Raw genomic sequence first — 228478 nt, forward strand, 5'->3', positions numbered from 1 at the left:
TATTCACCACCCTATTTAACCTGTCTGTCTTAACCTGCCAGAGCCAGTTTGTTTGTTGTGTTACCTGCAGAATCCATTGTATCATGTTTTGCCAGCTTGTGCCTTGACCCTGTTGTTGTCTTTAGACCATTTGATTCAGTCTGACTCTCGAATCTTAAAGTTTTGGCAGCGCTTTCTAGGATCAGACCACTGATGGGTTGTAGTCCTCTTATGAGACTTGTTGTTGTTGAAACAAAAATATAGTGAATGGCTATTAGTAGGCAGCCTCTTCCCTTGACTTGAAAAATGATCAATGATCATTTCAGCATTTCTGAAGGATAGCTACAGCTGCAGTACAACTAGCCTATACTCACACGACATTTTAAGTAAATTAACTTGCAAATAATCCAAATACATCGTATACTAACGTAGGATTGGCCTGAGGTGGTGCTTGCCTTAGCCATATTACTACACTAGACAGCTAACACTGCTGGCCTTGTGTTATTTTGCTGGCCTTGTGTTATTTTGCTGGCCTTGGCTATTTCGTACGTGCGGTTTCTTGTTGTCTATCTGTTCATTCTTGCTTTTATTTTTCTGCCACACTTTTTGAAGTATTTTCATTTGCAATCTATTTATTTTGGTCATTAATTTGATTCATGGTGGTGAATATTAATATTGTTTTTTTTGTTGTGTGTTTTGTGGTTTAAAGTGATTTAGCTGAACATTTTCCTCTTGGTTATGAGGCTCTTGGCTCATTTGTGTGAACGTTTTCTATTGGCTTGTTGTGGTAGAAGATAACATTGTGTAATTGTTCTAGGTATGTAAAAATTAATGAGAACTTACACTCCATCTCATGCCCTTTAACACAAAGGCTATTTGACATGACGATGATGATAAACTGAATTGAAATAGTCATTCACAGACTTTCTGGAAGCATTTCAGATGTTTTTATTTTAGTATTTCTCAGTATGTCTTCAATGTGATCTGATCTTCATCTAAGTCGAGAATATTATATTCTGGTGTTTTGGATCATTGTCCTGTAGCATTACCCAACTTCTACAGAGTTTCAGCTGTCTCACATTATCCTGAAGAGTTTTTGATACACTTGGGAATTCATCTTCACCCCTATCTCTACAAGTTGGCCAGGCCCTGATGCATCAAAGCAGGCCCAAATCATGATGTTTCCTCCACCATAATTTATAATTGGGATGATGTTTTCATGATGCATATGCAGTTTTGCTATTTTACGCCAAACTTAGTGCTGTGGGTTCTTCGTAATTGTTCAATATAGTCCACAAAACATTTTGCCAATACTGCTGTGGAGTGTCAATGTGCTCTTTGGCAAACTTGTGTGTGCAGCAATGTTCTTTTTAGTAGAAGCAGCTTTCTTCTTGGTGTTTTGCCATAGACTCCCTGCTTGTTCAATGTTTTACGTACTATGGACTCATGAACACAGATGTTAACCAGCTCCAATTGTGACTTAAAATTTTTGGATGTCTCCCTTCACTTAAATGAAGATCAGATTACATTTTATGACAAATTAACGCAGAAAAATCCAAGGTTCACATACTTTTTCTTGCCACTGTATGCTCCTGTGCTGCTCTTCAGGGATTTTTCCATTTCATAAGCTCCACCTCCACGCCAACCACCACCTGCAGGCTCTGAGTCTAAGTGAAGTGTATTATCATATAACTCCCAGGACTGCTGTGCTGAATTATGTTTATCCTTGTGGGAAGTGATTAGGTCAGAGACTAGATGCCAAAACTCAACTCTATACTACCATTATAAACCTGTTCCACATGAGCTGGTTATTCTTCTGTCCAACAGACATCTAAAAACACAGCCAGCCTGTCTTTTCCCATGACAACAAACTGAATTTTATGCATGCCAACACCAAATTGAGCAGAGGCAATGCAAGAGAAAAGTAAAACTGTGGGATCTTAAGGTATATGTGTGTCTCAGAAAGTCTCTACAGTTCTGTCAGAGGCAGTGTTTGTCCTTCCTGTCAGTCACTGTATTCTGATATAGCACAGACTAGGATGAAAGAAACCTTGATAATATTTGTGAATTCCAAGGAAATTGAAATTGGTTGGAGGCTCATACTGAAGTGGAGCCCCATCAGTCGGCCAGATGGACTGTGTGGCTCCAAACAAAATATCCTCTTGATTTCAGTGAGGACAATGTAAAAGCTGCTGACATTTTGAGCTTGCACACTGAGAGAGCTGACTGACCCTTTTGAAAAGAGAAACAAAAGCATGTGGTATATCTTCTATTAACTGAAAAAATGGGTTTCCTGTGGTGTTTAGATCAGTTTGTCTTGATGTGTAGGTTGGGTGGAAGTCATAGAGGTCACAAATCCTTTTTCCTGTACAAATGGAGGCAACTATATTTGTTTCTGAAAGCAAACCAAATTATCTGGATGCTGTTGAGACTACACAAATTGTCTCATGCTGTTCTAAGTACATGAAGTCCAGTTTATAGCTGTACATTCTTAAGTTGTGTCTGCCCTCTTGTGTAGAGAACTGGTATCTTCCAACATCAGCACATACTGTGCTAATTCAAGCTGTACATTAGTGGTTGCTTTATATCTGTTCTTTTATTATTAGCTGTATGCCTTTGCCAGATTAAATAGCCCTTAGTGCCAATCACAAACAATCTAATTGGGCATGTTACTAATCGGTAATTGTTTGGTGTTTGTGACAAACTTTCAACAGAGGGAGGAAGGAGAGGAAATCATTATGAAGGCGTGATTAACATAATTACATGGCTGCCTTTCAGCAAACGGACTCATTCAGCTTCAGTCCAAAATAATTTTATAAATAATTTAAACCTTTTAATCTCTTTTAAACTCTTTTAATGTCTTAATACAGAACATCCCTGAATACATACAGTTGCAGTCTATATTTTCAACATTATTTAGCCTTTGGTGTGTCATTATTCAAAAAGGTGAATGATTGCAACAACATGTATTTCCCAGTAGGGGGTGCTGTTACTTCACTAACCCCCACTATAACACTGTAACACTATTGGCAAGAGGTGCAGTGCAAAACATTTTGATCTCCTTGGATATATTTCAGCTGTGTTGGAGGGAAAAATAACATTAGGCATCATCTTTGAATTAATCAAACCAAACTCCAACAGATAGCACAGGATTTTTTTAATAGTTGTGAAATCACTATTTAGTTTTGTACATCTGGTCACAAAAAAACAGTCGAGACCTGGTCACATTTCTTCACTCACTGTCTCTCTCTCTCTCACACACTCTCACACACACACACACACACGCTTGTGCTGTTTTCTATCTTTGATTCATATCTGCTTTTATAACTTAAAAAATAATTTAAATAAAAAAAGCATTGATCTTCATGGGCACTTGAGAGAGATGAAACTCAAACAAAGGGGCTGGCTGTCATTTTTGTCAGTTTTTTTTTTCTTTAACTAGATGAACTGTCAGAGTTTAGAGTCGTTCTCCCAGAGGAAAGAGTCGTTCCGCAGCACTTTGGCCAGTTTCTCATTAAACGGAGTGTAGAAATCTCGCAGGATCTCTTTAGTGATGGGCAGCATGGGTCCTAAGTTTTTGTCAGCTGGCCTCCTGGTGTTTGACGCGGGGCTTCTTGTGATGTCTGACTCTCTCTCTTTTGTCAGCGGCCCTGTAACACCCAGAAAATACAGTAAAGGAACTTGAAATGTCACTGTGTATCAGCAGTACTCGGAGCAGAAGACTTAACACTGTAGGAGGTAATCACACTTTGGCAGGTGTTGGCAGCTCTTTGTGGCAATTAGACTATTGGGTGAAGTGAGTGAGGCCTAAATAAGAGGTGCTCCAGACTACAGAGCCAAACTTTACAGTATGAACTGTATACCAGGGCAGTAATTGAATACATATGCCAAGGAAAAGTTGTTCCTTTTCATAATGCCAGTGGAAAAAGTACTAAAGTTTAAAACTGTTGCTTATTTTTTAAATGAGTGGGATGTCTCTGACATGCATTTATTAACACACACGACTGTCTATCTGTATTTTATTAAGAGAATTCATATGCACGTATGTGTTGCGGACGTACCCAGGTTAAGGAAGTCAAAAACTTTGTGCATTGTATATTTCCTATTAGATGCGTGGTCTTCCAACCTCAGGACCAGAATCTGTTCTCTGCTGAAGATGGTCAGCCAGTCCAGTAAGTACACAATGTACAGACCAACTTGCAATCTGACCTGAGGGCACAAAACAAAATAATCAATGTGAGAAAACAGAGCCCTATCCAAGAAACCTCCTCCTCAGCTGAGGGACACTGGGGTTTAACTACTTTCAGGAGATGAACAGGGGGAGGGAGGAAATTCCACCACCTCTGCTATGCATTGAGCTAGGTAAAGCTTGGTACCGTGTGGGCATTTGAATATGTGCTGGTATCATATGGTGTTAAAACCTGCATCGCTACCTGTCAGTGGACCAGATGCTCACTTTATTTCTTTATGTTTTCATCCATTATTGTGATGTATTAATTGTAGGTTTGGACTGTATATCTTATTTTGATTGTTTACACGATCTAGCTTTAGTTACAGTGCAGCTCAAATAAATTGCTCACTGATCTTCTATGAGATTTCATATCTGCATGTAGTCTTATTGTGGTTTAAATTATTCTACAATGTTCAGAGTAGGTGTAAACAAAATACCTTGTTCCTGAGAAAGGAATTAGTGTATGTAATTTTACTTCTTTAGCAAAGCTGAAAGCCCATTCATAATTAATGCACACCAGCCAGGCTGGCGACTTCCTTTGTTAAATCGATTTCGTAGAACAATGAAGGTCAGTCATGTTCCCACACTGGTGTTTGTCTTTTTTTCCCCATTCTCTCTCTCATCTGAGCTCTAAAACTTCTATCAAGGAGACACAGGAATGAGAGACCACTGTAAGGCCCGCTGTAATGCTTTGCACATGGTCTAATAAGTCTGAGGAGATGTTAGTGGATGGACGACTCTGCCAGTGGCAGAGAGTGAGCATGCTCTCAGGGGGCCACTAAGCTTGTCAGTAGCGGAGCAGGACCTCTGAATACAAGTCAGCCTGTAGGGGGAGGCAAAAGAAGACGGGCTACTTCCCCCCCTTTCCCTTTCAGCTAGTCTGCCTCCAGCCATTGTGATAAAAGCTGGCCAGGGGCCGCACTCTGGGGCCCTTCACTCGCTAGCACTGAGGTTTAGACTGTTTTGTGAGAAAGAATGGGGTTCACGCCACTGGTAAACTAAGTCTTGTGGTACAAAGAAAAGCTCTAGATGCTGCACTGCTCTGTGGTTTAACAGTGTTGCCAAGCCTTTTCATAAAGCAGGCCTGCAAGCTTTAGCATGTGCTAATGAAGTGGGGATTTCACTCCATCTGTCTTTTTCACCCCTTTTCTATTTCTTTCTTCCCACCAGCTAATACGCCGGTCATTAAATGCTTGGTTTCTGCAGGGCTGTGCCACAGAAGCCGGAAGGGAGGGTCTACTCACTGGCATGGCATTGTTGACAGTAGTGTTGTACACACAGGAGCGCATTGTGTACTCTGTAAGGCACCCCTCGAATAACTGCAGCGACTCTGACACCTTCTCATGGAAGTCCTCTGCAGATTTATTGGCAATACCAAAGTAAAGATAGTCAGAGTAGAGCCTGCAAGACAACAAAGAGGAAATGTCTCAATGTTTTTAATGTGTTTTTATCTATTTCTAACTTTTTAAACTTTTATCCTATCAGCATTATGCTGATCATGCACTAGTGATTCTAGTGACAAAACTGCTAGTGCCAGGATTTAGTCAATGTAAACACTTCATTACGATTCAGTCTGAGGTGTTAGACGGTGTCTGTATCGTGGAGATGTCTACATTGTAAACAAGTCTCACCTAATAAAAACGGCACCGTTAATCTAATTGAGCATACGATTCATTTCCACTAGAATTGCTTTTGGGAAAGGTTGCACAGGCTGTGATTTGACAGAGGCAATTACAGGGAGCATGTTCGGCAAACATTAATAGCATAAAGTGATCCCTGTTTCAACAGAATGCCTCATAGACATTTAACAGCGAGCTCTCCAAGCGTCTGATAAAGCCGTCATAGCAATATCTGTGTAATGTTAGATAGATCTGGGTAAAAACTAGATCTTCTGTGACAACATGTCTTGTTTTTTTATAAACAGGGTAAAGACATGTCTGTATCTGCAGGGTAAAATGTCCTGATGTACAAAGGAGGCAGCATGTGTGTCAGAACTCTCTGTTGTTGTTCATATTCACCTGGTCTGAATATAGAATAGGAGAAAGTGAAACAGCCCACCTTTCCACTGGATCCCTGAGCATGACTATGAAGCGGGCGTCAGGCTGCAGGGCATGGATGAAGTCCTGGATGAGGAAGGGTGGCTCTTCCTCTGTGTTGTTGTCATAGAAATACACCCAGGCGTTGTTATCCCACATGGTGGATGCACTGGCTTCTCCTGCACAACACACCCACAGTGGTTTAAATAAAAACACAGACGCAGACCACCATGCTTGTGCAACTTTACAGTCGTGCAGAGACAAACCAAAACAAACATATACAGACACAATGTTTTTTGTTGTGCTTTGTTTTTACAGGATTTTGCTTAGCATGCAATGTGGTTAGATGTAGGTTGGACATTGTTTCCCATTTTGTATTTTGATATCAGATTATTGTTGTTTTTGAGCAAACACACCACATTTTTCATGTTCCCAGCTTGTTAAGGCATTTAGCCTTTATTCTGTTCAATGAAATTGTGATGGACTAATTTTTACAGTGTTTTGATCAATTCATTAACGGTTAAATCAAAAAAAAAAAAATCAGATTTCAATACTGAAGAGAACTCAATTTCTTTGTCCTTCTTTAGAAATAGATTTGCATTTTAGTTCACAGTAAAGAGACACATTGACAGTACAGATAATTTAAATTGGAAAGAAAACACAACACTGATCCCTCCGTGCATGTAAGAAAACAGTAAATCATTTGCTCAGTTTTCACTTTGCAGAGGTCATTTTTTAAAATCCAATATTCCCCTGGAGTTTTCTACTATTCTGTATCTGCACAGATTATGAAAAATAATACAGATAGATAAAATTTTAAAATTGGCAAAAAATGAACTGTAATCGCCTCTAAATCAAGACTGAACCCATCCAACATGCACAGCATGTTCCCAACACACATGCAACAAGTCAATAAAGAGAGAAATTCTAATTCTAGTGCACAAACTAAAAAAAAAAAAAAAGCATAATTACATCTCCAGCTGTTAGCGTAATTGTGGAACGACTTCGATCCACACAGTGACAGCTCTGGTGCTCATAAAGAGTCTCAAACAATGTGTGCAGAAACTTTATCAGGCAGTGCTAAGACATGATATTCAGGATTCATTAGGCTGTCTGTGCCTTCATTATGCTCTTATCTGTGAAGTGAAGCTGTGATGTATTTGGAGGGAACACAACAAGGGCCTTATCTGCCTTCCTTCCTCTGAAAAATGGATGATAGGACCTATTTTGTGTAACAACGGTGAGAGTGGAACAGGTTCGCTGCTAATGCTGTTATCACTGCAATGATATACACTGTGATCATGCATATTTCAAGGTCTTCATGTTCATTAAGAAGGGTCTATTTAGGACAAATGGAAGGGCAAGACTGGCGTGACTCTGTTGTTTCACAGTGGCTTGGTCTTGGCTGGCAGTTGAAGGCAGTCAGAAGCCCAAGATCCTGGCCATGGGCCTGTCCCTTGCTGGACTCTCCCAGGACATAGTGTGAATACTGAGTAGGACTTTGGCACGCTCCCTCCTTACGAGGATTATTTACTCAAAGAGTGAAACAAAACAGGGCGGCATGCTAAGCTGCGCTCAATGCACCAACTCATTCCGGTGTGAAAAGGCTATTGTTAAAAAACCTAAATCAGTTATTCTTCGCAGCTGAGCAGTTCTTTCAGATCGTGTTTGGGTGACGGGAAAAGACCGAGACAGATGGAAGCAGAGGGGCTGGAAGCAGGATGTGCAGATACAGAAGGAGGTTTGTAAGACTTCTCCACCCCGCTGTGGATATTATTGCTGCCCTGACACAAAAAAAACAATTATTCCTTTCTACAGCACTTCAGTGAAGTGGCTAAATGAAGCAGAAGGAAGTCCAGTATTATTAAGCTGTTACAGCCTCTCTTTAGGGCTGATTCACTGGCTCTCTTAAAAATCACCATCCTTCTCCGGAGTGAGAGTGACTGCTGCAGAGCGTGGCCCATGCCTCAGCCTCGCTACCTGCTGCTGTAATAGCAGCTTTGTAATATTGGATGCAAGATTAAAAGTGAAGTTCCAGGCAAGTGTCTGCTCACCCCGAGCCAAATGCTGTTGACTGCAGCCCGGCGAGGGCGCGTAGTACTGTCAGTCCACGTTGCACACACAGGTCACAGTGCTGATGCATGATCTGAGTAACTAATATGATTCAGCAAAGGGAGGGGAGCTAAACCTGTTCTCTGACATCATGTGACACTGTGACAAAACAGGAAGGCTGAACACTGGAAAGGAAATGTCTGTGCTGATTACACTATAGTAGTCAGTGTTTGACGCATCATTTCGGTTTATCCTTTGGCTTCCCACTAACATGTAATTCTTAGATAATCATTCTGTCACGGGCCAGTGGTTTTTCAGTATAATAGACAGATGCTTTAAAAGCAGCTTCATGTCGTAGGGGTTTAACTGCTGCTTTGCTTTCTTCGTGTCAGAAGCTGTGATTGAGATTTACTGTCTTGGTTACAGGCACGTAAGAGTAGAGTTAGCGTGAAATCACGTTTAAAAAGCGCTCTCTGGGTCTGATTGGTCTTGAACAGTTGGACGAAAATATGCCTGGATTATGTTCAGACATCAGTACCACTTAATTTTTACAGATCCTGTATTTACTGGATAACTTTAAGGAAAGGCGTACACAATTAATAAAGTATGTGGAGAAGGTGTCCTGTTGTTATCATTACATTTTGTACATGCACCGTTTTACCTATGATGATGTCAGGGTGGCTGGGGCTCCCACTTGCATTTGCTGTGAGGTTTCCCTGGATTTGGTAAGCAGCCTGATCAAATAAGTCCAAGTAGTCTTCGATTGGGTATCGATCATGGAAGCCCTCGCTGAGACGAATGATACCTGGTGGAGGAGGAAGACAGGCTTAGAATTAGGCATACTAACATGTTTTTCTATCAGCTCAAGATAGATGTGGATTGATCAGCTATGTTTTTATTCCTGCCTGGCCTCTTCGGCTTAGATAAGGATGTCATTAGGATTTCTATCTTGTCCTGACTGCAGATTGGATTGCTATGATAAACTTCAAATTCGGATCCAATTCAAGTCCAGCAGAGAATACTGTCCATAGTTTTCTGTGTTTCCAATTACTGGCCAATGACAAGCTTGTGCTTTAAATGCAAGACGGGCAAATGTGTTTTCCATCTGAGCTGCTGTGGTGTGCAATGTAATTACAATTTACTAGGCAATTGCGGAGATTCATTGTAGGACTTAGAAGTATCCATGCACTATAAGGATAATGAGGTGATTCAAGCATCTGCTACATTTAGTGATGCTTTGGTGGAGTCGTGGTAAAACACCTTCCTCTAGTTAGCAGGAAAACATGATTAGAAAAATCGAGTAAACCCTCTGAAGCATGCAGCCTGCATCATTATTCATGCGATGGAGCTGGTTTGTTTCATTCCAGGAGTTTCTTTTTTCCATCCCATTACTTTTTGATACGAATTAACGTCCTAAAACTTTCAAATAGCCTTTGTTTCTTGATTGTACCGCATATGACGGACACATCTGCTTAACATTCAAACCGCTCTTCTAAGAAAGCGATCTGGCTGAGGTGGCATCCAATCACCTTTTCACTGCAGCGACGGAGTGGAGCCTCCGGAGAAATAAAAAAATAACGAAAAAGGAAACAAGACTGTTTGAATTGAGGGTGTTTTTCAAAGGACATTATAAGAGAAAAGTGCTGATTAGCAGCACGTAGCACTGAGCACTAGAAGGGATGGAGAGTAGAAAAACACAGGGAACATATGTCCTTGGGATACAACTGTATTTGCTGCTATGCAACATCACAAGGCTGCAGAAAACACAGGCATGACACAGACAAATTAACAACTCCTCCACATCCAGCAGCTTTATGAGGTTCAAATAATTACTGTATCAACTCAGAGAATTTCACGCAGACTGATCAATTCACCAATTAGGTTTTGTGGGTCTCAGAGGGATTAGGGGCATAGTCAACAACTGGATAAACTTCAAAAGGATCCCTTTGGCTGAGATAGACAAGCCTCCTTTGATATTTGCGGTGAGAATTTGGATGGATTTTTCAAAAAATGTGGCCAATACTGTTTGTAGCAGCCTCAACAAGTAGTCTGCCAAAAGCCCTGGTGAAATTATTAAAATCATTTAGGAATTTTAGACAGGCAGCTTCAAGCAAAACAAAATGTATGTATCAGTCATTTCTGAGAAGAAGAATGGCGCTCATCCTCATCCGCGGTGAGAATTCACCATGAAAACTGAGCCCTCGTGCACCGACGTGATAGTGTTTTTAAAGGAGAATTATAACATTATCTGTATGTACGCGTCTTTCAACTCAGTTTAAAGTCATTATCTAATTTGCTTTTGATTTTGTAATCAGAGTTGACTTTGAACAGGGACATCAGTCAAGAGGCAGATCAGTGCCCTACAGTTTATCTGCTGCTCTTCACTTTTCTTTTTTTATTCCAGTATTTCACAAATGCACACACACTCATTAGTGACACACATCCACTGACTCACTCCTGGTGCCTTCCGTTTGAGCTGCTGTAGCGTCTCCATTATTCATGAGCCTTAATGGCTGTCTCAGTTATAAAGGAAAACAAAAAAAAGTGTGTAGGTACTGGGGATGATGTTTCATTTTATTAGAGAGCGAAAGCAAGACGAAATTAGAGTCGTAGCCTCCAGAAGTTCGAACTATTACTGCTTCTCTGGACACTAATTATCAGTTAGGTTTCAATTTGGAGAAAACAGATCTTTCTGAATCTGTAAAACGAAGCTGAACTAGAAGCTGGAGGAAGGAAACGTTTGCACTGGGGAGATGTGTTGCAAGGAATGAGAGCAACGTGAACATTTGCAAAATATACAGGAAACAGTGCGCCCACATATGTGGGTTCTAAGTGAACGAAGAAGCCATGTTTCTCAAGTGGTTTGAAAAAGGGACAAATCTAGTACAGTTTAGTATAGATGCTTCTGCATATAGTCCTGGTTGAGCTGTTCATGAGCATCTATACATCAAGATAGAAAAGGTGGCACGAAGCTATAGTGGTATAAACAGGCACAGAATGGGGAACAAAAGATGATTAGGATTCAAAATGTTGAATGGAGGAGTAATAAAGGCTGTAAATGCACTATTAGAGCTGTAAATTTGGAGCTAACAACTCTCAGGTATGAAATACACCTGAGTTTTCGGTCTATACTCACGCACATCACACGATGGGAATTAGTTTCTGTGTTAATTGCACTGGGAAAGTGAGCTGACACATTTTACCCACGTCACTTTCAGGACTCACATCCAGCTAGGTGCTGCATTTAAAAAAAAAAAAAACTATTGTGGTTACAGTTTTTGGTTTATTTGATGTAGAGAAATCTCAGCTTATCAGTGAGAAAGTTTCAGTCAATAACCTAGAGACTTCTCCAATTAACTGTAGAAATGAAACACTTTAAGGTCTTTACTACACTTTACCACGATCTACAACATGTTAACAAAGTTATAATGGGGAGAATACAGGAGATAAATTTAATTATTGTTATGAAACAGACACGTCTGCCTTTGAGGATAAGATTCCTTCAAGCTCCCAGGAGTGTGGCTTTGTCAAAATGATATAATGCAGAGTCACATTTCAAACTTATTTTACAAAATTTCTCATGTCAAATCATATTTTTTTTATACTCACCAAACCTCTTACGGGTCCACCAGTGTGGCTCTTTGAACGTGGTGAACTTCACGTCCGGGTGCAGCCTCAGTCGATCATACAGATCCGTCGTGCCACACTTTGGTTGCCCAATGATGTAGAAATAAGGAAGGCACCGCATACGATAGAGTTTCCCATCACGGTGAAACAAGTGTTCTTGAAAAGTATTCCTCAAGTGCTGAAACACAGTCCGGAATCGCCTCGAATAGCGCGCGTACAAGTTTGTCCTGTATGGGTCCAAAGTGATATTCCCAGTGTATTCCTCGTACCAGCAGGGGTTCTTCACACCCGGCAGAAATTTGTGAGGGGTAACAGAAAACATCTGTAAAGGAAAAGACATCAGACTGTGTCAAGTGGCTGTGTCACTGAAGCTGTGGATGTTGAACTGATGGTATAAGTATAAACATATTTGCAACTTGTCATTTGTGTTATTTGTGTTTAACAGGAAATGTAATCGAGTTGCAATTAAGTTCCTCACAACAACATATTTGTTATTGCAGTTTAGTTGTGTAGAACATCATTAATTAGGAGACTGGGTTGCAGGATGGAAGATCAATATGTTTATTTCATAGATACATTAAAGGAAGAGGTTTTGTTGAAACAATTTCAAAGCAGCCTTCATGTAGACACAACATCTAAGTGGAATCTGCACAAGATCACAAGACGTTTGCATTTTCTGGTGATCAAATGCAACAAGGGCCTGTGTTACTGTGATTCACTCAGGGAACGTGAGAAACAGCTACTTTAAGGACAATTAATGCCAGATCCATCCACAGTGGTATTGATTGTCCTACAGCCGCACTCTCCCTTTCATTAGCATGTTCAATAAGAAATTAGTTACGTTGCAAATAACCCTGGCGCGAGCCATTATCATTAGGATTAACAATTAATTGAACCAATCTTTGAGGTGAGAAAGCCATGGGGCCAGAGTGTTTGAAGACTGTGGGGATGACTTTGAGCTTTAAATCCCTCCTGAAAAAAAAAAAAGGTGGGGACATATGCAATTATCTGGTGCGACATGAAGAATTATACAAGGTTTTCAGAACAGTTTTATCTTTTAATAAATGAAATTAGAAGCTGCAGCCAGTGGGGAATTGAACCAGCATAGATGTTCTGAACCCTGTGTAGACAGCATGGAGGCATGAATACTGATTTGAATAACGTTTTCACTTAGCATTTAATTACACTTCAAGACACATCTGAGATTGTCAATTAAAAGCAAGATCAATATCAATCTGGCCCGTGTTTGTATTATGATTAAATTAGAGCGATAATATTTACACAGTCAAACACTGATGGATTCATTGAGGCAAACGGTCTGATAATAAATCTAATTTTGATTTTGCATCTTCTGGATCTTTGTAATGATAAATAAGACAGATATACAGCAACTTTTGACTCACATGTGGCTCACTGTTCATCAGCGCCTTAAGCTCTGGAACCTGCCGGCGGCTTCGAAACTCCACCTTGGATGTGATTGACTTGACCACCAGCTTGATATGTGCATAGTCCTTGACGGAGGAGAGGTTAAAGGCAAAAGGTCCTGGGCTGACCAGGCTGCTAACATGGTAGGGAGATGGGGTGAGGAGAAGGCCTTTCTTGTCTCCTGTCAGAATGTATGAAGCCATGATGAGGAACATGACGGCCAACCCAAAGAGGAAACTGTAGAGACGGATCTTACGGAAGCAGCCCAGCGTGCTCCAGCGCCTTGGTATTTCCCGTTTCACCTCCAAGACCGCGAAGTGGTTCATGGGCGTGTCATCCACCTGAAGGAGCAACGGCCTCTTGTGGTAGTCGTCCATTGCCGTGCCCAGCAGGCTGTATTTGTAGTCCATCTGTGTCATGGTGTCAACAGCCTGCGAATCCCAGGTGTGACAGCTCAGACACAGGAAGGCGTTAGGAAGCAGGGGCCAGGCAGACAGGAGGTTTTAGAATGACATGCGATTGCCATGATGGGTTGCTGAGAACAGCCCACTTCATCCGCTGACGCCTTTCTAGGAACAGAAAAAGAAAATGACATAAAGAGAGCTGTCAATATTGACTCACTGTGCACATGTGGGCTGATGCAGTAACATCCCAAATCTTAAGAAATATTTGAAGAAACTCCTTACTACCTACGTTTGTCTGTGTTGCCGAGCCTCCCACATTAAAATGACCCATGAGAGATGTAAGATTTCAAGTATGAGCTGGATTCAGAGTCGTGGCTGACCAGTGTGGAGCTGAAGGAACCTGTGTGTTTCTGCAGTTGTAGCAACACAACCTCAGACTGTGATGAGCAGGAATGAATTCACAGCAGAGAGAAAACTGAAAGAATCTGTTTTGTTGTTTTGATTTGTTTTTTTTTTTTCTTAATGTCATTTTAATCATGACTAATATGACAATTTTCAGCTCTAAGCTACTTTCACTTCCACTTTGTTTTTTTATAACTTCCTTCTACACTTCCTGTATAAATCAGACAGCACAGCAGCACCCTTTACACCCTCCATTATCTACGTGCATCAGAATCACAATGTGGAGTGAGAGATAAGGGCGAGAGATGCACACAGCCTAGAAACTGTGATGCTGCATGTCAGACTCTCCTGGGGAGAGGCACAAATATTACAGATACTCGGTTTGGACCAGAGAATGTATTATATTATCAGAAAATGGCATTTCTCACTATGAATTCACAGGGATCAACAGTCGCCTGCAGATAAAAAGAGGGCCAGTGTCTAAGGGGTGAAAGAATTGGGGATCTTTAATGATAATGTTCCTGCAGCTGCACCGTTTAGTTTTATCCTTGAGGCTTTCTTTGTGACTGGAGCTGAGCCAACACGATGAATACAATCCAGCATAATGATGACAAAAATTCAACAGACTGAGGGTCGAGGACATGTTTCAAAGGTAGAGTGGGGTGTCTGTGAGTGTGGTTTAGATGTTCACAGTTAAAACTGTATAGATGCAGCCACAAGATTGGCATAGTATACCTGCAACCTGTCCCTGCCTGCACACAATGTACTGTAAGGTAAAGGTGCTATGGAAATAAACCATCGCTCCAGCTCACGGCTGCTGATATTGTCTTTCCCCATCCCCGCTGCCCTTCGCCCACACCCTTCACACAATTGTAAATTTGTGGTGCTTGTGGAAGAGCTGAAAACAGGATGACTGGAGAGCTCCTACCTCCCTGCTCGAGCAATGTCATTTACCCCCAGCTGTGCTCTCACCGCCACCCCACAGCAGCAGTCTCTCCGGGAGACAGGTGGAGAAATAACAAGCCCTGCTCTGGAAAGACAGATTTTCCAGCCCTCAAGAAGTTCGTCTGACGGCGACTTCAGTGAAAAGGCAGGCTTTAAAGAAAACTGGACTCGCTCCAAAAAGCTCAAACCACAGTGAGATTTTAATGTTGTCACTTTTAGCCAAAAAATCCAACCTATCCTTAGAAGCAGGATTATTTTTATCACTTGCCAAATAAAAAAATAAATGATGATGGCTGCTTCAATTAAAGTTTGCCCACACGTTGCAGATGGTGCTTCTCTTGCATTAAAAGTTTTTTAGAACAAGCTCACGTACAATAGTCTGTAATGATGTTTTTTTTTTTAATGTTCTCAAACTTTTCAAAGTGATGAAAGTCAAAAACACTAAGAGCTTTGCTTTTAACAGAAATGCAATTACTGCAGGTCAAATGTTATGTTCCACCACAGCTATGAATTGTACACTGTGTAATCAAAGCCCTAGAAGAATGAAATTGTCAGGGTGCTGCTCTGGTAACAAGCTCTCTTTTTGCTGTTGTTAAAGTTTGTATGCTGATCTTCAGTCATCATGCCATTAGCCCAGGCATTGACCGGCATTGACTAGACAAAAGGAAGAGGAGGGCGTGAGGGTTAGAGATGAGGGCCGAGAAGTAAAAAGAGAGTGGAGAGATGGATAGGAACAGGGGAGGAAAAAAGACGTCATTAACGAGAGAATGACACTCTCAAAGGGACTCGCATCTAAATCAATCAATCATCTTCAGTAACTGTAGCAGTGGGTGACTGGCAGCTTGACAGATCTGCTATATTCATAAAGCAAATACATTGCTCCTGTCCATCAAACATGATGAAATGGCTTAACTAGAACACAAATACGTCTGCAGAACAGTGGACAAATATGGCACACGATCGCACTATCTACTGTAACAACTTCTAAATCTGTTATAGTAAAAAGCAGAAGACAACAAGACGTGTTTCTGTGCCTCTGATCACTATAGAAACAAATGTCTGTAGCTGGGATTTATTCCAAGTATGATGGGTAATACATATTTAATCAATTATATGTGTAAGCAGATAAATATTTGGGTTGCTATGAGCTAAAAACTGCTCCTACAAACGGAAATACTCCTCACTTAAAGAGTCTTCAAGTCCAAAAGGATAAGTTTCCTCTCAGTGGGAAAAGATCACACACGAACCACACAGATAACTCAAATTCATAATGATTGTAATTAACTTCAAAGACACTGGCATCAGTGGTAATGGCCTGCATGCTGTGCTGATGGGTACCTCCCCTGTGTGGCGCAAATGGAATTGCCACAGCCTTAATAACTCATCAGTGAGACCTCTTCATACTGCCTACCCTGTCATTCAGAGAGCGATCAGTAAAATAGGCAATCAGACAGATTTGTTTAAAGTGTGCTTTCCACTCTGCTCCTGCCTGTCCATCTCCACTCCGGATAAAAAAAAACGAACCAGTCTCTCGGAGCAGCCGTTAATTGCTGTTCTCTTCTGTACTTTTTCTCGTCTGCTTAAGAAATCTTTTCTTTGTGTTTATCATCATCGATACCGGATGATTATTTGTGTTACGAGCCACGGTGAGGGGCGGACACATTATCAACAGTTGAATCTATTATTGTAAACCGCTATTATGCTTTTTGGTGAAGCAAATCAAATTTCAAAATTGTGATATTCCAGCTTTTCTCATGCTGTGAAAATTCCTTTGCTTTGGCATTGATTGTGAGATAAGAATGGTTGAGTGGTGCCATAAAAAAGGTTGAGGAATTGCTATTCTGGGCATTTCTTTAGTTTAATTGTTATATTAAAATGTCCTAATCCCTCTTTATTGTCTCTTATTTGTTGTGTGTATTAGTTGGAATGTATTTTCACCATTACTTTCACTGTTTAAACTTTGAATTGCATTAAGTTGCAGGAATGTTGCAATATAAATCAGGTTTATTGATTGATTTGAGCAGCGAGAATCTTGTTCTGCTTTTTTCCAATCCTATCCATGATCTGTGGTTGTAAAATATATTATTTATACTAATAAATGCTCCCAAACAACAAAAATGACAAAAACACTTTAATCATTCATTTCTTTAAATCACGGTGGAGAGCGATGATCGCACCTGGCTGCAGAAGGAGTGTGTGCAGTGGAGAACACGCTGTCCTACTTCCTCGGCTCTGTGGTATTTCAAATAGAGGAAATTAATTGCATGGCCTGCTGATGGGCCTCAGAAAAAAAAGGTCTTTTTTGTTTTGATTCAAAGCAAAGCACCAGCTCTCTCTTTCTCTTGCTACAGAGAACTCAATGCTCCACATCACAGAAAATTGTTGAAATATCTTAGTCAGCCTCACAGATCTCCGTGCGTTGACGTCTTCTTCTTCACTGCCTAAACAGATTAAAGTTGTTGTTTTTTTCACTGTGATAACATTAAACCATTTACATTGGGAAGTCTGCAGAATCCTCTAAAAAAACACTCCATAAGACAAGTCTGTCCTCAGAGAACCAGAGTAAGGAGATCTATCTAAATGTCAGAGCATCTTTTATTATTCAGCGCTGTTTACATTGCATGGCAGCTTAAAGTTATCAGCAGGAGCGAAAGGCAGATGAGTGGTTACGTTGGAGAATGGGATGCAGTGGGATGACCTGATCTCAATTACTGTACCACAAAGACTAGATGAAAAATTGATAAAAGACAAATTAGTCACTGGATATTTAATTCATAATCATGAGTTGAATCAAAGATGGATAGAGGAAGAAATCAAATTTTCATAAGGCAAACAGAGGAAACCTGTTCATACTTGCTTGATGCACAGTTTGCATTACAAACAGTACAGACAGTATGATGTTTAGAGTAGGTTATGTAATACTGAGTGATAAACAAGTGATTATCCCTGATTCATTGTGCAGGTGTGTAAAGTAATACAGCACTGTTGCCTCCCCACGCAGATGGAAAACTAGAATTTGACTCTGATATCCGTGACAGAAGTGAAAACTAATGAACACAAGCAGAGGATGTACAGCATGAACAACAATCTGCAGGTCGTTTGGCTTCACAAACACAATGCCGGAAAAAAAAGCTCCATAATTTGCCTCTGTTTAAGTTGAGATGGAATATAAAACATGGTCACAAAATGAAAGAATGAACTAAAACCCTGTGATGAAGAGACTTGGGAGACCTTGAGAATAGAAAAGCACATTTTGTCCACAAAGTCCTTGTGCTGTGTGCAGCTGCCCGGGAGTACCCTCGACCTACTCTCACAGACTGATTTCAAGCATCCGCTGTCGTACTAAACAGTTTATCATACAAGTAGAAGCCCATCCATCAAGCATTCAAGCATTTTTAGGACCACGTAGAGATTCTCCAAAACAAATGAGCTGCAAAATAAGGGAATAAACTACTTATGTTTCTGTTCAGATAGGAGGAATGTCAGTGCTGCAGTTCTCCTTTACGTCTTTTTCTACACGTGACTGATGAGCTGAATGTAAAAGCCAACCGAAGGGCTGCAAACAACACATTTAGTGTATGCTAATTTCTGAGAAACCATCTGGACGACCTTACAACAGTGACCTCTTGATATTTCCAAGATACGGGAAGTGAGTTTTGGTGGAAGTCCACTAAAAACACAGGAAGCACTGCTGAGGTCAAGATGATAGAATCAGTCAGAAGGGAGAACAAAGCGTGGTGTCAATGCTGTGTCAGCTTGAAAAAAATATTTTTCCACAAGGCCACTCAACATAATTAAAGTTCAGCATGAGGCCACTGCAAGAGTGGCACATTTGTGAGCCTCAGCCTGACATGTGACACTGCCACAACGTCATGATTGGTTAAAAAGGGTTGGTGAAAAATAGCTGCAGCTGACACCGACATCGCCTCCTCAAGTATCGAGGGTAGTTTAACTTGCCATGGAGATCTCTACAAACTGTGGATAAGTCCATCTAGTCCTAATATGCCGTCTGTGTGTTGTTTGTCAATGCCTGGGGTTGCCTTGGTAACCACATGTCTGGTCTGTTACTACAGCAAACAGTTAATCAGCAGCTGCTTTGGCAGAAATGCTTCAGACGAGCAGCATGTGTTTAGGTTTTAGAGTGCAGCCAAACAAATAAGTCATTCACACTGTTTCAGTAAATGCATCAGTGAATGAAGTGCAGCGGTGCAGCAGGGCACATTGAAAGGTGTAATGTCACCTGCAACTCTTCACGAAGCAGCTCGCTGTTGCTGTGCTCCCTCCAGAAAATGAAAATTGCTGAAAATTATTTTGAGGATGCTGTGACGAATAATTGTCTGTGCAAACCAGTTTTCACCTAGATACTTGTATTATTATTTTCCACATTGAAGAAGGGCTAGCTGAAACTGTCTACTCTCTACAACCCCACCCCCACCCTCCCGTGATCATTCTCAATAAATAGAAGGAGGCATCTCATTGATTTGACCTTCTTTCTTATTGATTTTTTCAAATCCCATTTTAACCATCAAAATAAGTGCATGAAAAAAAAAAAAAAAAAACAGGAGAATCGTGAACCTCAACTGTGGAGTATGTATTTAAATAAAGAAGAAATCAATTGGAAAAAACATCACTGGTGGGAGTAAATGAAGCGAGAACCAAAGCAAGCTACTGAAGTGTGAAATTAATCCATAGGCTTATAGTACACGGGAAACATCTGGAAATTAGATTGCACCGGTCTGCATCTCTATATTGTAACACAAAGCCTACTAATAAAAGTGCAAGCATGAGCCGTCTGACCTGTCAGATATGTCGCTTCCTCCTCTAATGCCCCCAAGGACTGCAGCACAATCCAATCACGTAAATGACACCATGAAACACAAGCAAGAAAGAGAAGATCAGTATTCATGTGTGAGTCAGAGTGGATTCAGTGGTCAAGTTATCCAGGGAGTGAAGTCATCCATCACATTCCCCCAGATCACGCACACTGCTGACCAAAAGATCAGGATCTAATCTCCAGGAAGTGAAGCAGCAGGCACCTCAGGAGACCAGAGAACCTGGCCGTGACCCGGCTGAGGAGGCACCTGGTTAATTATCAACGCAACCCTTAGACACACTCGCTGCAGATCAGGGAGGTGAGGAACATGGCCTCTGCCCTGGATTCACAACTGCTGCTCAGCTGGGAGCTGGTGCACGTGAGTCCCAGTTCAGCACTTAGTTCCGTCTTATCTTTTATTCATCATTTTTAATTTCACCGACAGCCTCACACAGCTAGGACTCCTTCTGAGGTGGATAAGTGCTTATGATGGTGTCATTAAAAGCTGCAGAAAAACAATTGCTGTTTAAAAAAGAAAAGCTCTGCAGCAGTACAATGAAGCTAAATTGGCTCTGACGACGATCATTTAGGAGATAAGAGGAAATGTGAAGGTTCACGTGTCTTTTCTTGCATGGCAGCCTACTTTACATAAAATTATAAAAATAAAGCAATGGTAATTTTATTTGAAGAGCTGCATCTCAAACACAATAAACAATCAAGAAATTCTTGTGCGAATGAAAGTGAGCTTCACATTTGAGGAGCATATGCAAAACAGTGCTGCTCGCTCAGGAGCTTCCAATGAATAATTTATCAGGATGAACTTAGATGTGATGCATCTGTAACTTATTATCTAACTTTAGAAAATTTATACCCCATTGAATTCAAATAATTCTGGAGACATCCTTTCGTGTATTTCCATATTTTCTCTGCTGCTTCTTTTATTTTTTTGTGGAACAGTGAGCAGTGATCTTTCAGTCGCTTTAATTCAGCTCCTTCGTTTTATCCTGCGTCGAGCACTTTGTGGCAGCGGTCAGACGTTGTTGTCTTTTGATGTTGGTTCACTGTCACATCTTTATGCGTCACGCTGACAGACGTTGGGATGTAGGTTGAAATAAAAAGACGCAGCAGAGTTTCAGAATGCTGACTGACAGAGGAAAGTTATTGTAAAGATCTTGTGTGTGTTTGAGGGTGGGGGGGGGAGCAAAGTGACCGAGAAGTCGTGAAATATCACTTTGATTCATGGTTGCTGGGTGCTGTGTAGGCGGCTGTTTTTGGGATTTGTCAAAGATGTGCCAATTGGTTTCTCATCCCCTTGAGGTCCATCTCTCACGCTTTAATTCGCCAATAATGTGGGTGGCAACTGCAGCCTGTTACTTAATATCACGCACCAACAGCAACTCAGCAACGTATCTGTTTTCCAAGAAGGTGGAGAGAAAATTAGGTTTCCCACAGACAGTGCAACTCCAAAGAGAAAGTGTCTACAGATCAGTACTTATAAGAATAAGAGAGACACTCAAAACAATACTTAAAGTTGTCCCATTACCCAACCTTTACATCTTTGAATTTGTTCAACACTCCGACGCCGACACCTGTTCCTGATCGACTCCTCACTCTCTTTATGAGACCTGACAGGCAGCCTCCCTACATGTGGACCAAAGTTCAATATGCTGTTAATCTTCCTTTTTGACAAGAAGCAGACAGACTTAGGGGAAAAGCAGTTGGTAATTAATCCAATGGGAATGTTTACGGTTTTCAGTGAAATGCCTCTGAACCCACAGAGCAGCATTAATGGCTCAGATTCAAATTAGCTTGCAGAAAATGGACGAGAAAACTGTAACACTCGTATGACTGTAACACTTTGAAGACTGTATTTACGCCTTAAACAATGCTGCATGTTGTTGCTCTTTGACGTTTTTAGGACACATCTGTAAACACTGTTATGTGCTCGGCACTTCAAGTTGGTAAACCGCTAGAAAAATGTGACTTTATGGCACATCTGTGTAACATATAAATACAGTATGTATTTTGGTAAACGCTCTCGGGGACTATCACGAGAGCCTGTAAAGTCGTGAAATTTGTTCCATAGATCAAAGTGCTCGGGATATGTGTTGCCTACAGGAAGACGTAGAGGTTTTAGTGGCCATAAATGGGCAGTAAACATGAACAGCTGATGCTGGGAAAAACAAAACCGTAAATGTTTTTTTGGCACTGTTTGGTTGATAATTCTTGCATCTGTCAAATGTCAATTATGCATTTTTAGCCATGTTAGCAGCTTGTAGCACGTTTTCACCTGACAGTAGTAAAATTATACTTAGTAGTGATATTCATCGGCTGCAGGCTTTAACAAATCAGTTCAATCATAACTGTTTTGAAATGAATGACACTTAAACCTACTTAGCACACACTTTACAGCTTATGATTATAGATCTTCTGCATTACATATCACTTCTAATGCTTGAAGTTAACACAATAGTTGTAATGTATGAGGGTGTGACTAGGCTTTAGTTGTGTTAGATACAATTGGGATGTGTTTTTTTGTAATTCATCGTTCTCAGTAGACACATGACGAAGACAGATGATGATAATGATACCCCGTACTCACCGTACACTCTTATATAATAAGCTGAGATCACTGAAGACGAGACAGCCAAATAAAGACACTTACTGTAAGAGGAGCTTGTTCGTTAAATCAAATGAGTCGTGAGAAAAACTTTCTTTTTCTGTATCTCTCGTTTCTCAACCATCATCAAATTAGCACGTTTACTTATCGGGCTGTGGCTAAAGCAGAAGGAAAACTTGAGTATCTGCCCAAAAACAAACTACAGTCTTTCTCAAATCCCGCAATTGTGAGGAATCCAGGTGCAGTTCACAGAAATTCAGCTTTTCTCTTCTCATACAACATGGATGCTTTGAATGCCCTGTAAAGAACCAGCTCCAGCTCAGCCAACTGAAAAAAAAAAGTTATTAAAGACTGCACTTTTCCACCTGTGACTTCTGTATATGTGACGATGAGAAGAAGCCCCGCCGGCTATGTTGTTTTCAGAGCAGCTGGCCTTCTTGACGTTCTCCAGGAGACGTATAGTAATCCTTGTGCAGTCACCTTTCACACCTAGTTAACAGTCAGAGCTTCGTTTCTAACTGTGCTGAGCCTCCTGCTAGATAAGGATATGTGCACGGATAGAGTCCTACGACTGCCAAGAAAACGTGTGAAATAACAAAATGTAGGCTATTACCAAGTCGGCTGGCTTATTGCTCCGCCGCTGTGGAGTGGGCCTGATGCAAAAAGTTTTAGTGAGGCTACTCGAGGGCGTCCCAGCGGATCCATAATATTAACTTGGCCTGTGGATTTTTAACTTATAAGATGCTGTGCTTTATCTTTTCCCTGCTACATTATACATGTGACTTCGCAGTAATGAAGGCTTGGACAAATTCTCTAGGCTCCTCTAGACAGGCAGGCAGGTTAATTCTTCATATTAAGGGTCATCATAAAAATGTCTTATTTTAATATGGAGTAATCCTCCATATTGCATGGTATGTTCATTTTTAAGGTTGCCAGTATACTTCACCTCTCACAGTGTAATGTGAGTGTGAAGTTGAGCACAATTCACGATGCATGTCCTTTTCAATATGTTTTGTAAGTACAGAAAAAAAAAGAGTGTAATCATACCTCTACCCGTTTGGCCACGTTGTGACAAATGAAGGGAGGGGTAGAGGTGTTCGCATTACAGCAATACATCCATCTTGCAAAGTGTAAAAGGTTCATATGGGCAGCAGCTGCCTGCACAGATATAAAACTCTCAAATTAACTTGGCAAGGATAATCCCACAGAACGATAGCTGCAGCGATCAAACAACATTTGCACAAATTCTTTGAGATCCAGGCCAGGTTGGAGCAAGTATTCTTACTGCCAAAAATATAAACAGCCCTGCATATACATCTCCCATTTATGCTGGACATTTCAAGGCTGTCTGGTAAACAGAACTCTATGTTGACCTTTGAACTCAAACAGGCACACAGCTAGGTGGCAAGTGCATGCTAGGTTTCTTCTGTTTACCAGTCTGAGCTCCTGTAAAGTTTAAATGAACCCAGGGACCACGGCTGCTCACTGACGCTTAACCATATTCTCAGTTACATTATATTAAATGTAGTAAGCAGAAATGATATGCGTTGGTGGCTCGGTGATGAGGCAGGAAAGTGGTCTGTGTGAAATTATCATAAACAATCTCAGTGGTTTGAAGGTCATTCAAAAAACACACGGTGTGCAGTAAAGACAAATGGCCGTGGTATTGAAAGGCTTCACGGTTGCTCATTTAAAAGGAGTAACCAGAGGTTATGGGAAAATGAACACATCTCTCCTGCAGAACATTGCTGAGGTCCCCAAAGGTCTGTGTTGAGGCCCATTAGAGTGACATCTGGAAGACAGATACTGGAGACACACACACACACACACACACACACACACGCAACCACTAATAATGGGTCTTTCTGCTAACCTAAGGGATTCCATGGCAACACATGACAGCATCCATAATTCGAGGTGCGTTAAATATAGATTTTAAAAGTCATGTGCATAAACAGTACAATGAATATATTTCAAAGAACACAGAAATGATTGTTAGAAAAGCAATATGACCTTCCAACAACTAAATAGGAGGCAACACCCATCCCATCTATCCCAGCCTCCTCCCTGACTGCGACTCTTTCTGCAGCAACATGCTTAGGGAATGTCAGGTATCAGGTTGAGGTGAAAATCAATTTAAAGCAGGGGATGTGAATGTCCCACACAATTTGTGGCAAATAGACAGGGTGCTGAATAAGCTATCAGCAGCTCTCTCTAGCGATGGGCACATGGAAAAACAATTACTGCATTACTTTGATATGTAAGCAAACTGACAAGGATGACTGAGAATGGTCAGTCACATTCTGGAGTTATGTTGCATATCGTGTGTGTGTGTGTGTGTGTGTGTGTGTGTCAGAGAAGAGGTTTGAAGTTTGACACAAATTGCAGCAATTGGCCACTAAGGGATTATTCTAAGTATATTAATTGGCTTTCAACTCATGCAGCATCTCCTTGCATCATGTTTAGCACTAATAATGCAGCAAGATCAGTGGTGTATTTAGTAAATGGGGTATTTACATAATTGTAAACACATAATTTTCTCTGCATGAGTAATATGATCATCGCACCAAACAGCCCCATCAATTAAACTACTAGCTGCAAAAGAAGGCTCTTCTCATTCACCAAACTCTGTCTATATGCCACAACTGGGTACAGATGGTGAGGGGAATAAAAGCCATTTTAGTTTCCCAAGCATCATTAATATCAGCAATGACCCCCATCTTGGCAGCAATGCACAGCAACTCTGGGGTACGAGATTCACCTTCCCAATCAGCACCGCGAAGTCCCAGCTTGTTTTCCAGTTCACACACAGTCTTATTAGACAAGAGTCCTGCATATATGTAACTATGAAAGTGTTTCATTTGTGTTTTCCACTTTCATATTGCTTATAGCAGCCTTTGAACGACTTTTTCAAACCACAGAAAAAGGTTCACAAGCCCCAGCACTGAATGAAATGTTGGGCCTTATAGACTATAACCAGTCTCTCACAAGTGAAAGACAATACAGTATGTTAGATAGTGCCTTGCTTCCACTTGTTTACTAGAGCCAATAACACTGAAGAATGCAGGTCAATCACCAGATAAAGTAGATTAATGCCTATCAGTATGTTAGCTTAATCACTGGGCGCTCATCAGTCAGAATGACAAATAGCCTTGGAGCGCTGCATAACAGAAGCAGCATCTTCAACAGTGGTTGCTCCCCCAGAGCCACACAAATCCTGTCTAGTGATCCACTACTCTCATCACGAATACATAACAGAACTTTATTAGAGGATCAATCCATCACTGGGTCCCTGCATGAACCATTATTTTCAAAGTCCAACTCCTACACATTCAGCACAGCTGGATCCCGTCTCCTGTACGGATCATTCAGTCTAAAACTGGAGCTCGCTGTCATTTAGATGTGAGCTTACAAAAACAGCAGTCGGTCCGTGAAACATTTCCCAACAAAAGGTTACTGGTGACATTTGTAAAGCTAAAGATGGAAACTTTAAAAGGTAACATGGGCTTTGATAGGCTGCTGGATAGCCTAAGAGAGCAAAACAGCATCTGATGGCTGTAAAAAACTCTATCTGCTTACTGATGAGGTGGAGATATGTATCCACTGCAGTTGATTTGAAATGAGCAGTCTTCATTTTAATTTCCATCCATCCATTATCTTAACCTCTTTTGCTGTTAAGGGTTGCGGGGGAGCGCTGGAGATAATCCCAGCTGTCATTGGCAAGAGGCTTGGTGCTCCCTGGACAGGTCAGCAGTCAGCAGGGCTGACACAGAGAGACAGACAAAAATGAACACTCCCATTTACACCTACAGTCAAGCTACAGTCACTCTCAGCCCACGGTGACATTGTCAGATTGATATTTTTTTTCCATTTTAACAGTCTCAACCTAAATATTTACAATAACACAACGGTAGGACAAATGAGAGGATTCATAAATAAGTTAAAATGACAATTTGTAAAGCAGCAATGTTCAGGTAACTTTCCAAAATCTGTCCAAATGCTGGCAGAAAGGCTGCAGAACGCCACCAGGTACAATTTATAAATAATAAACGAATAATAAATCACATGACTTAGAAGAAAATGTTGGTAAAAGAAAAGTGTAGGAGAGGTTGATTTTAAAATCTTGAGAGAAACGGAGCAGTTAGCTAACCCTGTTTGTATTAATGTTGCCTGCATCTATGTGGGTTGATGGTGGGGGTCGATGGTCTATATGGACCCCATAGGAGCCCTGTGGAGCCGCACACATTGGCCCCTAATGCGCACGCTTGACACTGAGTTTCCTGCAGCAGTGACTGAAATAAAATACCCTGAAAAGAGAGGTCAAATGGTTTCGTATGAGGAACACAGTGTGCGGCTTCAGGCGCTCAGGCCGAAAAAGAGCAGCATCCCAGAGAAGGGGAAAAAAGGTGTCAGAGTTATCAGAGCAGGGCCAAAATGTGTGAGTCACTGGGAAAACGAAAGGGCACAGGGTATGGGACAGGAATGGACAAAGGTTTTGGGGAATGAGATACCAAGGCAGTGCAGCAGCCTGCGCACAATGTCTCAAACAAACCTGTGTTCTCGCAAAAGACAAATGAAGAAAATGTGGAACAAGGAGGTTTGCAGCAAACCAGGCCATGCAGTGCAGCTTTTATTATTGCTTCTGTTTGCTAGTTAATTGTGATGAATTATAATACAGCCAAAGCCTTGACACAATATAAATCTAGTTCCAAATCTACATTTTTTTCTGAGATTTATGGGTGGCAACTAAGAAGCATTCTCCTTTTGGAAATGAAAACTGTGTGAATAAACATTAGCACCAGTGTGTTAAATCTTTGTGACATTAAATGCAGGATGGCAGAAGAGTTCACAGGAAAGTCTTCATCTGGACCACAATTGTCTCCACTAATAAAAGCTGCTCCACTGCACAACATGCACTGTGTCTGCTTTGCAAATTACACAGATAATCCAGTTACAACACAGGAACAAGACAGTGAAATAAGACCTGCTGATTCACTGAAGCCTCCTCCAGAAAATGGGGAAATAAAAGCCTCTGAACTTCACCTTTCGAACTTGTCTTAATCGAGTCTGAGTTTCTGGATTTGTCAAAACATGAACTCATGTTTTATCGCTGTCAATGTGTAATGACTCTAAAAGGTCAATAGTTCTGTGCAGGTTTGTTGTCATATTTTCCCCAGTTTTCACAAAGTGACCCCAGAAAGGTAATTTAAACTGAATTCAGTCAGATTCTGATCGCCTTCCTTTGAGAACTGTTCAAAGATTTCAAGACATCCCCTCTTTGTCTGGGTTGCATTAATTAAGAACATCTAATGAAAAGCAGTAATGGAAAATGTATCCTACAAGCTGCACTTCCTGCTGTGATCATATTTGCATGTAATCAAAGTCGGGTTCAACTTTAACATCTTTTTTTGTAACTGATGAAGGAGTTGTGTTAAAACTATTATTATATATTTGTGCCTCTATTTGCATGCTGTTTTTTTAACGTTACACAAAGACCTGCTTCACATGCATATTTGATGTGATTCATTGTTTATGTACTTCTTTTAAATGCATACTTCATCAGCTCAACACAAAGCCACAAGTTAAAGCTGCATCTAAATCAAGAATGACCAGCCAGAAATATTGTAGCTTAACTTATCTCGGACAGAGCAATTCATCAAAGTGCTTCGATAGCTCCACAGAAATCTGCGGTGGGAGAGATGAAATGAGCCCAAACACAACAGAGCGATTGCGAGAGGCCATGCGCGCTACACCCAGTCATGGCATTTAAATCATTCTAATCATCCATCCCACTCACTGTATAATAATATATTGCAGTGAGAAAAAAGAATCCCCACCACATTTACAACGCCCACGCCTCAGCTTCCTACACAGACTCTGTGTCAACTTGCAAGCAAGGAGCTACGCACCTCGGCACATACATGCATCATTACAAAATATGAGCTTTAAGCAGTCTGTCATTTTCATTATCAGTTCTTTTTGAATGGTTATTTTACTTTATGTGACGTAATAAAGGTGAAAATTCCCCATCTCTTCGACTAAGCTCACTTCCTGTTAGAAACTCTAATGGTTTAATGTGCTGGCAAACACCATGTGCTTAATTAAAAGCTCAAGAACAGTAATTAAAAACCCTTATGTTGCTTTGCACATTAACTTGTTCTGCTTGAAAGTAAAGAGAGGGCGAAGGGGGAGGTTAAAGTGATGTGATGCACCCTGAGGGCATGTCTCAACCATTAACCAAAAGTTAGAAGCCCTCCCATGAATCCATATCTGTGTGATAGCAGAGTGCAGATGTGTCTTGAGATGCATTTACATGCAGCTCAGCCTGGCGGGGAAGCTCTGATCTGCAAACTGTTATAAGTTTAGGAGTCAGTTAAGGATGCTGTGGTGTGAGCTGTGGGGAGTTTAATTAGCAGGTCCTTTGATGGCTCCTCAGACCCTGAGCTCTGTAGACCTCCTAACATCTAATGGTCTGAATAGAAACTAAGGTGTGCAACCAAACGGAATTTATGAATAGTTAAAGAAAGAAAAGCAAAAGTAAAGAAGACAATGTCTCTTTGTGTGTCGTATTTGCCTCGCAGCGGTCACTGGTCTATTTTGGTGTCTCAGGTAGGACAAAGGGAAGAGAGGACCGCTCCATCCCACCCGAGGCTTCCCCTGCGCTCATTGGTCAGCAGGGAATCCTTTTGTTTTGGCTCTCACGGTTGAAGAGCCTTGCAACGCATCTCATGAATGGAAGCCAGATATTCCCGCACAGCCACAAAGAAAATGAGGCAAAAATCCCAAATGGAATAAAAAAAATAAAAAAAATCAATGCTTTGCAGAGCTGGTGGCGACACGGGTTGATTTCCCCGGTATTGATTGATAACAACCGCCCCCGTTATTCATGCACGGGATGCAAGTGCATGTGCAGCTCACTTTGCAAACAGCAGCTCTTTCTCCCACTTTTACCGTAGAAAACTGAGTCAACTCTTGACTGGGGATTAGACTTCATAGTGACCCATTCATTCTCTACGGTTAGCGGGCGCCGCTCCGCTGAAAGGAGCCCGTTATGTTGGCGACGTCTCCGGTTTTATACAGGGCACACACACACACACACACACACACACACACACAGTCAGATCACCCCAAACTTTTCCATTTCTGCCCCGACTCGCACCAGAGACACAGTCATGCAGCCTCCAAACCGAGGTCATGAACTCCAAGGACAGGAAGCGGACGGAGACACTAACAGCAGCTGTTTTTGCGACGCACAGCACCTCAGTCAATCACAGCCTACAGGGTGAAATAAACACCTACCATGAGTTCTGTTTTTCTCACACGACCTCCCGGATCGAACTACTTCTCGTTGCCGGCTCGTACATTTCCATTTCGGACACAGCTCACGCACTGAGAGGCGTTTGTAAGTCCGCGTAATTATGAATCCGTCTGCGCTCCGCTGACGGCTCCATATGAACAAGTTGTTGTGGACTCAGTGCGCTGTCACAGCCTCTCTCCGTCCCTCTTTCTCTTCTGCTTCTCTCTCAGCTTGAGAGAGAAGGTGAACAGTGGGAGTCAGCCTCTCTCTCTCTCTGTCTCTCTCTCTGTCTCTCTCTCTCTCTCTGCGTCTCGCTGTCTGTCTCTCCACTGCTGGGGTGGAAAGGGTGAGGGGTGAAATGTGGCGAGAGGGGGGAGAAATTTACTAAGAACCACGAGCCTATAATCTCCATGCAATCAGGAGAACTACACAACCTCTACTGAAATTACATTGGAACAAATGTTTAAACTCTATTTAAAGGATCAGTTCACATCCAGTGATGCTCGCACTGCACACTTCTCTTATTAACCAAGCTTTTTTTACTTTCATGTTTCTCCAACTATGTTCAAAGGAGATCCATGGAATCTGATCACAGTAAAATTATTCAGTGGTCATCCTGTTAGACTCATGGGTGTCCTGCATGTCATACAGTCTTACTTACAACAACAGAAAACCTCTACCTTTGTGGAAAGTATTATTTGTTTTGCACTATTCATTTGCTGTTGAAGAAAATATTTATCTTTTTTGTTTGGTTGATATGGAGCTATATGTTAGGAACCAATTGAAAGTTTAAAGTTACTTTCTCATTAGAAACCATTGGACTGAGTTTTGATTATTAAGTATTAACCGAGTCATTTACACATTAATAGGTGTTTTTTGTTGGGAGATTTATCCAGAGGATCCAGACTGGAAAAGTCAGAACTTATTGAGAAACTAACTTGTTGCCAGTAAAAAAAAAAAAACGTCTTTTCATTATCATTTTTCAATGGTGTCAGGACCACAAAGGCTCCATTCAAATTGTGCTTCAGTAAAGATTGAAATAGCAGTGACGGAAACCATGGGGAAATAAGATAAAGGGATCTCCATGGCTGGATAACACTAGGTGTGGGAAATGAAATACACCTTTTCTTATTTGGGTATACAAGATTACCCTTTACTGATTTCAACTGCAGGCTCCTGCACTGCAATCTAAGGACTGCACAGATGTGGGTACTTTAAGTTGTAGCTCTGCAGGAACTAAATAAAGTCAAAAACACAATAAATGTTGGACCATCATCGGATTATTGTGATGTTCTTTTCCCAGACAGTGTGTAGAGGAGGGTTAAAGGGCGTGACAGTGATGGAGCAGACACAGGTCACAAAGGGAGCTAGACAGCAGCTGCTCTCTGCTCAGACCGCAAAGGCAAAGAGTTCGTAGGAGGTCACTGCTTGCCTGTTTCTTTAGTGTTTTTATTGGTTCTTTTAAGTCTGACTCAACCTGTCGCGAGTTAGTGTCTACAATACACAGCATACAGCAAAACTGTTCTAGTCCCATTGATTTAATCTGATAATAATCAAGAAGCAGCAGTTAGAGGTTTCATTCCCATGTGTTTGATTGAAGTTGAACTTTGGGCCCTGTCTTATAATCTTGCATATAACCCAGTGTGTGTGAATGTGTGTTTATCTGCTGGTTCTTCAGCACCAGACAGACATTATCCCTAACTCCTGCATGGTGAAGGCCACTGGGAATCGGCTTGTGGGATATGATTCATCAACCAGCCACGTCCGGACGACTCAGCAATCACACCAATCAAATGTTGACCACGGTGTAGCAGCATGTCGACCACAGGGCTCTGTAAGAAGTGGTTTCACTAACAGCATGATCAGCAAGGAAATATGCTGTTTCATCTCATGTTTCACTGATGCAGCCACATGTTTTAGAGTCGATCATCATCATCATCATTGTTGTTGTTGTCATCATTTCGACCAATACGTTTCAGTTGCTGTTTTCCACATGCTAGTTTCAGCAGCCTCCAACATCCAGTACTGCAAGTATGTGCCCTTTTATTTATTGCAATAAACCACTAGCCCATGGGGGAATTTCATCTTCTCCCAAATATGAATGTGTGTGCTGTGTGTGACTGCTGTATCTCACTCGTGCAACAGCTCAGCCAACTATTAAGCCTCACTGAGTCTCTATCCTGAAAAACACTGATGATGGTGATGAAAACGATGATCGTGATGGTGCTGAAGTGATTGTGTAATGACCAGTTGTCTCTTCAGCAAGTCATCCAGAGCATATGAGTCATCCTGCCTGCACAGTGCCACACGTTCAGAGGCAGACGTGCCTCTCAGTAGCAGCCTCTGTCTCTATTAAATCCTGGTTGAAATTAGTGAAAAGGACGCAGAAGTCTTTTTATATCGCTTGAATCTTTCTGCATCTTTTTAGCTTTCAACGCACGCGATAGGAAGAAGATTGAAGCAAATTATATGAGATCATGTGTGGGTCTCTGGGCCTTTTTTTTTTTTTTTCATCTTCAAATCAGCTCCAGTAAAATAAGTGAGCACACATTTGGACCTCAGGTGATTCCATTCAGCTGTGACATTCAACTGCTTCCACACACATCTGCATCTGAGTATCGCTGTGCTCCAAAGATCAGAGATCAAAGTGCTAGTATTTAGCAGCATTGCTTGAAATGATTATGTCCCTTATATCAGTGTCATTACTGCACAGAATTGGTGAGCAGTAAATCATATTCATACTATTCCAAATTTGCACTGCACTAATAGAAGAACTGCAAAGTCTTGTCTAATCTTGTCTCAGATTTAAATAAAAAGACATCAACCTTTATTCAGTAGTGTCCAGTTGTGTCCCCTTTAATACACATGTCTATGAAGACAACATTCATCCTATGATTTGTGTTGCACCTGTATAGGAGGTGACTATCAATCCTGATTTAAATCGTGACAAATACATTCAAGGAAGTGTTTGAACAGAGCAAGAGCCCCCACAGTTCCTTGTTTGAAGTGTATGTTTCAACAGCACATATAATGGGAAGAGCTTTTACACGTGCCTGTTAGTGAGAGACGATGTCAAAGATAAAATCATGTGGGGATTTCCAACGCTGACCACATGCTTAAACAATTCAGTTTCTATTGAAATGGTGTGTTGTTCTTCATCATGAAAGAGGAATGAAGCGTCTTTATTTTGTCATTTGTGAAACTGTGTTTGTTGCTAAGTCTGGTTTTAAGTCACTGCCATGTGGTTCTTTCCAGTCTGGGCATTACTCATCTCTTTCTCTAATTTTATATTGTGTGTGTGTGTGTGTGTGTGTGTGTGTGTGTGTGTGTGTGTGTGTGTGTGTGTGTGTGTGTGTGTGTCGAGGTGGAACGGAGGCTTCAGGCTGACTGCAGTGATATTTGTACGTTATTCAGCACCAATATCTGGGAAGAACAAATATCATGGAAAGCAATTTCACAGATAATAATAGCTGTATTCATATTGATAACATTTTAAAATACAGCTGAAAATTCTTCAAGGTCGATACTAACAAGATTTGCCAGCTATAAAAGGTCCATTACTATAATAATGCTGTATATGGCTTCTATTAGTTTTAAATTTAGACCATTTATATTATCAAACTTAAAAATATATTGGTTCAAAGTACTGAATTGGTTTTCTCTACAGTAAGTGTAGAAGTTGAGTTAGTTGAGGGCATACACACCTGTTCCAAGGAGCTTGCTGAAGACTATACAGTTAGGTCCAGAAGTATTTGGACAATTGACAAGTGGACAATGCCTTTATATAGCAAGCTCCCAGGAACAGGTGTGCATGCTCTCAAGCAACTTTCAGTGTCTCTGAGTTCCTACATTTTCTCAAACCTAAAAGAGTTAACATGAAACTCCCTAAAGCCGGAGTGTGGAAGTTTTCATCTGTCAAGAACTAAATTCTCAGATCTGATGATGGAGAGCTTAAATAAACTCATCATTTTTCCAAGTAGTTTGACAAGGACTAAGATTGTGTGAATAAATAATTCAAACTCCCCCTACAGCTCGAAACAAGTATCAGTTAATGTTTCTCTTACACAGAGGTTCCTCTAAGTTCAGATGAGTAAAGCTAATGTGTATCCATCGCCCATATCAGGAGGGAAACACATTTATTTTTATCTGTTAATCTGTTGAAATCTCTCTTATGATTTTCAACTCAACAATCAGACGGAGACATCAGTACACGGCTCCACAGAGAACATTGCTGCCTCAGCACTTCAACAACCAGGAACTTTCGACAGAAGCTGCCGCACTTCATCATTTCCGTCATACCTCTCTGTGCTTTTGGAGGCTGCTCTATTCACATCAGTGGATTAAATGGATGATTGAATATTTCTGTTGCAATGCTCAATGGAATCAATAAAATGTGTTGCGTGTTTAGTAAGCTGAGCTCAAAGAGTCATAGAAGGGGAAACAGAGGAAGGTTTCCCTTTAAATTCATGTTTGATTTATGGGGGTCTGTTTGTCCTTGTAGCTGCTCCCTGTTGTTTTTTTTTTTAACTTCTTGAGGAGGTCCTGTCTCTGGAGAGAGCAAACAGAGCCAAATCGTGCAGTGCTGGACAGGATGCCATATATCAGTTGATGAGAGGCAGGATCAAGACTCAGTTTCCCACAATATGGACATAGATTCCAGAAATACACACATACGCACACTCCCTGAGGGTGTACAGCACAATTTAATGTAACACAGCATGAGTTGACAGCAGTTAGACGTAATGCATGCACGCAACGTGAAAGAAAATTAAAAAACACAGGAAGGACAAGAAAAACGATATGTAAGACAGATTTGAAAAGATTTGCTCCTTTTCTTTGATGGAAATTAAATATTTTTTTACATTTTGTTCTACAACTCAATAAGAACAATCACAAAAGAAAGCCATCATATGCAGTGACAGACCTTACATAGCATCCTTTATTTCAGCGTCTCATCCCCACACACATGCACCATAAGCTTCACAAACTTCATAAAGAGTGAAGTGAAGAAAAGTCTTTTCATATAAATGGCTTTTATGTGTCCATGTATACGCTGATGCATTTAAGAAGCAAAAAGAAAATAGCTGGCATCATAACCTTAAACCTATTCGTGATCATAATGGTGCGTTTTTGCTTTGAAAGCACCCTGGCTGTTTTGTTGGTTGTAAATCCATTTATTATCTGCACACATTGCAGCTACATATACAGTATTTACGTAGGTTACTGCCATATCTTGCGCTGTAATAATTGGTAACGGGGCTCTCAAGGTTAATAGAATGATAATGTTATTGGCAATATCAGTTCTGCAGTTCATTGCTGGGATCGTGAAACATCTATTGTAGAAGTTTTTCCCCACAAATATGTACATTTCCATGCACGCAATTGTAAACAAATGCTATTTTAGCACCTACAATCCTGTTTCTTCCTGAGGAAACATGCCGGATGCCAGGAAACAAATCTCACTGGTTTGGGACTGCAGATTTTAATGAGCCGACAAAGGAATTCTTAATGGCAACTGAGACAGAAACATAAATTGAAAGATGGCTGGATGTATATAGTTGGCTCACATTAGCATTTTGTGGGAATTTAATTAGTTTTTTTTTTTTTTGTGTGGCAATGTTGTGTAAATAAACGGTATACCCTAAGAGAATTACGATGAAGTAATTATTATGCAGTAATGAAAACCTGTCAGTTAAAGCTTTATTATCGTCAGATTCTGGTTCAGCATATTTCTCCACTTGTTTGACAGGCACCAGCAACCCTGTGCTGTTGGTTCCAGCACCACAGCTGCAGCTTGAGGAGTGTATTTTTGTGATGTTTACGTTTGAAGTGACGGAGACCACATAGATGCTTTTGAAGTGATACAGAGTTGTGGATTCTGCACTACGCTGCTGTGTGCCAGAGCGTGGATGCACATGTTATTTTTCATTCAGCTCACTTCAGATCTTGTGCTCACTGTTTCAGGGTCTGCACCACAGGGGAACACATTTCCTCTGCTTCATATAAAACAGTTTGATAGCGCATCCGCTTTTGATATCCTCACCTTTGTATACCCTTATCCAGCTGGTGCAATTCATCCTTGGAGAACCTGTAGCCTTTGTTGTACATTTTAGCAAAATTACCTTTGCATCTTGCAATAGTTGTTTTTCCATGAGAGAACAAAATGAAGACTGGATGAGACACCAGTACAGCAGTGGCATAGCTGTGTGGCTATTTCTGCCAGTCAATATCCATTTCCATGCAAATAAGTGTGATTAAAGCTGATTTCACAGGCACAAGACCTCTTCACTGTTCCAGTCACAGATCAAAACTAGACAATTAGGTTAACACAAACTAGCAGCATGATGACAGCTCACCTCCACATTTAACCACGGGGAAATTCACATGATTTTAATGGGCTAACAAAGTCATGCAGAGATGCCCCAGCAGCAATCGTTCCTTTAAACCTCTCGGTCCGTGTGAGGAACCTCAATTTGGGATTTTTAACTCTGTGATCACAAGAGATATCCACAGAGCATAAGGTCACAAAGCACGAATTTCTGAAGAAGAAATGTATTATGCAGATTGACCATGAAGATAACTTCCATTACAGAGGACTGTGTGTAGTTATGAGGCACAGCGAGCTGTTATGACTCTAAATGACAAGTAAAGTGAGAGCAGGTGCTCAGTGGTATGTGCACAGGAGTGCATAAAATTGGACTTGACTTAGATTTGGCTTACAGTGTTCATAAAGGGACACGAGTGCTTAAGTACATAACTTTACTTCTTGTCTTTAACAACTTTATCACAACAGGCAGGTATAGTACAGCAAGTGCTGAGTAGGAATCTGTGCTACCAACAGTATAAATGTAAAATATATTAAGCTTACTATAATATAAAACAACAGGAAGCAGCTAATCCACACATTAAATAAGGTCAAACAAACATTTGTCATTTTCAATTGACAAATATTTAAATAATACATTTCAAAAAGTGTTTTTTTCTAGTTCTTATCTTACTAATCAACTAATCATTTTGTGTTTTAAATCAAACATTGCAAGAGAAGTGAAAGGACACATGGCTCAGTGGGTTGACAGACACTAATGCATTCATGGAGCAATGTTCGGTGCTGTAACTTTAGATTATGAACAGACTGAAAGACAGACAGAGTCCTGAGGATTCCAGAAAAACAGAACTCGTACTGACAAAAGAGCCAAGATCAACTTGTGTGCAACAGATTAGTTGATCAAATTACAGCAGAAATATGTCCTGCAGGACCAGTTTTAAGCCCTGTCAAAAGAATCTATTAAATTAAAGAGACGTGCAGCTCTGTGCATAATTCAGCATTCCATCTGAATCTTGATGCCTTTTGTATGCTTCTCCTTGGTTGCAGAAATGGAAAGGATGATATTTTCTACAGCAACTGGGTTCATTTCTCCTGGTAAAGAGCAGAAACACAGGTGAATAAATCTGGGCCGGAGCAACAGCTGAATCAAAACAGTTGTGAGGCTGGTGGTTGGTGGAGATGAATTCAGTGGCGTGTATCCAGGGTGTTGTCTGTCCGAGTTCCCAAGCTGCATCTGTCAGTCACTGGCAGCGAGACAGCAGCTCCGTCCAGGTGCCAGCCTGTGTTTCTGAGTCAAGGGGGTGACTTCAGATTCTCCGTTAGCACGGAGCCCTATTCATTCACAACTGGAACAGTATATCACGCAAGACGGATGGCAGGATCATGCAAGAGTTTTTTTAAACAAAAAGGAAGAAATTGGAAAGTGGACACAGAGTAGTCATCATGAAGAAATTGGCAAAAACACCTTGAGCTACTTGAAGTAAAATGGAAAATCCTGGTCAGGCAGGATCAAACTGCTCAGTTAAAGCGGTCGGTTGATTATTTTCATCAATGATTTGTCTGTTGACAATTTTGTCTTTAATTTGTCATAAGTTCACAGAAACGTAAAATTGGAAAGGAGACAGGTGAACATCTGTTGTTTTTCCTTTTTATACTTTAATAGTTTACAGATTATGTTTTATTCACTTGATTGATTTATAAATTAGCCCACTTATCATTTCAGCACTGAAGACAATGCAAACCCAAAACGCTAAAAACGAACAAATAGAGTGTAAGAAACTTACCCTTCAGACAGATGTTACTCCCCTGGGGATGATAATTAAAATCAGCTCCAATTAGAAACTGCCACTGGGGGTTACTTGGGTTTCTTATCAGTGTAAATGTCTTATTCTGGCACGTGTCTTACTTCAAGTGAGAGGGAGCAATGCAAAGAGACGAGTCGCGAAATGAAGGCAGTCTTCGAAGCAGTTTGCAGATGCTTTACCTACGGTATACCCATTATACCCATTACAGTATGTGCACACACACACGCCGCGTCTCTCTAGAGCATTACAGTGACAGCGTGTTTCGCACTGATTCAGGTGTTGTAGCAAAACTGTTCACAGCAGCTGCACACAGTCTGCCAACTGAAACAGACATCGGCACCTGTCCAAGGTCATTATTCTCCTTCAAGCTGCTGTTTCCAAAACAACCAGGTTTTTCCACACAGAGTGTTTTTTGCCATCACCTTCCTATCTTCTTCAAAACAGTTCATGGTTTGTTCCTATCATTATATTTGTGTAACAATATATTTTTTTCTCATTACTTGGAAATGGTGTAAAACATTTTTAGGTTTGGCTGATTTCTTTTTAAGTAGTTATCTCAGCATGTCTTACATTTTAAAATAAGTCCTAATGTAAATGCAGCCAATATTCAACTTGATTCTCCTCAATTAAACTGTTTCAGCTAAAGCATGTCACCATTTTCAAGCAGCACTTGAAATGGTTTGAATTTGTTTTGATTAAACATATACTGTATTTTTACTTTGCGCAATTTATTAACTGATCAAATGTATTATTCTCTATTCTCTATATTTTTGTTGCTTCACCTGCAAGAAAGAAAACGGTTAACACATAACTAAGCAGACAGACTGCGACACTGGGATTTAATATGTATTGTTTCACATCCTTACAAATGTATGATTTCACAGATTTTATGTTCTTATCATCATTTCTTTATAAGGTCGGGATGTTTTTTTTTTCAAAGGACACTCAGTACTAGGCTAGGTTAATTGCCTGTACTGGTTCTAGCTTCATGTTTTGCATACAGATATCTACTATAACTCCCTCATTTGACATTTCCCATATTGTCAGACCATTTCTGGTAAAATATCTATTTCCCTGCTGCACAAATCATATCGACAGATATTTTTTTCCAGCCTCATGATGATGACATCGTTTTAATGTCTTAGCCCTTGTTTCACCTCTTTGTCATTTTCCGGACCCCTGTAAGTTCAGGGAAAGCCAATTGGATTCTGTCGCTCATTTTCTTTTCATAGCTTTGAGCTGAGAGAGTTCTTTTAACCAATTAGTTCGGATGGCTACCGTCTCTAACATAAGCTGGGAGGAGGGCATGCATGTAAAAAAAAAAGATTTACAGCTTTGAGAGTCAAATCCACCCTCGTGTCTTATCTCATCCCCCAGGGTTTTGGCTACCATTCAGTGTGGCCAAAAGCTTTATTGGTGGATAATGGTCAGTCCGAGCTGCTTTCAAGTGGGAACAGTCGGATAATTCTTGCTGTGTCCCAGTGTGAGAAACTGGGGCATAAAGTTCATAGTGGGCTCAGCTCTGTGTCCCATAACACAGGCAAAAACTCCTGCCTTACATTTTCTATGCAAGAGTGACTCAGTTTGCACATACATGCACGTTAAAGCTGATTGTCAGCTCTTCAGTGGTTGAAAATGGTGTCATTGCTCTAGTAACTAACTGTAAAATCTGTGTTATTCTCTGAACTGAAACCACATCTCGTACTCACCCTCCTATCTGTGCTGTTACCGTCTTTGTTTTCTGCTGTTTATCACCAAGTGTTGGTTCAGGTTTCATTTCCGCTCTATGCTAAGTTGAGTCGTCTGAGATTCATATCTTGACGCATGTAGCTACGACTGGGAAAGGATAAATTTTTGTTTACAAGTAGACGGCATAAATTAACCTGTTTCAAAAGATAAGCAGAGACAGTCTGGCTTTTCAGAGTACATGAGTTATATCCCAACATTTCATACATTTTATAGAAGAAGGGTTGTTGTAACAACGCAATACAGACAAATCTTTTTTCATTCTCTACATGGGGGGAGGAAGCCAGAGCACCCAGATAAATATATGTATGTCAAAAACTGGAACATTGCCATTATAGCCTTGACTATAATACCCTCTATTTCATCCATGATGAAAACATAAATGAGATAATGTATTAATCATAGTTCTAATCATAAGACAGCATGATGGAGCTCCCCCTGTGCTTGTCTCTTTAATGTGGAAAGTACAAAGGCCAAGTTCCACTGGAAACAACTTTCTGGACGGCACTGATGCCCTCTAACATTGCCAAGCTTTTGAGCATTTGGTACAAACTCTGAATGTCTACTCAGTTTCTTGCTCATTCATCCAAGAAAAGGTCACTGGTGTGTTTTGCAGCTGTAGGACCAACCGTGTGCTTCTGTGCTTCTAACAACCAAGAGTGGTTGAATGTGACAAAAGAAGACTTTTGAGGAGAACATTTGCAGGAATGATGGACTTGTAGAGGGGCTGAGATGTGGACACATTTAGCTTCTGATCATATTCTGAGGAAAACTCTAAAAAAGGCCACATGCTCGATTAAAACTGTCACATATAAGCACAGGATGTTATATCAAGATTAGATGGAGGCAAATATTGTTCACTCCCTGCCAACATTAGCAGTTTCTCACATGTACATGCTGTAAAACAAATGGGTCTGTTGAGGATTGTTCATATGTTACCGTAGGCTGACAAGCACTTAAAGTGGGTTCAGCTTTGTTTACTGTGCAGGAGTGAACCCATTATTTTCTGACAATAATCTGCCAAAACTCTTTCTATCAAAGTAAATGTTTGAGGACAGATAAATTGACTACGACGTAGCATCAAAAGAGGCTTCTGAAGTTCCTAAAAAGCCCCAGGTAGGTATCTGCATAGAGCTGATAAAGAGCCATATTCTTTTACACATGCAACATGAATATTGATGAGTACACACCCTAATTGGAGGTAATCCCTTGTGCTTGTATATTCCATTTATAGCTAAATATCCCACATGATCTCTGACCCTTAAATATCATCTTTGAGCCTCACACTCCTAAACTGAAGTCTCTGATCAAACGTTTGAGTAACGATGCAGCCAAAATGAACCTATAGCTTTGTTTACAGCAGCATAGAGACTCAATCCCCTATTTCACATTCTTCAGGTTTTCCTGTTCACCTCTAATGATCACTAGAAGATGTTTCTCCAGTAGGAAGACGCCCAGTTTTGCTTTTGAGTGCTTTCAGCATTGAATGTCAAAAAGTACCTGGCGAGAAATGTTGTATTGCATTCTTACTGCATCCATGCCCGAATCATGCTAAAAGAATTTGAATTTCTATTCAGCGGGTAAACAGTATATATTTTCCTAAAAGGACCGATGCAAAAGCCTGTAGCTGTATTTTCCATGCACCTGTTTTAATATACATTTTTAACTTGTGCATAAAAAGACTTGACTGAGGTGGAAAATAAAAGAAAGAAAATTCTATAAAGTCTCATGGAAACATTTTCAAATAATCCTTGACACCATGGTACCTGTTTCTACTTCATCTGCCGTAGAGAAAACATTCATTTCACGCTGCCATTCACTGCTACAGGCCTCCACTTCAATACAAAGTTAAAAAACAAGTGAATAAAGAGATCAGAAGTGTCAAGGCCATACACTGCCATCACCATCAGCCTTGCTGTATCACATCAGCTGATTTGAAAAAAAAAAGAATCAGCAAATAAAAGTGTAGTGTGTAGGACTTAGACAATATTATTTGCTATCTTACATTGAACCTATTGCCTATAGTCAAACCTAAACAGGTTAACTAAATCCAGTTTTAAATATATAGCAGGGCAACCTCATCACTTTACAAACTATTACTATTTTGTGCATTCGAGGAAGCCGACCTCAGAGACACTATAGGCTCTGTTACAGATGGAAATCGGGGTGACGGATGTAAAGGGTTGAATTCTGCAAACTCACCAGTAGATGTTGCTGAGTCATTCACATTTTACTCATTATATTTTTATAAACTCACTCAAAACTCACTCTCCTTTTAGCTTTGTTTTGGTCTCCACCAACTCCTGAGGAAAATATCTGGATCTTTATATGACCAGCTCTAATTAGTAGAGTGGTGCTAACAGCAACTAAAATAATCTGTAAAGAAGCCAAGTGATCATTATTAATATAAAAAAGAAACATCTTTTTTAATTGCTGCATGTACGGCTGGATGCAGATTTACATTTAAATTTTAGTTTTCTCCACGTATGACTGTGGCTTTGCTCCAGCATTTCAGGTTTTTCTGAGCTGAGACTGGTGATGATATAGTGTTCTCCTGTAAGCTCTTCAACATTGCTGCCGCTGTGCTTCGAGCAGACAGGGGCAGGTGTTATTATTGGAGGCAGATGCTCGGAGAGTCCTCTACCTCACAAATGATTGTTTTTCAGCCCAGGAGGTTAGATAGACGCATTATGGGCTGGATCCCCGTGGGAAGCACCACACAGCTTTACAGTTGCTACCTCCAACAATAACCTCCAAAATTAAATTGATATTTTTTCAAACAACCTGTGGCTTTATAACTCTGAGTAAAACTGACACTGTGGACCTGCTTTGCTTACTGAGGAGGACAACACTGATTTTGACCTTTTTTTTTATCTATATTACAGTATGTTTGGAGTGTGTGTTGATTCTACCAAATGGGGCTTCAAAAGCTTCATACGTTTATTGTAATTTATTATTTGTAATGTATGTATGCTATAAAGCATTACTGTTGTTTTTCCTGAAATTAATATTAAATGTTTTCATGAAAAATTGACTTCAGTCGCCCTGCAGCTTTGCATTTACCAATTCGGAATTTAAATAGTGCAATATATTTTTGATGCATATTTCCTCTTATTTTTCCTTTGGAGTTGTAATAAATAAAAGAAGCTGCATCAGTTCAATCCCAATGAGGCTATTAGCAGCACTTATGATCTCAAAGGTCAAGGCAGAGTTGACATCAGGTCATCTATTTATTGCAGCTATTCACATCAAACTGCCAGCACAGTGAGAATGCTGAGTTGGAATATGTTAAGTGGGGTCAATGAAAAGTTATGAAGATGAAATTTGCCATTTAGGCCAGATTCACACACACACACACACACACACACACACACACACACACACATACAGTGGTGGGGAGATGTAAATTAATATGGTGGCAAAAAATATTACCAACAGAAAATGAATTGAGCATTTTCATAATAAATTTAAAGAGACACTAATTTTACCCATGAAGTTCTCTTTACTCGTCATGGGTACTACAACTACTATAACTTTGTTTTAGTAGTTTGTTGAGTAGTATTTGTTGTGTTATGTTTGGAAGAACACTAAAGAACATTTAATTTAATTTAATGATTTCCAGCTTATGATCTATCTTTTTATTATCATCACAAATTAAGTTTTCTAGTTTCAAACACTGAACAATCAAAAGATTTATCAGTGTGAAAAGTAAGAAAATAGCAGCTTTCAAATGTTCCATAGATTAGGGAACAATTGCATAAATTACAGGGGTTTTTTTTATATATAACATGAAGGGTTAGCTATCAGTGAATTTATCTAAAATATATTTCACTGGCTTATTCTTAACATATATTCATATATATTTTCACATTCATATTGTTTGCTGTGACGGTCATGCTTGTGTCCTCCATCTTTCCTCGTCATCCTTCACAGAAAGTCACCTCTGCTGTCGCAGACGTGTGCTGATGTGTACACCTGGGACTCCAGCCGATGTGCTGCTCAACAATGTGCAAACATGAAAAGGCACATCAGGGTAATTGGTGCTCTCCCAGTACGCATTGCTCAGCATAATGAGTCTCGGTGCTTTACGGGAGCAGCTATTCAGCTCCGGAGAGGTATGAGGAGGGAGGGAGGCGATCAGGGCGATGGCTTCACTGTCAACAGAGCAGTGAACAAGCCAAAAATGCTCTGGGAACTTGTTCCAGCTGGCTAGATATGGGGCGCTGTCTGAAGCGTCCACACACACCATCACACACAAGGGTCATGGAGCTTGGACCACCATGCCACTCTGAACCCACTGAGCTCCCAAAAAGCCATTCCACCTCTTTACTCCCAGTGTCTGTGCTTGCCTGGATTTCTACCTCCTTACAATTACTGCAGAGAGAAAAACAATTTTCAGGCTGAATTTCAGTGTTTACTACTTGTGAATTCTGCAGCTGGTTAAAGGTTATTGCTGAGGGTATGAAGCAGGTGTTTTGCAGCCGTGGGTCTCCTCTGCGGTTGTGGATATTATGCTACGACTTGGAAAGGCTTTATGTTTAAGTGTGGATCAGTCATCCGGACTGTCAAGAAAATTGGCAGCACATAGAAATGTTGATTACATTTGTTTCCACTAGTTAAAAATGTGACAGTTAAATTTATCCATAATATCAACAAAGAAGTGGAATAATCCAAATAAGCTCTATGGAATTCTGACTAAATATAGAGTAGGTATGCTCCGATGTTTACAGTAAGGGGAATTTCTCTTACTGGCTTGTACTAGTTTATTGGATCCACTGATCCCATATCATTAGCCTCCAACTATCTTCTCATTGCTTCCACTCAAACGTCAGTCGACTAGGTTTTAGTTAGTTTATTTTTTTATTTTAGTTTTTTATACTTCCAAATTCTACTTTTGCACTTGTATTTTCTTTGCACAATGGTGCAGATAAAGCTTCATTAGATGGATTACTTTACATCACAACACTCCAAAAAACTAGAATTTCAACAGGAACATATAGTGTTAAAAGTGCAAACCATGTGTCTCTGAGGATTTTTATAATTCATTTTGAGCCTTTGATTAAGCTGTTCAAAGTTTCATCTAAAGTATGGCTGTGTCTAGACCTGTGTCTCTGAACCTCTTGCATCAAGCTGCCTATAGGGTTTAACCTTTTGATGTTGAGGGTTGTCAGTCATCGCTTCCCATATGTAAGGAGTTGGTCCGGTACCACATTTTTTTAAATACTGCAGGCATCCCTCGGGACAAGACTGGAGAGCTGAACCTGTCAGATAAGAGGACCACAACTGACCAAGGCGACTATAAAAGTACACAATGATTCAGTTTGAGTTGAGCACAAAAAGTTCCTGTAACCACTAGCAAATCAGGAACAATCCTGTCTGAAAGCCTTTAGGAAGCACTGTTTTCAATTTTGACGTAAATCATGTGAGGAATCTGAAACACGACTCTGACCTCATAACCACTGGCAGAATCACCTGAGCCAGCTTTAACTATAAGCTTTGTCATGCAGCATTTTGGATTAACTGGGAATATTTAACCATCTTCCTACACGACCATCACCGAGTCCATCCGCACCCACTTCACAACCATCTGGTAAACTGCCTCCACTGCCAAGTACATGAACAGACTGTGACATATCATTCACACAGAAAAGATGGTGAGTGGCTACAATCTGCCGTTGCTCCAGGACCAGCAGGAAAAATTATAGCTGACCTCACCTCAGACAAAAGCTCTGTCAAGAGGCTGTGCTCCATCAGGACCGGAACTTCACACTAGTAGAACTTCTTATTTTAACTGCTGTTAGCCTTATGACATATTGAAGTTTTGGGATTTTGTCAGAAATACCACACACAATCATGTGCCAGTGCCAATATTCAGTCATATTGACATTCCCACACTCAACGGACCCCACTGGGGAAGCATTAAAGAAGTGTGCTTCCAGCAGAAACACCAAACATGCCTAAATATAGGCTTGTCTTTTACTTTGGACTTGACGGTAGCTCTGAACAGTCAGAGCACTGTGCTTTTGTGATGACGTAATACAAAAAGCTCATGGAGGGGCCCCTCGTGGATGTAAACTGTGGATAAGGCTGTGAACAAGGTGCAGGCTGAGTGGAAAAGCAAACTTCTCACGAATTTCACAGGAGTGGAGGCGCATTGCACGTACTGTAGAAACTTAGCACATTGATAGAGCTGGACAATAAGTACTAGTTGGCTATAATTACACTTTTATGTTGCACCTTGTTATTTTATTTTGCATCATTTGGACATGTTTAATATGCCACGTGGCATTAAATCATACATCTGGTTTCACACAACAATATGATTTAGTTTATTTCGGATGATTATCATAGTCATCACTGCTGTGATCAATTATCATTTTGGCAAAACAAAATTGGCAAATACAAACCCGATTTCTTGCCGTGGAAATTCGCTTTAACATTAAATTATTCTTCACTTTGTTCTCTCCTTCCTTCTCTTCGCTCTTGCTTTTAAAAACACTATCCAGATCTCAAGAGATCTAAGTTAAATAGAATTTATAGCCCTGGAAAACACTTTTTTTTACATTGTATTTCTCTATTTCATAAAATATTCATGGCAAAATAAGCAACAATCAAAGTTTGGGGAAGAAACATCCTTAGGGTTTGTTTATTATTAGCTTAACACTCAAAAACTGAGCCAGTCCACTTCAAACGAGTCAGAAAAGCACAGGCAAAAATAGAAATGTAAAAATTGTGGAAGGAGGCTGAGATTAGGCAGAGCAGTCACCAAATCTAAATGTGCACCTTAAATATTCCATATTCAAGGTCCAGTCTCCTGTAGCCATGAGTCTGCATGTATAGTGAATACCTGCAGGGCTAAATGAACTGTTCATAAAGCCTCCCATTGTGTATTATCACCTACTGCCTGCTAGAGTTTCTCTGTGTACAGTAAAAAGTCCACAGAGAGACTTCACAATGTGAAACCTCCCGGTTTCTTAGCTCATCTTTTATTCATGTTCTGGATTTGCAAGGGCCTGATTGCGTGTTCTGGACTTTTTCTCTCAACAGTGTTTGTTGTTTCTCACTTGAACAGAATCATGCATTACAATGTTTGCCATCAAATGTATGCTGTGGTGCTGACAGTGGTGCTCATTAGGAAAGGCGTCCCACCCTGGTGGGCTATTTACAGTGAAAGCCAATGTGGCACCTTAACGACCTGAAGTCAATAACAAGGTTCGAGGCCGATGCTTTTGTGCCGTTTGTGTGTGTGTGTTGCTTTCAAAGTGTGGAAATTAACTGGAAATCGTCTTTACCTCTCAGCATCACCCTCGCCACTCTGCAGGTTAGAGCATTTTTAAATTTGCCGTTTTATTTGTGAGCTGCTGTGACTTGATAATTCACATTTTGCCTCGTGATGGCTCCCCTCCTCACAGAGTTCCTCCTTCATTATTGACACAGGAAAGTTGTTTGCCTACCACCTCACCACCCATGATGACTCATACCAAGCTGAACTCTCTTCTATTTCACACCAACCATCCTCCCCAGCTCCTCATTTCATTTCTACTGACCTACTTTACACATGGAGTGCAGCCTGTAAGAATGTGTGCACAATTTGGTAACACGGTTTCCATTGTTTTTAGGTCTGTACTATATTAGATTAATACAAATCAATCAGAGTAGATGATATTTGAGGCCAGTACTGGTACTGTAATGCAGCATGGAGAGTTTTAAAGTTAATAATAATCAGCTATTGTCTTTTTTACATGTGTGCCTTTGTTTCAACCCAAACTTGAACATGAACTTCTTCTTTGAAGCATCTGCATCCTACGAGGTACATTATATAAACAGATGTTTTCAATCACAGTACACAGTACCACATATATAATATATATATAAAAAGTCTTAATAAGGGATGTTAGAATTGTTGAGGATGCTTTGCCTTTATCTTTTTGCTCGCCTCTGCTTCACCTTTTTTCATTTTCTTCATTAACTCTTTCTTTTTTGTTTTTATTCTTCTTATTGTATTCTTCTAATTCCTCGTCCTGATTTGTTCATTGTTTAAAAATCCAGTGTGCCAGAGCACATTTAATCCATTGAGTCCAGAGCTTTCACACTGACAACTGGTGAATGCCCATGTTTACCAGCTGCATTTGATTAGATGAACATACATGACTAATTCTGTATTATGACTGAGGCCTTGTATTTATTTTCCATAGTAATTTTGAGGGTTTACACGCAAGTGAGCACCTGAGGTTTACACACGGGTCAAACACACACGCACACACACATCCTTACTTTCCTAGGGCTGCAGGTGAGATTGCCTGAGACATATCATTGCCCTTGTCTCATCTCATCATTTGGCCAGACACTGTCTCTTTGACAGCCTCATCAACCACACAATGAAGAAACAGAAAGTCTGCGGGTGGAGAAAAAGGTGAGAGCTTCATCAAACTGCAGAGGAAAAAAAAAAACTGTGCAGAAATGAGGCGTAATGATGATGGAAACATGTGCATCTCATCTTGCAGCTCATTGAACACCATGGGAGGTGTAGTTACACAAATTGACACTCTGCAACGAATGTAAAAATACATACTATTATGTTGATTGAATCCCCGTCGTACTAACCCACAAAGAGGTTCGGTTTTAAACACAAAGAAGACTGTTAGAGTCTGCAGGCAGACAGGGTTCAGTTCACTGCTGATGGTGATTGCCTTACCATAAATAATGTCAGTGTTCGGGGTCGAACTAAATGGAATATTCATGTCCTGAGGCATCTGGAAGGCAACACAGATTCCTTTAGCATGGCACAGCAAAAAAGGAAAAACAAGTTGTATAAACTCTCTGAGAAAATGAGTGACACATCTGTGTCTGTTAATGGTCGGTTGTCTTAACATTGATGAAAGGCTTACAAGTAAAGGACATTTACTTGCATTTCACATAGATGTCCTCTTGTTTTGGTTGTTTTAAGTCATTCTCATCATACAAACTGTTTGCACGCAGCTCCAGTCAAATGGTTTTTCGTGATTACAAAGCAGAACCACAGAGATGACTTCATTCCCTGCTCAGATCAGTCCTATGGTCCTATCTTTGAGGGATCTGGCACTTGCGTCTCTGTTTTCCTAGTGTAATTTTCCTAACCTCTCGGGCAGAATGTAGCAGCATCTAAATCAATATGCTGTCTCTGTCTATTGCAATGCCATTTCATTTTACTGACTCATTTAAATCTGCCTTGTTGTTTACATTCCAAGAAAGGACATATACTGTACATCATTGATCTCCATGTCTGTATTATGTTTTCTTATTTTTACACACACATACTATACAAACGCATGTGGCTTTCTTAAATCCATTCTCATCTTCCTACCACAGTATGTCTTTCAGAGAGGCTTGTTAATGCTATTTTATAGCGTGATAAACATGGGAGTCGGTGGCTGCTCCTGAAAGTTTCCTCAAGTGAAACAAAACCACCACACACTGTCTTCAGCGGTCGTTCAGGCTTTGTTCAATAAAAAATATCCTCTCCACTTTAATGGCTGCCATATTCCACAGCTGGCTGCTTGTGCATTTATGTGAAGCATTTTATGCATCCTTTTTTCATTAGCACATCAAGTGCATCTGAAAGCAGCACAGTCTTGTTTTATACACTTACGTTATTTCATTGTTTTTCTCTTGTTCGGTCTCTTCAGAAAGAAAAGAAACTCACAGTCTCACCTCAGCCATGTCAGGATTTACACAACTACGCAACATGAGACGAGTCCTAATCAACTTTTAAGTAAAGTCTGACTTACAGTGAATCCATGCCTCATATCTGATCTTCAATTATCTGAGGAATTACCATAGGTTTGCATTCAAGCTCACACCAACTCTCGAAGCACAGTCCGTCATTCTTCAATCTATTACTGTGGGATGATTGGATTGTTTGCTGATGTGTCCAGTTTGCGATGAGGAGAGGGGCTAAGAAAAAACATGATCCTCAAAGGTGAGATTTTGAAAGGGCAAAGAGACTGTAAGGGGGACGAGTGAGAGGGAGGAAGCAGGAGAAGATTGTAGAAACAGAATGACTATAACAAAAGAAAGGCATAATAGTGACAAGCTTCTGCAGTCTTGGGGAACCAGCAGTGGCACGGCTCCTGCTTTCAGCACACAGTAGTGGCATTGTCCATCTTTCAATCCTAACAAAGAGCTGGGGTCCTCCACGGTCCACCCCCCTCACCAGGGATGGATGTTGCACTAATGCTTCCCACACAAGTTCAGCAGCTTTCCTTTCTCTTTCACTCTGAGGAGTTTGACGAGTTCTTTGTATTCCTGGAAACTGTATTTCTTCCATTTCTGCATTCATCTGGGTTGAAAGAGAACAAATAGGAATCAGACCAACAGGACGTCTTCACAGACACAACAGAAAAAGCAGCATTTCTTTTGACTTGGTATTTACAAGAGTAGTTGTGAAAGATGTTCCTCTGGCTTCCTCGGTATGTGGTTAGAGTGATTAACAGGAACCTCAGCCATTGTGGCCTGTCCCTTTTTTTCCCGGCTCATCACAACATGACGATGTTCTCTCAGCCACTGACCTTGTGCTTTCTCTCTATCACTCCTCCTCCCTCGCTCTAACACAACAACAAAACACATCATGTGGAGATGAGGTGGAGAGCCACTGTAAATGCACCCTATTAATGTTCTGTGACCAAACTGTCTGATCTAACATGGAAGAAATCTATTTCAGAAAGCCATGCTTCTGTGTTGGTGTTTCTTCCCTCTGTATTTAATCGATACAAAAGAGGATAAAAACAGGATTGGTGGAGAGTCCGTGTGACTGAAGAAATGTATCTTAAATTCCAGAGATTACATTTTACCGGGAAAATGTCAAGGTGGATAACATTACCTGTTATCTCTCTGGAGTTGAGGGCCAGACTTGGCAAGCAATGAATTCACTTTTAATGGATGGACAAGGAGAAAGGTGGGAAAAGGGTTTTCATTTGGTTTGTTTTTTTTCTCCCCAGGCTCTTGGATAGTGTTCAGATTCCACATACCAGCTTGAAAGTGAACTTTGTGAGACACAATAGAAAGTTTGTTCTTGAATCTATTCTGCTACTTCCTGTACTTTTACCCAAATATTCGCAGCACAGGTAAATTGTTAGACCATGTTGTGTGAAATCTGAGTGGTGCTGTGTGATTCCAAATAACTGTAGTTGCCTTGTTTCTATTTTTCAGTAAAGGTCTTTGAGTGCTGTCATTATTGATGTTGTATTTTAGCTTTTAATCTAATACCATTTTATATACATATTGAAATGTTTGTCCCTGTAGCCACTTTTCAAAAATGTTTTCAAAAGGCAAGTCCAAATTTGTGATATCCGTGGTCTGAGAGTTTCTGGCAGCAGATTTACTTGTAAGTTCAACCACAACCCGTTTGGGACGAAAACAAGATTTTTGTGGAATGTGTCATGGTCATTGGTCTTCCTTTGGTTTTACTTTATATCCAGCGTCAGACACTTGCTTTTTCTGTAGATTACTGGTGTCAGCCCAGAAAGTGCATGAAAAATGGTTCATATTCACAACAGATGAGATGGAAATGAACAACATCACAAAGTGAGTTCATTATTTAATCAGGTCACACATCGTAGTGTATTAACATGCTGAAACAAAAGATACACTAAGTGATAGATGCTTTTCAGATTCACTCACCCATGGTGGTAGAGCTGCCTGACCTACCAGGAGCAATTTGTTGTTTCAGTGTCTTGCACAAGAACACTTCAGCTTAATCAAGGGATTGAACTGCCAACCCTGTCATTAGTGGACAACCCGCTCCACCTCCACAGCCTTAAAATAGTATTTTCTATGGCTGTGATACAGTCTGCCTTGGAAAGAAGAGCACTTGCCTTGGATAAAGAGAACAGCTTTAAAAATCAACTTGTGTCAAACTCTCACCCACTTTGTGAGAATGCTTGTCCGAGTCCAGCCGGCCTGTGTGATCGGCCGTTCTCTGTTGGGACCAGCCGTTCTCTGTTGGGACCAGCCGTTCTCTGTTGGGACCAGGATATCAAGATAGGCAAAAGATTCCATCCAAAAGAAAAGGTACTAACAGAGTGGAAATGGGTAGGTGATATAAAGCTGTGTCAGCATTTGGCAGTCGTCACTATCACTAATTGCAGCATCTGTCATGGTGCAGGAGAGAGAAACTTGTTCCAGGTAAAGCAATCCAAATGCCAAACCTGATTTTATCACGGTCTGTCAGATTACAGCAAGGATCCACAACAGCAGCCCAACTCACTGTGAGGGACTAGAATTAAAATTGCTGCTCCACATTTTTATTTGAAATCACCAACCTGTGGTCCAATTTTGTGTTGAGCTTCCCACAGATCAGATCCCATTTGCACATGCAAGCAAGATGTACTAAGTATTCCCAAGCATAGACTGATGTGTGCATTGACCATCGGTTATTTCAAAACAGTAAAAACTACAAAGCCTGTCTACGTCTGCTGGAGAGCCCCAGCACATTTCATTCCACCCTCTGTCACAGAAAATTCTCCATTTGACACAACGTAATGACAGAGAGAGAGTGAGCTCAAGCTTCTGTCACCAAGCCACACCAGGGGCATACTAATATCAACTCAGTCCAGCTGCTCTCTGCGCTTGGATGGATAAGCTTGATTATGAAGCATTACAGAGCCTCCCTGTCCGTCGAGACAAACTACTGATCTGGGTGTTGCAAAGGTGGCTGGTCACAAGGCAGGGAGGCGACTGGCCAGTATGCAACAGTGTAGGATTGTGTCTCTTAGGTGTCTGATTGCTTATTGCTCTGTGAGGTCTGAAAGTTGGTTTAAGGCACCTTTCAAATGAACTTAATGAACTTAATCACCAGGCAGCCGCACTGTCCACCATTACACAGAGGGAGAGGGTGTTTGCTAAAGCATGTGTGCATTGTGTGGGCATGTAGGATGTTTCCATGTAGATCCCTCTCCTTTTACCTTTTTGTCTTGTGGACAGCCACTTTATTTATAAAGGAATTGAAATATTTTCTGTTTGCACATCAATGGTGGTGTTCTGTCTAAACACACCTTACCACTAGGACGTCTGGGACATCAACAGCATTTCTCTGCATTAAAAAAAGCAGATTCCTTCTCAAATTATTATAAATAAAGTCACATTCTGTATGTCCTCATACCTAAACAAACCTATTCATTTGTCAAAGAAAACAAAAAACAAAAAACAATCATATCAATGTTTTCTGCTCTGTCACCGTGAGCCAAACGGAATCATCAACAAACAAAAAGAGGCTAAAAAGCTCTGTTCAGTGGGACTGTAGAGTCCATTGACATGTGTACAATTTAATCAATTGTTAATTTGGAATTTGTGGAGCTTTACTAAAAGTGCTTGAGCAAACAAATTGTTCTGGCAAGGGTATACCAGACACAAACCTCCACACATCACTGCTGCTGGCTGATGCTGCTGTCGAAAATATGATCAATCAGAAATATTTCTATAACAGGCACAGTTTTACCCTCGTCCTGTCAAGGTTTTATGTTTTTGGAACAACATTTTCACTGAGACTTACATTAAACCAACCCACATGGAAAGAAGCAATCTAAGTAAATGCCTCAGCATGACCTCACCCCTTGAATAGCTACTGCTGCGTGTTTTCTTTTGGTCAGCAGGTCATGGTGGAGCCGGCCAAAACTTTCATGACCCTCATCATGAGCACCAGGTAGCCCAATCATAAATACACAGGATTTATGGATTTCATAAAGTGGTGCACGGAAATGTCAAGGGTATGCTTGTTTGGTGTTTTGCTGGTAAGCAAGCAGGCACTGTAAGGAGTCTGCAGAAAGGCAGGGTTATCGCAGTGTCAACACTTTTCGGAAGATGGATGTATACTTTGAATAGAGGGTGAAGTAGGCCTAATCACCCCATTAAACTGCAGTTAGCAAAAAGTTAAGTGATTTCAAGTTAGACATGTTTTAACCAATGACCTCTGCATCATTTCATTACATCATTGCATCACTTTAGCTATTCATTTCAACTTTTCTCTGAAACATAGTTTTAATGCTTATGTCGACATGGCAAATTCTAAATCGGGGGAATGAAAATGAGAGGATTCAGCGTACTATATTGCATGTAATCCCTCCCCCAGCTGCTGCAAAGACAGGCGGATATTGTGTTGTCGTCCTGTAGCACCACCAGGTTTAGTGCTGGGTTGTGATACGGTACACTGAGAGCCCTAAGGCGTGGGGCTGTAGGACAGAAAAGTATCAGGCAAAGTGGCTTCTTTAAACTTTCCCAGTGGAAGGCAGGTGTGCTGCTAACATACCATGAGTTGTGAGTGTGCAGCATCAGCAGGATTGTGGAGGACACTTAAGGATCAAAGCTCTTTGAATTCTGAACCAACGTGCGTGAGCCGAAATTTAAAAGTTAAAAGTCAGAGGAGGCTGTAATGACAGAATCTTGTGAGAAATGTATGATTGTATTCATCAGAGTGCCTGGGAGGGATTTGATTGTAACACAGCAAAGGAAAGGAACGGAATAGAGGGTAAGAAATATGATAATGCGCTCCAGTGAAATGGTTAATGGCAACTTCCTCTGTGGGAGCAGTGTTTAAATGGAGTCCCACACACATTCATATGTTGAGTGAATGTCACACACTTCGTAATGTGTTGACAAACTGAGTAGGAGACTCTGTTGCCATTTGTGTGTCACCCTCTCCTGTAATCGTTTCTCAGTGTATGTGCGTTCCTTCCTACCTACAATGTGTCAAGAGGGATTCGTTTTAGAGTAAATGCCACATAGCTTGTAATTAAAGCATTCCTCTCTGGCAGCATCACCACAGTCCATAGTAAAACGAAGAGCAGCAACAGTGCTGATTCAGGACACCTCAGCCCGCTGACCTTTCACCACAGGGCCAAGGGCGCTGTTTGTTACTTAGCGTTGCAGCATGCTGGCCTCAACATCGCATTATTGCACCACTTTAATGTACCTTTGATGGGTCCCATCGTGAAAGACTTTGACAGAAACTGCAGTTAAAAAGTGACATTTCATGTTTTCTGAGCTCGGCTGTCCACAAAGAAGTGGTGCAGCATCAGATGTAAAGTGACGCTTAGCGTCATGATTTATCCTTTATGACACTGAGAGCTTCTGTGGCAGCTTGCCCAACCTGAGCTTGTCACTTTAAGTCCCCGTGTGATGCTTCAGGTTGCCAATCTTCCTGGGACGAGGCCTCATGCCTTTGCTTCCCAAAGCAAAGCACGTTTTTGTTTTGATTCACCACCTTGAATCAGAGCTACACATAGTCCGGCACATCACATCCTATTGTTGAAGGAACAAGCACCACATACAGGGACAGTTCATCCTTCACCTCTGCCCGCTTTCCTTTTCCTCTCCCAGTTGTTTTTCCTGTGTCTGAATCCTCTTCTAGGACGTGCAGAATGACCGCTCCGTGTTTTTCAGGCCCGAGACTTGAATTCCTGTGGGCATCATTACGGTCCCATTTCCCCAGGTCATTTTTTTTCTTCCAGCAGTAGAAGCTGAGACTCACATCTCTCCCCCTCGCCGTCCTCCTCCGCCTTCCTGCTGCCTCCTCCTCTTCTCCAGCCACAGCCATGAATTTGGTAAACACTGAGGCTTTGTCTGCAGCTGCTGTGGTCAGCCTGTAGTGTAAAGCCAAGCCCTTACGGAGCATCACTTTGCAAATATATGGCCTCGACCGAGTTAGGTGACTGTCACTTTGGTTGACCTAAAGAGACATGGGAGAGGCAAACAGGCAAAGCCACCGTGACTGGTGTTGTCTGTCTGTGTCTCTTTCAAATACTTGCAGGCATATTTGTCTGTCCTTATTTTACTGCAGTCATTGTAGTGGCTGCCACTAGTAAGTCTTATACCACCAAATAGATGGTAGCAACACTGAAATCAATGGAAATCAAATTACCAGTCACATTAGAGAAGGGTTGCAGCAGCTGGGAGTGAATTATAGTTTACCTCAAATAACCTCAAAATAATTACACCTGATTCACGGTTGCATTTATTGATTTTCTTCTTTTGTGGGCAACTTGGAGGCCGAACATTTCTTTCACAAACTGATCCAGAGATATAATCATCACCCCGATGAAATAAAGCCTGCTTTTTCACTGTTGTTTCATGTACTTGACAAAACCAGCTCTGTCTGGGTTAACATGGCAAAGAGTCTACAGACTTGATATTGAGGCACTGACGTTGACCACCTGGATTTAACTAAGCAAATAGGTAAGAGCCTCCCATTGGATAATTACTGCATGGATGATTACGTTTCAGCTGCCTACAAGTTATTTAACTCTAACTGATGCAGTGAGCAGCTTCTCGTTTCTTAAACAACCATGTTTGAAGACACATCCTGTGGTTGTGGAAAAGATGTTAATCTGTTTCTGAAGGGTCAAATTATTGGTATGAATCAAACAAAGAAAACATTTAAGGAGATTGATAAAACTACTAAAACTGGGTTAAGAACTGTCCAATGGAAGAAAGCCGTGTGGTCTGATGAGTCCAGATTTAAACTTGTTTCAGAGTGATGGAGCATCAGGGTAAGAAGAGAAGAAACTATCATGCCTGATGCCTATCAATGGATTTTTTCTTCCTTCATGGCACGAGTATATTCCAAGATGACAATGCCAGAATTCATCGGGTTCTAATTGTGAAACAGTGGTTCAGGGAACTTGACCCAACATTTTTACACGGAACCAGTCTTGGTTTAAACCATTGCTTAAGTCTGCTGTGACTCTTCCATCATTCATTACATCAAAGCAAAGCTCACTCAGTAGTAGTCCAGTGACTCTAATTATATCTTCCCAATCAGAAACGCAGGCAGTCATGTCCCCTGCGGTGGGTAATAACATTCATTAAGCAAGTTTAATTTGTAATTGAGTTTATTTTCTAATAAAAAGTGAAGAGATGATGCCCAGAGAGATGAACAACAGGTAGATGAGTCATCCTCCTGCGAGACAGTTTGTATTCAGTGTCCACAGGGGCCAAAGATGCATGCAGAAACGTAATGCGACAGATATAATCCAGTGTGATTCACGCAGTGAAGGGGGTTTTAAGTTAAGATACTGAAATTAGATTCCTATTCTATAATGTCACTCGATTCAAACTTGTCAGCTGCACATGAATTTCTTTCTTAACTAATCCATTACTTCCTCCCACAGTTCAAACACATTGTTCACAGGTGTGAATGGTTGTATGTCAGCCCGGGCAGCCTGTCCAGAGTGTACCCCGCCTCTTGCCAACCACTGGGACTGGTTCCAGCAGCTCTGGGAACCGTAATAGGAAAATCAGTTAGGATGATGGAAAGACGGATAGATCTTATCAATGCTGATATTTGTGTTTTGTTGCATTGGTACTTAGTGGAGGCAAATTATTGGAATATGGTGGCTGCTGAATTTTTATGCATTATTTATTAGTCATGTGAACTCTGTTTTGTATATGAAATGTGTGATGCGTGGCTTGCATGAGAAACCTCTTTGTGTCATGTTAGGAAAAAAAAACCCTCTAAAGATCCCATGTTTTGAAACTTCTCCAACTGTGACCCGTGTCTTGTTCGCTTTTGTAGCTGTGCATGAGGACATTAAATGCTTCTATGACCTAGATATAAATCAGGTGAGGGAGTGTCAATTAATATGATTGGTCTAAGAGTCACATTTGCCAAGTGCAGGGAGGGTCATGTCCTTTGGAGGACGTTGATGAGCCTGATCAATATATACTGTATATTTGCTCTGGTGTGAACCATAAGAGGCACATGATGCAAGAGGAAAATGGCCAGTGTACATTACTATTTAAGGATTATGTGTCTTCTGCCCTTTAAAATGCACACTTATTTTATCAGTGCACTCAGATGTCATAAACCTAATGCAAAAAGCCCATTTATTTCATTACTGGCAAGTGAGCCTAATGTTTTCCTCTGATTTATCAGTGGTGGTACAGGAAAGAAGGAATAGCTTATCCTATAACAGCACTGCATCAGTCATAATTCTCACGCTGGCACCTTGTTCTCCACACATTTAATGGATACAGAGCTTTATAATTTATCATCTTCTCGACTGCAACTTTACATGAATGAAATTTCAGACGCAGTACTTTGATTATGTCCTTGCTAGGTTTCTCTATTATGTAAGGGACAAATACGAATGGGACAGCAGGAAAAGAGTGGACACAGGGAGAGATGGCAATTTAAAAGAACACAAGGAGGAAGAGAGGAATTAAAAGCTGAAAGAATGGAACGAGAACAGTCATCCAGGCTGGTTGAGCCCCTCTTGACCTTCTTGGTCTGAGGAATTGTGGAGGAACGTTCACCAGTCTTTGAAGATAGCCTTGCACCACATGCTTGAATGGTTCAGTCGGACTGCTGGCACCGACCGCGTGGTGGGGAAAATCAAGTAGCTTTACAGGAGCTTTTTTTTTTATTATTTGGCTGAGGCTGTCAAAGCTCTGCTGGAGCCAGGACCTCAGTGTTCCAAGATCCTCACAGAGCCTGTTGCCTGTCACTACCCTGCCAAAACTAGAGCTCATTTGAGGAATATGGTACACCTTCCTATCGTGGCTGAGTGGGATGTGGGTCTCTGCAGAGTAGGTTCAAAGCATGCACTGGACACTAGCACATTTCTCAGTGTCACCTGGTGATAACCCTCATTTCTCCTGCCAGACTGGATTCCTCTCATATTTCACAAGCAAACTCTGGGTCTCAGTCACCTCTCTGCTCTGCCTCTTATGAAATAATGACTTGTCCAATAGTGTAGCCTGAGCGCCCTATTGTGACAGTGTGAATGATTGTGATCATCATTAGGTGGTGCCCTAAAGGATCGAGTTTGTAACCACTATTGTTTGCAAAAGATCTTTTCTACTCTATTACATTCATTTTACAATATTTGCTGCTTACTTTAAACCTGCAAAAACTGACTTTTTTGGCCACGTGGGGGCAGCAGAAATGCCTCTAAAACAGAACTCTTCTCTCTCATCCGCTTATCAGTCAGTAGCAGATTGGGGGGCAGCTGGAAGCTGGCTGGGAACTAGCTGAGATTTGGCTGCCAGCCGGATGTTTTTCGGCTGAGAGCAGCAATTCTTAATGGCTGGGAATGTAACTAAGTGCCTGGGAACGTTTTAAAGTTGATATGGCGCCCTTTTTGGCAAACCTATTTATTTACACATCCAGCGCAACATTAATTTGGAGTCCTGTTTCCGACCCCCTGGTTGAATATTCACTCTCTTTAAGCTCCGTTTTCTTATCGCTGCCAATGAATGAGGGAAATGTCTGGCCCTTGAGATGCTAAATACACTATTAAGTTCACCGGCTAGCCGCTAAATGTGTCTGTTCTTTGGTGCTCAGCAGATTCAAGTGATGATTCTGTCAGTTCCATTTACTTTACATTTAGTCATTTGGCAGATACTTTTACAAGATACAAGGCAAAGGCAGGGTACGCGTACAGAGGACATGCCAAAGGACCCCTACTAGAAGTAGACCAGAGCCAGGATTTGACCCACCGTTCATCAAGTGTTGACTTCCACAAGGTCACATTGTTTTTATAGTGTCATTATTATTAAAATGTAGATTACAGCCACTATAAAGATAAACATATAGCATGTATTAGTTCCTTTAGAGTTTCATTTGTGTTCTGCTGAACACACTATACCCTCTGCTATCATGTCAGATATGGTTCAAAGCTCTGGAAAAACAAGACAAATGAATGATCATAATCATACTATATACATGTAGTATGAAAAAGTTGCTAAAAAAGTACTGAATACTTGAATATTTCAACACAATGTCTTGAAACAGGAGTTGGCCTGGAGTCCATGTGCATCCTTAAATCAAAACTGCACAGTATTAAACCAATAAGAGAGGATTTTATGTTTCCTCTTAAACATGCAATGTTATTTACGATCTTATTTCAAAACACATCCTGCTGTGTGTCGCATATTGTTTGTTTAAACATCCTTTCTGGCTTGAAAGGAGAGAATGAGAATGTGGGAGAGCATGTGGTTGTGTTAATTACTGCAGAGTAATGAGAACTTGTCAGACTGTGTTGATCTCATAGTTTAACTATGTTATACCACAGTGATTCAGTGAAGTTCTGCCAGCAAGTTTATTTCACATTAAACTTCTAAATACAATATGGTGTTTTTTCATTTGTTTGTTTATATAAATCTCCCTCAACCTACAAAATATAGTCATGGTCAAATATTTCCCATACAAACCTCCATATATCAGTGATGAGTGATCTTAAATTGATACCAGACCTGTAGTGAACTGAAGCTGCTGTTTATATTGTGCAGAGAAATTAAAAGTGGATATGGTCTGTGTAGCATGGGTTGTGCTACCTGATTGGAGGTGCTGCAGCGGCAGAAAGCTTTAGACTTAATTCATTAAATGAATTTAACGTTTTTATAAATCCAGTTCTCCGGGTACAACAAGTTTATCCGGAGGATTAGGAGACAGGTTGAACTACTGATGACTCAGGCTGTGGTTTACCCTAAGATGTGATAGACAAATATGCGAGTAGCGCTTAAACTGTATCCAAGTGCAGCTTTAGATGTCCAACGCTCCTTAGTTCAGTTGAGCAAGAGCACAGCACCACCTAGTGTTAACTCTAGTGACAGAATGTCTAAAAACAAGGGCCGTGTAAAATAATGGGTTAACTGTGTTATATTTAGATTTATATAAATATGTCAGATAGTCTCAATTAAATCTGCAGTGCAGCTTTAGTAAGTGCACAACTACAGAATAATATCTGTATGTTTTGATTTCTTGGGGAAATGATGAAACAATTCACTGTTTGTTGTAAACCTGTTTCACATTTTACTTGGAAAACCTGCCCACATGTTTCCAGGAAAGCTAAAGTTTGAGATTTTACGAGCTGATTTATGTGGATGACTCAGCTGCTTCCTGACCTGATAAATCTAAACCATTATTGTCTAGTTACAACAACCAGCAAGAAGAGATAAGACTGCAATAATTTATTTCAGGAACAATGAATTATGCAACAACAACAAAGCGATATTGCCTTTAAAAAGACAATATTTACATTGTTTTTTAACAGAAAACATTAATTAGATAGTTCAAACAACGTACAGATACTGTAAATACTTTAAATTAAACCAGCCTTAGCTAGCAACATCAGCCCTTCAACATCTGTCATCCTTACATAAAGGATATAACGTTCCGTGCAGAAATTAAATAAGCCAAATCATTCCGTATAAAGACTTAAGATGCATCTTTTCCATTTCTGATTCAAATTAAAGGATTACAGTTGCCAGAAAGTATTTCATTTACAACTTCGTAACACTTCTCCTAACTTGTGTAAAACTAAAATGAAGCAGCTAAAACTGAAAACTGAATTTACACTTCCAACGCTTTTTAAAGATGTTAAGAAACCCTGCTCCTGAAATCAAAATGTCCAGACTAGCTGGCTTTAACTGTAACAAGCTGAGCAGAGTAACTGTATACTATCAACTATACTCTACTGGTAAACTGATATTTTGAATACTGTAGACTGCAGAATGTTGTTAGAATCCTTCAGTGTTTTTCAACTTGCAGCACAAAAACAGGTCAGATTTCAGTATTTAAGAATTTGTAACTTTACATTGCGTAGAAATAGTGCAAAACCACTTTTTCCTTTTTCCTTTTTCAAATCAAAAGGTTGCATTAAACACAGAAAATGGAAATTGATTTGAAAAATGTGATTTAGCTTGTTATTTACTAATCTATATCTAGATTAATTTTCTGTAACATCTAGACGATTTCTGCTAAATCACGTTTTCCACCTGTCCTGCCTTCTTTGCTGAATCAATCTAACAGAACTCTTTTCTTTACAGCAGTTTTTCTGTACAGAAGTGGTAATGTATCCTCACAGAAGCACACTCCATACAGTCTTTGTATACTGTATTTCTACAGTAATGTCCTTTTTAAAGAACTTTCAACTTTAAGAAACAAACAGCAATAAAAATAACTAGTAAATGTAGGTAACATAACTTTTTGAACAGCCAATATGGATGATCATTTTGATTGGGGTCTGTGTGTTATTGAATAGTTGAATTGTCATTGTTTAGAAGGACATGATGGTTCTCTGGATGATATCAACACATTCCTGCAGCTCATGCTCTTTGATGATGAGCGGAGGGGCCAGGCGGATGATGTCACCATGAGTGGGTTTGGCCAGCAGACCATTGTCACGAAGACGCAAGCACACCTTCCAAGCGTCATAGTCTGGGAAGATTTGAGTTGAGTGTAAATCACATTGTGTAAAGAATTGAAAATGAAAGAATTTACTAATACAAATAATTATTTATAGGAACATCAACTGGAAGATACTGAATTAACCATGTTAAATCATTTACAGAGTAAACATTTTGAATTTCAGTGTAAATTTAAGGGGATTAGATGAGGAATGCAGAAAATTTAATTCTGAAGACGTCTTAATGTGCTTTTTTATTATCTGACAATTTGATTTTTAAAAAAAGCTTTTCAGGTTTGTCACTGACCAACTTAATTGTATTTTGTAAATATAAGTCCAATTAGAGTTTGATGTCTGTGACAGGACAGAGGCATGTTCACCTTTTTTCTTAATTACCTGATATCCATTTTTTCCCTAAAACAAGCTGAAGTGTGGATTGTCTGACCACAGAACATGTTTTCAGTGTCTTTGAGTCCATTAGACCTGAGAACTCACAGTCACTCACAACACACAGTTAATGCATGACCTTCTCATTGCGTAATAGAGCTTCAGGTTGCATTTCTGGGTGCAGCAGCAGAATACATTAAGTGACATTGATTTTCCATGGCTGATGCCATGTGGATTCATCAAGATTTGATTGCATAGCCTTAGGATGATGCTACTTTTATACTCAATCATAACATCCTCCTCTGTTTTCAATAAACCCCCACATTGTATAATCACCCAAAACTTTCCTGTTTTAATTTGCCACTGTTTTTTGAGTGTGTCACAGGTACCAAACTCTATATTTGCTAATATTTACAAAATATAATCATGGGGGTCAAGTAAATTGACAACTCAGATTTTAGTCTTTATTGCACTTAAGAAAAACTCCTAATTTTTCTGGAAATGTGGTCTTGGACAGAACTGAAGCTTAGTAGCTGCTGCTATGAAACAGTATAGTCTTGTACCTTGGGTCTCTTTGATGACAATTGCGTTGAGTAGGCCTTTTCCTCTGACTGTGGTCACAACATCTTTGGGGAGTTTTCTCAGCTCAGCCCGCAGAACTTCTCCCATTCGTTCAGCATTCTCTGCCAGCTTCTCCTCCTCAATCACCTGCAAATAAGAACAAACAGTTTCACATCACCGTTGACGTTCTCTCAGTGTAGATCAATTTAACTAAACTCACCAACAAGAAGTGATAAGCTGTCAAAGACAAACAAGGAAAAGATAAGTGAAGTGCAGTTCAACACCGACCTGAAGTGCAGCGATAGCAACCTGACAGGCCACAGGGTTGCCTCCATATGTTGAACCGTGTTCACCGGGCTTGATGGTCAACATTATTTCATCATCACATAGCACAGCCGATACCTGAGGACACACAAAAAAGCACAGATAAAAGTTGCATAACCATTGCGATCTGTAATCCTGTTCAACCAAACTAGTTTCAGCAAGTCTATAAAGTTACCATTTTTGACTGTTTAAAAAACAAATCTATAAGTGATAAGATGTTTGACTGAACAACAAAAAGTCTTACAGGGTAAACTCCTCCAGAAAGAGCTTTGCCCAGCACCACCAAATCTGGACGGACTTCCTCGTGGTCCACAGCCAGTCGCCGGCCAGTCCTTGCCAAGCCTGTCTGCACCTCATCTGCAATCCACAACACCTGGACAAAAGACACAGGACTAATAATAATCTGTAAACTCCTGAAACACTTGGTTTCCTACAGTCATAACCACAGTGCACAGGTTTTGCCTGAGGCCCGTAGAATCATAAATTTAAAAGCTGAGATAACTGCAGCCACGTAATTTCCAGGGCATGGCTACAAATTCGAATTTCTCTTTAACCTAAAAAATATCTCACATGTTAATATAACAAATATTAACGTATTAACACATTAACTTGGCTGTTAGGAAGCCATACTATGCAACAGATATCTCCTGTGTATTCCCAGTAATGCTTTTTGAAATGCCTTGAGGTGCTGTGTATGATGCAGTGTACTAGTGCAGTGTACTACAGTATTTATTCCATTGAGGAAACTTTGTAATTGTGACACAGGAGTATGTAAATAATGAATCTGGCTTGACTTACGTTGTATTTAGTGCAAAGTTCTCTGATTTTGGTCAGGTAGCCTTGATCGGGCACCACGACACCAGCCTCCCCCTGAATTGGCTCCACCATGAAGGCTGCCACATTTGGGTCTTGAAGGGCTTTCTGAAGGAGAATAAAAAGCCTAATCAGACATTTAGTCATGGTCCAAGCTAATCCTTGTACAAAAACATCACTAGAAAATGTAAGTATGATTCTTGTATCTACCGCTGTATATGCTGAATATTTTAGATAATGTACTGTATGTGATGACTATACAATCAAAACCTATACCTCTAGTGAAGGGATGTCATTGTAAGGAACAAGCTCAAATCCTGGCATGTAGGGACCAAAACCTTCATAGCTGCTGGGGTCAGTGGAGCTGGAGATGGCTGCCATGGTGCGGCCCCAGAAGTTTCCATCTAATCAACAAGAGGGAATGAGATGACATTTTATCATACTGTTCTTAGTTTACATTCAAATCAGGTTATTAAAATGTGTTCAGAAATAACTCCTGAAAAAAGATGTTGGGTAAAATGACAAATGGAACAAATTTAAAGCTTTTGAGGCTTAAGGTTTATGCAACATATAATGATGACTTACTTGCAAAAATGATTTTGGCCTTGTCTTTGGGAACCCCCTTTACATTGTAGGCCCACTTGCGGGCAAGCTTGCAGGCAGTTTCACCTCCTTCAACACCTAATTTTTTCACAAACAAAAGAAATGTCTACAAATTTGTTCATAAAAACGTTTGAACACATACCATAGTACCATGTTGTTACCGCTTGGCTCTTTCCTTACCCGTATTCATGGGTAAAACTTTGTCATAGCCAAACAAGTTGGTGATATACTCCTCATAAGCTCCCAGAATATTATTGTAAAATGCTCTGGAGGTCAGGGTGAGTTTGGACGCCTGGGAAGTGAGTGCAGCTATGATCTTTGGGTGGCAGTGACCCTGGTTTACTGCACTGTAAGCACTCAGAAAGTCATAATACCGGTTGCCCTCCACATCCCACACATAGATACCTGGAAAAAAATTACCACAGATTACAATCAAAATAGTGCTGTGTAATTCCCATCTATAACAGAATAGGATTTATAGTAGTGGCATGACACTCTGCACTCACCCTCGCCTCTCTCTAAGGCCACAGGCAGGGGATGGTAATTGTGTGCTCCATACTTGTCCTCACGAGCGTAGATTTCCTCAGAGCTGAGCGGGCGCTCAACTTTCAATTTGGAGGCTGCCGTGGAAGAGGCACATGTGCCAGAGTGGATGCTGCGACTGAGAACAGGGGCAGCACGGTGCAGGCTTCGGCTGAGTTGGAGAATCATTCCCTTCATGGTCTTATGCTGCGAGATGCATTAAAATAAGATCAGCAGGGCATATTTTCCAAAGCCAGTCATCAGTGGTTAAAAGGTGGTTAATAACCTAACAAGAACAATTTTCAAGACCCACTGTTAGTTTCATTACCTCTTTGTCCTTCACAAGGTGTAATAAAATAGTTAAATCAAAGTCAATCAATTAACAAGTAACAAAACAACTGTCACGTTATGTTGTGGGCACGGTAAACTAGTATTTGCAGAGAAAAAAAAAAAACATATTCAAACCAGGCAACTAAAAATATAGATAAGATTTTAAGTGATATTCCAAGAGGAATTATTTAAAGGTTTCACATTTTCTGTATTGTTTCGTAGATGATCTTGGCATTTGCTGGTCAACCTACAAAGATTTGAGTCCACTAAAATACCAAACACAGTACACCCTCCAAACTTAAGTATGGTTTTAACTCACCACTTGTATCTTTTCTACAAAACTGTCCAAATACAATCAAAATGCAAACAAACTACACAACCAGCTGTTCCAATAAACTATTTAATCCTACTCCTATATGTGCTTCTCAGAAATAAAAGATCAAGCCTAATAAGCTGATATACTGCTTTGTTAGAGTCCGTGGAGCACATACCTGTTGGCTTTAAAGGTCTCCTGAACAATGTGCCTCTTTAACATTCAACACAATAGAGGATCAGGCCATTGATGGGTGTGGATTAAAAAGTCCATCCCACTGCAGCGTGGCAGTCAGCTACGAGGTTCCCAGCTCGCATTCAAAGCAGACTTTCAATTTCCCTTCAGTGATATGTAGTGTTGTGAAATGCGTTACCTTTTATTGCTGAGCAGAGACTTTTTTTTTTTTGTTGCTTTCTAGCTGTATGAATATTTCACACTGAAAAGTCATTATGTTGTGAACTATTTTGAGATAAGTCACCCTTCTGGTGCTTGCCTGAGGTTAAGACACTTGAACCAAACATGTGACTCATTAGTCAACTTCATCACCTTAGTTAGAGATGAAACCTTAGATAGACGAAACATGGACATGAGATATCCAGCAGCTGGCTCTGGACAATCAATAACCTTTTTACAGTAAATGAATACCCAAAACAAACAGGACCTAACTCAGCTATTACATCAAGGACTGGACCTGTGCCACTGAGAGATGATAGGTTGCTGGGGATCTGCCTCCGAGGCACACCCACCAGCTTTACAACCAGGAGCTAAATATGGACCAGGGTGATGAGCTGCATTCACATAGTGCAGACTAAGCTTCTGTCTCCCTCAGAGCATTGTTATATAATAGTGCATCATGGAAAATAACTTGAAACTCTTAAGGTATAACTGTGTCAGTGGCTGGTTTAACGTGACACTTTCCGATCAGTCCACATAAATAAATAAATACATGCATGTCTGCTCTCTTTGCCAAAGAGTGTAAACCCTCTGAGCATCTATGCTAACCACACACCGTGTGCTTCGCTACCTTAAGCTAGTACTAGCATTAGCACACCTTTGCTGTTAGGTTGTTGTTGTTGTTTTTTTAAAATAAACCATCAATAAATTGGAATTTAAAAATGTTATATATTCATTGTGAGAAAATGTGAAACAATACCACAGCGTAGGGAGGTGAAACGGAGTTGAAAGCTTCAGAATAAACGCCACTGATGCGCACCGAGTCCGGGACTTGTCGCCGCTGGTTCCGCCGACTACTGTACGTCTGAGCGCCCGCGGCGGTGCGCGCACCGAGGCGGTGCGCTGCGTGACTGCCTGCGTCAGAGGACACGCCTCCATGTTGCAACTTCTTCGATTATTGCGGGGCTGGAAAGTCACAAAAGCATCCCGCAGTTATCCATCACCGAGGGGGTCAGGAATCAGCGCTGTAATCATTAACAGGGGGACAGCTACACGCAGTAAACATGCAGTGGTGGAGGAAGATTTGGCATTTTTAATCTGGGGAAAATGTGTGATTTATCCATTTTGAGTGCAACACAGCACTAAAAGCGTCACTTTGGTTATAAATAAGTATGCATAAGTGAGGGATTTAAGTTTAAACGTGCCTGTACAGTGTGCGTCCACTATGGCATGTGCTTACATTACGCGCATGCGCTTTGACGCCGTGACTCGGTCATGGCTGCCGTGGGCTGGCCGGGCTGTGCGAAGAGTTTGAAGGGTGTCCTGTTGGACATGTGTGGCGTCTTATATGACAGCGGAGAGGGCGACGGAGTGGCCATAGCAGGTTCCGTTGAAGCAGTGAAAAGGTAAGTAAATGATTAAAGCTGTTTGAGATTTCAGCGAGTTGCGCCTATGGAGCAAAGTGCACTCGGGTTTATTTATTGGGTTTGGTTTTTGCTTGCACTTAAATGTCCTGATGGGTTTGTGTGCATGTGAATGTTAACAGTGTGACCCTTTCTAAAGGCTCAAGGCATCAGACCTGCAGCTGCGGTTCTGCACCAACGAAACTCAGGCGACCAGGGAGGCGTTCGTGGCCAAGCTGCGCAGGCTGGGCTTTGACATCTCGGTGTCTGAGGTTTTCTCTCCTGCTCCTGCAGCCATAGCTATCCTCAAGGAGAGGGGTTTACGGCCCCACCTGCTGGTCTATGATGGTACTGCTTTATTTTTATTATTATTATTTTTTTTTTACATTTTCAAGCTTAAATTTGTTTTTGTAAATGTGTCCATTTTTACGCAGGACTTCTCCCTGAGTTTGACAGTGTTGACAAGACCAATGCAAACTGCGTGGTCATAGGAGATGCAGCTGAAAAGTTTTCTTACCAGAACCTAAATGAGGCATTCAGGGTCCTTATTGGACTAGAGAATCCAGTTCTGTTCTCTCTGGGCCAAGGGTAATCTATTCTGTGTTACTTATTAAAAGTATGAAGTAAAGAACTAGACTAAATATTTGATGTTTTGCCCTCTGTAGGAGGTACTACAAGGAGACGGATGGTTTGAAACTAGATGTCGGAGTTTACATGAAGGCTCTGGAGGTACAATAGATGCATGACATGAACTTATACATTTATAATATGTATAACAGCAGTTCTCATCAACTACCAAATAACCTAAACGTTGTCTTTTTTCTCCAGTATGCATGTGATTTAAAGGCTGAGGTCATTGGAAAACCTTCCCCGATGTTCTTCCAGAGTGTTCTCTCTGACATGGGACTTCAGCCACATGAGGTATGCAGCAATAGGTGATCTATCACCCAGATTTCAAGCGAGTAAAACAAAAAAAAGTTTTAAACCATGACACTAAAAGCTGTTAGTGTTTTTACCCAGGTGAGTCCTGTGAAATTGTTTTTTTTAAACCAAGATGACCAAGGAAAAATCACAGTGGAAATACTTATCCTCACATAACATTAGGGTCGTCTGACACATATTCAGTGTTGTTCTCTGTGTATATTATGTAACTAGGTTAAATACTATCAAATAAAAGCTGAAATTCAGAACCTTTGTTTCATATTCGTCTTTTGATCATAAGCCCACGTCTTCTGTGTAGTGTACAACAAACACAGATGAATTCACCTTGTCATTCTAGTACTATTCAAGGGAACTCTAATGTATACATACAACACTCATTTAGTTTTCATTGTTGTCCTGTATTTACTTTAAATAGTTTTCAGTTGTCATAGCCGTTACTATGTACGTGCTGTTTTCGCAACCATACCCATTCATATGAATGTGTTTTTCCTCACATTAGTTGTGCAGAAACTATAGTACTTTTACACACTGGTTGTACATTAAAGAATTAGATGAACACGTCCACATGTCACAGAGCTAAGATGCTGCCTGTTGTTTTTTCTGCAACAGGTCTCTAAACATGAGTTGAATGTATTCCCTTGGTATCTGCTCATGTCAGTGTATTCCCAAGTTTGCACCCTTCCGTTAGCATTTCTAAACTTGTCTATTTTTTGGACCTGACAGTCGCCCCTCTCCAAAGCCCTCTGTTATAGGCCACCCAGGCCTTCATGCACAAGTCGTGGTGCAGTAGTTTTTTTTTTGTTTTGTTTTGTTTTCCAAAAGTGGAAATTTCTAACTCATTGAGTTACTCGCTTACTTATCAAAATGAAACTGCGCCCATTCTGCACAACTGTATCCTTTCTTTGTTAAACTCAATAATACAGCACTTCTCAGATCCGAAGACTGATTCCTATTACAGAACAACCTGCAGGAATCCTGTTAGAGGATTCAATGTGACACACTCAAATGAGATTTCACTCCCCTGTGCTTGAGAATCTCTTTATAGAATTTCAGGCTTTCTCACTAAACCTAATGTGATATTGTGGATCATTTTCTTCTCTGGTGCCACTTCTTAGTCATTACAGTTTTATTGAAAAAAGTGCACTTTTTAATACTGACAGGCATTGGAGGCTTCTGTAGCAACAAAAACCCAGTCAGCTGAGAGGATAGGTGAGCAGTCTTACAAGGAAACACGAGAAGGAGGCACGGTGGACTGAAATTGATCTGGCAAGTGTTGATTATCTTTAGGCAGCAGGAAGCAGGAACAACAGGATGAAATCAGCTCGGACATGTATGTTCAATAAAGGCAGATAGTATATCAGAATGAAACGATGCAGCTGCATCATATACAGGTGTCGCCAACTGATAAAATAGGTCTACAAGTGTTACCAGTAGAAACGTCCATTGATTCTATTGAGTCTGGTCACAAGTACTAGATATAGAGTGAACGTTCAATCCTAATTTTGACCTTTTCCCTAATGTTGATAATGTTACAGCCTCACCAATCAGATCAATTTAGTTTAACAGTTTTATGTCCCCCGTGTCACGTAACTTCTGTAAACACATTTGCAAGTGCTAACAGTACCAATTAAATTATAAGAGTAGAGAAATCCTGTAGTTTTTTTGCCTCTATCCTGCATCTGCAAAGTCTGTAAACCAAATTCTTCTTCTTTTTTTTTTTTTTTTTATTCCTCCAACTTGCAGGCGCTGATGATCGGAGACGACCTGGTGAATGACGTAGGTGGTGCTCAAAGCTGTGGAATGAAAGGTGTGCAAGTGAGGACTGGTAAATACAGGTCAGTGGTTATATCTTTTATCTACTAACATGAGAAAATGTATTTTGTTTATTTTATATTCCCACATTTTACTCACTTGATCCTTATATAAAGTCAGGAAGAAAACAAGCAGCCAGTAGAGGGCAGCATTACACCAGGATTGTGAATTAAAGTTTCTACATTACACACATGCTTCCTGTGGCCCAACTACTTCATTCTTCATTCTTCAGCCTTCCAGATTTGTTTATTTGATTGAGAATCCACTAAAAATAGCTTTATTCTCTCCACATGTTCGAATGCTTGTTACCCACAAGGTTGTAGTCTCTGAATGATTTATGGTTGCAGATCTGGAGATTACTAGGGTGCCTGTCTTACGGTGTAATTACAGAAACATATGGTTGATTATTTTAGAAAATATATGTAGTACTTATGGCTTAAAGAAAAGACAAAAGTGAACACTTCTGGAAGTACCCATTAAAGAGCATATGTATTGTACATTATAATGTATCTTCAAAGTCTAATTGAAGCTGGTGTTTTTAATGGTTTTCTGTATATAATGCTAGCTAGCTAAGCCCTAGTTTTTATATGTGTGCTTAAGAAATATTTATAGAAATAGATCAATCCTAAATATATTCCGTTTTACACACACTGTGCTGGTCTTGGAAACCAAACACAGCACCAACTCCTGGAAAGCAGGGACGTTTATTTAGATCCTTAAGTAAAAGCAACAAGACAAAACCCCCGATTTAAGCACATTGAAGTGACTTGCCTCCGATTTCCCCTTTCAGAATAAATGATTCATAAAAACTTATGCAACTGCACAGCACTTTAAGGATTTTTTGCAGTGGTGTGGATTCAACATGCTGCAAACATAGTATTAAATACTATATTATCTGATATTTTTTAGTTGTTAGTCTTTGTGTTGCATGTAAAAACTAACTGTTAAGTGCAGCTGTCAAACACTATAGTAAAATAAAAGCAAAAGTGGGGTAAAAGTAAATAATAAAGTGGAAATGATCAACTGAAGTACTGTCTGTGAAGACTCTCAGTAATCCAGGTGATGTCGGCTGGAAGTTGAGCGATGCCAACTTTTTTGTTAGCTCGTAACATTTCACTACTCATACAAGTAGCTTCTTCAGGCTGAGGGTAGTCGGTTAGAGACCTCAAATTTATCCTCCAGGGTGATTTCACTTCTCACCAGACCTAAATTGGCTCATTAGGTGGACAGTGAGAGTGGAGGTGTGAGTAGAGGTTATAACACATGTAACTCTCACAACCCTCCACACCTCCAATAAAGTGGGTCGTTGACTGTGGCCTTTCTGGTGGATGTGTGAAGTGCTCTTCATTTTCCTGAAAATGGATGAAAGGGCAGCATGATAAATTGGAGACAGATTAGGTTGGAGGGCTTCACCTCTGTCGAGGATGTGGTATTTCACTTAAACATAAAGTACTTGTCAAATTATCCCTCAGGAAGGAGAATAAGAGAAGTTAAGATAAAGCTAAATAAATGCACTTTGTTACCACACACTCTTGCTGTAGAGGACATTAACTATAAACCACAGATTAGTCTGTGGAGTATCATGCTGGATGACCTGCTCCACTGCTGTGCCCTAGCATGCAGCTCTCGGTCATGTGACCACAGAACGCTGAGTAATCTGCTTGAGCATCAGTCAGCTTTAATCCAGCGCTAACAGCACAGTCGCTCACTGTAAAACCTGTATCTGTTTTTCTAGTGTGTCACTGTGCGTTTCCACTTTGCCGTGTTTTGGTGGACGTTACTGGCGTGTACGTGCATGCATGTGTACATATCTGTGCTATGGGAGGCATGTTCAGAAGCTCTAGTATGCAGTGATGCAGTCTGCACATACGAGTTCAGTTCACCTTCAGTGTGCTGCCACTCTGAACAGCGTCTGAGTTAACTAAACTCAAGATAAAGCAGATTAAACGACACCATTGCTTTTGTTTTATTTTGAAGAGGGAGCGACTGGTGTCTGTGTCTGCAGAGAAACATGTGGAATTATTTTTGCATTGGTCTAGATTTATGGACTAAAAGCGCTTAAGTGTTGTTATGTATTTACAATGTAGGACATGGGTTAGTATTAGTGTTAAAATGACTTGTTTATCAAGCTCCAGAATGCTATTACTGCTATAATTACTGCCATTTCTTTTTGTCTGTCACTTATGCTGCTCTGCATTAAAAATGTTATGGCCGCACATGATTACACATCTGAAGCAAAACTATTCTCTTTTATGTGGGATGTTAGCTGTACAAGCTGCTGTGTTTTTAATATATTGCTGTATTATTGTTTGTGTGTGAGCTTTAACAGGGGAGTTTGTCCTGAAACATAGCCAATCACAGGAAATACAATTTAAAAATTATTCATTCATTTATCTCCTGAACGTAAACACCTCATAATAGATTATCCTTCAGTAGATCGATTAGATTATATACACTCTCTTTGAACAAGAAAAGAAACAATGTCATCAACGGAGTTTCTGTGGGACTGTGAGTGAGTGAGAGACATGAGATTTAACACCGTTTGGCTGAACAGGCTCGGTGAACCCAGGCTTGCTGGGAGCACTTATAAACTCTCAGTCAGATCTGTGAAAACACAGCTGTCTCCAAGTCAACCAGATGCTGCACAGGCCTCCAGTTCCCATCAGGCTTGGAGAAAGTACCGCTTCAAATACCTCAGGCCCAGTGACAAGACAGGAAGGGAAAAAGGAGCAAATCACAGACAAATCTAATGATATCAACTTACTTGATATACGTGTAAAGATATTACGCTTTGAATAGATTTAAAAATATTTAGTTTTCCAGAAACTACTTTTGGCATTTGGAATTACTAAATGGCACTACCTTAAAAATAGTAGAATAATATTATTTTATATTATGAAATGTAGTATTTCATCAAGATACTGTAGCTAAGAATTAAATGGATAGGGTTTACCAAATAATACAGCTTTCTTTATAAATAAGGGTAAGCCATAGCAGAGTAAAATATGAACATCTTAACACTAATCTAGCAGCCTTATTCTGGACTAACTAAAGTCTGTTGTGGTTTGTTTTATTTACTGCAGACCAGATAACTGAACAGTACTCCAAATGACATAACACGAATGCTCTGATAACATCTTGCCACAGCTATACGTTTGTCCATTTTCTTAATATCACTGTCAACATAGTGAAACCATGATAATGTATTTTACCATACACAATTCTATCCATTACACCACTTAAAACTGAGAGCAGGCTAATAGGTCTGGTATCTGCATTCTTAAAGCTGACACTTTCATGGATATCACTTTAATTTCACTCTGATGGAAATATGTCACATGCAAGATATTTACATAGGAAGGGAACTTAACAGCTATTTTAAGCAGTCTGCCAGCTACGTATACTGTCTGAACCAGGAGAAATGTCATCTGGAAGTCAATTTAATAAAAATTCAATCCCTTTAAAATGAACTGTATGAAATCATTGCAATGAGAGAAAGTAAAGAAGTGGGATTCCACCCCAACGTATATAGTTTCTTAGCTTACAGTACCTTGTTCACTCTAGTAGACAGTCAGAATTATTTGCATACCTTTCTGACATCAAAGTTTTAAGTTTACTATCTAACCCTGTGCACGATCCTTTTAAACAGCTCATCTTCTCAAGGGAGTATGTTGATCTGCAAAACAGTAGCAGTAAATAAATAAATGTGCTTAAAAATTATTTCCAGGTCAGGATCAAGGGTCATACAGTGGCAAGAAAAAGTATGTGAATCTTCTGGAATTTCATAGTTTTCTGCATTAATTTGTAATAAATAAAATGTAATCTTATTTTTATTTAAGTCAAGATTATTAACAAATACGGTGCTTAAAATAATAACACTAAAGAAATTCTAAATTGTTATGTTTTTATAGAACAACCAGAAAAACCTTATAGTGATCGTGGAAAAAGTATGTGAACCCTTCAACTTAATTAGTTGTCAGGGTTGCTTCTTTACCTCATTAATGTTTGTTGTGCTCTTGGGGTCATTTTGACTGTAGCCACAGTCCCAAAGTGTCTCCATCTGTACATTGTTTGCCTAACTGTAGGCTGGTGTAGACGGGTGGTTCCTTTTTTCTAGTTAAACCTACAAGATTATGATCAATTTGAAATAGAGAGACTAGTTGAGCATTGCTCGGGGACATTTGCATATACAGTAAATGATCAATACATGATGAGGACGTGTGGCCTGGAGCATTGATCGTGACTGTGGTGGTATCAACTTCTGCCGAACTACATACAGAGGATATTGAAGTATTTTTTCACCAAAGGAAAAATAGTAGATAACCAATTAATATTAAAACCACCTAATAAAAGTAACACACTGAAACTTTTTCCAACATTTCACCAATTCTGTCAAGATACATTATATGGGCAAGTCAAGAGCATTGTACTCCCACTGTACCTACAAATAATGACTATTATTTGTAGGTACAGTGGGAGGTACAGGTCCCCGGGGAGCCAGAGGACCCTTTGCGCTTTAATGTAGAACAACTTTGCAAAGAGGGGTCTGCCCTTAGACTGGGAGTATAGCGATCTCACTGCTGATGTTAATCAGCTGCTTAGGAACAATCTGTCAGCATTACATAATATTAGGTTTGGCTGTGGTTCAGGAGGCAGAGCGAAGGTAGTCTGATCCCTGGTTCCTCCTGTCCATATGCCGAACTGTCCTTGGGCAACACAGTGAGCCCCGGTGGGTCAGGCCAACTAGTAGTGATAAGGTGCAGAATCGCTATATAAGTGCAGACTATTTACCATTTACATCATCACAGTTGTGGATATCAAATTTCACTTCTCCTGAACTGGGTTTCCTTAAAACTTCATACAAACAGGTTCACATCATACAGTTCCTTCATGCATTACCAGTGTATTTGCTAGTCCTAGTCAGCATTATTAGTTTCTGAACCTCTTTGACTTGCCATGCTGGCTGTTTCTCTGTGCATCTGTGATAATTAAAGGCAGTGAATTTTAGCCTTTTTGAGTTAAACACACACCCTTGGTGTTGACATTTGTAATTCTGCAGAGGGGAAAACAGAGCAACGATGTGCTAGATGCCAAAACATTATTGATAGGTGTTTGAGTTGAGTTGAATGAGGGCCAGTGAGTTAGAGGAAACCCTTACTAGAGTCGTGAACAGCAAACATTTTCACACAGCAGCAACCAACCTCAAAATGGTTTACATTGAAAGCCTCTCCCTGCAGTCAACGCTTCACTGCTAATGTGAGTGTTGAGAAACTGTTTTCCAAGCAGGCTGAGACAGATTAGACCCCTCCAGAGAGAAACAGTCCCTGATGATTCAAAGCATTAACCAGTTTTCCTGGTTCATGGCCTTTCTGTCTGCAGCCGTCACTGAGGGACGCAACAGGAAGTGAGCATTGCAGGAGGGGTCAGTAGTCATGTGATTATTCTGTAGATTTGTTTTCCTTCAGTGTCACTTCTATGCCAAGCTCACTATCTATTTAGAAAAACAAGCATGCGGATGATGGCATGTTTGTGAGAGAACAAATCAGAATGCTAACTTATTTACTTATTACTTGTTTTTTTTTTAATACATTTGTATACTTGTTTTATTTTATTACATATTTGTAGCTGAATTGTATATTGATAAAGCTTTGCAGCCCTTTTGCTACTAGTTGGTGCTCGTGATCATTTTGCTAGGGACACATCTTTCTTCTCAATATTTTAATAACTAATGTACAACTAGGAGGGTAGCAGGATTTTTAATTCTCACTCTGGTGCAATTAAATATGGTTAAATGACTTAACATAATGTGGCTTTTGCACCTCAGCATGGTAGTATTACAGCATTTGTCTCGAAACTGAGATGAATGAAGGCTGACAGAAGCCTGAAGAGGACTGAAAGAACAAGCTGAGGTTTCTCAAAATGGCCACTATACACAGAGGAAGGCATTTTGTGTGAAGTATAAGCATTTATTTTCCTTCAACTTTATAATGCTTTATAATGTGCAGCAGAAAATTAGAATACAGCCACACACACAGCATTTTGTGCCATAGTGGCACCACTATGGCAAAACATTTCTACTTTCTTTTTTACTTTGACTACTGCATAATGTGCAGTAAACTAAGTGGTTAACACGAACCTTATCAATGAGGCTGTTATACTCATGCAAAAATGTACACATATCCACACATGCCATATTGTGCCCTGAACAACATCAGCTAGAACACATAGTTCTCACCAGATGGCCGGTATGCAAATTCTCATAGCTATCATTGTAACTGCTACTCCTGTAATCAGAGTAATCAGAAACAACAGGTCAAAGGCGGATCTAGAACGAGCGTGAAAAGGATGTGGCTTGATGCCATAGTGAATTCCTGTTAGATTTTACTGTAGACATCAAAAGGTTTTTTTTGGATGGCATAGTTCATTTCTGAGAGAGAGGGCACTGAGAGACAATCTTTCAGGTTGTCACTGGATGTGAGCTCACTGGGCGATTGGCATATAGCCTGTGATGTCTGGGGATATCCAGCAAAGATTTCCACTGCTCACTGTTAGGAGGTCATGCAAATAAAGCCATTATCAATGCAGTGAATAGAAAGACTGCCTGTTAGAAAAGCAAATGGCCCAGTAACTGTCAAACTGATTTTAAGAGTGAGCTGTAGCGCCCACCTTTTTTTTTTTTTTTGGTGGAAATCCTAATAACTAATAAGCACAGAATAACAATATTTTTATGTTTTAAATTAATGTTGCTATTTAAGTGGCTACAGCATCTAACATTTAAATCATTAGCCTGGGTTTTAATGTCATTTCAGCAAGATTTATTATAGATTGTTGCTTCTCTTCTACTGTGCAAAAATAAAAACTGCATATTCCCTTAATATGCTTTGCTCCATTATGGGATCTCACTGGTGATATCTTTTAGATATTCTGTCTGTAAATCTTTGAACACATGCTCACAATGTATTGATGCATAGCTGATTTCAGTTATATGGTTTTTATCTTCAGTTGCAGTTTCTATTGTTTGCATTAACAGTATTTACACCATGTCATGTATTGTTTTATGTATATTTGAGGCTTATGCAAAAAGGAGTTAACAGCTCTCCACCCTGAATAAATACATAAAAACAGATTGAATGACTGACTCAATGAAAGGCTTAATGGAAAAGTGTGAACATTTCACTACATTGTGTGTGTCTACAGAAAGGTGATGCTCTTTCACTCTGACATAAATAACCTATCAGATCTCTGTTGTTGTGCACCCAGACAGACATTAGACTGAACACAGCACAGCAGTGTTAGGTTCATCGATAGGCTTTGTCCTTTGCAGATCTGTGACACTGAACCTTGACAGTTTAGCCGTATACTATGTGCGTGGCTATAGTTGCAGTTTAATCTCCTTTATAAGGTGAACGCTGCCCCTGGGATGGCTCACTGTGGTACATACTGTATTTCAGCCTAGCTTGTCTTTCAGTCATTCACTGGTGTCCTATAGCTGAAATGGTGACAGTAATGTACATGGTTTAAGGATTGTGCCTGTCACACAGGGAGTGGTAATCTCAAACATATGTGACTTACAGTCTTTTAAGTCCTTACTTGATTGTCATCTAGACAATTAGAAAATCTCTTTCACTTTTGGACACACTTAGTGTAGAACAGGATGTGCCAGAGCAGGTTCTGCTTGAGTTGCAGTTTCTCTGCACTTCTGTCTTGACCTTTATAACATGTTTTCCTCTGCAGACAAGAGCGCCAGCATATTGTAGTGTCGCATACAACAGTCTCACGCTCTGTCCTGTTAACCACTCTTAGCAAACTAGTTTTCTCTGTATGGGAAGGATTGTTTTCTCATTTCGCTCCTCTTCACAAACTTAAATACTTGTCAACTTGACAGCTACACGTATCCAGTCAATCATATTATGTGCACAATATAGCCTTTGATCTGCGGCAGTATCTGAAGGAACCCTCTTTTGGGTGCGGGTCCCCCCCGATCATGAGAGGAGCTGGGATCAAGAGCATTGTGACCTACTGGCATTTGTTTTTTCTGTGGCAAACGCACAGATTGAGTGAACAGTGTTTGGTTAGTTGGTATTCCCAAGGTGGGCCCAGAGCAACCGAGACAAAATACTAACAGTCTGCTACAGTAGTATTGGAATAGCAAGGTCAATTCATTTGTTTTTGCTATACACTGTTATTACATTCAAAGAAATTTCATATTGTAAGTGAGCAAAAGTATTGGCATGTGACTGATAGGTGCCTTGTGCTGTGTCCTGTGAGATTGACTGAATGGCTACTTTTGGTTTTAAACTTTAAACTTTTGGTTTTACTTTTAAAGTAAAAGCAAATGTTATAAAGGCTAAATCAATGTGAAAACAGAAAGCTGTCTGCGGGAGAAAAACAAGCCATCTAAGCCTGAGAAATGAGGGGAAAAACAATTAAAGGCATTGCACTGACCTTGGACAAAGCCAATACAACTATTTGGAATGTCTTGAAAAAGAAAGAAACCGCTAGTATGCCGAGCATCTTACACAGAGCAAGTCAGCCAAGGAAAACAGCAGCTGATGACAGAAGCGGTGTGGGAGCTGTGGACAAAAAAACCCAAAACAACAGCCAGTGACATCACCAACAACCTCAACAGAGCAGGGGTAAAGATAACACAATCCACCGCTTAAAGAAGACATCATGAGCAAAAATGTAGAGCTCATACCACAAGATGCAAACCCCTCATCGACAGTAAGAATCAGCGGCTTGGAATCTGTGTGAAGTACACACAGATGAGCAACAGAATGTCTGGAACACGTTTGACAGACTGAGTTTAAGATTAACATCTACCAAAGTGAATGGAAAGGCCAAAGTGTGGAGGAAGAAAGAATCCAAACCATCCGAGCTCATCCATGAAGCGTGGTAGAGGTTGTATCACAGCTTGATATTGCTTGACTGCTTCTGGAACAGGCTCCACACTCTTTATTGATGCAATAACTCGTGATGGTTACAGCAGTTTGCTAATGCACAGAGAAATATATTGAAACCAATTTAGAGGACGTTCATCAGGAAGCAAAACAACGATCTAACATTTGGGAAATGTGGAAAGTTTTTGATTGTGCATCAGACCTTAAATCAACTAAACATGGGTTCTCCTGCTGAAAAGCACATAGAAGAGAGAAACTCTCCAACATACACAGTGCATATGAGGGATCAGCAGCCATATATGAAGTTTTATTTACTTCACCTATCAGTTCCAGTACATGGCACCAATAATACAAAAGGTTCTATGTTATGTTGTATATAGTATCTGTACTTAACTGTGTAAATACCATAGAAAGCTGGCATTCTGAACTTCAGTCTCATATTTATCTTGATTTTAGTGCAACTGTACGCAGCCTTGCCATTCCAACATTTATGGAAAGAACTGCATTTACATGATCATTAGCTTATATGAATCCATGATTTAGGCAAAATGGCTGAGAAAATACACAGCATAGTGTCTGACAAGCCTCTTATAGCCCTTTCAACTCCTATGTCAGTCAGCAAAGGGCCTTTGGCAGTAGATTTGCATGGTAAAATAGGGAACTACGTGTTTCATATGGTTTCTATTTCCACTGCTGGATTTCCCTACTTTTTAACGGATAACACATGAAAGCTTCACTAGGTTTTGCTGGTTGGATCTCTTTCCTGGCTGCATGATCCCATACTTGTCCAGGGGAGGGTGGGTGTTCAGTTCAATTCAATTCAGTTTATTTATATAGCACCAAATCGCAACTAAAGTCATCTCATAGCACTTTAAGACCTTACAGAATATACCAATGCAGCGATAAATATTATAGAACAGCCCCACTGGAGTAAGTGAGATTCAGTTTCAACACGTTCTGCAGTGCCCTAGGATTGCAGCAATTAATATTTTTATAGACTGATAAACCTTTTACCATCTAATAAACCATTATGTAATATATTTCTTAAATTGTCTTTACCATAAACCCAAAGACTGTATGACATCACACTTAATTTACTGTACTACAGTTCCATAAAATACCACTAATTAACTTAATCTCATCTGTGTTTTCATTCCATTCTCATGGATTTCAATGAGCAGCTTTGTGGGGAATGTAAACACAGTCCATTCTGGGAATTGATTTCCTCATCCAGCCAGCCATGTGCCAGCCAATGCTTTGTCATTTTCCCTTATAATGGAGTTTCCCCAGTAGAATACACTGTTAACTTGTGCCCTGTCCTGTCCGTGTCACAGATGGGTCATGTTAAGTCACCATCATCAGAAGTTACTTAAAGTCACCTTCATCATTCAAGCTCTGTTTTGAACCTCCTTTTTGGATCAGATAGACATGAGATCAGAGCATAACAGGGCACCACAGATTGAGTACAGAGGCTGGATGGATGTGGCAGTAGCTGTAGAAAGAGGTTAAAGAGTCTGATGAGACTCCACTGGGTGCCAGTGCCTGGCCTGCCATCCCTCACCACCCCGGGGTGACGGTTTCCCCTGCCTGCGGGCTCCTCTAAAGCCTGCCGTGCGATATAAGTCAATGAGATATTAATAATTAACCTGAGCTTTTTTCAAAGTGAGACTAAACTCCCACAGTGAGACAAAGAAGCCGGCCAGGTCCCGGCCGACTCCCTCAATGGTAGTTTTTCCACCCACGGGAGAGGAAGAGAAAGAAAGAAAAGGGGTGTGAGAGGGAGAGAATTAGAAAGCTAAAACACACAGATGGCAGGCTGAAACATAGCCCTGCCTCTTAAATACATGAACACAGGGCTTTAGCTGTTTCAATGGGTATCCAATCCCTCTTGCAATTACCAGTAGACAGGCTGCTTGGCTGGAGGGACTTGGGCCCTTGCCTGGCTTCTTGTGGAGCCATTTTTTCTCCTGATGGTTTGTGTGTATGTGTGTGGCTGCACAAGTGTTTGCATTTTCTGTATCACAAACAGGTGACTCAGCAGTCCCTTACTGCTAACATAAACATTGTGAGATATATAGAGTGTGTACACCCAAACACACGCACACATGCAAACACTCAGCATATCATCAGTAACACAGCTAATAATAACATGCTGATGAACAGAATGTGGTTGATCTGGGTCACATGAAGCTCTGCATATTGAGCACAACCCGGACAGAGCAGCTGTGAGAGGGAGGTTACTTTAGTAAGAATTTAGTCAAATAAACAAGGATTGCCGTTATCAGGTGAAACAGATTGGAGCTATGTGATCACTTGAAATACTAACTTAGGATATTGCAAAAGTTTTATATTGACACAAACCCCTTAAAGAGCACTCACAAATAAAGTGAGCAACAAGATTTTTCAGTTCACCAACACATTGAGTTTGAAATGAAACACTCAGTATGTGAGCAAATTCAAGACTTTAAGTGGGTGAGTCAGTGCTTAATCCAGCATGAGACCGTCGCGTAGGGCTGTCGGGATCCATCTGATTAGAAGAAATAGTTGGGAACCGCTGAAGTTTTCAACCAATCAATGGCTGCTCGAAAGGCAGAACAAAAAAATCATACACTGTGCAGCAGGCATTTTAGGGAGATCTAGTTGCAGTTCTTTTAATGAGACAGAAAGTAAAGGCCTATGATTTATGCTCCATTAGATTAACCTCAGATGTGTTTGTGGTTGGGAAGGACAGAAAGTTTCCAGTGGGTGGTTTTGACAGTTCAGGAGTCTCTCTCTCTCGAAAAGGCCCAAAATTCAGAGTGTAATGATAGTTTGAACAGTTCAGTGTTAGTTTACTTACACTTTTGTGCATCATATTTCTAGTTCAGTTTCAAAATATCACAGAAAAACTTAAAGGAAATGGTAAATAATAATATTACTGCAGATTTTGAACTCTGTGGTCCCTTTCTACACACAAACATACTCGCAGGAGGACTTTCAGCCACAACATGGAAAACATCAAGTGGCTTCTAATGGTACAACCAGGGAATCCCCTTTTGTCCTGCTATGTTGGAAAGAACCTTTTGAACCGTCTGTGTAAAGCGTGAAAGCCATACCGCAGCTGTTTGCTGATCATGACTCAATATTACACAGCCTTTGTACAGTAAAGTGATAACGGTCGCTGCATTGCCACAAACTCAGGCGAAGACTTCCAGCATCTGTCGTTTCTGTTGCCATAGCATGCACCATAACATGGTGGTTTCCCCAGTTCAGTTAGGCTTTTTTCATAAGAGGCCGCAGCTGTATTATTATGAGGGTGTTAGCTGTTGCAGCTCCGTGAGTTTCAGGTAGATGAGAAAAGAAAGGAAAACTGAAGCTGAAGTGGATTTTTCTAAAACCAAGCTACAGTATTTTCACGTTTCTCTTCCACTCTTTCTGAGGATCCTGATACACCATCAATCTTGATCACGATTTTTTATTTACAACAGAGCCAGTGATCACATTCTCACCCTCAAGGCCAAGACTCCTGCCTCCTCCTCCTCGCCATGTCACTGAGCAACAGAAAACACATGCAGTTTCACACCTTCTCCCATGTTGGGTAGAGGAAGCTTTGTCTTTCTTAGTATCTAGTACTAAGTATCTAGTTTCTCATGTCACCTATAAGGCTTGACAGTGCATAAAGGCTATAGTTATTAAAAGGCAGTACTCTGGCTGGTCTCTTCACTAGCCTGGTATGAAAAACACATTCTATTCAGTGAACTGGGTTCAGTGTTTTTCCATCTCTCAGGACAGGCTGACTCTTTTCCTCTCACTGCTGCTCTTGTAAATGTCATTCTCCACTGTTAGGCCAGGTGACGACACACATTACAAAACAACTGAGGTTGTTATAGTTGCATTTATAATTTTACAGAGGAAATGAAAATGTGACACCTAAATTTAGTCATTGTATGAAGTTACATGTCTACTCCCCTGAAGAGTGTAGTGTTTCTCTACACCCTGCAGAAGATCAATGATGTTAATAATATGCATTTAAATTCTAATTATTCAACTGATTGGAAACAAAGTGTTTCCTAAAATGTGCTTCATCTGCACCGTGTCAAACGAATGGCATACAGAAAGTGGTGAAGAAGTTAAGAGAGCAGTGTACATCAAAATTGTGTGTGAAGTTTTGCTTCCTTCTGTGTCTGTTGAAATATTATGTGCCAATACCGTAAGCATTAACCGATACAATCAGACTTCATGCCATCTTGTTGTCAGCTACCTTGTCAATGCACAGGATATATCTGAGAAAAACAAAGAAGAACTTTGCCCTCATACTCTCATGTTAAACATCACTGCCTTCTCTTGTTTCTGTATCATACCCCATCTCTCTCTGCCTTTGATGCACAGCTGACTTTCACACAGCAATGCACTCATGAGTATGAGTCATTCGTATCTACTTTCATTCCGTGCAGGCCGGGGCTGTCCTTATAAAAATGTATCTTCATGTTTTATGGAGTATCGTATTATACAATTTCTATCCATATGACAACCTTAAGCCACTATAATCTTATATTGCCTGAGTAGCAAATACATGAAACCCACGTGCTTGCATCCAGCTTGCACAAATGTTTAATCCACTGTCATGTCATTGCTGTTGTAGAGGATTAGAAGTGCATGTATCTGTTTTTAAAATGCATGGAATAGTGATTCTTAACTATCTAACTAATTTTGAAGTACATTCTCAATAATAAATCAATCACATTTCTAGGTACCAAACCCACTGTTACCATTATTTCGGCTGATATATTCAACTTTTTTGAAATACAACCGATTCCCAGATGTTTTGGACATGAGATATCGTCATAATGTGTCCCCAGCAACAAGTGGTGAGCAAAGGTTGCAAAGTAAAAATGAAGAAGCAAAAGGCACACTGCATAGAAGTGGGTGTCAGTAATAATAATAATTCCATATTTTGCCAGCCACTATAAGTGTTGGGCGTTACAAGAAGAGATTGGCAGAGGGTCAACCAGCCAGGAAAAAAAAGGTGGAGCAACAAATTAATAAGCCTTGGCCCAACAATTAGACAGTTGGAAAGAAGCAAAGCAATATCTGGGTGTCAGAGATGGCAGCGTCTCGGTAGCAGAATGGCTAAGATGCATGCCACATAACTGCAGCATCCTGGATATAAGTCTGGCTCAGCACCTCTTGCTGTAAACATTAAACATGAACTAATTTACTTGCATGATTAATCAGTTGTAGATTATTTTAGGTCAGTGGTAGGAATCAGCTACTGTAATCGCTTTTCCATTATCCAAAGGCATCCAAAATTGTCAATGCTTTGTGCACTTGCACCTCAAAGCCTGTGATGCAGTTATTCACTCTTTCAACATTGTGGCAGCTGTGCTGAACTAAATTCTTGGCTGCTTCTCACCTCCTACCTCATAGCTGACCTCATCCCTGCATGAATGCTGTGCAGTGTCTATCAAGCTCAGCCTTTGTCTTCATGCGTATTGATATTACATTGACCTGAAGGACATGCAGCGAGCTGCAGATGACCTCACTGGTAACACTACCTGCATTGTGCTGAATTTTGCATGGTCACATTGACCTGGTTATTATTACATTATTCATGGCAATGGAGGGAAAACAGTAAAATGAATATGCATGCATGCATAACTAAAAAGGCAGAGAGCAGGGGAAATTTAGAGGAGCATCAGTTTAGTGAGACAGTCTGGTAGATGCTCTTGGCTGTGCTTTTTGAAACATAAGAGGCATGTGAGCAACCTGCTTGTGTGTTCGTGCCTGAACGTGCGTATGTGTGTGTTTGTGTGTGAACTCAATCAGTCCTCAGGCAGAAAAGGGTGTGGGAGAAACCCAGCACATGAGACATAACACCCCGACCATTAGCGGACTCAGCTCACATAACTTAATCACTGGCGGCTGAAAGACATGCATAAACACATGGCACCATTTCACCATATTCACTGTGACTTCAGCATTCAACACCTCTCCTCACGCACGGCCAGCGCGCTGGCCTCCTCTCTCTGTTGCTACACTTGGGTGACGTACAAATATTTGCCATGCTCCTCTGCGAGCTCTCAGGGGGCAGGATTAGTGGTGGTGTGTTCTGCACACGCAGGACCAGACAAAGCTGTCCCATCTGGAGCTCCAGCCCAAGCCTGGTAAACAGAGGCAGCACACAGAGCTTGGTCAAGGCAGCCAAGACAGGGGGGGGGGGGGATCTATAGGCACCACTTCTAATGAGCAGGGGTTCTGGGCAGTCTTGTAGATGAATGAAGGACCATTACCATGTTTTTATGTGAAGGGGAGGAAAAGGGTGCTGCATGCAGGCCTGGACCTGGTGCAGTGCCAATTGGTTGACAATTTCTGTAGCAGCTGATTAAACAACCATATATCTGGGTCAAACAATTTCAACCTGATGTTTTTTGGAACGTGTTTATCTGTTATTTTTATTTAAGGACAATATTCACATGTTGTAACATGCCCACTTTACTAGTGCAGCTAAAGATGTTTGTTTATATGTCTGGTTAGATGTGCACGTGTATGGCAGGTTTGCTCCCTCATTCATCAGCTGTGCTTAGCATGTTAGCATGCATTTAGTCCAACATTTGCTAATTAGACTAATATGTATCATCAAATTATTCTCTTGCTTTTATTTATAGAATTGGGTATTTTTGGAATTAGCAGTCCTCAGTTGCCTCGAGGTGTATTTTAAATAATCTGGAACACTGCGTGACAGCCGGTGATGGAGACAGAAAACATGCACTACCGTGCAGGGGCACACACACATTTAAGTGTGGAGACAGCAACATAACAAAAGTTAAATTTAATTTTTTGGATTAGTATGGTGCTGTTGATCCTGGGAAGATAAAGACTTTCAATGACCAAAATGTTTAAAGCTTAACAAAACAGCCTGTAGATTCTTTGAATCTTCTCAGACCATCTTTCATGGTTGTTTGTAACCTCCCTCAGGCTCAGTGATGAGAAGCACCCAACTGTGACAGCTGACGGCACTGTGGACAACCTGGCCCAGGCTGTGGACATGATCCTCAATCAGAGAGGGCAGTGAGTACAACGCAGTGGACATTGGAAACTCTCTGCTTACCCTTACCCCAAGTTGTATTGTCATATAGTAACAAGCATTGTTTCTAATGGGAAAGTACATTAAAGTATAACACTGCCCCATTTATACTGTATATCCTCCAACTGTCACAGCTCATTGTTGCTGTGAAAAATGGGAAACATCCAACCACCTTATGCTCCACTTACTGTAGTGCAAAAGAAACTCGAATGTAGTTTGCAGAATGATTACTGAAGTCTGCAAGAGGAGGTCTTTAGACACTTAAGAACTGCGCTGTGCATTTGTCAGTGCATGATTGGCATAGATAAGATACCTCAACGTGACATGAATGTGCCTGTAAGCAGCTGCTAACTGACAGTTAGAAGGGAAAAAAATACTGCTCAGACTTACACATTCAGATTCTTTGAGCAGCTACTGTAAATTGGGTTTTATAATCCAATATCAGATCAAATATTATATGTATGACATACACTAATACACTAATAATGTCAGAAGTCTACGTAACATGCACAACCTCAGTAAAGCAGCAGGGAACAATCAGTCATGGAAGTATGTGGTGTTGATTATTGTAAATAAAGTTCTTTAACTTTACCAATCTGTGAGCTGCTTATACATTCACTTTCTGAATTTGCTGATTTATCTGAGCTCCTGTCAATTGATATATATTTATTTAAAGCTGAAGGTCTCAAAGCACTGGGGAAAACGTATCCCTCACGCCGGTTTAAACTTCAATTTATACTGGAGCAGCTTTTGCTTTGTAAAAACAAATCACTGGAAATGGGAAGTGAACTGGTCTGAGGGAGGATAAATGCAGAACTCGGCTGCATGTGATGAATTACACTGGTGCTTGAGCTCACGTTTCTCCTTGTGTAAACAAACACGAAGTGAGCTCTCCGTCATCAGAGTAAAGAATCACTAATCTACAACTGTTTCTCTTTATTTACTTGACTGTAATCCGCCTCTGCTGGGGATTGTTCAGTCATAGTTAAGTTGTTCATTCCCACTCGTCAGATTTATACAAAAGAGGGGGGAAAAAAATTGGTTATTGGTTATTTCTGTGTGCCGGCTTGATCATTGAGGCCTCTGGAAGTGGGGCGTAAAACAAATGATTCTCCATCACTACCCCCAAGGTTTCAGTGTACCACATAGATTCAGCAAGAACAAAAGCCTATTGCCAAGTGATTCAGTGAGGCCTTTCTGGTTCACTTCACCATTAGCTGACACAAGCTTCAATGTTATTGGGCAATTAATGGTAATGAAATGCCACAAAGTTTTATGAAAGCGCGTCTGAGCTGGGCGGACCGCTCATATTCTGATTTGCAAATAAATATTAATGTACACAGCAAAGTACTCGCAGCTGGTATCAAGTTTTCTAACAGCTTACACATGATTTGACTCTGTGTTTTATCCATTATGTTGCTGCCTGCTGGCCTTGCACGAAGCTATTAAACAAGTATTTGACTACTCTCGAATGAATTCACTTGGCTTTAACTAGGTTATTTTTCCAGTTCATGGACGTGCAGAACTTGTGTTGTGGATGTAGGCCACAGTTTCAGCACCTCTCCTTGGCAGGTTCATCAACACAAACACAAACACAAACACACATACACTCACACCCAAGAGTTACAAATTGGTAATGGCTAACCTTTGCTGGCTAACAAGATAGTGATATATCCCTCCTGGAGTACAGCTGATTGATTCATTTACCATGACCACAAACTGCAAAGCACGATTACCTTACAAATAATAGAGATGACCTCATTTCAGGAGACATGCATGACCTCATTGCCGCAGGCCAGTATTGACAGACTTAATATACTGTAAAGTCCTTGACAGCGTTGTTAGTTTGTCACCTTTGCGCTTTTATGTCTGAACCGTTTTCAGTGTTTCGTTATTATATATGACCAGACCACAGTTAACTATGCTGTTGAGTAGTATGAAGATTTTTTTTAGTTTGTTTCAAGTAAACAACCAGTTAGAACTGTGATAGAGAGCTTAATCTTCTAACTTCAGTTTACCATTTTATTTCTAAATAACTTTTTCCTATTGGCAAATTAGTGTTTCTAAAAGTTTTTTTTTTTTTTTTCAGTGCCGTCAATTATTATCAACACAATGTCTTTGGGTTTCTCTGACATCATTTGGAACATAAAATCTTGACCTCTGGAACTTCAAACTGGTGCATCCAATATTTGTTCTTACACTGCTTCAATCAACTACTCCAGAAAGTCCATAGTCATGTATGTCTCATCCAGTTAAATCTTAATTTGTGCAACACTTTTTGGGTGATTATGGTCAAATGTCTGCTACTGCAGTCAACTGTCTGTGAGAATATTGTACATACCTTTACCTTAGCTTTCTACTTCTCCTTCTACCACCTCAGGTCATTAAGCTGATGACCTCATTTTGATTGACACCTCAGGAACACAAAGCATGCACCATGTTTTTGTTGAGGGGGATGAGGACAATGTGGCTCTCTGTTAAACGTGCTCCTGCCTAATCTCCAGCATTCAGCGCTAGCACTCTCTGGGGGCCTCATTTTCACAATGTTTGTTTTCTTTAACCAAATCTGACATAGTTATGATTTATTTAAAAATGTGCCATATGTGTAGCATAACCAGTGGGTTGCCATGTCTGGTTTTTGGAGTTTGCATAAAAAGTCTAAAGCCAATTGAAAAGTTAAAAAACTGTTTGTTGGAATGATTGAAAAGTAAAATTTTAGATAAATTCTGACACTTATACAAATGTCAGATGTGGCATAAAGTGTGTGAGGTGTACGTTGACACATTTTGTCATATACCTGCAGGCTTTTGTTTTGCTACAGAATAAAACGGTCCCAAAAAATTACGGTTTAATTGGTGGAAAAAGAAAAAGAATCGAGGGAAAAGCTGACTTCCAAGATTAAGGATCAAGTTTTGAGAAGGGAAACATAAACGTGCCTGATTGGATTTTGCTAAAATGCCACAATGCTACAGAACGTTGTTTAGACAGGATGAAAGAAAACAAGACCTTATTGAGTCACACCAGCTCTGAAGCTTTCAAATAAGAGAAGTCACAACTGTGAAATATGGAGATAGTATAGCTATGTTGTGCTCAATAAGATCAGACATTTTGACGCGTACTGCTCACTGTCAGAGAGCTGTGTCTCAGTTTTCACTTTTGAAAATGTAAAGTTTATCTTTTTTTTTTTATTTCTTACAATATAAATCTTGTTAAAAATGTTAAATGTTAAAAAAAAGCAAAATTTTCTCAGTGTCAGAAAATGAGTGGAGGAATACCAACACATCTGCATATATGGGTGCAGACTGTACAGACACTGCTGCAGCATAACTCTGATCCCGTATTCATTTTATGCTTTATGTTTTGTTAGGCTCCTCTTACATGGCTCTCACACTGGCACTCTTGTAACGCACCTGCATTTACCCACCTTAACAACTTCCAGCTGTGTGTTGAACTTTCATCTCTTCTCATTTAGCTTTTCCTGTTTGACAGGAAATGGCGGGTCAGCTGACCAGACAACGCCACACACCTGCAGCTGTAAATGCACCATTATCCATGATGGAAAAATGCAATTGTTTTGACAGCAGCCAGTTATTTGTCCCCTCCCTTCAGCGTGTGGAGCTCTGGTCCATGTGGAGGCCTCTTGCTCTTAATCGCCAAGCCACATGGTTTCCCCACATTTCATCACTCTCCTTCCCTTGTGGGCAGCTGTGCCAACAGCATTCAGTGGCACAGCTCTGAAACCTCAGAACTCGTTGGGTTTGGCGCCAATGCCTGAATTTCCTCCCTCTTCTGGCTGCCCCCAACCCCACCCCATTCCTCCCTCAAAGTCTTTACAAGTGTCTTGGTTCATACAGAGAGCAGTCTGTATTCCTCTGACATGGTCGCAGCCGTCATAGACCCCTCCAGGGACGTGACCCCTGCTCCACTGTCCACTAAAGCCTCAGAGGCTTGGCTCCTCAGACACAAAGCATGACCCTATGATGTCATACGCAAGCATGTGCATATGTATAATCCAGGCAAAAGGGTGCTCGTATGTCACCATGCAGCGTAAACGAACTGTCTTGATCTGCAAAATATTTGAAGCCTTACAGCTGACCTCAATTTTAAAGCTGTCTGTATCTGCTGGGGCCCTGGTTGTGAAAGTGTGTTGCCTAATGCAGAAGCCAAATGATTTAGATTGAGTGCTCACACCTTAAATCCTGCAGTTGTCTTGCTGAAGGGACACTGCACTCAACTCTACAACTATTTTCCATAAGAAGGCTTGTGTGCGACCTTGATACGTGTCTTCTATGTGGGTGCAGAATGTTGCTGCTTAGACAGTTTTAAAAAGTCACGCAGTTTGCGGCTCGGTCTTGTATGAATCATCCTGTAAGGGTGAACACTGCAAATATCTGTTAATGTCATGGTGTAGTGATTTTAATACACACACAGGCAGAGCAACAGGTTTACTCATTTAAAGCTCAATGTAAAGCTCGTGTATTTAGACAACACTTGCTCAGCTGGTAATGTTTTGTAACCGGGTGGTACAGCTAAATTACATTTCACTCTAACCGCATTAAAGCTGCCAAGTGGGTGCAAACGCCAAATGCAAGAACTACCACCAGCATTCAGTTTCACTTCATTCAACAACTTGTTGTTAATTCAGGTACTGACAAAGAGACATTTACTTGTTGCTGACATTAGACTGTTGGCATCAAATTCTCATAACTACAGGCAATTGTAGTTTAACCTTTTAATTGCCAACATGTGGAGGGAATAACCATTATAGTAACCTGATCATTATAGGAAAGTAAACAATACACGTTAATGAACCCTAAACATCTGCATCTACAGAGGGACATCTGGCCCCGAAAAACTAAATGAAGCATGATGTGAATCCTCATTAGAGCAGATAAGACTGCGCATAACCTCCAGTGACAGTTCAAGTAACCACCACCCAGTACTGGTGGGGGTTGTGGACGACTCTAGTGCAGAACATTTGCACAGTGCACCCCTCCTGATGTGCTCCTATCTACTCTCATAACACAGCCTCCTTTCACTGCTGTCACTCAGCTGATTAAAGGCCAGAGGCCTTCAGTGTTTAGTGTGCTACACAGCACGTTTACAAGGGTTCTGTTTACCCATTTCTCTCTTGATTCATTAACCAAAAAGAGCTTAACCATTGAAAACAAGTGGCTTGCAGTGGCTGTGTAAATATGACTTCACTGTCAATGTATACAGACTGTAATGCAACACCATAATAATCCAGTACCTTACAAGAGTATACATTGGCCCCGTAGACAACTATGATCCCACAGTTATGCTTTGTGTGGTATTTGAGCCTGGAGTATAGTATGTCAAGCCATCTTCAAATTACTCAGCTGGTCTTTTGTGAGCTGGCTTTCTGGCCTCAGTGGCACCTTTCACTTTCAAAGAATACAATTCATTGCTGCGAGTCTGAACGAACTTGTACGTGTGGTATGCAGCTGTACTGGAGCAGTGGATCAAACGTTATAATTCTGGAAGTTTGCACAGGCACTAGAGTTGGGGAGGGGACGCAGACAAGCAGCAGCAGCAGCAGCAGCAGCCCTGACATTCACAGATTCACAGCCGCCTCCCACGTCACTGTGCTCCTCAGAGAAAAGGCCCCTTTTGTTTCTCAGTGCAGGGAGGGAGGGAGGTCTCTGGGGTGAACCGCCGCTCCATCGCTTCACCAGCCATCAAAAAAAAAAAAAAAAAGAAAAGAAAAAGGAACCGGACTTCCCACTGCTGCCTGGCGTCCTCCCTACTCGCTCCCTGCTTCAGCACACAAACACAGGCTCATCAGTAGTACTAGGGTCGTGATTGTCTTTTCCTGCCACTTAATTGGAACAGTCTGCATTGTTGCATTAAAGACATCTCCAACAATGACCTAGCTGTCAATGCACGTCCTCTGCTAATACCATTAGTGGCATTAATTCAGTGCATTGTAAATATACTCCATTGGAAGAAATAGTCACGAAAATCGGCATGAAAATGCAGCTTATAACTTTTTCTAATATTTTAGTTGATATACGACTTTCAAATCTAGCTCATAATGTGGAGGGACTTTCTCGAAGGCTTCAGTGACCCAGATTCACAGCTGTCAATCAACATTAACACGTGTCTAGTCTATTACTCACAGAGGCTTCAAGCTAGTTAGGTTAACTACTGGGAGACATCATTCCTATTCCTATTCCTATTCCTATTACTCTACCAGCTGAGTCAGCTGAGCTTTAAGAGAGCAGTGAGAGAGGGGGACTGGGAGCACTGTGGTTGCATCAGTTTAGGCTCAGCATCCTAAATGTTGTGATTAAAACACTGTGACTGCGAACGATACATTTAAAACTGTGTTTATTTGTACAGAAATATGTTTGTTTTACATAACTTTGTAGTTACAAATTGTAAAAAGGAAAAAAATAATATTAACGCTATTAGCATCACAAAGTCTCTGTCGCACAAACAGGAGCACAGATCTCAGAGAAGCTGGATGTTACTGTGTGAAACGTTGAGCTCTTCTATGTAGCTTACAGGTGGCGTGTGCTTGCGGCTTGTTGCTCAGTACAAGCGAAAGGAGTTTTTCCTAAAAGGAGCTCTCAAAGTAGTCTTCATTTCTGTCCATCATCTACCTTTGTACTATTGTAGAACACGAGAGGAACAAACACTCTTTCTATTGTAGAGAATTTATACAAACCTGCTGTGAATTCTCTCCAAATGTAGTACAACGAAAGGTAATCAGGGCTACAAAGAAATGTTCAAGACAGCAGTCTCTGAGCCAGTGTTAATACATTTTTTTTTTATATGAATCAGTTCTTATCAACACCTGAATCCGCCCTCGCCGACTTCCTCGTTTCTCCTGAGACACAGATAAGATACCACCTGGGGAGAAGTAGCTTCTGACTACACGACATCCCCAAAAACTGAGCGCTGAGCCCAAAAATCTCCTGCTTCTTGAGGAAAAAAAGACAAGTGCTGGATTGCTTGATGCATTATCTTCCAACTTGCTTTGTCCTTAAGACTTTTAGTACTGTTTACTGTACCGCCTGGTGATAAACTTTCAGTCCCCTAAATCAGCTTCCCCCAGCAGGAAGGCAGACCAGCTCAGTTCCTCTCAATTTGCTCAATGTCAAGCTCGCCTCCAAGCTGATACACATCCTTCCTCATGCTACACAGCCCTGCCCACAGAGGCTCGCTGACTTTGCCAATGGTCGTTCCTGGTGTCACGTTGCCACAGTCAGTGGAGTTCCAGTCCACCTCCTCAATTGTGGGATCTGACAACAGGTCCCTGGTGATCTCACCCTCTTTGGTCTGAAGTTGGATTTCCTCCAAGCAGTGTTCGTTTGCAGATGAGTCGTCAGTGTCGCAATGAGCGTCACTCCTGAGAGTTGAGAGGGCCTGGCTTGACTCACAGCTGTCTTCCACTGTGACTCCAGGGCGGCTAAGGCTGTGGAAATTCTGAAGTTTCTGTGAAAGAACACAAAGGTAATTTTTAGACGCATAAAACTGAAGTTTTTAAAGAAAAACAAGCACACACTTACACAAATAAGTCAAATCTTTGGTCTGGTAGGAGTCCACCGTCTCCATGGTGATGGCATATTTGGTGTGGAACAACATTTTTCCTTCATCTTTGGCTATGACATGCCCTAACCAGGACATAAACAACACTAAATGCATGCAGCCACCTTATGAAAGCAAAACTCATCCGGTATGTGGGAGAGTCGCTGAGGTTAGAGCTGGACACTGGGACACATCCACTACAATATAAAAAAGTAACAAGATTTGAGGGGTATAAATTTAGCCTGTGATACATAATATAGCAACTGTTAGTTTGGGGAGTGAGTCTATGCAATCTGAGGTCCAACTAGAAGCCAGGCAGCAAGTGGCCAGATACCCAGAGGGCGGACATCACTCATGTCAGACGTTTGACTCTGCTGGCCTTCCACTACCACTAGACAATGAATGTATACATCTGGTAAACCCTGAAACTTCCTTAGGCAAATCTACAAGTCCTGTGACAGCTGTACACACTGGAGTAGGAGCTTTTAGGACAGAGGCTTATCCTATCACAGGGCTACAGTTACAGTTAATGTGGAGAACAGCAGGACAGCTGCATCGGGCCACACTACTGCGGTGTCAGGCTAGAAGGACACAGTAGAATAGCGCCTCTGTGAAACCTCCTGTCACTTGTGTGCTTATGTAATACTTAACAAGTATGGGACTGTTCGAGAGCCAGGTATACAAACTAAGACTGCAACTATTCAAAAGATTAATATATATATATATATAAATCAGTAAACTGTTGATAAATCCAATTTATCTTTAACTTCACTTTTGCATTATATAGTCAATAATTGAATTAAAACACTCAGGGTTTAATCAAGGTCAGAGAAGAAGGAAAACAAAGTTATGATCCATGTCTCTGACCAAGTAGCAGTGAAAATCGTCTGCACTGGGCAGCAGTAGATCAAAAGGCACCCGACTGTTTTGCTTGGCTCTGGTTAAGTGGGCACATTTGTCAGCACCAGGCCAGTGTCACATTGCTGTTTTCTTCACTGGCACTTCAGACCCAGATCATGGGAACAAACTGATATGACCATATGCAGTTTAGATTATAGAGGTGTTTTGCAGAGGACCAGGGTCATGAGTAAATGCTACTGGTGCCCAGTTCACCTGCTTGACCCCCTCCTCCGCTCTAAATGAAAAGAGAATAGAGCAAAACATCTCGTCCATACTGACCTTGACTTTCTGTGAATAAAATCTGATCAATAGCTCATAAAGCCTAGTTGTGGCAGTGATCCACCCACTGAGCTGAATTTACAGAAATCAATAGCTCTTTACCCAACACGCATCTCTCTTTTGCCACGATCTATAACCTCTTCCACAGCTGCTCTACTTCCTGACATTCAGAGCCGCAGCGAGCCACCCAGAGGGTAGCAATTTCTCTCTGGGTAAGCTACACCGCTGTGTGGATGAGAGGACACTTTAGAGACACACTCAGCACAGTGACCAATCTTTGAATAGTAAGGTGACTTTGAATTCTGATAGGGTGACGCACGTGAAGTGTGATAAAGCCCTTGAGTTCAGTGTCAAGCAGGCGTACTCCATCATTATAAATGATCTCTTCCACGAGATTTCCCTGAATCTTCCAAGCTACGTGCATTTTTGTGGCATTAAAAGAAATTTGCAAGATGATATTTAATGCAATTAACATTCTCTTCTACCTGATCTGAAAATGTCAATATCACAGCTGTTCCTTCTTAAAAGAGTTACAAAGCCAACAATATGTGAACAGCAGGAAATATCCAATGCTATCAATCTCTGCACCCTGATGATTTCTCAGCAAAAATATTGTTGGTTGCCTTGCCTAAGGCTCCTTTCTCCATGCTGACCTTATCCCTGTTTGGAGTGCGAGTGGCGTCTGCTTGTCGTGTCACAGCAGCGTTGTTGTTAAGACAATGCTGAACTCTGGGTGACTTTCTCACAAGGGCCAAGTCCAGCTCTGTGCTTGTGATCCAGCTCGTGTATGTGTGAAACTATACTTACGTGTGTCTGTGTACTTATCAAATAGACAAATAGCTGCCAAGATAAGATCAGTTATTTAATCTCTATGAACTCATATAATCAGTTTAGTGGCTCTTTAATTCCTGATTTGATCCAATCATATTTGTACAACACATTAAAAAGGCCATGCTTTGCTCTGTGCTCTACAAGTGAAAATACAGACCCATATAATGGAGTGTGACCTGGATTATTAATGAACAATCACTTTAATTTAATGACGGTGCCTGTAGAAACACTGTGAGGTATAATGAGGAAGAACGAAAACAATGGTGTGACCTTAGATGGAAAAGTCTGTTTATCCAATACAGAAGGTGCAAACTGCCCCAACAACCAGTTAGTATAACCAGTAAATGTGGGTAAGACTCATAGAACAATGTTACAGCTGGCGTGTAATTTCCTAAGCGTCTTGTCTCAAGCTCTGGACAGTGATCCCACTAGAACTTGCTCAGGTGCCTCAGATGTAGAGACTGAATTATTTAGCAACTATCTTTAGTTTCTTGCTTTGTAATCTGTTTTAGAAAGTGATACGTTTAAATACCAACCTGGGTCATCTTTGCCAGATCCAGTGAAGGCCTCTGTTTATGCGAGTCAGCTGGTCTCCTGCGCTTCACACCAATCTTCTTGTCATTGAGGACGCATGGCTGTGAGCGGCTACGTGCAAGACCCCCCTGTCCACTACGTCGCTCTAGCTCTGGAGTGGAGTCTGGGGAGCTGGGTGGAGAGGGTCCACAAGGCTCTGCGAGGCATATCTGTTCATGTGAGAGGTAGAGGGGCTGCAGTGATGGCTCAGAGGACAGGGGCATGGAGGAGGAAGGTGTCAGGCCGGTGAACGCTGAGGGGCAGGGGGGGCGCTGGGTGAAGCATGGCAGCTCCAAGGTGTTGGAGCGGGCGGGTAGGCTAAAGCTGGAGCTACGCTGCATGGCAGGGAAGCCAAGCTGCACATTCCCGACTCCACCGCGCTGTACGCTGCCTCCACTGTGGCACCTCCTCTTTTCCACTGCTGTCCACACACGAGAGGTCTGGGGGCGCCAGGTAGAGCGGCATCCACCAAGCTCATCTGAACAGGACAGGGACCGGCACTGCCTCTTGCTGGGGGGTGCAGTGGAGTGAGAGGATGCTGCCTCAGCCAAGCTAAGGTCCTGCAATAAGCTGGTGACTGTGCTCGAAGTGGGGCCTACATCCCAGTCCCAGTGGGATGAACTCTTGTTTACGTCGGGCAGGACGTCCCACAAACTCTCCAGGCTTGTCCCAACTGGCCTTTGTTGAATGGCACAGCTGTGACCCACCTCATGCCACCGGCTTGTCTCTGCAACAAAGATTAATTTCATTTATTAATCTTTAAAAATAAGGAGATATGTTAAGATCCAACTTTATTCTAATATTTAAAAAAAACACACAAAAACATCATGCTGCAGGGAATGCAAACACCTTTAGAAGAACAAAACACAATATGAAAATAGCTTTAGGCATAGGCCTGTGAGAAGAACATTTGGGGAATAAAAACTTTCAGTCCCAAGGTCCTTGGATAACGAGAAGTTTGGCAACCTAAACATGGATAACATCCAGGACACTGCTCCAGCTAAGGTCAGCATGTTTCTCTTGTCAGCTTGTGTACTTTGTATTGACACTACTCACTGCTTTGTGTAATTGGCACTAAAAATAAAATCATGCCCTGCAAGCTCTGCTTTAGCTTCACATCCTGTAAGCACAGCTGAAAGGGAACAGAGCTCAATGTCTAACTGACCTGATATCACCCGTCATCTCTGCTGGAATAAGTCTTGATAAAATGTGAATAACCCATCATAAACATTCTGACTAAAGGTTATCACCCTGTTTGTTGTAGGGATATACAGCAGTTCTGTTTCAGACCAGCTGCCATCACTAAGCTTCTGTGTGCCAGTATACACACCGCCATGCCAAGAAAGCACCTGTCATTGCCACAACAGAAACCGAATTGCTGAATGGGTCAGCCAACAGAACTGGTCAGTCGACTGTGAGTCAGATGCTCAACGCTCAGATTACTGCCCACTCCTGGTATGCAAGACGTCTATTCTTCACTAGAGAGAAAATCTCCAAAATACCACCTACGGTACAGGGGCAGGAGGAAGAACAAAGGGCACTGTATTGCAACAACGCTTAGTGGTACTGTTGTGTTCTCTGCCAGGATGTGGCCAAGCTTACACTCAGGTAATGTGAGCACAAAATACCATTTAATATTACAATAGCTAAATGAGGAACGTGAGCCTCAGTGGTCACAAACTACATTTTTAACTCTAACTTTGAAGCATGCTGTTGATAGTGCAATGAGATCACTGGCTAATGATAAACTGCTAACACAGTAATTCATAGACATTTTGGCAGCAGCACCTGTTTCACATAACGATGTGTGACCAATGACCAGATTCAGCTGTGACTGTTCTGCCAATAATTTCTATGAAATGTTACAATATGACAAACCCTCCAAGCTGCTGCTGTAACTCAACACTTGACATTTTCAACAGTTGAGGAGTGTTGTAAATACATAATTATAGGTCACATCCACGTACACTGACGACAGTGGTTCAGAAAAAATAAAAAGCATAATGGCCTAAAAGATGTTGATATACTGTATGATTTATATTTTAATATCTTAGGGACAGTGGACATTTTATAGCATATGTATATATGTCACCATTTCATGTGTCACTGTGTTAAAAAAAAATAAAAAAAAAGATGGCAGACTCTTACCCATGAGTCCACAAGAGAAAAGTGCAGTCCCCTGGCTCATGGTCTGTGCCTGGTACTAGAGAGAGACAGATTTATTGTCAGATCGCAAGAATGATATTGTGATAATGCCATAAAACAAAACCTCAAAGAAACAGGTTTCATAAATAAATAAAAATTTATTTGTGTCTATTACTGGCCCCAAGAGTGTATGTTGTATAAGAGTTTGGCTGCATTAAGTGCAGGCCATCAACCGATCAGAGGGGGAGTTCCACCAGAAATGCCTCTCGTTGACGGTCAGCCCCAGAGCATGATGACTTCATTTCACGTGGCTGAGAGGGCAAGCATGGTCCATATTAATGAGGGAATTTCTCACTCTGTGTTGGCAGAAAGCAGGTTTCTACTGCATAGCTGCTGACTACAAATGAGTCAGAGTTGCTGAGCCAATGGAACAAAAATGCACTATTGTCATTTAGACTGAAGTAAATAAAACCCAGAGTATTCAAAACTAGATAACAAATGCCCTGGTGATAATATTTGAGAGCTATAATGATGCAATTATCAGTAATTTGTAACAAAAACACCCCTTATTCCCAGTCTTCAACATTCAATAAATTCTCTTGACTTCACTTCCTGAAATGCACAACACAGAATTTTCTATTTGACTTATCTGACTCACGGGAAACCAAGTCAAATTTAAGCCCGATTAAAGCTGACAAAATAGAAAAATATAATATTGAGCCATAAAACAGCTATGAAGTGATGAATCCCTAGCAAAAATCTCCTGATTTAAAGCAACACCTTGTTGTCTTTGCCCTTGACAAGCGCAGCTGAAGTCTGCTGGCGAAGCTACATCCAAACATAAAGTGACACATTTCACACAGGGAAAATAAAGTTTACGTAAGTACAAAATAACCCCTCACCAAGTCCAAGTCTGTACTTTTGGATGTTACATCATCAGCACCTTTCTTTTCCAGTGTTTTCTTGTAAATGATCACCATGGCAACACACATGCTTGTCCCACGGCGTTCCAGTAAGGGCAAGAAGAGCTGGAGGCCATCTTCACGGACATGGTGCGAACAGGCTGGTTTCTCATAAGCTTTAGACAGCAGCCCTCAACTCCTTCAGGAATGTGCTTCACTCCTCGGCCCAATCCTGAGTGGACGCACAAAGATGAGCACAGGATTAGAATTCAGTACATTTCTGACATTCTGTCGACCATATAAGCAGGGAACAATCCCGCTAGATTGAGCAGGAGAACAGATGCCGTGGGTGGAGACCTTAAAACACACTAATAATGCAGAGCAAACCCAATGCACCCCTCAAAGAATGATTGGCAAATTTCTCCCTAGGTTTTAAGATATTTCGGTCTGGGCAGAACAGCTGTTTGACATTGCCACACCTTGAGCAACAGCAGTAGCTCAGCTAAAAAGCATCGCAACATCCTTAATCCTCGCAAAACTACTTCTGAAACACCATATGATGAATATGTTTTTCCTAAAAATTCACGTTGTCAACAGATTTTAAGTATGTTTAACATTCATAGTAGCTGTTTTGAATCTAGGCACACTACATCCGCAGTCTCTTGCAAAAGGTGTCAGAGTTTTTAAAAACCTACAGATGAGTATTTGAAACTAAAAAAAGACTTGTATACATGGCCCTCATTTTTCGCTGAATCTCTCTGCACATGAGCAACCTGTTCAACAACTTGAAGTGAAAGACGTAAAGTAAAAATTTCAAGGGAGATCAGTGGTTTCACAAGTGCCTTTTATTCTCGAGTCAGCGAGCAACACTCATTTTGCAAGGCATTGCTAATGTCGCCACATGGTGCCATTGTCTGTAAATTAAAATTAAACTGCATTTTCACTTTCATGCGGTCTCTCCAGCAAGTCGCTTAAAGTGGAACTCTATACCTTGTTTGTTTCTTGCTAGTCTGTGCGGAGGATTATCAGTCATCTGAGAGAACAAGTTTCCTCAAAGTGTTCCACTCTGGAGCACACAAAGAGGAATAGAGCAAAGTCAAAGTTGTGTAATTGAATCCTCAGGGGCTGGCTGGGAATAGCTGACCTTGCGGTTATCAAAACAACTCTTTTCGCATTAGTGCTGCACCACGATTACAGTAAAACAGCTGATTAGCCACAGATGTAAATCTATACAATCATGGCAGGGGATTTTTAGTGCCCTCAGATCAGTTCCCCTTGATGCTACATCAGGTAGTGGATTGAAACAAAGTGCAGCGGAGACAAGATAGTTGCATGATGCCTGCAAGGTCAGAGAGTGTCTGGTCTGAATGACAGAACAACTGGAAGCAGAAAAAAGACGGTGGATGTGAAACAAAAGAGTGCTCTGTGGAAAAAAAAGGAGATACAGTGGGAAACAAAAGAGGCAGCATCAGAGGCTGCGGGTGGTGGGATGGAGTGTGTGTGCAGGGAGAGAGGACGGCATCACAAGACCCCGAGGAAGCTGACACGGTGGAGGTGGTGTCTGCATTCAGCATATGATTTCTATTACTAGCACTTATCACATCAAGAAAACAAGTTGAACACAGATATATTTTTAGCAGACTTTTACAAGGAGATCAACACGGTTCAAGGACAACTGGCAGCTTTAACATGTGGCCTCTGTGAATAGGAAAGAACAGATCAAAGCCTGGAGCGTCACTAGGTTAGAACAGCTTATTCTGTGCATGACCACTAACCACACAGATCAGTGTTTCACAGCAGTGACATAACTACTTACCTGCTAGGATAGAGAAAACTGCTTTGTGTTTAAAAAGTTTTCTTTCCCCAGAAAAATGTGAATAAGTCTAACTGACGTCTAACATTTTGGACTTTACACTGTAAACAACATCCATTACTTTTAGCTACAAAGAACTGCACCAGTTTATCATCGTTCTCATGCTCAGGCATTACGCTTTTATCCCCGTAAATCTGAGCCGAGTGCTTTAAATGGGCGAGGTTTATAACATAATTATAAACATTCCTCGGCTCTATGACATAAGTTGAACACACAATTATAAAAGCCTAACCTTGCCCCACAGCCTTTGAAAACCATTCAAACATGTGACACTTTCTGAATGGAAAACATGTTTAGAAGCGCTGGCAAAGGGCAGTCCAGTTTTTTCTTGTCCTGGCAAACCTGCGAACCTAATGCGACAGACGTACTAAGGCATTATTTCCAATGCTTACTGGATACACCCAATGCACTCGCCTAATACTGCATTCCCTGCTGTGTTTAAAGATGCAGATGAAGCTGTAATCTGTCAAATAAGGTGTCTAGAATTTCTGCTTAAGAAGGCGCCACTCCCCTTCTGACGTCAAAACCTGAATCACCTCCATAACGATGCTCCCATTATCTAGAATCAGTGGGAGACTCTACATTTCTGCAGCCTGATAGCCCTTTATCTGGGTTGGAGCAGAAACCACTGTGACAAGTGAGAAATCTAATTTCTGAGAAGGGGAAGAACGTTGCGGGACGTTTTCCTCAGACGTGGCTCTCCATCACATGCAAACAGGCTGCTGAGTGACTGCAGCATAGTCTGCAATGACAGCAGCCTTCCTAAAAGACAACAGCAACGCTGCCTTGGACAAGCTGATGGGTCTCCACACTTCCTTTGTGGTTAGAAAAAGCATTACAACCATCGCAGCTTTGGGGTGTCAAAAACAGCAAGTTATCATGCGGCCTAAATGAGCGCTAGATAGGACAAGAGAGGAAACCACAGAGTCGATTAGGTCAACAGTAAAGCGGAGGCCTGTTTTAACATCAGCTTGCTTTTCAAAAGCCTGAACAGATGCTGCTGTATTTTCTTTACATGATCAGACACGGGTGCCATACTGTACTTTTCCTGATTATTAAATCAGGGTCAGGTACAACAACAAAAAAGACTGTTAATTTATTCATCACAATAAACATCTAAACTGCAGTCAACCCTAAAAGCTCAGTTTCCTAGTTAGAGCTTTTCCATACATTGCTTAGACTGTAATCCCATGGTTTAGACCAACATTACATAAGGATTTGGCAGCTTTGTGTCTGACTGACAATTACAGCTAATGCTAATCCATTGTATAGCACTTGGACAGCAGGTGGAAAACAATACTGTTTGTTAGAACTATTTCATATAGTATACCAACAAACTCTACATGTTAATTAAATAGAAGACTGTCTATTCTATAGTTATCACACATGCTTTAAACTTTTTTACCAAAGTGTGACCAAATGCAAAACTTAACATAAAAGCCATCCTCCTCTGACATTCTTGCATTCATGGCAGTCAGATCTGTGTGCAGCTCTCAACAGTCCCAGTATTGTGGCTGTCTCTGTAATCCGAGCATCTGCTGTGCACCTGAGACAGCCTGATTGGAAACCCAACTGAGGGATTTGTGCTGCTCTTCATGACCATGCCACTTGTGAAAAGAATGCTGGGTAAAAGTTTAGCTACTAGCTTAAAAAAACATCCAATGGAGAAAATATGCAAGTTCCTAAAAAGCTTTTGGCTCCTTCTTTGAGCTGCCCATATTTGGACTTGAGCAGTTCATCATGTCATAATGTTTCGTGTTGACAGATCATATCATAAAAGGCAGACAGACATGCAAGAAACATGAAAACCACATGATTGGATTACTGGTAAACCAGTTCTGCTTTTTATGCAAGACTGGACATCGGTTTTACTGTGAAATTTCTATATTCGAAGCCCAGAACGCTTTGTGTTGGTGCTATTAATTAAGTACCACAAAGGGCAGGTGCCGCCGAGTTTTTTCACGGCTGAATAACTTAAAGGAAATTCATGAAACTCATTGTAGGGTGCAGGCTAGTCCACAGCTGTCTACATGTTCCCAGAAATTATGTCAAACAGGAGGCACACTCTACATTTAAAGCTGTGAGTGAATAGTCAGAAATGAGCATGGCTGGGGGGCTTCAATAGTAGTTATCAGGCTCAGTTGAGGGTCTGGGGTACAGCCAAGGTCTCACAAGCATGCAGCTGCCCACTTACCATAAACACAAAGGCTCAGCATGGCTATGCATGGCAGCCAAGGAGGCCTACGTTTTAAAGCAGGCCTGCTGTTTAATTATCTCATACATAATCACTTGCACTGTATACATTTGTCCAGGACAAGAGCTTTGTTGAGCTCTGTAATCGAGACTTTCAAAAAAAAAAAAAAAAAACCTGTCCGAGCTGGAGAGAAATGCTGTCCACTTTCAATTACAAAGGGTGGAAGACCCAACATCCTACGACTTCTACAGCAGAACAACGCTAAAAGACCCAATAAGACACACTTAGTGAACATAGTGCCATTAACTTATAATCAAATTTAGGAATGAAAGGAAAGAAAACCTGCTACTAGGAACATTTTATTTTTCCCGGACAAGAGTTTGTAATGTCAACAATGTCATAAAAGTAGTATTACAATACACAGGATCTTAAAGAGTCTTAAAAATGTGTCTAAATATTTTCATTGATATGAACAAGGAAAAAGAAGTCATCTGCGTGCTGTGATAGGGAGCTTCTTTTGTGCTCGAGCTAAAACTGTTCAACAGTTGTTGTTTTTTTTTCTTCTTCTTTTTCAAATGAACTTGCCAACCCTCCAGGTGGATGCTTCTCAGTTTCAGAAGAAAAGGCTCTGAAAACCGAGCTTGTCCAAGTAACCAGCACAAACAGTCCTTTAAACCCCTTTTCCAAAATCCCTCATGAAAGGGAAATGAGTTTGGCAAAGAAATCGGTGTGACGGGAGCTCACATAATGTTACACACAGGCTGCAGAGCAAACAGGATTTTGAACTCCAGAGAAAGCCATAAGCTACTCATGATAAAATATGAAATGTAGATGCTCCGAAAGTAAAATGATTCAACTGGAGGTAGACAGTGAGACTCCTGTTTTCTCTATTTACCTTGTAATTTAAGAAGAAGTGAACTTTAGCAGTCATAATCATGGACACTGAAGAAGTTCAGGTTTAATAAGCTCTTGTGTTTATGATCCCACTGAGCACTTCAATTGCAGAATCGGTTGGCTCGTGTGTCAGCGAGCCCCCGTCTTCCAACCTGAGGGAAAGGTTGTCTAGATAAAGATAAGGCAATGACGTGCCAGCGCCGTGCCACAACGTGTGACCAGACAGGCTGAGGAAGACACAAATGACATGACCACCAAATAATGCTGTGTCAGATATTTAAAAAAAAAAAAAAAAAAAGCATGCACCCTGTGGCTTTTTTCATTCACGAGAAGAGTTTACAAATACCTCAGACCTATCTTTACATGTGTTCAATACATGAGTGGAAAGCCAGTTAGAGATTAGATTAGATCACTGAAAATCCTATAGATCCAAGGAGGATTTTATGTTAGTATAAAGTTAAATGGAATACTGGGTCACTATGTCAGCTAATGTGATTAAATTATCAGATGTCAAACTAATTAAGCACACTTTCCTGTGCTATGTGAAACTAAATGAATGGATGATACTGACATGACATGAGGTGATTTCCAGAGATCATTTCAGTCACTCTGCAAATGTATGAACATGTTTAGACACTAACTCACTGACACTTTGTTTTATTCATCATTTTTACAACACATCATCACACTGATTGTTTTTATTGGTCTGTTGAATGGTAATACAGTTATAATAAATATTTAAAAAAACAATTTTAAGTAACGTTAATGAGCAAAAACATGACAAAAGGGACACAGCTAAGGCACTACATGGGGAAAAGTTGCTAAGCTAGCTAACTGGAGCGACGTTTCCTCAAAGAAGTGAAACAGTTGTTGCTGGTCACTTGAGATTAAACTGCTCAGAACAACAATCACCACCTTTCAAAACACAGGAGCATCACACTTTATGAACTACCTACAGCTCCCAAGTTAGCGAGCACACACACTCTTTGCTTGACGTTTTTAAAGAGGGACACTCACAAGCATCGCGGTGAAACTCCTCGGATCCGCAGCAACGCCGGGAAGCTAGTCAGTGTCTCCGGATCGTGTGGAGGTGAAGCTTCAGCAGAAAAGTCAGAGCAAAGGGGGGGGGGTCGGACAGAAAGCAAAGAGACTAGTTCACCTCAGGTTCCCCGTCGATGCAGCTGCTGCAAACTCCAACACCGCTGCTCTGCTCGACTGTCCGGCACCGCACGCTCAGGAGCCTGTGACGACACACACGGGGGGAACCACTCCGCACAGGGGCGCATGTGTCCCATCGGTTATTACTACTTCTACACATTTAACTTCTACACCTTTTATTTGTATTCATTTATGCTATCATAAGTTCTTGTCCAACATTTGCGATATTTAAATTGTTTGGAAAGTGACACATCTATCTCTGTGCGACTTATGGTGCCACTCACCACCCCCGCTTGTGTAACTAGTGGTTTAATCCGCCCTGCAATAATGAAAAGTAATCTCAGTTTTGAGCTGTGCATATAGACAAGGTACTTTCACAACATCCAGTGGTGTAACACATAACCCTGCAGCTGTGTGTGACTTACAGACAGACATATATATATATTTATAGTTTGTTTCCCCTTATAAAATGAGATCCAACAAGGCTTAGTCCAAAACATATGATAACAATCAGGTATCCTCCTTTCATGATGTGAATTCTGGCTTTATCATAACCTACATCAGCATGCAATACGCTAACCCACTTCTTAGTTTGGTTATCTATGCATATATGGTGAAATATGTGTACACACATAGTCAGTGCCACTATAGCTACACATGGCTGAAACTAGTGCACTCTAAAGCAACAGTCATGCAGGAAATTCATTTGTTTGTTCCTGAAGGTGGTAATGTTCATGGGCGGATTCAGCTGTAGGTTAGTTTGGAAGACATTGTTTTATACTGAACAGTTAATATACATTCAGAAACACCTCCCAGTAAAAGGCAGTACAGTTAAACAGCAGCAAAAACAGCACGTCCCCAGTTGAATTAACACGTCTCTAAAATAGCTTCGGCTAAAACTGAACATTATCACCTTCGTGAAGGGAGGATGGATTGCAGCACGGTTGTATTAGGCCACATCAGCATAGCACATTTGGTTATGATGACATGAATGATATAATCCAATGGCTATAATTGAACTGCATATTCAAAAAACAAAAACAACTGGATTTCAGTGATCCCAGACCAAGTCCTGCTGTGTAGATAAATAAGCAACTATATTTTATTATTCTATCACGTCCAATCATGTACAGTAAGCTCATTGATATTGTGGGGGATGAAGTTAACACACTGGGCCTCAGAAGGGTGGGGAGCTGAGGCTCACCCCTGGCAGACACTATTGTTAATCAAGGAGTAACATCTGTTGTGAGCCACTAATCTCCCCTAGACTGTCAAATGGTCCTCTACGGTTTTAAACTGTCTGCCTTTTGTGTTAGGCCACTAAGGATTTGTCTTCTACAGTGTGGGGGAGACAAATAGTTTTTACCAAAACCTCTACAGCAGTCTAGAAAGTCTGTGATTTAGAAAAAAATGACTTTTTTTTTTTTTTTTTTTGCTTAAAAGACACAGATCCCTGTTTAGGGAACCAGTGAACAAAACAACTTATAGCACAGAAGCAGAAGTTTAGCATTCAACAAGTTTGGTACTTTGTGTTGTGACTATCGAAACCATAGGGGGCAGTGTCCACCAATCAGAGTGCAACAAAAAGGCCACAGTTGAGAAATAGAGTGCACAAACCTCTATATGTTTGATAAATAATATGTATGGATATATTGGTTTTGAATAATCTCTCTTATGTAATGTAACCTTAGCTAGCATATGGTTAAAAGTAAATAGGAAGTGAGCTTCCAACTCCCAGTACTGAGATCCCATGAAGAATGCTGTATACCATCTGTGTTTCACACTGACTGCAGACAGATGGCTAAAGCACTCCTGTTACCGGAGCCATCCCTTCTCAGTTTTAATGAACAGTTAATCCTCTCTATCCTTAACAAAACTTAACATTGTATGAGATTTAGTTTGTTTTCTTTCATAATGTTAATCAAATGCAGTTAAACATTTAACTCTGTTCATACTGTATCAAAAATATGATTGAGGGGAAAACCTATTTTACATGTATTATCATCATTCCTATAATTCATACCTTTCCCTATCAATGAGCTCACTTATGGTCATCTCTAAAAGTTTAGATTGTCCAACAAAGTGACACTTAAGCGAAAGAAAAACACTGACACCATTTGTCAAAATGCAGAAGTACATGAAATCTTAACTTGATTTTTCTGAAGCCTGTGGTTGAAATTATTCTCAGATGTTACTCAATGGAATACTGTAACTAAAGTGAGGACATAAAAGGAGCATATGGCTTTCATTAAACTCCATCTAAATTTCACTGCTTCTCATCTATCCCACTAATCCTGACTATAATGTTTATAGCCTAGTTAATTGAACTGGCACATCTCTGTGGGTTTGAAGATCCTATCTCAGACGCTCTAAAGCCATAATTTTTCCAAAGCATTCACACTGCTGCAACCGCCACAGCATCAGAAATATGCATACTGCATACAAAACTATGTAATAGAACAGTATTGTATTTATAGAAAAAGCAGAGTGCATATTGTGTTTTATGCTTTAACTTTTAATAAGAAAAACTAATCTTTAAGCAGTTTGAGCTGGAACTAATTGCACTTAATGCAGTTTAATCTATAAATCTTTTAAGTATTAATGGTAAGTATTGTCAAAATGTACATTTCAAAGTAAAGTAAGATTACAAACTAGGCTTTAAGAAAAAAACATTCAAATATATAAAGTATACCATAAATGTAAGTATTATACCATGACATCATACAAACTAGTATAACATACAACACAACACTCTAGTGATGTTTACTAAGAGATTTCGAGAGCACTGAACTTTGGCCCACACACATTCTAAGAAAAACAGACATTATTTTGACGACAGTAATGAATTGCTTGTCTGCTGTAACAGATTTATTGAGGAGCCTTTGCTCTTGACTCACACTGAAAAACAAAGACATTCCTTTACTGCAACACCAAGCATGTTTTTTGTTGCAACATTTCAAGTATAGGATGCAACAACTGTTTTTGTACCACTTTGTTAACAGTGCAGTTTTGTATGTTTCTTTCCTTCAGATATGGCTAAAGCTAGATATTAATACAACATATAATCTGTACTTTGATAGCAGCTTAACAGTAACAGTAATAGGAGATTTACCACTAAATTCACCACTGAAAAAAGAAAGCACATCCATAAATATTTTACATTATATTGTGAGGTAAAATGTTAAGCGCTTCTAACACTGAGCAGTTTGCTCTGTTTTTGGTGATCCCTCTCCATGAGAGACCCCCGTCTCATTCTCCATGTACGCCTGCACGGACCTCCACAGTGCCTTGATGTTCCCCTCGCCAAAACCTGTTGCACCTTTTCGCTCTATCAACTCAAGGAAGAAGGTGTCCTCTGCAAAGATGGGCTTGGTGAACACCTGGAGAAGGTATCTGAAAACGGATGATAACAAGCTAATGTCACTTGGCTGATTTTACATGAGCCGTGTCCAGGGGCTTATTTAATGTTGGATGTCTCTATCTAGCTAGTTTTATCTTACGTTAAATAAAATACTCTATATAGTGGATGGAGAGAAAGCCCTCTGCCTCTAACCTTCTGTTTTCGCTGGGTGCTGTCTGGGAGATGGGATGTTGCTGCAGATCTGTGTCCAGGAGAATGCCATGCTGCGCCAGTCTCTGGGGGTTGTGTCCTGCCTCTTCTATTTCCTGTTGTTTTCCCACCTGCCACAACAGGAAAGGTAAAAGTGTTAACTATAGTACAATTTAACACAATTGCAAGTCTAATCAATATCCACTCACCGGCCACTTTATTGGCCAAACTTGTCAGATCTAATGTCATCTAATACATAAGCTCTGCCATGAATTCTACTTTTATACGACTGTAATTTCTCAGTTTTTGTTTAAACTGTCAGAAAGGTGTGTTTGTTATTGAACAGACAATCATAGAAAAAAACTTTCTATATGAGCAAGTGGTGGTAATATTTTCTGTTGGAGTCTAATGAAATGATGCAGAGAGCTGTAAAAGACAACAAATACAAAGTCAAAGGTCCTGACGTCATACGTCTTCTGGTAAAAATTGTGTTGGTGTTGGAGTGGACTTTGGTGCCTGATGAGTCATTGAAAGATTAGGATATATAGTATATGCAAATTGTACACAGTGGTGTTGCAAGTGGACAAACATACATTTGCACTATTTAAAATCTTCAGCTTGTGCTGAATTTAGTGTGTGTAATTAACATTTTATTACATATTTATTACATTTTACCTGTTAAATAAAATATGGATGAAGTAAAAACCTCTCTGCATGTATGAATAAACTGCTATGTGGTTCTGTAAAGAGTCACACACCTCAGTGTAGTAAGCAGGTGGAGGGGAGAAAAACTGCACACCAGCTTCAGCCATTGCATGTGCAGTAGAAACTATGTTTTTTGTGTACAACCCAATGTGCTGGATTCCTGGGGCCCTGTGCTCTTCCAAGAAGGTGTCAACTTGATTTCTGCCTGAAATAAGTGAGTGTACAATGATGCAGGGGTTATTTCATCATTTAAAAATGGCAGAAATGAAATACTTTGAAAGATAAAATTGTTAACGTTACCTTGTTCAGGAAGTGATTCTGCAATGACAAACTTGCAGTCTGGTTCTTTTTTGTCCACGGAGGGAAGAATGATGCCCGCTTTGCTGCATTTCCAGTACTCCATGGCGGTAAGGCGAAGTCCAATGCCCTCCTGGTTTATGACAAAACCTTCATCCACATCTTCATTACTACTTAATAGAATAAACTGTCACCATTACTGACATCAGCTTTACACAAAATACAGAATATGTCACACGTGTCAACACATGCCTCACCTATCAATGAAAAACCTCTGAAAACCAAAGAGCTTCTCGTACCACCTCATGACCTGGTGGGTTGTTTTCCTGGGACAGGCATAAGTTATGTGATCAAAGTGTGTGATTGGACAGGACACGTCCTCTTCTTCCAAGCTGCAGCCCTTTTCACTGACATCGAACCCGGGCAAGAAGACTCCCTCATATTTTGTCCTGTCAATTAGAGTGTGGCAGACATTTCCCACTATAGATTTAACCACTGAGAAGGTGACAAGACCTCTGTCGTCCTCAACTGTGGTGGGAGGCACCAGAAAAGTGCAGTCCCCATGGCGAAGAGCCCTGAATGACCTTTCCACATCCTCCACCTCGAAACACACGTTAGTCACAGTATCCACCGGATAATTTGGGCTGACATCGTAGAGACATTTCGATGGATTATTCTGGCTGTACTTCCCTGCCTGTGGATCCTGGGAACATTTCACAGTGATGTCTTGCAGCTCCTCATTGCACCTCACACTATTCTGCTTTGGTCTCTCATTCACGACGAAAACTGCAGCTCCTTTTCTGAAAGCCAGCTGCCTGGACCTGTCGGTTAGTCTCGTAGCAAACAAATTAAACTTGAATTTATTGACAAGGTCATTTGCTATTTTCTCCGCATTAGAAACGTGGAGCGAAATGTGGTGCAACCGGCTCAAGTAAGCTGCCATGTTTGCGGTGTGACGTTTTGACAGGGGGCGTGTCTTAAAGAAATGATTATACATATTTACTAATATATCAATATATTCAATTAACATGTATAATTATGGATATATGCATATTTTAAATGCCACTTCAAGCATGGCAGACATTATATTTTATTTTATAAAATAACCTATGATGTAACCTGGAGGTCAGTTAAAGGTGATTCAGAAACAAAATGTCAACAAATACAAAAATACAAATGTTTAGTTTTGTGTGTGCAAAATAAATGAACCATAATAGTAAGTATAATAATTTCTTCAAACATCTACAACATCTATATAATATTTTATGACCTACTCTATTTTTGTTTTTAACTAGCTAGCTCGGGTATTTCCATAATATGTGGGAGTGTTTTTAAATATTATATGAAATGTTGTCCTTGGGAGTACAGACTAAATGCGATGGGCTAAAATCTCAGGAAGTATGAAGTGCGTTTGAGCAAATCTGCCCCTGAACACCAATAGGTTCTTTAAATGTCTCACAATTCACGGCAGATTGTGACATTTCCGATACACATCGAAGGCATCACAGTACTCGCCCTTTCAACCAATCACGTCGAGCGATGAGCCAGATGATTGGTGACGTAGGCGGGCTAGCGTTTATTTTGGCTCTGCTACTCATTTGTCTCTCTGTCGCCGCCATTAAACAACAGGGAGGCGATGTAAACCATGGAGCGTATCGGATTTACACCATGATTCGAGGACTACACACTCTTTGCCGAGGTGTGATTTGTTCAGCTAGAGGTTAACGTGTTCATAAAGGGAAACATGTGAGCGACGAAAGGAGTCGAAATAACTCGGTTTGGGGAAAGGCTTGATAGAGCAGGAGGAGGAGGGGGACTGGACAAGAAGGGTTTGTTGTGGTTCACAGCAGCACTTGAGAAACGAGCGCAGTCGCCAGACGGTAAGAGTGTGACATATTATGTCTTTAAGTATTCCACATAGTACCATGTCTAAAGGGTGTACTTTTATATTGAAAAAGAAATCATTAACTGTTGAAATTCACGCTAGGAATATATGCTAGGTTGTTAGCTTGCTGGCTAGCACTAGCTAAAGATTGAAATTTCATCAGCTGCTAACACAATAAAGTCATTCTCTGATTCTTCTTAGCTTGGCGAATGTATGACTTTTAATCACATCACGATACACACACCAGTGTTAGTTTACATACTACTAGAACACATACTTGGAGTAACTCCAAGAAATCTCTACATGTAATTTTAGCGTTAATCTTAAATGTTAAACAACAATATTGTGTCATAATTGTTTATTGTCTAGATGGTTTATAAAGCTTGTGTTCATGCCTCGCATCTAACTGAATTTGTCGCCACAGTTTGATCAACCAAAGCGATTCACAATGACTGACCAGAAGATAAAATGGGCCTGTGACTACTGCACCTATGAGAACTGGCCATCTGCAATCAAGTGCACTATGTGCCGTGCACAAAGATCGAGGGGACCCATCATCACAGAGGAACCTTACAAGAACAGCCCTGATCTGGATCCCAGTCTGGAGTGGGACCCTCCCAGAACTCAGAGTGGCAGCAGCCTCCTCATTTGCCCCGACTCCAGTGCTAGGCCTAGAGTAAGGTCAGCCAGCATGGCTGAGATTGCCAATAAGTGGTCCTGCCAGATGTGCACCTATCTGAACTGGCCCCGGGCCATTCGCTGCACGCAGTGTCTTTGTCAGCGCCCAAGGACCAGCAGTCCCACCGAATCCCCCCATACTTCTAGGTCCAATGCAGGCTGCCGTCCAGCTCTACACTCTCCCGTGGACACCTGTGAGGAGTACAATGACAGAAACAGACTTAACACGCACCAGCAGCACTGGACATGTACAGTATGCACTTACCAGAACTGGCCCACAACTACAAAGTGTGTGGTTTGTGACCACCCCAAGCCCGGCAACCAGGAAACCATAGACCTGGCTGAGTCTGCAGAGCCATCCCTCATGATCAATGAGCAGGACAGGGCTCGATGGAGGGGGAGCTGCAGTGGAAGCCAGGGTCAAAGGAGGTCCCCACCTATGCCCAAGAAGGAAGAAAGTGTCAAAATGGACTTCCAGAGGATAGAGCTTGCAGCAGGAGCCATGAGCAGTAAAGAGGAGCAAGAGGTCGACTTCAAGAAGCTGAAACAGATCAGAAATAGAATGAGGAAAACAGACTGGCTGTTCCTCAATGCGTGTGCTGGTGAGTTTTATGTTGCTTTATGTCATGAAGTAATTCAGTTAATAACTGTTTTGGTAATCAATAAAGTCATCTATAGGCAAAAGCCTAAACGTCTTATTCTAGCTTGTGGGGATTTTGGATTGATTTTTGGAATATATTTTTAAGGGAAGGCCTTAAGTTAGAGAACACTGGCAAGTTAAAGCTTGCCAGTGTTAAAAAAGATAAATTACTTAATAACAAAATAGATGCAGATTTAATTTTCCATTATCTGCTTGTCCCATTCATTTAATTGTTCTGATGACCAATTGTCAAATTATGTACCAGGCTCTGATTAAGGGTGAAAATCCTTTTGGATGAGTCCGTTTTCTTCTCCCATTTCCAACTTTGTGTTTAGTTTCATGATGTCATGCTGCGTGATGACGGATTGATGTGTCAGATGCAACAGTTTTTGTTCCAGTAGCAATACATTTGATTGAGTTGTACTTTATTGCAGGGCAGATGGTGCCTCACCCTGCAAAGGGCAAGGTTGCATATTAATCTAATTCACTTGGTGTTTTATTAATGAAGAACAATGTGTCATATTTGAAGATGACAGGAATTTTTCAAAAACCTTGGCTCAACAAACTCTGTGACTGTTTAATTTCACAAGGTGCATTGTTCAAACTCCACTGTAGTAAGATGATGGATATTATTTACTGTATATAGCAGATAAAAATGCTGAATCATAATAAAGATATTTAACTAAACGGATAGCGGGAATTAGATCCAATTCATCACTGAGCCCATCAGCTGCCTCTGAGAGAGTCTTTGAGAAACTGAGAGAGGGTGTGATTGCTTCCCAGCCGGTGGGAATGAATAGGCCGTCTGGGCACCACAGTAAGAGTGCGGCCCGTGGACCGGAGACTGTCATGGCTCATAGCCAGCACACCATATAAACAGTGGTGCTTATGTGCTGAGCAGGGCCGCCTAGGAGGCAAAAATAGCCCGGACAAGACATGAACACTAGTCAACAAAAACAGCAAAAAAGCATGATTGGCATCCTTGTAACCTTTGCTCCAACTGTCCTCTCCAGCTTGTTGTTGAGGAATTGAAAACATTACTTTTGGGTCATAGTGAGACGGTTGTTTTTACACGCTGTGTACGTGTATCTTTAGACATATTCTGTAAATGCCTTTTGACTTTATTTTAGTACTGCTGTGCTGTTTTATTCTTACCATGACACCTGAGCCTGGTTCAGCTGCAGGTTAGAGGGAGTTTTTCCTTTCCGTAGTTGCCTAGTGCTTTCTCAAGGGGAATATATCGGCTTTCTCCCTATAAATCTGACTCTTAACCTTAATATGTAAAATGCAGAATAAACAGAATAAACCATGTCAGCTGACTTACACTTGTTACTTGTTATGTGTTGCAGTGGAGCTCTTCAAAGTGTTTGTAGATGAAGGAAGTGCCTGAGCTTAGCAGCACATTACGGCCAAACCAAGCACTTCCTCAGGTCTCACAACTTGCTCTCACTTAACTCAACTGTTTCCTCCAGTTTCTGGTCTCACGCTTTTTCAGAATTGTGACTTTGGCCTGAAATCTGATTGATTCCTTTGATTATACTTTCCCAAACAGGAAGTAGGCTCTGTTTGTATAATATTTTTTTTTTTTTTTTTTTTTACCAAATATATTGCAACTGGTGAGTTTTGCACTTGCATATAGTGTTAGTTTTTCTAAGTACGCTATGTTTATAGTTTGATGATGTATACAGTGTGTGATTCCTGAGATTACTGAGATTATAGAATATTACAGGGGAGGAGTTCTGTCTACTTGCTTTCCTTATTTCTTCTTCTTTTCTTCTACTATCAGATGTAAGTTTATCTGATGAGCTAAAATAAACAGTAGGTCATTGTGGTGTAAAAGGACTGCATATAGGTGCAAGTAAGGGCGGTCACATCTGTTCTTAAACAAAATGAATAGATTGTATTTAAAGAGGAACTCTTAAAGTTTCTGACCATTGAAATAACACTAAGTCATACTTCGGAACAGCTTAGTTGTGAGGTCTCTTGTATGAGGAAAGCCTAAGAGGCACAATCATGTGTTCATGAGGACCTGTAGCCACTTCATAAGGTACACCTGTACATTCCAATCTAATCTAATGCAACAACTCTACCATTAATGTTTTGGTACCTCTTTATTTACAGAACTGAACCCCAGACAGAATTTTACTCAGTTCTGAACATAAACAGTACTACTGGGAAACTATTGCTGCACTGAGTTAATGGTAGACAACATAAATGAGTGTTGTTGAGACTGTAACTCCAAAATAAATCTATAATATGATTATGGAAGTGGAGATAATAAGGCATGTGGTATAGATGATATAACATCAGGACATTTGAACTTGCTAGTCAGAAGCTTTAGCCTTTATTCTCTGCTTGTTTGACTGGGCTTTTAGTCTATGGTATTTTTCCTGACTCTAAATTATTATGTTTACTGCACAGCTGGCATTCTGTATGAATTGTATTCTACTAGGTAGATTAGAAAAGGGTATTTTTACCACTGAGAGTCAGAGAGATATATTACAAACCGAACCTACTGAGAGGCTAGACATTAAATCTGGAGAAAGGAGGATAGTTTTCCACCAGGGTCTGTGAAACTTCAGGGTTGCAGATTTGTTGTTTTTTATTGTTTTTGTTGATATTCAGGATGCCCTATGCCCAGATTTATTGATTACTATGAAGTACACACTATGTACTAATCATAATATACTAGCAATTGGTAAAATTAAATAAATGTATTTAAGAATGTGGGCTCGGTTCTCAAACGGCTACATATGAAACGGGTCACCCAGTTGTTTATGCTGTATGATGTCGCTGGCGTGGTAATTGTTAGGAACCTTGGCATGCTTGGCATGTTACTATCCAGGTTCTCTGATGGTAACTGTCCTCTGCCCTGCAGTAAGCCATCATTGCAGTGTTTACTATGTTACTGTACCTAGCTGCCACTTATTTTGCTCATAACAGATGTTGAGACTACTAGTTCCAAAGTAGGGGCAGGATGCTAATCTGCACAGTGCTGCATCTGACACAGCTCTTATATTTGTGTATTATTAACTACACTGGTCTGTCTGTTCTGTTATGTAGTAGCTTGACAGTGTGATAACTGTTCTCACACTGCGTTAGCTAGTGGCAGCATCTAAAGGTCATTTGAATTGTGGATTGACGTCAAGAACTAGAGCGCTGTGTTTACTCTGAATTCTATATGCATTTAACTGGTTTACTGTAGCTGAGTTTGTTCACAAATCTTTTTTCCCTGGTCTTTATTATTAATTGCTTTTGACTAAGAACAGTATGATTTGATAGCATAGTTTAATGGATATTTCTTTAGCTCTTATATTGAACATGGAAAGCTGTGTGCTGCATCTTGCTTCAATTACAAGAAGTACATAAGGTTGGAGCTGCTCCAAAAGCCAGTATAATCCATTTAACAAAGCACAGGCCTGTTTTAAAAGGATTCCCTTGTCTTTCCACATTAATTGATGTTCTTTGCAGATGTGTGTGAATAGGAAACACTTGTATTTGGCATAGCAGATTACTATACACTCGCTTGCCAATTTATAAGGTCCACCATGCTAAATGTAATACACTCTGATACTATCAATGAAATAAAAACTAGCTACATGAAGGCTAAGATGTTTATAGAGGTGTTGATTGATCTTTATTGCCATTTTAAGGTTAGATTTCGTGTTGAAGTCAATCTGCAGTATGTTTTAATATATAATGTCTTCCCTCATTAATATAAATGGTATGCCTAAAAAACTGAATGTATATACCTTGCCATTACAGCAGGGGTTGTGTATAGGCAACAGCTGTTGAATGTAATTCTTTTTATTTAATTTTTTGCACTACACTGCTGCTTGTACTCTTAGCATAGGTTGTAAACAATGTAGATGTGTGCGTCACCGCCATCCAAATTCAACAGCCTGTGTACATGAATTCCTGGAAAAGCAACTGCACCAGTAAAATGAGGCTTTGATCCATTTTTGCATTTCAGTGGAAACATTTGTTTCCTATTTTCTGACCTTCCTTCCTCTTTCCTTCCCCTGCTACAGGCGTGGTGGAGGGAGACCTGGCGGCAGTGGAGGCCTACAAGTCATCCGGAGGTGACATCGCCCGGCAGCTCACTGCTGACGAGGTGCAGCTCCTCAACCGGTCCTCAGCTTTTGATGTAGGCTTTACTCTGGTCCATCTTGCTATTCGCTTCCAGAGGCAGGACATGCTAGCAATCTTGCTAACAGAGGTAAGCATTCTTATTGATTTAATTTCTTTCAAGCACTCCATTGGAATTACAAGAGATGCCAAGCTTTTTGAGCAAGTATGCCAAAAATGTACTTTGAGTGTAAGTGCACATGAATACACCAAGTATATGACAAAGAAATTAATTTGATTTCATTCTTTTCCACAGTAGATGATATATAGCAGATGCCTGTAATGTCTAAAATTACAACAGCAGTGCACTTTGAGGATTAGGTGGAGGATTAGCCTGGCTACAGTCCTGTCATTGGTTCCTAATGGACGCGATGCCACAGAGCTGATGTAGTTTGCAAGGAGGACAACCAACGATTAGGGAAATCACAGGGGCCTACAATGTGAAACAAGTGACTGAGGTTGGATGAGATTGATTAACTCTGCACTGTGTATGGAGTTAGATCCTCATTATAACAAATACATACAACATAGCACACCTAAATAACAATACCCAAGACTGTAAAAAGCACTCTGATGTGATGAATTTAACCTTCAAATTCTAATGTCAGACAGATAATAAAATACTGATACAGCGCTGTGCTTATTTATTAGTTACATAAATTATATTTACATACTGTCTTCCTGATTGGCTAAATTATCACAAATTGTTAATAAGATTTGTCCCCACTGTGCCCATCACATCAATACATAATCCAAACTAATGTCTTTTCAATGAGAGTGTGTGTATATATATATATATATATATATATTTTTTTTTTTAAGGTGAACCAGCAGGCAGCTAAATGCATCCCCTCCATGGTGTGTCCTGAGCTGACAGAGCAGATCCGGAGGGAGATTGCAGCTTCACTACATCAACGCAAGGGAGACTTTGCCTGCTACTTCCTCACTGATCTAGTTACCTTCACCCTGCCTGCAGGTACCCATCTTCATGATGCATCATTTCACTGATTGTGCTTATCATGTAATTTAACACCTACTTTCCTCGTCCCTTCACAAATGTAACAGTGTTTCTCGTGCTCTGTGTGTCATTACTACAGTGTTTCTGTTGCCCTCAGAGCAGCATATCATGAGGTTATAATGAGCATGGCTACACAATATCATTCCTATGTGTCTTTGCAGATATAGAGGACTTGCCGCCTGCTGTCCAGGAGAAGCTGTTTGATGAGGTGTTGGACCGGGATGTGCAGAAAGGTACCCAAGATTTATTCATGTTTACCTCTTGTATTTGCACATCCCCAGCCTGGATTTATTTAAGTCCAGTCACATTTGTTCCAACACAATAGGTTGTAGATTCATAGTCGGGCCATGCTGTGTCCTAAAATCAACATTGCTCTTGTACTCTTCAGTAGTGAGCAACCACCGCCTCCTGATTCATCTGTTGTCTCCTCTTTAACTGGGTGAATTGAGTTCTCTCATTTGCCTTTCACATGCTTAGCTGAGGAATCAGTGACGGTTTTCTGATGATATTTCAGTTAAGAAAAAATGCTGAAAAACCTGCGATGTGATCCACTAATCCATAGACTTATGTGTTTTATACCGAGCCCCTAAAGGGACACTGGGGACACTATGATTTTAGTCGTTAAACTGGTCTTACAGAGGTGTAGAAAGTGGTCACATGGGCTGGATGGTTTATACCGCAGAGCACAGAGTAGGAAATGTTTTTGCACTTTATGCTGGTTTGATATCGAAATAAGCAGCTGTAGTTGCCCATAAACTTGTGCGCAATAAGTTCCAGGCTGACAGTCACTTTTTGGAATGACAATGGTGCAAGGGACACACCAGTTTTGATCCATTTATTAACAATTACAATCATCTGGTCAACTGCAAATGTCCCTTTAGAAGAACCTTGGTTTAGTTTTACTTTAAACTTAATAAATCATCTCCCTATTGTCTCCTCTTGTTGTTTTCACAAGGTCTGAAAACAGATTGACTTGTCTACTTCCTACTGAACTCTGCCCACAATGATGCATTTTCCCTGTTTCTCTCTCTTCTGTTTACAGAGTTAGAAGAGGAATCCCCAGTCATCAACTGGTCTCTGGAGCTGGGCACGAGGTTGGACAGTCGTCTGTACGCTTTGTGGAACCGCACAGCTGGAGACTGTCTTTTGGACTCTGTTCTACAGGCCACCTGGGGCATCTACGACAAGGACTCTGTCCTCCGCAAGACCCTCCATGACAGCCTGCATGATTGCTCCCACTGGTGAGACTGCTGTTTTGTAGTATTCAAAATATTATACTAATATAGAACTAAAGTATTTTTGAACCTATAAAGATGGTTTTTATTTTGAAGGAAATGAGCCCTGAATACTTGATACTAACTTTGACACATTAAAAACATCTGCTTAGATTTAAACATGTGTCCTAATTGATGCTATAAAAATGTTTTTCTAGTTGTTTGCAGCCAGTGGAAAACAAATATATCATTCCATAATTACAGTTTAATGGTTTGATCGTTTGACTTGTAGAGTTAGTGCAAGGAACATTTCCCAAGGATATTTATATACTTCCCTCACACGGTCAAATACAGGAGGTAGTAGAGGTAGGAGATGAAAGAGATGCTCTCCTTTTAATGTGTGTAGAAGCAGGTATGTGGAGGATTCTGTTCATAATTACAGTTTTCCTCAGACTCTTTAAAAAGTTTTAACTTGAGTCATCCATATTCAGTGTTTCAAAGGTCTTTCTTTGCCATGCAACAACTTTCTGTCAAAAAATCCAGTTGGTGAGATTGTAAAACACTGTAAAAGGATAAACTGGAATCACTGTATATAAATTCACTATCACTATACTACTATGTGAACTTGAAACTATCAACCTTAAAGTGTACTTATATTTAACTTTGATCTTTTAGGTTTTACACACGCTGGAAGGAGTGGGAGTCGTGGTACTCGCAGAGCTTTGGTTTGCATTTCTCCCTGAGAGAGGAACAGTGGCAGGAGGATTGGGCGTTCATTCTTTCTTTGGCCAGCCAGGTAATTATGAGGTTCCGTCTAGTTTGCGTACTTCCGTCTTGTAGAGGATCAATCAAACGATGGTATGTTATCTGTCTCTAAAGGGCCTGTGTGAGCATCTCCTAAAAGTGTGATGGGATGGATGTGAAAAAATACATTATATAAACTCAAATATTGTCACAGGCAAGACGACAGGTTTGATGTGTTTTTGTTTATTGGAATATTCAGATGTCAACTAACAATACAAATTAGAAAATCATTTTGTGACTGTGACTTGTTTAAAAAGATAATTAAACTTGTGGCATACATTTAGAAATACAGGACGTTCATCACCACATTTTTACATTTGTTGGACAAATCAAATTATGTATTCTTTAACTTGTTTGGACACGTCATGTAACGGCTAAAAAGGATATATTCCTTCTGTATAAATCACACATTTACATCCCTGACTCCTGCAGTTGTCAGGGATGCAAACACTGCAAACACAATGGTAAAACTGCTCCTCATGGTTCCATTTGATCTGTGCAAAATTCACTCCAACCACAGTGTTGTGTTTTAGTTGAGGTGTTTATTAGTTTTCTATTATGTTCTTTCACTGCAAATAGCAAGAGCAGCAGTACTTAAGTGGTTCTCATAAAAATGTCATTAAATGGACACAGCTCCAGTTGCAGTCTGTGGTCATGTGTTTGCTGTCTGTACTCTTCTGTAGTTCAGCCACTTCTGTAAAAACAAAGTTTGATTTGGAAAGTACTTAAGCCCCAAGAGAAACATAGAAACACATATTTGAATTGCATTATCCACATGCAAATTCCAAAAGAAACTTAACAATACGCTATTTGGTAAACAAAAAAAATAATATTTAATAGCACAGAACCTGATTTGTCAACACAGTCAAATGCACAGAAAGCAATTTAGTAGTGTAGCAGTATGTTTTTATGTTAATGTGTCGGTATGTTGTTTATTTAAGTGTGACTGAACTGAATGGGAGACGCTGTGAAAGGTGGATCTTGTAGGAATGACAGAAAGGACATAAGCAATTATAATAGATCCCCCTAAGATGGAGTTGTAGATTAACAGGCAGCTCATCTGCTTGGCTGGTACGCCTGCTGAAGGAGCACTCCTTCACAACACGTGACCTTAGGATTACATGTATTTAGCTCAGAGAGCCACTCCACTGACAGTATAAACAAACACAGCAAGCCACCATGTGATAATATTGTCTGAGGCTTTGACAGTGATGGAGAGATGAGATGAGAAGCATAAATATACTCATCATACCCTGCTGTATAACATTCCTTAAGAGTGGGTGACTTTGAAGCTCATTTTTTAGCTGTATTACATTTAAAAGCAGTTGTGTAACTTACTTTCTGCTTATTCACTTAGTGGACCTGAAAGATGAGAAGAGGGTGCAGTGTTGCAAGTTCAGGACACTGTTTTGCAATGCTGTCACAGTACTTGGCAGCCGGAGCCCTCTTCACTATTTTTAGTTGTACTATTCAGTGTATTTTGAGGTAGTGTATGTGATTACAACTACTGTGTACATATATTTTTTTTCTTCCTCTTTTTCAACTCAGCCTGGAGCCAGCCTGGAGCAAACCCACATTTTTGTTCTCGCACACATTCTTCGCAGACCAATCATAGTCTACGGAGTGAAATACTACAAAAGTTTCCGTGGGGAAACATTAGGATACACTCGTTTTCAAGGTGAGATAATATTTGAATGAATACTTATACAGTAGTTATTTATATAAGATTGCATAGAGACTTAACATTGCATTGCATAATTGTTGTTGTTGCATATTCACACTTTGTACTTAAGTAATGGTACCCGTGAAAAGAGACATGTCATTTTGTTCAGTGCCTCCAGCTCAACAGGTGAAATTCCAGTCTGTGTTGTGTTGGAGTAGATGCAGAAGTCTCGGATTGACGTCTGAAAACTTGGGCAGATGAATCCGAAACAATCTGCTTTATGGAATAGTTGGATTTTATCATGGAACTTTTTTTTTTCCCCATTCTACATCCTTTCCACCTATGACATGAAGCTCCTCTATATGACTTTGAACTATGCATGCACACCTGCGATGCATAGCTTGGGAACATATATCTTTACAGCAATCAGCCTTTCCTTTCCTGTGCTGCCTTTTAATTAGTTTGCAATTTGGCAGATCACTAAAACCCGAGAATTAACCGTGATAGGCGTCGAACTGGAGCCATAGCTTTAGTTTATATTACATATGTCTGCTGATTAGTAGTGTGTGTTTTGGAGCAGGAAGTGGAGAGGCAGTGTGTAGTCCTGAAGAAGCAGAGCACCAGGCAGCACCACAGCGCTGCTCTCTGCTCACAATGCCCCAGTTGTTTCCAGTCAGCTGAAACACAGCCACGTCTGATGTCAGGTCAGATTTGAGATGGTACTTGGCCCCAACTGACATTCACACACAGTGTAATTTGAGTGTACAGCTGCAGGGCCTGTTCCTTCCAGGTGGCTCCAGTGTCGTGGCACACAGTAGCTCCCATCTGGTCTGACTCGCTTTTTGTGTGTGTCGTGTGCGTTTAGGTGTGTATCTGCCTCTGTTATGGGAACAGAGCTTCTGCTGGAAGAGTCCCATCGCCCTGGGCTACACACGGGGCCACTTCTCAGCCCTGGTGGCCATGGAGAACGACGGCTATGACAACCGCGGTGCAGGTGCAAACCTGAATACGGACGATGATGTCACAGTCACTTTCTTGCCACTGGTCGACAGTGAGAGGAAACTGTTACACATTCACTTCCTGTCTGCACAAGAGGTAAGGGTCTGAAACTGATGTATCGATATAGCTCATGTTTTCTGCTCATGTTAGTTGCTATTTTAGGGAAGTATAGCTGTGTATGTTATTTAATATTAACGTCACAGTGAAATTGCACTTAAAAATACAAATGTTTTACGGCAGCGTATTTGCATCTTCTTCTGTGCTATTCATACCTGCACTCAACTTGTGCATTGTAAACTAGAAAAATAACCATACTGTGTTATCAGTATGTAGCAGGAAACCTGATATTCTAGGACATAAAAACAGGAAAATCATTTTTAGACAAATATGCTTTTTAAAAATAATGTTAGAACAAATCGTGCAAACATGAACTGCATATTTTAGTTTATGGTGCACGGCTGGTCACCAGCAGTCTTATACTTTCAAAACACCCTAGTCTGTTCCTTAACGGCATGTTTTGTCTTCAACTCAGATGGGAAACGAGGAGCAGCAGGAGAAGCTGCTGAGGGAATGGCTGGACTGCTGCGTGACAGAAGGAGGAATGCTGGCAGCCATGCAGAAGAGCTCTCGCCGCCGTAACCACCCCCTGGTCACCCAGATGGTGGAGAAGTGGTTAGACAGATACCGCCAGATCCGCCCCTGTGCCTCTCTCTCTGACAGCGAGGAAGAGGACGACGAAGATGAGTGAAAGAGGGGAGTTAAAGAAGGACAGCTTGTAACGTGAGACTGGACAGTGTAGGCTCTGGGAGATTACCGTACTATCTACATTTCTATTTTTCTTTCTCCAAAATGTAAGTCTTTAACTTGTAACAATGCATGTGTTCTGTGAACTCTGTGATAGATAAAAAATATACTAGCACCAAGAAACAGAACCCCCGATTACTGCTCCTATGAAAGCACATAAAGTCAGTTTACTTCGCCTTTCTATGCTCAGATTTCTCCCTATCACAGTACCGGTCTCCACATGAGACAACTCGTAGGAAATCTAGCAACATATAATGTATTTAAGGAAATCCCAATGGTGCACTAGATGAGAAATTTCTTTTTCAGAATTGCCTGTCAGAAGATGCTAATCCTTGTGTGTTAAGGTTTAAAGAGCCCCTATTTTCCTGATTGCTGATCCCTCTGTGAACGCCTTCTGATTATGGATTTATTTATTTGTTGAGGAGAGGTTAGCATACAGAGGCGATACCTTTGTTTGCCCCGTTTTATCTGTGTTCTGTTTGATCCTTTCAGTCTTGAAGTATTTTATTTTGCACAGATAACACATACATTCTGTGATGGGAGGGGAAATACGACAAGTACAAGTTTACTGACATTTTTACGTGTGATTTAGTAGCTCCTGTTCATTTTAGAGTGGGTGGTGTTGATGCTGGTGGGGAAAAGTGAAAACCAAACACTCTGCCTCTTTCTATGGAGTGCATTAGTATTAAATTTGACTCACTTGCATCCTCTTTTTGCCACGTGCATTTCTTTGCAAATGTGTTTCCTATGTTTGGATAAGTAGAGCTACAGACTGTTTATCTTCAGAATGAACTGTCATCCGGATGTGTTGCTACTCTGGCACCCCCCTGTGACAAAGGATAAAACTATGAGGTTGACAGAGATGATGCAAGATTACAGTAAAGGATGGTGGTCTCATCAGAAACCGGAGTTTGTGCACTGGTAACGGCACATTAAATGGTAATCAAATCAAGCAGTGGGTACAGACGGCTCATTCTCAGAATCAAATCTTTTTATTTGAACTGCACTGAATGCTAAATGTTCACCTTGTACAAGAAACAAATACAAATACTCACACTAAAAACAAAAACATACTGCTGGCTGCCTCTTCTGCTATTGTTGGGACACTAAGGAGTTTCTGCTATTGCTCTTACAGAGTACAAGATGCCCCAAAGAACCTGGCCTTCAATAGAACAAAGAAAATATAAGAAGGATTGAAGATAAAGGGAGGGATCACATAGGACTATGGTTATAGGAACATTTAACTAGGCAATACAAATCTAACAGGACTCTTCAAAACTGTTTAACACCAAAAACATGGGATGCGCCTTGTATATAAAAATGCCACTATGGAAAGGAGGAGGGAGGAGATAAAATATCCAGACTAACCAGATTAATCTTATCTTTTTTTTCCCCCTCAAAGACAATTCTGGGAATAAACAATATCTGCAAATGCGTTTTTCCTGAGTCATTAAGAAATGAAGTTTGCTTTAACCCTTTCCTGTCTTTGGAGTGTGAAATGTGCTCGAAAGAAGGCAGGGAGTCACAGTCTGTGCACTGCTGCCACTAAGCTAAGACGGGTCAGCACAGAAGAATCAGATGCAGTCACACCAATGTCTTTATTGATGATTATGGAAAATGTTCTCCTCTTCACAGCTCACAGTCACACGACACATCACTGACTCTTATAATAACTAAAAGGAAAAGTGAAATACTTAGCTGGCAGCTCCTTCTAACTTCATGTACTGTAAAACTTCAGCTACAATCAAATATGTAACGTGGATGTTTAGTGTTTACCACCGACAGCTTCACAAATGACCTCTGGCCATAATTTGGAGCAACTTAACGATGTTGATGGTCACAGGTGGAGAAAGAATATCTCAATATGTAGAAGTGCCCTCGAGTGGTGAAAACCAGAAACTGCAGCTGTCAAGTATATTATTGCCAGGAAAGGGTTAAAATCCGCTCTAGATTACCATAACTGATGAGCAATCTTTTCCTTTTGTCTGACGAATGATAAATATATATATATAAGACAATAATCCATTTTTAGTCATTCACACAGAAGATCGAAAGGAAAAAAAGAAATTCTCTTCTGAGGCATAAGGAGGGGGCTAAACAACACACATTAGTTACGTAAGGAGAGTTGGAGGTGGGGATGAGTGGTGGTTCAGGGTGGGGTAAGGTCCGGTAGCACAAGATGCCACAGTTTGATTTTTCCTCTTGTTCTCCTGTTGTTTTGAGATGTGGGCCTACGCTTCCCAAGAACTCTGAGTGTGTGTGTGTGTGTGTGTGCGTGTGCGTGTGTGTGTGTAGGGGGGGTCGGATAGAGTCTCATCGGGTTATCCTGGAGCACTAAAAACACTGGACTCTGTGTCCACAATCATAGGCATGTCCCGAAGAAAAACAAACAAACAAAAAAAACATCATCAAAGAGTAAAGTCGGTACTGAACCCAAAGAGACAGAGTAAAAACTAAAATGTTAAAAGTACAAATTCCCTGGAACACGTCTTTTGTTCCCAGTTGCCGACTGATTTAACAGGCAGCCACTTGTGTTGTTTCACTGTCTCTTGGTCCCAGTTGGTCGGTTGCTTTGCGATTGGTTGGATCTGAGTGGCGACAGGTCGGGTTGAGATGTTACCGTCTGTATCCCTTCTGCTGCTATTGCTCGGTGAGGTGCTCTCTGGTCTCGCCGTGTTTGGAGGGCTGGTTGGGCGACGGGGCCTGGGAGGGGTGTGTACCAGAGGGCAGGGTGTGGGCGATGGGCACCCCACCTGGAACCATGCCCTCTAACGCCCCTGGGATGCCGCCCGGAGCCACTCCCACCACACCTGGTGGGTATCTGGAGGAGGGGAGGGTCAGAGGTTAGTGTCGCAGACGGTGACTCACAGCTTTACTAGCTCACAATCCCAACACCATGAAAGGATTCTCTGAACAATCCTGACATGTTGTGATATTTACTGGCTCTTTTCCATCACAGGAACATTTCACTGCATTTTAACCTGTGAAAAGGTTCCTGCTGTTGTCTACTGTTTTTAATAAGTATCAACATTTAGCTTTAAATTCTTATCTTAAACAATCATTCATCTGTATAATTATCATTTCTATTTAGAGGAAGCAGACAGGCTTTTAGCCCCAGTTCCTCAAACTATATGGTGGAAAAGAGCCGTTACATTAAAATAAATATTCAAGCAAACAAGTGTCTGGAAAGATACAGTAACACCATTCAACCAGAAGAGGGAGGGAGGGGGACATGTTAAATCCAACAGAACCCCCCCAGGAAGGAAACCATAAAGCATGACTCCATCCATGAAACTGCATCTGAATGGCTTTGTGTCATGCTTACTGGGACACTCAAAATCCACATTCAGTGCCATCCTTCTCTACTGTCAGTCAAACAGGTGAGTGCTGGGACACTATAGAGGTGACACACATCAGGTGAGAGGGTCCGTAGGCCCGGATGCTCGTATTTACCTGCTCCTGATCTAGGCATTAATTTTGTCTTGGGGAACTCCGGCTGTTATGGTCGGAAGAGTTTGGTGCACTTGGCTGCGTGAAAGAAGCACATGGAGGCGAACATGCTGAGATCAGGAAGAGCCCGGAGTGGGACACGTTGGACAGAGTTATCTTTCTACTACTACAGAGAACAGTTAGTGAGGGAACGGGGAACTAGGATCTACAGCAGGTTGGTGACCTCACTGAATCATTTCTATTAGAAAACAATTAACATGAAAGAGTTAACAAGATTTCTTTGTTTCAGCATTATTGAATTTGCTGCTGAGGTTCTAAAGAAAATCCTAAAAGAAATTATTTATAAGTAGAAAACTTTTAACAGATCCTCTGCATTTTCAGTTCCTACCTGTAGGCAGCGCCGTTGAGCTCGGGGTGAACACCTGGTTGATCCATAACGGCCCACGGCGCCGTGGTGACGAAAAACTCCTTGTTGACGCAGTTTCTTAGGCTGTCAGGGATGCGTCCTGTCACAGGAGGCGAACACACTGAATTAAAAGCAGCAGATCACAGCGACATAAATCACAGAGTCTAAAAGGCCGTAACTTGTTACAGGGGATGAGCGACCAGACGACGGCGAAGTGGTAATGACTTCAGGCTGGCAAACATATCAGGCTTGGGTACACAAATGCAAATTAAGATCATTTAACAATCTGGATGTTTTCTGGGAGGCTAGCCCCCGGGCGCTGCTCTGCGTCGGGAAGCTAATGATGACATCTATTAAGAGGTCCAGATTTAATAAAGGCTGCCTAGGGCCTATTGAAGTGGAAATGTGACATCTGGGGAAGAAAGACGTGCAACAGGTCACATATTAGACTGAATCTGAGGTTGGGGGGGGGGGGGGGGGGGGGGGGGGGGGGGGGGAAGGGGCTTGACTATGAAGCAGAGTAGACAGGAAACAGGTTCAGTGTTTTGTTTGTTAAGCCCCGGAGAACAAATTGAAAATGTGTTTGCAGGACTGTGTACCGGTGATGGCTCGTCGAATCTCTGTGGCGGCTGCCTCCCTCATCTCCAAAGAGGCCTGCTCGCTGTACCAGGCTGTGTGTGGTGTGCAGATCAGGTTCGGAGCATCCTTCAGTGGGCCCTGAGCAAAACTGCAACACACACACACACGTATTATTAATTATTGGGATGTTCAGAAAACCCATTCATGTGCATCAACGTGATATTATAACTAATTCCCATTTGCTTTTCCCCCCAAATCTCCCAACTGCTCATGTCTCATGTCACGATCTGTATGATAATAACATATCCAGAAGTAGAAAATATCAAATCCTGGTATTTACAACTGCTACAATTCTTTAATAATAATAATAATAATAATAATAATAATAATGACTTTATTTGTCCCCTTGGGGAAATTGTGGTTTGGACAGCTGGAGTATATGACAGCGCTACTGTGGGGTTTCAGTGTGTTGAAGTCAGGAGGAACCGGGAGTCGAACCACTGACCCTCGGGGTTTTAGATGCTGCTCTCCCCACTGAGCTACATGTGGCCATTTTCTTCTTTCTTCACCAAATTTCCTTTCTCTCATCGCTCTGGGAAACTGATCACACCCAACTCCCTCTCCTCCTCTTCCCCTATCCTTGTAACACCTCGCCTGGTTGTGCGCTCGTCTGTGTGTAACGCCTCAGCGGCGCCCTGAATCCGTGTCGTGACAAAGTTATGAGATACTCCCCCTGCTGAATCCTTAAGCAGCCAGTGAGCTGAGCAAGCAGCCAGAAACTAACAGCCTCCAAACTCGGTAACTGCCCCTGATGCGTGAGTGACACATCAATATCAGTTACCCTGTGAGAAGGGGAACAAGCTTCTTAGAAAGGTGTAAAACTGGGAGGCGTGTACGCGGTGGGGCCTCTGATGTGAGCAGGACTGGAAATGGAAATACAGCGAGTAAAAGGTGATGTTTTGGAGATGCAGGTTAAATGTGGCTTTAAAAGAAAGATTAAAGATTAAAAGCATGCAGGGTTTAGGCTTTTATTCATTTTTCATCAGGTTTCAGTATTTTCAATGAGCCCAGATCATTCCTGAAAATGTTATTTTAATACATGTAGTTAAAAATGTTGGGACATTATACTGCTAACATTTACAGTAACTGGTTTTTATGTTGCTCTAATGATTATATTACTGTGGAATGTGAAAATTAACACGTTTGCTGCAACCTTGAGCTTTTGTAAAATTTGAATGGAGAAACACATGGAAACTAAATATGAAGTAAACTGTTTCCTACAAATGTTTCTCGGTTTGAAAACGGTTTTCGAAGGAGAGGAGTCTTTGGACACGCTCTGAGTTAGACCTCGCCACGCTCACCCATCCACCAGCAGCTGCACCTGTATTTAGTTTCCTCTGACGGGATTAAAGAGAGCTCTCCATCTCCTGAATTCCATTACCAGCAGGGCCCTGAAGGAGACTTTTAAAAGAGTATGAGGTGAGGCTTTAACTTGTCATACGTCTGCCATTGTTCCCGCCTGCCTGTCCCGTTTGCCTCCTCAGCTGTTTACGCTTCTCTATCGCCTTGTCTGTGTGTGTAATTGGTTGCTTTCTTTCCCTTTCTGCACACCCATCCATTCCCTTGTCTGTATCTGTCTCTCTAAGTGAACCCTTCATCTGTCTGGCTTTGGGAGAGATTTGTGTGTGTGTGTGTGTGTGTGTGTACACACTTACCTGAAGGGCTCTGTTTCATGGACGTCTAAGGCAGCTCCGCGTATTCTGCCCTCCTTCAATGCCTGGGCCAAGGCTTTCTCATCCACCAAACCTCCCCGAGCAGTATTGACCAGGAACGCACCCTGACGCATCTGTGGCACACAAGACGCATAAATACAAACATGTCAAGACAGATTTTGTGTGTTTCTCTGCGTCAATGAGCCTGTCCTTCAAATTAATCTGTCTGATCTAAAGCGGGAGATCAGTCTGGATTGAAGAACTATGCATTTCAAAGCTTTTAAAAATATTACAAACATACACAGAAAGTTTAAAAAGACAGAAACAAGGTGACATCTCTGCCTGATGCCTGACAGATACAGGCGACAGGCAGCACCCGGGGAAAATGTTGTCAGATATGGAACAGAAGACAGTCTTTATCCAAAACCAAGAGATGAAATGAAGGATGAGCTGTAAGATGAGGCAGTGCCACCAACCTCTGCCGCTTGTGGGGGTAAAAAAAAAAAAAAAAAGCACAACAAAAAGTGTAAGACGAAGGACAGGGGGAAAAAAATCAAATGAATATGCTCAGAAGAAAGTAATCCCTTAATCTTGACAAAAGCTAAAATCCAGGGGCATGAAAAGCCTTAACGCTGGCAGGCAGTCCTTTATTAGGCCTTTGTGGTTTTGACACACACAGAAACACGCAAACACGTTTCCACTCTACACGCTGAGAGAGAGTGCCAAGATTTTTGCTGAGGAACGAGAGCGGAAAGTGTTTTTTTATTATAGCACTTAAGAGGCAGCTAAGAGTCTTTAGCTATGGAGAAGACACTGAGTTAACTAGGTTAGGTTATGACCCCACACCCACGTGCGTTTGTCTATTCATACACTGTACCTCGCTAAATTTTAAGAAAGAAGGACGCGAGAGAAGCAGCAGAGATGGGAAAAGCATCGGCATGAGCAGAGATGGTTCTTTAGGCAGTGCAGTTCCTCAGCCTCCCTGCAGGTGTCACTCCAGGCAGCGCATCAACGAGCTGGTATTGACTCAGAGAACAGCACTTTCCCCCCTTCTACAGTGCTCTCAGCCCCCTGCTGTGCAGCCTAGTCGATATATTTGCTGTAGCCGTGGGCTGGTGCTAATTGCATTTGACAGAGCAAAGGAATGAATTTGTGTCCAGCTTTGGTGGAGCTTAAGATAAAAAGCAGGGAATGTGCAGGCAGAAAAGCTGCTGCGGCTTCCTCTCCTTTCTCTCTCTCTCTCTCTTTCTATCAGCTATAATGCTCTTTAGGACAGCCTCCAGGCTGACAGAGTAATAATACACCAGCAGCTCTGCTTGTTTACCTGCGAGATAGCACTGCATTAAACCCAGGTCAGGTCGTATCCAATGGGATGTTCAGCTCTGTCTGCATGTCTACGCGGTATGTGTGCATTTTCCTAATGTACCTGTTTGATGGTGAAGTCGTTGATGAGGTGGTGGTTGTGTTCGTTCAGGTTACAGTGCAGGGAGACGCAGTCGCTCTGGTAGAGCAGGTCCTGCAGGGTGTAGACACGCTGGACGCCCAGCGAGCGCTCTAGACCATCCTGCAGGTAGGGGTCGTAGAAGATGACATTGAAGCCGAAAACCTTGGCCCGCACCGCCACCGCCTGGCCCGATCGCCCTGAGGACACACACAGAAGTAGATGGTGTTTGTTTATGTGAAGAGTCAAACAGAACATGATTCTCAGCATTTTTGAACCTAGTTTTCTAGCAACATATGTCAGACTGTTTTAATTCTAATGAGTAAAACAGAATTAGAAAACTGTTGGTGACAAGTGAACATGACCAGAATATATAACTCAAGTGGGATCAATCAAGATAAAATGAGTGCGTAACCTGTTTTTGAGGTAATATATCTGTAGATATTCTCTGTTGTACATCACTAAGTCACAGACCAGGATGAGCTGAGACATTTTGGCCAAAGTAGAATCAACTTCACTATATATCGAACAAAAAGTAAATCTGGAGACACACTAAGCAGTTTCCTCTAAAACAACGTGAAGTAATTTGTCTCTTGTTTGAGCTGAATCACAAACTGAATCTGTGGTATTTAACCCTCTGTCTCTCACAGCCATTTGTTGTATAGGCACTGAGTCTGTGCTCTGTTGCTGGAGACACCAGCTCCTGCTTAGCAGCAGCAGCAGCAGCAGCATCAGCAGCAGCTGGGAGAGCGAGTCATAGAGACTTGGATGTTGTTGCTCGTGAAAAAGATCGATAAGGTCCTTTACACTCTCGAGGTCCTCTCTTTGTGATGGAGCATTATGTCCTGCTAATAGGTTCCACAGCTGAGGAGAATCATTCGCTCTTTTTTTTCCTCTTTCAATCTCAGCTAATAAGAGAAAACAGTCAGTGAAAACAGCCTTGTAATACTTAAGCAATCACTTAAGCTATTCTTTTTCATGTGAGGAATTACAGCTGCAACTAACAATTATTAGAAATTAATCTATTACTAAGCTTGTAGTAAAAATTGTTTTCTCTCTAGTCTAGTCCTGTGTACCTCTGCTCCAGTTACTTTATAATTCCTAAAATACCTTTTGATACTGCACAGAGCAGATGTATGAAGTCGCTGCATTCAGCTGCTGGTATCTACTAAAGAGCAATATCATCAAGAGCAGCAGGGGAATTCGTTTCCCCCCCCAGTTGGTCTGAAACACACCAGGTTGACGTGCAGGTGCAGCACAATCTGATTTACTGAGGCTGCTGCTGGAGTCATCAAAATTGGCATCTCTACTTCTTCCACAGGACTTTTCCACCTGTGTGATTGGTGGAAATTCAAAGTGGTTGATTTAGAGTTGGACTTAGACCGTTGACACTGTTGAGATCAGTGAGAATGAGTCCAAACAGTAACACTGACAGACATTAAAAGCTTCCGTAGAGCTGAGGATTGCTTCCAAGTCAAGCGATAGTTATCTGTATTCACTGAACAGCACTCGTCACATACAGACACTGTTAATATAAAAATATTGATTATAGCACCTTTAATCAATATATCAAATGTAGGAATTGTACTTTAAGCTGACAAAAACTGAAAAGGTGGCTGAGATTATTCCCATATTCCCAGATCAATCTGACCCAATAAAACAAAGGGTTGACAAGAACACAAAGCTGCTTTGTTCATCTCTCATACATAAGGCAGGCCTTCAGCTTGCTCTTATTTCTGAGGCAAAGACTTATTGATGCTGCCATTTCTGTGGTGTAGGACTAATCCAGGGAGTAATAACTAAATCGATCGCATTAGATCTAAAAAAGGAAACAAGAAATGAATCATTCATTAAGTCCAGCAATGATTTAAGAGTATAGAGCCATAAAAGGTTGGCATGGCTGGTACTTGAAGTGTGCCTGCGTCTATTACTGCTCAGAGCCAGAGTCCCCCCCCATTCTGTGTGTTTGTAGCCTGCAGAGTTGTTCAGCTGGCTGTATGTACAGAGTCCTACAAGCAAACACCAGGAGGCCTTCCCTCTCCCCAGCCTCCCGCTGACAATGGACATTGTTTTGGAGATGGCTTGAGCCAGAAAGACTGGGAGAGAGGGCTGGTGGGAGGATTGGGTGAGAAAGAGAGAGATTAGTTGGGCCTTCTCTTTACCAGGACCTGCTGTTTAGGCACAATAAGTCCAAGCAGCTGTCTGGGACCTGTAGGGGGGAGAGGGCTGTATGTTTATGTGTGGTGGGGAGTGTATGTGGACACAGAGATAAGGTAGCACTCTGGAAAGGAAGGAGGAGAAGACAGAGCATCTCTCAGGCCAGTAATGTTGAAACAGGGAAGAATGACGCACCAACACGCACAATCAGCAGTTAAACAGGTGCAGAGAGAGAAAACACACACACAGAATCCAGTCTACCGTGAGGGGGCCTGATTATTGTCGGGCAAGATGTCGAGGGACCACAGTGGCAGAGAAGAAGAGCCGAAAACAGAAGAAGTAATGGAGATATAATGGTGAGCACTGGAGCGGTGGGGTGGGATGAGAGAAGAGTGTGGCAGAGAAAAGGAAGTCAGCCCGGAGGGAGACGAAACAGACAACCTTGAGATAATCTGTGGGACGGGCAGGGGGAGAAAAATAACCTTATCAGGAGAGGAAAACAGAAGGCACAGTGCGCAGAGAGGATATGAAAACACACAAGGTAGGGCAGCAAAACCCTGAAATAAGAGGCAGAGTTAGAAAACTGGATAAAGAAACTAAAAACAAGGAGGATAAGAGGCTGAAAAACTGATATTCACCGAAGCCGATGAGGCCCAGGGTTTCGCCGCGGATGCGGGCGGCACCGGATGCGACCTCCCGAATCTGCTCCACACTCTGGACCCGCGTGCCCTCTCGAAGAGCCTGGTAGAGCCACGTGTTTCGCCGGTAAAGGTTGAGGATGTGGCACAGGGTGGAGTCTGCCGTCTCCTCTACAGCTGCCGAAGGTATGTTACAGACTGCGATTCCTGAAGACACAGCGGCAAAAACATACACAACAAATTAATGTAAAACTACACGACTGAATGATCAGTTTGAAACACGGTGTAATACTGGATCTAATCCTGAAAAGACAAAAGTTGGAACACACAGAAAACAAATACTATCCACTATCTCTAATTTGGTTAACAGCATTTTATGAAACAATAACAAGATACGCTCAAACCATCATAATAGGATCCCATTAAAAGTCAAGATTAGATATGCTGAAATATTTCATTTCTCTTCCAGCAGAGTGATCATCATTTTCTTGCTTTCAGGGAATTCAAACCCCACGACCTTGTGGTATTACCTTGCCTATCCTCCAAAAGCACAAAGGCTTTTTCTTTTTTTTTTTTTGCTCTAACTCTTAAGCACTTCTGCCTGCCCTCACTCTCCTCTAATGTCCTCATCCTACTCTGTATCTCAGAGTAACAGCACAGTCTCTGGACAGCAAAAAATAGCCAGAGCCAGCTCAATCAATGGCCTCTTTTCTTCTCCCCGAGAACAGCCGTCATATCAGCGCCGCCTTCTCCAGACTCGATAGCTTTTGACTCCTGCGTTGCGAGGCAGAGCGCCTTCGGTGAGTGGGTGGCAGTTAGACACAGTATCTCGTATTGGCAGGGAAATGGCAGCTTTGTCAACTGTACAGGCTGTTTGAGCCACCAGCCTGCTGATAGAAGCCTGGGTGGTGGTTCAGAGAGAAGGTTGAACTCTCCTCTCTCTGTGTCTTTCTCTTTCTGTCTATTTGAACATTCTGGCTCACAGTGGGATGTCCACCATTGATCTAACTCTTTAATTCACTCTTTGATACCATTCTGAAAATCTATACAGTGAACAAACACATAATAAAACGGTAAAGATGCTCCCCCCATTGTCAGTATAATCACCATCAGCTATGTGGTTTTATTTTACCCTCTAAGGACAGTTGTCTTTTTTTAGAAGGTCACATAGCAGAGACCTCTAACCTCAAGAATCACCTAATGTGAAGCTGATCAAACATGCAAACAAACAGATACCGAACTACGCTGCTCCCTATGACATGTAAGGTAAACTTCAAAGCTGAACAGGTCTTCATGCTGCAACTAAACAAAGCGGTTTTTCCTCTATGCGAGTTCTTACCCAGCTCCCCTGCAGCCTTGATGTCTATGTTGTCGTAGCCGCTGCCAATACGGATGATGATGCGAAGAGCTTTAAACTTTTCCAGGTCCTCTCTGGTCAGGGTGATGGTGTGGTACATCATGGCGCCCACTGCCTCATTGAGCACCTGTAGAATCACACACACACACACACACACACACACACACACACACACACACACACACACACACACACACACACACACACAGTGACAAACTTCAGGGTGATGACCAAATGAAAAAGCAAGTGTTTTGTTTACAACGTCTTTCTTTTGTTCATTCATCCACGCAGAGTCACAGGAAGTGGCTGTTAGTCCATGTGGAGCTCATATGAACGCATGACAATCACAAGATCACATTCCTGACAAGAGAAGCCATGAAAATCACATGTCTAACACGGCTTAAGAAAACGTTTGCAATTTCACAGCTAGAGCAATTACGTGGTCACATGGTCACCAGCAGCCCTGACACACTGTCCTTTGACAGACCTGCACTGGAAGTGGAAACAAGTCATTATATTGTTGTCAGAGGGGCTGCGATTCTACATGGTCATCACAACCGGACCCAGCGGGTGTTTATGGACAATGGATCTGTTCAAGTGACTGGACAGAGGCCGGGGAAGACACTCATCACAGGATAAACCTTAAAATGTGACAGCAAGCGGTGGTTCATAATCATATACAAGTCAGATGACCCTTTAAACCATGCGACACATTACTCTACGTGGTAATTCTGTTATATTGTCCCAATTAGGTAAACTCACTATTCCTCCTACAACACATCACCAATACTAAATCACCCGAAATGAGAAACGGTACGTAACTGAACTTTAGGCAGAAATAGACTATACAGCTTAACTGCACCAGTGAATCCAGAAAAAAAGCCTCTACATCACAGTTTAGTGCTTAATAAATACGACCTAACCTTCCTCCAAATTCAGCAGAGCTTTTGAGATCTCTTGTTAAATAACAACCAAGGACAAACTCCACAGATAATCACTAAATTTATTCAAGTCAAACAGTCACTTCGGGATGAAAAAAGTCTGAATTCTGTCACCTCCGAGGGCTGTCACTGTGGAAAATGGCTCGTTCGCCACTTGACATGGACAAGGTGACCCGTCCTGTGATTCGGTCTGATGTGGATTTAAACTACCCTTCAGTATCAGCCACAGCCCCTGTCAGCGCCTAAATAACAGCCCCGCATTCACCTCCAGCCAAACTGCATTAGCTTTCCTGTGATTAGCAGATTAGTTCTGAATTTCCATAATGCTTTTATTAGAGCCTTGTCCTGACCAGGCCCTTTCAGATACTAGTTCAAGGTTAAAACACTCTTTACGCATGCATGCATGAACATGCAGCCCAAATGCACACACACACACACACGCATATTTTTCTCCCTATGGGCAGAGCCTGAGGGTCTAGTGTTGTTTTTGAGCTGGAGAAGAAGTCTTTCAGCGTGAGCAATAAAGCTTTATTTGAGGGGAAATCGACTCTGAATGTAGTTTATTTTAATGGAAACTCTGACCTAATCTACAGAATATCCCCTCTTCCACTGTAACCAAAGCCTTATTGCTTTTAACATCTATCATTTCTCATGCCTTGGCTTTGCAGCAAGGCCCTCTCTTTTGGCTCTGGTGAAAGAGAGGGTATGCTGTTGCAAACGAGTTTCCATGTGGAGATACACGTACTGTACAGTTTGTGTGTGTCTGTGTGGTTTGCTGCAGAGGGATTTAATAGCTATGAAGTTCCTGGGACTTGCCTTGCTCTATCCAAAATAGAATATCTTTGAACTTTGGTTTGGCAATACTGTATAAAGACTTACACATTTTACACGTGAAACAATTAATTGAACACATCAGCAGATCGTTTTTTCACATCACTATTCTCCAGTGATTAGCACCACAGTTGGATAGATAGTCAGTGACCTGATGGCATATGGACTCATGCATCTTTTACAAGCCACATGTGATTTTGAGGCACAATGGCTGTAAAAAAAAAAAAAAGACAAGAGATCGACCTCAGGTGATAATGTTGGAGCACAGGTGCTGAAAGCAGGAACACTGAAGTGGTATTGTAATTTGATCTTTATCAGTATTTGCCTGTGTGTTTTATCATGCTCCTGTCACCTGAGAAATGAGAGTCTTACTGGGTGGGAGACCTGGCATAACCTTGGACCACATTCATATTTCACCCCTGACCAGCAGAGTTCTGTATTGTCTGGAGTGGATGCAGGAGAGTGCGGCAGCTGGCTTGTGCCCTGACAACATCATACTGAAACTCCAAGAATTATCAGTGCTACATCTCTTCATGCATGCCGCAGAAAAAGGAGATTGGACATTTTCAATCTACAACGCCCCCTGGGTATCTAGACTCCAAGTTATTACTGTGAAATGCTGAATATGCTGGTGAGGTGAACATTACAATCATGTTTTTCCTGATAAGGCAGTGTTAAAACAAACAAAAAGCTGCCCGCTCCCCTCTTCTCCTCATCGCCCAAGGTCTTTGATTGAATTGATGTCTATGCAAATGCTTTGTTTTTAATATGTCCCATTTTCATAAAAACAGCAAGAAGAAAGATGTTGCAGCTCTCGCTCCGTCTACAGATGGAGAGATAGCATTTCGGTGATACCCATCTTCATGGCCATATATTGTTTTGCAGCCACAGTGCTGCATAAAAAGCAATAAAGAGCCTCTACAAGCCAATGTAATTACACTGCATCCCTGCAATAGAAGAATCTCTATTAGAACAATGGCACTGATATAAGCGCCACGTTCTGTGCCACAAGGTGACATTAAATCATAATGAAGCCACTATATTTTAACTGGCAAGTGCGTATGGGGCCAATATAACATGTTTCACATATCAGCGCTATGATAGAAAAAGAAAAAGGCAGCTGTAAGTGAGTGGCAGACTCCATCTCTCAAGCAATTTTCTGCTGCTCTGATGTGGTGTAGCACCTAAGTGAAGCAGCGTGTATGTATGTTTTCTACCTTTTCATGGATCTCCTGTGTGGACTGGGCATCACAGAAGGCGACGGTTGCCAAGTCTTTCAGGATGGGCATCTCCACAGTGCAGTCACGCCCATCCAACAGCGCCACCAGAGGGCGCGGATGCATTGGCCCATTCATGATTTGGGGCCGAATACCTAGAGACAGATGGAGAAGGGAAGAAATACTATTTTAGATCCAAGAGAATATTTTTTTTTTATGATGGATAGTTTTGGTTTTATTTTGCAAGATGCTCAGATATATGCCTCCCAAATTTCTGAGATTCCATTTGTAATGCTCACAACACTGGCAAGGGGAAGAATGGCACTTTCAATCGATGAGGTTTTCTCAAAATTGTTAGTCAACTGCTACTTCTGAAGGTAGTTATCTTAAAAAATCTGGCACATAAAGACAAAACTATTTACACTTCCACACAGTCACATACATTTTTAGCATTTTGTGTTAACTGGTTATTGACGGTTATTATTTGTTGTCCTCGTGTGTACAAACATGGGTGCACATGTGCTGATTAGGATATTGTAGGAAGCAGGTTTTCTACTAACTAACAGGCATCGCTCAATAAATCAATGCACCTACTGAAGACTGGATTAGACCACAGCCTCACTTACAGGAATCCCTTTGGTCTCATGAATCCTAAACACTTAAGTCACATGCAAAACCTTGGGGATACTAATACAGTATTATATGCTGTTCTGTATACAGATGCACAAATGCATGCACTCCATCATAGCAAGAGGAATATATTCCCTTGTGTGAATGTACGACACAACTGTACATGAACGCGCACATACTTTGGTTGTTCTCATTTCTCAGTTCAAAGGAGAGGATTGTACATTTGCCTCAATGTGAGTAGAACCAGCAGCTGCGGAACAGAGGAAGAAAAAAAAACTATGAGCTGCACCTTTAGAAATGAGTTTCACTGCTGCCCGGCCTCAAAAGAGCCATGTATCATTGAAATGGAGAGCGTTAGAGAAAATGCTACAAGCCTGAAACAAACCCACAGCCAACTCACATCTGCACTTCAGCGCACTTGACAAAGTGCATGTCGCAATTCTGGTTTTGTCTCCGCTCGACTTGCTCTCGTTCTCTCTCTCTCCCTCCCTTCGCCACTTTTCTCACTTAAAGTGAAGAGAGCCGAGGAGAGTCGAGCTCCCCAGTGTGCCGACCTTCTCACACATCCCACTGAAGAAGACATGTCGCGCTGAGGAGACAGACAATTACCAGCCCGGCTTCATACAATGTTAAGAAGCGAGGAGCATCAATATTCATGCTGCTTCCGAGAGTAGTGCAGCACAGAAGTCTGTCTGAATGGATGGACCTGAGAAGGAAAGCAATTGTTCCCCACTAAGAACCTGCAGCCTGCCACCACACAGGTCCTGATCTTCACTCGGAGTCAGCAGCTGTGGATCTGTCCATGCTGATACAACAGGTCAAAAATCTGCAACAACAAGGTCCCCTGTGAATGTTTCTGTGCGATTTCATTACATCACATTCTTATCTAGTGTTTTGCCAGTCTCTTCTAGTTTGCTGCTAAGATCCATATCTGAATGCTTAATTGTGACCTCACTCTGCGTGTGCATTGGTGTGCTGTTAAAACTATCCCAAAGATTACCACGATGACGTCAGACTCTGGGGTTGAGATAAGGAGCAGGGTGGGGGAAGGGACAGGAGAGGTGGAGGAAGGCTCATTAGAGACATGTTAGGTACGATTACAGCGGCAGAGGAAGCTGATTATAGTAGATAAAGGTGAGATTAGAAGAGAACAAAGTTGTGTGTGTGGCTACTGCATAAACGGCGAAACATGCAGCGGCAAAACAAACAGGTGGGAGGGGGAGGAAGGGAAACAGCGAGACAGAAGAGAGAGGGAGACTAAAATGTAAAACGGAGCACGCATTAAAACAGACTAAACACTGCCTGTTAGCCTAAAGAGCTCCCAGGAGACGTATCAGAGGAGAAGAGGAGGATGAAAGGAGAGAGAGAGAGCTCATAAACGACAGGAGAGACTCCGAGAAAGCCCAGCTGACAGAAAGCGAGCAGTCCAGCAGTGCAGCCTCTCAGGGCAGGGGGAGGATTGGAGCGGAGGTGTCGTCTCCCCGTGCCTGTTGTCATGGTGATCACTTAACAGGCTTTGCCTGCCAGTTTTAATGCACTTTATTTTTGGCACCACTGGCACCTGTACCCAGAGTTGAGGTCGGAGGCACAAACGCCTGGTTCCTCTTCTCACACTCTCAGAAAAAAATGGCGGAGAAGATTTTCTTTCCTGGCCTGACAGACTGACAAGATAGCTGTCCACCCCCCCACCCACCCCCTTCTCCTCACCCGCAGCCCACTGCCTACTCATCACACATCCCTGTGCAAGATGGATGACATGACGGCAGGGAAGGTGAGGCATGGCAACTTGGCTGTCTGTGCCACATCTGCAACTGACAACTCGTTGAATATTAATGGAGGCAGCTGGTAAAGACGGGGCGGCAACGACCAAGACCATTACACCGAACTGACGAGTGTGCGAGAGAGCATGCTCGCGAGTGAAGCTTGTGTTTGTGCTTCGTGCCCAAGCCAGTTATTAATCGAACCAAATTCTGTTCCGGCTTCTCAAATGCGAGGATTATCTGCTTTTCTGACATCATCTTGAGGTCTGATTTATAGCAATTAGTGATATTTTTGGCACCTTAGTCTATTTGTTCACACAGCGTCTATTTCCCTCTGCTCTGAAGAGCAATGATTCAGAAGTTGGATTGACTCACATTTTGATAACAATACTGTTCACTGGGCTTGGCTTGAGAGGAGAAGCTAAATAGTTGGATAACATTAATGTAGTGATCATGGAGGATTTAGATGGACTGACTACAGACATTATTCCTGGAATGGACCTACCCCTTTTGATCACAGCACAAAAGATATGATGCTCCAGTCCCAGTGTATCAGCGTGATGTGTGTTCTTGCGTAAGATTACACTTGAAGCTTAGACTGTTTAACAGTTGAAAGCTGCTTTTATTTATTTTTGGCGACAAGGGTGAAAGGTTAAGGTTAGGCTGGCTAATGGTTATTATGAATAATGTGTCAACAGAATACTCTGAGTAACATTAACATTTAGATATCCAGTGGTCCCATATTTGCTTTCCTTTGATCTTTATTTTGGTCCTCTGAGAAAAAGCTAATGCTCGTAGTAATAATCTAACAGAGGCTAAGAAGCACACAGAGAACAGTTGCACTGACATCAGCACTACAAGCAACCTGTAACCCTGTTCCTACTTTCTGCTTCACCTAACCAGTGGTTACTTGTATGTAACATACTATAGACAGCAGTGGGTGGCTAAGTGAGAACGGCTGCAGATGAGGTACTGTAGTAGGGGAGATGAGTGGCACGAAAGCTGTGTCGAACCCTCAGGCAGAAGTTAGACAGGCTGAACTCCATGAATCATCCACTGGGTTTCTCTCTGTCTCTCTGACCTTTCAGTCTCTTACTCTTCAATCTCGCTCTCACCAACTCTACTACATTTCACCATCTCATCTGCGACGCTGTACTTTCCCAGATCTCTCCCTGTACGATAGCATCTTCTGACAGCTTCTCCTTTCTACAGATGTCTGGCTCTGTATCTCTATTTGCTCACCACATATCTGTTTCACCCTCCCTTTATCTCTTTTCATGTAAATTTCTTACCTACCTCACCTCTTATAATTCCTCAGCTGTCTTTTCGTGTGCATTGCCTCTTCCTGCTGTCATCCTTTCACCTTAACTGCTATTCCTCGTCTCCTTTTTCTATTATTTTCTTTTCATTCCTATCAATCTGTCTTTCTAGTGTTTGTGTGCGTGTCCTCCTGTGTGACAGATTGATTCTCACTCTGCTGATTTTGATGGAAAGGAGATCATGTATTCGGCTGGGGAAGTAGGAAGGTGACAGGCAACACTCCCCCTGTGGTAAACTGACAGCATGTATATCAAACCAGTCTCAACCAGAACCAGTGGGTTTGTCAGCTGCACATATCAAGCTCATGACACAGCTCTCACCCTTCCTCTCTGTGGGAATACATGATCGCATGTCTGTGGTTTTCGCATCTAGAACAATCTGATAATGTATATAATTATCTGCAATATTATTTCATCTATTCAAACATGTTACGTGAGGCAGGTGTGTCAGTTTCTTCCATCCTGCACCATCACCTGCTTTTAGTGAGGGTCAAACAACAACATTGAGAGTTTTGTTCTTTGTGCTTTTGTCTCAATCCATCCATGATTTCCAGTTTAAATTGTAGGTGAGAGGAGTGAAAAGCTTAAAGCATCTCTTCAAATATTGTTTTATTGACCTGCAAATCACCAATTGTGAAAATGCAATAAGGCCCCGATTGGGAATTGGATCTTAACATGGTTACAGTCTCCCCAAGGTCTTCCCACAAACGACAGTAATGACCTTTAGTGTCAAAAACTAATTTTGTGTTGTATTGCATTGAAACAAGCTTTCATCTCCACCGTGTCGTCCATCGCTCTTCTTTTAGCATCACTCTAGCAGCTCAATTACAGGCAACACGCAGAAATAAAACAAGGTGATCAGCAGTTCTGCCATGTTCTCCACAGGCTCCTGGTTTAAAGCAGCTGCTGGCCGCCTGACTGCAAACAGCCGGAGATTTAAACAGAGCCACGAATGGAGCAGAAACCAGAGGACAGTCACTACTGCACCGTGAACCACATGTCAAGATATGTTCACTGTGAGAGGCTGTGTATAAAGGGTCATGTCAGAACTACAGGAAGCAGAGTGCACTTAATTTTACTCCTTGATTGATTAAACTCTCTCATTTCCTCCGTATTCTCACTTCCTCTGCTTGGTGCTAAACTGTTGCCAGGCTGCAAGTGTGTGTGATGATTTGGGATGAGTACATTTTCACTGAGGGAGGCAGTTGTTCTCACTGGTTTACCTGCCAGTAAGTAATACGTGCATGTTAACACACAAAGATTGGTTCTATCTGTGTAATGTGAACGTACTCTGTCAGATCCAGATGGAACTAATGATTTTACTCATTAGTTATCAGTTTAAAAATCCCCTTTTTACCTAATTAATTAATCAGGCTATGGAATATCAAGCACAGTGACAGCTCAAAGTGATGTTGGCCTTTTGCAATAATCAAGTGTTTACACTTAATTTCAGTTCATTTACACTCATATTATCTACTTACTGATTTTTAATTAACTGAACAATTGGTTCAGTACTTGTCACATCCCACTGCTCTTTCTGAATATATACATGCAGTTATTTATCTTGTAATGACAAAACCTGCTAAAACCTACAGAGGATTTGTCATGTAGCTCACAATTATGTTTTACATTGTTATGTTTTACTGCTAGAGATTATGCAAGTGAAGTATTTTTAAGTCGTAAAATAAATATATTTAGCTTAATTAGTAGTCCTTAACATTTTTCACAATTAGAATGCACAGCACTCATCAAAAATGAGAACTAGGTCACTATAAAAATAATTCTAGAAATGTGGGTCTCAAGTGAAAAGGCTTAAAACCACTTGATGCAGATGACTAGCATTTGCGAGATGAGGCTTTTTGCACTTTTTGTTTAATCTGACTAAGTCATCCGTACTTTAATTCTAATCATTCCTGTAGACAAATGCTTGTGGAACCCGAATTCGGCCCAGGCTGGAGGTTGTGGTTCCTGAGCCAGCAACACTTAGTCAGAGTCTGGCAGCAGGATGTAGCTGAGTGGCGCATCGGGAGATGAGGCCAGAGTTTCCATTATGTGGAGAAGGGAGCTGGGAGTCTCTTCCTACTGCTGGCCTCTACTGCAAGTGTTAAGTTGCCTCCATGAGGAGAAGAGGGACCAGAAGGGAACAGGAAAACAGTTATGTTGTGGTTAGAAAATCAGAAGAGAAGAGAAGAGAAGAGAAGAGAAGAGAAGAGAAGAGAAGAGAAGAGAAGAGAAGAGAAGAGAAGAGAAGTCATTTTAGTGATAATGGGCGACCAGAAAAGCCCTTCACCATACTATCATCATCTGGTTACCTAGCAACCCCAAACTGCTGTTTGCAGGTGGCCCCAGCTTGACAACAAGGGTGGGTGGGGGCTACTGCTGCTGCTGACCACCAACAATTACGGCCATTTACTGTGCCACCCTAACTCGAACTATGCAGAAACATGACCCACATTCCCTCTCTGGTTAATGCAGCCAGTCAAACAAGTGGAGGCTGTGTGGATATGGAGGAACATGCTCATGGAGGGACAACAGGGGTAATATTCTAGATAATCTTTTTATATTAGCACAGAGGAATCCACAACACATTCAGGTTCTAGACCTCTCATAATAAATTGTCACTGAATGCTAATTTTTACTGTTTGAAATGGCAAACATCGCTGGCAGCAGATGAAATCAGCTGTAGCTAATTAACGCTAATTCTCCAAGTAACTTGCTCAAAGGCCAAACTCAAACTTGGCTGTTTTCTGGTTAATGTGCTGTCTGAAATTTGGCATCTGTGCGCGGCCAAAGATAATTTGTTAAAAAAAAAAAAAAAACATACCCAAAAACCTCTGACATTACTCTACATTTGCAAGTAAACTGTTATTTTGCAAGTCCGTGGGACCAACAGAGTAAGGAGCCCGCCAAATTATGCATTGCATAGATTTTCATGGTTTTAACATCATATAATATAAAAAGTTAAACAAGTTAACAGCCATAAACTTCCAGTATTTGGAGCATGTAGCTTCAAATGGATTTTATCATATACTCCCATTAAATAAAATACCTTCAAATTTCAACCCTAATCGTGGACAGGAAGTGTTCCTGTGGAGGCACAAGTTGCAAAGGCAAAGTGAGATCCATATGCAGAACATGGACACATACATGCATGTATGTCGCAACAAATGAATAGGAACCCACGCATAACCCTGGCGGACTGCCAAGAGTTTGACTGTGGAGTAACGGAGAAGCTTGGCATAATGAACAGATGTGCCGTTGGGTCAAACAACACTTTGTTTTCCTTGCTGGAGTTTCTTCCCTTTTCATATGGCACTCTGCCAGACTGTGTACTTCTGGTTTACTGAGGGTGAATTACTCCTATTTACTACTTTCCTCCTTCTTTCACAAACAAACACACACACACCCTTCATCTGCCCGTGACAGCACTGCATAAGTTGTAGTGGTTGATGGAAGGGGGTGAAGCGGGTGAAGGATGGTGGAGGGCGAGAGAGTGGGGGTGGGTACAAGCACCCTTTGTTGGCAGCCTCCTCCTTGCACTTCCCTGCCTTCACTTACCCAAAAGTAGCACACAAAGGCCATTTGTCCTGTGCTGCCAGTGCCCCACCCCTGTCACCACCCGGCTGCCCGCCACACCAATCTATCCCCTGCCAAGAAAATGAGCGCACGCCTGTTTTAAATGGTACCCTCTGTGTGCATGGGCGGGCCGGGCCTGCACAAAAGCGAGTGTCAACAGCACCCACGGCACAACTACACCAGTCCTCCCATCCCGCCCCCCCACACCCAATCTCCTTTTCCCGCGTTTTTATTCTTTGGCGTTGCCCGGAGTTACAGAGCACTCGCTGAACCCGCAGAGGAAACAAAACCACTGAGATAAGTGCAGAATTACAAGACGGGTGGATGTCGAAATGACAACACAGTCCAACTTCTCGCCTACCTTACCAACCACACAACACACCCACACACACTCTCCTTCTCCCTCCTCTTATCCACACTCCCTGACTCCTACCCATCCACCTACCTCCCTCCTACCTCCCACATGCCAGACTTTATTAGACATCCAGAAAAGAAAACAGGAAACATGCTGCTTGCCTGGAAAATGTTGTCTCCACATTCTTTGGCTTAAAAACTATGCATCGCAGCAAAAACAGAAGATGTCTGAAGGAAGTGAGGCGCAAAACAGCAAAAAATACAAAAAAGGGAAGTTGAAGACCCTCTGCAGTAATCCAAAGAGGGTATCCCCCTCTTTCTTCTTGCCCTCCTCCTCCTCCTTCTCCAATCCTTTAACCCCCCTCCCCCCTCCCCCTGAGTTGCTCCTCTTGGTCTGGCCCTGTTGGCAAAGGGGAAGGGGTTTTTGCAGCGCAAGCTCTTACTATGCCTCCGGCTGCATCATCTTCAGTCCATTCCTTGAGGGCTGGGAAAAATGCACTGGCGTTCTTACGTGCACACACACACACACAGCAATGTGCAGGCTGGTGATCGGATGGTAGTGGGTCGAAGAAGGCGGGGGAAGACGCTTTTGTCCTTTTTTTTTATCTCCCAGGAAAAAAAAGGCTGCAGTCGGGGAGCGCGATGGCTGGAAACTCTCTCTGCCGCTTCCTCTGCTGTCAGCTGCGCAACATCTATTCACTGTGCGTCTCTCTCTGTCTCTCTCTCTTTAGCTCTTTTCTTTTGCCTTTGTCTTTGCTGATAATCAACCAGGAGGGGCAGAAAAAAAGATCTTGCAGCATAAAAAAAAAAAAAAAAAAATCTATCTAAACCAAAAATGCCAGCTCAAACTAGCAGAGCTGAGCTCTCCGGGCTCGCACAATTTACTCCCCAGCTGCGTTCACTTCATAGGATCTGTACACATAACACACTCGAGCACAATCCCTCCTCCCTTTTTCCCTCCTCCTCCTTCTTCTTCTCCCCTTTTTTATGTTTTATTTCTGATCTGGACTCCACAGTGTTTTAAGAACGCCTGCCCCCTTTCTCCCCTCTGTTACACACACTCTTGCATTCGTTCACTCCCAGCCTCACCTCCCTCTCTCGATTATTAGGTTTCTTCCTCTGCTTTTCCACTTTCATCTAGACCTCAACACCCCCTAGCCCCCCAACCCGTCACCACGCAAAAACAGAAAAAAACACACAAAAACACAACCTCACCCCACCCTGGCATTTTGTGGGTTACTGGGAAGAGAGTGGAATATACACTCACTCTCCCCTCCCTCCCGTTAAATATGCAATACACACGCAGAAACACACATGCATGCAGACACACTCTGAACCAGAGGAACAATGCAACATTCAAACCACTCCAGCAATAACATTACAGCTGCAGAGATGGCTGTTTTTCGCACCATCAGGAAAGTCATCAGAGCCGAGTGTGTTAAGTTCACAGTTTGGTCCCTGGAGGAAGCGGAGGGTGGGGAGCGAACTGACAGATCGCTCTGCTGAATGAGTGGCTGAAAACACCCTGTTTAGAATAACAATGTAACTAGAGCCTCCCTGCAACTCTGCAGCGTGACCAGAGCATGGCAACGCACATACACACCAATACATACACACACAGACCTCGTCGGCTGCATGACAGGCGCGACAAATAGACAAAGAGCCCAGCACAGTCACACGCCAAAACTGATTATCACTGACAGTAAAGTGGAAAGGTGGAACAGCCTGAGCAGTTTGGCTCAGGACATGGGTGGATGTGCCCATCCCAGTTTGAAGCCACTTAAATTTTTTGTGCAGTATAATTGTGTGTATCCACGTTAAGAGTGTTTTCGCGTGTGTGTGTGTGTGTGTGTGTGTGTGTGTGTGTGTGTGTACATGTATATGTATATTTGGGTGACTATCAGGACTGTTGTTTCTCAGCCCAATGAGCGGAGACATGGCTTGTCAGCCGAGATGCTGTCTGTAGCAATGACACATCTGAGGGAGTGTGACCATCAAAGGCAGCAGCCCCCACTTCCTGCCAGCCAGCCAGACACACTCAAACACACACACACACACACACACACACAGACACAGACATACATATGCGTATAGACACTCCTGATGGAGTGTGGGGATACGGCTGCCCGTCTGATCTTTCTCTCTTCAATAACATTAGAGGATGTGCAGGAGGAGGGGGTGCTGACTGACAGCAATATGTTAATATAGAATGTGGCAGATCACAGCTTCTCAAAAGAGAGAGCCACTCTGTGGGGTGGGGGATATTTTAAAAAGAGGAAGGAAGGTCGTATCAAAGAACAGTGTCGATTCTGTGAGTGGCCACTGATGATCACTAACTCCACAGGTCAAAAGGAAAAATGAACTCCAGTAGAAGCAGTTTAGGATTATATCTGACTATAGCTGTTTGCAGTATGTTCTCCAAGATTGTTTTGTGATTATTTGGCCAATTAAGACATTTTAAAAGCAGACAAAACTCTTTATTCTGTACTTTTATTCTGGAAATCTAATCTGGTAGTTCAATTTGTGTTAATTCTTGTGATCACAAGTACAAATTTCAAGAAGGAATGATTGTAGATCTGCTTGTGATTTCTCCAGTGGGCTGATATTCAAAACCTAATGAATTCAGAATAATGTGAATCTCATGGAAAAACTGGACAAAGGAGATGGGTTACATGCAGCCACAGGCCTCGTGCAAGCAAACAGCTATATGCTCTACTCCTGACTCATGTTGTTACACGTTTAAAGGGGGCAAGTAAACACTAATGAGAACAGATTGGCACAGCAGGTCTTGCACCCCACCCCCAAAACAAACACATTTCTTCTTTCAGATGTAGCACAGCCAGACGTGGGTCTAAACCAGTACTGAAGGCTGCATCTGTTGGCCCGCCAGCCGCTGCTGCCATAAGATATAGCCACAACCCACGCCTTTAGGAACAAAGTGAACACGTCCATTTCATTTGAAACAATCTCATGTACAAACCTGTGCATGCATTTATTAATTATAACAAGTTAGCTTCAAATTTTTCATATCGGTACCCAAAAATTAAACAATGGCCTCGTCTGCTTTTCTTTCTCTTTAAAAAAACACCTTTTTTTTATAGGAAAAAGGTGCTGCAGTTATGGTTTTCATTTTTTACGCAGTGCAAGTGTAATGTTTCATTTCAAATTCGCTGTTGAAGTCATAGTTGAGAGTCTACACTCACATCTCCCTCCTGCTGCATGACTTTCTTTAAGCCCTGACCTTTAGTACAGTGAGACATCCAGTGCAGCAGTCATGCTCTAGCAGACCCAACAAATGGCCCGAGTCTCCTTAGAGTCCATGTGGATTTACCACTGAGCGGGAGCCCTCTTCTTTAACCAGCCTAATTATACCGTAAGCGCCCTTTTCCTGTAAGCGCTGGAACTTGGCTGCTGAGAGGACGATGGATGTAGAGGCCTGTTAAATCCCCCTAAAGCACTTAAAGGGATTTTAAGAAAACGAGTGGTAGAACGAGGCAGCCTTGGTACAAGGGTTCGGCTTATGACCAGAGGTTCAGGGTCCATGTCAGATGCTGAACTTGGGTCAACAGGGGGTTCAGCTCAGATGTATCCTAGAGAATTCCCCCGTCGGATTTACAGTAACTTTTTTTCTTGCTTTCAGTTTTTCTACTCTTAATTCTTTTTGTTGTGGATCGCTGTTGCTGAGTCCTTTTGTAGTTTTAACTGTATCTTTAAAAGGTATCTAGACTATGATCCAGCATGTTGTCATTAAGCAATGAGTTATTTCTCAATTACCTCAAGTGGGATTAAAATATGCATAATTTTGGTTTGATCTTCTCAACTTTCAGAGTACTTGTCCCAGATGTTCAAAAACCTCACTGTGAACATCTGTGGTGCTCACAGTGAGGGGAGTAAGTTCTGATAAACAGTTTTCATCAGAATCCATTTCTACTGAAGAAACAGTGTTGATGAAATGCTGATGTTGACAGACTCATCTGTGGAGTAATGAGCGGCTGGAGTAAAGGTGGAAGTTTCATAGCCGACATCTCCAACTATTTGTTTATTTTATAGTAGTGACCCAACTCTATCAGTTTTAAAATCAAATGTCCTTATCCGTCTAAAAAAAATGCAATAGCAGAGTGAGAGAGCAACAACTGTAGGGGGCATGACCTTGTGGCTAAGTGGTGATATGTAGGTTTCAGGGGACACGGACAGAGTAAGACCTAACCAGCCATGAGAACCTGCTGTCAGACTTTCCTTTTGCACTCTAGACAGACGAGGTGCTTTGATAGTTGTTACAAGTATGCTTACGGTCTTTTTGGAGAATCACTGTGCAGATATCTGTGTTTCAGCTGATCTAAGAGGTTATCCAGTGTGTGGATTTGTGAGATACTGTCAGCGTGTAGTACTGTACCACTGTTTATTGGAGTTTAAGTTACTTTTTGCCTGCCCTAAAACTCTTATTAGGTCCTAAATACAGCAAAGTATTGTGTGTTGCGTTTACTCCTGTGCAATTCTCATCTGCTGCAGGAAAAAAAAAGCTAGTTCATGCACAACTGGAATGTGGATTACAAGTAGCCAGCAGCTACCTGTACCTGGAAAACAACTAGCATCAAAGTACAGTACACTGCCTTTTTAATTTAGATAGGTGCTTCTTCTTTTAGCACTTTATTTGAATTAGCTGGACTTTTTTGTGTGACAATACACAGAAACAAGAGGTTGCATGCAACAGGTTTACCAAGTGATCCACCGCTGTGATAGAAAAAGCAGAAAATGTGCTCAGACGTGAACCTTTCCCTACAGACAACATTCTATATAGTCGCTTCTAACCTCGTACACAGTGAATGAATAATGCAACCTTAGCCAAAGGTCATGTTTTTTGACTCAGCAACTAAGCTGAAGAGTTTAAAAATCTGTGGAAACACAGTCACTGAACAAAATAAGATCCATGCTGGAAACTGGGTTTTGATTTTACTACATTAAAATGCCCTAAACTGTCCCCTGTGTTCAGTGACACTTCTTGGCTATTGGGTTAGTAAGATGGCTGATCCACAGTGGACTGGACATCGTTGGTGTGACAAGAGGCGGATGAGGACTCAGGGCAGTAACTGTTTAGTTTAGGTGACACAAGTCAAATTTCCCCATGTTTAATATTTATTTAGGAGGCCCAGGTTTATCCAGTGAGAGGCACCTGCCGTTGCAGCAGCAGCCAGGGCAAATAAGCCTACTCTTGGCATGTATGCAGACGCACACACATACACACAAGAAACCCCCACCCCCTCAGCAGTGGTCCAGATAACAACCCAGAGTCAACACCGCCTCTGTGCTTTTGTTTTCTCTGCCTCCCCTCTACTTTTTCCCTCCCACTTTCAATCTCTGCGGAACCTCAAGTACCAGGGCTGAAAAGATGCAAGGATGAGGGACAGAGAGATAGTTAAAGACAAAGAGAAAGAGAGAGAGAGAGAGCACAGCTAAATTAGAGCATGGGAATGCAAATGAGTGTATTTTATTTAGGGGGGGGGGGCTTTTTTTTCCAGGCAGGAACAGCCCCCCTGTGGCCTCTGGATCAGTTGCAGCAACAGCGAGGGATGAAAAGCGACCATTCTCACTATGCTGTTTTACTTGGGGATGAATAAAAAAGTGAAATATAACAAATACAAAACCCACAATTCTCAGAGGCTGCTGGAGCCATAAAATATTTTGCTGCACTTTTTTTTTTCCCCACTCACTCCCTCCCTCCTCCCCGTCCTCCTCGACCCATAGCAGAAAGACACTAAAGTTGCTGAAATATGGGCACAAGTCACAGCCTGACCAAACACTCCACTGCCACTGCTGCCACCTCCCCCCTCTGGAAAAACAGAGCGAAAAAAGCGAGAGGGAAAGGGAAGAGGATGGAGGAAGTGGGGTGAGCCAGCTGCAGGTGGTCTCCAGATGTGGTGGCTCTGGGGACGGGCCACTCTGGCACGGTTAAGAGCGACTCAGAGCTCCCTCCTTTCCCCTTTTCCTTCCATCGCTCCTCCTCCTCTTTCAGTGACAGGAGCCATCTGGCCTGGCAGAGAGAGCGGAGCAGCAAAGAGTCCCACCCTCCCAAGTGTGGCCCCTGCGTGCCACTCCGTAGACTGCAGAGTAAATAAAATGCATGCATACACACACACACACACACACACACACACACACAAAAACATCCCACTTTCCCCCCGAAGCTGTCATATGGCTATTAACCCATCAAAGCTGCGGCCCAGCTGTGCTCCATTACGATAAATACGCTGGGGTCTCAAGGTCTTGTCAACCAGGAGTCAGCCATCAGATACTATGAGGTGTCCACTTACAGCCTTTCAAAGTTCACTTTGCTAAAGAGTTACAGCCATTTTCATCATCATAACCCCTCCCCCCGCCTTGCTTCATCCTCTAGATCCTCTGGAAAGAAACTCACACCCACCTACTCAGATGATATTTCACACTTCTTCTGGCAGTACATACCCCTTTCCCACTACTCACAATACCCTGAAAGCTACCGTAACTGGAGTTTGTGTTATGGTCACACAATCCGACACCTGGAACACCTGACACCTTTACACAACACCGACACTGTGCCACTTCCTATATGCTGTCAGCCAATTCACTTCACTTCTATGCTACAGCACAGTTACCTAGAGGTAACAGGATGTTCTCAAATAACAAAAAAAAAGAGCCTCAATAATGTTTCCTGTAAGACAAATAATTTGACTTGTTTTATTCATAGGAAAACTAAATAGCTTTCCATTCTGCAATTGTCAGTCATTACAACTCTGTTCAGCATAGTTTTAGAAAAGGTTAGCCAGTTAAACTCCAGGCTGATTCCTGCAGGCACGTTTGGTCTTTGTATGACTTGGGAATACTTTTAAAAGGATTCCTGGGTAATTGTGTATGCTGCAGTAGAAATTGGGAATGGAGGAAAATGGACTGTAATGACTGAAAGGGTACAGAGCGGTGGTAGCATAATGGTCAATGCCAGGTCAGTGCTGCACTGTTCTCTCCTACCGCTGAACAAAAAAAAACATGTTCCATGTTTAACACACAAAACAGTAGACCCTTGAACAGTCTGATTTTATTGTATTTATTCATTATCTTAACATCTGCTCAGTGGCATAAAGGAGGCGCTTTCAACTCTTTGTCCTTTAGGGAAACAACATTCAGCTTGTTAGACAAATAAAAACACTAATGCCAGCAAATGGTGAACGCAGAAATATTCAAATGTGACTAAAATGTCCTAAAGATAAAAAAAATAAATAAAAAAAAAAACATGGCTCTGAAGCTTTTCCCTTATCCTTGCTGCCTATTTTATATGTTCTCACTTGGGAGATGTACTGAGAGTCCCTGCTGTGTTTGTTGGCTGCTGAGCTGAATGAATGGCAACCGGTAGCATTGATTTGCAGTGCGGGCCTCAGATCAAACCACAGGACAAAAGAAGAGGCAGGGGGACAATGGAGGCACACAGTGGGCCGCATGGGAAACGAATAACAACCGGTCGATCGGGACGACCACAACAGAACACAGGCGCGCTCGTTCCAGGAAGGTAAAGGCCTCACAACACGCGACAAGAAAGGTTAGCAAATCAGCCACAGAGACACAACGAGGTTACCCACTGTGGTGGTCAGAGGAAAAAGTTCTTAAATATCCACAGGAACACAGATTACTGTTCTGCCTTTTTATTGCTGGTCTTTTCATCTTTTCTCTTCCTAAACTTTATTCTTCATCCTCTCTGTTTCTCTGTCTCTCTCCGCCCCCTCCAAGCTGACCACAGACCATGAAAAAAGTAAATATGTGCACAAGGTAAAGCAATTGGTTAACCTTTGAAACACCCTGGCAATGAGATCTGCTGCTCTTTACTCTTTTCAGCTGCAGTGAAAAAAAATGAAGAAGATAAAAAAAACACAAGGTTGGCCACCACTTCAGAGGGGATATTCAATATCCATGAGCTTTTTCATTTCACACTAATGAATAATTCAGGGTGACCTGCCCACCACCGAGTGAGAGAAAATGAGAGGGAGGGAGACGAAAAAAAGGGCCGGGGAGGTGTGCAGAGGTAGTTGTCTGTTTTAGTGGATGCAGCTGTTGCCGTTCGACATGCACAAAACCAATCTTTTTCCCAGCTGCCGCGGAGAGAGGGATAATATACGACAGAAGTGACGACGGATAATTGGGGAGATTATATCAAAGTGCTGCCATTCTAACAGCACAAGCAGTGAGCACACATTGCTGCTATCCTGTTAACAAAACAGCCACGGGATGGGGAGACTCGTAGAATAAACATGACAATGGGATCTCCAGAAATAGCTGGAATATTCTTCTCACCAATCATAACATGTCATGTCAATACACACACACACACACACACACACACACACACACACACACACACACACACACAGGCACATAAAAGTCACATATTCACACACTTCATATCATCATTAGTGCTCAGCAGTGACCCTTAGGAATTCTCTTGCCCTTTTAAATTTCATTTCTGATCCATTTAATCCTCAAATAAGTTAACTGTATTTAGCTTTTATAAAAATGTGTCAAATGTGTCAGCTTCTTCATTCAACGTTTTTAATTACAGAGAATACCAGTCAAAAAATATTGGGTAAGAAATTCGGAGAAAACTTTACTGTCCATCACAAACTGATGGTAACATCTCCGCAACATGGCTCATGGAGAAGTTAGAACCAGTTGCAGCGGCAGGATAGATGGGAGACAATCTTAAAACCCACTTCTGAACAAGGAACAGCACTTCTGACCCTGTGCAAAGGTCTACTGCTACTATCATGCACATACAAATACATACTCAAACAGTCAAGCTGTCACAAGCAGGGGGAGACCAGCTGTTCCTCATTCTCTCGAAGGCTCTGTTCCCTTCATGGGTTGGCTGGCTTTGCAGAAACCATTAATCCCTATGTGAACGCAACCGATGGTTTGGAAAGATCAACCATGAGAAAACAGCGAGGGAGGGTTAAGGGGTGGTGGGGTGATAGGGGCCCAACAACACTTTTTTCTTTTCACGTTTTTTTTTTTTTCTGAGAACAAAAACAATTGCAGTGGAAAAATAGATTCTCCTGGCCATATTTCCCCAGGGACACAATACAGAGGCTAAGTGGAGATGGAGCAGCAGATAGTTCATGTAACATTTACCAGGTTCTCTGTAAACTGGAGACACATAATAGGACTGCCTACGGATAAGTATTGAGGAATAAAGCAGTGACCATTAAACAGCATCATCTTTGCACACAGTAGACTCTATACTTTGCAGATATACTTACATTTGAACTCCAGCACACTGCTTCAGAAATTAAGCAATGACTACGCAGACAAAGTGCTAGTTTAAAACTTTCTTTTGAGGGATAAACAGGTTTATACAGTAATCCCCAATATACTGAATAATCGAGTAGTAAATCATCCTGAACACATAGAATAGTTCTTGACAGTCAATCACATAATGTCAATCAACATATCATTTGCTTTATGTACTGAAGATCAGCCTGAAGACAAGAAGTCATGAATGCACTTGGTGCTGTATTACATTAATACAGCAGCAGTGTTAGATTGAGTATTACATTGATTGCTATTACCCCTGACCGATGCCATGTGAGCCAAAACCTCTTGTCTGTTGTCACTCATTCATATCAGTGGGATTAGTGAGGATGACACAGACTACCACTGAGACGTGATGTCTTTATAGTACAATCTGCACGCACACACACACTTTCACATTAGAGCTCATACATGCAGACACATGCAGCCACTAGGATGTCTCCACTCTAATTCTCAGCTTATTTCTGGACAGGGTAAAATAACCCATTAGCCCTCCACAATAAGAGCCTACCAACATGTTACTGACAGCAGGAATTAAAGAAGGGGTTAATATACAGTACAGTGGAAAAAGCATTAAGATAATACATCTAATACATTGTGTACAGTTTATTTGAGGGTTAAAATACAGTTCTCATAAAAAAATTTTAATAGATGATCAATGGCTTTCTGAAATCTATGACCACATTTTAAGCCTAAACTGCAGCCATCTTTTTTTCTGCAAGTGAAACACATATTTATGAAGAGGGGGAACATGTGTAAAATGTTCACCCACTATGAATGTCAACACCCTCACACACTCTTCAAATACTTTAACTACACTATATAAGCAGAGTAAATAGTGCTGCTCAAAGGAGGAAAGAGACTGTTAGAGGAAACTTAAGGGCTTGCACCCATGTCCTGCTGTCAGCTTTGTCATATCCAGCCGGCCTACGATGAAGACAAACACTTCCTGTTGCTGGGAGACAGACATCTGTGGTCTGTGTATATTTGCGGCAGGATAGTGGGGGGCAGCGGCATTGTGCATTGTGTGCCATCCAAACAGACAGACAGACACACACACACACACACACATCTACACACAGAATTACAGGTGTGTTCAGAAAGAAAGTCTGCCAGACTGGCATGTGGGGAAGGTTTCCTTTTGGACATCTCACTGAATAACAGTTCACACTAAATTCAATGTCAGACACCTGAACAAAGCAGTTTTTTCAAGGACGGCTGAGAGCACATTAGGCATGCACCCTCGTGGATGTCCTTCCAAACATAGGCAGGCAAATTAAAATCCCATTTGGTCCCCCATGGGAGCCATGCACTGAAAGGTTACATAACTGTCAGCCACAACAGTGATGGCTTCTTGTCAGAAAGCAAAAAAAAATGGATCTGCCATGTTTTGACTAAGCTCCCAGGAAGCAGCAGATACTACCTGGGAACAGTGTCACCACGAGAACAGATACAGATACAGGTGAACACATCAAGTGACACTTCCCATATGGCTGCGAGAGGCTGTTGCCAACTTCTACTCTCTCTCCTTCCTGTAAATGACAAGCCCTGCCCCCATAAACACCACCATCCCCCACACCGCCTGCTAAGTCTCCAGCCCAGAAAAGTACAGCTGAAGATGTTCTGTGGATTATCTTCACAAAGAAACCACGTGCTGGCATTTGTAGACAACACGCAAGTATCCACCTTAGATAATCTACTGAGCACATACACACACACACACACAATGTTGGATACTAGCCAGTCACATCTCTACAGCAGTGGCTATTCTGCTTCACGTGACACTAAAGAGAGGTTTACCCACCTGTATTGCTCTGTGGGATGCCACTGACGGACAGTTCCATGGCAAATGTGCTGCAAGGCGCTCTCCCTACTTTAGGTGGAAGGGAACTGTTGCAACTAAGCTCACCTCAACCGTCTAAAGCCATTATTAACAGTACTTACAGCTTTAGCCAACCAAGACAGCGCCCAGCAGAGAGGAGTACACAGGTACGGCCCTCCCACCTCCACTTTTTACATAAATATTTTTAGGACCTACTAATTTCACTGCTGCTCACATCTTTGCTTTCACAGCTTTGCTTTGGCAGAAATGAGACTTCAACAATATGGAAATGGGGAGGCCTTAGCAGCTGTGTATAAATGTACACTTTGATGTAAGACGATAAAAAGAAGCCTGGTTTGTATTGGAAAAACTACCAATTTATTCAGTAGGTGCAAAAGGAATAATGTGTCAACTTTTCATCAATATGCATGTTTGAACATAAAACACCATACATGTAATAAGAGAGGCTCTTCAGTGGTGTACTAGAGCCTTTGCACGAAAATGAGAAGCAATCTCTTGAGATGTACACTCTTCAGAGAGAAAGAGAGAGAGAGAGAAAGAGGGAGAGAAATGTTTCCATTAAGTGTCTTGCAACATCTTATTATTTTTTACTCAATTTTCTCCTGCTCCAACTGCAAATGGCTGCTGAAAAAAAAAAAAAAAAAAAAGAGTAACAAGTGCACAAAATAAATGTGCAACACGGCATGGAGGGCTCCACTTTTCCCCTTTCCTTAAATGTGAAGATTATCTATCTCTGATTACCACTGAAACCTAGGTTACCTAGCAACACACAATTAAGAAATATGCTTTCCGATTGTCTGCAAGGGCTGCCCATTATCAGATGACATTACTGAAGCAACAAATGTCAGCTACATGCAAATGAGTTTGTTGTGCTAAAAGTGTATTTGAGGGTGGAAAAAAGATTGCCACTGAGACCCTAGACAGCTCTGTATATCTGCATTAAGCTCGAAAAGGAACCTTCCAGCCCTGCTTCTCCCACAACTTCTTAACCCTCCTCTAGATCTTGCTCCTCATGTCTTATTTCCTTGACAACACAAGAAGGAAAGCCACTTCATAAAAGTCATTACTCTGTAACAATGGTAGCAGCCCACAGACCTATTAGAGAGCCAAGCAAGGTACAAGGTTACGTGGCTGAAAGCAAGGTTAAAAGATTTATTTATTCCCTAAGCTCATCAGCTGTCCTCAGTAGGGAAATGTGTTAAGAGGAGAAATCAGGGCCTTTATATGTGAAAATAAGCTCAGAAGATGTCTCAGAGAATTCACTGTCATGGTAAAATGAACATAGAGCGCTGCCATGATACATAGATTAGCCTTGCGTTAGACAGACAAGATCCACAAACATAAATATGTGTTTCGAGAGGCCACTGAAGATAAATAAATAAATAAATAATTTTCTTCTTGCTATATTTGATTGAAAATCTAAATCAAAATATATCAAAATAGATACCTAATAAGACAGCATCATAATGCTGCTACTTCTACTGCTGTTTATTGGCAATCAACTCCATCACCTATATATTGCTTTAACTATAGGATTCAAAAACACACAAACGTGGCAAAAAAAAAAAAAAAACTAGAGCTGCATTAATCTGCAAGCAGAATATCAAACAGACAACAGTCCAGTTTGTACTGTATAAAAACAGTTACCTATTATGGTTTGCACAACCATACATCCAATTAGTGTAATTGGATTTGAGGTAGTTAAGCCCCTGATTAGGAGAGAGTACAGCGTAAAATAGAATGAAAGCAAGTCTGCATTAGAAAATTCTTTCTCACATACAAAAGACACTAAGGATATTTCTGACATGTAGTAAATATGTCTTGGGAAGAAAGGATATTAGAACATTATGAGAACATCTACCCTGTATTAAGAATCGTACCACAACTAATAGGCACAAAGACATTTAAAAGCAAGGTAGTACTACTACTACTACCAACAGCACAAGATTGCTTCAGAATTATTAAGACCAACAAATTGAGTGAAAATAAAAGACCCAAAACTGTTGACCTCAATAACTGCAGTGCTGCTCATAAGAAATGTTTCAACTTGGTGATGAGACAGGATCCCCTCTGGCAAATGACACAAGTCTGTTGCAATACATGTATAAATAGTTGCGTAATTTAAAAAAAGACCTCTCAGAGTAAAGCTGCTTAACTTGTCAGATGCATCCTACATGCTACTCATCCACTCAAAAGACTGTCAGTCTGATTTTTTGTAGCATTCCAAATATCTATCTATCATATACCAAATTAAATTTCACAATTTATCTGATCTCTGACAGCACAAAATAAAAATGAAAAAATACCAATGCTTACAGAAAAAAAATCAACAGCAAGGATAGAAGACACAGGAGAGGGTTTGAAGAAATTAGTGAGAAAGATTAGGTATGACATTACTTGTGTCAGGTGTGGTGGTCATGGTTGAGACAATGACTGGTGGTCCAGTGCGACGTCCTACCAACTTGGTGTTGTTAAGGTTCTGCACTTGAAGATTGGAAGAAGAGGTTACAGGAACAATAGCACTCTCAGGAGCAGCATTGATCCCCTTCCGGAGAAGTTGGGGGCTGTGAAGGGGGCTTAGAGCGGCTACTGGCGATGCTGGAGGAAGGTTGGGGGGTCTCTTCATCAGCTCCATTGGGGAATAAGAGCCAGAGAAGGTTTTGGGAGCTGTTCCAGGGGTGCCTGGGGCTGGTGGAGGCTGTTGTCCAAGAGCAGACATAGCAAGACCAGTGTGGGCATTATACATGGAGATGGGTCTTCCCTGAGTCACAGCACTGCTATATCCTCCAGTACTGTCTGGAAAAGCTCCAGTTGCCAGTGGACGTGCTCCTGGGTAGGTGGTCGTCTCCAAGAGGTGTTGGGAAGGTGCGCTGCTGGGTCTTCTGCCAAGAAACTCTCCCATCCTGGGGGAAACAGTCTGAAGGGTGGTGGGAGGTTGCTGCATGAGGCTAGGATCCATGGTCAAACCCTGGGGCTGCATGTAAAGGTCACTGCGATGGCTAAAGCTGTTGGATCGGGTACGCAATGCCGTCCCACCTGTCTTGCAACCAAGCACCACGCGGGAGAGAACACGGGCCTGTGCCAAGTTAGGAGCTACAGAGCGTACATCATGATCCTCCATCATCCCCAGTGTGTCAGCAGAATCAAAACCATGTTGCAGCAGGAGGGTGATCGTGCTCTCAGCCAAGCCTTCAGCTCGCAGAAAAGCCAAGAAAGCAGGATCCACCATCTTCTTCGGGTCTGCAGCACTGGGATGATGAGTAGGCAGGCTGGAAGTCATTCCAGCTGTGGCAGCCACCATAGCTGAGTTGGGGTCATAGTTTGGGTCATAAGGCAGCCTCTGGGAGGCTACGGCTCCATAAGCTCGAGGTAGAACTCCGTCCATTAGCTGCGAAGCTGGGTCCACTACTAAATTGGAGGCAGTAGGCTCACAGGGGTTCAGGGACAAGCTGTTGATATTGTTATAAGTTTGGTGAGCAGAGAGAGGTGGCAGCTGAGTTGCGTAAACAGGAAGAAGGGGCTGAACCCCGTAGACTGCAGGAGCCGGAGAGCTGCCACCGATTCGCTGGACGTCTGGGATCATCTTAGATGCCAGAGTTTCCCTGTACAAACGGCTCAGCTCAAGAACAGAAGGGGGAGGAGGTGGAGGGGGAGGAGGCGCAGGGGTAAGTGTAGAAGCCAGCACAGAAGGTGTGGCCCTTGCCTGTCCTTGATCCCAGGTAGGCCTTACCCTCCCAGTGCTGGACCCGTAAGGTGTGGCTGATCTGGTGAGCAACTGTTGGTTATCCCTGTAAAATCCAGACTGGTCAGATGGCTGACCAGATATAGTGGTGTCAGCCAGGTAGTAATCCTGAGGTGGTGCAGAGGTATGGCCTGTCCTCACTTGCCGGAGGTAGAGGCTGCTGTTTAGATCAGGCACAGAATTCTTCCTCAATAGATGCTGATCATGCTCCTGTTGGATCTGACTGTACTGGAAATGCTGGAGGACTGGATTCTGTTTCTCACCAATATCCTGGTGATGGTGAAACCACACTCCACTGTCACCACCACCCAATGCCAGAGAATTTCTACGCCCTGCAATGGTGCCACAGTAGTGACAACGACTTGCAGCCCTGTCGTTTTGCCCTTCAGACCATTCAGGACGATGAAATTGGCCGAGAGAGCTCCCAAAATGCGACTGCTCACTTGCGTTAGGCATCAGTGCAGACAATGAAACGGACAGCTATAAAAGCAGAAAAAGGAGCCAGGTATTGTGTTTCAACTCTCCAGTTGCACTCATACCCAATCAAAAGAGAGGAGTGGAGAGAAGAAAAGGTGAAGCATGAGGTACCCTTTTACCTGATCTGCAGTCCTAGTCACCCTCCCCACACCCCGTCATTCTAAAGTCTGTGCTATCATGTAGCTCCATGCTGGCAACCTACCTAAATAATTCAGCCCTGGAAACATTAGAAATCCATGAGGAGAGAGGCACAACATGACAAACACACAGAAAATGTACACATATACACGCACAGACACAAAAAAAAACAACAACACACCTTTAGGGTGAGGCTCTACTCCATTTTACAGCAGGGATCATGCTTGTGCTAGGCATCATGCTTACACTCCAAACTAAGACTGAGTGTAAAGAAATTGGGGTAAAAACACATGCTGACAATACTAAGAGAATGGAGGAGGGAACGAGACACGTTAATCCAATGGGGTTAACGCATGCCATTGGCAGGAACAGTGCTCTCGTCCACGTTTACCACAAAGAGATTAGCGTCAAACTAAAACCTGCTTAAATCCACTGCCCCCTGTGACATCACTTGAACCAGATAGTGTACACAGCCAGCACAATGCTGAGGCCCCTGGGTGTGTTCATGGAATGTAATGCTACAGTGTTTATGGTGCTTAGTGGTTACTGCTAACCTCTCCATTGGCCTGCAGCCGGCATCCCTCTGGGCATGAATGAATCTTCCCAGAGGGACCGATGAAGCTGGGGACTGACATGCTTGCTATAGTGAGTCCCTGGAAAGAGGGGGATGGGGTGTTTCCAAGGGCTGGACACAAAAGTACTACAAAGGTCAGATTTAATCTAGTGGATACTAGAAGGAGTCCAGTAGATGCTCTACTTGAAACATAAGGAAAGCAAAGGATCAAATATATTTAAATATTTACAAATTACCCATAGGAACAATTGCAAGCAAACATGCAAAGAGGAAAATATGTGTAACCATACAGCGTCTTTGTGATCAATAAGTTATAACAATAATTGTGTAACTGCAAAATAATGATATCTATTTCTGTTATAATAAGGCCATGCTTCAGAAAAGCTATACAAAATGAATGAGCATGAACTCATGCTGCTTTGTTTCCTCACAGAACTTGCATCCCGTTACTGTACAATCTTAGTCACCATATTAAGAGGTCTTTCTAAAGTATTCAATAAATGAGGGGGGCAGACAGAGTTGTTGTATTGGATTGCATTAGATTGTAGAGGTGTATCTAATCAACTGGCCAGTGACTGCATACCAGGTGTGCAACAGAGCAGATTTGGCTTATCTGAAACTCTACCATCACAGAGACATAACTGGCAGGGTTTACTTGCCAAGGCAAGAGCAATGTAAACAAAAAAACAGTGACAAGCGCAGAAGCAAAGGGAGCTTTGATAAGTGTGTGATGGGAAAACAGCTGATAAGACAGGAGGCTGCCAGCTACACCTCAACTGACAGTGTGGGATGGGACACGGCAGGCAGGAAAGGGGATATGATTGGACTGCACTGGACTGTGACAACTAGATGGCTACAAGCGTGTTTCTATTGTGTGCTTTATTTCTGTTTGAAATAGGCAACAGGGCTTTAAAAGAAGAGTTTTTGCGGCAAATCTCTGGGGACATAATCTGGATGTCTCTGAAGCTGAGGCACAGAGACAGCATGACTGAAATGGGCAAAATGTATTACTGTCTTGCAATGACAAGAGACTGCTATAGTACTGTGTCTCTTTATGGTGTCCCACTACCTGTCAAGTCACAGTGGAAAAAGCTATAAACAGCTTGTTTCCATTTCAGAGCTCAAGTGATGCAATCATGATATAATACCAAAAACAAAAGAACAGATTGTTTCATTATGGAACATTCAATTTGGAGAACATTAAGTAGGTCAAAACAAGAAGAAATCAGAACAGTTTCATTTTCCCTATGGCCCCGAACAGTCCAGGATGATGCACATCTGAAGGATGGTTTCTTTCATTAGAGGTAAAGCATACCTAGCAATTTCCTTGCAGTGATTTCTCAGCGCTGTCCTCCCAGGTCTGTGTCTCTCTGCGCTTTTTTGTCAGCTGTAAAACACACCATTAATCACTGTGTTGTATCTCTCTACGGCGATCGCCAACAATAACTTCTTTTAATAAGCCCCTTCCAGGGCTGTGTGTCACTCAGCTCCCCGCTTCCTGACAAAATATTAATAACAATAATAAACATCTCAAGTATGGTCAGGCTAGTGTTGCTAAAACTGAAACAAGGATATGTCATATCATATCTCTTGCCATGCAAATTGCTGCATTTCCCACAATTCATAAGCGGGAGAAGCTGGTGTTCATATTCATCTTGTCTACATCCTCTGATATGCCTCTCGTGAGAGCTGCTCCATAATTAAGTGAGCATGCTATATTACACTCATCAAGCAACAGGGACCCTGTACTTGCTTGCATGAATAATACAACAGAAGAATTGAAACCCTAAACTTGCGCAGTGGATATTTGGTGAATAGCATCACAATTAATGCCAACACTCTGCTTGCTAGCCCACAGCCAATTGTACAACTCTATAAAAGACCTCTAGGTACAATGTGTTAAACAGACGTCCAGCAACAGTCATGCCTTTGGAGCAATCTGGCCATCTTTCTAGGGCACAGGACGCTAACGGCAGGACTTGGCAGGCAGCGCAGGCAGAGATAGCTGCAGAATGATTTAGATAGCTGTGACTCTACAACTGCTGATCCATTAAACTTTCATAGGGACTTCATAAATTAAAACCATGACTGGAAGAACTTGAAAATTCTACTCAATTACTGTGATTGTACAGTATATTAAAGTTTTAACAAGCCCCTGGGCCTTTTCTCGCTCTCACACAAGAACAGGGAGGAAGGACGAACCATGAGGAAAGAAAAAAAAACACATGGTACCAATTCTGGTCCAATGACTTTCAGAGGGTTCACATCTGCTGTGTTATCAAGACGCTGTCCTCCGCCTCTTTACCACCTCGCATGTCTGTGGTTGACAAAGCATGTTGCACATTTGCACGGGTGGGACGAACGTAGGGCAGAGCGAGAGCCGCTACTGCAAACTTTTTATGAGCAGGGTGAGACATCTGGTAGACTTGGTGAAGCAACTGATTAGAGTTTTGTCTTCCATTTTAGCGGGTTGGTTTGGTCCCTCTTTGCCTCATGCGTGGCCCTGCTCTCAGCCTGCCTATCATTATTAAGCCAGCGGCCCATACTGCATCACAGATGGGGCAGACAGAAGGGAGAGACGACAGCCTGCTTGCTTTTTGGAGAGACAAGAAGTGTGCAGCTGAGTGAGAGAAAAGGGAGGGAAGGAGAGCAAATAAGTGAAGAAAGGACAGAATGGAAAATATTATTTGCCTTCGTGTCAATAAAGAAAAAAAGATATGGAGTCTAATTAAGCATAAGCACAATACTGTATGTTCAACTATGCTGTGGCTATAATTTATAGTAGAGATTAAGCTTTTGTACATTCTGAACTGTAAAAATCTGCATCCCCTGTGGTGTTAATGCATAGTTTTTACAGATCTTGTCACACATTTTATTTTACAGAGGCTGCAGACTATTGTATTATCTTTTTCATCTAACAATACAAAGCCTACTCGCTCATGTTGTCTGAACCGAAGCAATAATACAACATTCAAATTAAACCCCCTCCATAAAATACAGCTTAAAATGAGCAAACCTCTCTGATGTCCTGAGGATTTAGTTACAGGTGTACACAAGCAAATATGATGAACACTACAAAGAACAATGGTCTACTGAAGTACTTTAGTTTATTGTTTAATATGGAGAAATTATATTCGTAATTATGCAACCACAAAGTGTCACCATGTAACACAACATGAATAGAATGCAGATGCTGACTAAAACATTATCTGACTAGATCAGAGCAGCTCTAATCTACCCCAGAGGGAAACAGTATTGCAGTCTACAAGCAAAACAACAATCATAGCAAAAAAAAAAAAAAAAAAAAAAAACAGATCAGGAGCAGAACTGTCCTCCCTCCCAGCCACACGGCCCAGTTGCTGCAGCATGATAAACATTGGTTCAGCTCAAATTAAGCTGAGAACATGAAAGGACCTGAGGCTGGGAGGAACATGGGCCATGGTAGATCACTCCTCATCTCTTCAGATGACAGAAATGAATATCTTCACCCCTGAGAGAGAGAGAGAGACAGAGTAAGGCAGAGAGAAGCCTCCTCTCCATTCCTCATAACGCTGAATTAAAGCTGATGCTTCACAGCCGCTGCTTTGATTGAGATAACTAGCAGCTTTTGATAAAAACAGTCGCCACCAGTTCTCTGCCTCCTTATTTGCAGACAGGCCAGATTATGCTAAATACATATCAAGGACTTTAATGGCTTAATCAGCCTTGTCATCTAGCCACCGGGTTTCCTTAGATACTCCAATTCTGATCCCACTGCCACAAATGCCTAAAAAAAGCAGAGTGAATAATTTGGACAATGGTATAAAATGGAAAAAATACCATTCACACCTTGCATAGAGACGGCCTTTGACGGCAAGAGTTGTGTTTGTAATGTCAGAAAAACAATAGCAACAAAAGCGGAGGCTCTGTTGGACAATGCAGACAGTGTGTGGTCTCAGCAGACGCTTTTGAAAGAGAATCCTCCATATTTCTGCTTGAAAGAGATTGAGGAGTGACAGCACAAATCACGGCTTCATCTGGCCTGTATCTGTTTGCCAACAGTGGGTCTGGTTGAAGTGCGAACCTGGATTAAGATGAGTTACTTCCAACAGTAGCCAAATAGGCCCTGTGAGGATTTTTACCTGTGTGTCTGAAACAAAGAGCTCTGCTTCATGTGCGTTTTCTCTCTGCGTGGAGACGATCGCTATGGCAGCCTTATCACGACGCAACATGCAATCAGTGGGACAACTTTGCCTGGTCATTGGCTTATGAACAAATCACAAATCACAAGCTGTTTTTTTTTTTTTTTCTTTTTTTTAACGCCCTCACAATGGCCGCCAGAGGACTGATTCACTGATCTTGTATGATGGCCATCTGGAGAGCTTGTGTGTGTGTGTGTGTGTGTGTGTGTGTGTGTGTGTGTGTGTGTGAGATGGAACCTAGACAGGTAAGCTCACCATGAAGTAGCTCTCCATGCATCACAGCAACACCTGTTACCGTCTCTCTGTGGGCTTTGAGCTTATGGCCAGCAGAGCAGACTAACTGTTGTTCCCCGAGGAATGACTAACTACCTCAGCTGTCTGATTCACACAAACGGAACAGCTGGATGTGGACCGAAACTCTAATCAGGAAGGATTTCTACCACTGAGTGATCCACCTGTGATATGAAATACACTGCCCGTCCAAAAAAAAAAAAAAAGTCACACACTCTAATATTTCATTGGACTGCCTTTAGCTTTGATAATGGCACGCATTCGCCGTGGCATCGTTTCAAAAACCTTCTGCATTTATTCCCAACCAGAGTTGCATAAATTTTTCTCCAAGATCTTATCCTTTCAGTTTTTAAAAATGTGTTGAACAGTTCTTAACCCAGTCTTGGTAGTTTCAGAAATCTCTTTAGATGCTTGCTTAAGAAATGAGAAGCTATTCACTGCATCACGTAGGGTTAAATAACTTGTTGCCAGCTGAAACATCATCCATGCAGTAATTATCCAATGTCAGGCTTTTACCTGTTGGTTGTTGAGTTAAATTTAGGGCAGTGTATTATACAGCATGTTTACTGCTGATATTGCTAATAATTAAAACAAATAAAAATAACACAACATTATGTGTTGTATTAACATGTTTTCTTAGTGGGTATTAGATAAGAAGTAGAAAAATTCATTGTGAATGTCCAGTGGGGTTACGTACTAAACTATTTCTTAGATGGGACCCGTACTTTTCCAGAGTCTCTGTTAGTTGCCTGGCAACTGGTTATGGTTGTGAAATGGCCCTGAGCTTCAGAAGTGCTAGAAGGTTTGATTTTGTCACATTTGGACTGAGCCAGGGTTTTCCCTTTCCCCACGGTGCCCGGTCTCTATGCTAAGTTAAGCAAGGCAGATGTTGATGGTAGTTTTAAACACAAGAGCAGCGTTGATCTTCTCATCTTATTCTCAGTGGGAAAGTGAATGAGTGTAGTAAGTTTGTGTTTTACACGAGTTGTGTGTGATGGAATTTTTAACAGATCATATGCATGATTTTGTGTCATATTGTCAGATGGGAAGTTTAATTACATATATATTCTGCATGTTGGAAGTTTTAGAAATGTACTCTGACCCTTCTGCAGTCATCAATGTTCTTTTTCTGTTTTTAAAACTGACACTGACATTGTCCTGTAATGCATTCTCCTAATTTTAATATACTACAAGCTACTGCTTCAAATCCAAATTGAACAGTGGCATGCATCAAAACTAGGACTGCATTTCTTGGTCTAAGTAGGTGCCTTCACAGGATACACAGCATATGTCCTTCATTTCATGCACACAACACTGAGGTGCTTACATCATGTTGCAAAACAAATATGCTGGCACTGGGGGTAATGGTGCGTCTAGCTTCATTTTCCAGCACTGCAGTCATGTCTGTCTCTCCCTGCGCTGGCTCCAGGAGGGCCCAGCAGCTTAACAAGCCTCTCGGGGACCCAGACAGCAGAGAGGAGATGATTTTACCTCAGGACACAGTCTGACAGACACACAAATGCACACATGCACACACACATATACACTGGGCAAAGTCAAGCAAGTGGGTTTAAAAAATTTACATCCACAAAGCTTCAGACGCAGTTTATACACCCACACGAAAACTCATATTCCTTGTTCCCTGGGCCTACTTTGTAGCTTTGCACACAGCAGGGGGCTCCTCTTCCATGTTCAGACCCTTCAATACAACACCACCATTAATCCACAACCTAAAGCCTAACAATCACAGCAGTCCGTGCTGCAAAAAGCCAAACGGCGACAGCACAGAAACCAATCTCTCCCCTGTGGTAATCTAACTTGAGTTTAGATGTTTAGAAATTCTCCGTAACCATAAAGTCACATAATCAACACTCCTACACAAACAAACACAGTGGCTCACAGAGATGTTATAGTAAAGCAGTAATCTCATTTATATCTGCCAGATGAGTGTTTGCTGCTGAGGTCAACATTTATACACTGGTTACTATAGTATCTGACACATGCTGTGTGCCAAGAGAAAATTATAGCAATCAATGTGGAATTGATTTCCAATAGGTCTTAGGGTTGAACTAATAACAATATAGATGCTTGGCTATGGTACATGCAGCTCTGAAGCAGTGTCAACGAGCAAAATAAAACAAAGGAAGCATAATAAGGGTTTCTTTTTATCCAAACTTTAGCTCAGTTTAACTAAATATTATAATATACAGTAGATATATTTTCTCATGCATTACTAATTAAACAGTAATTGCTTCAAGAATAATCTAAATAGTTCTGTTCAATACTGAGAAGATAGCAGAATCCCCAATCTGCAGCAACAGGATGGCCTTAGTGCACTTGGATATTTTAAAGACCTAAACTGCATAACTCTGAACATACCAAAAATGATTATAACTGTTTCTATTCAAAATAATAATCCGACAATTAACTAGATAATTTACTAGTGAAAGGAATTCTTGATTTGATTGGAGCTCCAAACACAAAGCATCAATATCACCCCAAGATCAAGTTAATTAACTGTGAAATCCAAACTCGTGACTGTAAATATGATGGGATGCACTCTGAAGCACTACCTCTATGTACTGAAAAGGGTACACAGAATTACAGTGTGTGTTTGCGGCGAAGACGAACGCTGATGGAGGACAGTGTGAGGAGTGCGAGACACATATGTTGAACTTTACCTTCGCAGATCCTGTCCAGCCGCTGCCTCTTCACTTTGTGTTTGTCAGTCAGGGACATGGTGTCAAACACAACACGGCGCAGGACAGCACGGCTCGGCACGGCAGGGCACCTCTCCTCCTTAGCCACAAATACTGACAAAGGTTCACACTCCTAGTGCACTGTCAGCACTATTCCCCGGGGCATACCGCCTCAGCACATACACCTGCAAGAAAGGCGCAAACGCAGAAAAACGTGGTTAAACAACACTGAGACACACACACACACACACACACACAGTATATAAACACATTATTGATGTACAAGCACAAAAAAACACTGTGACAAGGAAAGGCATTAAAGAGTCCTTGACTACAAAGTCACTCAGCCTCTTGCTCACACAGAGCCTGGGAAGCTGCAGGCGATAGATATAGAGAGAAATCTGAGAATCACACACACACAGTTACTCAGATACTGCTGGTGACAAAGTGCCCCATTTGGTCTAAAAAGTGACAACGCTTCAATGCTCTTAAAGCTCCACTTTTCTGCTGTTTGAAGAGTGTTTTCTTTCACTGACAAACACTCATCTGAAGATCCATCTAACTTGTCACTCGTCACATTCCTTATTGATCGCGGTGACATTTGAGGTATCTCGACTCAGATAAATAGCAATCTACTTCTTCCTTTTTATGCCCTCAAAGCCATTCAAACTAAAGCAGGCAGCAAAAATACTTATTCATCTAACAAAAGCTGATCTTTTGTCAGATCAGCATGAAAGGCGCTGATAGAACTTGTGAGGGGAGATTTATCATTTGACAAAACGAAGCTTTTGAGCTGATGTGCTGTACCTTAGGATTGACAGAGAGTTGTGTAATGACACATTCAGGCCAACAGAGGGTAGTTAAAATCAACTCAGAGCAGAGCAAAGCATCTCACTTTCACCTCTGTGAAATACAGTCATATCCCGACATTCATTCAAACATTTATTTCTAATGCAAAAAAGTGAAACCTCGCCTCCCCCACCTCTGAATCTCAGTAAATCCTTCTTTGACAGAAAGTGTCTTGACACCTGTAATCATATTTGCATTTTAAGTTTTAGAAATTTGAGCTACTTGAAAATGTTACTCCATAAGGCTTTGAATTGAGCAACACCACCAGACATGCAGTCAATGGAAAACAGACGAGGGTGCATTTCTTCACTGGCACTACATAAAGAGCACAGCGAGCATCGGCATCTTAGTGAATTAATGTAAAATTATTGCAAGACAACAGGGATTAAATGTCGCACTTAAAACTCAGATGCCAAATCGAGCTCGTTCAGAACCAGAGCCAGAGGCGAATCTCCTCTCAAAGTGCTGAGACAATGAAAACATCTATTTCTGCCAGAAGGCATCAGGGCAAAGTCATTACTTTAAGTCTTTTGCAGTCAGTATTCAGGAGAAGAGGAGGAAAGCGGGAGCAAAGAGTTCAGTGAAGTCCTCATCTGTGAGAGATCACAGTGACGCGCATGTGGGTCTGCTTTCACCTCAGCTGTCAGTATAATTTGTCAGAATTGGTTGGTCAAGCCTGGGCTCAGTCCTAGTGTGGCTGGTTGTAAAATCTGACATTATCAGGTTGTGGCTACACACATTTTTACAGCATCTTGACGGAAAAAATCCCTCAATTTTTCCTGTTAACCTGCCCTATTTTCTCATGAGTTAATGATTTCATACACTCCCTGCTTCTGACAATGCTGAATTTAGATGTCCAGACAAGCATTTAGGTTCTAAGACAGCCGTTTGTGTTGGACTGTCATCACAGATTGTAAAGTTAGAAATGTAGTCTGGAATAACCTTTTCACCACTGATTTTCTCTTTTGCTAAACATCAGAATAAAATGTTGAGAGGGAAAAAAAGGCTTTTCTGTTAAAGAGCAGCAACTGATGTAAAAATTCTGACATTTGCCATCTGAGTTTTAGAAATTGATTCTGTGTATAATCCAACATTAGCAAAAGCCCCAAGTGAACAAGTTTTTTTTTTTTGTTTCTTTTTTATTGCAAATTAATTTAAATGTACACTATGAAGTTTGTTTCACTTGTTGATGCACAACTTTACAGGAGCAACATTTGGCAGAATAACCTGAATAACCTTAGTTATTGGAGGTGACAGAACATCTGGGGGGGTTATCATGGGTTTCAGGAAACTGCATTTCTCACAAATTGTTAATGTTTTCTAAACCAATCAGCTACTATACCCCAAATAATTATGAGCAAATGATTCATTTATTTGCAGCCTTGCAGTCTTTAGTGTTGTCCTTGCAAATGCTTCATCACTGCATTCAACATGTTTGTTAGACCTCAAGGATACACACGTTATAGTGAAAAACACTAGATGAAAGAATCTATTTTAATATCTTTAAGATCTATCTTTAAGACAAGAGGAAGCCCCACAGTGTGGGTAATAACCAGAGAGTCTCTCTGAAAAGGCAGAAGTCTGGCTCTGGTATGTTAAGAGGCTGCTGGAAGGCCTCACCCTGCTACTTGATTCATTTTAGTTCTTCTCTCCATCCCTCCTCCTTCCTTTTCATCTGTCCATCTCTCTGTAGTGCTGCTGCCTCTGAGATCTCTCACACAGTCATCAATCACTGGGCCTGCTTCCAGGGTTGTCTACTTAGGTGTGTATGTTGCCGTGTGTATATGTGTGTGTGATATAAAGAGTGACAGTGACAGAGAGGGAGGAAAGAGGAGAAAAAGAGTGCACACTGAGGCTAACTAGACACATACAGGGTCCAAACCTTCCCCTGATCCTTATCCCCATTCCTCTTTCCCTCCATTTATGCTGCATTCATTTTCTGCTGCACTCAGTCTGCAATACGCACACAGCCCCAAAGTTTAAAACCTCCCTCCGTGACTATCTAAAATACAACCACGCATATCCCCCATGCTTTCACAAAATCAGATAAAACAATTTTTACGTTGCGCAAAAGTAAAACAAACGAAAGCCGTGCAGCTAGTAAGGCCCAAAAGGGTATTTAGACAGGAATTTTGTACTCCCAATCCAAGCACAATGGTCAAATACATGAAACTGAATATTTAAGAGGCCTTACAAGTCAGATGATCGATAAAACTTCCTGCCTGTGGAGCCACAGCTCATTGAAAGAGAAACATTTGTGCTCAAGAGACGGAGACATTAAATGTAGGAATTCATATCTGTGACAGCCGTCTCCATCTCCGCTGTGAGCACAATCACAGTCCACACACTCCCCTCAGTGTCAGCAACACACAGAGATCACTGTCCAAGCACTGTCCACATAGGCGGGGGGGAGGGCAGTCAGTCAGTGGGACATTTCAATTCCCCATAATAGAGACACAAATGCACACAAAGGAGTGGTTTCAGTGCTGAGGCGATTAGTGGCAGATAATTTACTGAAAAATGACCAACAGCACATTGCCAATCTACTCATTGTAAAAGGAGAAGCTCCACATTTTGGGAAATATGCTTTTGCTTTTTTGCAAACCCTGAGAGTAGCAGACTGGAGCAACTAAAGCCAAGTTGCAGAGAAGTGCAGCTTCTCTTTTCACTCTAACTTCATATTTACTGTATCACCTCTCAGGCCTGTGGCCTTCATATCTGAATGGGCATCCCGGTCACTTCTGCATTACGATGGCACTGGGTCAAACCTAGTAACATTAATTAATTACATATCCACCATGATGTAGTAAGAAAACCTATACACACACACACACACACACACACATCATATATCACTATTTACATTATGTTATTTGGTAGACGCTTTTATACAAAGCGACTTACAAGTGAGGTACAAAGATATCAAATATCGAAGCCAAGGAGATGAACTATAAAGTGAAGTGCTCTAGGAAGAGCGGTTTCAGTTTCATGGGGTATAAGTGCACGAATTTTTCAAGTGCAGACAAAGATTCGGAAGAGTTCTGTTTACAGCAAGTTTTTGAAAATTGAGAGTGAGGCAGCTGAGCGTGCAGAGGTGGGCAGGTCGTTCCACGATCATGGGTATGTCTGAATAAAGCTGCAAGGAACATTAACTTAAAACTGACCTATGTCTGAACAAGAGAAAGCTGCTGATGAAAGCTGTTGAATACCTTTGAGATATGAAGGTCTCCCAATACACAATGAAGCCACTTTTGAATGAAACATTTTTGCCTTGTGGTCTGCATCACCATCATCACATAACAGTTTTTTAAAAAGTTGTTTTTTTAAATGGGTATTCACACACATTAGGTAAGGGATGTGCCGAAGGTTGGAAATAGAAGACATCATACTCTACTTTGTTTGTACCTGTAGAAACAGGAAAAGCAAGTAATTTTTTGGGGCGGTAACCCAGCAGATATGCAGGTTATTGCCTGCAACTTCTCTAATAGATTATTTGTCACTCGTCGAACAAAGTATGAACCATTCATCAGTTACATCCTCTCAATTATGAGAACTGTGAACTGGTACTTTGACAAGCAATCTGAACATTCAGGCTTTGTGAATTTAAAACCAATGAGTGCTTAGTCAACATTTAATTGACTGAGCATTCATTGATTCACATGAAATGTAATTTATACAGTATTCAATAGTAATAATATATATATATCCTAATTTCAGTCTCCACCCAGCATTATAACTTTGCCCAAAGCGAATATGAAAACTCAAAAGTCAAACTGAATTAATTTGCGACAGCATCTTGTTCTAATGTGATGACATTTAATGATGGCCCTGCCGTTGTTGCAATCCATCTTCCTATTGAGAGGCAAACACTAACAGAATTGTCTCTGTTGTGATTAATTGACTTTGCCAAAATAAGAAGATCATTTGGTTTGGTAAACAGATCCCAGCACCGCCCCTGACAGACTCTCATTAGAAAGCAGTGATTACTTACTTTAATAAGACAGTTGGGGGGAGGCTCCTGATCAGAGGCACTTTTGCACAGCCAAAAAGAGTCATTACAGTTACAGTATCACTTCATGTGGCGACGCTGATCTGATTTTGAAGAGAGCTGAGAACAGAGGAAAGAAGCCGTTTCCCTTTGTTTAAGACAGATGGAAATTTGTTTGGACAGGAGGGAGATTGTTAAAAAGTCAAACTGGAGACAGCGAGAGCCGCTAAAAGAGCGTTAGTGGATGAGCTTGACAGATTGAATAATTAAAAAGGTCAGGCTACCTGCCCGCTGTGTGTCACTTCACACATGCAGGCAAGCACACGCATATAGACACGCACACACTGTTCTGACAGCGGCACAGTGCACTGGGGCAAAGACTTTAGAGACAAGTCATTTGGGGGAATGAACATTTTCCCTCAAACACTGTGTAGTTTGTGAACTAATTGGGTGAATCCATAATTAATTTGCTGACATTAAGCCTTGGGGTCTGCTCCACAAAGACTTTACTTTCCAAGGATGTGAAGAAGTGCTAGGAAAGCCCTGGGCTCACTGCTGAAGGGTTGACTCCTGTTCTAATGCTTCACAGTGCAAGTTCTGACATTTAGGAGAGATATCCTACAGCAATACATTTCCACACCTGCCAGTTAACTCCCATTTACTGATGGGATTAGTTTAATGTAGGCCAATATTCTCCCAATGAAACCTTTGAAGACAGATAAATGTGGAAAATCCATCCTCAACATGGATCAAAACCATAACAAGACCAGTTTTTATTTGGTACCTGACTGTTGTATCCTCAGGGATGTGAAATATCATTACTAAGAGATGTTTTCACAACTATTGCTGCTGAGTCTGAGTCACAGTTTTTAGCTATAAATGTGCATAATGTAAACATATGATTCATATACTGTACGTAAGTAGCACTAAGATTTAATTAACGCAATCGTGATTGGTCCAGTGTGTGTTTGTTGCTTGTTTTAACAATATATGTCAAAAACAATTCAACACTTCTTATTGAAATCTGCATAGTTTTGGTCAGACGCCACCCAACTAGGGATTAAACTTCAGTCCAGATCCAGCAAAATCTAATAAAGTTTGGCTATTTTCTCATAAGCTACTGCACTTACTTAAATGAGGTTCTAAATGCCTCTGGCACATGTATCCCACAACTGTTTATCACAGCGTTTTGATCCAGATCCAGACACAGATTGCAAGACTTGTGAGACTTTTTTTTTTTATTATATATTTTAATAAAACAACAACAACAACAACAGCAAATGTAGAGGCTTGGCACAGGTATACACTCGGAGTACTTTCTAGTTTCTGAGTTAATTTGAATATTTGTCTAGTAATTATGATGAAAAATCTTCAACAGCTGCTATGCTTTTTAACATAACACTAAAATAAAATGACTCATAAATTTAAATCTCCAAAGATTAAAATGAGGTAAGATTAGATGGGAATAATCTTTTGATTTAGATCTGTTTGAACTGTATTATGCAACCATAAATCCTTAAACTGTACTACAATCTTTTACAGCCAATCTAACCACATTTTCTGTACGTGGCAAAAAATATAAATACTAGACTAAAACAACAGGGATTTTATTAATCATCAGATGGACAGACTTTGAAACAGATTTAATTTTGCATCTTTTTGGGAAAACTGTGCTTCCACTGATTGTGCTTAAATGTTAAGATGTTTATTTATAGGATATTTTATCTGTATTAGTTGGACAGAAAGATTAAGATTATCTAACTGGCTATTCTTAGTAAGCTGACAAATTATATCTCATTCAGGGGAGCTTTAGATGAAATCTTTCAATGAGTTGTCAAATGAACTTTAACTCTGGAGTATTTATCTTTCCCAGATGATGGTCCAACCCCTTTGAATTTGGATGTAGTGTCTCAGTGTGAGTGTTGTGGAAATCCATGCCAAGAACTGTAAAAACATAAAGCACTTGCTTTAACGTAGAGTTCGATAACTAGCAGTTACTTCTCCTGACTTAATTTCCCAGTGGAGTTTGACAGGAAAATTGTGAGAAGAGACAACTGTTAAAGTTATCTGACAGTGTGCAGCATGAGAACTTACAGCAATATCCATCCCTCTTACGGTCGATTCCTATCAAAAGCCAGAGCTCAGTAAGTCTTTTCCGAGTCTCAGAAATGAGAACCCCCTCAAAGCATGTAAAATTTCTCACTAAGACTTTACACTTAATCCAAAGAGGCACACTTGCCTGGAAAAAAATACATCTATCCTCTTTATCTTCTATCCAGTTTCCTTAAGAAATAACAAACGCAAGTCTCAATGACAAGATTGTTTATACTATTGATACTGCAATCCATTATTACCCCCTTGTAACTTTCTTCCAAAGAAAAGTCTGTGTTTTCTTTCCACTAGAGCCCCATTTGAACAATGGAGGCCATTTTTCCCTTTCAGATTCTGGAGTTCCTCCAGAGGTAACTCTGTCAACGCAGGGCTAAAACAAAGAAAGAGAAAACAGGAAGGTGTGGACACCCTGCAGCACCAACCCAGCTCTATTATTAATATCAACTTACATGCCCAGATCCTTAGCACCTCAGGAAGGGGGAGAGTGAGATTTCCATGAACTAAACAAGGCCTGTCACAGCGTAGGCAGGTGACAGCTTGACACAAGTATATATAGCATAGTAAGCATGCCAAACTGAATGCCTTCAAACTGCAGAATGGTTGAACTAGTGGCAACAGTAATGAACATTTTGCTGAAATATGTACAAACAGGGCAGCGGTTGAAATCTAAGCTGCTGTAGCCCACCTTGTACTATTTACATCCAATCAATAAAATTCTGTTTCTCAAAGTTGTACAAGCTGAGGTTTTCAGTGCACACCACAGCCGAAGCCAAAGCTGAAAACACTTCTCAGTACAGGAAAGCGCCTGCAGCGTGCCAACCTGGTGAGCAGAGGGAAGGTGTGGCCTGCCTCGTGAGAGGGAGGTAAAAACCGTGCTTGCCACCAGCTTGGTGTCAGCGAGAGGCCAGGCTCTGGCTCAGGCAGCCTGCCTGAGTCCAGCCGGCTCAGCCCGGCTCCCTCTGGGTCCTTCCAGGAAGACTCGGTGTGATTCAGAGCTTCCTGGTCCAGGAGAACGAGGTGCTTCCACTCCCCTCAGATTGTGCCCACTAACACACATACACACAATGCTGCTCAGCCTCTCTCCCTGTGGATGGTGAGACAGCCAACTCCGTGCTGTACTTGGGCTTACACTGGGAGGAGGCCAAGTCAAACAATGTGCTGATAAAGTCCAGAGCAGAGTGGTGAGAGGAACACAGAGAAGGAGCACAAGGGCTGTGCTGCAACACACGAGGATGGGAATTCACACAGCCAGAAACACTTAAAACATAATTCTACTTTGTTAAATTGTGGTAGTTTTGGCCCTCAGTCCTATTGATAATAATAACACTGTAGTTAACAAATTAATTGCTAATGTCTGGTGAACTAATTTGGTTGAGAAGGAAGAGGAATAGTAAAATTACTGGGCATAAATCACAGTTTACAAACTGCCAGCCTGGTTAACCTTTGACCTTTTGTGCTTGTTGTAGTTGTTTTCCCGTGCAGTGACACACTACTACCAACATGTCCGGTGTGTGCAGTTTTGGTTACAGCTACAAATCAAGTAGTTTTAATGTTTAGCTACTCTGTTGTTTACAAAGCTAACAGAGTGGCTAAGCTAAGCAATCACAACCTATGATGTCATAACTGTACAAGCACTGCACATAAAAAATGACCAAAAAGAAATAAAAAGTCTGCTATGTAATAAAGCAGAATTTCCCTCTAAAAGCAACATCAGCTGCATAGTTTGTCTGTCCCTGAGCGCAGTTTAAGCAGCCCTATTTTGGAGAGCTGGAGCCAATAACTGACTTTACAGGAGAGCTTTTTATCCAAGTCCCCTTTGATGGGCTCACAACACAAGGTTGGCCTCTCTCTCTCCCTTTACCACATCCTATCATCTCAGGCTCTACTAATGCTTCAAGGGACCAGGACTGACACACACACACACACACACACACACACACACACACACACACACACACACGCGCGCGCACTCCTAGGCACACAACTCAGTCAATTAGTCCTGGCCCAACCTTGCAGCTGAGAGATAAATGGTGTGGAGTCTCAGCAGGCTTTTGCACGAAGCTGTGCTCCTTGTCTGCCATATGTAGAACAGCTCTCTCAAGGATGGCTAGGCCCTCCACCATGAAGATACATGGCAAGAGTAAGGTTGATGAGGGGCTCAAGGTGCTCCGGCTTGCATTAAAATATGACCACAAGGACCACCAATTCCCTAATCAGAGCTGGCCTGAGGAGCAAGAGGAAGAGAAGGAAGAGGTGGGAAAGGTCTGTTGGGGTGTGAAGTCACATACAGAATTTTAGGTCTTTCCACTCACGCCCTTTGTCCTGTGTTTGCGTACCTCATGCGAGCGATCTAATACAATCTTATCTGCTGGGTCCTGCAAAACACTGTGGCCCCTCAGACTATGTCTCCTTTAAGGCGTCTAGATGTGAAAATTCCATTGTGTGTATGAAAACCGCACCCACACTAGTCATCTGAGGATTTCAGGTCATTTTTGTAAAATCTGTCCACAATAAAACACCAGAACAACTTGAAAAATCATGAATTTTTTTGTACACTTTCAGTCAACAAGCACCATAATAATGCCACAAGTCAACATGTGTTAAGCAGTGGTACTGAAACTAAACGTGCAGAACATCAGCACACAATTTCTTTCCAGTCAAATAATCCAAATCGATCTTAATCAAGTTGCAGGCTCACTAAGCCTTAGACTTTTCCTGTATACTGTTGTATGCAATGAAGAGTAGTTTGTCTACATTCTGTGGTGAAAGCAAACTTCTCCACTTGTTCACGATGTAGCAGCCTTAGAAAAAAAAAATGCTAATGAAATCAAACACTGCATATTTGCCACTCAGCTTTTGTCCTGTCATCATTCAGTTTAAAGTGTTTCCTAGTTCAGTTCAGTGGGTGAGAGGGATGTCAGGCTGTCTATGCATTTTCAGATATTAATAGTGTAATTACAGTAAAGTTGCTACTAATATCTTACGATCAGTTTAAGTAATCATATAAAAAATGGAAAAAAACTGAAAGTAAAAAAGAAAAAGATGTGTTTTCAGATTTAACTGGCTCAGTGTGGACACAGCATCAGTGGGAGGCAGTTCAAGCAGAAAGGCTCGCCTCCATCAGTGTAGTAAATCAAGTGGCTAAGCTGCATTATCTGCAACAACATGACAATCCTTTTAACACCTGACACACCTTGGTAACCAGCATCTCACCCCCACGGGGGCCTGTTGTTGTCATGTTATATATGGCTCCCACTCCTCGCCAACTTTTCACAAGATGTCAATCCTGTCAGTGCTCATACAAACACACAAACACACACGCCCTTAAATCAGCTCCCAGTGAGAACAGGGTGAACGCGGAGGGTTCTGTTAGTATGACAGCGAGAGCCTTTCCATTGACAACATGATACGTAAGCTCACACATACACAAACACAATCACACAGCAAGGTGAAAAATTACAGCGGGAGAAGTGTGCGTGGCCTGGTGGATTAACTGCGGAATAAAAGTGCTGATGGGCAACAAAAGAGAAAAAACAGCTATTCATCACCCTGGCACAGGATCAAACTCACACACTTCTCAAATGCCCTTCTTGAGTTATTGTGCAGCATGGCTCTGGTGGCAGCTCCACAGATAATGCTGCCCTACCTGGATTGATTGGAGAAGCAATGCATCCTCTGCTTCCAAAGATGGCACGCATCAGTGCACTTTGTCAACTCTGAAGAAAAAGAAATCTGCTAATAGCCTATGTTTTCATTACTAGACCGTGATTTTTTTAAAGGTTTTCCATAGTTTTCTTGTGACATCATCAAGCATCAAGCTGTAGTGAGGTAAATTTAGTCAAACAAATGCAGTGTCTGTGGCATCACTGCATTTCTGACATCCCTGCATTTGTCTGAACAGAGGGGAAACAAGGGAGAGCATCTACAGTGTGTGAAAGTTAGATCACTTTTTGCCTTATTAGTTCAGCATACTGTCACTACACTCTACAGTCAGGCACACATTTTTAGATGAGATGGAGTCAGATAAGAACACCGTCTAAACATGTTTCTCAAAGATCACTCAGAGGTTTTCATTCTATTATAAGATTACAACAAGTGACGTCAACTATAGAAAGCAGTGCCTGTGTGTGGAAGCATCTGCACTACAACTAATGTGGATTTTCTTTAGTGATTAATTATTCAACAAAAATCTCCATCACAAGTCGCCTTGTTCTATTTGATTGCCAAAGATATCGCATTTACAATACAAAACTGAGAACATTTTGCATAACAATTTTGCTTGATTAATGGTGAATAATTGGTTACCAATCTGTTAATCAACTCATCGTTTCCTCACTAGCATGCACTGAACTAAAGCTCTGCGATCCTTGCTCTCCAAGCTGCCATCTGTTACAGTCTTGCGTCTTTTCTCAAAGCACCATGTTACCAACAATCTGAACATTAAAAGAGTCAAGTGAAAACATCAATACAGCACCAGCGTTATCTAGACACTATTGTAAGTGCTGTATAATATCACTGCCCTAGTAGAAGGGTTGTTTAGATGGAAGTCCACAGTCATGTATGAATAGAGTACATACAGACGGGTGTATGCGTGTGAGTGCAGAAACAGCTCAATGAGTTCTCCTTTCAGGCCCTGACAGTACACAGCTCTTTACAAGAGGGAGGAAATGCCATGATAAAAGATAAATCATGGGAATATATCCACACCAAAGACACGCTGACCGCCTCAGGGTTTAGGTCAGTTGTGTTGTCTGAGCAGCATCAACTGACACTAACACCAAAAACTCTCTTTACCTGTTTTTTTTTTTCCCCCAATCATCAAATAGCTGCCGTTAGAAATGTTTTCCCCTCAATTAGGGCACCAGAATCAGCCGTGGCCTCCATTTCAACTTGACAGGTCACGAGGGTCGCCACGCCTTTTAAGAAGAGAAAAGCCCTTGTCACTGAACTCGGTTTCTCTCCTGCCTGCCACAAAATGTCTCCTGACACAAAGCCCTCGCACTCATATCAGCGCACTCCCACAGCACTGCCAACAAATGTGACCTCCTTTTTTCCTCCCACTGCTGGAATAAAAAAGAAGAAAACTCACCTCTACCTTGCCAACTGAAATAAAATAAATAAATGAAAACAATGTGCTCTGCAACTCTGCCAGACCACAAACAGAAGTAATTTTTCTCTCTCTGCTAACTTCTGCTCGAGATACTTTCCATGTTAGAACTGAGGTGACGGCTTCAACTTTACACTGAGTTGTGTTCAAGGCCTGGGGGGGGGGAATGCTTTTCACTGTTTATCTTTGGCTGGCTGGTCTGAGCCAAGGCCTGTGAAACACTGCAGAACCTGAACGCTGCAACAGAGCTTGCACAGTGCTGCCAAGTCTCTCAACACTAAGTTACAGATGAGCAGCATCAGAGTTTTGGTACGAGATTAGGGTTAATTAGACCTTTCTGCTTCAGCAACACTTGTAATTCCAGATGACTTGATTGAATTGGCAGAGCCAAATGTCTGTAACTACAGTTTGTTTTCATTTGTCTATGCTTTTAATCAAATGATGTCAGAGCTGCTTGATTATTTGGTTCCTAATTCAACTCATTCATACAGTAAGAATTCTAACAGTGTTTAACGGTCCTCAAATATGAGAATGTGCTGTGTTTCTTGTGCTATATTGTGGTAGAGCTGAATACATCTTGATCCCTGCACATATTTAATATATATCTAGTATGAGCAATTAATCTGAAAATAACTGGCAGTTGAATCAATAATATAAATAATCATTAGTTGCAGCCATTGATTTCAGTCACTTGTACACTATGTGTTATAATATCCTAATAGAACTCATAATGTCTTCTGAGGTGTGACCCTATCCATCTGCTCCCACAAGCACAAAACAATCCCAGAACACACACATGCACACACACACACACACACACAACCCCCACTCACCACACACAGAGGTCTGCCCAGAATAAATCAAGTGCGCATGGAGTGGGCCCCATTACCCCGCAAAAAGTTGCTTTACTAGCCAGCGTTATCCCCCCAGTTTTAAAGGCTTAAGTCAGTGGGGAGTTTGGAGGGTCAGCCGCGGGTGGGGGTGACCTCCATGAACTTCAGGGTGGGGGTGAGGGCAGGATGTGACCGCAGGGCCAATAGGTGAAAGACCAGTTTAGGCTTTGGGAGATATGTAGATATGACATATGGAGGTTTTTGTTTCTTTTTGAATAAGGACAAGATGAAATCTGATGCTGCAGAAAATACAGCTGGGAGAGGACATTCTTTTAGAAAAATTAACTAGCAAAGTAATGGGAAAAAATACAAGAAGGCACAGGAGGACAGGGACGAGAGAGAGAGGTGGTTGGAGGAGTAGGAGGTGGAGACAGGGTGTGTAGAGTAGGTGACGGGCAAGACAGAGGTGTGTGCGGGGAGGGAGGCTGCAATCTCTGGGGAGAAAATTAACAATTCCACCCTGCACTGTGTCCCCACGACATTAAATGCATGAAACACGTGAATTATTGTGCAGTGCGGGTTGAATTAACTCTATATATCAAGCCAAGTCCAAATAGTTCAGGGGTGAGGGGCTGTGTGTCCCAGCTGAGGAGGGGGGAGGGGATGGGATGAGTGCATGTGCGTGGCGTGGGGAGCAAGAGAGAAAAATAAAGTAACTCAACATTTCTATCTCTCCCATTAAAGTTAACCACTTCTCTCTCTCCAGAGCCATAAAGTTGTCACACAGACTGTGATTTATTCTGCCCCTGCCCAGGCTTCTGTCCTAACTATTGCATGCCTCCAATTAATTTTTTTTGTTGCTCTCCATCCCTTCCCTGTAAATGTAATGAGATTGCAGCACTGAAAACTGCTGACTCCTGTTAATGCACAATTCCTTAATAATACCGAAAGCTGGCTGCAAAAGCAGAAGGCAGATGCATGTTCGGCCAATAATAGCATTTTAAAAAGGTGCACAGTTTTGCCAGAGATGTGATTAACACTATTCACTGCAGTATTTTGCACATTTGCACATTACAGGCTGACCAAAGCCCAAACCTGGCTTATGTAAACAGCGACTGTAATACATAAAAGACAACCAAGTAACAAAATAAATACAATCCTCAGATGTGATCAGCGCTGCATCCACTTGTCCACCTACTCTTCGCCCACTCAGCCATTCCTTTCAGCAGCGACAGAAGTTGTTTTGAAAAAGATGTTGTGAGCTGCTGTGAAGAAAAGAGGAAGTCCAGGAAAAGCACTTTTCAGTATTTACAACAGTGAGCGCTCGCCAGCAGCTGAAGCAAGCAGATGAGGAGATCAGATAAGACAAAATGGCTGCAGTAATTGATAACAATTCCTAACCTGCAAACAAGGTCAACGATGCAGAGTAACCGAGTCAAGATTTTAATTACACCAATCATACTTTCCAGAAGCATCCAAAAGACAGTGGGAGATTCTATTGGCATCCATTGGCTGTGTTGATGGTGTGATTGAGCTGTGCACTGACCATTACGGGTGGGCTGCAGGTGCACAGTGGGAGGTATTAAATGGAGTGTTTTGGTCAAAGCTGAGCGCAGCTGGCAGGTGTTACTGTGGAGGGACTTTATTACTCTGTAAACTACCAGAGACAATTCACTCACACCATCTTGTGTGGACTGCAAAAGGCCTCAAATCAATTACTGCCGAAATTCAACATGTAGTGAGTCCAAGGAGACAGACAAGGTTCGACTCATTGTTCTTCAAGTCACCTTCCTAGGCAGAGAGCACAAAGGCAAATGTTCTCACACTGGAGCAAAGTGAAAGGAAACTCTGCCTAACACATTTGTAACCTAGTACACAGTGTAATAGCTGCCAATCTGAAGACTGATGTATTCTCATGGGCTACGAATAATTATTCTGTTTGTAAAAAAGAAAAAGTGGATTCAAGTAAGAGACGGTGATTGATTGACATGTTTGGGACAATTAGAAGCTTAAGGAAGTGAGTGTTTACTGCTTGTTTTGTTTGTCCTTTGTTTGTGAGCATGGAGAAGATTCATTAGGCCTTCGCATGTAGGATTTGAGGTCTGCAGAGCAAGAGGGACCCAGCCCAAGTGAAGCATGTCAAATTAGGAGGTGGAAAAAAAAAAAAAACTCAAACCGCTGCTACTGGGACTCATTAGAACCTCAACAAACACAACACTTTGTTGTGTATGTGTGCATCGGCCTCTGTGTGTATCTGCTAATAAAACAGAGAAGCAGCATTGGATTGTGTGGTTTCAAGTTATTTTCATCATAGCAGTTTGTTTTATGAGGCACCGAAGCTGAGAGACTCTCCAAACAACTTTAATGAAAGTGAGGATCCAGCCGCCTCATGGGAACCAAAGCTAAGCTGATGCTCCAACCGAATAACTGACACGCTGAAAAATTAAAAGTATCAGGTGACGTTTGTAAAACACCCGAGTTCCCAGCTTAGAAATGCAACAAGGATCCACTGTGCCAGTGATGGAGACCAGTTGCTGATGAGCAGAAATTCTGCTCACAACACATCCATATAGTTTAGAGGTTTCTTTGAAGGTAAAAAAAAAAAAATCTGTTCTATAAATTTACTTTGACAAAGAGATTAGAGCATGTTTATTTTACACAGCGTGCTGAACAGAAAACTTTAGCTTTTTAAATCATATTTACAAGTTTGATTTAACTGCTCAAGCCTGGGTGTGGTTTAGGGAAAGCAGTGCAATACAGAGGCTAGAACGATATGGAGACGTAGAGGACAGAAGGCCTCCACCCACACTTCTCTTACTCGTGCTAGAAGGAGTCTGAAGTTAAAACATAAATAAAGTTTTGGAGGAACAGCTTTGCTAATCACCCCCTTTACATTTGATAGGACAGGAATGCAAGTTATGGTATTGTTCTCCAGTTTAACAGCATGGCACATAAAACGTTAACCACTTAATGTCCACACAGTCATTTTTAGCAACACGCTTCTGTTAGAAGTCGAGAAGGTTACAGCCCGGTTCAGTAAATGGAGTCTAAACTGAAAGTGCATTACGCAGGCTATGTAGGCCCAGCAAATACAACAGAAATTGGAACATGCCAAGCACCTAGTCACTGAGTACAGCTGGGAAAGTACAGAAAACTCACTGGCTCCAAAGTGGAGAAACACTCAAATATCCAGAGCAGAAAGTGAGATAGTGCCTTCTCGCCTTTGCTGGTAACATGCTCTTTACATGGGCCAACAAGCTGGCAAAGACAGAAAGATCAGGAATTTACACCAAGCACTATTTCGCCTTCCTGCTACGAGAGAAGGAAGCCCGGTCCACTGTGGAGTGGAGAAAAAAACATCTCACTGATCTTCAAGGTTAAAGGGAAACTAATCTATAACTAGGCAACTCCACACAGAGGCTTTAAAACAACTAATTTCACTGCACAGCCACCGCTACACAACAACTCCCAGCATCGCAGTTATCATCCACAAGCTTAACTCAGCAAACTACCCCCCTCCACCACCCCACACTTCTCCCTTTGCTCCCGCTCCCTCTGTGTATACCTATGATGTCTCCCTTCAGCAGGCAGGGAGGCGTGGAGTTTCCTATCCCTGTCTTCCTTACTTGTCTCTGCCCCTCCCTCTCATCCCTCTCTCTCTCTCATTCCTCAGATCATTTCAAAGGGCCCCGGAGATCAAAGCTGGCCTTCTTTCAAAATGGACAGGAATGGGGGATGTATTTAGTTAATCATTTATTTTGGGGGAAAAAAGACCCCACTCCCTCTCCGCTTTCTGTCTTACCACTTTTCGTAATCTATCTCCAACCTCCTGAGGCCCTACCTGCCACCTCTCAAGGCTGTTTTTAATATGCAGAGAAAATAAGCTGGTTGCCCTCTCCAGGCGATTGATGGGTGGGAAAGACCTGGAGAATACAGTACAGCTACACGGGAGCACTTGCCTCTGATGGATTAACCCCTCTTGCACCAAGATTTGAAGACGCGCTTGAACACATCACCTCTCCGAGACTGTATGTGTATCTTAAAATGACAGATAGCTCATTAGACTTGATTTAGGTTGAGTAGTGAGCTATGTCTAAAAAATACACTTATGCTTCGACTGCGTAGAGAGCAAGAGCAAACACTGAATCCATCTTCCTGATCTGTACATTGTCAGTGCGAGATATTACAACAGACAATGTGCATCAACACAAATCATAAATATGAAGTGATTATACTACATAACACAGCTCATATCCTGTGCTAAATCATGATTAGTGTCAAATACAAACTCGGAGTGTGAGGTGAACACTGTCTCTATCTCTTCTACTCTCTCACACACACACACAAACACACACCTCTCAGCTGACCGGCCTCCAACAGGAGAGGTGACCCTATGAAAAGGCTCCGTCACACTCCCTGCCCAGCAAATGGACTGAGGCCTGAGGCAGCTAATGGCATAATGAGCCCACTGCAGCCTGGAGTGACATTTTTGGCCACGGGCACAGGGACGGCCCTCAATAAAGGCAACACACATGCACACACACATATATACAACGGATGATGATGCTGTGTCCGTAGTCTCCATCATTCTGACAAAGTCTCCTAGTTACCCAGTGATGTGTGTGAGTCGAGTGTGAGCTGCCTGCAAATGCCATTTTCAAGCAGCAGTTTTTTAATCTTTATGTTTTTATTACACAATTTGTTTATCAAACCCAAGTTTTAGTTTCTGAACAACAATTTTTTTACTTTATGTTTTGTTGATTAGTAAATGGCATACTAATTTAAAAAAAAAAACATGTAATGCATCAGTGTCTAGTCTTGTCTCCACACTCCAGGCAGCAAGAAACTGATGGTAGTCCTGCTGAACCAACAAAATTTTACTTTACTGTACTGTCAGGGCTCCACATGCATTTCCATGGGACTAGTTTCATTTTCGACTCTTCTGTTCAACAAATGATTGACAAGTGCTCTCCTTCACTGAGACGTGGACATGAACCCTTGCTGCACCTGATCAAAATGAACACCCTTCTTGTTGAGCCATCACTGGCGCAGCCTTCAAACTGTCAAAGTGGAAAACCAAAATGAGATTTCTGAATACATATGAGGCAAGGTTAGTCATATACATTCAACTTTCCACTGACAACATTTTATAAAGACATTAGATTTAAAATGTTTATAAAAGTAAAGATGTGAAATGTCATCTGTAAAAAGGTCGGCTGTAGAGTCAACAGCTTAATGTGAGCTTCCTCTCGGCTTTGTGGATTTCATCGTGGTCCAGCCCACAGCTTTACCGTTTAGTAGGGGTGTTACAAGATATCACGTCACAAGATCTTGCGATATTCAAACATCACAAGGTTGCTCATCAAAGTGAAAGTGGTCCTGCAATATACCAATGTAGTGAAACAAAACCAGAGCCACAGCATGCAGCAAGAAGGTGAGGTTAGCACTGAAGATGCATCCGCCACTTTTAAATCATTTGTGACCTCTGTGAGGAATAGTGCCATCTCTGTTTGCACTTTGAGTATTTAGTGAGTACTACTTTGATTAGGGCTGCAGTCTCTGTCTGCACTGTAAAGACATGACTAAGAAGAACTGGTTAGTAATTTATCTTATTGATACAGGTTTTATTTTTCATGTTCTGTTTGTGGAAAGGAGTTCTGCATAGTTCATACACAGTCATAAGGGTTGAAGAGACTCGTGAAATCAGGAGGGTTTGTGCCAAAACCTTTTTGAGTGTGTGCATATTGTTGTAAAAAGGTCTGACAAGCTCCCTACATGTCAAGCTTAATGCACGGTATCATCTGTGACTGTGTTTTAGTTATGGGTGAGAGGGGAGAGCCATATCGTCTAGCACAGGTCTCAGAGCCCCTGCAGCCTGCGAAAAAGAGCTGGCATGATGTAGGCTAAAGGTTCCCCCTTGTTCCCTCTTCAGTCTCTGACCTAGATGTGTATGTGAGCACTCACTGGTGTAGATATGAAGTTTATGCGTGTGAACGTGTGCTGGGTGGTCCTGTCTGATTCATCATAGGCACTGGCTGCGAGTCAATACCATCTGCCTGATTCACCTGGGATATCTTTGGGAGCTTTGCTTGTTCTGTTCTGACTGTTAAGGAGGGATGTGAGAAATGGACCCCACATGGGGAAGAAAGCGAGAGTAGGAGAGAGAGAGCAAATTAAACACAAAGAGACAAGAAAGAAGAGCCCGATGGAGTCTAGTCGGTCAGGCAGAAGTGGGCCAAGCTGGTGTTGCGCTCAGGAGATGACACATACAGGCTACTCCAACTGACTGGAGACAAGCCTTGCAGTCGCTCCCTCTCTTTTCTCACACACACACACACACACACACACACACACACACCTCCATAGTCTGAATCCCCCTGGGTTTTGGTTTTTAGTGCTGCGTGCTGATTTTGTGCAAAATACAGCTCAAACATCGCGCTGACTCAACAAGAAGATGGCTTCATTTGGGCGTGATGAGAGGAGGTAGGGCGTGAGGGTGATGCCATGAAATTACATGTCCTTACCTGACAAAGCAAACCTGACTTCTGTTCTACCTCAAGTTCAAAGTGATGGAGTAAACTGCGAGTGTGCAGCTGCTGCCCTGTCCTTCTCCATCACCTGAGCACAGATGTACTCATTAAGGCTGAGGCTAACATCAAAAATGAATAACACTTAACCTACAATGATTTAAAACAAACAGCACTAGTCAGCCAATTATTTTAGTAGTAATTTAAAAGGTAAAGCCATGATGTCAGCTACATACCCGTATAGTTGAGAATTGTTTTCAGAAATACAAAATACAGGCGACTTTGTTTCTCTGCAAGGTCTCTGTGACAAAAGAAAAATATGTGAGGTATTGTGGTCTCTCTGTGTCGGTCCTGGGAGCCACAGGACAATGGCCGCCTTGTAGACACAGGTTAATGAAGCCTTTCACAGGGCACTCAGTTTGGGCCTCTGCAGATTAATTACAGAGCAGCCTACTGACAGGCAACTAAGTTGATTTTATGCAAAGCAGGCAGGTTAGAAAAGCTGTGCAGTGGTGCAAGCACTTAACGTCTGCACTTCTATGGCAGGAAATGGTGGTCCCCAACACTGGTCATGACATTGCTGTAACTAAACCAGGGCAGCTTTGACAGATTTTCATTTTCTGGCTGTGTTCAACTGCACTGCACTGATGGCTGCCATCTCTATACGCTGCCTCGTCTCACACTGATAAATAAAAATCCAGTTTGGCCTCTGCGCAACTAACGGCAGCTTTTGTATTTGTGTTAAAAGGACAACAGGGTGAAATTTATCCATTTATCATGAACAGAGCCTTAAAATGTGTGTCTGACAAAAAGATAAAATTCTCTCAAGTCAGACATGACATAGCATAAAGTCAAGCTGGTGAACAAACTCTCAAACACAAACACCACCCCCTTAAATATCACTGTCAGACCTGCTGAAACTTTCACAACCTCATGTATTAAACAATAACCAACATTAGAACTTGGACTGTATTTCTGGTACAGTGAGATAAACTCTGTTTCTTTTAGCAAGTGCTCTTCACAGCAGAATCCTGCAAAACCCCTGCATTTTCTGCACCATAATCCACTTCCCATCTACCATCTGTATGCACCATATGTTCCAAACATGAATATCTGTGTCCTCTGTTGGTCTGGAGATCCATTTTGTCATTATTCTCTTAATAGATAGGCTAATAAATACACTCCCTTAAGAAACATTATGCTCGGGGTCCATTTTGAAAAGTGAGGTGCAGAGAAAACAATTGTGAGATAAAAAAAATGACACTCTCTCTTTGTTAATGACAAAAGTGAGGAGAATGAAATCACACTGCTCTCTATCACATCAAATTTGTTCTATGTTCAGTGTAAGCTCAAACAAGAACCTGGTAAACAACTCTACGATATCACAACAACAACAAGGCAGCGTGGCCACGTTCCCAGCAGTCATACAACGAGGCAACAGATGCTCCTCGATCTGACCAGTCCCTAGGTGGTACAGCTAGGGATGGGACTGTTTGGTCTCCACCGGCACCCAGTTCAGCCCCTAATGGAGCTGACTGATCATATTTCACAACCTGACCAAAGGCAGGGATGGTGGCCCAGGGCCCAGAAGCACACAGTCAAGACCAGCGCATGCTGTGCTGTAGTGCAGAACTCACTCTTACTCTCTTACATGTAAATTACACAAACTAACAAAGCTCATGACAATGTTTTTTACACTTCACAATTATGACCAGTGCTCCCAGACTCTACTTGGAGAGAGGTCACCCTTACTGTTTTCTTTATATAAAAACAACAACAACATGGTTTTGTTTTTCACCTTTAGAAACCATATCCCCATAAAATGTATAAGCAGAATAAATTCACCAGCTTTAAGTCCTGGGTGATTTTCACTCTGACCAGATAGTGCACCGTACATCTCGCTCTTAAAGCAGACAAACACTGTTACCTTGAAAAACCATAGACAGACATTTCACACTTTAGAAAGAAAATAATTTTCTATCAGAGATAAGCAGATAAGTGTCCTCTGCTGGAAATTTGGAATCTGGCTGGTTTGTTTACCTTAGAAAATGGACACATGCTGAACTTCAAATGAACCAGATCTAACTCAGACACATTTGCAGAGAACTTCAAACACAGTGTGCTGAGAAATAATGGATGTCAATCACCTCTACTAAAGAGGTCCAGTGCATATTATGGACTATTATTACGTTCAGCTGCACACAGATAAAAACATATCTGTAATTTATATGCATAACAACATGTATATAAAGCCCTTAGAGTAAAAAATCTCCTGAGAAACCTATTTATTTATGTACGTGTAACTGGGGCATGAAGGCAACATTTTGTAAACACAAGCCCAATTAAAACTTGTTTTTGCAATTAACTCTTGTTCTCCAGAGATGCCGTATAAACATTCATGAATGCACACAAGCATGTACAATATTCTTGTGTTTTTTTAATTAATGTAATACTCACACATAAAACAAGATCCACCAAGATGTGACTGTTGTCATGAGGTCTGAGGTGTTAGGTGACTTCAGCGACCACCATCTGTCTCAGTCCATAAAGATGGAAAAGGACTGGACTGTAGAACTACAGAGAGTACACTGCAGAACAAGTAGAGGACACAACATAGCATCTTCCACAGCATCGTTCACACACATAAATATATATGTAAAATGACAGAAAGGCTATACACCCCAAGAGAACTTAAAACATGTGTGCACACAACCACAACCACTGACTACCTGTGACAGTATAACAGGAAAATAACAGACCACATTTTTAGTTGCTGTTTGTCTAAATTCAGCTCAACATGACAGGGGCTGAAATACAATATGACCTCCCTGAACTCAGCTAAGTGAGGACTGATTTTGAGCAAAAACCAAATGTATATCTATGTACAGTGAAGTCTGTTGTAGCAGTAAAACTGGGGGGGGGGGGGGGGGGGGGGGGGGGGGGGCAATAAACCCTCTAAGAACTCAAAAGAAGGGTTTACAAATGTGAAATATTGCAATTTTAGTATTTCTTAGCCATAAGTATTAAGTAAAACCCGACATGAGTGGTACTGGCTCTTCCTTCTGTTACTGATTTCTAAAACTGTCATGGGTAAATATAAGAACACTGTAGATGACAGCAGAATGGAAGACTTGTCAAACACTATTTTACTAAAAGGAGGTTGTTACAACAACAGATCACAAATCATGAGATAATTGGCAGCATGTGATAGTGCGGAAAAAAAACATGCTAGAGTGATCCATTTAATTTAATATTTAATGAACAAAAGCACATCTTGCAGTTCTGGTGTGTTGCGGCTCTCCAAACCTAAGATCTTTCAAATCGCCAGGTGTTTATTTTCTCTTATACCAACAGAACCTCACCTGCACAGAGAGTATTTTGCTTGTGTAATACTGTATAAGTCTGTGTAAGCCTGTGACCTGAGCAAAACCTAATCGAGCACAAGACGGACGCCAGCTTCAACATGAGATAATAATAGTAGTGAAATAAGTTGTGATGCTGGTAAACTGCTGTGTAATTCTGTTATTTCAGTTTGGTGAGCCTTATCTATTGTAATTTCATAACCTCTAATAGCTGAAGAGCTGGGTTGTTTATAGTGAAGCAAGTACAGGGAAGGCTGGGGGGAGGGTGGTGGACTGATTTCAAGTTTCATGCTACTGCCACCTTTATACCCAATAGTTGCATATTGAAGATTTAAAGGGCAACTTCACTGATTTCTATCTTCTATGCCGTGTTTACACTGTGGGAAGCACATGCATATGACATCTAGTTGCTCAAATTACAGTGGGTGTAGCTGTTGTCAACCTGCACCTCGACAACTCCTCCAGGTGACATCATCTGAACTGAATTTAATGAATGAAAAATTGACACTGGATCAACTGAAAACCGGTCGGCCAAATCCAGCAATTGCAAGTCACTGCGGGTTTGCACAACCTTTTTAATAAGTGTTCTAATCATTTGAAACACTAGTTACACACCTAAAGCTACACTATGCTATTTAAGGTTATGGTATAAATCCACTCTGCTTTGAGGTAGTCGTCACTGTGAAACTACAAAAAGATGAGAACGCTCCAAAAACTAGTAGCTAAGCAGAATTATTTTAAATTCTCTGTTTGGCCAAAACAACTTTTAGAAGTAAATATCGCTGCACTGCTGACAGTGCTTTGACAACATGTCAGCAGATACGTTTATGAGAATATTATTGAATAATATTGACTCCAAAACAAATGACTGACATTCTGAGATATTTCAGACTATTCAACGTAGAGGAGCTATTTCTAGACACCTGATGGAAAACAGGTCCAGGCGCATCTTAACAAATAAATGAGAATGTAAACAAGAGATTATTTTTTTTATAGCGACTCGCAGTTTTTGGCCAAGAAGATTATGACAGAGCTCAATCACCAACTGTTATCTTCTTAACTGCATACTTTATGTTCCCATCAAAAAAATACATAAAACACTAATTCAGATTTGTGTGGCCTTTAGCATTTCATAGCAGGGGATCCTGAAATGTACACCGAGTGTAAGTGGAAACAGTAGGAGGCGTTCTTTCTACAACAGGAAGCAATGACCCGTGATGGTGAAGCTGCTGCTCAGTGGAAGTCACACATTTCTTTATCCTCCTTAGCCCTACCTCCTAGTGATTATAGGAACATCTGCAAACAAAGACAGCCCTCTCCACTTCCTTTTTCATATTTTACACAAGCAAACTCCAGGAATCATTACCCAACATGAGCTCATCATTAGCACATTCATAATTCAGTGTAATGGATTATGTAATTGCTCCATTAATCAGGGGAGCCACCCCAGCATACTCTCCTATGCATTAGTTTAATTATGGGAAATGCCTCTGTTAAAATAGATGCTTTGTTTGCAGTAGCAGAGTTTAAGAAGTCTTCGTTTGGCACTGTGGGAACTTTCACAGCAGCTTGGCAATGTATAGCCCCAAATGTTTGTGGTACAATGGCAGACAGATCCTCAATAAAATGTGTCATGGTAGGAGGGCAAAATGAAAAAGTAGGCAATCAGTTGTCCAGCTCAGGCGTCACTTAAGTCCCATAATTTATTGACATCTGCAGCCAGCATCTGTGATAAATATTCCACTTGTACGTAAAACTGGAAGCATCTAAAACCGATTAAGACACATGGACGTAAAGGTACTTGCCATCTGGTTTCAGCAACTGGCCTGACTTGTGGGAACTTAATCCAACAGTGTCATCAGCTATTTGTCAAGAAAAAGAGATAGAGGGCTCAACACCTCCTCCCCCTCCGCCGTACTATTGTTGGACGCTCCGTATGAGAGTCTGGCTGCAGTCCTTGAGTTTGAGTGACATTTGACTATCATCACCAAGGGACACTCAGTGTATTTTGGTCTTCTTATCCTTGCTAAAAAGGTCAGTAACAGGCAAAGCCCTCTATGCACTCATAAGTGTGTTGAGTGCTGACAAGAAATAACAGGCTTTGTTGGAAAAAAAAAAAAAAAAAAGCTGTTACATAAGAGAAATCACTCTAGATCTACAGAAATTGCAGCAGTTATTTTCCTTGTCTCCGTTCCTCCCCCAGACTGTACTTAAAGCCATTTTTTTTTCTTACTTTTGCTTTGTTCCTGCCCTCGGATGGAGAGTGGGAGAGCCTGAAAATTAGTATGTATGTTAAACTGCTGCATATATAGTCCAGCATAAACCACAAATCCAAACAGGACCCGAGTGATTGGTCCTTCAGCCACTACCTACACAAAACAAACAACTAAATGGTTTGTGGTTACTGTCAAGATGTTGGCGAAGCTTCACAAGGCTTAAAGCCTGCTGCCAGTAACACAGACTGAGCCAAACAGAAAGATGGAAAGAGACACACACAGAATAAAAGATGGCAAGAAATGTTTTTCCATTGTGAGAAATGCACATGTAATGCTTGGAAAAAAAAAGAGACAGCTTACACATTCACCTCATTGAAGTGACATTTAAATAAGCAGGAGCCATTTTCTTCCACAATCCCTCTATCCCTCCCCTTTCTCCTGTTCCCTCTGTGCCACTGTAATTTGAAGCTGTCACAAACAAATCCTCCTCACAGACCTTTCCAAATGTCAGGTTCCGTCAAGCGGGATGACGGCCTCCAAAAAATCAGGCCCTTGGAAACTTTTGTTAGGAAAACAGAGGAGTTTGAGCGCACATGCATATTTATGCCTATTCACCATTCACTCCTCATACAATTGCTGGAGTAAGGAGAGCACTGACTGAGCTACTGATGGTGATATTTTAAGAGGTATGTCTCACCATTCACACATGCTTGATTTTCCTAATGAATGATTAGCTCCTATTTGAAAAAAAAAATGCTGGAGACTTTAATCCAGCTTTGTCAGAGCTGGTAAAGACAGAGATGAGGCCCAACCGGTCATGGCACAAAGTAACCTGTGAGCCCTTCTGCCAAATATTGTCTGAACATGCTGTGCCCTCTGTTAAACCAGTTTTGTGACCATTTTGACTCCTTAACCAGGGTTTAGTGTGAAGAAATGGCTGTTGAACATTGTAAAAACATGCACTATATGCCACTTGCAATCACTGCTTCCTGAAAAAACATCCACCACAGCACTGTGTTATTGATGTGTGCATATTTTCTTAAGACCCGTTGGGCTCAGTTTGTTCATTTTACATCATTTTCATAAACTCTGACACAAAGAACGTTAACAAGAAACTGTTAGCAGAGTGTGCAACCTCAAGAGTCAATTTGCTGCCCCGAGTGCAAGGGAATGAGGTGAGGGACAGTAAGAGGAGCTAATCAACTCTTACTCTTCAGTGGCATTTCATGCACTGTCTGCCACTAGTTCATCGTGCACAAAGGGCAGCGAGCATCAATAAGTCAGCACGCCGCGAGAGCGGGAGTGGATCCAGACTCCCCAGCCATAAAAAAAGAGAGGCACACGTCTTTATGGCAAGTCTAAAATTAAACTGATTTTGCAGATGAACTGCTTGATGAATAGAGAGTGCCTTAAGTTAATACAGTGAGCGAAAAGAAAATCTGTCCGCTGACAACAGGACGGGGATTGTGCTGCTACATCTGAATTTCTTAAGACAAAACACTTGAATACAAAAAAGCTGTCCTCTAGATAAGGTATATATCTTTATATCTTATCTTTATAAGAGGCTGGGCTAATGGTGGTGGTGGGTGGGGGAGAAAGAGGTTAGAGGAGAATAAGAGACACAGAGGTAAAGAAGCCTCTGTTTTCTTTTCTTTCACGTTGAAGAAGTTTGTACTTCTGTCTTATAATCTGTGCCATCGCAGCTGCACATCTAGTTACAATGTCCAAAAGGCCAGACTGGTTTGGGGCTTCTTGTTTTTTTTAAGTTTTGCCCCCCCCTTCTCTCTTCCCTTGTTGCCTTGCATCAGGCACAGGATCTGAGGCTTTAATATGGCTGCCAGTGAGGCAACAGCCATTTAATAACAATGCAATAGTTCCTCACAGCAGTAGTCCAGTGTCGCTCATACACCCCGCCGTGTGCAGATGGTACATTGTCTGTGGTTTCCGAAAACATTCTCCTTTCTGAGATGTTTTTCCTCGCTCTCCCAGTACACATGCTGCCCTTTTTTCCTCAGCAATACTTAACTCTCTTCTTGATAGAAGCAACATACAATTGCTCTGCAGCCCATACGGACTTATTTTGTAACAGGTCAGCTGAAGTGGCCCCCCCCAGAGGTGATCCGTGTGTGTGTGTGTGTGTGTTAGTGTGTGTGGGTGCGTGTTTGTGTGTGTGTGTGTGTGTGTGCATTTGGCGGTAAGCCTTTTGCATGTGCCTCACAGCCTCCCGCGGTGGGGGACATCTGGAGGAGGCGTTACCGTGTACACAGAGAAAAGGAGAGTTCAGGCCTGAAATATCATTCTCCAAGGACATAACTGGCTTTCATTAACATACAAAGGGAGAAATGGCAATGGAGATTTATTCGAATCAACATGGTTAATGTTGCCATAAACCAGTCACCTTGCCAAGTTACCCTAAAACTCGTACTCTCTATTAGTGGCCCTTCCCCTGACTCGCTGCTGAGAGCAATCAAAGCACATTTTGATGAAAATGACCAGTAATTCAGTGTAAGGAAAAAGCTGCAGAACAACCATTTCACAAGGTAGATGTTCATTATGTGCCAGCAGGGAAGAGCCTCCTCTTAATAGAGTGCCAGCCATAAACATCCCTCATCATCACTGGTCCTGCCATTTGATCTCACCTCTGGGGTTTGTGCGCTGAGCATCTCCATTCATTTCTTCTGTGTTTCACTGTCTGTTTACTCAGTAATGAACTCTGCCCAGAGAGTTGTTAAAGAGGAACAAAGTGAAAGTGCCCAACACTCTGCTGTAGCGGTGATTAACGACTGAATTAGGAAACAACTCCAGGTCACCTTCTTTAACATGGTGATCAATGATCTAATGTGTGGATCTGATAGCCTTTGTTACAGGTGAACTAGAACGTGGATCACAGGTGGAGCGGCACGACGGTCCTTTTACAATGAGCGTCAACTCTGCAATCAATATACAAGTTGATGTAATTAACAGCCAAAAACAATGTGGTTAGAACCAACTGAGATGCTTTATGTTCTCGATAGTAAGAATCTCACTGATTAATGTGCATGCAACTGCGTCCACCACTGTCTGTAAGGCGTTAGTTAGCATCGCCCCGGTTCAACTGCCATCTCTCCTGTCACAGGCAGTTTACAAGACTGGGAATGAGGGTCGCCATCTGTCCCACCTCTGTGGGGTGCACAGAGGGACGTTTTGCACAGTTTTGCCATGCCTGACTTCACCTAATGCTGCACAAATGTTTAGAGATGTTACATAAGCAATGAGACCTTCACTAAGTTAGAAGGGGGAATGAAGATTTGTGCAGAAGAGGAGAAAAAAAGCAAGAGAGGACAAGAGATAAGAGAGTGTGAGAGAGCAGCAGAGGCTATTTCATTCACCAACAAACCACACTTTTATGCAGAGACTAGCACTACAGGGCTGCATTGTTATTGCTATAGTATATAGGTGGAGGATTAAATACAAACCATGTCCAGTTTGAAGGCCTCTGAAATGCCTAGGCACCACATGGGTGTTTTCACACCTATGAGGAATGACTGTACAACTCTTTTACAGCTGCAATAATTTTCTCTTGCATCTAAATTCTGAACAGGCAAACCACAAATTAGCCACAAGCTGCAAAGTACCTGGTAAGTTAACTTGCATGTATTTTATCTGATAAACAAGTGTTGCTGGGTGTTGACGCAACACATTGCCAAAAAGGAGGAAGAAGAAACCGTTTTCCAACAAATGATACCTTTAGAACCTTTATTAACATTAGACATTGTGTTTGGAAGAAAACAAATATTTTGCTCATCAGTTTATAGATGTTTCATAACTCCATAAAATATAGGTTTTGCTTAAAGAAAAACTAATTAATGCACATTGTGCATTATTGTTTTTCTGTGGGAGGATGAGCCCCTGCAGAGTACACACCAACAGTCCTGCGAGAGCTTTAAAATTCTAAGAGATGTTGCAGCAGACACCTGGAACAGCATTTGTATGTGATTCTCTTCTTGCTCCTTTCACAGGAGAACAAGATGAGATTTCCCTGGAAAACTAGCGCAGCCACCGTGACACAGACAGGGCACGGAGAAGAAACACAAGGAGGCAGATTCAATTCCTACATGTATTCATTACTCTGACACAACAGAAACATATAAATCACAAAGCGGAAAACCAATTTCCAAGCATACATACATTTGCTTACATTTACTTGACCACCACATAAAACATAAACAGATCACCGGAGGTGCCACAGGTTGTGAATCTTCATCACTGTGCACATTATTTTAACAGCATGATTCAGCCTAGAGTTTACACTAGTACACTGTTTAGCGGTGGTGCTAAATCTCTAAATTTTAATTTCAACCTGATTTGATTTCAAAAGAATGAGTTGTGTCATTATTTTTTCCTTATTCTTAATTAGGGGTGGAGGTTATACTCTATGTAAAATAACCTCTAAAAGTGATAAGATAAGGCAGAATCTGTATCTGTCTATCCCATAAACATTTAAATATCCTATCAAAATAAATTATTTTTGCACAGAGACCGCATTCAGCAGCACTAAATTAATCATTTCAATTATATTGTTTTGTATTGTGCATATTGTATTAACAACGTATGCACCCAGTCTGCATGTTTGATCGCAGGTCACACACAAACACACCTGCACAGAGCAGACCGGAGGATGAAGCCTGTGCATCAGTTGCCTTCTCAAAAAAATAAAACAAAAGGCAACTCAAAATAAAACATTTCTGATTCAATTCAACTTTTTCAACAACCTCTCTCTACTCACTTATTATCTCTCTTAATGTGGCAGTGAGGAGGAACCAACTTTCAACGGTGCGATTACTGACAGCTATGGACAAATGACACTCAGCAATGTCTTCCTTTTGAGGACCATTGGGTGAGATTGAGAATATGGCCGTCATTGTGTGCAGTATGTTAACTATTACAGTTACAGTCAGAGTTTCAGACATAACAACACACTGGAGAATTGACCCACAAGGGACTGCTATGAATTGCAAGGGGTTAGCGGAAGGCAGTAGAAGGGGGTCATTTTTTTTAATCTTTAATGCTTAGGTTGTATTCAATGCACTGATGTCCAAGGAGTCCAAATCATGCCATGTGTGTGCAAAACTGTTAAAGACAAATCATTCTACCATGTCATATCATGTCAGACGTCACATTAAACATCACGCTGCTAAAACTGGAGTGTCAGTATCTATGTAAAATGAACACTGCGGGGCCTTTACAGCTGCTTCTTTAAGTTCAGTTTAAATAGGGTTAAATAGGGAAAGTCACCTTGAAGAAGGGGCCACCGCACCAGTACGGTGGGGTTTCTCTGGGGCTTTTGTTTCTTGTTATCACTGCTGATGTAAGTGCATGGTCAGGTTATGTATAAATTCAGTTCACTGGCAGCTACTTTTTTTTTTTTTTTTCTATACTAGAGCTGATTGTGTATCGAGAATGTTTGACATCTCTGAAATGTGTATCTTAATTCTCCCCACAAGCAAGAAGAGGCTGTTGGTCTGATCAAGCATATTTCAGTAATAAATTTACTGTTTCATTAGGCACAGAAGTTGGACAGAGGACGTAATTTCTCCCCCCAGCTACAGCTGCTGATTGAAGTTTTTAATGAAACAAACATTTTTAGCTACTTCCACAGGTAGAAACCCAGTGAACCATATGGTTGGTAAAGTTTACTGCTTAGTGATGGGCGGGATCTGGATGGTGGGGGAGGAAGCACACTCTCTTCACTGTCACGTGAAAAGATGTGGCTGTCACATAGCTCTAAGTACACATGGTTTTCTACACCCTCCCCAGGCCATTGGATTGCAGTGACAATAGCAACACTGTCTGGGAATTTACCATGCCAAATTGGAGACTCGAACAGAATTAGCTACAATTAAAAGACACAAAGTTATAGCAGTGGTAAGAAGTAAATCAGGTCTTGGCAAGAAGGTTTTGCTTGCATTACTGTGCAGCTGGGCTATGCTGTTTTTTAAGATGCACTGGTGGGTATCACTTCTGCACTGTAAATGTTGAGGTGTGCTACTGTCTTTAGATGAATGACGGGGAAATGCTACGACTGACATCGCCTCCCCCCCGCATGGTGAAAAACCTAAATCCCACATCCTACAACCCACCCACTCCCTCGCTACCCATCGCTGACCTCAGTCACTGATTTCATCACTTCCACATATTGCACACAAATTCTTTAATTCTGCTTGCTCAAACTTATCTACGTTGATGGTGCTACATGAAATTTAAGCTTATCTATGACGTTTGTGTGGCATAGAATTAACCAGAGAATGACACAACCCAACAGCTTCATTAACTAGGCTGATATGCAGATACGCAAGGATAAGCTGCAGATACTGTGTGATAGTGTCGAGTACAGCAGGCTTCTTAGGCCGACTGTGCAGCGAGGGATCTTGCTGCTGTTACCATGGTGGTCCTTCTCCCTCCTTCACAGTCTGCACTGCAATTAATGATGCACAGTGATTTTCCTGGAACCACTCCCCGTGCAGTGTTTACGCGATTGTATATATTTAAGTATGTTATTGCGTTTGTGTACGATTGCATTTATGAGAGAAAGCTAATTTTCTCAAGTGTGAATCAATAGAATAACAAGTGAATTTGTATTCAGTAATGAGATGGGGTCTGGGAATGATGGTAAATTTGCAAGCACACACCATCTCCCATAATTCCATTTAGTAGTCCTGTAAACACTTATGAATGCAGGCAGTAGTTATGGCAGCCCCCCTGCCCTCAGCTCTCATCAGGCTCTCACATCTCCAAAGAAACCAAGGGCAGGACAGAATGAGATATAACAAATCACATTACAGGACATGAAATTAATCCACCCTCCCCAAACATTTGGCCTTCACACAGTTTAACCTTGAAACTGCTTTTTACTTCCTTGCATGAGGACTTCATAAACCCCTCCTCCATCACATCCAAAAGAACGAGTCTGACATTACAACAATGGCTCTGCTGAGGTAATTATTCAATAGGATCCTTCACCGTGCTGGTGATACGTTGTAATTTCATTTCACTTACGTCTGTTTCATAATGTAATACACAATTGAGCAGGGGCACTTTACGTCCCAAAAGACCACTTCCTCCTAAAGATAATAAAAGCCTTTTGTGCTTGCCTTTGAGAAATCCTTGGTGGATTATTTGAGTGCAGTTTCGGGAGCACATCAATTAATACACATTAAATGAAAGAGTATTAAGTTGTAAGAAAATAATTAATAACTCTAATTGCTGCCGCTGCTGCTGCGCCCAGCGACATCACACCTTAAAGCTAACAGCACTGTCACTGACATCGCCTACTGGGGCCGAAATACAAGCATTACTTGACCTTTTACATGGCTGAACAACAATGCAATCCCACTTTATTACACGGCCACCTCGCTCTCCCCTGATAGTAATGTAGAGTGGTAAAAGATAAAAGCACAGAATGACTTGGGCATCCAATCCAATAACAGCTGAAAAATTCCTATCTGTTAGCCAACGCATCAAACCACATGGGATTTGACTCTACTAGGTTCCACCATAATAAAATGCATCTGTGTTAGGGAATACTAAAGATTTCTTATGCAAGCTCGGTCGCTGGATCATCTGCCTTTGTACATATGGAGAATAGCGCTGGCACCGGGTTCCACTTGCCCTGTTACCAGGAACAAGACAACCCCAGCTCCAATTCTGCTTTACCCCTGTGTAGCTCCACACAACACAATCACGGTCAATGAAGTTATAGCAATGGGAGAGTAAGTGATGACAGGAGAAAAATCTGATACACACACACACACACACACACACACACACACACACGCCGAGCCAAAAAAATGAAGATGCAGAATGCCTCAGGAGAACAGAGAAGCAAGGAAATAGGGATGACAAGCAAAATGTTTCTGTGAGATATCTTTTCAATATACTATTTCTAAAGGTTAGAGGAGTTTTGAAGCCATGAGAGAGTAGCTCCTGCTGAGTGATGGCACCTTCAGTTGATGAGAGTAGTGAAGTTACTGAGCAGTTTCCACTGCAGCGCTCAGTTTTAAATTTGTTTGACAGAGTGCAATCCACGGCAAGAATTACCTCCTTGATCAGTTTACAGTTCTACCTCAATGTTGTTGTGTGTTTTTTTTCCCCCCTTTCAGCTGAATCAATCCTGCCTTTGGTTAGAGATAATGAGTATGATCACCGGACTTCAAATGAACACCGTTGCTCCGGGGCTTCTCGGCTCAACAGAGTCACATCATGCAGACGATTTTGAGGAAGGCAGAGAAGTGTGAGCCTTTAGAGACCAATTAAAAACACATATTCAAATGGACCTAAAAGAAACACAGTAAAGGTGATTCATTTACATTACCCCCCCCCCCCCCCCCCCCCCCCCCCCGTCCCTGTATCGTCACTCGCTATCAGGTTGATCCCAACTCTGACAAAGTAACAACAGCCAAAACAAATCCATAGACTCCGAAAAAAAGAATCCATCTTAAATATTATATCAAGAGGTGGGAAGCGCACACAGAGCAGTTATCAGGTCAGTAGCATAGTACGCATACATAAGATGATCCTTATTAAATACCACACTGATCACGCAGTGTGTAAAATGGAAATGTGCACTAATATTAATATAACAATGCTGCATTTCTGCTTGTTCAGGTCGACACATCAGGCTTGTAAGTAATAATTACATTTATTACTAGTGTTCACTAGTTGATCATTTTACCCAAAAATATAAACAATAAGCAAAAAATACCCAGTCCAAATTTCTAGAGGTCACATGTTTAATTTTTTTCCACCTCAAAACCAAAAAGTACTAAATTTACAATGCTATGAAGAGAGAAATGCAGCTAATTTAAGAGACTGCAACAAACAAATATCTGGCATTAAGGCATGATAAAAGATGGGAAAAATAACTGTAGATATATTGTTCTGCCAGGAAACTAATTTGGGCACAAAAACTTACAATTTAATAAGACAAACTTGACAAGTTCAGGCAGCTCTTCTACCAGCGCAGCACTAGTCCAGAATTTCATCCGTGACATATTTGGTACCACAGCGCAGCAGGTATGCAAGTGACTCTGAAACATGCTCCATCTCGCTTCCACAGCACTTCCAGGGAAGCTGCTCCCATAAATTCCTTCTAATGCTCGCTGGCGAGGGAACTTTTTAACACAAAACTTAGCAGCCACTGTTATTCACCCATAGAGAGAGAGAGTCTAGGGATGATGGATGGTATTAAATATTGCACGGGGCTAACAGAGGTCCCCTCAGAGACGTTCAATTGCCTTGAGTTATAGGGTGCTGCTCGGCAACACAGGAGAGGATGGCAGAGTGCAGGCTCTTCTAACTGAGTCTGTTCAATTTCCTCTCTGGAAAGACGACAGTCCCCATTCTCAACGATAACGCTGTTTCACAATGGGAGAGGGTACGCGGGGGAAAAATGAGGAAAAGACGAGAGAGTCTGTAAAAAATGAATGGCAAGTTTGTTGGTTACAAACGGAGAAGCGATTGTCCGAAGGAAGAAAAAAAAGTCCACTGTGGGCTCAGTGATGATTGTGAATGTACCTGGCATGTGAGCAAAAGAACACTGCTCGCTGTTGTGACCACTTTCCTGCTGCACTTGTGACTGGAGCAGTTTCATGGAGGCTTCTGAAAAGGGGGCTCTGTTGTGCTGGGCTGTCCACCATCTTAACTGCTTCCTTGACAATGGCTAACAACAGAGCAGATGTCCAAGCCACACACATCTGTAGTGGCCTTATACTCCTTCAGACACCCCTCAACCCCTTCATCAATACATACACATGGGCACCAGTTAACCATACTAAGACTAACAAAACGATCCAGATTCTTTTTTGTATATATTTAAGATTTCCAGTTATAAAAATATCTATTTGTCAAGAACAAATGACTGACAGTAACGCTTTTTAGTAATGAGTGACGAGAAATTAAGCGGACCCCAGTTCTTCATTAAATTAACACGTGCACTGTTGTATTTTTTAGAGTGATCAGTGAATTAATTAGCCCAACGGCGTGTAAGAATATATTTGTGTGTGTGTAATTAACAAGTTAACACAAGGCAATTAGCAGCTCATTCGTACACTGCCCTGCTCCTAAGCGCGTCTGTGAAGATGGACTTTCACGATCAATTTCCAAACTTTCCAGTCAGCTACAGATCTAACGAGTCAAAGCAAATATCAGCTTGATGAATGTAAACATCAAACCTCAGTCTGCGTGAGCAAAATGCAGCACGGACTCCACGAGAGGGAACTACAAAACTGCTATTATTCCCCTTCAGCGGTTCTCAAAGTCACATCCAGGAGCTTTCACGGGGGCATTCCCAGAAACATGAAGACCAGCGTGGTTTCATTTCACTTCTACTCTCTTCGCCACAAGAGAAACAGGGTCGACTATTTAGGTGAACACATATGTACAGAAGCTACGCGGCCCCCCCTGCAGATGTGCAAAGCACATCATATCCTTTCAGGTGGGCTTCCCTGGGGGGGAAAAAGTCATCGGCTGAAGCTGTTTGAAAAAAATCATTTGTGGGATGAAAAAAAAAGTTAAAGGAGCCTCGGCTGCTTTAAAGCGTCTCTAGAAAACTCTTAAAACTGAGTCCTTGAAAGCACATGAAAGTGAAAGGTCATGACACAGTGATGCAGCTCGGACCGCAGATGTGCTCCATTGTAATGACTTGTGCTGAGGAAGGTGGTGGTGGTGTGTGTGTGTGTGTGTGTGTGTGTGTGTGTGTGTGTGTGTGTGTGTGGGGTGGAGGGTGGGGGTGCTGGAGATTACACAGAATGACGTCTTTCACAACACTATTCTGCAAAAACTCAGTCAGTCGGGTCAAGTGTGAGGTATTAGGGGATTTATGAGCAGAGAGCCTCGCAGGAAAACACACACACACACACACACACACACTCCTAATAATGCACTTCCTATTTTCTTCTAACCGACACACACACACACACACACTTGACAAAAACAGCCAGTCCTCTCCGTCTCTGCTGAATATCCTTTTGCAAAGTAAAGGTGAGGACAGCAATGGTTTAGAAACGGAGGGAAAACGCGAGTCGTCCGCGTCCACACACACACACACACACACACACACACACACACACACACACACACACACACCGACCATTCCCCATCTTCATGGCGCAGTAAGGTGGACACACATGGTCGGAGCCGTATGCGCACCCGAACCCCGACGTGGCCAACTCTTCTCTCACACACACACACACACACACACACACACACACACACACACACACACACACACACACACACACTTTCTGTTTCTGCAAACGCAGTCCTACCTGGGTGAAGAAGGGTCTAATCGCTAAGTTGAGAAGCCCACTTTTTCTTTATTTATTTGTTGTTGTTGTTGTTGTTGTTTTTAGGCGCACGTCGTCGGCGGCAGCAGCATCCTCCTCCTCCGCTCGGAGCACAAATGTTTCATGTGGATATTTTCTTTTCTTTTTTGGAGAATTTCTTCTTCCACCTTGTTAAAAATCCTCCGTGAGCTTCACAGCAGCGGCTCCTGCTCGGAGAACCGGCCGGACCCACAGCACTGATGGTCGGACCGGCTCCACGCTGCAATGTGTTGATTCGCCTCCTTGTTTATTAAAATAGGACCGAGCGTAAACGTCGAGGAGGTGTCTGTCTGCCTGCCTGTCTGTCTGCCTGCCTGCCTGTCTCTCCGGCTGCCTGTCTGCCTGTTTCCCTGCTCCTCTCTCCGCTGCTGTAGTCACACTGTGTCTAACTCTCCTCTTTATCAAGGCGGGGTCTTGGGTCGTTTAAACCAATGACATAAACCAAGAAGAAGCAGAAGAAGAAGAAGCCCCCTCCTCCTCCACCTCCTCCACCTCCTCCTCCACCACCACACACCTTCTGCTCACATGCTTTGCAAAGATAATGTGCTCTAATGGGTGCTCTTGTGTCTGTGTAGAAATAATCATTTCCATTTTTTTATTTTTTAAAGTCTTTTAATTTGAAATCTCTTTAAAGGATTAGTTCACCCAAATTATTTTCCCTCTCACTGTTGTTGGTGCAGATAGTTGTGGTTTCACGCGCCAAAGCCGTAATACTGCAAAGCAAAAATATATATATATATTGTCATTGTTTTCAGGTGCAGCAGGTGTTTTCCATGCAGCTTGTTTTAACTCCTCCACCGTAAAGCAATCTTCCCAAGACTGGGTTAGCAACTAGCTGGTCAATATTTAAAACACACAGATGGCAGCAGAAATTTTCAGAAACCTCTTTGAAAACTCTGGCACATGAAACCAATGGTGTCTTCACGGGGAGCCGCGTCTGGCACCCACTGTAAATATGCCATTTGGTTGTTTGAGTGGAATGCCCCTTTAACTCATGAACCACATGATAGAAACTGCCACATGCAAAAAAAAGCATGAAAGATCTGATCGCCTCCATTGTATCGGGTGTGTTTTAGACATGCGTGTCTCAAAATCTGGGCTAAATAAAGTCCAAACTATCTGCATAACCAGAGAAGTGGAAAAAAAAATATTTGTGTGGGTGAGTGCGTGATGTGGCAGACAAAGACGTTTGCCAAATCGGACTCAGGCCTATTAAAGTCACAAGACTTGAATTGGTCTTTAATAGGTCACAAGAGTTTAATATCCCCACACTGAATCATATGTGTCAGGGGTGCTGAAGTCTGCAGTGACTCTATAAAGGATGTTACTGCTTTACCGTCCTACTCAGATGTCATAAAGGCCCGCACAGCCCTGTGTTATTAGTGTTTCACTTCTTTAAATTATACAAACAGTACTTGACTGGATCTCCTTTGAAAGGCGCAGAGCAGCATGCTGCTTCATGACAGTTCATAAAAATAACACAACCAAGCGAGGAAGAGGTGAGCGCAAGTTTACAGTTGTAAGGAAGGATTTATTTACATTTTCCTCCCGGAGCCTGTTACCTGATATCGATTATGTTCCTTTGATTTCTCTACAGTGATTATTCTGCAAGTAGTGCTGCGGCTGCTGTAAGGGCAGCCAATTTAATTTAGTAATACTAAATATAGTTTCACTGTGTTGTACATAGTGGACTCACCCATGCACCATTGATTTGACAAGACTATATAGGGAAGCATGTGACCTCCGGTGATTTGTGAATGCATGGGGTCATGGATGACATCACAAGATTGATTTTTTGCTCTCCCTTTTTGGAACTTGTTGCACAAAGAACAAGCATTGATCCACGCCACTACATTAATATGTGGAGGGTTCGCCTCGGATATACATTTGGAAGAGCGGTCCCTGCGACAACCACAAACAACCACTGCAGCTTTCTGCATCTCATTGCTGCACTTTTGCTAATTTAATCCACATGAAGAGGAAATCTCATTGCTCATATGTTCTCTGTGAATATTCTCAGGATTTATTTATGTCAGATCTGGAGCTCAATCAAATCAGCAATTTTTTAAAACTAATTTTCTTATTATTTTTAATTAAAGAATCAACATTTCACCTGTTTTACTTTGAGACAAACGTGGAATTACTGAAAGACATACAACATTGTCAACAAGGGATTTTTTTATTCTTTAACATGCAGAAATATAACTCCCAGCTCTGCAGTCTATATTCAATGCACTGCTGCATTGAAGAGGTTTTTACCACCGCGTTAGAGGAGGAGGTATGGATTCAGTGTAGCACTGTATCAGACTATTCTGAACTCTGACCCCAATCTCCACACTCACAAATTTAAAGGCAGAGCTTACAGCGAGTCTCTGTGGAGAGTTGAGCAACATACAGTACAATCCACACTGCGGTCTCCAGAGACAGATGTGTCCATCTCCTGATGAATTATTGAAGACAAACCAACCCCTCCACCATATTTCTTGCATAGACAGGAATTAGTGGCGACTCCGGAGTACAATGATCATGTTGCATTAGTATTCGAGGGGTGAATTAATTCAGATTTTTATGTTTTGCTCATGTTGTATGTGAAGCAAGTTGTTTTTCTACTTGTCAATTTAAGCACTCCACTCCCTGCTGCAGACGCTTATCAAAATGATCCCCACCACCCCTCAACCCCTGCATACTCTACTATGGCATAAGTTTGATGGCGAGGCTCATAGCTACTCTTTTCATTTGTTGGACAAGCAACCATCTAATTTCTCACATTTTTGATTGAATTAGTAAAAAAAAAGTCACATAAAATACTACAGCATTATAGAGCACAGAACCTTTGTCACATTTTTCTTACTGAATACAATTCAACAACACAACCTTCCCCCTATGTTGCCCTCCACAGTGCTGCAGCATTTGAGGTTATTGCAGAGGTCAGTGTGTACCACAGTGATTTCCTCTCCCCGCTCAGAGGCTGAAACATGCCCAACATGCATGAAGGCTGTTCGCACACACGGCCCCACACACATGTACTCCCTTTTGCTAATGAAGAGGCAGGGCCTCATCGTGCAGGGATAAAGAGGGGGCGAACAGCTCAGACCCCCAATGGGTCCCCTTGAACTTGTGAAATAGGATTGACACTGCACTAAAAATGAGCTCCCGTCATGTCGGAACAGCAGACTGAAGCCCCCCAGGAGGCTAAGTTGAATCAATTCTCCTAATGATGTTTGTAATTTAGGAGGCTAATGACATGCACTGTGAACTGGAAGATTATGTCTAGGAGATGCCTCTTAGAGTCAAGTGTTAGAATAAATGCCTAGGAGAATCACAAACCTCCACAGCGCGTGGAAATAAATATTCAAACCCCAGAGATAAAGTAGTGTACATGTTAGGACTTTTCATCCAGCAGTATCTTAAGACTATTTATACTACGTATGACATCATGGAAAATGTGAACACCATCACTGGGTCGCAAACATACTTAAATAAATTGCAAGTGAAATTTTTAAACTGCAGGTCTTTGAGTGGTGACTATAAAATAGCATAAGTCATAACCTTGTACCTCTATACCTTTTGTTAGCCTGATTATCTATCACAGACTATGTTAAACAATTATTTTTAATGTCTGAAAATCCCTATGACTAGTTTGACTCACATCCAAAATCAAGTCTACTATTTTTTGTAGGGTAAAAACATTTTAGCATGTGGTTATGAGGAGTAAATATGGCAGCATTTCAAAGATGTTTTTTTTTTTTGCATCCCATACAATCTATCCCACAATTCTGCCCTGAGTACTCTTGAGCTGCTAATTTTGTTTTTACACTTTAGGTACACTGAAGCCTGCTTCTTGTGGGATGAGGATGTATCTCACTGTTGGAAGATGCTAAGCACCGTGTGCATGTGGCTTTCACGGATGAGCAAGTGTGCATGTGTGCACACGTGTCCCTGCATTAATGCGTGCATATATGTCTCGTGTGGCAACATTGTCAAACGTTAATGCAAGAGCAATCACATAAGAGGCATGGCAACAGTGCGCAGCATGATATGCATACGCACCGTGTTGATATGATTACTCCACAGGCTGCTCCTTGTGTTTTAGGCTGGTCATTAACAACCTATTTGAAGACTTTGTCAATAGGTGCCAAGACAACAAGAAGCAACATCGCCCCCTCTGTGCTCCACACCCCCTCCCATCTACTTGCCTTTCTTTTCCCTCATTAATATGGAAATGAGTCACTCATTGTTGTTAGTAGGGAAGAAAGCTGTCATGTCTTTGGTGACAGGCTCAATGGATGTGTTTGGATTGCAGGGTTTGCTGTTTTCCGAGAGCATGTCTTATCTTTGTTTAGGCAGTGAATCAAAAATGTAAACATAACTTCATTAGCATCTGTCAGGAAGCTTAACGCTATGATTTTTAATACACGGCTAAACCCTCTGAATAGGGAAACAGGCCTTGTTAGTCTGTCTCTTCTTTTATCTCCACTTTGTGTAGTAGTTAATTTCTCAAAGGGAAACTTACTTAATCCTCTGCATTTGCTACTTTCTAGCTCTGCTTCTCCCTCTACTAGAACATCACTTACTAGAGTTGCTTTATTGTAATTTTTTTTTCTGCTGGTCACTTTTATACTTTTTCTCCTTTGCAGACCATAAATATGTTTCCAGTAAGATGAAAAGCAGCGGCTTCAGAAATAAGTTATGATTTGTAACAGTCCGAAAATGAATAAAATAGGAGTTACATGCACTATTCTTCACCTTTAGGACAGACCAGAGAGATTTGTAGCTCTAACCAATCATATGTGTTATTATGTCACACTTCATCGACAGTTTTCCTGCATTTACTGTACATCAAGAATGCCTGTGCAATGTGGAGCAATATTTTAATTACAGGGACACAATCTAAAGCACAGAAGTGTAGGTCAATGCAGCCACTTCCTGTAACTTGATTAAGTGTTTTGATTAGACGGTAGCTGGGCTTGCCTGTTGTAGGGGTACATACATGCCAAACTTTGGACGAGTCAAATTGTCTGTCTCTTAAAAAGGAGCGCCTTGTCAGCTCTGGAGGAGTCATCAGTCGACTGTTTTTGCAGCTGCAATCTCTTAGAGTTCATCACCAAAGCTGGAGCACCTCTCAGATTGGTTCACATTTGAAGACAAATATATGCTAGAGGCCGAAGTTTCCTCCAAAAAACAGAGAGGCAGCGAAGAACTGAGAGGATGGGATACATTTAAGTGGGTAAATGTCAGCTGCTCCTCAGGGACGTATGTGGAATAATAGGCTGTGATTTGAGCTGCACACTCTTATGTCAAAGCATCATGTCGATTTGTGAGTTTATCTTGAACAAAGGGGACAAAGATCTATGATTACATGCTTCTGGGTGAGTGATATCAGGTTCACTATTGTTGTCACTGGGCATATTTTGGATTTTCACAGTGTTTTATGAAGGGCATTCATTGAAAAAGATTAGAGGAGTTATTTTCCATTAATGTAATACATGGCTAAACCTTCTGTATAGGCCTCACATCAGTAAAAGGAAGAGCAGATCAGTAAAATATATATATTTGTTTTCTGCCATCATGGTAGATGTATCTGCATGCTGGTATTTGAGCAAGCATATCTGTCTGGTCTCAATATGAGGGTCATTTGTTATAAGTCTTAAAAATTCAGAGACACAAATAGTCTCATTCAAGCAGCGGTCAACAGCTGTGTCAGTGTGTCCGTGCAGCTGGGTTGAAAAATTCAGTAAATTCAAACTTTCGGTGAGTCTGCACACCAGTCTGTGCACCGTGCACATCTGTACAGAGCAACTATGCCACACAAAAAACACACCAACAAGGAGGCAAGCAAAGTTGTTTCAGTGATAATGTGAACACGCCTAGTTAAAGAATGACATTTGACGTAGTACTGCAATGTACTGCAGGTATTGATTATAATAGTTTAATGTTCAGAAGACTCGTCACTTAAAGACTTTAAAAGTTTCTTTATGTCTGACTATAACTTGTGTATATTGCAGGATTTTTGTTAAACTATTTTAACTGCCAGCTCCCAGCCAATCAGAGCATTATCCAGGTAGAAAGGGTTTTTCTACAGCGAGGGCAGGAATTGTAGGGAAAGATTTCAAAATACTTGCATAACCGGAAGACAAACCATTATCACAGTAATCAGAAATCCATGGCTTTGTCGTACTTTAACAAAGAATTGACAACTTGGTCCACATTGATTAGCTGAAGCTGCCATCCTGTGAAAAGAAAGCAGCTCAGATGTAATTATGTACAAGAGTCCTCTCAGACTATTTTCCTTTTAAATCACTTCAGACTTTTGTTGCATTCCTAATTGTCTATTCAGAAGTTGTTCTAGTTGCTGAAGTGCCTTTATGTGAAGCGGGGAAGGGATGAATATGTGTGTAATGTTTTTGCATTTGTATTCCCTCTATCCATCTCCCTTTTTGTCAGAACAGTTTCATTTCCATGTCAGTGATTTATGTAGCGAGATAGTAGAGAGCCTGTTAATGGGATATTTCTTTTGCTCTCCTCATGAACAACAACATGTCAAAATAAAGATAAAAAAAAATAACCCAAATGCTTGCGGGGGGAACAAATGAGGTCTTGTGGTAATATTGAAAAAAAAAAGAGCTTTTCCGTCATACCATTCTAAACTCATAAACATCCACGCGTCTTGGATTTGATGTGCATCTTCTCATTTAAAAGCACTGGGCTGTAATTGAAACTTATGCCTTTTTAAACAAGAGTGTTTTACCTTGGAAACACACTGAACTGTTCCTGCTGAAGATGAAACAACAAGCCGTAATAGAACACAAAGCTATTTTTGGATATTGCCGATAAACAAAATAGCTGGGCTGTGTGCACGATATATAGCTTTTGTTGAACAAACAAGTCTATTTTCCATCTTTCCAAACAACTTACTGGCGGAGGAGAATTGTCTTTGAAATATATGGGTCTTAACCTTATGGAACTGTTATTTTCTCTTTTATTTAAATTATATTTTCTAATGATATTTTCATCAACGCCTGAGTTGGAGTGTTTTTGAACTTTTTTACCTCTGCTTTGTAATTTAGTTTTTAAAAGTTTAGGCTTCTTGCACAATCTACAGTGGCAAGAAAAAGTATGTGAACCTTTAGGTTTTCTTTGCCAGGGCACCATGAAGGAAGCCGCTGCTTACTAAAATAAACACTGCTGAAAGCCTGATGTTTGCCAAAGAGCACATTGACACTCCACAGCAGTATTAGCTAAATGTTTTGTGGACTGACGAAACTGAGATACGAAATGAGTAACTATTTAGGAGGAACACACGGCACTACATCTGGCATAAAAAGGTCACTGCAACTCATCATGAAAACATCATCCCAACTGTAACTGTAACTATATTATTCAGTACTCTTCCTCCAAAAGGTTCACATACCTTTTCTTGCCACTGTTTATCTGACTTAATATGAAAATTCGTCCTAAATAATTAAGACAAGTTAAAAAATATGAGATCTAGTTAAACTCTGCATCTGTCCCTGTCCTTGGATTTTATTGCAAATAAATCAAATGCAAAAATTACTTCCAAACTAATATTCTGGGACTGTTTCAAAATAAATGCTAGATTTACAGGCAATGGTATTTATTTTTTGGGCTGTGCGAGTTTATTTTGGATGAAGGGAAAGGCTCCAGTCGCTGCTTCCACAGACTGACTGACTGTGAGGCTGCCATCTTTTTTGCAGTTTTCTCTGGAGGTAGAGTGGAGTGTCTCAAATGTTTGCGGGTGGCGCTGACAGAATCTGAAGTGGGTCTTCACTAACCTCAGCCCCCTGGAGTACAGTGGGTTTGGGCCAGAACGGAAGGGAGCGGTGTCCTGCTGAGATGCCGAGTCTGGTCTGGAGGTAATGGGCAGAAGGGAAAAAGAGCATTGCCGGTGGCATGGCACAAAATGAATTACTGCCATCTTTCTGCTCCTCTGCCTCACAGTGAGAGTGGAGTCTGGAGGGCCAGACAACAAGGGCACAGAACCACAAACTAAAGCAAAATGGAGAACTGCCCAAGAAAAAAAATAATAAAGCTGTCTGGCAGAGTTAATATCATGTCATTTATGATGATTTGGCTGAACGTATGATGAGGTCATTCTCATTTCAGTGTTAATGTCAGCCCAGACAGTGGAGCAGGGTGGTGGCAATAACTGGAACATTTTCGTGTACATCTTAGCTTCAATTCTTCTCTTTTTGACGCTCCCTGTGGTGTGTTATAACAACCTTGGACTGTAGCATTAAGACTGTCGTATGCTAAACCTGCTTCACAAAGCACATGGAGCGATGCATCATGATTGCATGTCGTTCAACTTTCATTCCTAGACTTGATGAGTTCAACAGATCTTCAATCTTAGTGAAGTTAAGTGTAAGAAAACAAAACAAACTGTAGTTGCTATTATTATAATCCGTCTGTATTTTACAGACCAGACAAAATCTTTCTTGCATGTGCACGCGTTCATCTAGGTAGCTCGGCTTCTTCGGGGTGATCTAAGTCATTTCCAATACACATGATTTAAGTTTCCTCAGGGATCAATATTCCACCATCATGAATCTTGTGCTGTTTGATACTTGTTTGGGGTACGAGTGCAGTCTCCTGCCGCTGGGTTTGTATGTTGTGGTTACCGTGGTCAGGATGGTGATGTAAGATGATATATCCAACCTTAGCGTCCTCCTGAAGAGGAAGTGCTCACTAATGCAGTTCATCAGTGAAAGAAAAGGTTTGGTCGGTTGGTCTCTGATCAACTTATAGTTAATCATTTTCTCTTGAGCATTTTTAATATACATTGAATCTTCCAGCAAATTCAATTTAAGTCAGCAAAACCACAGTGAATCATTGAATCGGGAGAGACTTTTTCATCCATACCAATCCCGAATATGTTTGAATGGGATATGAATAGCTGATGTGGAAAAAAAAAGAAGGCAGAAAAATGGATGCATAATTAGGTCAAAGCATTAGAAAACTGTTGAGTTGCATTTTGATTCATCTCGCCTTGCCCCGTTTGAACATGTCACCTGCATGCAAATGATTCTCTTTCTTGTCTAACCGAGGAGGGTGGGGGGGGGGGGGGGGGGGGTTGGACTACTTGAATTCATTGATGCCATTGTCTGGTATTAGATACAATCAATCTGGTGAGTGGGTGGGGAAGCAGGATGAGGGGCCCGCAGAGATTAAACAGAAGCCTCACCATGGTTGTTCCAAAAACAAAATAAATCCATTCATCCAATTAGGAGATGCAGAATATTCCAAAAAAAGAGTTGGACAAGAGCTTCTCTACTAATTTATGCTCTGTCTCATTCTGAATGTCCTAATAGACTGGACAAGATTGTAGGCCACATCAAAGTCTGCACGACTTAAAAACAAATAAGCCAGAGTGACTGGGCGGCACAGCATCTTTAAAGCTAGCTGAAAATATTCAGAACCGTGTACACAGTATCAGCTATGCATGCATAATGAATTCCTGCGACTTGAACCACAGCTCATGAAAGAAAAGTGGCAGAAATGTCCCACACGTTACTGTAATTATCCGTTTGTTCATATTTTTAGATCACATTATCTCATCATACACTATTTTGCAAACTGATTTAACTATTTAGTGGACAAGACGGAATATGCTGAGTGCACGATTCCTCCCCTGTAATCTTTCTTTCCCCCCTTTAGAATAAAACAACTTTAGCTGTTCAACTTTGATTAACGCCCCATCCGGCCGAACAGCTCTCTCTGTTTGATGAATCTGCCCCTGTTTGTTTTCCCCGCATCTCCTGGTGTGTGATGTATTATATGTAGCAGTCCTCCCTCCTTCAAAATGCAGCTTTATTTCATAAAGGACAAAGTAGATGCAGTGTTTTCCCGTTCTCCTTGTCACAGATCATTTCAAAACTTAGTGGAGACAAAAAAGAAGGCACAGAGATGTCTGTTACTTTTTGCAGAGGGCTGAAAACTGGTGTGGCCATCCAGTACCAATGCAGGAAAGGAAATTTGTACTGTACCTTGAAGCTCTGGATAAACTCTTAACCCTGCAGGTGAATTGCATCTGGTGGCCTTGCAGACACACAGTGTCACATAATATTAGACTCTCCACTGCGTCTTCTGTGAGCCACTTGATTTTATTTCACCCACGGTCTGCGTGTCTGCCGCTTACCTTCCTGCGAAGGCGGTAATGGAAAGTGCTTTGGGATAAACATTTGTTTATACAGGAAAACCTATTGAGACATCTGAGTCATATACAGCTGTTTCATGTTTTTAAAAATGAGATGAAGCGCACAATGATGGTAAATGAGTACTTTTTGTTTATGCAGAAATATTGACACAGGACAATCAAACACTCAGGAAAAAGTCAATGACAGTGGATGGTGGTGTGTTAAAAAAAACTACTCTCTAGTTCTACACCTTTATGAAACTTAACGTATCAAAGAAAAAAGACATTTAAATTCATACAGTATAACCATGACACCGTCCTTTCACCCGGAGAGCTGAATAGAGGGGGACAGTGGTGTGTTTGAGGGGGTCTGGGTGCACAGTGAGCCCTCTGATGTCATGCTGCTGGTAATTTGTTCTGAAACAAGAGGGGAAATATTGCTGCGCTGTCACTGCAGTGTCAAGCCTCACACTGCGGGACAGATTTCGCTGACACGTCATATCCCCTGGAAAAGCCACAACTCTGTGCAATTCCCAACAGGGCTCAGAAACGGCTGGGGAAACAGGACGAACACACTGTGCAAATGAACAGCAGTCACTAACTTTAACTCTCTGCCACATCGCTGCATAAACTGCCACCAAAATACAACAAGGATATTAGAATAAGCCGCGCCGCGAATCTCTCCGATGAGCAACCTCCCCTCTGCCATGTAAAGGAGCAACACAGAGCCACCATCCAGAAATCAATGAAGCACTCCTCATAAAGGGATTGTCAAATTCAAGTCTGTGCAATTTGTGTTGTGATAACTCTGGAGGCTCATGCATGGAATCAATATGAGGGCCTGTGGCAAAAAAGAAGAGGAGAGGGGGTTGGATGTTTATTGATTCATACTCAGCAGCATTAAAAGTGCAGAATTCGGAAGTGTTAACCTTTGATTGTGTGTGCATTTAGCTCCATTTAAAAGTTTATTTCACACTAATGTCAAGGCTAATTTTTTTTCCCGCATGAAAAAAGGAGCGAAAATGGCAGGAAGTCGAGGGTTATGATACAACCATGCGCCCATTTGCCCTGCAGTTTAACCTTCTCAGACAACCACCCCCTACTGCTTTTTTTAAAAAAAACACATAAATCAAAAAATAGACTTAGGCTTGTAATTGTGATTAAAAGCATCACCTGCAGAGCCAGTTTTCTAGAAGCTGAAAGAACCACCGACAGGCAGGAGGTCAGCGTCTAAATCTCCTGCTGAAATCTCTGGTTTGATTTTAATAATGAACCCTTGACTTCTTGCATCCATCTGCTAAAACGTTGGGTCATAAATATGCTCCAGATTAGAGAATGAATATGTAATAGGGGATATTAAGGTTGCCTCTAAAATATTTATGCTCTATCAATATCCCCTGCTTTATGTAACATCTCACATGCATTATGGCAAAGCTGCCTTTTGTTTTCCCAGCATGCCTTTTTCTCTCAGAAACCTGTAATTTCCTTGGGTGCACATTATTCTAATATATTTTTTTGCAGAAGTCTGACATCTATATGTACAAGCCGGTCAGTGTTGATATATAGTAATGCATTTTTTTGTCATATTTACATGGCATGGCAGTTGTGAAGACTATACAGTAAGTCAATTAACCTAAAGGGCAGTGTTTTTGCTACCTCCTCCCTTCTTCACTCTATTAAAAGAAAAAAAAAAACCTGCAGTGAAAAATTGCAGGCACTCTCCTTTTCGTGGAAAATCATTACACAATCTGAGAGAGAATAGAATATTCTGTGCCCAGGCTTGCCTCCTGTTATTGCACCATTAATAACTTTTGCTGCTGCCAACGAGACAACACCAAGCTTGGTTGGAGAAGAGCCGACTAATGCAGTCAGTAAATTAAAACCATCGGTGTTCGTTTTCATAAGACAGACCGATGCCTGTTGTCAGAGGTTGGGCTTTTGGGTTTTTGTTTTTTCTGTTTTTTTCATTATTTCTCTCATCCCCCTTACCCAGTGCATCTATTTGTGTTGTGTTTTTGAAACAATGACTGCATTTCTCATTTCCCACCGAGCAAACAAACCCATAAAAACTGCACAACACATCAAGCTACTGTCGATGTTCACCTTCCTCACTGCAGGAATCCAAGAATGAAACACTTGGTGAGAAGAAGTTGAAATTATAAAGTGCTAAGAAAAATAAAAATAGTCTCAAAAACAAAATGCTAATTTCTCTATGTCAATTATTATAATGCAAACGACCCTGTTTGTGTTTACAGTGTGTCAGGAATTACAGTGAGATTGAAAATTAATGCCTAAAGGCAGTTAATCTTGCCAATCATCTCCACATACTCATCATACAATCATTAAAAAAGTTGTAACTTTATAATTAAAAATAAATACCTAGGGCCTTATAGATCACTCTATACATACATGCAATTTAATGATATAGGATTTCCAGCTTCATTATGATGTATGGTTGTTATAGAAACTATTCTTAGTGGAGCAAGGTCTTCGGAATATAATAAACCTGGCTTTCATGGACATGGCCTTCATGGAAATTAGGGCACAGATTCAAGAGAAGAAAGGTCAGATTAAATAAAATGCATTATATACTGAATTCTTCACATTCTTCCTAGTTACATGCTGTCCCTTGTATGTATGTAAGTGCATCAACATCAGGAGTATAACCAAGCTAAATTTTACAGTGAGACCACAACTCCTAATCTGTGAAATTGGATGAATTTAAGTTGCCTACCAAATGGGATTAAATTGTATTGGCTGCAGTTTGCTGAGAGGGGGGCATGTGTGAAAGGAATGGATACGGATGTTACTGTATTAAAGAGGCCCCCATACATCTCACCCAGAAAACATAGTGGAGAGCATCCAGTGGGAGTCAATGGGCTCAGGGAGGCTGAAGTGCCAGCTCAAGAGAGAAGGCTTAACAAAGACTGTGTGGGAGGGCTTCTGTACAGTGTGTGCTCATGAAGTGGAGCATTGTCTCAAGTTTTCCCCCAACCGCCAACCCACACGTGTAGTCACAAACCTACCACCCTAGATACACCTAATCACCATGCAATGGTCTGGCTCCCCTACACATTGGTAAACCGAGGAATTTTGCACATGTAGACAGTAAGAAGACGTGAACTTCTCTAAGAGGGCATGAACTGAAGCACTCAGAAACACACTTTAAGAGCAGAAAGCGCTGAATGTATTCTAGACTGCTGTTGCTACCTAAACGTCTGCAGTAGCAGGAAAGTAGTCTAAAATAATGGTTGGGTTTGCTGCAGCCCTGGGTCTTGTGATACTGTAGTCATTTCCCAGTGATTGTCGGTTGATGTTTAATCAGGAACTCGATTTTGCACATCAAATTTATATTACTGGTCACAGTAACATGTCTTCTGTGACTTTTGAGGAGCTTTTTTACTGTAGGTGATGTCATCAGGGTTATTTCTAATTGTGCTTGGAGACAGTTTTCAATCTGGAATGGAATTTGAAAGACGTGGGCGTTTATCAGGAAAGGGAGTCAAATAAAAATGACATGCATCATAGCATGTGTATGATGCAATGGGTTTGGAGCATGATTAATACTAGGGAATTTAAGTCAGGATGTCTCAGCCTTATTTTTAAAATCTACCTCCTGTGTGGCTCCAAGTAATCTTTTACAAAGACGAGTTCAAAGTAATTACAAAATGAAAACTCAGCTACTGTCATGACAGATTGTTTTGGTTTGAAGCACCCAGGCTTTTAGATACATGTCTTTTTTGCACATGACGTTGTACAGCAGCTTTGAAGAGAATTTAATTTGTGCTGTTAAAATTTCATATGAGAAACTTAACAGCAGTGTGCTTTTCCAGAAATGATATTGCCACTTAGTCATTCACAGGGGCAATGTCTTCATTAGTAAAGTAGTTTCATGGAAACTGTTCATAGTGAGGTCTATGGATTAACCAACTATTTCTCATGGAAAGACACAGTTTAATGAACACATTCGCCACCATTATACTGGGGTGGAACTTGGGCAAATTAAACCCAAACTATCTGCATGGGTAGATACTACTGGAGCATATGGAATTAACTAATTTGGGGGAATTGGCCCTTTAATCAATCCGGAGCACATGCCTGCCAAATGCAAAAAGTGCAACGATCAAAAGGAGGACCATATTTGATGTGTTTTCAATGTCCATTCACTTCCAAAGAGCAAAGTTATTCCAGCTTTCATTCTAGTAAGCAGCAGCTAATCTAAGCATCATAATTTGTAACACTCCATGCTTATCAGGTGGTATCTCAGGCATTATGGGCTGAAGTAATTAACTCAAGCCACCCAAGGGTAAAGGTGTTCATGGTACATATGAGGGCTAAGCCAGTCAAACTGAGGCTAATAATGAAATCAGATACAGTCCCTGTGGTGGGTCACAGGCTGCTCAGCCTGGTCATGGCTTGCTCAAAATGCCCCACTGTCAATTAAAACACTGCATCGGATAGCGAAATAACCCACCAGTAATTACTGCCTGCTCTTTAATGATGCATACTGCAGAGGATCATAAAAAAGATCATTTTGTGTAGTTAATTTCAGGGGCTGAAAAGTGAAAATATATCAATCATATTTTCCTCAGTGTAATTTTAAGATGATTATTCTCACAATTAGCTAATGATATTAAGAGATTCAAATCTCCACAAATGGACTTTGTCTGTTCCTCTCTTATGTTGTGTCAAAAAGAACACCGGCACGGCCAGCGACTTCCAAAAATAATGAGTTTCTCTACTGACTTGATAATTGAAGATATAATGAGGGAGAGAGAGAGAAGAGTGTGTGCATGTGAGTGTGTGTGAAAGAGTGCCCCATATTTTTTGTCATAGCCCTGAGGGCTGGGCACATACACCCCCAGCACTGCAACCTACTTTTTACACCCCTCCCTGGAAAAAAAAAAAGGCCCAAAGTGTCCTGAGCCCAAATCCAATCTGTTTCTTGTGACACCATTGTCATTTTCACTCTGTACCAGCTCTGAGAACAGCTCTGCCACTTCCCTAAATGTGCCGTGCTGTTTGTCTTCGTGCACTAATGTTGACTGTGAGCACATAAATTACTGTTAAGTAAACATGTAGACATAAAGTGAATAGCAGATAAACACATCATGAAACAAAGGGCAGCTAGTCTGCATTCAATATTATTTTATGCCTCCACATGCATTCTTTAATAATGCACTTGCTGATGCTGAATGGCTTTCTATTTAATCTCAATGTTTTATCCACTCAATTCGTATGAGGAACATATAAAAGTATAATTATTTTGTCTATTTTTTTCCCCCCTCAATCCCTTTCTTGGCGATGCACCTTCATCACACATATCGCTTCTGCATCTGCATTGTAAATTAAATTGAACAAGGGCACAGCATTAGGATGCAAATTAAAGACCTGAAAAAAAGCATTCAAATAATGATAGGGAGTAGAAAACCAAGGGGGCGTTTAGAAAAGTATTGAAGTTTTGGTTGGCTGCCTTTATGAGGCCCTCATAACCATATTCTAGGACTTCTGTCAACATGTTGATAAAATGTATTAGTGTCGTTTACAAATGTTGTCTTCTGAGAGAAGGTGTTGTTTCCAAGCAAATATTGGCTCATTTGAAATAATTGTGTCACGAAAGACTAAATTTAATCCGCTGGTACACATCAAGTCCTCCTGCAGCAAATGATTGTATGCCATTGGTAGAATTTCCCACTCTGTTCATTTTAGACACAATATAAAATAATATAAATATTTCATTATGGCTGATATTTCTCATTTCTTGAGATGACAGTGCATCTGCCAACTTCTCCATTTGATTTCCTCTCTGGCATTAACAAAGCCTTTCTCACGTGTACAGATGGTATCTACATTAAACTGTGAAGACGATCTTTATAAAAACATTTTCCTCGCAGATGTAATGTTGGCATCTTTTTATCGTGTCGGCACTATGAAGGCTACTGCATATATTACTTGAAGCTTTGCACAGATATTGACACAGTACAACTTTAAATGTTAGCTTTGCAGGGCTAAGATAATAGGTGCGATGACGTAATGTTGATACAGTGGCAAGAAAAAGTATGTGACATGAAAGATCAGATTTTCTTTTGTGTTATTACTTTAGGCACATTATATTTGTTCAAACTCTTGACTTAGATGAAGATCAGATCATATTTTATGACAAATTAGTGCAAGAAAACATTAAATTCCACAAGGTTGCCTCTGTATATGACAAAAACACATTGAAACATAAACTCAGAGCTTATTAGATGCCATAAAGTCTGTGAACAGGGTCAAACTCAATACAGTATCTTAAAATCATCTTTTAACACAGAAAAAAACATCAAGTCATTAGGGATCCTATGATAATTCACTGTGTATATGAAGCACCTTTTGTTAGTATCATGTCACACAGGAGCCGTTTCAGAACACACAGTTAGCTGGAAAGACAGAGGCGGTTTGTGAGCATGAGACTAAACATTTCTCTTCTTTCACGTTCTCCATCCATACCTCTCAGCATGATGGTAATTGGTGCCAGCAGGTAACACATTCAATTAAACACCTTATTCTCAGATACAAGCAAAACATGTTCATTTCTTCTTTATAGTGCAAACAGAATTCAACAGAATTTAAATAACCTGATTCTGCACAGGAGAATTCAAACCAAAGTATAGGATGTTTTCCTTTTTTTCTGCAGAGAGTCTACACTGTACTGCTTTAACAGTCACAAGAAGCAATTAAAAGCTCACATAGGGTTAACTAACACCCAGTGGAGCAAAATCGATGAGCAGCATCCTGCTTGAACTAATCACAGTACTGAGGCTGAAGCAAGCCAGCAGACATGAAAAGTACAGGAAGCAATGACAGGGCTAATGGTTTGGAAAATTCTGCTGATGAATGAGGAGAAAAGGTTGTGACTCTCTCCTAACCCTCTCCTACTTACCTTGCTTTTGGGCACCATAATCACTTAAATCAGATGCTGAGGGTTTGTTTTGGATAACGCAGCTTGAAGGCTGATGTATGAATGTCAGATACTTTATAGTCATAGTCATCACATGCACATGTCATCACAATGAAAGATGTTCACCAGCTAATGCTCAAGCAAACTGGTAGTTGTAGACATTGGGACAAACTGTCATTAAGACAAAATCGCTCCATAGCACTTTTTTTAATCCCCTGTGTAATTTACTGTTTAGAGCCTGTGAATCACTTTTTTCCCCCTCACTCCCCCCACAGAGGAGCGTCAGCTATCATTCGGGGAGCAACGAGCAAGCTAATGAAACCTCTCAGCGTTAACAAACAGGACCACTTTAGAACATTCAATCTGCATCAGGTCATTGTTTGATCCACAAAAGCGAGAGGAAAAAAACATATGAAGACACGGGAGAGAAAAAAGTCTTCGTCTCCTATTGAAGACAGCAGTCTTGGCAAAAGAGTAAACAATGCGGCTCCGCATACAGCTTGGAGACTTCATGGAGCCATCGCCATGGCAACCCCATTTTCTAGTCATATCTTTAATGAAAAGGTAATGAGAGAAACATAACAGTCCCAACTTCATTACCGGAGTAAGATTCAGCAATAAAAACTAAATCAGAGTGTCATTTGAAGGAGCAGCAGCAGCAGCAGCAGCAGCAGATGCAGTCCCACCATAAAACAAGTGTTATAAGAACAGACTTCGGACACTGAGCACAAGGAGAAGTACATATGCCTAGTCAGCTGCTGATCTGACAACAGGGCATCTCTTTAGAGTTCATTATGTGTTGTTTAACTACCTATTAAAGCCAAATCTGAAAGGGTAACTTCACAGATTTGTTCGTAGTTTTAGGGAGTGCATGTTTGTGTTTAAATTGTTTTAAACTTCCCTCTTCCTTCCCTATATTCAAATATCTCGCTCCATCTTGTTGAAAAGTGATGTTTGGGGGAGAGATACTTTAAGTGAGGATACACAAGACCATCCTTTACAAAAGTCTTTTATCAGATAAACGCACCCCTTATTGGAAACCTGTTGATGACTGAATGCTGCAGCTGACTGCACTGATCTGAAATCACTGTGCCACCAGTTTTATACTGAAATACACTAATAATATTAAAACAGAACCAATGTGAGAGACCAAAGATCTGTAGGTCTTTGAGCTAATAATGCATTTCTACAAATTGATCATAGTTTGGATTCATGACTAAAGACTTATAAACAGCATACAAATAAATGTAATGCAAATAATAATCTATCAATTGGGATGCACCCTGCAATCGCCTTGGCATCTGGTACCTTACTTTAGTTCAGTTTAGTATTATTTTACCTTGTATTTGTTATTTGCCATATTACCATAAAATATATATTATCATTTTAAAGCATCCAATAGATACAGAACAACAATATATATAATATTTGGAGATGCCTTTTTTGAAAACCTGATGAATGTAAGTCCGGTACTCATTCTCCTTTAGGCCTTCATTTTCTCTCCACCTACTGCTTTACCATCTAAACGCTCCACTACATTCATCAGCTACTCGCTACGTCTGTCTGCTGTTTGGTGCTGGGGCAGCAGCTAAAAGCGTGTTTATCAAAAGATTGACTGAAAACAGCTACAGTAAGTGCTGCTGTAGGTTGATGAGAGCTGCGAGAGTGAGCCAAAACAGTAAATTATGAGCCATAAAACCAAAACAATGGCCTTACAGATCCTGAAAAAGCTCCATAGAGCTGATATGAGCTGCTCAGTCTGGCGATAACTGTGGGATTGTCCCCATGAGCCCCAAATTCTTTAAGTAAAATGTAATGTGAAGGAATTACTAGTTAAGCCATTGTTAATTCAGAAACTTTAAGTGGTGTAGCTTTATAAAGAATGTATATAGAATCAAATTAATTGCATGTGTGAGCTTACTCAAGTACTACAGTACGTGACAACAAAACATGTGTTTTCTCAGTTACCTCATTACCGACAATGAGGATATTACATATGTCTTAGGAAGAGGGAACAGAAATGATCAAATCCTTTCACACAGTCTTTGCATTTTTCACTGACCTGGGGATTGATTCTTTACATTTTACATTCATCATGTTTGTTAAATTGGCTATGACCCTCTTGAAGGGTTTGCTCTCCAGAAAATGATGTGTGCCCCCCCCCCTTTTTTCCCGCTCGGAAAGGTAAATACATGTCACATTTGAATCTGTGCCTCACTGCGGCGGTTCACCTTTTTGTCCTCCACTCATTATCACACTAACCTTGTGATCCGACCATTTTTTCAGTTGTAATGATGCACGATATTCTGAAAGTCATTTTAATCGGGACCAGGGAGATCCAGCTGCCAGGTATCAAAGTACTCTTTGCCTGCCTTCAGCGGTGCACTCAAGTCACACAAAGTCCACCACTAGCCAGCCTCTCTCTCCTCCTCCCCGACAGCCCTCAGACATCTTCCATGCATAATTAGGTAGCATCCACTGAGGATAGCAGAGATGTGTTTTTTTTCTCTAAGAGGAGGATTTTAAAGAAGCTTAGCTTAATGTTGTATTATTCTTTCTATACATAGCGGGCCTTGTTGGAGTGAGCCCTGACTGACATACGGTGTCATAAGATCGCACAGATTTGGCATTCTGTCAAGCAATGTTTTCACTCCACTGCAATTTAATTTTAACAATCTGTCTCTGAGTACAAGCCAACGAGCTAAAAGGCTTAATGTTATGTTACCGGAGTCAGCTGAAGGATAAGTCATGGCCAAAATATAAAAAAGAATGGTAAGAATGATGCCCTGGGCCGTGTCCCAGATATTCTCCAAATATATTCAAAGAGAATTGTGTGGAGTGACTGGACTAGTGTGTTTACAAAGGCACATTAACGCCAAAGCCAAGACAATCCAGGAAGGAAGAATGTACAGAGCAGCAGAGGGGTCTGTCTGTATGAATACATTCTTTCCTCATTGTCCTCTCAGACAGAAGGATCATTACTGGCCGGACACATGCTCTGGCAGCACCAGCATTCATTATTATGCAGCAGTCGACACAGGTTTAACAAAGAGAAATTTGTCTAGCATTTGTTTATCTGGAAGAGCAGCGTCTGGCACGGCAACGCTGGCAGCAACCTACTAAGGTGAATAGACACTCAAGTAAGTTGGCGGTTGCTCACAGCCCTGCAGCCCCCCCACCATTCCCCTCTCTACCACCATCACCCTCTTGTGCTCCCCACAGGTGCACAGCTTTTTCTACCTCCCACATCAAAGAGGCGACAGCAGAGTGAGAGACTGAAGTGCACGGTGACACAGAGTTTCATCTTCAATCGTATCCTGTATTCAAAAGAAGACGGTGTATTAATAATTTCTAATGTATTTGGAGATTTTTATTCATGGGTGAAGTATTTGAATGTTGAAGGCCAACCTTTTTGTCCAAAACTAAATTCAGAGTGCAGAAGCCTGAGAAAAGATTAAACATGTTTTTTTGTTCCTTTTTAGTTGTGGTCCAATGCAAAGATCTTACAGAGCAAGACGTCTGCACTGATAAAGTAAAAATACCACACTTGACTTTCTCCCCTGAGGAGTAGGTGTGGCAGCTCTGAGTTAATGACAGTTTTTTTCTACTCACAAGCTTTGTTGCAGGAAGAGGGGGGCATTTGGCTTGTCCTTGACCTTCCGGTGAACCAAATACATCAGGAGTCTGTTGCTGAGGAGATTAAAATCATGCAACAATGGGACAACACATGAGCGAAAGGGCCAGGGTTTCCTAAAGACCTAGCACATCAATGCGAGTCTGTCTCAGTGCACAGAAGAGGTTTAATGTTGCAGTATCTATGCATAGTGACATATTTTTCTTGTTCAGTTTCCTTGAGTCAAGCTTTTTTTCTTATTGAATGATCTAAAAAACTTAAGATAGGAGATGTGTGTCCGATGTGGGCACCATATGTTTCTGACACATCATCACTATCAACCATGCTATGCCATCGCGCATCCACGAGTGCTGTGAGTGAGACGGCACCCTCGTCTTATTACAGACAGCAGGTGCAGATGGTTAAAGGCAGGTGCTCTGGGGAAAAAAAGGAAAAGAAGAAGAAGGAAACAAATAAATAATAAGAACAAGCACCTGGTCCCTGTGTTGTAGCAGTCTGGGGCTCCTCTCACTATGATTAGCTTTGTTTCTCCAACAGAGCGCAGCGAGGAACAAGACCTACAACTTCATTAGGGTGGACTGCAGCAGCCCTTCTCCTGCTATTGTCCTTCACTTGACTACACTAAGTTAGAGGAGGACATGGTGTCTGCGTGTTACAGTTAAGAGAAAAGCATTTTAGTCTGATGCATGTTATGCTCTACAGAGTTATGCTGAACATGCACCAAAAAAACAAAAACAAAAGCACTGACCTGATTTCACAAAGACGAACGCAGAAAGTGAAAGAAAGACCCCCAGAGCTGACCTGTTGAGCAGCAATAAGCTCACTCCTACAAGAGCTTGGCTGGGATTCAGTGCGGCTTTCTGACCCTCTCCTAACTTAGTTGTTCAAGCTTGAACGTGCATGTAGTGAGTTTGAGAGCTCTGCCCGGGCAAAACCTCGCAATCGCAAACCCTCTGGTTCCGTTTTCAGGAGACTGCGGTGGAATTTCAAGGATGAACAGAAGAAATAAGTGCTAATAGTGTGTTTGTATTGTCAGAGCTCATATGCCCACAGATTTGCTTTATTCATGGCCTCACTTCATCTGCCAGCCAACCATTGAATAATTGAAGGAATTATCAGGCCAGGGGATCCAAAGCCCCTCAGAAATGTGTCGTGCCCTGAGTAAAGCCTGCAGGGAAGGGAAAAAAGAAAAAGAGGGCTGTGTGCGCGCACAGCCACACAACACAACCAGTAACATTCCACCTACATACAAAGACATACATACAAAGTTAAAAACACAGCGGTTGATGATGCCACAAATGGCAAGCTTTGACTGGCAGAATATCAATAGCTCATAACAGCGGGAGCCCATGCATGTCAGATAAATTTATGATTCTCTCCAAATGCAGCTCTCCTATTTTCCTCCGCTTCAGAATGGGTGTTTTTGATGTAGCTAGATTTCACCATGCAGTTTGGCTAGTGTCCCTCATACAAAGAATGTGACTGACGCAACACTAATCTCTAAACAAAGAGACTGGCACAACTACTCCGCACAATTTCAGGGCTATGAGGTGGCAACGTCATTCTCAATTTCTCAGTGCTTCTTCACGAGCTGTTCCACTTTCTCCGAATTCTCATTTAGATCAAACAAAACACTCCAGAAAGGAGGTGAAATGGTACCATTTAAATCCGTGACACACATGCACACAGGGGACCTTCTTCCCATTTTCTAAACAGGGAGTCATGGCAAGAACTTTTAAATTTGCTGTAATAAGGTGTGACCTACATGGGAGGAAGCCAAAGCCCAAACTCCAGCTCCCAGCAAGATTCCTGCCTTTTGAGTCTTCCAAAATGTAA

The 228478-nt window shown here is 41.5% G+C and overlaps 7 protein-coding genes across 12 annotated transcripts; 2 read left to right on the forward strand and 5 right to left on the reverse strand.

Moving 5' to 3' along the window:
* Positions 1–2828: 2828 nt before the first annotated feature.
* Positions 2829–30091, reverse strand: LOC113156344 (carbohydrate sulfotransferase 15-like). 3 transcript variants are annotated; one of them, XM_026351421.1, is made up of 8 exons: positions 29834–30091; positions 13329–13919; positions 11908–12247; positions 8960–9103; positions 6269–6425; positions 5455–5611; positions 4041–4188; positions 2829–3629 (listed from the first exon to the last, which is right to left on the reverse strand). In XM_026351421.1, exons 2-8 carry the CDS (start codon positions 13767–13769, stop codon positions 3430–3432), a joined length of 1587 nt encoding a protein of 528 aa, XP_026207206.1. In that variant the 5' UTR covers positions 13770–13919; positions 29834–30091; the 3' UTR covers positions 2829–3429. The 3 variants fall into 3 exon arrangements, with proteins under 3 accessions (XP_026207206.1, XP_026207208.1, XP_026207207.1); XM_026351423.1 differs by lacking the exon at positions 29834–30091 and adding an exon at positions 19899–23405; XM_026351422.1 differs by lacking the exon at positions 29834–30091 and adding an exon at positions 14044–19493.
* A 30544-nt stretch (positions 30092–60635) lies between these two features.
* Positions 60636–66820, reverse strand: oat (ornithine aminotransferase). The gene is made up of 10 exons (XM_026351802.1): positions 65899–66820; positions 65062–65284; positions 64736–64960; positions 64538–64633; positions 64229–64356; positions 63938–64060; positions 63384–63512; positions 63104–63217; positions 62818–62962; positions 60636–61899 (listed from the first exon to the last, which is right to left on the reverse strand). Exons 2-10 carry the CDS (start codon positions 65273–65275, stop codon positions 61739–61741), a joined length of 1335 nt encoding a protein of 444 aa, XP_026207587.1. The 5' UTR covers positions 65276–65284; positions 65899–66820; the 3' UTR covers positions 60636–61738.
* A 336-nt stretch (positions 66821–67156) lies between these two features.
* lhpp (phospholysine phosphohistidine inorganic pyrophosphate phosphatase) lies at positions 67157–86824 on the forward strand. Its single transcript, XM_026352040.1, has 7 exons — positions 67157–67519; positions 67677–67864; positions 67951–68104; positions 68182–68245; positions 68345–68437; positions 70202–70293; positions 86125–86824. Exons 1-7 carry the CDS (start codon positions 67389–67391, stop codon positions 86219–86221), a joined length of 819 nt encoding a protein of 272 aa, XP_026207825.1. The 5' UTR covers positions 67157–67388; the 3' UTR covers positions 86222–86824.
* Positions 86825–92913: 6089 nt separating this feature from the next.
* Positions 92914–105603, reverse strand: fam53b (family with sequence similarity 53 member B). The gene is made up of 5 exons (XM_026351479.1): positions 105396–105603; positions 99418–99649; positions 98519–98573; positions 96334–97097; positions 92914–93694 (listed from the first exon to the last, which is right to left on the reverse strand). Exons 2-5 carry the CDS (start codon positions 99505–99507, stop codon positions 93332–93334), a joined length of 1272 nt encoding a protein of 423 aa, XP_026207264.1. The 5' UTR covers positions 99508–99649; positions 105396–105603; the 3' UTR covers positions 92914–93331.
* A 2477-nt stretch (positions 105604–108080) lies between these two features.
* hpdl (4-hydroxyphenylpyruvate dioxygenase-like) lies at positions 108081–111038 on the reverse strand. The gene is made up of 5 exons (XM_026350668.1): positions 110346–111038; positions 110092–110258; positions 109845–109996; positions 109090–109217; positions 108081–108929 (listed from the first exon to the last, which is right to left on the reverse strand). The coding sequence occupies exons 1-5, from the start codon at positions 111029–111031 to the stop codon at positions 108728–108730; spliced, it is 1335 nt and encodes a 444-aa protein (XP_026206453.1). The 5' UTR covers positions 111032–111038; the 3' UTR covers positions 108081–108727.
* A 627-nt stretch (positions 111039–111665) lies between these two features.
* zranb1a (zinc finger, RAN-binding domain containing 1a) lies at positions 111666–124631 on the forward strand. The gene is made up of 10 exons (XM_026350841.1): positions 111666–111968; positions 112398–113253; positions 117323–117510; positions 118242–118395; positions 118599–118670; positions 119480–119678; positions 120327–120447; positions 122004–122133; positions 122984–123213; positions 123650–124631. Exons 2-10 carry the CDS (start codon positions 112422–112424, stop codon positions 123863–123865), a joined length of 2142 nt encoding a protein of 713 aa, XP_026206626.1. The 5' UTR covers positions 111666–111968; positions 112398–112421; the 3' UTR covers positions 123866–124631.
* Positions 124632–124891: 260 nt separating this feature from the next.
* Positions 124892–206290, reverse strand: LOC113156027 (C-terminal-binding protein 2). Of its 4 annotated transcripts, none has more exons than XM_026350837.1 (10): positions 205859–206290; positions 169544–169746; positions 138651–138805; positions 135644–135788; positions 134305–134511; positions 131495–131709; positions 130072–130202; positions 128377–128504; positions 127760–127877; positions 124892–126742 (listed from the first exon to the last, which is right to left on the reverse strand). In XM_026350837.1, exons 2-10 carry the CDS (start codon positions 169599–169601, stop codon positions 126562–126564), a joined length of 1338 nt encoding a protein of 445 aa, XP_026206622.1. In that variant the 5' UTR covers positions 169602–169746; positions 205859–206290; the 3' UTR covers positions 124892–126561. The 4 variants fall into 4 exon arrangements, with proteins under 4 accessions (XP_026206622.1, XP_026206623.1, XP_026206621.1 ...); XM_026350838.1 differs by lacking the exon at positions 205859–206290 and adding an exon at positions 181600–181717; XM_026350836.1 differs by lacking the exons at positions 169544–169746; positions 205859–206290 and adding an exon at positions 159857–161657.
* Positions 206291–228478: the final 22188 nt, after the last annotated feature.

Source organism: Anabas testudineus, chromosome 19 (assembly GCF_900324465.2).
Source record: "Anabas testudineus chromosome 19, fAnaTes1.2, whole genome shotgun sequence".
NCBI lineage: Eukaryota > Metazoa > Chordata > Actinopteri > Anabantiformes > Anabantidae > Anabas > Anabas testudineus.

Bases quoted from the DNA above. Each gene is read 5' to 3' on its own strand.
- lhpp (XM_026352040.1), top strand. From the start codon at position 67,389: ATGGCTGCCGTGGGCTGGCCGGGCTGTGCGAAGAGTTTGAAGGGTGTC. The intron at 67,865-67,950 runs GTACTGCTTTAT...ATTTTTACGCAG, and splicing joins CCACCTGCTGGTCTATGATG to GACTTCTCCCTGAGTTTGAC. The intron at 68,246-68,344 runs GTACAATAGATG...TTTTTTCTCCAG, and splicing joins TTTACATGAAGGCTCTGGAG to TATGCATGTGATTTAAAGGC.
- fam53b (XM_026351479.1), bottom strand. From the start codon at position 99,507: ATGTGTGTTGCCATGGTGATCATTTACAAGAAAACACTGGAAAAGAAA. The intron at 98,574-99,417 runs GTGAGGGGTTAT...GTCTCTCTCTAG, and splicing joins AAAGTACAGACTTGGACTTG to TACCAGGCACAGACCATGAG. The intron at 97,098-98,518 runs GTAAGAGTCTGC...TCTTTGTTGCAG, and splicing joins TTTCTCTTGTGGACTCATGG to AGACAAGCCGGTGGCATGAG.
- LOC113156027 (XM_026350836.1), bottom strand. From the start codon at position 161,657: ATGCCTAACGCAAGTGAGCAGTCGCATTTTGGGAGCTCTCTCGGCCAA. The intron at 138,806-159,856 runs GTAATGTCATAC...ATCTGTCTCTAG, and splicing joins GACCACCACACCTGACACAA to GTATTCGGCCCCAAATCATG. The intron at 130,203-131,494 runs GTACATTAGGAA...TGTGTGCCACAG, and splicing joins ACGACTTCACCATCAAACAG to ATGCGTCAGGGTGCGTTCCT.
- oat (XM_026351802.1), bottom strand. From the start codon at position 65,275: ATGAAGGGAATGATTCTCCAACTCAGCCGAAGCCTGCACCGTGCTGCC. The intron at 64,961-65,061 runs GTGAGTGCAGAG...ATTTTTTTCCAG, and splicing joins GGCCTTAGAGAGAGGCGAGG to GTATCTATGTGTGGGATGTG. The intron at 64,061-64,228 runs GTATAGGTTTTG...ATTCTCCTTCAG, and splicing joins ATGACATCCCTTCACTAGAG to AAAGCCCTTCAAGACCCAAA.
- hpdl (XM_026350668.1), bottom strand. From the start codon at position 111,031: ATGGCAGCTTACTTGAGCCGGTTGCACCACATTTCGCTCCACGTTTCT. The intron at 109,997-110,091 runs GTAACGTTAACA...CACTTATTTCAG, and splicing joins AGAATCACTTCCTGAACAAG to GCAGAAATCAAGTTGACACC. The intron at 109,218-109,844 runs GTGTGTGACTCT...CTGTTGTGGCAG, and splicing joins CACCTGCTTACTACACTGAG to GTGGGAAAACAACAGGAAAT.
- LOC113156344 (XM_026351421.1), bottom strand. From the start codon at position 13,769: ATGACACAGATGGACTACAAATACAGCCTGCTGGGCACGGCAATGGAC. The intron at 12,248-13,328 runs GTGAGTCAAAAG...TTTCCTTTACAG, and splicing joins TGATGAACAGTGAGCCACAT to ATGTTTTCTGTTACCCCTCA. The intron at 6,426-8,959 runs GTAAAACGGTGC...TGTGTTGTGCAG, and splicing joins CCACCCTGACATCATCATAG to GAGAAGCCAGTGCATCCACC.
- zranb1a (XM_026350841.1), top strand. From the start codon at position 112,422: ATGACTGACCAGAAGATAAAATGGGCCTGTGACTACTGCACCTATGAG. The intron at 117,511-118,241 runs GTAAGCATTCTT...TTTTTTTTTAAG, and splicing joins TAGCAATCTTGCTAACAGAG to GTGAACCAGCAGGCAGCTAA. The intron at 119,679-120,326 runs GTGAGACTGCTG...TTGATCTTTTAG, and splicing joins CTGCATGATTGCTCCCACTG to GTTTTACACACGCTGGAAGG.